At 45.8% G+C, this 207,614-nt stretch overlaps 4 protein-coding genes and 3 non-coding genes across 20 annotated transcripts; 2 read left to right on the forward strand and 5 right to left on the reverse strand.

The window, feature by feature from the left end:
- Nucleotides 1-7,576: 7,576 nt before the first annotated feature.
- Nucleotides 7,577-29,588, reverse strand: PARP16 (poly(ADP-ribose) polymerase family member 16). 3 transcript variants are annotated; one of them, XM_019725573.3, is made up of 7 exons: nt 29,477-29,588; nt 28,681-28,867; nt 17,091-17,228; nt 14,607-14,813; nt 11,765-11,936; nt 10,195-10,336; nt 7,577-8,841 (listed from the first exon to the last, which is right to left on the reverse strand). In XM_019725573.3, the coding sequence occupies exons 2-7, from the start codon at nt 28,852-28,854 to the stop codon at nt 8,703-8,705; spliced, it is 972 nt and encodes a 323-aa protein (XP_019581132.2). In that variant the 5' UTR covers nt 28,855-28,867; nt 29,477-29,588; the 3' UTR covers nt 7,577-8,702. The 3 variants fall into 3 exon arrangements, with proteins under 3 accessions (XP_019581132.2, XP_019581133.2, XP_019581134.2); XM_019725574.3 differs by lacking the exon at nt 29,477-29,588 and having other exon boundaries at nt 7,577-8,838; nt 28,681-29,427; XM_019725575.3 differs by lacking the exons at nt 17,091-17,228; nt 29,477-29,588 and having other exon boundaries at nt 28,681-29,428.
- Nucleotides 29,589-32,828: 3,240 nt separating this feature from the next.
- Nucleotides 32,829-32,942, forward strand: LOC141570968 (U5 spliceosomal RNA). Its single transcript, XR_012495393.1, has one exon. It is a non-coding gene; the product is annotated as a U5 spliceosomal RNA (small nuclear RNA).
- Nucleotides 32,943-38,098: 5,156 nt separating this feature from the next.
- On the forward strand, nt 38,099-38,214 carry LOC141570967 (U5 spliceosomal RNA). The gene has a single exon (XR_012495392.1). It is a non-coding gene; the product is annotated as a U5 spliceosomal RNA (small nuclear RNA).
- Nucleotides 38,215-55,087: 16,873 nt separating this feature from the next.
- IGDCC3 (immunoglobulin superfamily DCC subclass member 3) lies at nt 55,088-95,173 on the reverse strand. Of its 3 annotated transcripts, none has more exons than XM_074327556.2 (14): nt 94,835-95,173; nt 92,272-92,577; nt 64,385-64,529; nt 63,929-64,059; nt 63,348-63,485; nt 61,866-62,024; nt 60,521-60,686; nt 60,014-60,261; nt 59,644-59,808; nt 59,178-59,369; nt 58,919-59,023; nt 58,313-58,451; nt 57,935-58,154; nt 55,088-57,650 (listed from the first exon to the last, which is right to left on the reverse strand). In XM_074327556.2, exons 1-14 carry the CDS (start codon nt 94,938-94,940, stop codon nt 57,492-57,494), a joined length of 2,379 nt encoding a protein of 792 aa, XP_074183657.2. In that variant the 5' UTR covers nt 94,941-95,173; the 3' UTR covers nt 55,088-57,491. The 3 variants fall into 3 exon arrangements, with proteins under 3 accessions (XP_074183657.2, XP_074183658.2, XP_019581391.3); XM_019725832.3 differs by having other exon boundaries at nt 55,090-57,647; nt 94,835-95,172; XM_074327557.2 differs by lacking the exons at nt 92,272-92,577; nt 94,835-95,173 and adding an exon at nt 77,616-77,804 and having other exon boundaries at nt 55,089-57,650.
- A 2,291-nt stretch (nt 95,174-97,464) lies between these two features.
- On the reverse strand, nt 97,465-134,942 carry IGDCC4 (immunoglobulin superfamily DCC subclass member 4). 6 transcript variants are annotated; one of them, XM_088797306.1, is made up of 20 exons: nt 134,671-134,942; nt 125,056-125,406; nt 124,077-124,209; nt 117,893-118,029; nt 116,455-116,595; nt 113,738-113,893; nt 112,535-112,948; nt 111,816-111,980; nt 111,142-111,279; nt 110,060-110,233; nt 108,805-109,041; nt 108,547-108,648; nt 106,454-106,637; nt 105,661-105,788; nt 103,853-104,101; nt 103,545-103,682; nt 102,570-102,675; nt 101,891-102,119; nt 100,972-101,133; nt 97,465-100,379 (listed from the first exon to the last, which is right to left on the reverse strand). In XM_088797306.1, the coding sequence occupies exons 1-20, from the start codon at nt 134,738-134,740 to the stop codon at nt 99,975-99,977; spliced, it is 3,819 nt and encodes a 1,272-aa protein (XP_088653432.1). In that variant the 5' UTR covers nt 134,741-134,942; the 3' UTR covers nt 97,465-99,974. The 6 variants fall into 6 exon arrangements, with proteins under 6 accessions (XP_088653432.1, XP_088653430.1, XP_088653431.1 ...); XM_088797304.1 differs by having other exon boundaries at nt 124,077-124,218; nt 134,671-134,941; XM_088797305.1 differs by having other exon boundaries at nt 110,060-110,230; nt 124,077-124,218; nt 134,671-134,940.
- A 13,549-nt stretch (nt 134,943-148,491) lies between these two features.
- DPP8 (dipeptidyl peptidase 8) lies at nt 148,492-200,467 on the reverse strand. Of its 5 annotated transcripts, none has more exons than XM_074327555.2 (21): nt 200,237-200,467; nt 198,371-198,507; nt 195,645-195,914; nt 191,854-191,966; nt 183,748-183,921; nt 182,775-182,943; nt 178,232-178,342; nt 176,953-177,081; nt 176,256-176,317; nt 173,634-173,734; nt 172,512-172,689; nt 171,514-171,673; nt 168,128-168,207; nt 165,390-165,542; nt 164,964-165,033; nt 163,638-163,783; nt 158,754-158,900; nt 157,394-157,546; nt 155,998-156,140; nt 155,332-155,443; nt 148,492-152,691 (listed from the first exon to the last, which is right to left on the reverse strand). In XM_074327555.2, the coding sequence occupies exons 2-21, from the start codon at nt 198,405-198,407 to the stop codon at nt 152,569-152,571; spliced, it is 2,631 nt and encodes an 876-aa protein (XP_074183656.2). In that variant the 5' UTR covers nt 198,408-198,507; nt 200,237-200,467; the 3' UTR covers nt 148,492-152,568. The 5 variants fall into 5 exon arrangements, 4 of the variants coding, with proteins under 4 accessions (XP_074183656.2, XP_019581135.2, XP_019581136.2 ...); XM_019725576.3 differs by having other exon boundaries at nt 164,964-165,099; XM_019725577.3 differs by lacking the exon at nt 200,237-200,467 and adding an exon at nt 199,926-200,200 and having other exon boundaries at nt 164,964-165,099.
- LOC141570923 (small nucleolar RNA SNORA38) lies at nt 159,256-159,386 on the reverse strand. The gene has a single exon (XR_012495365.2). It is a non-coding gene; the product is annotated as a small nucleolar RNA SNORA38 (small nucleolar RNA).
- Nucleotides 200,468-207,614: the final 7,147 nt, after the last annotated feature.

A 207,614-nucleotide genomic window follows, 5' to 3' on the forward strand; every position in this document is an offset into this window, starting at 1 on the left:
CTGGGCCCACCCTTTAGATGGCTACACTCCACCCTACAGTGAGAATTCCCTGGGACCAAGGGAATGGGCCCACCAGAAGCCCACACCCTCCTCTTGGGTTCCCAATCAGGTACGTGGGACTCCATGATTCCCTCTTGGAGCCATTTGGGCAGACTTTGTCAATAGTGTGGCACTCCTAAGTCCAGAGTGGCCAAGGGGCAGCTGTTTGTGGATGCATGTATGTAGTTTGGACACGTGTGAGGAGTAACACACGTGTGCAAGGACAGAGCCAGGAAGGGGAACAAAGCGGCCGTGCTGCTAAGTTCCAGCATAGAACTCAGAGGAGCTGGGAATTCAAAATCAAACCCAGCTCTCTGGGTTATTAGGATTGAGTATTTTCCTTAACAGTTTGTTGTTTTGACATATACTATTTAAATATTTGGACACAAGAATATAAGCCTTCATTTGTACTCTTGCCCTGGGTCTTAAAAATGTTAGGAGCTGCCCTGGACATCTCTCTAAATTCCCAATGTGGGGCCAGTCACAGAGTGAGCACTGAAAAGATTCCTGTTGGCAAATGAGCAAATCACTTTTTGAATGAATCAATGAATGTGTGAATGAATGCTGCTGCACAAATGTAAATAGACAGGCATACATGCTTTCAGGGACACACTGACAAGTTATTAATCAGTATATGCCCATGCTCCCAGAGACACACACACTGAAACTTACAGCTAGAAAGACAGGTACTGTTTACACCAAAATAACCTAAATGCTCACATGCGTACTACCTTGACACGTGTAAGCAGGCATAGACCCACTCATCTATGCAAAGACACAGAGGCCCACAGACGTGAGTTTACACAGAAGTGGACACAAACATATGCAGGCAAACATGTACATACACACTTTCCCACCAAGAAACCCAGCTCCAACCAGAAATGCAGCTGCCTACACTTACAAACTCAGAACAGTCGCATGAATCCACACTGATACACACAGCTAGATAGAGACCAGGCTGGAGGCCTGAGAAAGATGGGGAGTGACACACCTGTCCACAGAGACCCCTGGGCCGCCCCGGGCTCCCACACTGTCTGCCTCACCCCCGCGCCTGGGCTATTGCCAGCCAGAAGGGTTCCTGGAGGAATTTCTTTTGCACACTGGCTGAGAAAGGCTGCTCTCTCTCCTCCCCCGCAGTTTCCGACCAGAGTGCTAGGGCAGAAAAGCGCACGGTGTGTGCTGGGGGGCCCCGCCTTCCCAAACACTCTGCCCTCCTTCCCAGGCTGCCTCCCATGGCCTGGCCAAGCGCAGACTGGGCGCTGGACTCTGGACAATGTAGAACACCACTCAGGTCCTGCTGCCCCAGCTCTGCTCCCAACAAGATGATTTAGGAGGAGCTGGTGAACAGCGCTTTTCCAGAAGGCTGGCTTCCGCAGGAAACCGCGTGGCCTCAAGCCTGATCTCCAAAACAGGCATAGGATGAAAACACCTCTGCTCCTCTGCAAAAACATGGGCCGCCCTCTCACTCAGAGCCCCTAACGTCATTCTAGCCACAGCACCCACAGTATCCCGAGGCAGTGGACAGCAATGAAAGGCCTGGGGTCTAGTCCCGCTTCTCCTGCTGACTCAGGGTGTCCGCCTCTCTAAAATGAGCCATTTGGGTGTGATCACTTCAGAGCTAGCTAGAAGGGTGCAGGAGTCTCAAATTTTCCAGGTAGCCCCTGGGCAAAGGTGAAGGGGCTTGACCTCAGGTACAGCGGCCTGGTGTGGGCCTCCTCTTAAGTCACACAGTCATAATTACAGAGCTGTGTAGGGAGTGGCTTGAGGCTGAGATGCCTGGCACTGGGGCGAAATGGGAACTCAGGGGAGGGAATGTCCTATGTGGTCTGGAGACAGACGGCGACCTCTCCTCTCCCTTCCACCCACTCACCATGTCCCCTAGGCCTCTGCTGGAGGTGGACACAGGGCTGCAGCCCCACCCAGCCGGGCAGGGAGACAGGAATGCTGCTCGGCACAGCTGGCTGGACAGGGGAGACTGTTTATTCTCTGATGTTGGGAACATCTCAGACAATCAGGGGGATTTGGCTGCTGGCAGCTCCTGGATGTGAGGGCTTGAAAAAGTCAACTTAATCAGAGCAGGCTGATGGCCCGAGCTCTAAACAGATGGGGAGGGGGGATGCCAAGGAGGAGCTGCCCCTCCCTGCCCCACATTCAGTGTCACGTGCACCTCTGAGCTTACCTCCTGGGTCTGCCGTGAAGGGGCTGGAAAGGTGAATGGAGCGGAGTCCAGAGCTCTTGTTAATAGTGTAGGCGTGAGGGAAGATTTCCCATGGTCCCACTCACAGAATCCCAGGTGCCCCTTGCTTATGAGACACGGCAGAGCTAACTGCCTTAATGGCCTTAGCCTGGGAAAGGAGCTCATTTTGCATGATGTTTGCATCCCCTGGCCCACTCCAGCCTCCCTACACCACTGGCCCAGATCCTTTTTGCTCAGGCAGCCCCTCTAGCCGTGGCCTTGCACTTGCCGGCCTTCCTTGTTATTCCATATCTAGAGTCAGCTTAGTTGCTGCCTTTTACAGGCCTTTTCGCCTTGGGCAAGTCACTTCTCCAAGCCTATTTCTTCTCTAGTAAAATAACTATTATAGTATCTGCCTCACGAGGATATTGTGAGGATGAAAGGAGATAATTCTTTCAATATGCCCATCATGCAGGAGGCACGTGATAAATGGTAGCCCCTTTCTCTCTCAATCTTTCTATTGGTGTAGACCCAACCTCTGGTCTTCCTGAGGGCCAGGACCTTCCAGTGTAGCTTATAACCCCTATGCTGCTCACATCTACCCACGGCTGCTCGCAGATCTCAGAATGCCCTGGGGGCCCCTTTCTGCAGACAAGTCCAAGCTGACCCAAGGAGGCACCTTGATGCTGAGGCCACAGAAGTCCCCAGAACATGGTGGGGGTTTTGTGTGTTTTGCCCATCTCTCATTTTGCCCAGGTTTGAGGGCCTTGTGGGGATAGTCCAGGGGCCAGGACAAACTTCATCAATCCCAACTCATTCATTTGGAATTCACATCCCTCTACATTTAACAAAGGGTTTACACCAAAAATAATGAAATGCCAGGATGACAAAGGGTATCAGTTAAGGACCCCTCCCTGTTTTATTCCCCACAAGGTCCAATTTAAACTGTTAAACAAAAAGGAATTTATTGGTCACATAAGTGAGAAGTCTGGCTTTAGGCATGACTGGAGTCAGTACTCAAACATCATCAGGGCTCAGCTTCTCTTCCTCTCTTGGCTCTGCTTTCCACCGTGTTGGTGTCAGTCTGAGGCTTCACATGGCAGCAATAAGCAGCAGCACAGCCAGCTTCTCACATTGAGGACCAGGGGGAATGCATGTGCCTCTTTCCCAGCAGCCCCAGCAAAAATCTCCTTGTAGACTCTGGGTCACGTGCCCGTGTTTGAACCAATCATTGAGTCTGAGCCACTACTCCACCCTCTAGAGCGTGTGGATAGAAGGGGCAGTCAGCTTTACCAAGATCTAAATGAGAGTGGAAAAGAGGTTGGTTTCGCAGAGGGAAGCTGGGGTACGTATGGTACCAGGAAGGTGAATGGACTGTGGGCAACACGAACAAGAGATCATCCAAAGGAAATCAATGGTCAAAGAACTAAGATGACAAATACTTTTCAAGCATTCTCAAGCCCGCTAAAAATATAGTTGATGTGCTGGTTTTAAATCCCTACAGCCTTCTGATAGGCAATGTGTTATGGGCCCATTTGGTACAGACTGTACTGGCTTAAGAACAGTAAAACATCTTCAAACCAGTCTGCAATCCATACTTCCTGGAATTCAGGCTGGCCTTGTCTCCTTCCTGCCCCACCAGGGGGCGGTTTGATTGAACTGACCAATGGTGTCAGTGGTAGAAGGCTCTGTCAGCACCCCATGTTTTTTTCCAGAGGTCTTCCATGGGCCAAATGGGTATTGAGAGTTTGACTCTGGTGGCCCCAGCCTTCTTTTTCTCCTCCCACCCCCTCACCTGGTGAAAGCGCCTCTCATCCTTGAATCTCCAGTGGTTTCTTTCCTACCACCACCCCCCGCAACTACTAAACCCTGTCCTTAGGAAGGGCTCTGTCATCAGTCATTTGCATGTGTGCATGAATAAGCATCAAATCAATAATTTAATCTCTCTCAGGACCATATGCATTTTCAGTGAACAAAAGGCTCTGTGCCACCCACCCCCCTCACTACTCCCAAAGGTACTTCTGGTGACAGAAAGCAGATGGGACTTGCTGAAATCGAGCAACAGATGTCTACAACCTTCTCTGACACTCTCATCTACCCACACTGTCTTGCCAAGGCATTTTTTTCTCAACTTCAATCCCCTTTGCTGATGTTCAATCATTACCTTCTACTATGGCAGAGATGTTTCTTGCATCCTTTCATACATTTATCCACTCAAAAAAATGTTCTTGAGTATCCACTATATTTTAGATACTTGGGTATATGAACCTGGGCCCTGCCCTTAAATAGTTTGCAGTTGAATTTTAATTCAGGAAACATTGTCTTCACCACCAGATTTTTAACACCAAGTAGCTGGTATACAGTAGGTATTCAATAAATGTTGCTTCTCCTTCTCAGGGCTGCACTATTGAGACACTACAGGGGAACACTGGAAATTTGCTAGAAGCCCTTTCCAGGTGGACAAGAATGCCAGCAGGAGGAGGTGGAGATGGTGGTTTCTATCTTGCTTCAGAATGTCGTGATTTGTTTTGGACGTTTCTATTGTCAAGTTGGAGATGCATGCAAAGGAGAGGGGCTTATTCTAACCAGATCAGAGCTAGGGGCAGCCAGGGACACTGTCTCCATGGTGCACAGCCCCAGACAGTTCGGAAATAAATAGAAACCCATCCAGAGGAAAGAGACTGACAAAAGCAGAAACAAACAAAGGCCAAGAGATGGAAAACTCACGAGGTGGGGCAGGGTGGAGATGAGAGGAGTGGGGAGACGGGTGGGGGCTGTGGAGGGGACTTAGGGAGGGCCATGGTTCTGGGTTTGTTTTGTGTGTGAGAGGAACTGAATCCAGTCCCACTCCCCACCCGAGAATCACCCTGGCAACAGGGAGGGTGAGTGCTGCTGGTTCCAAGCCAACACAAACCTCCTGGGCTTAGTGGCCGGAATGGGTTCAGATGCATGGGGCCATGTTCTAAAGAAAAATATCTGAATTGGGCTCTTTAAATCACCAACTCCCCATCCACTCCTGGTTTGGTAGACAACCAGTGTTTAACGAAATGAATTAATCAGAAACAACAGTGCACCACATCCCTACTCCACGTCTCTCTCCCACACATGTACACTTACCCGAAAGCCCACAGGATAAAACCCTTTCCCTTTGTGGTGGGAACTGACAACTTATGGCATTCTTAGCACTTCTCAGAAGCAGGTACCGCACCTGTGGGAGGTACACTTGCCACCCCTCCCAAAGCTGTCCCCCCAACAATGACATTAGTGACAGAGGGCTGACGGTGTCGCTTTCACAAGAACAAGGCAGCTGGCGCTCCGATGTGCGGTGGTTCCAACTGAACCAACATCTCGTTCTTTCCATCAGCTGCCTGGTGAAGCTCTTGGCCCAGTGGGGGTTTTGTCAGCAAGGACACTGCTTCTTCCTCCTCCATGAAAAGGTGTCTGCTGCGTGAGCCTACCGAACTCCCAACATCCAAATGTGTCCTTTCCTGGAGCTGGCTGGCCTGTGGGATGTGCCTTACATGTGGGGTCAGTGTACAACAGAACTGCGTCTTTAGGGTTTGTCTCCTTCTTGCCTCTCCATTCCCAGGTACCCAGAGCTCTCACCCTATCCCCCATTACCCTATTCCTGGGCTGACCCATCCACTAGGCATTGTAGGCACAGTGCCTAAGAGCCCCATTATGAAAATGTTTTAATTTATTTTACAATGAACTTCTAAGTGGAAGAAAATGTTGTAGTATATAATAGTAATATGTGCATCTTTATTCCAGTGCAGTCATACAATATAACTAAGTATTTTTTATGGAGGAAGGGGCTACGAAAGCCCAAGTGCCCAGGGCCGCGAAACTCATAATGTGGCCGTGCCTTAGTCTTCCCTCCTGCCCACTCCTACCCTCTAAACCCCAGGCATTTTCTCCCCCATCAAAATGGACCTGTCCAATGGCTCCCCGCTAGCCTGGAAGCTCCTAGAGGGCAGAACCATTCTTCTCTCATCCTCATGTCCCCATAAGCTCACTGTCTGCTTCACAATCACATCAGGTATTGCACTGCCTCTTTTATTTTGGTGGGCGGAGGTGGAGCAGAAACCTCAGGAAAAAAAGGCTAGGTTTTAAATAAATACTGCCTGAGAACCCCTGGAAACCATGCACCACATTTCACGTTTGTGCAGCTGGACTTTGTCCACACCTCCTACACTGGAAAATGTTTCCGCCAAGTTCACCAGTGATCCCCCTCTTAGTAAACCCAATAGCTATTTCTCAGATATAATCTTGACTGCTCAGCAACATTTGACACTGCTCATCAAGCTCTCCTTTTTGGTTCCAATGATACATTTCCCTGGATATTCCTGCTGTCTCCTTCGCATGCTCATATCTTCTGTTAGGCCATTAAAAACAAGTAACGGTGGTGATGATGATGATAATAGCAGCTGAAACATATCAGCTATTCGCTCTGTGCTGGGCACTACTGTATCAATTCTTTTAATCCCCAAAATAATCCTAATTCCATTCTCCAACCACGAGCCTGAGTGACTTTTCTGAACACCAAATGTGATCATAATTGTATCCATTCCTTGCTTAAAACCTTCTAATGGCTTCCCTGCCCACAGCATGTAAGGTCTTCCCTGATCTGGCCCCTGCCTACCTCTTCAGCCCCGTTTCTTACCACAGCCTCTTCCTATGACCCTCCTGTTTTTAGCTTCTCCCCTGGGAACTCTAGGTCTTTGCCTGTGCTATTCCCACTGCCTGCCATACTCTTCCTCCACCTCTTAGCCTCACACTGATGGCTCTCTGAGGTTTCAGTTGAACATCGCCTTTTCTGGGAGCCTGGAGGACTGTAGAGCATGATGGTTTTGAGACCGACACTGAAACCAGTTTGCTAGGTTCAATTCCCAGCTCTGTCACTTCCTAGCCAAGTAACCCTGGGCAAGCTATTTAAATTCTCTGGGACGTCGACTTCTTACCTGTCATGGGGACTAAAGAAATCAGTAGCTGTAAGGCACCTGGCCATGCTATATGTGTCACTTCCATACTTCCAGGTCATGTTAAAGACTCTTTACCAAGTATTTTCCAAAACTCTTTTATAATAATGCCATATAATGCCAACTTCACTCCTGAGAATGCTTGTCCATCTGCCCACCTTGCCAGACTGTCAGCTCAGTGAGGACAAGGGCATTTTGACCTTGGTCTCCCCCTATTTCTAGTGTGTAGCACATAGTAGGTGCTCATCTATGGTATATCATGACTAGAAATCCAACACCTACTAGATATCCTGGTGATATATGCTTTCCAGCAAATGGGTCAAACCTCAAACAAGGAAAAGAGGATAAGATTTTTAGCAAAAGGGCATACAAAGCGACCTGGTAATTAGGAAAATATTTTTATTATTTTTGAAATGTTCCAATATTCAACGTAAAACCCATAATAATGGCTTTTTCACAACTTCACAAATTATAGAAAAATGACTTTCCCCCTTCTTTACAGAAATCTCCCCCCAAATCAGACGGCTCAATTATGGCTGAAATGGGGCAGGAAGGAGGGGCAGAGAATACAGGAAGTAGAACCATGGCTCTCTAGGCAGCCAGGGGTTTTTCCTGCACACATAAAGCCCAGGCTGAGTCCCAAAGACCTGCGACCCCCCGCTGAGGGAGGCTCAGCCCACGCACATCTGTGGCACACTGAGGCAGGCCTCTGTGTTAAGGCCGGCAGCGACAGAGGGCCGACAGCATGGCACTTGGGGCTGGCAGGCCGTAATCAAGGCAGCGTCGTGAGAAGATCAGGAGGCGGGCCTGCAGCTATAATCAGCAACTGGGAGTTTTTAGAAAAAGACGACTTAAGTTGCTCATTAAGTTTGTATTTTTTAATCAGGTCTCTGACTCCTTTCTTTCTCATCCATGGTCGGGCACGGGGGTTACAGCTGTAGCAGGCGGCTGTTTGTTGATTTGAGAAAACTGAAAATGTTTTGTACTCACAGACAAAGGCTGATGGAATTCAAAAACGGTCCCACCGATTTTTATGAGAAACATGACTATTCCTCTTGAGTGTCTCAAGTCAAAACAAGGCAACCGCCTAGTGATTTATCGTCCCCACTACACATTTTCCGCCTTCCAGAAGGCATTAGAGAAAGGCCAACGTCCGCCAGCAGCGATTGTAAACACACCACTGACAGCTTGGACACTTTGTTTTTAAATGCAGTAAGACTTTTTCCTTTGGCCCTAACGGAAAAGCCAACTCCCTAGAACTGTTTAGGAAGGAGCAGACAGGAGGACTCCCCAAAACCTACGAGTGAGGAACCCGTGGTCCCCCTGGGCCGGAGTGTGGCTGTGAGTATCATCAAAGGCAATTGATACATTTATGGCCTATGAAAATTGTCCTGTGGTCCCCAGCTGGCCACCAGGCTCAACCTGGCTGGATGTGGGGTACAGGAGGTACAGAACAAATTGTCATAAGGCACATGGCTGAGGTGGCCCCCATACCAGGCCCGGAAAGATTATCTCTTCACACGATTCCAAAAGTGTTGGAAAGCTGAGGAGTTGATGACACTCACTATGAGCAGCAGCAGCAGATACAGGGATATCATGACTGTAAACCAATGGCTGGAAAACCAGGACAGCTGGCTGGAAGTCCTGCTTCAGGGGGGAAAAAGAGTGATGTTGGCAAAAGGAGAAAAACATTTTTTTTTTTAAGTGTATGCAACAACTTCTGGCTCGAACAAGATGCAATGATGAATTTCATCCTCTGAATTGAGCCATGAAATGAAGCTGCGTGCGTTCTCCTCCACTAAAGAAATCCGAGGCTGTTTGCCCTGGCACCAACACGCCTTTCACCAGAACATGTTCTAAATGTACAAAGACAGCTATGCAATGAGCTCATCCTGTTCTTCTCTTTTATAGCTGCTCCTTTTGAACCTTCCTCTACCCTGTATTTTCTTAAGCAGGACTTTGGTATCTAGAAGAATGACCTTGTTCAGGGTGTTTGCCCAGATGGCAGCAGGTGGTAGGTTATTTAGCAAAAGTCCTTTCATGTTTAGACACATACAGATATCAATCCATGCTGGGGAAATCCTCTTTGGTTTGCTGGGAGATGATCTAAACTGTCCAAGTGTGCACAGAGACACTCCAGGGAGAAGTGGGAGGAATGGAATTTTCAAGTACAAAGAGCCAGATGATTTTTCAACCAAAGGATAATGTCCCCCAGAACGCTATACAAATATCCCAAATTGGGGGCGGGGGGGGTGGATTTTACTGGTTTATGAAATTCGGAAGCATGGAAACCACTGGTGTATACAAGCAGGAATGAAAAGTATTAAAAGTAATCCCTTTTCCTATCTTACTGGCTCACCTGCTGCTCATCCCCATGAGAAGTTCTATCAGAGACCCCCAAAAAATGACGAGATCTGAAAGTGACCCCTGACCCTGGAAAAGCCTGCACACACACCCCCTACCACACTGCTGCGATAGGATGAGGCAGCCACCATGGCTCTTAGGAGCCAGAGGCCTCGTCTGCTGTTGGGTTCAACTTTGGAGATGAAGACGAAGCATCTCAGGTCCAGAGAAGACCACATGGTAGTTCAACAGCCACCATGGAAAGTGACCGAGCTGAGCAGCACACAATCCCAGCCAGAGCCCAGTCACCACCCTGCCTCTCAGCTTAACCTAATCAGTGGGTTTCAGACCGAAATCAGGAGCTGAGGTGGCTGCGGGGCTTCGCGGCTGGGGCAGCCAATTTGGCTTCCGTCAAGTTCCTTGTGTTATTTGTGTTTACGAATAGAGAGTCTATCTTCTTCCCTAGAACACACAGTCCTCTGAGGGCCACATCTTATTCAACCTTATCCTCACTCCTCACCGTGTCTAACGTGGTGCTTTATCAACTTTACACACAGGTGAGGCCTAAGGCTGGAGGAAAGGCGGTGATGATAACTCAGAACCCAACGCTTTGAAAGCAGCCTTTAGGTGTCCTCACGCAGGGACCATCCTCCTTACCTCTTGGCCTGCTTCTGTGAGTATACCAGCAAGTACTTCACTCGCAGGAGCTGGTTATTGGTGACCACAAAATACTTTGGAGGGATGTCGCCCCCTTCACTGTGTTTGATTCTTGCTCTCCTGCGATCTAGCTCCTTGGAATCTGAATAGGAGAGTAAAGCACAACGTGGTGGGAGGGTGGAAGGGAATACAATAAGAAAGAGGCAAATTATGAAGATAAACGGGTCAAGCCTCCTGGTCCTGGGGGGAGGAGAGGCCCCTGCAGGCTGAGGAACGGGCCTATATGTGTACGTGAAGCACATTAAAGGACAGGAGTATCGACAGACAGACAGGAGGAGGAAAAAAGGAGTTGGAAAATAAAACTGATACAAGGGGAAAAAAGAAAAAAAACTTAACTGAATGGGGAAAGCAGAGGGAAGAAGCAGATTGACGTCCACAACGAAAAAAATAGTCCAGGACGAGGAACAGCACTTGATCTGAGACAAGTCTCTTAGCAGGCACTTTAAATACCTATTTTGGATTGGAGCTTCTTAGAACATATCTTCTACCCTCTGTACCAAGCCTTGTTTAAAAAAACAAACAAACAAAAACAAAACTTTTCTTTTAATAACATGAAAAGCTTTAGCAATTAAAAAAAAAAGGCCAAAGCTGTGTGATAGCCGACGTTGCAATGTTTTGTTTGGATGTTTAATGTCATGATTTGCAAAATTCCTAAGAATTATCAATGCAAATACTCGTGCTGTCTGGTTTGGGAGGCTGGCGTCAGACCTGGGCCCGTTCCTCAGGATTCCAGTTGTTTTACATTAGAGGCCAGGAACAGACAGTTTTCTCAATTTTCCTTTTCTCAGTGGAACCAACAGGCTACTTCTGGAGACCAGAATGACAGTTCTATGACTCTTCTGACTTTTTGGACAAAACAGCAGGGGGACAGGACAAATAATCTAAGGGACCCATCAGGGGTGTGGACTGAGGGGGCCAGCTTCATTGTGCTCCCTGAGAGCGGGGGGATTTACTGCCGCCGGCCTGTTGCCTCTCACATCCTCCAGGGGGCGCTAGCACACACCAGAGTAGTCTGGAGGGAAAGGTCTGGACACATGTCTTTAGCTTCAGTTTGGCAAATATTTACTAAACGTCAAGTACAGACCAGGAGCCTTGCTGCTACCAAGTGTCCAGGCGTGAATGAGACCCAGTTCCTGCCTTCAAGGATTCCACACTCTGGCCTCACACATTTGCTTTCATCTATCAAATCTCACCTCCTCCCCAAAGCTTTTCCTGAGCACTTGGACCCACCACGACTGCTCCTTTCTTTGAGCTGCCCCATGGACCCCATTAGAGAGTGCCCTCAACTGGCACTCTCTACCCACCGCTTTGTAGTAAATATCTTTTCCATTGTGTGTTCAATGGGTAAGGAGACTGCTCACTCCTTGAAAGCAGGCCCCTGTCCTACATTGCTCTGGACTCAGTGCATCCCGCAGTGTGCAATGGGTACCCCATCCAACAACTGGGCCAGCAACAAGAGCCTAAACCCCCAGAGACATACAGCCCAGGTCTGGCCCAAGCGCTCACTCACCCTTCTTCTTGGTTTGGCACTTCACATCTGGATGGTCAATGACCTCACACACAGCCACGCAGCTAAGGATGGGGCCGAGGAGGCTGCGCTGCCACCCATGGCCGTGGGGGCTATAAATGAGGGCCAGGCTCAAGTCACTGGTGAGGTAGGTCCCTTCCCCAAATAAGGATGTCTGGAATGGCAGAAGCCAACAGAAAAGAAACAGGGCCGGGTGAATGGAGAATGGCACAGCAAGATGACACAGGTCTTAATTCAACAGAGTTGTAAACACAAAATTTTCAAGCCTTTTTTTCCTCAGCAAAAGGCATAAGATCAAAAAATCCTATGACATTATCATAGGGTTATTATTAAATATATTTCTATCTGATGACAGTTTAACTGATTGTGGATGTAGCTGACTAGCCGGGCAAACTACTAGTTCCTGTGATTAAGGACTATTCGGTCTTGTGGCTGAGAGAGAAACATAGGTTTTCAGGATCCAAACAGACCTGAGTTTAAATCCTGCCTACCTCAAACAAGTTGGCAAGTTATATAAACTCTCTGGGTCTTAGTTTCTAAATTTACAAAATGGTGATAACACTATCTCCTTCATAAGACGGTAGATGAGAATTCAATGAAGTCATGTACATAAAGCATCACACAGGACACCAGGCACATGAGAGCGGTAAGCATCCATCACGGGCTCTTATAACATAGCATATATATGTATGTAGTAATGAGTGTATTGTCACACTGACGGGCTTGCAGAAGCAAAGTCACACCCTTATGTACCGGGAGGGGGATCCCACCTGAAGGGGGAGATCATCTTAGTCATTATTTAGAAAAGAAACGAATCTCTCAGACCAGAAACTGTAACTGAATAAGGCAGGCCTACATGCGGGGCAGGGTAAGTGTTACCCTTGTATTGGTGCTGACCAACAAAAATGTCCAAAAATCTAGGCGGCAGCTCCCTGGTGGTAGGTGCTAACTTGGTGCCCTCGAAAAAGCATGCCAGGTGAGAGAGCAGGATCTCAGGCGACATAGCTCAAGTGGCGGTTACAGCAGGCACAGCAAACACATCCTTTGCCCATGGTAGACATCACTAATCAACTATGATGGCCAATAAAAACATCAGTCACGGCACTCATTCACACTGACTCGGAATCCTTCTCAATACGACATTCCAGGTAGCTGCTACCAATGGATGGAATTTGACATTGGAGTTGAAATTCAATTGCTGTTCTTGGGCTATAGAAGCAGTATCTCAAGACGATGAGTGGACTCAACAGCTCGCTGAATATCCTATGCTTAGGACCTAAGAAACTATTCGATGGCACTAGACTTCCATAATTCTAAGCCAGTTAAGTGAAGCATAGGCGAAATGAAACAAGTCTTTGCTTGGCCTTTGGGAAGCGCCTTGCTGGGTTAGACAGTTCCCATGTCTCAAAAGCTGACACTGGATGCCCTCTGATCAGACGCACATCCATTCTCCGCTGATGCCTGCTATGTATACGCCCTTCCCTAGACCTGAGAACCTTGAGCAAGGCAGTAATGAGCAGAGGTGCATAAGAGCGGGAAACTTAGGACTCTGAGGAGATGCCGCTAAACAGCAAACTCTCAGGGGCACTGAAGCAAAGGTTTGGTGTATGAGACGAAACGGCAGGCAAATTTTCCAGGCCGGCTCTGGTGTGAAACGGAGGCCCCAGATTCCAGTAGCCTGGAATAATCAGCTGAGAGCCAGTGTAAACAAGCCCGTCATCCCCAATGAAACTCAACTGCAATAATCAGCTGCAGCAGTGTTGAGAAGTCTCTCCAGCCACATTTCAGCCAGTGGCTCAGGGAGCCAGCCCCTCAGAGAAGGGAGATGCTGCCACAACTTGGGGAAAGGCTGCCGGACTCCAACTACCCCTGATTCCCTCTCCATCAGCCTAAAATAGCAGTGTCCTTGGTGCTTAGTACAGGAAGAGCCCTTTGTATACATGAGCTGTTTCAATCATCTCAGCACACCAGAAGGTGGATCGTGGCGTCCTATTTTACAGATCAGGGCATTGAAGCCCAGAGAGTTTAAGTCCATTTTCCCAGGGCCAGAGAGCTGCTGAGGTAGTATTTTTTGGCTCCTGTCTACACTCTTCCTCCTCCATTTCACTGAGAGGCAAAAAAGTGCCAGCAGAGAAGGGGTAGTTGACACTGTTTGACTCCTAAAAAAGGGAGGAGAGCAGCTCAAGGAGTGAGGGAGAGGATCTTTCCTTGACGCATCCCTCGATTTCTCCAAGGGCCGACTCAGTTGGAGTGACCCCTAGAGACGTGCTTCTCAAACTTCAACACGCATGGGAAGCACGTTGGAGACCCTGTTAGAATGCGATTTCTCATCAAGTGGCCCGGGGTGGGCTTTGAGATTCCATTTGTCCAACAAGCTCCCAGGTGACACAGATGCCACTGTCCAGGGACCATGCTGAGCAATGAGGGTTGGCCACACCCTGGGGTCACCTGGTGAGCTTTTAAAGCATGCTGCTGTCGGGGCCGCACTCCCAGAGATTCGGATCTAATTGGTCTGGGATACAGTCATGCACTGGGATTTTTAAAAGCGCCCCAAATAATTCTAAATGTGCAGCCAAGGTTGGGAACCATCTTTATGTCTATGCTTCTCAAACTGTAATTGGTAAAGGAATCACCTGGAGACCTTGTTAAAATGCAGATTCTGATTCAGAAAGTCCAGGGTAGGCCCAGGATTCTGCATTTTCACAGCCTCCCAGGTCTGCAGACCACACTTTGAGTGGCAAGGCCTTAGTGAACCTACCCCTCCCCACCTCCCACCAGCTCTGACCTCCCCCACCCCCCCAAATGTCAGCAGGCTTAGCCCTACCTTGTTCAGGTGGCAATGCAGGCCATTGTGGATGATGGAATGGAAGTTTTCTAGGCGGCTCCCGTGGAAGGCGTAGATTAGGTCTCGCTCTCCTTTGGTCTCATAAAATTTGGCATTCGCGGGGTCGGAGTACTCGATTTCAAACAGGAAGTCCGGCACGGGGACAGGAGTGTGAGGGGCACCAGTCAGCTTTTGGATCTTTGCAAACTTGAAAACATGAAAGGAGTCACAGTTTTAGTTGGGAAACTGGTAAATGTGCTGCCAAAATGGCCTCTTAAAGCCTTGGGCTTAAGTCCTATGGACTCTGCTCATAAGAACAACTGGTTTCATGAGAATAAAGACATTGATTTATAAATAAGCTCAGAGCTTATAGCTCAAGACTGCTTTCCTCTAATCTTTTTTTCCCCTACAACAGGCTGAAAAGTATGCATTGCTCCTTCTAAGTAAAAATCACTTCTAATTTTCATAACACTGTCACACCTATTTCCTGTATCCCTGCTTTACAATAATCTCAGGAGGTAGAAAGGTGTGATAAATGGCAAAAAATGGCGACACATTGCTCCTCCCACTCTCTGCAATGTGACTTTGCAGGTGGAATTCCACCAAAATCTATTGCTCCATCCCTTGAAACTAGGATGGGCCATGTGACTTTGCCTTGGCCAACAGAACCTTGGAAAACATGGCAAACAGACTTGAAAAGGGTTTCCCCTTCCTTGTCTGCTGCTGGGAAGCCTTCAACCTTCTCTGCCATGTCAACAAGCCTTGCTAGGCTTCAGCAGGATGAGAGTCTTATAGAGGAAGGCCCCAACCACAGCAGCCATCCTAGCTGAAGCCCCAGACATGGAAGTGAGGCTACGCTAGATTATCCAGCCTCAGGCACGCCAGCCTCACCCAGGAGAACCACCCAACCAACCCACAGAATCATGAGAAGCAATCAGTGTTGTTTTAAGCCACTAGGTTTTGGGGATGGCTTGTTACACAGCAAAAGCTAGTTGATACAGAAGGGTAAGTGCCTTCCTAAGGGTAATAATCCTCTTCAGGGCAGAGATCACATCATTTCAGTTATTTCCAAATAGTAAGTCATAGTCCACAGCCAGTCTGCGGCATAGTTATCTCTGGGTTGTGATTAAACGAGAAAAATAAGGGCAATGTAACAGGTATATTTATATTGCTATAAGGTTGTCATGATCCTGTCTTTGAAAGAACTGTCCTTTATTTTGAGGTCAGGCTCATCCTTCTTTGTGTTAAATCATGCTTTTATAAAATGATGATACATGGTAGGCTTAATGTCCTTGCTTGGGCACAATAAACAGCTGACAATCCTGGGTGCCAGCGCTCCATATTTTAACGGAAGTTAACTTGTCCGTCATCTAAAGTCAAGGAGCCATACATGGCCTTATCTACTTTACCTACAGCACCTAATATCTAGTAGGTGCTCGATGCCCATATGAGGAATTATTAAATCTCAATTTAACAAAAGACAAAAGTGAAACCCAGAGACCATCTACGAGTGAACATCCCATCCTGGATCCAAATAAGGATCTCCTGACCCCCACTCCAGGGCTCTTTATGTTACCTTCCCATCCAACACCGATGGATGTCCCTAGACACCAGAATCCATGATACCAAATATTATGCCAAATATTAAGGAGGATTTTTGTCTTTAGGAGGAGCTTATAAAATTGAGTGATCTTAAATTAAAAACGATTAAGTGAAGAACAGTACAGATAAAGCCCTGCTGCCACTCAGAGGAAAGAGCATTAGGCTGGAGATCTGCCGTCCCACATTTTGGTCCTTGTCACCCCAGCCTGTCCCTGGGAGACCAAATTATGGGCAAGGGACTCCAAATTATGGAATGTCTGGTCTATCCCCAAAACTGTACTGGGAGTGACACACTTTCTATCATAGCTCTAAGGTAACTATTAATATTCTCAATTTACAAATGGGGAAAAGGAGACTCAATTATGGATGGAAGTGGGATTTGAACCCAAAGCCTGAGGTTTTTCCATTACTTTGGGTCTGCCTCTCTGTTTTGTAACAACTGGGTTAGGCCAATGTTTCTAAAGGTGTGGGCAGGGGTCTACCCTTATCAGAATTACCTGGGGTGCTTGTGATACCCAACATTTACTTAGTCCTTAGCATGTGCTCATAGGCATTGTTCTAAGAGCGAAAATTCATTCAAGTCTCACAGCCATTTCCCTGATGGAAGTATCAGGAAGTATACCTGATATTCATAGCCCCATTTTATAGATAAAGAAACTGAGGTACTGCAACGCACCAAAAAACCTACTCAAGGTCACACAGCTAGGAGGAAAGAAAACACAGCTTTGCACTGCTAGTATGCACGTTCCTGGGCCCCACTCCAGACACAGAATCAGAGTCTCTGGGGGGAATGTTCAGGAATCTGCCTTTGCAACAAGCTGCCCAGGTCATTCTGGTGCATGAAGTCCTCAGAACCTGCGATCCTACAGAGCAAAGTCTCACCTCTGACTTCCCTGCACTGTGGATTGTCAGGACTTTTGAGGATAAAATCCAGCTCACTAGGTCCCAGGCCCATTTGTCTTTGTCTCTGGAGGACTGGAGAAGTTCTTTCAGGTTGGGTAACTTGTTGGTATCTGCAAGCTGAAGTGAGGGAAACCTCCATTAGCAAGGATTCTGAACAAAATGAGAACCAGGGGCCCTCTAGTGGTAAGGCAGGCGACATGCACTTCTTTCATGTCAATTTTCTAAGAGGAGGGAAATGCAGAGGTCTACCATCCCCTTTCCAAATAATAACCCAAATCCAAACACTCCAAACACTGAAAGGTTGTTTTGTAACTCATTTAGTACAGAACCTGACCTGAGCTGATGTGAGGTTCGTTTAATCTTTATTTATTTCATTTCGTGTTACTATTGATGCATTTTGCTGCAGGAATATTAATGTCTGATTATAGAATGGCACCTGGCTGGAGGCGTTACCAAATACGTGGTATCTACATGGGTGGGCAAAAGGGTTAATAAAGCATAAGAAAATGACCTTCAGTTAACTTCCTGTCAGCCTGTTCTCCTGGAGACCAGATGAAGGGAGTATGGTGACTATATATTAGGTTGGTGCAAAAGTAATTGCGGTTTAAAAAGTTAAAAATAATTGCAAAAAATGCAATTACTTTTGCACCACCCTAATACATAACCAGGTAACACTGCTTATGGTAAAAATGACCCAGAATGGTAAGCTGCATCTGGACTAGGAGGAACTGAAAATGGAGAATCAATAATTTGGGGTCTCCCCGAGAATGAACTTTTTGTGAGGACCCTGGCAGTTGTGTCTATGGCATTCTTAGAAGAAAGACTAGTTTCTGTAATACATGGGGTTTCACTAGGCCAGAGCAGTGCCTGTGCCCCGCCGACACGAATCTCCTCTCCTTATACACGAGCTGTCCCTCTCGGGGGCAAAGACTAGCTCCTGGACCTCGGTGGACTGCTGCAAGGACTTCTGATTTAGGCTCATGCCCGCGTGGCTTGCGATAGTCATCTGAGTTGGTCGGTTGAGTTGCCATTGCACCACATATTACCTTTGCAAAATCAGACAGAATCTGAATTCCAACACCCATTTGGCGCCAGGATATCTGATAAGGGACTAACAGCAGCTCCAAGGTATCTATAGCTTTTGCTCAGAAGTTGTGACTAGAAGCCCAATCTCTCCAGCATGGCATTTAAAACACCACCATAGACTGCTGCCATCTGTGAACATGCCTGGGGTTGTAACCACCTCCCAGCTTTGTTCTCTCAGGCTCCTAGAATACCCCTTCCCCCACTTCTACCAACCCAGGCGCCCTTCTCTCCTCTAAGCCCCTAAGGCACTCAGTCCCAATACACTCTTTCCAGAATGGCCAGGACTCCCAGCAGCCAAGGACAGTCTCCTCTTTTCTGGATGCAGTGGAAAGAACAGACAGATCTGGGTTTGAATTCTTGCTCCTTAAGCAAAGCTCCTGACCTGGCTGAGCCTTGGTCTCCTCTCTAACATAGGAACCCCACTAGCTCCACATTGGGGTTGTTGGGAAGATTAAAGAAGGTAACAGCATCTCAAGGCCTGGTCTACACATTGCCATGGCTTCTTATATTTGCCTCTGACAACACTCCCACACACGCCTTTACTAGGGATATAGTGGGCACTTCATGAATATCAGTGCTTCTTTTCCATTTTTCTAGAACCACTGACGCTGACCTTGGTGGTTTTATTTCTTAACTCTGTAGCTAAACATCAGAAACATTTCAGGGCTGCTTTACTCCAGTCTCAGTTTCCAAGATCCAATCAATAGCCTCAGACTTCTAGTAAAACTATCTCTACATGCCTCATGGAGCGTCAGTGAGGATCCAATTAAAAAAAAAAAAAATGGACATGTGGGTGTGTAAATGCTCCACAAGGATTGGTACTACACAGTGGGGAGGCAGAAAGGAAAATAATTATGACTTCAACCTATTTACTGTCATAACAAAGATGGACACAAATTACTAAGGGGACCAGGCGGGCCTTTTGTTAGGTAGTGGCTGGGGTTAAAGAGGGTGGCCAGGAAAGACTTCGCAAAGGAGGTTCTGTGTGACCTGGGTGTGAGATGCAAAGGCACAGACGCACAAGTGTAGCCCATGGTCAAGGACGTGGCTAATAGCGCAGGCTATCCTCCCGGGCAGGCTGCCCCAAACCTGGGCTGTCATACCCACTACTAGCTGTGTGACCTGGGTGAGTTGTGGGACCTCTTGTGTCTCAGTTTCCTCAAATATATAATTGGGATAATATTAGTAGCCATTTCACAAGATTCCCGTGCAGGTTAATCAAGTTCAGCAAGTTCAGCGATTAAAGTAATAGGAAGGCATTAACGTAAGGCGTCATCATTAACTGCAGGTGGTTTGGTGTGGCTGAGCCTAGGGCGTGGGAAAAGAGTCCAGGAGGAACAGGAGTGAGGCGACGAGAACAGCCTGTGAAGGGCCTTGAACACCCACCTTGGGGTCTCTGGGCTTTGTTCTGTAGGCAACATGGAGCCACTGAGGTTACCTGAAGCTATGTTCTGAATGGTGTACCCTCAGGTGGCCACCCACACGGCCTGCTGCCTGCACAATCCAAACGACACCCCCCAGCAGCCTGTGGCCTCCCCAGTCCTCCTTTTCTACTCCTGGCCCACACGTGTTTTCCCAGAGCCAGAGCTGAGTCTTCTCTCCCACGACTACTGTCCCCATCACTCTTGTTCTCAAATCCCACCTGTGAGCCATGGCGCTGGGCACAGGGATCCCCACAAAAGGACAGTCAGCTAAGCCAGGTCCCTTTCAGGGCTTGGGAAGTAGGAGAGACCCCTCCCAGCTCCAAGCTGGACCAAGGCCTCCCCTGAGTCCCCTTGGGGACAGCCCTCTTTCTTCCAGAGCTCAGGCGCTCCCACGGCTGCCTGCCTGCTGCCGGCCCTGCCGTGTGTGTCCTGCTGGGCTGCCTGCCCTCTTTGGCCCCATTTTTAACCCCTCAACTGGCCTCCTTTATGTCCCGTTTCACTTTTCAGGCTACTCTGAAAAATCAACTGATCCAACAAGTTAACAGGATTCTTCCCCTTGTGACCAAAACCTGTCTGCATTTTAGCAGGGCCTTTTGGAGACCAGGCACACAGGTAGGGTTGCCACAGAAAAGAGAGTCTTGCCCAGTTAAATTTGAATTTCAGGTAAACAATACATTTTTTAGTGTAAGTATTGCCCATGCAATAATTGGAGCATACTTACACTTTAAAAATTATTTATTGCTAGTCTGAAATTCAAATTTAACTAGGTGGCCCATACTTTTATTTGCTAAATATTGCTTAACAAGGCTCTTGGGAAACTGGTCAGTCTGTCGGGCTTCTGTCTCACAGTACCTCCAGCCACACACTCTCACCCGCTTCCCCCAGGCTACTCCTCAACTACCCTAGTCTTTCCTTCTCTGCTTCTGCAGCTGCCCAGGGTGACATTCTACTCAGTCCTAAGACCAGCCTAAAGTCATTTGCCCTGTCCCCAACCACCCACGACCTCTGTGCTCCCCTGTGCTCTATGCAGAATCCTATGTTGGCACTTGACTCTCTGGAGCCACCATAAATCTGGCTGGGACACACTTCCTGAGGGCCAATCCCATCTTACGTATCCTGGAGCCCCAGCACGAATTTCAGAACAAGAGTAACAGCTATTTTTTAAAAAAACCTTTCATTTTAAGTGTGTTTTTCCAGGACCCATCAGCTCCAAGTCAAGTACTTGTTTCAATCTAGTTGTGGAGGGCACTCACAGTGACCCACACGGGGATCGAACCGGCAACCTTGTTGTTTAGAGCACCGCGCTCTAACCAACTGACCTAATCGGCCGCCCCAACAGCTAAAATTTATCGAGGACTTTTCACTGGGCTAATCATGGTACAGATGGCATCTCACTTTATCCTCAAAACAGCTTATTTTAAAGGGAACGAAACTGAGGCTTGGAGAGTTTAAGCACCTTGTCTAGAGTCATGCACCTCTTCAGTGGCAAGGCAGGGACATGAAGCCAGGCAGCCTGACTCCGGTCCATTCTCTGTGATTCTCTCTTACCAAATCAAGGAACTAAATATTTCAGCCCAAAGGAGCAATTCCAGCAGAACTTTTAAGAGGCTGCTTGGGAAGCTGATCAAGTATATTTCCAGAGTCTCCCATACCCCAAATAAAACAACCAAGGCAGCTATTGGCTGTGCTTAAACCCTGTCAAGGGAAGGGAGAAAGATGTAAGCCATGTGTAGCATTGAGTGGGGTCAGGAGACAGAAAACCCTCCGTCTAGACAACAGTTATGAACCACTGTTAACGGCAGTGGAAGGCATTTACTAAGAACTGGATTGAGGACAGTAAGTATTCAGGAGGAAGGCTTGCATTTCTGGGGTTTGGGGAAGAAGGCAGAGGGAAGGGTAGGATGGGGGTGGGACCTGGCGTGATGGACAGAGCACTCCCAGTGGGAAGATTAGCAGAGAGGCAGTGAACACCAAAAGGTTGTCCCAGGCTCAAACGCCGCCAGGGCCAGAGAGGTGATGAAAATGAGGAAGGGGGGAGTCTAGGAACGAGTGGTGGACTGTGTGGAACTAGAGACCCCTGGCCTAGCAAAGGGTCCAGATATCAATCCCCAATTCCAGCTGGTTTCTACCCAAGAATGACCTCCACCCAGGCTGTGGAGCCTCAATTTTTTTTCATTTTAAAAAGAAATCAGGTCCAGCCCGGTAGCTCAGGTGGTTGGAGCGCAGAGCTTCTAACGCTGAGGTCACCGGTTCAATTCCCGCGTGGGCCAGTGAGCTGCGCCCTCTACAGCTAAGGTTGTGAACAACAGCTCTCCCTGGAGCTGGGCTGCTGTGAGCAGCCAGAAGTTGCGGAGGGCTGCTGTGTGCTGCCATGAGTGGCTGGTGGCCAGCGTGAGTGGCCGGCAGCCGGAGCTGCAGAGAGTGGCCGACCGACGACTGGCAACTGACTGTCTCAGTCCAGGGGAGCACAAGGCTCATAATACCAGCATGGGCCAAGGAGTCCTACACAACTAGACTAAGAAACAATGGCTTGAACAAGAGTGGGGCGGGGGGAGAGGGCAGGTGGAAGAAAAGGGCAGGGGGAAGAAAGAAATCAGCAAGCCGCATTTTTTTTTTAATTTACTAATTTCTAAAAGGTTAAGGTTAGGGTGGCCAGTTGGTTCAGTGGTTAGAGTGCAGCGCGCATAACACCAAGGTCACCAGTTCGATTCCCACATGGGCCAGTGAGCTGCATCCTCCACAATTAGATTGAAAACAACGACTGGACCTGGAGCTGAGCTGCGTCCTCCACAACTAGATTGAAAACAACGACTTGACCTGGAGCTGATGGGTCCTGGAAAAACACTGTTCCCCAATAAAATAAAATAAAAAATAAAATAAATTAAAGGTTATGGTTAGAGGAAAAACAAAACCTGTCATCCCACAGACCGCACTTTTGCACTCTCTGCTCTAGGGAACAAGGAAGGATTCAGTTGGAGAAGTGGCTTGGGGAGCCTGGGCAAAGCTTGAATGGTGGGCAGTGCCGGGCAGTCACAGGGGTGTAAGAAAGGAAGTCTCTCAAGAAAGAGGTGGTTTGGGTGACTGAGAGGCTATGGGCAGGGAACTGGCAGGGGAAGAGCAGAAGAGGAAGGGGGCTGATGACCCTGGAAGGAGATAACCTCCTTGCTTGAGTCAGGAGGTGACAGGACAGCCCCGTGGATATTTGGCAACCACCCAGATCACAATCTCCTGGGGATGAGGCCCGGGATTCTATTTACAGAAGTTGCCACAGGTGATACTTATCACCAAGAAAGGTGGGGACATTCAGGTTTAGATCTTAAGCAATGTTGTCCTGGCAGGGCTGGCAGCAGGAAAGAAAGAATATCTGAAAAAAATCCTCATTGAGGAAGACGCCATAGGCCATAATTACTAGATGTGGGTGGATGTGCTGGAAGGACATGAGGGGGTAGGTGGAACTGATAGGGTGCCAAGATGAAGGCTGGAAAGGTAGACACCGCAGTTACATACAGGTACACCTGGCTTTGCACAAAGTATGAAAATCCAGTCACCAAAACAGATCAGGGGTGAGAGTCTACTGTATAGGAGAACTCTTCACAAAAGATGTCATCATGGGGACCCTTTAAAGGAGTGCTTCTCCATCCTGCCTACACTCCAGCAACACCTGGGAGCTGGAGGATGGTCTGCCACAAGCATATATACTGAGTAGCTGATGAAGGCAGAGATAATAATGGAACCTACATCACTGAGTTTTAGAAAGATTAAATGAGTTCCACATAGGAACAGCTCAGAACAGTACCCAGAGGTTAGTAAAGGCTAGTCGTATTGTATAAGTGTTAGGTACTGTATTATTATTATTAATCAAATGTCCCTCTCTACTACTCACCAATCTGCTGAGGAAACGCCTGCGTCTCTGGGATGGTTGGGAAGGCAGGAGGTGCTCTGTCCTAGAAGGATGGATTCCCACCCCCGGGGACCTACACATCACTGTCCCATAGGCTGAGGAATCTTTCTAGCCACACATCCACTGACAGTCACACCACATTATATCTATGTCTGTATCCATATCTTTTTATGTCTGTATATTTCCCCCCACTCTTCAGCAACCATCTTTGAGAGCAAGAAAATAAAAAGGTAGTCTGAGAGACTGAGCATTTTAACTTGCGATATCAAGTATGTACCTAAATGGACACTTATTGACTGGACCGAGTCTAATTGTTACCATTTCCTCACTACCAGCAGGTGGGTACTCATGAAAATGATCAAATCAATAGGAAAAATTTTAAACTACATCTTTTCTGCAAATAAACTAAAAAATTAAAATGCCCAGGCTCCACCTCAGACCAATTAAATCTCTAGGGGTGGGGCCCAGACAGCAGTATTTTTTTTTTAATTTTTTTATATTAGTTTCAAATGTACAAAACAGCATAATGATTAGACATTTACACCCCTCACAAAGTGATAATCCCCCTCCCAAGTCTACTATCCCTCTGACATCATATATAGCTGTTACAATACCGTTGACTATATTCCCTATGCTATACATGTATATATAATATATGTATATATACATAAAATTATAGTTGACATTCAATATTAGTCTACATCAGCTTCAGGTATACAGCACAGTGGTCCAGACAGCAGTATTTTTTAAAGCTTCACAGGTGATTCCAATGTGAACCCAGGTTGAAAGCCTTGTAAAGAATGATCTTCCCCAGTAAAGTCAATATTTAATTTCCAATCTGGAAATAAGCATCAAAAGCCTTCCTCAGAAAGGTTTGCTAGCTTTTGGGCCAGCAATTTCACCTTTTGGAATTTATCTCAAGAAAATGACTAGAGATATAAACAATGATTAATGTAGAAGGATGCTTATCATAGTATTATTTATAAGAACAAATTTAAAATATTGTGAAGGAACTAGAGAAAGGACTCCTAACTGCTGGGCGGTGAAGGTACAGGGTAAGATGAGATTCCAGCCGTGTCTTAAAAGATGCGGGAGCGGTCACCTGGAAAACAAAGCAGACGGTATGGGAAGGGCAGGCCTGCCCCAGGGTAAGGACATAGAGGAGCTCAGTCCTGTTTTTAACCCAGACAGTTAAGCTTGTCTAGAGAGTACAAGCCAGAGACCAGAACCAGGAGAGCTAATTAGAGCAGCTTAGGCCCTGAAATGGTAGATGGGAATAGGGCAGGCTAGACGCAGGGCTTCTCAGACTTGTTAAAATGCAGATCCTGATTGGGTGGGCTTGGGGAGGGGCCTGATAGTCTGCATTTCTAACAAGCTCCCAGGTGATGCTGCCGCTGGTCCTCAACACCACTTTGAAGGACAAGGGCTGGAATTAATACAAAGGAGCCATTCACACTTGCTTTCCACACACACGCGCGCACACACACACACACACACACCCAAAGGGTCTGCAGGCTAATGGAGAACCAAGGCTTGGGGTTCCCTAGGGAAACAACAAAACAAACCTGAAGTTTGAGGGCCACTGATCAGGTATACAGGACATCCCAAGAATGCTACAGATTCTCTGACCTAATGCGGGCTTAGCTAACCCTCGTTCCAAGGAACAGGGTCAGAAACCCTCAGCCTGGAAAATCGGCACATTCCCAGTAAGATTCCTCAAACATCTGATAAGCACCCGCAGGCCAGGCACCAGGAATACAAAGAACTCCCAGGGTAAAATCGAAGCGCTGACTCAGAATAGAAATATTCTCAAAACAAGGCACCGAGAGATGATTGGGGCTTTGGGGGCTGTGACAGAATAAGGCCAGAGCTGTGCCTAAAGCCAAGAGCTTGGTTTAGCAGGGGACATTCTCAGGAAAGCAATAATCAATAAAGTAATTCAAGCCAGAGCTCTACTTTTTGGAAACTGCAACGTATGTATTATAGGTGTGTAACGACACCGTATAGTATGGAGAAAATTTTAAATCGCTGAAAATGATAAAATATTTCACACTACTTGCAAGTGCTTTTAGCTAAACAAATAAAAATGAGAGACTTTTTAACAGCTCCACACCTTCTTTCTTCAGGTAATCACAAAATGATCCAGAAGGACAAGTCCAGACCTCATTCCCTTTCCTTTCAGAGTTAACCATTGAATCAGATCCAGGTCCAGATGCCAAGTTCTCCACTTTTCTGTAACTCATGTAACATGTGGCAAAACGAAATATAGGTTGTGTTTATCTAAGAACACGTGAATGCCCCCACACAGGTCGTGCCAGGCCGTCTGGTGAGTGGCCTTTTCCTGGGAAACTGCTCATTAAAGCCATGCTTATAGACAGACAAGAATCTGGGCTGGTTTCCTTAACAATGGTACCCAAGTAGGAATATGGCAGCAGAATGGGACGGGAAGAATCTGTGTTTTTCCATTGGCCCTTGAAAGAAAGGGTGCACTATAGAACCAGTACAATGAGCCCCATGTGAGGGACAGTCTGTCCCTATAGAGGCAGTGGCTATTTGGGGCTGCCTGATGCTCTCCTAAGGGATTATGGGTATGGGAGGAAGGGTGTGCCCCAAACAGAAAGCACTGAGACCTATGGGGAGGGATGTGGGATAGCGTGAACTCTATCAAGGGCACGTTCACTTGATTGGTACCATTTGAATTTTTTATGACAAGAATATATTCAAACATTACATGCATAATTAAACATAAATTTTTAAAAAGCGTGAACAAATCAAAACAATTCCAAAGCTCCCTTTGATTTATCCCATAGTCATCAAACAAACCTGATTCTGTTTGCCAAGACAACCTTCCAGCAGGAAGAGAACGCATTGAGCATTCTAGTCCACTTGGATGTTTCTTGGTGAAAATTAATGAAGTGCATTGTGGGACATCATCTTGGTGAGTTTGGTCCCTGTTTCTCCTGAACAAATCCCTGTCTTACCCTGGCACCACAGGGGTCTTTCAGAAATGCGTCCTGGGTCTCATTAATGCTCTCCCCTGCCGAGGACACAATCTACACATCTTGGCAGGACAGGCCCAGGCTTGCACGTTCTGATGGGCCTCATCTTTTCCTGCTCTCCACAACAGGCTTGGAGACATACAGACTTGGCCTCGGTGAGCTCCTGGCTTTCTACCTCCTGCTACTCCTCCTGGAATGCCAGTTTCCTTCTCTATGCTCCTTGAAATCTTCCATGTCCCTAGGGTCTCAGCATGGCATCAGCCACTGCCCCCGGTTCATGTTCCCTATCTCGAGCCTACTGCCAAGGGCTGGGGTCCCTGCTCTGGGCTTCCCTGTTGTATGTACAGATATACCTCATTTTATTGTGCCTCAAAGACATTGCGGGATTTTTTTTTTTTTTTACAAATTAAAGGCAAGGCCCTCCACCACCAAAAAGATGACAACTTGCTTTACTACAGTGGTCTGGAATCAAAACCTCAATATCTCCCAGGTATCCCTGCATAGGGCTTACCCCACAGTACAGCTGAGCACTGTGACGCTCTCCTTGGGTCTTTCATTCTGTATCCACTGAAGAAAGTTTCATCCTCAAGGCTCTGATATCACAAACTCAAAATTGAACATCTGAATTTGCAGAACATATTGTGGAGAAAGTCAGTTGGCTTATCTTTCTCTAACCTCCCACTTCATTCCCACTTCCTGTACCCTGAAACAACTGTGCACCCTGGTCTAGGCCTGAGGTGACCTCAACACATCCCTAGCCTGGTTGAAATAGACCAGGTGGGGGCGGCCAGATGGCCCAGTTGGTTAGAGTCGGAGCTCTTAACAATAAGCCTGCCAGTTTAATTCCCGCATGGGATGGTGGGTTGCGCCCCCCACAACTGAAAATGGTGACTGGACTTGGAGCTGAGCTGTGCCCTCCACAACTAGATTAAAGGAAAGGACAACGACTTGGAGCTGATGGGTCCTGGAGAAACACACTGTTCCCCAATATTCCCTGATTTAAAAAAAATAATAAAAATAAATAAGAAATATACTTTAAAAAAAAAAAGAACTAGACCAGGTGGGGCCAGGAGGCTGGGCCTTGGTCCTTCAACCTTCTGGGAGTGATAGCAAAGAGAGAACCCAACGCTGACCACCTCATTTAATTCTAAACATCTCCTTTAATCTGTTAATGTGGTTTATAACACTAATTGATTTTTTAATGTTCAACTCCTTTTGCATTCCTGAGATAAACCCAACCTGTTAATAAGGAATTATTCTTTGTATACATTGCTAGATTCAGGATCTTAATATTTTATACAGGATTTCTACACTTATACTCATGAGTGACATTGGCCTATAATTTTCTTTTCTTGTACCATCCTTATCAGATTTAGGACCAAGGTTATACTAGGCTCTTTTTCAATATTCTGGAAGAATTTGTGTAAAACTGGAGTTACTCCCTTCGTGATTTAGAACACACCAAGGAAACCAGCTAGGCCAGGAGTTTTCCTTGAGTGAAAATCTTTACTAATTAAATGTCTTTAATGATTATAGACTATTGCGATTTTCTATTTCTTATAGAATCAATTTTGGTAATTGACCCTAGGTAATTTCAAACATTTGGATTATAAAAATAACTGATATGGCATCTGGAACGCTGCCCCTGAGGTGAACTCTGCAAAAAACTAAGTGTCTTGTGAGTCATCAGAAATAACAGTTCACATGTGTAGTGTATGTTACGATTTGTAAGAGCACTGCCCATATACTACCTCATCTGAAGATCAGGTCTTGGTAGGTGGCTTTGGTTACTTTTGGTGTCTGATTATTTGCAAAAGGATGGTAACTTCCTATTTGGCAAAGTCGGATGATTTAGATCAACAACCTATTGCTGGCCACGCTAAAAAATCTTGGGGAGGCCTATACAACTACTAAATTCACTTCATTCCTGGGAGTCACTTGTCATTAACAAGAAGAAGCAGCCACAAAGTGTCTTGGGGGTGTCTACATATTAGGGTTTGGGGGGAGGGGTGTTCTTAGCCCATGGAAACCTACCCCAAGGCCAGGCTGGGAATAGAAAGTCTGGGGGCTGGCATGTTGACTAACATGGGTTCCACAGGCCACGTGGCTTGGGACGCAGTGGACAGCACGGGGGTTGCGGGGATGGGGAGTGCACTCACCAGGGCTTCAAAGTCCTTGCAATCGCCGCGGGCGTAGGACGCGGGAAAGGGCCGTAGCACCGAGTCGCGCTTGTAGCTCTGCAGGGCCGAAGCGAAGAGGCTGCACCGGAGGTCCGCGGCCAGCGCGTCGCGGCCCACCGCCTCCCTGACTGCCGCCCAGCCTGCAGGCTGCATTCTGGACGGCGGCCTGTTGCCGGGGGAGACGCGGCGGTTCAGGGGCTGGGGCTGAGTCTGAGGTCAGCTTGGGGCTGGGCCGGGGGACAAAGGGCCAGAGGGGACCGGGGTTCCCAGGTCTGAGGTCGAACTAGACAGAGGGCTGAGATGACAGGGGTGAGAAAGTGCCGACGAGTGTCTTCTGCGGGCGTCCAGGCCGGGGCGCTCGCTTCCCCGGGAGACGGGACAGTACACAGGGCCAGGGCCGGGACCGCTGGTCAGTGTGGGGGATGGGCCTGGTGATAATGGGGCCGCCGGGGTGGGGGGAGTCCCAGGCCTAAGGGAGGGGCTATGACATGGGATGAGACGACAACGGCGGGAACGTGCTGACACGTGTCCTCTACAGGGGCCTGGAGCGGGAGGCACCCCTAGGGGGGACCGCGGACAGAATCCACTTCCCGCGCCGCGCTAGGGCTGCGGCGCCGCCCGTGCCTTCCTGCCCCGCCTCCGGCCCGGCGCCGCCGAAGCCCCAGGGCTCTCCCGACTGCCCTCCGCGCCGCCTGCGTTCCACCAGCGGTGCACGTCTGCTTGCCGTGCCCTGCCCGCCGGAGAAACTCCCGCGCCCCGCGCGCGCCAGGCCTACCTCCCCTCCCGGCGCCGCGCTCCCGACGCTGCTCCGCGCTCCTCCCAGCCAAGCCGAGGGCCCGCCCCTTCCCGCGCCCTCCTTGTCCTGGGTGCAGGGTGTGCCCGCCTATCTGGACTCGAAAGGTCCCCAACAGCTGGGCGGCGGGGTCAGAGTCGCCCACGCCCCTGCGTGCCATTCTCGCAGAAGCCTCGAATAGAAACTGACCTGGGAGCCCTGCTGACTCGCCCTTGGACTTGCCTTTGTCCCAGCTCGGCGGGCTAAGACTATCTCGCCTCGCCTGAGGGGAATTGGTACTACCTACCGCCTCCCTCTTGAATCGTTTCCCTCCAAAACTGGCTGCGCAAGGAGCCATTTAACACCCTGGGAAACTGAGTCTCAGAGTGCTGCAATGCTGGCCCACGGTCCCACAGCTGGATCTGGTGAATCTGGGATTCATGCTCAGATCTGAAAACCGAAAGACCTTGCCTCTGCCATTCTGCCTCCAGAATTCTCTGCATTGCTTAAGTCTCTAGCCTCTCAGAGGAGGCATGCCAAGATCCTCCGTTGGGGCCCTCTGTGAAAGGGAGCCTGGGGAGGCAAATAATGGGAATGGGCAGAAGGGAGATTGACCTAACAGCTGGAGGGATGGAGGGGACTCCTATCCCCTCTCCCAACTCACAACCCCAGTAGAGAAAACCCCACAGCTGGGTCTCATGGTATGGAAGTCTAGTCACAGGCCGTTGCTAATTCCTATACCTAGAATCCCCTCAGTACCCTTCCCACACCTCCACACCCCAGCATCCTCTAAGGGAGGAACTTCCCCTACTTCCAAATCTAGGTTGAGCTGGGCCCCGGGCTCAAAGGAGAGGTGGTCCATGATTGTACGTATAACTTTGGGAAGAAGGGTAAGACTGGGCCCCCAGACACCACAAGGCTTCCCAAGCCAGGCAGTGAATGCTGGCTGCTCCCAGGAGTCGGTGTGAGACCTCAGGTTGCTTTGAGACCTGGGCTAGTCCAGAAGAACTAAAAAGTGTCTGAGAGCTTTATGGTCTCAGACAAGGTGCTTAGGGTCCCCAAAGTCCTGGGGGCCTCATGGGACCCAGGAGCTCTGACATGGCTGCTGAAACTGAGGCCCAGAAAGGCAGAGCCTGTAGCAGTGGGGCAGACCTGGGAACCATCCCTTATTCCACCTGGTCTTCACTGCGGGCCCTTAGGCAAAGCCTCATTCTTGGCCTCAAGGATTGTTTGTTGAATGAATACACGCAAGTTGCTTCTCTGAAGAATACTACTAATAACATGTTAATAATAAGGACAGCCTGGTGTGGGGTATACGGGAACTCTGCTCTATCTTCACAGTTTTTCTGTAAATTTAAAACTTTTCTGAAAAATAAAATCTATCTTAAATACATTATTTCCAAATTGAGTTTAGGCCATGAATGTAGGGATGATTTATCTTGGAAAATCTATGAATGTAATTTTCCACATTGTTAAAGAGAAAAAACTACAGCCCCTAAATGGAGTCACTTGTGCTAAAAGCTCGTGATATCAAACTTGGATTTACATAATACCTAACCTAATTGTAGTTTCAGCCTTTCCTAGGAGTGGAATTTTAAATGAATCAGTTAGAATTTCTTGATCCACATTAGTGAGGCAATCTACCTGGTAAGACCCTCCACCTTCCCTTGCCTGAAATAATCCGTTTTTAACTTCTTAGTCCCACCCTCTTTCTGTTGGTAAAACCCTTCCGTTTTGTACAACTTTGTAGATGAGATGCTCTCCAATTCATGAATTGATAAAGCTGGTTAGATCTTCAGATTTACTCTGTTGAATTTTGTGTGTTAACAGCACTAATAGAGTAAAAGGGAAAATTTATGGTTACCTCAATATCCACTTATACTATTCAAAAAAAAAAAAAAATCAAAGCAAATTAGGAATAGAATGGAACTAGCTTAATCAAAACAGTTTTCTACCAGAAATCTTTTGAGGCCCAGTGCAAAATGAAGATGCAGGACCTTTGTTCAAAAATTATTAAGAATTTCATGAAAGCAATAGCAGAAGCTTATGAGCAAAGTACCCAATGCAACTGCACAGACGGCTTGCCCATGAAGCCCACCCTAACTGCAACACATTTCACACTTAACAGTGGGCCAATGAAAGCTATGACCAAAACAAGAAAAACATACCCATTGTCATCGCTTCAGTTCAGTGTCTCTATCAGAGTGCCCAACCAATTAAATAAAACAAGAAAAAAGAAATAATAAAAAGTTTACGTCTTATAAGGAAAAAACTAAGTTGTCACTTTCAGATGATAAGCTGTCTACATATAACATCCAATAGACTCTATAGATCATCTATTAGAACTAGAGTTTAAGATTGCTGAATGCGAGAGCAATAAATAAAACTCGACTGCATTACTATATACCAGCAATAAGCAACTATAAATTGTAATTTTAAAAATCTATACTAGCCACAAAAACTACAAGATATTAAGAGTAAAATAAATCTAACAAAAAAATCCTTGTCAAATTATAAAACTATATTGAAAGACATAAAAGTAGACACAATGAAGGGGAAGATTTGCAATATTCATGAATATGATGCATGATATTATGGGTATAATGAAAAAGTCATAAAATAAAACCTTGATGCCTCCTTCCCAGTTTAAGAAAAACCATATTGCCAACACCTTTGAACCCTTCTGTGGGCCTTTCTCCAATTACACCCCTCACTCTCCACCGTGGGTAACCACTACTCTGAATTTTTTTAAAGATTTTTTTTTTTTTTGGGGGGGGAAGGGGAACAGGACTTTATTGGGGAACAGTGTGTACTTCCAGGACTTTTTTCCAAGTCAAGTTGTCCTTTCAGTCTTAGTTGTGGAGGGCGCAGCTCAGCTCCAGGTCCAGTTTACTCTGAATTTTGTACTAACCATTACTTTGCCTGCCCTCGCCATAATTATCAGAAAATTCCTTTATTTAAAAGAAATCATATTCAAATTCCCAATGCATGAATAGATAAAAGCAGAATATCTTTAGTTGAGTAGGATGGAGTTTAGATCCCAGGCAGCCAAGCCTCCACTCTGCCCCTTAAAGGTGGCACCAGAGACAGGTTTAAATACTAAAACATTTCCGGAGTCTAAAGGGTGATTATTCAGAACTCATTTGCATACCCATAACACACTGCAAACAGTACAGTACAGTTGTTTTCAAGGTAAAAAAAATGTTTTTTTATTCAACTTCTCTAAGTATGAAAATGTTATTTTCACAATTCCTTGGATAAACTTCTACAGGCAGTAACTCTTGGGATAATTAGCCACCATCAGTGCACTAGGAGTTACAGATTCCTGAAAAATGAGTTCCATGACTTGTTCTTCATACTCTGGTTTCTCTTCAGATCGTATAAATCTTTCGCCTTTTACTAAAGATTTCCGTGGGGAGAAACAATTGAGTCTTAACCCAATTTTTTGAGGCCTTGTTTTAACAAGGCTACTTATGTTGTTTAAAAAAAGAAAAATTTGTAATACTTTCAGTCTCTTCAGTGTATTCTATGCTATTTACGCAACTGGAGTTGTATTTTGGGGGTGTTACGTTATACTAACCGCACAACAGTGCAAGTTTCGAGTTTCTTTTTTTTCGTACAAACGGTACTCCTTTTCCTGCTTTTGAGCTTATACATGATATACTCCTTTTTGGTTATGCTTTTTTGCTTCATGCTGGTTCATGTCTACATCCACACATTTTTCTTTCCTTAGTACTTAATTCATTATCCTAGTGGCACTGTCCAATAAAATCATAATTTGAGATACAAATGGCATGTAAAAATTTTACAGAAGCCTCATTAAATAAGAGAAACAGATAAAACTTACTTTAATATAGCTTAACCTAATGTATCCAAAAATGTTATAATCTCTAGGTGTAATTAATATAAATAATTATTGAGATGTTTTACATAATTCCCCCCATACTTTAGGCTTTGCTTTGGCAGAGCTAGTCTTAAATAAAAGACTTAATGCACATTTTTTCATCAGCTCTTTCCTTTCTATGAGCCATTATTTGTTGGAGTCAGTGCTCTCTTTTAGTTTATTTTCTTTGCTTAGTATGATTCTTTAACATTTGATGCTACTTATTTTGGAAAAGGTGTGTAACTTTTCTGCATATAAAAGGTCCTGAACATACAGTGCACTTACCAAACTCCTTCTGGGTAACCGGACTCCAAGACCTTGTCAGCACACTCACCCATGCCCCTTCCTCACTGCAATCCCTTCTCTAACCCATAGAGCAGACCTGACTTCCCATGGTAATCATTTTCTTGCTTTTCTTTCTTTTGTCCCCCTTCCTTCTTCAGAGAATTTAACAGGAGAACCACTGTATTAGTCAGGGTTCTCCAGAGAAACAGAACCAATAGATTATATATAAATATATAGAAAGAGTTATTATGAAGGATTGGTCCATGCAATTATTGAGGTTGAAAGGTCCCATGATCTGCTGTCTTCAAGCTGGAGGTTCACAAAAGCCAGTGGTGTAGTTCCAAGTCCAAACTGGAAAACCTGAGAACCGGGGGAGCCAATGGTGTAAGTCTGGGTCCAAGACCCAAGAACCAGGAATGCTGAAGTCCTAGAATAGGAAATGAATGTCCCAGCTCACACAGAGTAAATTTGCTCTTTCTCTGCCTTTTTGTTCTACCGTGTTTCCCCGAAAATAAGACCTGGTCTTATATTAATTTTTGTTCCAAAAGATGGATTAGGGCGTATTTTCAGGGGATGTCTTATTTTTTTCATGTCCAACAATCTACATTTATTCAAATCCAGTCATGTCATCTTCTTCTGGAACATCGTCATAATGTACTAAATGCGTCCAACTGGCTGATCTTAACTGCGGCTTATTTTCCAGGTAGATCTTATTTTTGGAGGAAACACTGTATTTGCCCCCCCCCCCCAAGGATTGATGATGCCCACCACATTCGTTAGGGTGATCTTCACTCACTCTACTGACTCAAATGCTAATGTCTTCCAGAAATACCCTCACAGACACAACCCAGAAAGAATGTTTTACTGGCTTTCTGACATATAAAGTTAATCGTCCCTGAGTTTCATCTTCCCAAGGTGGGAAGCCACGCCACGTGCTCTCTTGACCCTTCATGGACCCAGAGCACCCTGGACTGCTTTTGTTCCAACCTGCAGGCTCAGCTTGCCTGTCTCTCTTTGGACAATAACTCTTGCCCTCTGTTTCCTTCTGGGGTTGTTTCCTTTCAAGGCTGATGGCCAGGATAAAAGAATTTACTTAAACCCAGGGGAAATGGATGCTCAGAGAGGTGCAGGTCACAAGGTCAGGAGGAAGGATCTGGGATCACCATCCATGTCGCCCTTCAGCCCCAGAATCTTCACATTGCTCTTTTGCTCTCAGATAATCTCACGATTTTCCTCTGTGGTCCTCTGAAATGGGATGCGGGTGGGGGCTAGGGATGAGGAATGCTTTGACCTAACTTCAGAAGAGAAAGGGCTAGAATCCCATCTCCTCTCCCTGTTGAGAGAAAACCCAACAGTCCAGTCTCTTGGTCAAGTGGGAAACCAAGCCCAGGACATTGCTGGTTCCCTAGCTCTGTGCTATCCCTTATGGTAGCCATGTTGGTTATTTACATTTAATTAATTAAAATTAAATAACATTTTAAAGTTCAGTTCTTCAGATGCACATTTCAAGTGCTCAGTAGTCACATGTGAGTAGTGGCTGCCATTTTGGACAGCACAGAACACAATCATTTCCATCATTGCTACCCTATGCCCAAAAGCTCCCAACATCCATATCCAAGGCAGGAATCACTGAGCCATCTCACTTCCACAGGGAGGCTGAGTTTGGTTCCAACACAAAGGAGAGGTGGCTGGGTGAGCACTTGACTTTGGGAAATCTACGGAGGACTCCTTTACTGCCTCTCTTTCACTGATTGCCCTTCTCCCACTTCATAAAATAAAGGGTTTCCTGTTGTCTACCCTAAACCTTACCCTGAAGGATATAAAAACCTTCAAGCCTCCAAACAAGTGTCATTTTAAAATAATCGCAATCTATTTTGAAGAAGTGAATGTGTCTGGACAACAAATTCTTGTGTAAATTTAAAAATTTTCAAATCTTTCTTTCAACAGAATTTAAGATGGATTTAATCCAGTTGTCACCTGATCATTCATTATATGGTAGTGAGTGACATTGTTGAAACTCCTTCCATCTACTGATTTATGGGAACAATGTTTCTTAGGTTACAGTTAGAAAAATGAAAAAGAAAAAAAGAGCATTGGAACTAAACTCTGTCTCCTCTAGCAAGAATACGCATCCATCTAATTAAGAGATGAAGTTCCAATAAAATGACACTTTTATGTTTAATAATTATCAAAACTTGCAATATATTTGTAGTGGATTGATAGAGCATGTACTACTAATAATTGTAATGATAAGTCAGTCCAGAAGCAAAACATTAATGCATAAAATTTTAAGTTCAAAGAATGTGAGAAAAGTTTTAAAATTGAATGTACTTATTTTGTCATTGAAAATATGATTGGGTAATCAATAAAACATTCAGATATAGAATATATTTATATTCATTTCTTGGGTAAATGGAAGTGGGAAAACAAGTTCAAGAACAAGGAATTATATAAGAAATTAAAATTTAAAAATTATGATGATAAGTATCAACTCTTGGGTATTTACCTTCCATTGTTTACCTTTAAAAGTGATATAACAGCTTAGAGTATGAATGTTTACAATGCACAGAATATTCATCCTTTGCATCTATTTAAACATATGATATCAGTGCCTTAGCCCCCAGGTGTAGCTATTATCATAGGGCAGGAACTTTGCATCTCCCTGGGTCTCTAACTTTCCATTACATTTCGAATGTAGCAACCATGCAAAAGAGTATCAAAACAAATGTTTGCTTGGATGAACCTCGCAAACATTAGGTTAAGTGAAAGAGGTCAGTCACAATAGTCTATGGTTGTCTACTTCCATTTAAGTTGGCCAACCAATTGCTGATGGAAAATATTTGGAAAAAATGTTACATTGTTGTTTTTGTAGACCAGGTAGTCAGGCCTACAATGGTGTCATCTATACTGCACATGGACTGTACAGACTTTTTTCTTGTCTGTATTCTCTAAATAATCAGTATAACAATTATTTACATAGCACTTACACTCTATTAGGTATTATAAGTAGTCTAGATATAATTTAAAATATAAGGGAGAATGTTCATAGGTTACATGCAAATATTACACCATTTTATATAAGGGACTTGAGTATCCAGGGTTTTTGGTATCCAGGGTGTGGGGGTGTGGGGGGGGGTCCTGGAACCAATCTTCTGCAGATACTGATACTAAGTGACTGTATATGAAATGTCCAGAAAAGGCACTTTAGAGACAAAAAGGAAATTAGTGGTTGGCAGAGTTGGTGGAGGGGTAAGATAATGGGGAGTAACTGCTAATGAGTTCAGAGTTTCTTTTTGATGTGACAAAAATGTTGTAAAATAAAATTGTGGTGATGATTGTACAACTTTGTGAATATACTAAAAACCATTGAATTATATACTTTAAGTGGGTGAATTGTACTGCAAGTGAATTATATCCAATAAAGATGTTTTTAAAATAGACAGTATTTGAAAAATGCAAATCAAATATATGAATATATGTCAAATATGATTGACTTGTTAGCCAAAGAACCAGCAAAATGAAAAACAATTGTGCCAGTTCAGAGTAGGTGTCCAAGTTGGGAAGCAGAATGTTTACACAAGCAGCTAGGAAAAAAAAAAAAAAAAGAGCAGCAGTTTTCTTTCCCAAGGTTGTTCAGTTACCACAATTGGAAGAGTCCCTGTAGCCTGGTCGAATCTGGCAGCAGAGAGCCATAGAGGAGAGAACAGCACATTTAATAAAGCACAGGATAAAGAGCCAGGTCTGAAAATGGAATACAAGATTTCATGCCCAACAGTAGCATGAGGTAGGGCAGGAAACCTGAAACCGAGCATGCAAGCTCCAATTTTAAACAGGACACTGACAGACAAAAATGCAGACTATTCAAGAGTGTATACCCTGGAGGTGCACGGTTAAAAAAACAAACAAACAAAAAACCTGTGCGCCCACCATGCAGCTTAAGAAAAAGGGAAATTGTTGAACTTTTAAAACCCGTGTGCCCTTCCATAGTTACCACCGAAGGGAGGAGCCAACGTCCTGAATTTTGTGTCACTTATATGCTCTTTTTTCTTTTTCAATTTAACAGCTAAGTCTTTAATGAACAGACATCAAACTCAGATAATATATACCTAAAACATATAAAACTCAAGTCTCCGATCAGGACGGCGTTTAGATCCCGGCCAGCCAATTCCCCGCCTCGCCGCCTAATGGTGACGCAAGGCACCGTGTGAATATTTAATTTCCCGAATAGAAAAGCGATGACTCTTATTTGCATACCCACAGTGCAGTGCATCCAGTACAAGTTTAAAACAGCAAAACTTAAAATTTCCTTCCACTTATATGTTTCTGAACGTTAGATTTTTATCTACAGAGTAACCTGGGAATTTTTATTCAGGCATTCGATCTTGACGTTAATTAGCCACCATCACTGCACTAGTAGTTTCTTTTACTTCAGAGGTGAGTTACAAAGTTACATACGTGTACTCTGGTTTCTCTTCAGATCGTATAAATCTTTCGCCTTTTACTAAAGATTTCCGTGGAGAGGAACAATTCTGAGTCTTAACCCAATTTTTTGAGGCCTTGTTTCGGCAAGGCTACTTACTCTGTTTAAGAGAAGACTGCTTGTTTAAACACTCAGTAACAGCATTTTTCTATGGGGAGTCATCTTAAACTTTGTGGTTTCCGTTTATGTTACGACGCGGATTGCGACTTAGTATTCTTACAACTGTTACTGTGGCGGTCCCGAGTATGTGGTCAAAAACATTCTGAATGAATGTGACCTCATGATAGCATAGGGTAGGCACTTCTCTGAGTTTTGCATTTTAACTGACAGCTGCTGTTAAAATTCATGTGTTTTGCTATCTATACTTGTTTGTTCTTTTTCATTGCAGCACCGTCAAGTAGAAACATTTAATTTTAAACTTTACGAAAGTCAAATAAGTTAAAAGGAAAGCAAGTGAAGTTGATTTTTAGTGTATTTTAATCCAAAGTATTTCAACATGTAATCAATATAAAAGATTATGAAAGTTTTATTTTTTTTCATGCTAAATCTTCCATCCAGTCTGTATTTTACATTTAGCACATTTCAATTAGGATTAGCTGCATTTCAAGGGCTCAATGGGCATTAGACTAACGACAGTATTGGACAGTACAGCTCTGTAGTATTAATTACAATGTATGAACAAACCAGTTTATAGATCCATTCTCCCATCATGGAGGCTCCTTCCCACCTCACCCCCACTCCATCCCCGCCCCAGATTATGGTTATTAGAATGAGGTTACTCATGGTGAGCATGTGCAAGATTTTCTTTCCTGGAATGGAATCACTGTGTCTAGGGCAGGTAGGTATAATTTTTTGCCAAAGTGAGTGTACCCATTTACACTTCCACCAATGGCCTCTGTTGTATTCTCATTGCTTTTCATCTTTACTGGCCCTTGGTATGCTGACTTTAATTTTTGTTCATCTGGTAGGCATGAAAGGGTATCTTACAGTGGTTTTAATGTACACTTTTTTCTAATTACTAATGAGGTGACACATCTTTTCAAAGATATTTTGGCCATTCCTGTTTTCTTTTCTGTGAAATACCTTGTATGTGTCTTTTGCTCACTTTTTCTTAGATTGTGAATGTTTTTCTTAGTGATTATAGGAGTTTTTTACGCAGCCTCTATACTCCAGATTTTAAGTAGTAATTCTTTGTTGGTTATATGGTGCAATTATCTTCTCCCAGTTTGGAGGGACATGAATATTCACTCCATTGCAAAACCCAACTTGATCATGTTATAGTTTTAAACACTGTAGCATTCAATTTGCTAATATTGTGATTAGACTTTTATGTTTAAATTCTCTAGCCTGTAAAAATACTACTTTACTATATTGTCCTTGTCTTGTTTTATTATCAAGAATATGAAATTAATAACATGAGCTGGGAAGTATTTCCTCTTTTATTTCAAATCATATATATATATATATATATATATATATATATATATATATATATATATATAATGTTTTAAAGTTTATTGGCACACAGTTCATAATATTTGCTATTATTTAGGTATCTGTAATTATGACCCTTTTTTCATTCCCAATATTTATTTATGCCTTCTTTTTTTGACCTTGTTAATCTTGTCACAAGTTGTCAGTTGTATTAGTTTTCTTTTTCAAGGAACCAGGTTTGGAGTTTGACGATCCTCTCTAGCATATCTTTTTTCATTGCTAATTTCTTCTTATATCTTCAATATACTCTGTTGACTTTCTTTGTAGTTTTTCTGTTGTTTCAAGAGGAATTTCTGTGGTACTCAACAAGCTGATTTTTAAATTGATTTGGAAAGGGCTCTAGACTAGCCCTGTGTAAACCCCTATCACAGCAATATTTTAAGTCACCACACCTGGTCTCTCATATTCTGCTGGATGTTATCCTTATCTCTGTGTCGTGTCTTTCCTGCCAGACTAGGAGCTCCACCCCCCACCCCACCCCCACCCCCGCCACACACACACAGCCTCAGTCTTATCCTTCCTGTAGCCCCTGGTCAGGGCCATGGAAATACTAGTAGGTTCCAGGATATATGGAAGATCACACCAGGAGAAAGACAACCAACCTGTCATTACGTGGTCTCAAGAGGAACCAATCCTCTCTGTGAGAAACTGGAGGTAAGTCTCTCCCTGCCTGCGGTGACAAGCTGTCGCGTCCAGCGCAACACCAGCTGTGAGAGAACGAGAAGGGGCAGCGAAGGGTTAAGAAAGAAACAGAAATTGGGCTGGCCCGGTGGCTCAGGTGGTTAGAGCTCCATGCTCCATGCTCCTAACTCCAAAGGCTGCCGGTTCGATTCCCACATGGGCCAGTGGGCTCTCAACCACAAGGTTGCCAGTTCAATCCCTTGACTCCCACAAGGGATGGTGGGCAGCGCCCCCTGCAACTAAGATTGAACATGGCACCTTGAGCTGAGCTGCCGCTGAGCTCCCAGATGGCTCAGTTGGTTGGAGCTCATCATCCTCTCAACCACAAGGTTGCCAGTTCGATTCCTGGAGTCCCGCAAGGGATGGTGGGCTGTGCCCCCTGCAAATAACAATAGCAACTGGACCTGGAGCTGAGCTGCGCCCTCCGCAACTAAGACTGAAAGGACAACAACTTGAAGCTGAACGGCACCCTCCACAACTAAGATTGAAAGGACAACAACTTGACTTGGAAAAAAGGCCTGGAAGTTCACACTGTTCCCCAATAAAGTCCTGTTCCCCTTCCCCAACAAAATCTTTAAAAACAACAACAACAACAACAACAAAAAACAGAAAGAAAGAAACAGAAATCAAGAAAGTTTTGAAACAGGGGCCAAGGGTCTCACAGCCTCAAAGGACTGAGAGCCCTGAATCAGGCCACCTTGTGGCTTTTATTGATGGGCACACAAGGAAGTAGCATTGTTTTTACTACGGCCTGTGAGTCTCATACACGATACCAGAAAACTGGTTCAAACCAATCACCTTGCCTGTCGAAAGTCCCATGATGTATAAATAATTATTGTTTGTACCTCCCCAGGGGACAAAACCTTTATGTTGAAAACTTACTGAGATGGAGAACTGGTGTTATCATATCAAGAATCACTTCCCAAGCAGGTTGTGGGAAGGAATACAGCGACAGAGGCAGAAGCTATCCTTAGACGGGGGAAGATGGGGGCTATGCCCACCTCTATCAACCCCATGAGTTCTCCTGGTGGTCCCTACACGACTGTGCCTGTCTTATGTCGTTCCTTTCTTGAGGACTCTTACCTGTCCTAGGCCAGCCAGCCATCCTTTGGGCCAAACAAAGAGACGGCATAAACGTGAAGCAACGTCCCTGAAAGGAACAGTCCCACAGACTCTTCTTTCTTTTTAGGGATACGTACGAGGGTAGAGACGGGCAGGCTGCTGCATGACAACAACAAGCAAATGAGAGGATGGATATAAAAGGGAAATATTTAGAAGTGATATGCAAAATACAACATTGCTCTGATCTTCCAAAACTAGACAGTAACATGGAGGCTTTCTGCAGAGCCCCTCCCTAAGTCTTCAGTAACAGGTGTGACCTGCTCCAGAAAGGTGGAGGAAAACAAGACAGGAACCCAGCACACACACACACACACACACACACACACACACACACACACACTTGCTCTAAACGCTGGAAGCTTGAGGTACCTTGTGCCCTCCACACAGAACCCCCACTGCCCAGCCAGTTCCTGCAGCCAAACTGTGGATGTTGCTCTGGCTATACCATGTGACATGCAAAAGCCACTCAAGGATGCTAAGGACAGGGATCTCCACTCAGTGATGGCGTCTCACTTTGGGTGTCCTCAGGGGGTGAAGGGGTCCCTCCCACATGCTCAGCCTGCCACAGAGCCGAGAAGACAGACTCAGGCATTCAGATTCCTCAGGGCCCAAATCAGCACTGTTTGGGGGCACCTCACAGCCTAGAACCACTGCCCCAGCCTCCCTGGGATCCCACATCAGCACGTGCCAGCTGCCTCTCCTTTCAGAGCACCCCCCACCACAAGATTCCCTTTCCCATCCAGCCTTTCCAAAGGCAGCCCCAGGATGGTCTCCAGAACACATAGGAATTCTAATTACACCCCTTTCCAGAACAACTGAGTTATTGTTTAGGGGAACCCCTTTCCTGTCATTGAGAAGCCTCTTTATTTCCTCAAAGGTAATTTACCTCCTGAGGTGATGCAGAGAACTTTCTGACCCCCCCCCCTTTTTTTTGATGAAGAGACCAAAAATCACTCAAGTTCAATCTTCCCCAGGCTCCTGCTGTTATACTGTCAGCCTTCATTCATTCATTCCACAGACATTCCCAAGAATTTCATTAAATACACAATGTATTATTTTTTCTCATGAACCCCACATATTGAACGAGTTTTGTCCACTGCATGTATCAAGTAAGAGTTTATTCATTTTCCATTTCTAACTAATCAAAAGCATTTCTGATCACCAACTAGAGTTCCGCTCAGCATGAGGAGACCGGTGTTCTCCCAGAGTGCATCTCATGCTGGCCCAAGGAGAGTGGTGAGGAAAGGACACAGTAAAGCAGCTCCCACCTCCCAGACACCTTCTCCAGTGCTGAGAGTCCTCAGCCCCAGCCTGGAATCATTGCAAGAGTATGAAACTGGGGGGGGGGGGGGGGTTCCTCATCCCAGCTGTGCCCTAGCTGTCTGGGTGACCTCTTCCAGCCATGAGTACCTTCCCTGGGGCTTGATCTCTCCACATGTCAGGGGAGGGCCTGAGTTAGGTAATCTCCAAATTTCCCTCCAGGCTCTGACATTTTATGATGCTAAACCCTGGGCTCAGGGGAGTGGAGATAAGAGTGTAACGGAAACAAACAGCACTACCTGTGATCAGAACCCTCCTGCCTTCAGCTACACAGCTGATCTCACCAGGCCTGACTGAGACACTGCTCCCTGTGGGGATGAAAGACGCAGCAGTGCCAAAGCAGGGCTGCACAGTCACGCCAAGATGGCCAGGTTGGACACGCTGGCACATACCCACACATACTCACACACAGGCACAAGCACACATGCACACTCACACGTGATGCACATAGGTGCATACACACACACAATCGTGTATGTGCACACGCTCACACATCCACACATGTGCACACACATGCACAAACACGCTCACCCCAAATGCTGCATGCTACACAGCACCACCGAGTCTGGGGACCTGCCCACTTCTCTGCCCTAGGTCACCAGCTACCATTTCCTGGGGTTAGTCTGTGAGGCTGGGTATGGGGCATCCTGCTGGCCCAGATGTGTCAGCCTCTCCCATGGGACTGCAGCCTGGTTTTCCAGAGCAGTTAGCAGGCATGGGATGCGGGCTTTCCTCTGAAAATGTGCTGTTCTGGGTCACCACCGCTGGTTTCTATTTGCTCATATTTCATGAGTCTTAATCCTTCTCCAGTATGTGCCATAGGGTGATAGAGGCGGACAGAAAGGGAGCTCTGGTCTCTGACCTGGGCCGGGGAGGGGAAAGCAGGAGTGAGAAGGGTGGCTGAACAAGCAGCACGCAGACGATAGGAGCTGACTCGGTACTGGCCCTCCCGGGGAGAACCCCAATAGTCACATCTGAATCCTCAGCACTGGCCACAGAACCTGGCACCTCCTGGGTTCAAGAAATGTTTCTTGAAAGGATGAGTGGATGCTTGACTAGATGGGGGAGATAAGGAAATAAAGACACAAAACGAGGAGGAAAGCAGGTAGGGAAGGGGAGATGACTAAACAGAGTGGGGACAGGCCTGGGGAGCTTTTCTTTTTTTTTCTTTTCCTTTCTTTTTTCCAAGTCAAGTTGTTGTCCTTTCAGTCTTAGTTGTGGAGGGCGCAGCTCAGCTCCAGGTCCAGTTGCCGTTTTCTAGTTGCAGGGGGCACAGCCACCATCCCTTGCGGGAGTCAAACTGGCAAACCTGTGGTTGAGAGGACACATTCCAGCCAACTGAGCCATCCGGGAGCTCAGCGGCAGCTCACCTCAAGGTGCCGTGTTCAATTTTAGTTGCAGGGGGCGCTGCCCATCATCCCTTGCGGGAGTCGAGGGATTGAACTGGCAACCTTGTGGTTGAGAGCCCACTGGCCCATGTGGGAATCGAACCGGCAGCCTTCGGAGTTAGGAGCATGGAGCTCTAACCGCCTGAGCCACCGGGCCGGCCCCCAGGGGAGCTTTTCTTTTGACATGAAATCTGTTCCTGTTATGCTGCCGCCCTGGGTGAGGGCTCTCTCTGAGCCTCAGTTTTCCCATCTCTAAGTTGGATCTTCCTTTTCCTCAAAGAGTCATCAAGAGATTCAAGTGGAATAACAGAATAAGAATAGTGCATTGGAAAACAAATATATGTGCCTAATGGCAGGGGTGGTATGCCCACATAAAAACTTGAAAGGCAGTGTTATACAGTGGTTACCACTCCGGCCATGGAGCCACACTGCCTGTGTTCTCATTCCAGCTTTCCCACTTCCTAGCTGTGTGACCTCGAACAAGTTACTTAACTTCTCTGTGCTTCAATTACTTCTGTGAAGCAGGCATGATGATAAAAGTATCAACCTCATAGGTTTAGTGTTAAATGTATTAACACAGTGCTTGGCCCTTAGTCTGTGCTATATAAGGGAAACTATTAAATCATTTCTAAATCAGCTAAGATTGTTGGGATTGAACTAGGTGTTTATCAATGGGCAAAACTCCTGGCATCTTCTCTTTTGTCCTCAGAGCAGCCTCTGGAGAGATGGAAGTGACCCCACATGCCCGAAGTGGTCCTGGTCCTCTCAGAGACTGTGGGCAGAGAGTAATGATGCTCAGTCACCTAGGGTCATCATTCGGCAGCCAGCAGCGTGAGATTCACGATGCACACGCCCCAGGGCCCAGCGAATCCTCTCATTTCTACTCTATAGAAACGCACACTGATGAATACAGTGAGACAGTGTAAGGCTGTCTATTGCAGCACTGGAAACATGTTGGAAATAGAGATGGCATTATTTAATATACCATATATTTGACTTAGGTGCATATGGAAATCTATAATTAGAGACAAAAGCCCAGATGGATACCCTAAGCTGATAACAATGATTACCCAGAGAAGGGACTGGGTTTGGAGTGGTTTTATGCATAAAAGAGGATTAATGCAGCATTTTACTTTTTTTTTTAACAAAGAGAATGTTTTCATATATTGTTCGTTTGACTTAAATTAATAAACAATTTTTTTAAGGCATAGAGCTACATTGATCCAGAGGGAGGAGGGATTGGGGCAAGAATGAGAGAAAATCCAGTATCTGTAGGAGTTGGGGAGAGAAAGAAGAGAGATTTGGAGGTGAAGGAGGAGGCATGAGCTGATGGGGAGACAGATGGGCAAAGAGAACATTCAGGACTCTTTGGTGCATGGCATGCAATAGCATTTATCCTCCAGCACCTCTTCCAGGCTATTCGTCAAAGACTACTTAAACAGCTTTCCAATTCATTTTTGGATGTTGGAAATGTAAAACTGAGATTTACCACAAGGCAGACTGGTTTTTTTCCGGGGGGTTGGGGGTGGGGCAGTGGTTACAACTTATTTGGCAAATATTTATGGTGGGCACTGGGCTGGGCCCTGAATGTATGGGGGCAGTAACAGCTCCATAATGGCCGCTATTGCTCTGAGACAAACCGTGCAATGAGGCAGACACAAGGGTTGTGGAAGCAGAGAGGAGGGAAATAAAGGAAATTGGTTCTACCTGAGAGTCACGAAGGCCCCATGGAGGCAGAGGTGGGTACTTGACGCAAACATAGTAAGAAGAAATGGGAACATGCATCCCAGGCTATGTGGGGTGGATTTCCTTCCAAGGTTCTAGGTTCCAACCTTTGGGGTTGGAAGCGTCCCAGTGGCTAATGCTAACAGCACCCGCATGCAGAACCACTCACACGCCTTCCCTCCACACTGAGGAGTCTCCAGGAGGCCAAGAACAAGCATCTGGCCTTTGAGCTGAAAATCTTGGGCCCCTCCCCCAAAACAGCTGGCATCATGGGCCTCCAGATGTGATGCCTTAAAAAGGACACAGCACCACATGTGAACTGTTTATGGCAAAAATATTATCTGACTCTCTAGTCAGAAGGAAACATGAGACAAATCTACAGTGTGGGTCACCCTGCAGGACAACTGACCTCGTCCATTCATACATGTCACAGTCAGGAAAAACAGAAAAGGCTGGGGCTGTTCTGGAACAGGAGAATCAAGAGCCCTGCCAACCAAGAGAGTGGGCGAGTCTTGGTTGGATCCTGGATCTGGGAGACCCAGTGAGTAGACACTATTGGAACAATTGGGGACATTGGGTAAGGGACTATATAGTACATAATAGCTTTGAATCTTTTTTTTTCTTCTGTCTTTTAATGATGGAAATAAAAACATTGGGAGGAGGCAGGGAAGAGAATCCATTGTTTAGCAAGGAGAACAGAAGCTTGGGTACCAATCCTGGCCTGCCACTTCCTATTGGTGATAACTGGAACCAGTTTTGTGAACACTGGGAGCCTGTTTCATCAACCAAGAAAGCGGGAATTCAGGAGTTCCCACCTCATGCGTGTGGCTGTTGGGGACACACTGAGAGCAAACAGGAGAGGCTGTGGCCAGTGGCTTGGTTAACTAACTTCAGCCAGCAAGGAAGGGGGAACCAGCACAGGCTGTGCGGAAAGCACCAGCAGTCCATCCCTCTGGGGGCTTCCTCCCCATTGTGGGAGAGGCAGACTGGGGTCTGCACCCCTTTGCTTCCCTCCACCACCCCTGCACCCAGCCCGTTTCCCAGTCAGCCCCAGAGTAGGTGCTCCCAGCCAGATTCTGCAACTGCGGGGGACAGCCTGGAAACATGGCTTAGATCCCCTTTGTTGGTTTCCAGCAAATTAAAATTTATCTCTCAGGAAGGAAATGAGGGGGTCAGACTTTTTTGTTGTTTTGTTTTTTTCTTCTTCTTAATGGGCCCTGATGAAGGAAATGAATGCGGGGAAGGGATCAGAAATCCGATCTACCGCTAGCCGGCTCGGAAAGGTCTGGGGGCTCCCTGCGCCCTCAGAGGAGGCAGCTGGGCACAGTGTGTTTTATTATATAATTAACCTTGACCCTTCTGGGTTCAAAGAGAGAGGTTAGTTGGAAATAAATCAATAGTCTGGTCTGGTCACTTCAAAGGCTTCATAAACCGCTGGAAAATTCCATGTTGGTTCAGTGTGTAAATTGGAATAGGGTGTGCAATTCTGTGGGAAACGTGGGTGGAGGTGTGTCTAAAATTGAAATTAATCGTGTGTCTGCTTTCTTTAATCAAGCCATCGGGCGTCTTTATTGTGCATCTTGTTGGGGAGATGGGTGGGAAGGCCCAAGAGAAAACACAGTGCGACGTCTATGTGACCACTGGCCAGGCCACTAGGACAACAGGCATCTCTCCAAGGTTAGTGTGCAGCCCTTTATTCGGTCATGTCTGGAATTCTCAGAATCATTGCACCATCACCATCATAACAGCATTTATTGAGTTCTTACTATGGACCAGGTACCAAGGATTTTCCAGTTATTTTCTCATTTGATCCTCATAACAACCCAATTAGATAAGTACCGTTATTATCTCTATTACAGACGAGGAAATTGAGCTGCAGAGGGGCTACAAAGCAAGTCCAGAGCCACTTGGAGGTTTTCAAAGTCTGTTTCAATGCCATGGCTCAAGGAATAAAAATAAGACCAGCGGGAGAGTTGCAAATCACCCAAAGTCTCCAGTCTCCACGGTCTTTTCCCCAAAGGTGTTAGAAGGCCACTGGAGCCTGGGGTTGGTTTCTCTTAAAGTCTCTCTTTGCATCATCTCTAATTTACCTTTCATCTTTTTCTCCTTTCTCTTCATCTTTCTTCCTCGCTCCTTCCTTCCCTCCCTCTTTGCTTTCCTGCTTTTTTTGTTTTCTTTCCACAAGCCTTTTCTGAGTGTTTTGGGCTGAACCCTGACAGTGCTGGTGGGTCATAAAGAATAAGACACTGCGTCTGATCTCAGGAAACTCACATGCAAAGTTCTCAGAGCAGAGACGACAGACGTACATGTTGTGTATGTTATGCTGCAGATGGAGACTGTCCTGTATGGGAGGGTTAAGCAAGGTGCCGAGGGAGGGCCAAGGGAGGAGAAGTGATTCTAGCTGGAAAGGATCAGGAAGGGTTGGGAAGAGTCAGTGTTCCGAAGGATTGAGAAAGGAGGAGGAGGGTGGGATAGTATTCCAGCCTGAAGGAACGTGCAGAAAGGCCCGGAGGCACACGGTGTGCAGCGCGTTCCTGACAAGCCAGGAGCCCAACTTGGAGGGCTGGCGCTGATGATAGGAGCGAAAAACGAGGCTCTGTTCTGATTATACATAATGGGCAATAGTAATAGCAAGCGTGGTCCTGAGTGCTTCACATAACTGGCTTGTTTACTGCTCACAACAACCTAGCAGGTAGGTGCTATCTTCATCCGTACTTTATAGAGGAGGAAATGGTACCAGAGGTTAAGGGACATGTACTGGGTCACGAAGCCAGACCGTGGCTATGTGGAGATTACAAACCCAAGCTGGTACTCTTAACCGCCGGCCTGGGCTACGCTGCCACTTGTGCAGAGGCCGTGAATGCCAGGCCAAAAGCATTGCACTGCTCTGGGAGCGATGGGGAGCTATGGCAGGTTCCTGATCCAACTTGCATTTTAGAACATGCCCAACCCGCCTGTCATGCAGGATCTCAGCTCCCGCTCCCCGCACAGGAACGCAGGACATGGTGAGGCCAAAAAGGAACAACAACGGAGCCACAGATAGAGGAGTCATACCATTATATTCTCGATGGCGGCTGTTCGAGACACAAAAGCAAACATCCGCCAGTACCCCAACGAGGGGTCTTCCTGCACCCCAGTCTCTGGTGGCAGGGCGAGACACAGGAAGTAGGATCCACACGATCCTCAACCCGCCATCCGCACTTGCTAACTGCACTTGCTAGCCACAATCCGCCATCTGCTTCTCCACCAAACAACAAACCCCAGCGTAGCCATGGCAGTTATATTAGTGGCTAATGGCTAGCCGGTAACAGCTGATGGCCACCCGGCCACAGCGGATGACCATCTAATAACTGAGCCAGCACCTTTCCACGTGAGGCTGAGAGCCTAGAAACTGTTCTCTGGGACTCTGTCCCCACACCACCTACTCCAGGGTCTGACATTCCGGGTCTCTCCTCAGTATTCAAAAAGAAAATCTCTTTCAGTCAATTTAAACCATTCCCCCCCTACCTGCCCCCAAGTTCCCTGCCCCTTTCTCAATACACAGGTAACAAGTCAGCAGACAACATGGGCTTAGAACAAGGAGGCCTGGGCTCAAGCCTCAGCTCCACAACCTCACTTCTCTGGACCTCAGTTTCCTCATCTATTAAATGGGAGAACGACAGTAAGTCGAGCCCTGCCCAGTACAAGGCTGTGAGAAAACTCAGATGAGGTAATGCGGAGGTATTCTATCAAACACCACAACAAGTAATAACAGAGGTGTCGTCATTATCATTGGGGCACTAAAGACTCCATAGAGGCTCTTTCCCTTCCCTGAGGAAGCTCCAGGTTTTCTGACCCTCTTGCCGGATTCCCTTTCCACCTGGCAAGCCACATAAGGCCTTCCTTAGACACATCGACTGTGCAAAAGGCATATGCTCTGCAAGTCTAGTAATCATTCACTCATACATTTATTGAGCATTGCAATGCAGGCTCTCTGGTCCCGCTCCTGCTCTCGACGGGTGGACACAGAGTATGGCGAGGCCAAAAAAGGAGCACCCACGGAGCCATAGATAGGGGAGTCATACCACTATATTCTCGGTGGCGGCTGGGTTAGAGACACAGGAAGCAGGAGCCACACGATCCGCAATCCGCTGTCCGCTTCTCTGCCAACCAACCAACAACCACCTAGTGTAGCCATGGAAGTTATATCAGTGGCTATTGGCTAACTGGTTACAGCCAATTGCCAACTAGTCACAGCTGATGGCCATCTACTACCTGAGCCAGCACCTTTCCACGTGAGGTTGAGAGCCTGGAAACTGCTCTCCTGGCTCTGTCCCCACAAGCATCTACTAAATGTCAGCCTGCGTGCAGCAAGTGGTAGCCTCCTGGCTGCTCAGAACTCTCACCATGCATTTCACACCTCCAAGCCTTTGCTCACACTCTGTCTTCAGCCTTGTATGCCCTTTCCCCCTTCTCCAGTCCTCTTCTGAGCCTTCCTTAATCCCAGACTTCAGGCTTTCTTCTGTTCCCACAGCTTGTTGCTTGTACCCGTACGGATAGATTGCAGTTATTTTGTTCTTAAACCTATACTGTTGGCTGGCTCAGTGTGTTTCTCTTGTGTGGGGCAGAGCACATCTTAACTGCTAGCTTCAATCAGATGTGGGTAGAGATTCGACCTTAGTCTCCAAAGCTGTAATCTTCACCAATTCCACAGGGCGGCAGCAAAACCCTCAAGTCGCAGCCTTTCTCCCAGGAGCACAGAGCTTCCAGACTGGGATGCTTGGTCCAGAGGCTCCGCTCCAGAGAGGCCAGGCCGGGTGCAGAGGGCCCTTCAAGCTTACTGACTACTTTCTACGGCCCCCCCACCCTCCACTTTGAGTAACTTTGCTGTGCCCACCCCAGTTTCTCCCCAGTTTCTCTGTCTGTAACAATGGGATCTTTTGAACACTTAAACTACACACTTCGCTTATTATGAACTGAGTTCTCTCAGCAAGTATTTTTTTTTTTAAGACTTTTTTTTTTGCGGGGGGAACAGGACTTTATTGGGGAACAGTGTGTACTTCCAGGACTTTTCTCCAAGTCAAGTTGTTGTCCTTTCAGTCTTAGTTGTGGAGGGCGCAGCTCAGCTCCAGGTCCAGTTGCCATTGCTGTTGCTAGTTGCAGGGGCACAGCCCACCATCCCTTGCGGGACTCGAGGAGTTGAACTGGCAACCTTGTGGATGAGAGCCCACTGGCCCATGTGGGAATTGAACCGGCAGCCTTTGGAGTTAGGAGCATCGAGCTCCAACTGCCTGAGCCACTGGGCCGGCCCCAGCAAGTTTTTTTAAATGATAGCTTTATCAAGATGTAATTCACAGACCATATAATTCATCCATTAAAGTGTGCAATTCAATGGTTTTTACTCTATTCCCAGAGTTACGTAACCATCACCACCATTTTAGAACATTTTCATCACCCCCAAAAGAGACCCTGTACCTATTAGCAATCACTCCTCATTTTCCCCCAACCCCAAGCCCCCAGTCCTAGGCAGCCACTAATCTCCTTCACTTTTGCCTATTCTGGACATTTCATAGAAATGGATTTATACAACATATGGTCCTTTGGGACTGGTCTCTTTCACTTAGCATGTTTTCAAAGTTCATCCATTTTACTATTAAATAATATCCTATTGAAAGGATGTACCACATTTTGTTTCTTCCTTCATCAGCTGATGGACATTTAAATTGTTTCCACTTTTTAACCATTATGGATAATGCAACTATGAATATTGGTGTACAAGTTTTTGTGTAAACATGTGTTTTCATTTTTCTTGAATATGCATCAGGAGTGGAACTGCTGGGTCACATAGTGACTATATGTTCAGACTTTTGAGGAACTGACAGAAGGTTTTTCACAATAGCTACACCATTTTTCATTTCCACCAGCAGTGGATGAGGATTCCAATTTCTCCATATCCTCAAGCACACTCGATATTATCTGACTTTTTTATTCTAGCCATCCTAGTGGGAGTGAAGTGATATCGCACTGTGGTTTTTTTCTTTTTTTGTGTACTTATTAGCCATTTGTGTATCTTCTTTGAAGAAATGTCTATTCATATCCTTTGCCCATTTTTAAATTGGATTACTTGTTATTCTATCATTGAGTTGTTATTATTATTGGGTTATAAGAGTTCTTTATATATTCTAGATACAAGTCCCTTATCAGAGACGTGATTGGCAATTATTTTCTCCCATTTTGTGGTTGTCTTTGCATTTTCTTGATGGTGTCATTTAAAGCACAAAAGTTTTTAATTTTCACGGTGTTTAATTTATCTATTTTTTTCTTTTGTTGATTGTGCTTTTGACATCAGATCAAAGAACTTAATTTAATCCACAGTCAGGCCAGGCTGTGGGTATTTGGTTGGCCAGGGCCAGACCCTGCAGCATGGTCGTGGTGGGCACGTGGCAGTGGGTGGCCAACAGGCCATCTGTGTGCTCGGGAGCTCCAAGTCCAGCATACAACCCTCGCAAGCTCAAGGAGCAAGGCCCTTCCCTTCCAGGTCAGCCTGACTCCACCCTCAGTCCTCCTCTCAGCCTCTCCTCTCCCTCCTCCCTCCGTGCCTCAGGTGGCTCCTAGGGCCCACGGAAGTAACAGAACTCCTGAGTCAGTCCTTATAATACCTCTTTGTGAGTGGGGCCTGGGTTTAGATGTCCCCCTCCCTGATTCTGGCCTGATCTAGAGTTTAGGACAGTCCCTCCCATCCTTGGCTGCTCCCACTCCTCCATGTCCTGTTTCTAACCCTGATTTCCCCCACCCCACCCCCCACTCCCACCCCCCAACCCCCATCCTGAGCTGGTGACTCCCCTCACTGCCCTACTCCCCCCTCTCCAAGTAATAGCCCACCTGCTCTCCATGTTCAGCCCCCCACCTCGCTCCTCTCCCTCTCCCCTCCCACTGGTCTCTGACTGTGGCCTGGCTGGGTTGAGTGGAAAGGGTCCAGGCAGGGTGTGGCTGCCCTGGGTTCCAGCCCTGGCTTTGCCTCTAACTTCCCTGTGACCTTGAGCAACCCCTACCCCAGTTGCCTCATCTGTTTCATAAGGGGTGAGTGGTCCCTTTCATTCTGATGTCTACCACCCTGGGAAGGTGAGGATCTCAGGCTTGCACCAGCTCCCCTTGGCTCCCTCACCCCTCACTGCTTGCTTCTAATGAATAGGCATTCCCTGAGGTGGATGCGACATTGTGATGTCCAGGGCTAGGTTCGAAATAATGATGCAGTTTCCACCGGGCTCTCCTTCAGGATGCTTGTCCTTGGATCCCAGCCACTGGGGTGTGCAGAATCCCAGGCCACATGGAGGTGCTGGGGCTGCAGCCAGCATCAGCCACCAGATATGGGAGCCAGGGGCTTTCAGATGATTCCAGCCCCAGGCTCCAAGCTGCCCTGCTGAGGCTGCATGCAGCAGACCTCTGTCCTGCTGAGCCTTGCCCAAACTGCAGAGTGGTTAGCAAAATAAATGTTAGGATAAACTACTGAGTCGTGGGGTGATTTGTTACAGAGCTGTAGCTAATTGGAGCAGGTTGCAAGCCCTGGCTGCGGCTTTCTGCCCAAAGATTATGTGTACGTGTATGTGTGTGTGTGTGTATTTCAGTCTGAGGCCTCTACACTATTTGAGATCTCAGGACCCAAACTCCAGCTGGGCCACTCAGCTTTGACACTTATTTCTGTAAACTCCCAATTGGAATCCTGCTTCTCCTTCTACCTTAGCTTGGTTCAGGGCCTTGTTATAAGAGGCCCTGCCTGTATTTGCATGTAATTTGTGTGCAATTTGCATATACCTACATGGGTCACATTAGGTGATTTCTAAATGTTTACCTGACGCCTCCCTGGGGGAGATATTTGCATCTTGGACTCTGGGAGGGGACAGGGGCACTGGAGGTGACCTCGTCTACTCCCACCCCTGCAGCATCTGTTTGAACAGATGACAAATCTACCACCTCCCCAGACAACCCTTGGATGGCTAGAGCTGTTGAACAGTTCCTGTGTTTGCCAAGTTCTCCTTAGAGAAAGGTGAGGTAGTCTGCCTACATTTGAGCCTAGTTCTTTCCTCTGGGAAAATCAGAGCAAGTCAACCACTTCCCCCTGAGATGCAGGACGTGGTGGCCTCAGACTCTCTCAGTCCAGCATCCACAGAACTATCACCATTTCTGGACCGACCTCGGCCACAACCACCCTGGTAGGCCTCTTCCAGAAGTGCCAGACCAGTGGCTTTCAAACGTTCTTTCAGGAGCAGAACTCTGTTTCAAAATGAAATCTAATGAAGTGCCCAACATACAAGACAGATAAAAGTGGAGCTGCTCTTCGTGAGGGTGGACAGGGGGTGTAGATGCCCCTGGAGACGTTCCCCCATGCGCCTCGCCACAGCCAGCGAACCCAGCTTGCAAACCACTATCCTAGTTTGTTCCTCTCAAGAAGTTTTCTGGGTACAGAACCCAGCCCTTCAGACCTGCAGAGCCTTCTTCAAGAAGTGAGCCCTGGCTTTCCATTTCAGCAGTAGAGGGGACACTGACATTCTAAGCCGTTGTATTACACTGTTGCCTCTCGCTGAGCTTCAGGCCCTCTGAGACCTCCAGATTTTTGTCAGCACAAGCACCTTTAAGCCAAATCTCTCTTGGCCAATCCTAAGCCTTGGCAGCCCGACATCTGGCTTCAGGAGCCTGGACTGAAGATAGGACAGGGAGGAATGGAGAGGCCGGACCAGGGGTTCTGATTTCATGCCTTAGAAAGTCCCTCAGGGCCGGCCCGGTGGCTCAGGCGGTTAGAGCTCCATGCTCCTAACTCCAAAGGCTGCCAGTTCGATTCCCACATGGGCCAGTGGGCTCTCAACCACAAGGTTGCCAGTTCAATTCCTTGAGTCCCGCAAGGGATGGTGGGCTCTGCCCCCTGCAAGTAAGATTGAACACGGCACCTTGAGCTGAGCTGCCGCTGAGCTCCCAGATGGCTCAGTTGGTTGGAGTGCATCCTCTCAACCACAAGGTTGCTGGTTCGACTCCCGCAAGGGATGGTGGGCTGTGCCCCCTGCAACTAGCAACGGCAACTGGACCTGGAGCTGAGCTGCGCCCTCCACAACTAAGACTGAAAGAACAACAACTTGAAGCTGAACGGCACCCTCCACAACTAAGATTGAAAGGACAACTGACAACAACTTGACTTGGAAAAAAGTCCTGGAAGTACACACTGTTCCCCAATAAAGTCCTGTTCCCCTCCCCCGATAAAATCTTTAAAAAAAGAAAAAAGAAAAAAAAAGAAAGTCCCTCAGTCAGAGCCCCATGAGGATGGGGAGGAAAATAGTCCTTCCTTGTAGACAGTGCATAAAAAAGGCACATGCCCAGTGCCTGGCTCAGGGCTGGCGGCCTGTCCCTGTGGAGCCCAGGGACTGGCCTAGGTTTCCTTACTGCCAGCTAAGGAAGTGTGGAGCAGTGGTCAGAATGCAGACCCTGGAACCAGGGGGCCTGGCCTGGATGCGAGCTCCCATCTTGCCATGTGGCTTATCCGTTCTGTAAGATGGAGAGGATGACAACTAGAATGATCTACCTCCCGGGGAGGTTGTGAGGACCTAGGAAGCCTCCACCATGGAGAAGGCTTAGCATGCGTGGTGCCTGTAAGTGGTGCTAGCATCTGCTGCTATCATTCTGGGCTCTGCCCTGAGGGAACAACCCAGCCACCACGGGCTGCCTTTATCCCAGCGCTCTCACCCCTGCCCCCAGGACCTGACACAGCCACCAAAAAACTCAAGGTTCGCTTTGGCAACAAGGACTTTTATTCAGTCAAAATGAGTAGAGTGTGACATAAGGGAGGCCAAGTCAGGGCGGTGGCCCCCCATCCCCTTCTCTCCCAGACCCACGCTTCCCACAGGCGAAGGGGTTCCAGGATGAAAGGGGGGTGCAGAGAAGCCACTGCATGGACAGAGGGGGCACTGACTGGGAGCTTTAAGAAGCCCTCAGCACAGGCCCAGCATTTGGGAGAAGGGGCAGATTGCCCTTCCAAGTCCACACGGACATGACTCCAGTCTCCTAGGAAAACATCACAGTCTACTTTTTTCAGCTAATTAACTAAAGTTCAGGGTTGGGGGGGTGTCCCTAGAGGGTTGGGGTCAGGGACTTTATGGTCTAATCTCACACTTAAGGAATATACTTATCTTTTTGCCTTTAAAAAAAAAGTTTTCTTTCTGCTATTTAAAAAAATGTTTCTGAGTGTAACCAAAAATATGTTTCCTTGGTTTTCTTTTTTTCTTCTTTAACTATTTTAAAGAACAACAACAACAGAAAAGAGAAACAAGAAGTCACAAGAACATAAAAATCCTTAAACATACCTTGTATAAAAATAGCTTCCGGCCACATCTGCTGACAGTGCTTTCTACTGTCCAAGGGTGGGTTAAGCTGTCTGCGTCCCATGGGACAGAGGGCTGGGGTGCCTCTGCTGGGGGGACCCCCTCCCCCCACGCACACACCCGTCTCACACACACAGTACATTCCAGGGACCAGCCTGCTCCAGGGCTCTGTGTCTGGGCGGGACAGGGGGCAGGCTGCAGGGTGATATCCACCCTCCCAAGGCCCTGGCAGAGAGAGAGGGTCATCCAGATCCCAGTGAAGCATAAGTTGGCTGAGAGGGTCAACATGGGAGCGGACAGACGAGATAAGACAGAGCACTGGCAGCGGGCTGGGAGGTGGCCAGCTTGAAGTAACAATTTATATGTCAAGGAACAAAATTTCCTCTCATTTTTGGCTTTTTTTTCACATTTTCTTTGACCAATTCCATCGTGACTTCTGTAGGTCCTGAGAGGCCTACCCTTGGTGACTTAGCCTCTGGCCTCCTCTCTGGGGGAAAGAAGGGCTGCAGGCAGGAGGAGGAGCCAGCAGGGGAGGGTCCAGTGATAACAACACAGGCCCAAAGAGCCAGTGAGCCTTGAGGTAGACGTTTCTTTCACACCTGGAAATGGGGAAGAACTTTTTTTTTTTTTTTTTTTTAATTCTGGATAACAATGTGGGGAGGGAGAAGGGGTGCCCATAAAGGGGCTTGAGGTAGGAGTGCATTTGGGGCTCTGTGGGGGAGGAGGGGCTGAGGCCAGGACCCATTCCCCCAAGGACATTCATTCCGGCTGAGGTAGGTGCTGAGAACCAAAACAGCAAAAATCCATCCTGAGAAAACAAGGTCAGCGGAGGGCGACAGTGTCAGGGGCCCAGCCATAGCAGGGGCATATTTTTGGACTCTAATTTACCTTCCTCTCTCTTCTCTCTCTCTCTCTTTTTTTTTTTCATTTTAAGTTTTGTGTTTTTTTTAAAAAAAGGGAAACATTAGTTCAGTTCCAAGTCATGTGGGTACCAAGTAGAGGCATTAGGTACCAAGTAAGGGGGCATTAGCCCAAGGGAGGGACTCCTGCAGGGACCCCCCCAGGTCCTTGGGAGTTTCCCTGCCGAAGCTATTTTAGGTCTTGACACCCTGAGGGGCAGTCAGGACAGAAATGCTGGGGAGCCCCCATATGTATCCCACATGACAGGAGAAATCTTGCCTTTGACCTGAGAATGGGGGGCTGCCCGTCTCCAGAATCTGCCAGACGCTGGCTACTGTCCCGAGAGAGCTGGCTGGGCAGCTGTTGCTGTGGAAGGCCAGGTAGCCTGCGCTTCCCCTCAATGGCCAGGGCTGGCATCCTGCGGCGGCAGGACAGCCACGGGGCTTGCACAGGGGGCCTTGGCCTCCGATGTCCTCTCCTCCAGAAGGCTGAACCCCTGAAGAGGCAGCACGGAGAGCTGGGTCTCCTCACACAGGGCGGGGGCCACAGGATCCTGCTGGGGAATGGGCTGGTCACACAGGTGTCAGCATGAGGGCCAAAGGCCCATGAGTTCCCCAGCCGGAGGGTCACGCTCTAATCCCACGCAGGGCTTAGGGTCTCTAGGCCTCCATGCCTAACTCAGGGGCACAGAGAGATGCACCAGCCATGTTTTGCATCTGGAGAAGACCTAGAACTTGGCAAAGGCTGATAACCAGGGCTTACGGCCAAGGGGAAGAAAGGGCAGGATCAGGAGCTGGCCAGAGCCTGAAGGGAGAGGTTTGCTCAGATGGGGGCACTCACCATGGGCCTGGGGTTAGGCCTGGGGTCTGGCTGGCCCGCTGCCCCGGCCGGAGGGAACAGCTGCTCCAGTTCCTTCATGTCTATACATTTCTCGTCTCGGCCCAGTTGGCCCCGCTCTCCCTGTCCAGCCCCATTCAGAGCCAGGACGCCAGGGTCTCTTTGGCTCTGGGGGCCCTGAGGAGGGGACAGCTGGTTTTCTACATCCTTACAGAAGAGGACCCTAAGGGGTGAGCCAAGAGTCAGGGGGAGGGACGTGGGAGGGAGTGAGAACAAAAGAATAGAGACAGTGAGCTCAAACTCTGCTGTCCCCTGCAGCGCCTCCTTCTCCAGGCCTTCCCACCATGTTCAGTCCACCCCTCTCCCTGGCCCAGCGCCCACCTGCCCTTTTGGCCGAACAGGAGGAAGAGGACACAGAAGACGATGCAGGTGACCCCGATGTGGATGCCGATGACGATGCCTGTGGTGGATGTCTGGTTGGCGGCTTCCTCCTTCCGGCAGTCACACGGTGGGCTCAGGGCTGGGGGGGCAGGGTCGGGGCTGTAGCTCTTCTGGTCTGAAGCACCCCAACCTCTGGGGCCTCCTTATTCCTCAGCTAGTCCCACCCCCAAGTCCATAGACCCTTTGTCCTTGCCTATGGGACCCCACCCAAACTTTTTTGTTCTTTTTACCTGTTATTGAGGCACTATGTGCCAGATGCTGGAAATAACACTATATATCCTCAACACCACTCTGTAAAGTAGGTGTGGTCTCTCTTTTGGAGAGGAGGAAACTGGGGCTTAGCGAGGTTAAGGAATTTGCCCAAGGTCACACAGCTAGAACGTTGCACAGCCAAACTTCAAACTCAAATCTAAGCCTATGTTCTCCAGGGCTGTGTGCACCCTTCCTCCCGCTGCCTTTCTTGGTCACTGTTCCCCTCCTTCCTCAGGCCCTGGCCTCCTTTCCTGAGTGCTTGTCTTTAGCCCCACACCCATCCCCAACCCTCACCTGTCCTCTCAGATGCTCCCCTCAACGACACAAAGCGGGCTGTGGCGTTGCCATCCCCATGCTGGTTGTAGGCGAGCAGCTTCACCTCATACACTGTAGTGGGGTCTGGGGAAAAGGCAGGGCTGCTAAGGTACCACCCAGCCCCCACCAGGTGGCTCTGTCCCAGCTGGGAAACAGAGGTGACTCCTGCGCACCACCTCCTGGCCTCAGGCACTGGACCCCTGCCCAGCTCCCCCAGCCTGGGCTGTGTCCCCCTCACCGAGCTGGCTGAGGTTGTAGGAGGAGACAGTTCCAGGCAGCAGGATCGGGCCGGTGAAGGAGGCCTTGCTTGCTGGGCGGTAAAACAGCTTGAAGCCGCCCTCGTGCTGGGCTAGCCGTGGCCAGGGCTCCCACAGCAGCTGCAGGGTGGAGCTGCCGAGCACCCGCACGGACAACAGGGGTGGGGCGGGGGCTGCAGGCAGAGGAGGCCAAGGTGTGAGGGCTTTTCCCACCTTCCACCTGACCCAGACCCCACGTGGGTAACAGCTCTCTGGCCTCTGACCCTAGGTTGCTCAAATAGCACCTTTATATGAGTTAGCAAAGGACACCCCTTGCTCCAGGTAGACCCAGCCCCACCCAGCTTCGGAGCCAGGCACCCTGTGCAGTGCACAACCTGAACAGGTGTGCATGGTGGTTCTGCTCTACTACCCTGGGTATCTGCGGTTTGGTCCATACCCGGGCCTCACCTTCGCCTAGGGTGCTGGCCAGCGTGGGGGCCGAGGCGGAGCTGGCTCCCCGGGGTGTGTAGGCCTTGATGTAGAAGCTGTAGGCAGTGGAGGGCTCGAGGTCGCTCACCAGGTGCTGAAAGGTGCTCTTGCTGACTGCTTCCTGGTACTCCAGCTCCGGGGGGTCTGGGGAGGCAAAGGGTAGGGCAGGGAGTGTAAGGGGCATGAGGGAACCCTGCCAGCATTGGGGAAATGAGGGCAGCCAGGGTGCCGGGGAGGGGGGAGGGGATGAAAGGTGTTAGATCAGGACATGCCCTACTGAAAGGGATGAGAAACAGTGAACAAGAAAAAGGGGTGCAGAGCCAGCCTTGCCCACTCGGCCCCCACATACCGGCGGCCTTCCTGATATGCAGGACGTAGCCTATTATCTCCTTGGTGTTGACCAGGGGCTCGCTCCAGGACACGCGGACCTCAGTGGATGATACGGAGACTGCCCGCACATTGAGGGGGGGCCCAGGCAGCCCCTCAGCCCACAGCACAGTCAGCCTGGCACTGGCCTGTGAGGAGCCAGCACTGTTCTCGGCCACACATTGGTAGATGGCCTCATCTTCAGGGCCGATTCCAGAAATGGTCAGGGTGCTACAAGGGGAGGGAGAGCCTCAGGTCCCCTCCATCTCCCAGAGTACCCCTGCAGGTTGGCCAAATCTCCCCATTTGAGAGATGGAGACATTGAGCTCCTCCAGAAAACAAATGATGCTCTGAGGTCTCCCAGCAGGTTAGTGGCAGACCTGAGACTCAAACCCAAGACTCTAGACTCCCGACTTAGCGGTCTTCCCCGGCAAAGCCTGCCATGGCCACTCATTGCAGGCCCAGCCCCCGGCACACACCACACACATGCCTGTTGTTATTCTTGAGCCTGACGTGGCCTCCTGGCCCCAGCACCTGTCCATTCTTCAGCCACGTGACGTGAGGGGGCGGCTCACCCTGGGCTTGACAGGTGAACATGGCCGTGGTCCCAGCTGGCCTGGAAATGGACTGGGGATGCTGGACAAACTCTGCTGGGGCTGGGTGGGGACAGAGAAGCATGAGGAGCAGTGAGGGTCAGGTGGAGAGAGTCAATACAGCTGTGAGTGAAGGGAAGAGGCAGAGGGAGAGGGGACAGGGCCTGAGGTCTGCTGGGGACAAGGTGGGCTCCCAACACACACGCCTTGGAAAATCCGCCAGGTGTGGCCCAGGCTCCAGGAGATGGTGGCAGGCCCTACTTCCATGCGCCCCGGAGGCAGACCCAAGAGAGGACTCCATTTTAATGACTGTTTAAAAGACTGACATTTGTATCCGAAAGCAATCAAGCGGAGCTCCCTGTTCAGGAAATTGTTAAATAAATAAATGTGCTAATAGGTTTGGCTGCACCTCGAAGGCGGTAATGACGGAGAGATGGATGAGCCCTCCGTGCCAACCCCCCTTGCCCCGACATTTAATTCTGCTCTCCTCCAATCCCGGGCCTCAAGCCTCCATTAACACCCAAGAAATGAAATGCTCCATCACTTTCATTTGGACAGATGAACGGCACATGGAATGCTAAACAAACGGGCATTTAAGTTCCTAATACCCCTCTCTCCCACCCCTTCCCCAGCTCTCTGGGAGGGCACGGCCACAAACAGCCCCTGAGAAGGGGAATCCAAGCCCATTCCATGGGAACAGTTGAGCCCAAGGGCCAGAGCATGGACAGAATGACCTGGTCGGCTGCAGAGGCCCTGCACTGAGGAACTGGAGGCCAGCTCTGTGTGTGTGGGGGGGCTGGGATGTGAGTGTGCAAATGAGAAACACACTGAGAGCATGCAGGTAGGTGTGAGTGTGGAAGTGCCCCACGTGTGAATGGAAATAGTATGTGGCACAAGGGACACATGTGAGCGACATAGGGTGGGAAAGCAGCTGAGAATTTCAGTGGAAATGACTAGAGGACGTGTGCTGGCACCTGGAAGGGCCATTGTGGGACTCATGACCAAGAATGTCCTCCCATTCCCAACACACACATTCTTGGGGGAGAGAAGAGAGTTGCCCATTTGGCCTGGCCTGGGGACCTGGCGAGGGGCAGCGACAGGGTTAGGGCAAGTATAGGAAACTGGGTGAATCTGGGGTCCTGGGCTTCGACGAGGGACGTTGATGAGACAAGGAACCGGGCAGAAGGAGGGGCTGTGTGGAAGCCCCTTCACCTCCTCTCCTGGGGGTGGGGAGATACATACCTTGTACCACCAGCCGGCCCTGTGCTGTTCTTCTCACCCGGGTGCCAGGCCTGTTGGCCGCACAGACGTAGATACCCGAGTGTTGGACAGTCACGTCTGAGATAATGAGGTTCCCTGTGCCCAGCACCTGGATGCCCTCCACCCCAATGGGGCGACCATCTGGGTAAGAAGGAGAGAGCGAGGAGGGAGGGTCCGGAAGGTGAGTATGGAAGAGGAGGAAGTGCAGGAACATTCTAGACTATTTGCAGATCCAGCAGTCCTCCAGGGGCCCCAATCTTCGACTCAACACCTTTCCTCCCAAGCACCGCCTAAGGCACGGTGGAGGTGGCAGGAGCAGGACAGACACCTCTCCTCTAGCAGTGCAGCCTGGGTCTGAATTCTAGCATGGGTGACTCACTGGTGACCTCCACGTCTCTTTCTCTCAGGTTCTCAATCAGGAAAGTAAGGAGTTTGTATTAAATGGACCTTTCCAAGCCTCATTTGTCTTGGAAAAAAACGTTATGGTCAAATATCCATTCCACTCCTGGACTGTCACAATGCCCATTAATATAAAGCCTCTGAGAAGTCCTGCAGCAAAAGGACCTGGTTAACTCTGTTTCCCAAACACATTAGCCCAACAAGCCATTCTTTCCCTCCTGCAGATCATGCTTTGGGAAATGTTGGACCAGATGGTCTTTGCTGGGCCTATGGGCTCCTCCTAATGGTGAGGCCACTCTTTTCAGCTTCTCCCAGGGATCAGCCCTCCCTGCCACCCCGGGATCAGATTAGCACAGTCAGAATGCAAGGAGACAGCTCCCCATTCAGTCCCTGAAGTGGTGAAATCTACTCCATTATCCGGCCTGCTGCCCCTCCTTCCCGATCACTCAGCTGCTACAATGTGGTGCAGTCTCCTTGTGAATGCCCACCCCACCCCATCCCTCCAGACTCTCCTTCCCCCAGTGACCTTTCTGCTCAGACAATGTGGGCCCATCTGCACCCTTTCACTTCTCTCCTTCAGCTGCCTAGGGATTTAGGCCAGGGATTTAGGGGGCCAGGCTAGAGACTGCGGGGCCCAGAGTGAGGGTGTGACAACTGGTTGAGATTTTGAGGTGTCTGATATTGCATAGCTGGGGTCTATGGCCAGGATGCAGAAGGTAGAGATGAGCAGGAGAGGCAAGAGACCGGGGTGCTGATTGCTGCAGAAGGGTTCTGAAGGGGCCCAGTGCTCAGGGTGAGGGGAGCAGGGAGGAGGGGCTTGCTCAGGACTGGACGAGGTAACCCAGGGAGCTAAGCCATCAGCACAGAGGGAGGGAGAATGCAGGGGGACCTCCCTGGTACTGCCAAAGAGAGGGGCCTTACCCTCTCCCCAGGCCTCGAAGAAGAGACCAGGCCCCCACGGAGAACAAACAGGATTCAAAGTCTCCCCAGAGCTGGGTGATGAGACAGGCCCTCCCGGGAGGTGGGACGGGGTGGGAGAGGCAGGCGCTTTGGGACGCAGCTCACCCAGGCGGCTCCAAGACACAATGGGGCGCGGGTTGCCCGTGGCGACACACTCCAGCACCGCGGTCTGGTGCACCGTCAGGGTGAGGTTCTCAGGCCCCACGAGGATCATGGGCTCCTTGTAGGCCCCGGAGCCTGAGCCTGGGAGGAAGATGCCATGTTTCCTCACTTCATCTGGGATGCTTCCTCCCTCCTCACTCCACCCACCACCCAGTACACGGAGGGCGGAAAACAAGCACCAGCCCAGAAAACAGGTCCTGTGGCCACACAGGAGATGTCAGGAACCCCAGGACTTAGCTCACACCCATTGCTCTGCCCCTGGCCCTGCAGAGCCTCTAGCGACAGGAGAGCCCCCAGCATAAGCAGAGGCTGGGCTTCCCCAGGTAGAACTGAGCCAGGGAGAGGGCCTGGGATTCCTTCTGAACCCTCACCTCAAGGAGCACAGAGCTTTGGGCTCAGGAGGTGCTCTCTATGCCCTTGACTGACAAGTGTCCAGGGGCGAGCTGAAGGGGGGCTGATTTGAGGATGGGGAGAAGTCATGCGGCCTGCTGGGGAAAGAACTAGGCAGGGAAAAGGACCCTCACCTGACACAGTGAGCCTGGCCCCGTGGCTGACACGGACGCTGGCAATGTTTGAGGCCACGCAATGGAAGACACCACTGTCCTCAGCCCGAAGTCCTGTGATCTGCAGGACCCCCTTGGGCAGCAATGTATACCTGTTGGGGAAGAGTAGACACAGCTGAACAGCAGCACAGCCACGGGCACCATCAGTCCCAGGGCCACTGGGCACCACAGACACATACGGAGACTCTTGAAGGCAGACACACCTGCAATTCCCGCCTTGCCAACAATCACGCATAGTCCCTCTCACAGATACATCCACAAGCAGCAACTCTAGGCCCAGCCGGCCGCAGGGATCCGCGGTGTCAACACAGTTGCAGAAACCCCACCCTGGAGACTGCAGAGAGTCTTTCTTCAAGGCCCAGACCCTGCCTGGCCCACTTCTCCGTCCTCCCTCCAGTTTTCCCACACGTGGCTCACCTCTCATCATCTGTGTCAATGGGGACTCTGTTCTTCTCCCATGTGATTAGGGGTTTGGGAAGACCATGGATTTGGCACTGGAAGCGGGCCACGCCCCCCTCCTCACCCACAGTGGCCTGGGGATGCACGTGGAAGTCCGACATGGCTGGTGGAAGAAAGGGAGATGTGTGTGGGGGAGGAACACCGCTGAGGTGCAGAGGGGAGGTGGAGGGGGTGTCACAGACCAGTGTCCGAGAACCCCGGCACTTACCCCACCAAGGGGCAGGGGTTTTCCTGGATCTGGAAGACACAGGGCATCACAGATTGGGGACACATCTGCACTTACCCTGCCTCCTGCCATGGGAAACATCTCCCCAGAAGGGCGTGTATAGGCTGGGCTGGGACCCTTAGAGAAAGGTCTGGAAAAATTCTTGGGTGACAAACCTCTAACCAGGAAATCTTGAGCTGCTGACCCACAAAGGCCAGAAAGCCCTGCTCCTGAGCCTCACTGTCTACTTTTTCAACTGCTTTCCGATTTATTTTCATAAGTTCCCCCTTAGCCAGGCCTACGTATTATGCTGAATGTTTTACAGAATCAGAAACTGAGGTCCAGAGAGGGGGAGAAGTTAGTCCAGTGCTGCCCAGCAGGGACACCTATGTTTAGACCCTGGTTACCAGCGCCCAGCAGTATTCTTTGCCCTTCTTCATTACCCCCAACCCCCAGCACTTCTGCAGCTTCTAGATGCACCCCAAGGGGGTGGTATATCCATCCAAGGTGACAAGCCTCTCAGAAGACGGTCAGGCCTACCAATCTACATTTCAATGCGTCATAAATATTCAGGGGACCGCTCTCTACCTTTTGGGATCAGAACTAACCGCTTCAACTCTGACTGCAGAGGTCTGTGTAGAGGAGATGTGGTGTAGCCATTCCCCCCCACCGCCCCCCTCCCCGCCATTTTAGGCTGGTTAAGTGTTCCTGCCCACCCTCATTCCCGCCCATCCCCAAACCCTGCCCTGTGAAGCCCAGGGAAGGGGCCCCTCCCACTCAGGTTCTCAGCTTCAGCACCAGGGCTGTGATTTCATTAAAATCCACTTTGCTTCAAGTGCGGGAAGGCAGCTCACCATCTGTCCAGGCAGGCAGCCCCTCCCCTCCGGCACTCCATCAACTGGGACAGTCATCCCCTTACAGAAGGATCCCTCCCCCCACAGCAGCAGAGGCGCTGGAGTTGGTCCTGTCTCCTACTCCCAGCTCCCTGGTGTGGGTGGGCACACCCCGTTTCAGGCCCCCTCAATCCACTTACTTGTTCTGGACTCTCAGCCCAGAAAGGCCAGTCTTTGTGCCCTTCTTCCCATAGCCTCTGGGGACTGACTCTTCTGTAGCTCGTTCTCCATCTAATTTGCATGTGGTTCATTAAATATAAACATGCATAAAAATCCCCCGCCCTGCCTCCTCCTCTTTCAGGGCCTCCTGGGAGCACGGCTGATGGGTGTGATCTGATGGGTGTGATCGTCTCCTCACATGTGTGTAGGTCTGTGTTTGCCCAGAAGATGTGGCTGTCCTCGTGTATGTGGTCTGAGTGAGAACGGCTGGATGAGAAGGGGGTTTGTATTCCTTGGCTCCTGTGGCTGGTGTGTGATTCTGGTACCGTGTAGGTAATCAATCACACACGTCCCCATGTAGGTAAAGCCTTTACAAATAGTATCTCCAGGCCTTTAGAGAAGGTGGGGGCAAGTGCCCCAGCTGGTGTCCCCATCAGGCTTGTGAGAGGATTCCCCAGGGAACACTGTGAGGTCACCCTGTGTAGTCTCAGGCCAAAGGCTGTGTTTGGCCAAGGGTCTGCAGGTCAGCCCAGGGGCTTGGGGGAGGGGGCAGAGGCACTGCCTCCTCTGCATTTCAACCTTCAGGAGGGCAGGGCTGAAAGTGGGCCTGGGGCGTGGAGAGGGCAGCCTGGCTCCTGGGTTGGCTGTCTGTGCCCCTCTGAGGTCTCCCTATTCAGGAGCTGGGGAGCGGCCTGCCCCCTCCTCACTCCAGCTGGAGAGGAGCTCGCAGCCCCCTAGGGACCTGGGGCGGGGACTAATGGCTCTGCTGACTACAGATGCCTCCTCATTAGGGAACCGACTCCTTTTGTGTGTTTCTAGCCCCCATTCTGGGCTCCCTGGAGGAGCCTAGAGCTAGGAAATGGCCTGAGCAGAGATACAAGGGAAAGGGCTGCTTGTTTATCAGGGCACTGGGCATGGAGAAAGTCTGGCCTCTACCATCTAATCCCTGCTCCCCTCAAACCAAACAACGCAGTAGTGTGGGCTGACGTGATGCTGGAGAGGAATGCTCACGCAGGACTAGGTCGTATGTATGGAGCCAGTCTGATGTTGTTGACAGGTATAGCCGGACTCCTAAGGGTTCTCTGGAGCCCCTGGGGTACAGCTGAGCCCCCTCCACACTCGGCTCCACATTTCCGTCAGAGCAGCAGCACTTTGCTGTACTTCTCTGTCAGCTTTACTTAATTGCAGTTCTGCCGGACATTTCATTTGAAGGGTAGCTTTGCCTTTAAAAGTGCTTGAAAACCACTCATTTAAAGCCAACCCCTTCATTTTATGAAGGGGAAACTGAGGCCCAGGCCCAGTGGGTGGTTCCCTCCACCCCAAATCAGAAGTTCCATGCCCCAGGCCCTCTGCAGGGTGTCCCTTAATTCTCCAGCAAGTTTGTGTCTTTCCAAGGGCAGGTAGCTCTAGAGTGGACAGCAGGTTGGACTGGTGTCTTCTCACTGGATGGGAGTTGCTGCCTATTAATCCTCCCTTCTCAGTGCAGGGAGGATTGAGCACCCAGAGATGGTTCCTCAATCCCACTCCTCAGAGACCAGCTGGCCACACAGGTGTGATCCAGGGGAGGTGGGCACAATGGGAGGGTGTGGTTCCCTTTATGAGAAGCTCCTTCTTCCCTCCCCTTGCTCACACCCCGCCCCACCCCCTTGATCAGCCCTGCATATCCCTTCGATGCCCAGGGGGTTGCCACGAGAGCCTGGGCAGGCTGTGAGTGCCAGTCCTCTCACGGTAAATGAAGATGTGAACAGGTATTGTTCAGGACCCTTCCAGCTCTGATTCCCGCTGCCTTCATAAACAGGCCCTTATCCATGCTCAGTTTAGCTGGGGTCACTTAGAAACTTCTACGACTCCTAGTTCACAGGTAACAGCATTTTTACTTAAGAAGTCATGAGAGAAAGCTTCTCGGAGCCACTTAGGCCTCCTCCAATCTCTCAGGGTGGGGCATTTTTCTACAAATCTGTGTTTGCCCTGGCTTGTGCTAGCAGGGCGCAGAGCTAGAGGGAAGCTGTGCCTCAGTGTCTGTGTGTGGACAGGGTCCTGGGACAATCAGAGACTGTGAGGCTGAGGGCCAGGCCTCTCAGCACCCTGAGCCCTGAACACGTCATCCTGGAGGTCACACTGTGGGGCTGATAACAGCGCGCACAGGTTACAGACACTGCTTGTGGTGTTGTGTCTGTGGCCGGTGGACACGAAAGGGGTGCCGTGGCTGTGGCTATTGATGCTTTATACTCCCAGTGACACCTTGGTCGGGTAGGGACAGTTTAGGGTCCCTCACTTCAAGCTGGGTGATGGGAGGGGGTAAAGGGCAGTTGGGAGGCACTTCCAGGATGAGGGCCAGAGAGTGACAGTGTGGACAAAGGGCTGCTTGGGGGCAGTTGTGGAGAAAGAAGAAAGCACCTTTGTCTCCAAGCAATCTGGGAAGGAATCTCCCAGCCCCTCCCTGCCCCCACCATGGATATAGCCCAGGCCATGGGGAAAGACAAGGGCAGAGAGTGAGCCTAGCAAGCCACGGGGCTGGAAGGGAGCAGAAACAGGAAGGAAATGACTCCTGGACACCCCTATAAATCACCCCGAGGGAAGGGGTCTCCTGAGAGCCAGATCTAGAGCAGCTCAGGGAGGGGAGGGGAGGCTTTCTTCCTGGTCCAGGACCTCTGGCAAGGTCAGGCCTGGATCTGATTAGACAGGCTCCAGGGGGAGGCCAGGGGCAGTGAAGGGTCGAGGCAGAGTGCTGGGAAGGAAGCTGGCAGCCTCCCCCAAGCCCAGAACTCCCACCCTTTGGGTACAGTCAGACTCCTACCTGATTTGTGACAACAAAATGATGAGTGGGCATGTTGGGGTAGAGAGTTCAAAACAGCCTTTGCAAAAGCCATTGGCATTGAGGGTCAGAGGCACCCACTGCCTCCACTCAAGAGGAACAACCACGAACTACAGACTCTTTGGACGGCCATTACAGCCAGTCCCCTCCTTGTATCCATCTGCCAAGGACCAGGAACACACAGCCTCCTGGATGCCCAGCCCCTTCTCAGGCAGTTGGAGTGATTGTAAAGTTTTTTCCTATACTAGAGACATGCCTGAATCCCCTATGCTTCTACCCAGCGCCCCCAACTTTCCCCTCTAGGATCACATTTTCCAATATAGTAGCCAGCTATTAAGCACTTGATATGTGGCCAGTCCAAATTGAGATGGGCTGTAAGTGTAAAATACACACTAGAGGGCCGGCCCAGTGGCTCAGGCGTTTAGAGCTCTGTGCTCCTGACTCCGAGGGCTGCCAGTTCGATTCCCACATGGGCCAGTGGGCTCTCAACCACAAGGTTGCCAGTTCGACTTCTGCAAGGGATGGTGGGCTGCGCCCCCTGCAACTAGCAATGGCAACTGGACCTGGAACTGAGCTGCACCCTCCACAACTAAGACTGAAAAGACAACAACTTGAAGCTGAATGGCACTCTCCACAACAAGGAGTGAAAGGACAATAACTTGACTGGGAAAAAAGTCCTGGAAGTACACACTGTTCCCCAATAAAGAACTGTTCCCCTTCCCCAATAAAAAAAAGAAAATACACACTGGATCTCAAAGACTTAGTATAAAATAAAAAGACACTAAACATTAAGGCAAATCAAATCAAAACCATAATGAGATGCTACCTCACACCCATTGGGATAGCTACTATCAAAAAAAACAAAAGGAAAACAAAAAAAATAACAGAAGATAGCAAGCGTTGGCAAGCATGTAGAGAAATTGGAACCCTTGTATACTGTTGGTGGGAATGTAAACTGCTATAACCACTATGGAAAACAGTATGGAGTTCCTCAAAAATAACAAATAAAATAAAATAATAATAATAACAACAACAACAACAACAACAATAATAATAGAATTACCACATAACCCAGCAATTCTACTTCTGGGTATATACCCAAAAGAATTAAAAGCAGGATCTTGAAGAGATGTGTACACCCTTATTCATAGCAAAGTTATCCACATTAGCTAAAGCAAGGAAGCAACCCAAGTGTCCATCAATGAATGGATAAACAAAATGAAGTATATACATACAATGGAATATTATTCATCCTTAAGAAGGAAGGAAATTCTGACACATGCTACAAGATGAATGAACTTTGAGGACATTATGCTAAGTGAAATAAGCCAGTCACAAAAAGACAAATACTGTGTAATTTCACTTAAACGAGCTACCTAGAGTCATCAAATTCATAGGGACACAAAGTCTAATATGATTGCTAGGGGCTAGGAGAGAGGAAAATAGGGAGTTATTATTTAACTGTTCTAGAGATGGATGGTGGTGATGGTTTGCACAACATGAATGTACTTAATGCCACTGAACGGTATACTTAAAAAATTACGACTGTAAATTTTATCATATGTGTATTTTACCAGAGCACAAACTGGAAAAATTAACAATTGTAATTGATAATAATTAATAATTTAAATATACTGATTATAAGTTAAAATAATATTTAAAAATTTAAAGATAGTCCAAAGTATAAAAATATTAATAATTTTAAAATAATGATTATATGTTGGAATAATATTTGATATATTAAGTAAAATAAAATTTATTATTAAAATTAACTTCACCTGTTTTTTTCTTAAATTTTTTTTTGTCAATGTGACTAGAAAATTTAAAATTACCTATGGTGGCTCATATTATATTTCCACTGAATAGTACTGTTCCAGAAGACACAAATAATTTTGTTCTTTACACAAGCGCCCTTCAAATACTTGAGGTCTGGGTTGTTCCCTCAGAAACATCTCCTGAGGCAAAACACCCTTAAATCCTTCAGCCACTTGTGATGTGAAATGATGTTTAGACACCTTGAGCCTGGAGACCCTCCTCTAGCCAAGTTCTGTGGGGGTAAGGCCCCCTTACAATGTGGCATCTAGAAGTGGACAGAGCCTCTTGGGGATGAGCCCACAGGGCCTTATATCACCAAAGGACTTTGAGCAGATTTCAGCCATCAGCCGTGGTGAGCGTCCGTCCCTGTGTTATACAATATGGTAGGTACTAGCCACATGTAGCCATTTAAATTTAAATTAAATAAAATGTTAAAATTCAGTTCCCCTGACTCACTAGTCACATTTCAAGTGCTCAAGAGCCACAAGCGGCTACTGGCTACATTATGGGGCAGCACCAATAGCACATTTCCAAGATCATAGAAAATTCTATTGGACTGGGCTGGTCCAGACCCATAACAAGGCCTCAGACCCCCCCAGCTGCCTTCTCTCTTGCTGCCCCACCAGCGAGCCCAGCTTTCCTCTCCATCTTCATCACTAGCCTAGCCTTACCCCTGCTGGCTCCCTTCCCTCTTGGCCACATGGACTCAGAGACTTCTGACAAGGCCCACATTTGATCATATCCTACGACTATTACACTGCATGGCAGAGAAGGCCTCACAGGGCAAGATTTATGCTCTTAGTAGAGAAACACTTGCTAAGAGCTTTCTGAGGCAGTGGTACAGTGAAGAGGTTAACAGTATAGGCTCTGGAATCATAGAGAACTGGGTTCAAAACTCAACATCACCACTATTAGCTGTGTGACCTTAGACAAATTAATCTCTCAGAATCTCTATTTTCTCACTTATAAAATAGGGATGATAATAGCTCATGTTGCCAGAGCGGCAGCATTAGGAGGATTCAATGAGATATATTTGTAAAGCAATTAGCATAGTCCTTCACAAACAGTAAATACGTGCTAGCTATTGTTGAGGGAAAAATAGCAGGAGTTTGAGATAAAAGGGAGAAGAGAGGTTATGGAAGGGCATGGCAGGGAGTTGGGGGAAGAGAGAGTGGCAGCTATCTCTTCAAGGGGGGCAGCCATCTTCCCTCAGAAGAGCTGAGGCTCACAGTTAGCAGAGAGCCTCACCCCCCTGGAGATGTGTGAATAAAGTCAGAATTTGCAAGACCTGAATGGTGAGGGGGTCAGTAGGGGCAGTGGAGGTGGGGGGGGGGGGGCGGCTGGGTATACACCAGAGCTTGGCTTCTATCTCACTTCTGCCTAGGGGCTTCATAGAGGCCCCAATAGACGAGCTGTCAGTTGGAAGAGGCCATTGGGTAATTGAGGCCTTGATTTCTCTAGTAAAATGTTTATGAAGCCCATAAACTCATGCCTTTATTGGCCAGGCTCATTCCGGGGGATAGATGTGGCTCTCCAAGGTGTAGTTAAAGCACCTGCTGAACTCAGGCACCCGATGGCTAGTCTTGCCTCCACCCAGACCCACCAGGCAGAGCCACTGGTGGGGTGCAGCTGGGGCAGAGTGGCCCTGAGAGGGCAAGGAGGCCAGCCAAGGCCCACCTCACATGTTCTTTAAACTCCTTAAAGCATTGTAAATGTCCTACCTAAACGTCTATGGGAAGGAGGGAGGTGAGGGCAGAGAACCCTGAGTTCTGGGAGGCTGATGACTTTCCCACAGTCCCCAGTGGGGTACTGGTCTTGTTATCAGTGTTCTCTGGCTCACCCTCCCCAACACTCTGTCTCCCCATTGTCTGTGTCCTCACCTTGCCTTGATTTGGGCTCTATAAGGGAAACCCCCACACACACTGATTGGCTGTGGTCATTTGGGGGAGGAAAATTGTGAACTGAGAAGACCTGTATTTATTTCCCTGGGCTTCTAAAGGGGAGTCTGAGAGCTGAAGTAAGGTTCTGACTCCAGAGTATGTTTCAAGGAGGTGGGGAGGGGTGCATGTGGGATTTGGGAGTTGGATGGATGAGGGTGGATGGTCTCTAGCACTTACAAACAGCCGCAGAGGACTGTGGTAGTAGCTTAGAGGCCCTGCTCAGCTTCGATGGGGGTGATTGATTCATCTGGGCCTTTGCTTGGTGACCCTGCTCTGAGAAGCCTCTGGATTTCTTTGTTTGCCTCCTCAGCCTCCTCTATCCCCTCACCCCCTGCCTTGGGCCCCTGAACCCCAGCCCCTTTCTGCCACCCTCCCAGTCTACCACCAGCTCACCACTCCCCCGGCCCCAAATCTAACACAAAAGGCAACTTTGTCTTTCAAGTCAGCAGCCATAAATCCATGTCTCTCCCCTCCCTCCCAGCAGCCATCTCTGACAAATGGAGGCCTGAATGGGGGAGAGGTGGGAGGCCATGGGGGGCTGGCCTCAGCTTGGGAAAGTCCCTATATCCAGCTGTTGGTCCACTACGGGACTGGTGAGCAAGGAGACTGGTGAGCCTCGAATCTTTATGGCCTGATTCCAATGGTCTATAAGGCTCAATGCATGGCTGCAGGGGAGGCAATCTGGGGCTCTCTGCAGCCCATAGGCTGGGCTTTTACAACCCAAGGCGAATAAAACCTCTCAAAGCCCTACTTTTAATTACTCAGCCCATAATTCGGAGGCTCCGGTTCTTCCTCCAGATCAAACCATGCGCTCCTCCCCCCGCACCCTCCAGCTGAGGTGGAGGGTGTGAAGTGTGCCTGGGGGAGTGTGTGCTGTGGGACTTGCCCATGAGTGCCTGCCTTAGTGACAAATTGGATGTGCCATGGGGTGGGCGTGCCACACTGCTTTCAGTGGTGGACTCTTACACATTCCCACAAGGGGAAAGGGAGACAAGTACACCAACCTACCTCGCGGCTAGGTTGGCAAGAGCAGTCTCAGTTTCCAATATTTTGTCCTGTTTTCATCCCACACATCAGGCAATGAGTCAGAGCATGTGTCCTGGTTTTTGGTTTGGGAAATACAGTCATCTGTTCTATTTACACAGCAGACTCACTCAGTCGACTCTAAGCATTCGTTCGACAGATACTTTTTGACTGCTAATGTGTCATAGAGGATGTGCTGGCACCCAGGAACAAACTCCCTCCATCCCACAAGCTCTGTGCTTAGATGTTCCCACCCAAGCTCCTAAGAAAATCAGAAGGATGAAAGCACCCGGGCCAGGATCTTAGATCCTACCACAGTAATATGGAAAACAGAGACCCGCAGAAGCCATAGATGGTCAAAAGCTAGATATTGTTTAGGGGGTATAATTCTGAGAAGTAGGGATTACTAGCTCTTTTGAGTCTCAGAGAGGTTAAGTAACGTTCCCAAGGTCACACAGCCAGTTAATGGTGTTAAGGCAGGCATGTATACTTAGAGTGCTCTAACTCCAAATCCAGTGTTTTTTCCCTGCACGATAGCTGCTCTGGGGAGTGGGGAAGACACATATTCAAATGCTGCTCAAACATCACAGATACCTGAGGACATTCAAACTGAAAACCACAGAGGCACACAACATCCTAGACCCTTACAAGCACCATGCCTACTCACATTCAGACACACATGACACAGCAGGTTTCACTTTAATTGAACTCCCCCAGGGTTTGGAGTAGGTTTCATAGAGTGTAACTAATGCAGATAAGCACCACGATAAGGTGGTGTTATCACCCCACTAATAGCCACTGAGCCACACGTTTCCTAAGTTCTATTAACACAGGTAAATAAACAACCAAGGCTCTTCTCCCAGGGTAGCGCTTCCCTGAGCATTTCCAACTCAGCAATCCAGGAAGTCCGAGCTGCAGGACTACTCCTGTCCCCTGTTGGGGCCTTATAAAATAGAAGACCAATTTACTTTCCTGCTTTTGGGAGGAAGGATAAAGCATTGTGAAATGCCAGTGGCCTCCATGAGGTGAATTGGGAGGGGGGAGGAGGTGGAAGTGCTAAAAGGAGGTATGAGATTGATTCAGTCCTTTTACTAACTGGATATGTGATCTTTTTTAAAAATTTATTTTTATTTTTTTAATTGAGGTGTAATTGGCATTCATTGTATTAGTTTCAGGTGTACAACCTAATGATTCGATCCTTGTATATATTGAGAAATGATCACCACAAATGTCTAGTTAATAACCATCACCACATACAGTTACTGAATTGTTTTTTCTTGTGATGAGAATTTTTAAGATCGACTCTTTTAGCAATACGCCATACAGTATTATTAACTACAATCGTCATGCTGTATATTACATCCCCAGGACTTATTTATTTTATAACTGGAAATTTGTACCATTTGACCCACTTCACTCAATCACCCCAGCTCCCACCCCGCCATCATGTCTTTGGCAATCACCAATCTGTTCTCTGTATCTATGAGCTCGTTTATGGTTTTTTTCATTTTGTTTTGTTTTTCAGATTCCACATATAAGTGAGCAGTGTTTGTCTTTCTCTGTCTGACTTATTTCACTTAGCATAATACTCTTGAAGTCATTCATGTTGTTGCAGATCTGGATGTGTGATTTTGATAAAGCCAAGGCCCCTGTCTGGGCCTTTGTTTCCTCCTCTGTAAAATGGGGGAGTTGATGGGAAAAGTTATAAAGTCTCATCCAGCTGCAGCCTTTGAGGCACATCTGCTTCCAAGCACCAGCCAAGGATGCAGGGTCAGGGGCTGGGAGTCGACTTGGGAATCACTCTCTGCCTTACACTTGAAAATGTCCAGGCCCAGCAGAGCCCCTCTCTACAGACTGTATGTCTCCGCCTGTGTCAGAGTCACCAATCTTCCTTATGTAAACCTGCCCAGGTCCACAACATCCTTAACTTCCGTCCTTCTGGTCAGGACACCGGATCTCCCTCACCTCCCGGAAGGGCGTCTGGTTAGGGGGCCCAGGCTGGAGCTATTAAGTAAATTGCTTTCACATGACCATGAGGTCTACTCCACAAAAACAGATACTTCCCCAAAATTTCCAGAGCCATATATTAGGTTTTGTAGGGACTAATATAGTAGGGGTTAGGCAGTGGAGAGGTGACCTGGGATCACGCCTAGCTCTACCACAGACTCCCTAAATGAGCTTTCAATTCCAACCTTGGTTTTCTCATCTGTAAAATGGGAGTGGGGTAGGATAGACAAGATAATCTCTAAGGTCCACATCAATTAAGATTTACGATAACACTGGGTAGTCTCTCTCTATCCATGAAAGGACCCTCTGCTATCTTCGAACCTTGATCGGATGCTGCATTTACGTCTCATGGCTCTACAGAATCTCTGATGGCTCAACAAAGAACCACAGTAGATTAAGACTTGCAGGTCCTCCACCCCAATAACACTCCAGAAGCTTACCTGTTTGGGGGAAGTAGGAAGCCTATATTCCATGGGCGGATCATGGAGTTTCTAGGGGTCACTGCCCCATCCTCTTCCTCTCTCCCACAGCTAACTTGTCACCGAATTCCCACTTCCAGTCCTCTCTCCCTCCTTCTTCCTCCATCTTGAATCCATAATTATCCCCTGAATACCATATGATTGTTCAACACCTTTTGTGGTTCTCCATTGCCTTGAATCAAGGTACCCTCCTTAAGATGGTACGTAAGATCTTCGTTATTAGATCCTATTTCATCTTTCTAGCCTCAAATGCCAGCTGATTCTGTCTTCACGTGATTTATACTCTGACTGTGTAAGACAAGTTTGCCTTCCCTGGACATATCATAGATGTTCACATTTACATTTCTTCTGCTGTCCCCTCTGCCTAGAACTCTGTTGCTTCTTTCTCCACGAGCACCCCATCCTCCACGTCCCCCAAAGGAGGCAGAATTCCTGCCTCAAATGTGTTGCCTTTTGCCTCTCTCCTAGCCCTTATCAGACTGTATTAGTCGATTCTCTCCTACTAGCCTATGAGTCCCTTACAGGCAGAGACCAGTCTAATTTACCTTTCTACCCTCCAGCACCTAGAACAAATAAATAATAAGGTAAATAATAAGTCCTCATAAACTGTTTCCTGAATGCTGATTTTAAGGGTCATTCGTCTTAGGAAGAGGGGGTCATTCCCCATAACCTTCCATCCAAGTCCCCACCCTGCCACAATTCAATGTGTATCCTCAGTTAAGTTACTTGCTCTACGTGAGTCTCAAATCCTTCAGTGAAAATGAAGGAGTTTGGGGCGGCGGGTTAGCTCAGTTGGTTAGAGCACGGTGCTCTTAACAACAAGGTTGCTGGTCCGATCCCCACATGGGCCACTGTGAGCTGCGCCCGCCACAACTAGATTGAAACAACTACTTGACTTGGAGCTGATGGATCCTGGAAAAACACACTTAAATAAATAAAAGTTTTTTTTTTTTTTTTTAAATGAAGGAGTTGGACTAGACCCCTACTCACAAACGTGGCTGTGTATCATAACCTAGGATGCTGGACAGCCATGCAGATTTCTGGACTTCACTGCCAGAGCTTCAGATCCCTTGGTCTACCTGGTCTGTCTGGCATGCTGCTCAGGAATCTGTGTTTCCATTAAAGCTCGGGATGGTGTCTCACAGGCATAGCCAGGGTTCCTGAGAATCCTGATCTCTATGCTCCAGCGTCCTACAAGTGCAGATTCTCGGCCCAGTCCCCCAAGCCTTGCTGGAGGCCGGCTGGCCCAGGCAGTCTGACTCCAATGCTAGGAGGGGCAGAGTGGGCAGTGGGGCGGGCAGAGGAGCATGTGGGAGCCCAGCCCCCACGGGACCCCAGTTCAGGCATTCGAATGGCAGGCGGGGTCAGGGCCCTGAGCCTGAGGCCCTGAGAGCCGCTCACTCGGCGGCAGGAGTAAGTGGGACCATCTGCTCCACTTCTCCGAGGTCAGCGCTTTGTGTCAAGCTCCCATCCCCCTCGCCCCTCCCCCTCCTTCCCCTCGTTGCCCTTTGACTCCCCGGACTCAAAAGAAAAAAGCACTTGAGGTCCTGATGAAATGGGAGTGTGATGGGGGCGACAACGACCGCCGGAACTCGGGGCCGAGCAGCCCCCAGGAGAGCGGAGAGCGCGGCGGCGGCGGCCTGGCCGGGGAGGACCGGCGGGTCCCATCCGCAGCGGCCCAGGGCCGCTCCCAGGGGAGGCAGCTCCGGTTCCCACAGCCGAGCGGGCCCGCCGGGCCCCTTTGAAGTGGCCGCAGCTGCACACCCCGGCCCGCGGCTAATCCCCGCCGACGCGGGCGTCCTCGCCCCCCCGCATAGCAATAGTGTCCGCGCTGAATGGCGCTGGCTAATTACCTCGCTCGCACCGCCGCGGGTGAATGAGAGAATCCGGCATTGTGAGCGGCGAATGGAGAAAATAAGACAGCCATTGTCCTCACACGCCAAACGAGGGTTTGATGTCGCTGGGGCTAGCGAGGCACCATTTCCCGCCACCCCCTCCCCCAGCGGTGCAAATTCCCCAGCCCCTGGGCGGGACCTGGCGGACTCGGCTGCTGCCCAGGGAAACTGAGGAAGCAGTTCCTATCTTCGTTCCGAGGAAGACCCTCAGGGGACACATCACCACAGGGGGCTTCCCTCCCACCCCCACCACTGGGCTCCTCACTGAGCCTACTCCACCAGCAGATTCTTAGGGACACGTACTGTACTACTGTGGGCGCCCAGTTTTGTCCTTGACTCAGAAAAACAGGCACGGCCCTGCATTCAACAGCCTAATTAGATTTCGTTGGGAACGCATGAAACAATGGGTGGAGTCGAGAATTTATATACCTCAGTACCCAACTGTGTGCCACCAACTGAAAGGCCTGGAGAAGTTCAAAGAATGACTGGGAGAGATATGAGTAGAGAACGCAGGAGTGAGACTCGGTAAAGAAGGGGAAGGAAGACAGGGAATTGTGAGAAGTCTGAACTGAGGAAGGGACTGAAGTACTCAGGGAAGAAGAGGGCAATGGCTGCAAAAGGGAGGTCCAAGATATAGAGGGTCTCCAAAGCCAAGTCTTGGAATTTGGATGTAGTGCCCAAAGCACTGAGGCCACTGTTTGGATCCAAGGAAGGGCCCTAACAGAGTGGTGGACTAATAGGTAAGATTGGAGTTCCAAACACATGTCTGTGGAAACTGACTCATTATCAGAAATGGGACTAGCTTGAGGCATTTCACTTTTTTTCATGTATAAGGATATGAAGTGGCTCAGCTTAGAAATAAATCAGAACTAAAGGAAACCCCAATGCAGATGCACAAGCTGATGACCCACACTACGAGTTCAACAGATTCTTTGTGCTACATCAGGCTGCCTTCTCTTCACCATCACCAGCAAATAAGGTTGGTTTCTTGTGGGGGCGGGGAGGTAGGGGGAAGAGATTACATCCTGCAAGATCAGGAAGTGTCTTATCTTTCTATCACTCAGAACACTTAGCTCAGAGACAGGTAGGTACAGGATAGATGCCCGCTGAGATTTGTGGATTTGAGAAAGGAACTACTTTCATATCCCTCAATACCACATATCCTTTTCCTGGAAGCATGTACTCTCTAATCCCTTCTGATGGGCTCTTAGATTATATCTGCCTAAAGGAAGAATACTATACATAAGTTCCAATGTTCTATGGGGTTTATCAAATGATAAAAAAGGTCTGGTCTGTTGCTCAGATCACGAGTAGGGAGTAGGCCATTGGGCCGAACCAATAGCGCTGAGACCACACATTTGATACATATCTCAGAGTTCTTTCTGAGACTGCAATCTTTTCTAATGCCCATGTGACAACTAAATTATAAACCCTTTGTGAGGGACCCATAGGCAAACTCATAAACAGGACCATCCATCTACTGAGCCATTTATCCATTTATTTGAGAATAAAATTAAAGAACGGGCAACAATGTTGAGAGACTGAATGAACAGCAGCCAACACTGTTCCTTGCTCTGACTGACCAATCAGATTTAACATTACCAAGTACTAGTTGTAACAGCAATATGTGAAAAGCATGCTTTTAAAGGAGAGAAAAATGTTAAGTATAGCTCATTGTTTATTTGACCCAATTCTGAATCAACTCTGGTCATAACCTCAGATGTGATCCATAATGTTTTTCTTTATAATTATCCTAAATCTTCTTCTTAGAGTTATGTTTCTTCTGCCTACGGCTCTAGAACCTTCAGCCAGCTTGGTATCACAGCACCTGCTGCTGCTAAATTACTCCCCTGCTTAGGCCAATCTGCCTAGTTAATTGATCTGCTTAGTTGGCTGGTTTAGAGAACGCCAAAACAAAACAAAAAGATAAAGCAGCGCTGTTGTGGATGGGGTAGATGTGAGAGGCCTGGAGCCCCACCAGTCTGGCCCCCCTCTTTCCCCTCATCTCCAGCTCCTGAGCCACCTCCACAGACCCAAGCATTCTAAGGAATGATGCTTAAAGTTCTCTGTTCTAAAGAAAAAAAAGGGATTTATCCAAGGAAACAACAGCTAGTTAGCAGATCAAAGGTCATTCTAATGCTATACAGGCCACTAGCTTCATTTCACAAGGCCAAAATGACCATTCAAATGAGAACTACAAATATAATTGTTACTACACATTATTATATGTGTGTCTTTATGGTTTGCCCAGATTTCAGCAAGAGTGCCCGAATGTCTAATCCCTAGATAAATTATACTTTGGAAAATGACCCATTATTCAAAAAGTAAGGGGAGCCTCCAGGCCCAAATTAGAGACTCACTACTTTTAACTGAAAAAGTGCTTTCAAAGGAAGCCTATTTGCCCTCACATCTCTTCTTTCTCCAAACCCAACACCATAAGGAACTTTAAAAATAATGCTCTGTGGGTATTATGATAGGAAGGTAATGAGCATAATGAGAGTGTGTTTTTTCTCCCCTTAGCCATTCCCACAGCAACCTGCATTCACAGACGGCTTCATTATCATGGGTATAACTTTCAAGATAACAGGAGGGTAGGCATGCACATGCAGGGCTAGTCCTTCCAAAGGGCATGCGCGAGAAGCTGGAGGGCAGGGGGATGCTTTTTAGCTGGAACCTGGCCTGTTAGCTCTTTGGGGGATGAGGCCAGCGGTCTGGCATCCTAGGACTTTCTCCAGCATGTCTGGGAAAGTGTCCCACCCTGAGGTGATGAGTACCACTAGCCAGGTCCCTAGGGTGGCAAGAATGAGATCTGAACTCACCAGGCAAGCCCTTCCCACTGAGCACAAAATCCTGGCACCTTCGGCTCAGTCTAATCCCTCTCCTCCTCCGGTGGCCAGTGGTGGGGACTTAGAAGAAGAGTGTTTTAAGGGAGCAGAATAGGGAGATAGGGGTGCTTTTTAAAGCCAGAAGAGGCTGGGATAGGAGACTTAGGACACAGTTAGATGTAGACAGGGCTGCTCTTAGCTCCTGACATAGGGACTCAGAAGCCTGGGAGAATAGCTTAAATGAAAGCACCCCTGTAGGCCCTGGGGGAGTAATATCTGACTCAGCTTTATCAGCTTTCCCAACCCCAGGCTATTGAGCTCCAGAGGTTGAGTGACCCATAGCAGACAGGAGGTGTTCCTACCCTCCCATTTCATACACCCAGGGCTCCCCACTTTCTCACTCTTAGCAGGTACAACTCCAGGCCAAGTCCCAGGTTCAGCACTGAGGATGCAGAACCAGGCCCTCCCCTCGAGGAGTGTGCAGATGAGTGAGAGGGACATGCTATACACTCATTGTCCCAGAATAGACTGGGTCTTCTGATTCCCCCACCCCCAGAAAAGAAAACTGGGCACACAGCCCAACACATCTTCCTTGAATTGATATCATAAAAGCTATATTGCTTTATTTCAGGAAAGCCTTGATCCTACCAATGTCACACTTGGCGGCTTGCTTCTGGTGATCTTGATTTTGTTAGTTTGATGGAAAAATGACTGATTTGAGAAGTAAAATCAGAAACACAGGAGGGCAGGACTATCAAACAGGCTCAATCCTGAGACTCATTCTATGTAATATCACTACTGGTAATCTGACATAATGGAAGGAAGAATATTCTAATCCAATCTGCAAGCGGGACTAAATTAAACAGGGCTTCTCTAAGGTACTAGAGGTTTAGAATACAATTTTAAGAGACCTCAAAAAAATTAGGATGAAGGGAATTATTGCAGAAAGAGGGTGACATCCCATATAAGCCAGGATGTAAGAGGCAAAACGAAAATAACCCAAAAGGGGGTGAAGATAGCGGGAAAAGGTCCAAGAATTGTTTATCATGAGCCAAATACTGGGTTTCAATTCTCTAAGTAACAGCCCAAATCCCATTTGGCCAATCAGCATGTTGGGAAGAACAGCTGGCCTTTCTGTCCCAGCTCTGTACACCCACGACTTGGGGGCAGGGCCCTTTCTCTGGGTGTCAGCTTCCACAGCAGTGATAAGAGAAACACCGGCAGGAGGCTGGGGGAGAGGGGAGAGTACGCTCAGCCAAACCTGAAAAGCTTTACCGGCCCCCCCATTCCTGTCTGTTGGGGGGTGAAAGCACTCCCAAGCACTGTTAGGGCCACAGGCACCCATCCCTGGGTTCCAGGCTACCATTCCATAAAGGTTCTGGGACTCTCCTCCTCCTTTTCCTCCTAGAGCTGGCTTGTTGAAAGGTCTGCCCACAAACTTTTATCTAGCTCTAACCCCTTGTCAGAAATACCTGGCCCACACCCCAAACAAATTGGGAGAAAGGGGGCTGGGAACACTTCAGCTCCATTTTGCCCCCCCAAGACCGGCTCCAGGCTCCAGGTTGGTGAGGGGCAAGTTCCTGAGTTACCAGGTGCCAAAGTCCCTTCCCACCTTGGCCAGGGCAAGCCAGGGAAGTAGTGGCCCTGAGGCACGGAACCGGGCGGGGGGTAGGGGGGGCGCGGGGGGGTCTCCAGGAAGCGAGGATACCGTCACAGACAACGTATTCACACACACTTGCACACGCATGCATGTCCTCACCCCCACAGACACACCCGGGTGCGGTGGCTCGACAGCCCCGCGACTGTGAGGCGCAGGGTTAATTGAATGCACATTGATTCCGCCACGTTCACCCGCCCAGCCCTAGGCGAGAAGCGGCTGCTTTGTGCTGGGGGTTGGGGACAGCCCTACCGCCCCGCCGCGAGGGACAGGGGTCGTTTTCGGAGCCGGTTCCCCCGGGGGCCACCCTCTTCCTGCAGCACTCGGCCCGGAGAGTCCCTGCACCAGATCGGGCTTCGCAGGCCACACGGCTCCTGGAGCGCACGCGGGACTGGCAAGGCCCAAGGCCAGGTCCATGGCTTAGGACTCGTGCGCTGGCGGGAGGGAGCGAGGAGGGCCGGCACCAAATGGGAACAGTGAAAGAGGGTGCGAACGACATGAGAGCTTTTATGCAAAACTTTGATCTTGACTTTTAAAAAAGGAGGAAGCCCAGCCAGCGTGCCAGGAGAGCTCCAGGAGAGCTCGTGCCAGGAGAGCTTGAGGGGGCCGGTCTGTGTGTGGGGGGGGGGAGCGGGTAGTTGGAGGAGAGACCTGGAGTGAGCCTGGAGAGAGACAGGGAGGGGAAGAGACAGGGAAGAAGAACCATGCCTAAAACAAACAAACAAACAAATAAAAAACACTGAGTCAGGGTCTCAGAATTTTAGAAATGGGAAGGAACTTTAGGAATCTTTTAATCTGTTCCTCTCCACATCACCTGCCACTAAAGAGGAAACTGAGGCTCAGGAAGGTGAACTGATGGATCTGTAGTCACATAAGGATGAGTTGAATATTCACATTTTAAAAGCAGCTTCTTGCTGAAGTTGGAGCCAGGGAGAGCCCAGCAGCATGATCGTGTCTGAGTCAAGTCCAAGCTCCTACCACGACCCTCCATCAATAACGGTGGGACTGGAGGAGGTGTCCCCTCCAAGCCTGACACCTCCTGTGGGGTCCTGGCTCTAGGACTCAGCCCTCCCGCCAGCTTCTCTGCCCTGCTGAAACCTAAACTAAGGGTGCCTCCATCATGGATGAGGGGCCGGATCCTACTCATCTTCTCCCCTTTGTAAGACAGACAGGGCAGTACGTGCTCCCATTTCTCACAAAGACAAACTGAGGCCGAGCTTTTCAAGGGAGGGAGGAAGCTTGAACCCAGAACCAGTCCTCAGTGTGTGTCTATGTGCATTTCATACTGGCTGCAGCTCCTTCAGGGTGTCCGTAGTTCTTCACTATCCTCAGCAAGGGCACTGGGCTTTCTTCCCATAAAGTGCCAAGTCTCTGCAGGTGAGAAGGGGCTGATTTGGGAGGGGGACACAGAGGGTGCCCATGGCAGGCAGGACCACTAGCTGTGGCTCAGGCCCCCTAAACAAAGGGCCTTCAGGCCGGGGATGAGGGACGAACCAGGACCCTCACAGAAGCCAGGCTGACTGGGAGTGAGTATGAAAGCACCAAGCACCCAGGGCTGGTGCAGGCTCCCAGGAGGGTCTGGTTTGGTGCTCCCCAAAGTAAGAGTCCCTTTCCTGTCTCTCACCCCAGAAACCAAATGCCCGCCCTGTTCTGGGGACCCCAGCCACAACTACCCCACTCCCCTTGCTAGTAAGGACGTTGTGTTTGGGGCTAACCCCTCCCTGCTGTGCTGCTCAGGTTACTGGGCAGCCTGTATCCAACCCACTGTTCAGTGGGGCCAAGAGGGCAGAGGACCCAGCACAGGCCCCGCCCGCCAGGTTGTGGCAGGGGTAGAATCTCCCAGCACCACAGCAGGTAGGGACTGTGGCCTGGGGTCAGGGCCATGTTCCTCTATGAGGCCTTAGGCCACCTTGCCCAGGCAAGAGGACAGCACAAGGACAATCAGCAGCCTGGCTGCTCCAGGCTGATTATGGCTGTTCCCTGCCACCCCTCCCCCCAACAGGACCCCTGGGGAGAAGGATCCTACTTAAGCCACACCAGTTCCTCTCCTGTGATTTGTTCTGAATTTTCAAACAAAGAGTAATTATGACAGATGTGGAGCAATCAGTGGCATTATGCAGGGAAACAAGAAAGGGAAGGGGAGCAGAGGGGGCCCCAGGGGGGAGGGGAACTTGTCTTCGCTCCTCAGGAAGAAGCAACTCCCACCTCTACTTCCCGCAGCCCAGCACCCTCCCAACTTCCTTTCCTGCCAGTCCTGCCCCAGCCAGCTCTGCCCCACCTCACAGGTAGGGCAAGACTCTCACGCAGAGCAGGGCATCCCAGCTTCACTGGCCTTCCAGACTTTCCAAAGGCCTCCAGCAGCAGCTGGGGGTGGGGGGCGTGTAGCCTTGCCTAGCCCACCCAGAAGTGGCTGCCACTTTGGCCAGGGTTCTAAGCTGTTCTCTGCTCACAACAGTCTCCCACCCCCACCCTGCGTGGGCCCAGGTACCTGGCTCTGTTTCTGAGGCCTTTAAACTGATTACGTTCTCAAGGGACTCTAGCCCCGTCTAAGGACACTCAGGCCATTGCTGTTCGGGTCACTCAGACACAGGTTTCAATCCCAGCCACCCAGCATACCCTTGGGTAAGTTAATTAACCGTTCTGGACTTCTGTTTACTGATCTGTAAAGCAGGACTAGTAATAGTATTAGAATTGTTGTGGTGAGTGAGTAAATTAATACATAAAGGGCTTACGACGGTGCAACCCCTCCTTACTCGGATCGCTTCTGCTTCTACTACTACTGCTACTACCACCACCACCATTATTACTGGCTAGTTCGCCTCCAGTGCCAGCACATAGGTAGCTTTCAAACCACTGAGTTCAGCATCCAGTGTGCTTGGGACACGCAGAGGCCCTCTGCAAGACGCCATGGGCGTCAGGGGCTCCCACCCAAGGTTTGCTGGTTAACAATCAGATCCAGAACTACAACCACAGACAAAGCCTGGGGTAGGGCAGGATCCAGGAAAAACAGAAATATGCCTGCCAGTCTGCCCTGGGGAGATATTAAAAAGATCCTCCCTTTCCCAACTAGAGAGCAGTGAGGCACTGGGGAGGGCAGAGGTGTGAGGGACCCCAGAAGCTCTCTTACCTGCCTAGGCCGGAGAACCAGCCACGTCCTTAGGCAGGTTACCTCCTAAGGGCCTCAGTTTTCAAGTCTGTACAATGAGAAGGTTGGACCAGATGAACTCCAAAGTTTCTCGCGCTGCTCTGGGTGCCTGGCATCTGACCTGGAGGCTAGGACGACCTCCAAGGTCCTAGGGAGGCTGGGAATTCTAGGATGCTTTTGCTGGAGCCTGCAGCTCAGTGACAGGGCAAGCACTTGGTTCTCTTTCCCGGTGGTCTGCCCCCTCCTCTTCATTTAGGTGGTCTGGTCTCCATCTGCCCACCCCAAATCCCTGGGGCCTCTTGCTTGTCCCCTCTCACATTCCAGTGGCCTTGGGGGCAGCAGCCAGACCAGAAAGTCCAGTTCCTACCCATTATCACTGCTCACATCTGCACTGCAACCCAACACCAGCATTCCAGAGAGCTGCCCCCACCACCCACCGTGGTCAGTGTCCAGGCGCAGAGACAGGCCCCAAGCAGGGGCCAGTGTTCTCAGATTCCTCCCAGTGAAGGTCTGCCCCCAGGAAGGTTTTGACTTGCTGCAGAGGCCAGGGCCCCTTTCCTTTGGGGTCCTCTTTGAATCTGACCCTTTCAGTCTGTCCTCTTCCTATCTCTTTGCTCTGTGCTGAGGACTGAGCTCACCTACTTTGCTCCTGAAACAGAGGGATCTACCTTCAAGCATAGCAGAGGGTGGTGGACACAGGAATCACCACAAATAGAGATAAGAGGCAGGAGGAAGGACAAAACAATAAAAAGAGACGAGCTGGAGAAAGGAAGATGGTAGGTCAGACAGGGCAGGAGAAACGAGGCCTGAGGAATGATCAAGACAAAGACCTTAAACATGGCCTCACAGGAAGGCAGAGGTGGGGGACAGTGTATGTCGGGGTGTCAAAGAGCACCGAGACCGAGATTCAAAGGCGACAGAGAAGGATGGGTGGAAAGGAGAAGCTGGGATGTGAGCCCTCTGCATCAAAATGTCCTCCCCCTGCCTGAATCAAGTGGCTATCCGGCCTGTATGAAGCCCTCACTCCCCACCACTCCATCTCCCTGTGGTCTGGCCTGGAGCCCCTCCTGCCTGCCCCTCTTCAGGCCTTTGCTCAACCCCTGCCCTTTCACCTTTACTGGGTCCCAGTCACCCCTTCAGGAAGGCACTGAGGCTGCTCCAGTCCATAGAGATGACACTGGCTTCTGTCCTTCCCTTACATTGGAGGGCAGTCACAAAGGGTTAGCTTTTCTTTGGAACAAGGTGAATAAAGTTGGGAGTAGGGGGAGCAAGTGCAGAAATCAAAGAAGGGTCCTTTGGGGGAGGATGGGGCAGCACAGCCCAACAAGTTCCGACTGCAGTCCGATCGTTGGTACCTGCTTAATGAATAAGAAAACTATGGCCTAGACTCCCAGAGGTACTGTGGCCATGCCCACATGCCCATCATGTAAGCCCCCACCCTCCACCCTCCACCAGTGACCTGGGACTCGCTTCCCTCCTCTCTCACTTCAGGTGGCTAAGTTAGTAGCAGTCCCCTGCAAGAGCTAATAAAATTGTCTACCACTGCGTCTTGCCTGGCACCAGTTCTGTGCATTCTAGCTCTCTAGCCTGGCCACACAGCTCAAGGGAAGAGGGATTCCCCCAAGAAGGCCCTTCAAGGAGAGCTGGACCCCAAGCCCAGGCCTCACATACATCCTTCAGGCACACACCTATATACTCAGGTTTCCACATAGGAACACATGGCAACACACACACACACACACACACACACACACACGCACGCACGCACGCACTACTGGTCTCTACATTCCTTGCTGCATCAAGGCTATGGACAGAGACTCTTAGGGGGGCATAGGTTAGTTACACAAAGCAGACATTTTTGGAATCACTCAGTCCAGTTTAAACAAAGACAGCAGTGAGCTGTTTGGTTTTTCATCCTGGTGCCCTTCTGTTCCATCCTCCTCTTATTGAAGGCTGTGCAGAACAGCCATCAAGCCGCTGTGAAAAGTCTCTCTTATACACACACGCACATGCCTGCAGGAACTCTGCAGAGGAGAAAGGCAATACAAGAAGGCCAGGAGTGAAAAAGTCCTTTTTCCCTGGGGGTGGGGAGGGGACTGAGGGTTAAGGGGGGTTGGGGGCCTGTTTCATTTGCAGGCTGCAAATGCCTCTCCTATTCACCGGCCCACATTCCCAGCCAAGGCGCCAGGCCAGGGACAATGCCGAGAGCAGGAACAGAGAAGATTTGCACATTGTGTTCAAGGGACCAGCTGGCTGCCTGCGACAGTGGAGCCAAGGTGTGGGAACCAGAAGCGTTCGACTTCCACACTCAAGTCCTGAGGGTGGGAGTGAGGGGGGCCTTTCCCCAGCAGTTGGGGCCAATGGGCCTGGGGATACACACTTAATCCAGCCAGGGAAAAAGTTCAAGGCTGGAGACCCCAAGACCCAGGCATGAGGAATACCAAGCAAAGCAGTTTCGTCTCTGATTCACACTCCATCTGGCGAGGAAGAGAGTCTCAGTTCCTCTCGAGATAAACATGCAGAAGCAGCCACCCCACGTTCGTGCCCTGAGTGTGTTAGATTCCCCTGCTGATCCTCCCTGCTCGCAAGCTTCTGTTCCTTTGCGCTATGCTATCAATTATGAGGCGGGGGGGGGGGGGGGGGGGAGCGCAAAAGAGAAGCAGAGAGAGAAACAAGAGAGACAGAGCTTTGTACCCAGAAGGCTACATGTTCATTTAGTTTTTACCAAGCTCCACAGGCAGGGGACGTGAGAAATACAAAAGAAAGAGAAGTCCTTTAGGAGCTTAAAATCCAGTTGAGGAGACAGATGGAATACCCAGCCACAAAACAGTTACTTAACAATGCAAGCAGCCATCACCGAGAGGAAGGTTGAGGCTGAATGCCACAGACCACAAATACTGCTTGCCTTAGCAGGGGGAAGCTAAAGTGGTCTTTGGGGAAAGGTTGAGTAAGGATGAGCAGGGGCCAGAATAGACCGGGAAAAGGCCCAGGGAAGGCAGGCATATCCTGAAGACTGGCTGGATGACAAGGAAGCCTTAATACCTTCGGGCGGAAGTGAACCTCCGTCCAGCCACCCACTATTACAATGAGAAAAACAAACCCCAGAGAGGGTGAGTGACTTGCCCAGAGCCACACAGGACTCCTGGTGTCCAGGCATGGGCCTTTCCATCACACCTCACAGCTTTTCAGAAGTATCAGAAGGGGTTATTCTGTGGAGTACTGCCTGGCAGGTAAAAGGGCCTGAACCTCACCCATTGGCACCTACCGCGGTGCCATGGCATACATATGGGTGAACTGCCGGGCAGGAGAACGGATCTAGGCCCAGCCACTCACTCATCACACCAGTGACAACTTCAGCTGCCACACCTGCTTCCTGCCCTAGTGGGTAAGCAGACGTGTGTTTGAGAGCCAGTGACAGACTCCCTCAGGGCTACCTGAGCTGAGCTGCTCCTTCAGGAGGACAGAAGAGCATGAGTTCCACACACCGGGGCTGAGTATACAACCTCCAGGTGACAAAGGCCTCCAGATTACCAGCCACTGAGCCAGGACCACTTCCCTCCACAAACCAGTGCCCTGGACAGAGGCCCCCCAGGATCCCCTACATACACTGAGCCCTCCACACAAGCTGCACTCCCCCAGCAGCTCCAGCGTGTAGTTCTCCCGACCCCCACCCACATCTGGCTCCACAGACCTATGCCGAGACTCGGCCCACAGATCCACACAATCATGGGTCTTGCTGCTAAAAGAGGATTTCAGAGAGGTTGGTTAAACTGCCCTCCCCCAGACAGGTTGAGAACAATTAGGACTGTACAAGTGGGTAGCTGAGGGAGGGCGTGAGAAGCAGTGACTTACTGAGGTGCAGACAGCAAGGGAGGAGAAGTGGACTTGCTCCCCTCTCACCACACCCCACTGCCTCTTTCTAGGAGTCTGGGCTCACCACCAGGGGCCTTGCTGGAACCACCACAACTAAAGGCGCTTAGAACTTCACATTTCTCACCTCTAATACCTTCCCAGAATAACAATAGTTAATGATTAAGGAACATTTTCTACTTGCCCTGTACCTGCTAAGTTCTTTACACATATTATCCTAGGTGATCCTCACAAGATTTCTCCTTGGTAAGTATTGTTTCCCCATTCTAAAGATGAGGAAACTGAGACTCAGAGAGGTTAAGTGACTTGCCAAGTCCATCTAGCCGGAGTCTCGTGGCCTCCACAGCCCACCCTCATAACCATCGCTGGGTCTGCTCAGTCAGGATGGTCCCAGGCTGGGAGGGAGGCCATCTGGCTGAGACCCTAGCAGTCACTGAGACAGGCTGGTCTTCATCCTAAACTAGTGGTCAGTACCTGACACGAACCATGATACTTAATGAGCATTCCCTGGATGTTAAGCCCTGTGCCAGGGGCTTTACATGCATCACCTCATTGGATCCTCCAATACCCTGATCAACTATGGGATTGTGCCCATTGTTTTCAAATGAGGGCATGGAGGTCAAGTGGGTTCAGTAACTTGTGCTAAGGACACATAATCAAGGAGTGGCAGCACTGGGGTCGAATCCCGGGCCCGGAAGCCCACGTTCTATGGACTTAAGTATACTCCCCACAGACCCCACTCCAGTGACTGTGACGTGGGCATGGGCTCTCCTCCATCATCTGTGGGCACCGTATCAGCAGCACCGGGGTTCCTGTCAGACGTGCAGAACCCCAGGCCTAGGCCTAGGCCTCCTGATTCCAAGTCTGAATTTTATCAAGCTCCCCAGGTAACTCACAGGCACAATAAAGCTCGAGAAGTCCCACTCTAGAACACATAGTTCTTTACTCCAGTTCCCCCAGGGGGTCTGAAACCAAGAACTAAGGCCAGGAAGTGAGGGGCGGGAACTGAGGGCTTCTGCCTGAGGGAACCCCAACTGTCCCCACTCCTGTAGCTAGCCCATCCCTCTTTGGAGTCACCCAGGCCCACAGACCCCAACAGGTATGAGTCAATGCACATGTTTCCCTGGTCAGGTGACCCATGTGCCCTCCCTGGAGTCCCACCCATTTCACAGGCCAGCCCAGCTTCAGGCAATACCCAGAAGCTTGGGAGAATCCCCAGGCCATCCCAGGAAGGGGTTAAAACAGAACAAGTCGTACTCTGGCTCCAATAATTCCACTCCCTGACAGATTTCCCTGGAGTGCTCCCTAACTGAATCCCAGTGAGGGAGAAAGCTGGGGGCTGGGAGCAGATTCAGGCAATTTGCTGCTGTTGGCCGTGTCAGTGAAACCACCTTTAAATGAGATTAATGCATTTGTTCTCACTACTGAGCGCCTCCTATGTGCCAGGCAAAGTGTGGGGTGTGCTAGTCCTCACAACCAGCCCACCAAGTAGGATGTAAATGTCACAGGTGGGGACACTGGGTCACGGAGAGGTTAATCTGCCAGGGTCTCCTCCTTCACAAGTGTCTCAGTTTTCAGCCCTCAAATGATAAGCACATGGAACAGCAAGGCAGAGAAACCAGACGTGCTGGAAGCCTGAGTACTCTTAGGAGCCTGACCCACTCCATCCTAAAAGGGAGATACTTAGAACTGAAGCCCCCAAGGAATCAGCCCGTAGTTTAGCCCACCCTGGTCAGGCCGTCTTTCAAGGGCAGCATCTAAGTCCACTGGGATGGAAAGGAGGGGCATTCCCAGCTGTCATCCTCTGGCCCAGAGCTCAGATGCCCCAGCAGACCTGCTCACATGGGTCTGGACCCCATCTGCCTCACCGGGTTAGTCCTCTGGGTGAATCTGTCTGTAAGGGATGGTTAGCATGCGCCCTCCCCATCAGCCCCTGAGGAGCAGGTAGGAGAAGCAGAGGGCGCTGGGGGACTCCTCACACCTTTTCAGCAAAGCACCCTCCCATGTCACACAACATCTGCAGTGCCCGCAGGCACACTGGTAGGGAGTTATTACCAAAGGAGGAAACCTAGGCAGCTAAGCAGCTTTGGAGATTTCTAGGGACATCAGCCTGTGAAGTGAGAAAAGGGGACCCAGCCACCTGGTTGCTTGGTATCCAAGCATTCCCCCATGGTGCCACCAGCCTTGTGGGGAGAGAGAGGCCATATCAGACTGCCTGTGTTTGGGGGCAACCCCCACAGCTGTCCCCAGGACTCCAAAGGCTTAACCAGGCTGACCTCACCCACTGTGGCTTTCTCTAGCCAGAGACCACAGCGCAATTTTTAATCCTGTTAGGCGTTTAAGGAAACCAAACATCTTGAAGGTATTACCATTTATAGAAAAGCACATTTACAATTAACTATATAGAAACACCTGGGGATTTATCTCCCAGAATTCTAGGCTCGTGATGTAGGGGCCATCTATTCCTCGGCATTGGCATAGGACAGGGAAAGTGTGGGGTCATCTCCCTGAGAAGTCTCATTTCTCCCATCAGCAAGCTTCCTCGGGTCCCTACCCTCCATCCATGCTTCTCTTCTTCACACCCAGCCATCTGCTCAGAGGCTGTACGAGCCTTCCCCTACACAGCCGGGAGGGCCGGGAGATGAGGGGTTGCTGAGCCAGAAGTGATTCGGTCTCAAGGTCCAGGGCTGCCTCCCAGACAGCTCCATATGGGGGCCTGGATCAGCCTCCCTTAGAACAAAGGGGCATCTTAAACTCAACGAGAGGGCTCCTGCCTCAGAACGATTCATCATTCACCAGCCGTTCAGAGCAACTGTGTAAATGCCCTCAGAGCCAGGAAGAAACTTGTCAGCCATCAGACAGGAAAGAGGCAGCATGCCACAGGAGTTAAGTGGGAGGGTATAGGGTTCAGACTGCCTAGACTGGACATGTTCCAATCAGTTAAACGAGTATATGATATAATTCCACCACCACAAATAACTGCTATGCACCTCTCAACTGACCCATGCTGAAAAAGGAGTCCTCTAGAAGTCTGCGTAAGATGGAACTGCTCCTCCTGCTCCCCATTACCTAGACCCTCAGTCTGGGGGACGAAAAAAGTAAAGGGTGCCCACTTACTTGCAGCCTGGATGCGAGCCTTCCGGCTGACCACCAGCCCCAAACGGTTCTGAGCCACACACTCATAGTCCCCCTCATCTGAAGGGTGGCTTCCTCCATCCAGCCGGAAGTGGAGGATCCTCAAGGACCCATTGGCCAGCACAGTGGAGTGGGTACTCTCTGACAGCTCCACTCCATTCTTTCTCCAGGTGATTCGCACAGGAGGGGTCCCTTCCACCCTGCAGCCCAGCACTACAGGCTGACCAGGGACTGCAACATCATCGCTTGGCTCCACAGCAAATGCCAGTTCAGCGGAGTGGCCAAGACCTGCATCAGGCAGAGGAGATGAGAGGAAAAGGAGAGGTTAGTGTGGAATGAGCAGACAGGAAGAACTCCACACACAGGAGTTCCAACTTTTCTGGATCTGTGCATCCCACCCCCATCTTTCTGTAATGTTCATAGGAATCTCTATTAAATATGGAGAACTTTAAGCATTACAAAGCATCATCCTAGGCAGTATTGTACTTAATCAACAGGCCATCTCAGAGAGCTAGACATTGGTACCATTCCCTCTTTTACGAGGAAACTGAAGCCCAGCGATAGCAAGCAACTTGTACAGGTTCTCACAGTTAATCGTTACAAATCTGGGATCCAGAAGCAAGAATGATTCCCGCACAGCTGGCTGCTAGTTCTGCGGCCACCCTCGTTAAGCACTGAGGCCTCACACACTTTCAGGTGTGATCTCAGGGAAAGTACTCACCCTGTCTTGTCTTCCTCACCTATTTAAAGCAGGAACAATTAAGACTTTGTGTCACAGGGTTGTTGAATATGATTAACAGACTCAAAGGCACTATAAAAAGTGAAAAGTTCTAGACAAATATAAAGTGAGATAGAAACAAATCATTGCTTCTTTTCGCTGGCAAAACCATCTGAGGCCTGGTGGGTGACTGACAGGGAGCAGGGTGTGTGGGCACAGCACCAGGTACAGTCTGGGCTATGGACCAGCTCTACTGCCCCTCCTCTAGGATGCTCTGGGTTTAGGTCGTTTTGCCTTTGTCATGAGGAGAGATGAGGGTACCCAATGTCAACTCAGATTTTCCGAAATTCAGGAAGAGGGAGGTTCCTAGAACCTTGACTCCCAACAACCTTTCCACTCCTGCCATAGAGGGATGAGCTGGAAGAGAATGGCGAAGAGGGTGCTCCAGGAATCAGGAGAATCCTGAAGGGGACAAGTGCTCCAATCCAATCCCAGGCATGATGCCAAGTTGCCAACTTCTCCAACGAGCAATGTACCAGACCAATTACAGCTTCACTCCAGGAGGAACAACCCACCTGGGCTGAAAGAGCAGTCACAGACCCCTCCTCACTTTTCCACGAAACTAGCGATCCTAGAGCTGGCCCCTCCCCAACAGACCAGAGCCCTCCGGGGCCTGGGGAGATGGGGAAGTGGGTGGGGAGAAAGGAGGAGGCGGGTTGGGGTTAAGGGCGGTCGCCCCACCCTCAGGGATACTTTGAAACATTTGAGGATCACACCCCATCAAACCCCTACCCATCCTCCCCATGAGCTGCGTTTCGGCTACCGCAGCCCCCAACCCAACCCCGGTATAGCAACTGTGGGATAAAGTTTCTTCTAGATGCGGACGCGGTAGCCTGCTTCTCTGAGCTGAGAGGAGAGAGAAAACAGCCCGGCTGAGTGTCTGCAGAGAACTTGGGGTGGGCGGAGACGGGAGTAGATGCGCACTCCTCTCCCCTGAGACGGGCCCATTACCGCCACTGAGGGAACCGGGTGGTGTGACGGAGCGCTGGGCAGCGAAGCCAGCAGACCCCGGAGCCCGGGGAGAGGGCAGCTGTGCGTATGCACACTCCCGCAAAGGGCGGGCACGCGGGCATCCTCGCCGCTCGCTCGCTCGCTCTCCGTCGTCGTCCCTTCCCCTTCCTCAGCTCGCAGTGTCTCTTAGGTCTTCTCCTCCCCACGCGCGGCCGCCGGGAATCTTCCTCCCTCTCCTCCACAGTCGCTCCCTTGCACTCCGCGTCCCTCTCCGACCTCCAAATCCAGGACGTGCTCGCTCCGCACGGCGCAGCCCGCGCGGTCCTGCCCTCCGCGCCTTGCTCTGCAGTCTCCTGCCTCGGCCGCCTCGGGCTACTCTGTGGTCGCCGTGAGGCTCCGCGCATCCCAGCTCACCCCCTCGGACAGGACTCAGTCTTGGGGTGCCCCCGGCTCGTTTCCCCTTCTCCCCAACTCCAGCTCTCCCGCCTAGCTCCCGCTTTGCCGCGCTCCTTGCCTCTCAGTCCAGGCTCGGGTCCTGCCCCGAGTCCGGGAGCCGCTTCGTATTGAGCCCGTTTTCTCTCCGGGAGCTCCGTCCTCGGCATCCCCCCGCCGCCCCCAGCAGCCCGGCCTCGGTGCCCTCTCCCCGGGCTCCGACCCGTCCCGCTCGGCTCCCCCTCTTGGGCAAGTCGCTCCCGCCCGGGGTCCGCCCGCAGGTCCGCGCCGCTCTCAGGTCCGCCCCTCGCGCCCGCTTACTCCCTTCTCGCCCTTCCCGGGGCTCTGTCCGCAGCTGCCCGGGTGGCGGGCGCCCTTGCTCACCATCGCTCGGCACGGGCAGCAGCAGCGGCAGCAGCAGCGGCAGCAGGAGCCGGGGCCCGCGCGGCGCGGGCGGGCGACGCGGGGGCGCGGCGCGCGGAGCAGCCATGGGGCTCTCTCGGTCCGCTGGGTTCGGCGACGCGCGGCTCCAGGGCCTCTCGCAGCTCACAGCGTCCCGCGGGGCCGGCGCCGGGGCCGGGGCCGGGGCTCCGGCCGGGGCCGAGCCCGGGCAGCGGGGGGCTGGGGCCACATGCCTGCCTAGGAGCGCTGGGGGCGCCGGGGGAGCGCCGCTTGCGCCATCTTGCACCTACCGGGGCGATCTGTCAGCCTCGCCCGGGGTGCGCGCTCCGCACTCGCACCGCCCGCCCCTCCCTTCTCTCTCCGCCCGCCGCCTGCTACCCCTCTTCCCTCCCCTCCGGTCCCCTCCCCCAATCCCCTCTCCCCGGAGGCCCGGTCTGGGGAACAAAAGAGCCGGCAAGCGCTTTAAGCGGCCGGACATTCCCGGCTGCGCGGCGGACGCGCCCCCTGCGCTTTGAACTGTGGCTGGAGCGGCCGGCGCCTTCCCTGGCGGCAGCCCCGTACCCCCTCCCCGCGGGCCAGCCCCGGACTTGGGGGGCTGGGGAAGTGGGGACCAAGCGGACTGTGGAGTGGGTCCGGGCTGCGGAGAAACACGCAAAGCTGCGGGATTTGCTTTTACCCACTCTTCTGCACCTTCCTCCACCGTGTGCAAGTCTGTATTTTCGAGCTAATTCCCTAAAAGCTACACAAAGTTATCAAAGACTCGGTTTATCCCTGAGGTTTTTGGTCGTTCCACCCAAAGGCTAGGACGTTTAGCTGCAAGACTGGCTTCTCTAGACTGAAGCGTCCTGGAGCTTGGGTGGACGGGAGGTAGGAGAGGTGAAAAGGCAGCTCCTCCAGGGCCGGGAGAGCAGACCCCGCAGGACAGTTAAAACGCTGAAGTAGCCTAGGTTCCGACCCTGGTGTCTGCCCAGCCAATCCGAGCAGTCACTCTCTGGGTTCACCTGAAAAATAACCATCTCTCTCCTACTCACCCCTAGAGACCTTTAAACCACACAGGTCCTGACAAATGACCTGGGAACTGGAAAAGCACATTGGGAGTTAAAATTCCCAGTAACATTTCTCCACCCAAAGAAGACTCAGTGTTTCATGTCAGAGAACACATAAGGAGACAACACAGGTCCCATGTGAGAATGTTACAGGAGGTAGATCTGCCTCCTAGGAGATAATAGCCATGCTAGCCCTCAGAGATCTCAAATCTTCCTCACTCACTTTTAAATGATCTTCTGTTGAGTCCAGCATGATGGGCTAGTCCAACAAAATTATTGAACATCTACTAAGTTCTAGGAGCAGGAGATTGAAAGCAGGTAGTCTCTGCCTCAGTCAACTGTGTGCCCCTCTAGTGTTAGACTGGGATGGCGGAGGAATAACCAAGTCTCTTGATAATAACTCTGGAATCTTGGGATTAGGAATGTTACCCATATAGAAAACTAACCTTGGTGCAGATGAGTAAAGAAATGCAGGCCTCCAGAAAGCAGACGAGTTTATTAATGATGGGGTTTGTGCAGCCCAGGGACTCCTTCCTCTGTAGTAGCAATTGGAAGATAAGCCTGGGAGGCAGCACTTGAGGCATGTGAGCAGTGGGAGGTGATGGTGAAATTCAGGCTCAGGGGACACCAGCACACTCCAAAATCCCAAACTGATTTCATGTAAGGAAGGGCAGGAATGATGGAGGGGAAGGGGGGCCCTCCCTAGGCCCAGTCCTGGAACTCCCTCCTGCAGGGCTTGAATTCTCAACAACTCCTTCTTGGCTTGTCCTGGACTTGGAGAGGTCAAATTGGTGTCCTGAGTTGCTGTCATTTTAAATTCATTTTGACAAGTGTTTAATTCTTCTTTATCACAACGCTTGGTCTGAGAGTGATATGCAAATAATGGCTATTCTGCTGCATGCAAAATGTGCAGTATCTCTCCATATGATCTGTCAATTAACTCGTGTCTGGCCCACCAATGACTTTGGGGGTGGTCCTGGGCAGGGCAGCCTCTGGCTCTTGGTTCTCTCCAGCAGAAAAAACATGCATGTTTCAGGCTCTGTAAAGATCTTAGCAGAGCAGCAGCCAACCACGATCCTGAGACAAGTGTGGGGTATGATTGTGGAGTTCGGTGTGTGTTTGCCCACGTTTGAGTTAATGGACGTGAGGGTGTTTGTGAAGGTGTGCACATGTGGGTCTTTGAGCTTGCCCATGTGTGTGTGTGCAGCCATGAGCAATTTTGGAGACCAGAGTTATACAGAATAATAATTGTGGAGCCCAAACCTCTGGAGTTGTTTGTTCACTCCTCCCTTGCACCCAAGAAAGTTAAAAAAATGTGCTCCAGATGGAAAGAGATCCCCATCTCTTGGGGATGGCCTAAAAGAGTGCCATCAAAGAATGCGTCTTTCCTAAGTTTAAGTCTTTTTCCTAAGTGCCTGTTGAGGGAGGAAGATGGTTCAGTTCTTTCCCATGACTACCTGCTCTCTACCCTCAAAACCCAACATTTCTCATCTGGTAGGATATACAGTCTCTATGCAGAAAGGTTGAGGAAATTCTAGACATTGGTTCCAAAAGATAATTCCACATTTTTGGAAAATAGTTTATTAATTCATTATAAGGACAGATACATGATCAATGCCTTGGGTTAACACTAAAAAATGTCATATTTGTAAGGAGAAAAAAATGCTGGAAAAAATTAAATAATATAGCATAAACTAAATACAGACAAATAAATGAGCAGGTACTGATTATACTTGTCATGCATCAAAAAAAGGTTTTTAAAATGAGACTCAAAAAACGTAAGACATTGATGGTAGGTGACAAAGGGATTAATACCCTGTAAAAGGCCAATAGACTCTTTTCTAATAAAAATACTGCTACAAAGACACAAACCTAACACTTCCAAATTACCCAGAGCCCAAATCATATATAATACTAGTGAGTAATGGCCACTTTCTTATCAACTGTGAGTTATAGGCAGATACCAGATTTATTACTTATTTGCTTTTGAGAAACAATTTTCCACCCAACCTAATGGGTTATAAATTGTCTCATTTGCAGCTATTTAATTTAAACCAGAACCTCAGTGCCTGTTAAACAAGAACATGAAAAATGACTATGTGGTGTAATGCTAAGAGCCTACTGTTAAAACAGCCATTTAATTCAGGGCAGTTTTTTTTTTTCCTTTAGAAAAAAAATCAAACCAGCAAAATAAAACGAGGCTTTTGACCTTCAGAGCAATGATAAAACATATACAGTGGTGTTAGCCACAGTAACGCTGAATGCTACAGAAATAGTACAAGTAACAATTCTGTCCTTAATGCGATACAAAAACCAACATTAATAATCTTTAGTGTTATCATAGGCTGGTTGAAGGAGGGGGAGGGGGAGGAAATGTAGGTGCGGATGTCAAACGTGAGTGACACCCGAGTGTAATAAACACAGATGCTGAAAGGGTCTGAGGAAGCTGCAACTCCGCTGAGAGACATTTCACCATTAAAAAAAAAAAAAGGAAAAAGGAAAGATAGACTGGTTATTTCTAATTTGGCCCAGAAGCCAGAGTTAACCCTTGATGTGCCAATCAGCTAAAAAGATGCATTTAAGGAGAAAAGACCCCAGATTCCATGCTCCTGTGAGAATAAATGCCATTGTTTTCTCTACACAGGAAAGAGTGGTGGGTCATCAGAAAATGATTTCAGGATTGAATTTAAAGGGAAAAAAAAAAACAAATGAAATGAACCAATCGCCCTTGTCCTGTGCAAAGATGTCCTTTCTAGACCCTGGAGGATGAGATTCCTCTTACCCCCACCCCATCAGCTCCTGTTCAAGGCCCACAGAGCGGGAATCTGCTGGGCTGCAGTGCCCCTAATTCCCACTCTCCTTCCTCCCTTTAGCTTCAGCTAGGAAGGAAGTTTCCAAACCCCTCCATCCAGCCAACCTACCTTCCTGCATAAAAGGGAGGGAGGAATTTTATCCTGAGCCTCTGGGTCATATTCCCCTTTCCCCATCTCAAAAGTCCCCTTGTGTGACTTGGATCCATCACCTCCAAGGAGAGTCCTCCCATCTCAATCCCAGGGAGAAAGATACAAGGGAAGCTGGAAGGTCTTCTCTAAACCTGCACTGGGGGTGGGCCGTCTGCCTGGGGAGGGGGCAGATGGAGGCGCAGAGAGAAGAAGGGGCAGGAAGGTAATGGGTGAAGTGACTGGCAGACACAGGAATCACACTATGGCCTCAAAGCAGACATGAGGTAGTCATGTTGTTATGGAAGGAAGGTGGGAGAACCACATGACAGCATGGGGAGAGGAGCGAGAGACAGGAAAGGCAGACATTCAGAGGAGACACAGAACAGTGGAGACAAAAGGAAAGATTATCGGGGAAGAAGTGAAGGGCATTGGAATTGGGAGAGCAAGTTGACTGGGAGAGGGGCCACTAGCGCAGTGAAGGGGAAGGAAGGAGGGGAGCGAAAGAGAAAGCAAATGTTCAAAGCCAGGCACTTTCCAAATTATAGAAGTAAATGCAGAGTTGCTCTGAGGGGAGCCAGAGTCACCCTCTCAATTTGGGCAATGGGACGTGGGTGATGGGAGGTGATTCAACTAAAATGTTAGGTATTCAGGGCCTACTTGCACTCAGCCTCGCCAGACGGAACATGGGCTGAGGCCGTCTTTGTCAGACAGGGCACTGCAGACACTCGCAGAGTGTGTAATAAAAGGCTGGGTGACAGAGGTGGGGGGCCCACAGGCCTGGGGACTGACCCGTCTGGGGCCCTGAGCTGAGCTGGAGGATCAGTGAGGCTATAGTGACCACTGCCTGGACCGCGGTTTCGCAGCTCACAACCAGCACACACACGTGCTTCCCATACGTGTACATCACATATAGCCGTGCTTCACGCATCTCTCACGTATCACATGTGTTACAGAGTATGGGGGAGTGAATAATCCATTTCTTCCTCTCCCCCCCCCCTTGCCAAAGCACCCTAGGAGGCTCCAAAAGGCTTGGTGATGTTCAATATCTTCAAGTACCCACGTGTACGTGCACGGCCACGTGTGTCACATGCCATAATCCAGATCAGCCTGCCCCAAACTGCCCCTCCAGGAGAACTAAGCAGAGGAAGAGACGGGGGCTCTGGGCAAGCCCGGGCTGGCTCCTAGAGGGCAGGGGGCCTTCGGCTGGCAGCTGTTCCCGGGGGCCTCCTCCAGCGCCTCACTGGACTGCAGGTCTGGGTAGGGGCAAGAAGATGCCTGTGGTAGGCAGGTAAGTCTGTCTGGCCCAGTGGCTGCCTGCTCACACCCTCCCAGCTCCCTGTCCAGCCAGTCTCCCCCTTGCCCTAGATCCACAACACCCGAAGTGAGGTCAGGAGCTTCCGAAGGCAGGGGATCCTCAGGTTCCAGGTCCTGGAGGTGGAGGTCAGGCGTCCCTGTGGAGGCACTAAAGTCAGAGTGGACAATGACTTCAGCCTCCACCTGGGTCCTGCAGGCGGGGGGCGGCTTCTTCCTCCCATTGCCCTGGTCAGAGCAGAGAACACAAAGACAGGGTGAGAGTCACTGAGTGGAGAGAGACTAACACCCACCCCCTCCCACGTACCCCAGAGCATACATCACATGAGACCTGGTTAAGGAAGCAGGCTGACTGCTCTACAAGAGACGGTGACTGGACACATGGGAAGGGAGGGGAAAATGTGCCCTTGCCCAGGAGTTCCAGAAGTACCAGATTTAGTGAGGGCCTCAGTGAATATGAAGGGCTGGAGGTACTCAGGCCAGGCCTACCCTCAGACCCCATGGGAACTCTGCTCTGGCCCTCTTAGGTCTAGGTAGAGGAGGGACTGTCCCCAAAAAGGAGAAATACAGATTCCTGCCAAGTAGCCAGCCCTCTACCCACTCCCCTTTGGAGGCTCCAGGGGTCTCCTGGCTAGACCTCTATCCCCAGGAAAGCTACCACCAGGGGTCTCCAGAGAACTAGTGAGTTCTTGCACTCCAGTGCCCTGTCTGACAGAGACAGCCCCAGCCCATTTTCCTGTCTGGCTGGGCTGAGTGCAAGTTCTCCACAAGCATGGGGACCCTTCTCTCCTTTCTTCCCCTTTCCTCCCAGCACACTGACCTTTATGGCGTCATACACCAGAGCCTGCAGCAACAGCGTCTGCCCAGTTCCAGCGGGGGGCAGCAGGGCCCGGGTCAGAGCTGGCATGGGGCCCGCCTGGGGCAGCTCACAGCCCGCCCAGGAACCTGCCCAGCTTGGTCCACCTGGCTGAGCCCATGAGATCTGCCCGGGAAAGACAAGCAGGAGCATTGAGGGACTGGCTGGGTGAGGGAAGTGGATGGAGGCCCCTCCACAGACTCTGGCCTCCCTGCCTCCTTCCTCGCAGTGCTGTGGTGAGGAGCGCAGAATGGGCTACGGGTCTGGGGGTGAAGTGAGCATGGAGAAGTCCTCCTGCAGGAAAGCCTAATACCAGCGTTTTGGCAAAGCCCAGAGGTTTCCAAGCCACACAAGGTCTCCTTCAGAGAGGCAGGGAAAGGGTGAGGAAGGACTCCAGTTGAGCAGGCTGGTCAGAGAAGGGCGGGATGAGCCACCACTGCCAGCGCGGAGAGGACCTGCCCTGCGTGGCCCACTTCATCTGGGTCCCAGTCTCACTTGGCTACAGCGAAGCTGACCAGCCTTTTCCCCATAGCTGGGTCTTATGCGTCTCCCCAGCTCCCAGGATGAGGAGGGATCTGGTGTTTTGGCCACCATGAGTCACTTGCAGAAAGCCCATCAGGAGCCCTCCTCTCCTTCCATGAGAACCAGGCTAACCTATTCTGCCAGGGACGGAGCCCATCTGCTTCCCAGGCCTGCCAACCCTTTCATGGAGGAGGGAGAGACAGTGCCTTTTCTTCTGCAGCTGGTCCTGTGAAAGGGAGATTGGGGTGGGGTGGGGGGTGTTCTCTTACAGGGTCGCCTGTTGTGCTCTCGCGCCCCCTGGTGTCCTCTTCAGGAGTGGGCCACAATGTGGGGCTCTAACCTACCAAGGTTTCAGGCTCACCTTTCTCTTGGAATGACTCCGGCAGTCTGAGACACCACCACCCATAAGGCTGTGTACTTCAGCCCTGTCCTCGATGTCTGAGGGTGGTGGGGACCAGTCCTGGGGGTGGGGGTGCACAAGGGACTCCAGTTCATGGGTAGCTGGAGGGCTGGGGGATCCAAGGCGGGCTCGGGAGTACAGCGCAGGGTTTCCGGCAGTGGCAGTGGAGGTCAGGCCTGGGAGTGCTTCCCTGGAAGAGAAGATGGGCAGAGAGTGAGGTGTGGGGGAGGGGCTGGGACTTAGTCCAGCCTATGTCCTTGCCTATCTCTGGGACTTGGTTTCCAGTCTGTGTAATGAATAAGGAACTCTGTTGAAAACAGTGAATGGGACCCTTCCTCCACTGGCTCCAGGCATCTGGAGATTTGGGGTCCCTCGTTCCAAGATCCTGGCAGCTACAAAGGAAGTGGGAGACAGGCAGCTCTGCTTATGCATGCCCTTGCTGAAGGGGTAGACGAGGGGCTCCCCTAAATCCACTCCCCACTCTCATGAGGACATCACCCCCAATCCTTTCATCTCAGAGTCCTAACTTTAATGGGGCTTCTGGGGGTGCCGAGGACAAGTCACGGCCACCTTCCCAGCTCTCTCCTCTCTGTGACCCTTCTGGAAATCTCTCTGCAGTTAGACTGGCTCCTTCGCCCACCTGTGGGGGCCGCGGCGCAGGCCAGCACACATGCAGGCCAGGAGGCAGAGGAGGCCCAGGCAGACACCCACGACGATGCCTGTGACTGAATGCACATCCAAGGAGTCTGGTGGGGGAGAGAGAACAGGTCAAGGACAGGAGAAGGCCCAGGGTTCACACATCAGGACTTCTTGTGCTTTCCTGGGGGGACCACTGGCTGGCGTCTCACTTTGTGGACACTCAAAATCTTCTGATGCAAGGCCAGGAGGGCACTGAGTCTCACAGAGACCACAGCTACCCCTCTCCAGCTGTCCTCCCCACTTGACATCCAGAAGTTGTGGTCCTTCCCCTTCAGCTTGCCTGCTGACCAGGGATGGTTTCAGGGCCATGCAACAAGTATCGTCGTGCGGGGCCCACGCTTACAAGGGCTCTGTGCTTGGTTTAATGCTCCGCTGTCACCATCTTGAAACTCTTCCTAATTTTTTAATAAGGAGCCCCTCAGTTTCATTTCACACTGGGTCCTGCAAATTACATAGCCAGTCCTGCTGTCCACCTCTACCCCATAAAGCTCATCACGTCTCCAACCCAATCCTCCAGTCAATGCAATCTTCCAAAGAAACCAAGCCACTCTCCCAAAAATCTGACCTCTCAACTGAATCACCACTCAGCTACTTCCAATTTGTCCTGTCTGCACCAAACTACCGTGTTTCCCCAAAAATAAGACCGGGTCTTATATTAAGTTTTGCTCCAAAAGATGCATTAGTGCTTATGTTCAGGGGATGTCATCCTGAAAAATCATGCTAGGGCTTATTTTACAGTTAGGTCTACGGTAGAAGGGCAGTTGTCGAAAACAATGAAAGTGTAATCATGTCCTGCATCAGGGCCTTGGAAGAAATTACTTCAGGGTTAGAAGTAAACTCCAGGGGCCTCTGGGGGCTTCTGGGGATCTCGGGCTGCCCCCAGATAGACCGCACTCCTCCCTTCCTGCCCTCTTACCTGAGAGCTTCTCCTGGAGAGTGATCACATCCTGCAGGCCAGAGAAGGGCCCAGGCCCCACCTCTGTGCGTGCCCCCATCTTGAAGAAGTACCTAGTATCACTCTCGAGGCCACGTACCTCTGCACTGAAGATGTTTCCTAGGGGGTAGGGAAAGCAGGGCTACTGGATTGAGTAGGGGTGGGATGCAGGGATGGGCAGGAAAGCAGGACTAAGGCCGTCTGTCTGCTCCTCCCACCCAGGCAGTAGCTTCTGCCTGTTCCTTCTGGAAACCCCTAGAACAAACCTCAGGCGCACTCTCACTACTAACCCAGCCACTGGAGAGGTTGGCAATGGGGGAGAAGCTGGGGACTCTCTTGCTTCAATGCCCTGGGGTGGGAGCCCTCACCGTCCGTGGTGAGCAGGGTCCACTGCTGCTCAGGCTGGGTATGGTTGCTGCTGTACAGGATCAGATACTCCACAATCTCCCCATTGGGCTCCGTGGGGGGGCACCAGTGCAGCAGGACAGTGGATGGTGTCAGAGAGCTCAGGCGCAGGTCAGATGGGGGCGTTGAAGGGCCTGTGTGCAGGGGAGGAGATGGAGAGAGGCAGGGTCACTGAGAGCCCCAGCTGGGGGGGGGGGGCAGCTGGAAGACAGGGTATGAGGCATGGCCTCTCTTCTTCCTCCTTAACTGGGACAAACCACAGAGCAAAATGAGGACTGGTCTCTAATTTGGGAATTTCTGGAAAACCGTTGGGGAGGGGGGCTTCACCACGGTGCTCTCCTCCCTGAAATTCTTCTCCACTCCTTGGAGCAGAGATCCCTAAACTTCCACAACCAGATACTTCCAAGGGTGGAGGAGATTGTCTGGTATTCTAGTGACCCGGGGACAGAGCTCACCATTTTTGGGAAGGCTTACATTTTATTTTAAACTCTCAAACTAAGTTTGCCATCTATTCCGTGGTCAAGTTTAATATAAACATAGTATTTAAATTATATATCATTTAAAGGTCGTAACTCCCCTTGCCACCCCAAATCTTTCAGTAAAATTGGTTGATGCCTTGTATAGCCTTTGTCTGTGCCCCTACAGGGTCATGGGCACCCCACTGTGAGAAGTACCCCCTTGGCGGACTCCGTGTTTTGTTTTTAGAGAAGAAGCTGATCTTGGGAGGCAGGGGGTGAATGAGGAAGGGTGAGGAGGAGGAGCACAAGGGGACTGGTGAGCTGAGAAGCGACAGATATTTGGGGGTTCAGGTTTCCAAAGCCTGACAGAGGGTGGAATGGGAATCCAGGGCTCTCAGGTGTAACAAAGCCACAGCATCACAGGCTGCCAGAAGCCTCTTTGACCTGATTCTCTGCTTCTCAGGCTCCAGTTTCCCCATCTAAAGAAGAACCGTTCCCCTCTGTAGCATGGTCAATTGCGCTGGGGACCCAATAATATAAAGTCTCCTTTGGGAAGACATCAGGTCTCCCTAAACTCCATACACAGTTTAAGACCATAATAACTGAGGTATAGGCGGGTGAGAAACGATTTGAAAGCAGTTTTTAAAAAAGCAAATTCATGAGAACGAAGTGCCTTCACACCCCACCCCACACACATTTTCCTATGTCAGGTCCTGGGACAAAGGTCTTCTGTCAATGGGAAGGTGAATAGTCTTAGGGCTGGCAGAAGTGAAGAGCCTCTGCTGTGAGAACAAAAGTCCATTTGTTTTGAAATGCCATTTCCAGAGGGTTCCAGAGTCACAGACTTGCAGAGCAAATGGTCCCATCCTCTTTCTATAGATGATGACAGGCCCTGGGTAAGGAAGGGACCTGCCCAAGTCTCCCTGTGTGTCAGGGGCAGGATGGGGACCCAAATGCAGAATACAGGTCACCAGCCTCGCCCGCCTGGCCCCTCTTCACCAGCTCAGTGGGGTCTTGGTACAGCCTCTTAAAAGAAGCCGCTCCCCTAAACCCTATGTTATTATTTTTATGGGTAAATGGACAAGACCAGCACAGGACTGGCTACTTCAATGCAAAGCGAATGACAGACACTGGTGAGATTCTGAGCCCCCTTCAGAAAAGAGGTTCTGAGGCCAGAAAGAGTTGGGGGAAAGATAGACTGGTGTCCAGAGGGTCGGGGGCAGGGGACCACTCACGGTCAGGCAGGGTGGAGCGCTCCACTACGGAGCCGAAAGGCCCATCCATGTCCACACCGTGGGACTGGACTGCAAACTCATATTTGGTGAATGGCTTCAGCCCGCCAATGAGGATGTCTTCTCCCGAGCTGTCAAGGCAAGAAACATGACGAGTGCTCACGTTTAGAAGAAGCTCTGCCAAAGCTACTCCCACGGCCCCAGCCCTAGCCCCAGGCCCTGCCCAGAGGGGAATCTGCTCCCTGCATAGGGCCAGTAACCTCAGCCAGAGAACCCACAGAGAGGTCTGGATGTAGACTGCTCCCAGGGCATCATGCTCCATGTCCAATACCCAAGCCAGGCCCCCTCCTTCAGGAAGCCTTCCTGGATTAATGCAAGTCATCCTTCACCCAAGGAAGCATCTCTGACACATATTTTTCTTGATTTAATTTTACTTTAGCTGCAATTATATATATCTATTGCTTTTTATGTGATGTTTCCTCTGCCAAACCAGCAGCTCCTGAGAACTGGGGGTCCTCTTAGGAGAGCAGCTGGGTGGTCTCTTCCCCGTCATACTGGGAGCCAAGCCCTCTGAGGTTGAAGAAACAGGTCTGTCTGCATCATGCTCCCAAGGGTTCAGCTCAAGGCTCTGTTGTAAGGAATAGGATAGACTCTCCTTTTTCACCATCAGACCCTCGGTGTACCTGCAGTATAATACGTGAGCCCTGAAAGGTTCCTGAATCCCCCCAGGGTCCCTTTCCTCATCACCACCTGCTGTCTTCCTCCTCCCTCCACAGGATTAGCCCCTCTTCCTCACCTGGTATAATAGGTGACCAGGGAGGCATTCCTGAGCCCCCAGGGGCTGAAACGCACAGTGTAGTTGACAATCTTGACTGTGGTGAAGTCAGGTTTTTTCCACCGAAGCCAGATGGATGTGGAGCTGTTTGATTCCGCATGGACATGGGCAGGGGGCAAGGGTGGTCCCCTCTGAATGGGCAGGTCTGGAAGGTGAAAATTAGAGTGTGGGGAAGGGAGGAAGGACACTCACCCTAAAAACGTATGCTTTACAGTTCCCAGCTTACAGTTATTTTCTTCTACCCTCTCTCTTTTGCTCCTGTGAGTTGGGTAGCATCATTACCACTTCACAGATGAGGAAACTGAGGCTCCCAAGAATTTAAGTGATTTTTGCCAGGGCCATACATATAGCAGACAGTAATAGAGAGGCAGCGAATCATGGCAATTTAGAGCACAGATTCTGGAGTCAGGCTGCCCTGGTTCAAATTCCAGCTCTGCCACTTACTAGCTGTATAACCTTGGAGACGTTACTTAACTTCTAGGCATACTCCCTATGCCTCCATTCCCTGCTCTGTAAGTGGGGCTGATAATAGTATCTAATTCATAACGTTGTTATGAGGATTAAGTTAGTTCATATTGGTCAAGTATATAAAAATATCTGGCACATTGCTATGGACTGAATGTTTGTGTCCCCCCCAAAAAAAAATTTACATTGTTGAAATTTGAATAGATGGTGAAATACTCATGAATGGAATTAGTGCCTAGCTTCGTCCATTCAGGCTGCTATAATGAAGTACCACTGACTGGGTGGCTTATAAATAACAGAAATGTTCTTCTCACAGTTCTGGGGGCTGGAGTCCGAGATCAGAGCGCCAGCATGGCTGGGTTCTGCTGAGAGCCCTCTTCCAGGTTGCTGACTGCTGACTTCTCATTGTGTGGCCACATGGCAGAGAGCAGAGAAAGGAAGCAAGTTCTCTGGTGACTCTTAGAAGGGCACTAATCCCACTCACGAGGGCTCTACCCTCATGACCACATCTAATCCTAATTACCTCCTAATACATCACAATGGAGGGTATGGCTTCAACATATGAATTTTGGGGGGGACACACACTTTCAGTCCCTAACAGTGACCTTATTGAAGAGATCCCCAGAGAGCTCTCTATTCCTCTTTCTGCCACGTGAGGACATAGCAAGAAGAGGGGTTATGGTCTATGCACCAGGAAGTGGGCTCTCACCAGACACTGATTCTGCCAGTGCCTTAATCTTGGACTTCCCAGCCTCCAGAACCACCATATGAGAACCAAATGGTGCTTGTATAAGACTATGGTATTTTTGTTATAGTATTATAGGATGACGTGTTTATTACATAAACATAAAATAACATAAACTCCATGAGAGCAGGTACCTTACTTGTGTTGTTCATCACTAAATTCCCAGAACAGAGCTGGCACATAGTAGATGCTCAGTAAAACACTTGCTGAATGAGCAAACTGGAATTAGAACCCAGGTTTCTTGACCTTGGTTAAGTTCTCCTTTCACTGAACCACACGATTGAAAATCAGCCTGGGAAGTTCGGGGTGAGGGAGTGTCATGATGGGCAACAGAGGTGTCCAGCACAGGGTCACGGTAGTCACTGCAGTGGAAAGACTTTTGCCTGAAAGCCAGGAGTCCTGGTTCCAGTCTAAGCTCTGTGACACCTTGGACAAGTCCCTTTACCTCTCTGAGCCTCAGTTTCCTGGTAGGCCACATAGAGCTACTCTCCCTTCTTACAGTGGTGGGGTCATCTGACAGACTGTAGGTGGACATGTTTTAAAAATTGTCTTAAAGTCAAACTTGGGGTCAGGAGTCACTGATCAACCATGGGATTTCTCTGTCCTACCTTCCAAATTGGCACTGCTCATGGGCAATGAAAATACTGTAGCAGACCTAGAAGACAGTGCACAAACTGGAGCTTCTTTCTATGACAGAGGCTGTCTGGAGCCAGAAGAGGATCTCTGAGCCTAGGAGAATGCATTTGGGGGTGGCTGAGGCCACCAGATGGCCTGACCACCAGGGCTGGCCCAGAGGAAAGGGAAAGGAAGCCGCACACAGATGCCTTGCCTGAGCCCCCCTCACCTGGCGTGGGAGCCTTTTCCGTCTTGCCCTTCCACACTGCTGCATAGCCGTCCTCATGTTTGTTGAATGCTACAAGCTTCACTTCGTACAGCCGGCCAGGGACTGGGGAAGATTACAGGGGTCACTGACTAGCTAGAGGAACCCGTGGGGTCACGCTCTTGTCCCCAGAGAGAATTCCGTCTCCAACTCCTGCACCCAGCTCTCCAGGCTCCCGCTGAAGCTACATCCATCTCGTTCCCTCCCCCCAGCCCTCCTCACCTAACTGAGTCAGCTCATACTGCTTCACTTTCTTCTTGAGGCGGACAGGCCCCACATCCCAAGCCTGGTCTCCACGGCCCCCCGGGGGGCTGTCACCATTGGCCTCCTCCTCGGCCCCCACCTCCCGCCAGTACAGTTTGTAGCCAGAGATCTGGGCAGGGTGAGGGGGAGGCTGCCACGACACGACCAGGGACTCCATCCTTGCCCGTACCTTCAACTCTGCAGGGGCAAAAGGGACTGGGGGCAGGGTGAGCAGGATGGGAGAAGTGGAAAGAGAATGGGGAATGAGGAGAAAGAGGCCAGGGGTGGGAGAGGGGGAAGAGGCAAGAGGAGGAAGAAGCAGAAAGACTGGCATTGAGTGAGAGCCTTGCCAGCTTTCTCCCAACGCATCACCACTCAGCCACCACCCAAAGTGCCAGGCCAGGGCTGGTCTAGAGGTGAACTTACTATTTCACAAACCCAGAGTGCTGAAAATGGAGGGATGTCTTCCTGAGCGTTTGCACAGAGGTTAGCAAGGAATACCTCTGGGGCAGGGCTGACAGTACCTAGCACAGAGTCGGCTCTATAATTCTTCTAAGGGAATGAATGCATGGATACTGGCAGATAAGGGAGTCACAAGGGTTGCTAAGGCCAGGAAGGAGGGATGGAGCCATTAGAGTGGGGACTCTACTTGGAGCCTAAAAGTTGTGAGCTTATTATGTATTAGACACTGTTCTAAGCACTCTGTACATACATTTTAACTTTATTCTCACAACCCTAAAAAATAAATGAAAATAACATTATCCCCATTTTACAGGTAAGAAAACTGAGGCTCAGAGCAGTTAAATAACTTGCCCAAGGTCACACAGATAGTATGCATACAGGTTTGGTCTGCATTTAACTATTCGACCATTGGGCCTCTCAACAAATCCAATAACCATAATCATGGAAGCAGCTGCTATTTAACAAGCTCTTATTGTGTACTAAATACTTTGTTTACAATATATTATCAATCCTCACGCCTCGATTGGCAGCAAATGAAGCCTTAGAGTTGTGAACGGTTTGTTGGAGGTCACATAACAGAAGGGACACTTGAACACAGATATGCCTGCGATGGCCAGCCCTTTGCCTCTACACCCATCCTCCCTGACCCATCAAGCAAGGGGAGCCATGGAAGGTCTCTGATGGAGGGGGTGGTTGGGTCTGGGTTCCAAGGGCATACATACACCCACACAATCATGCATGCCACCTGGTCCTGTCCCGTCCGAGCCCGTACCATGGCTCTGGTTGTGCATACTGGGTGTCCTGTGCTGCATCCACTGCGAAGGTGCCCCGTAGCCAGCCCCCGTGCCGGCCGAAATCCGTACTCGATACACCTTGTTGGGCAGAAGTGAGTTCAGCGTAAGCTGTGTCTCATTCCCTGGCACCTCGGTGGAGAAAATCTGATCTGCTGGGACAGAAAAGACTGGCTGCTGGGAGGCCACCTGGGGACCACAAGCCCTAAATTCCCCTACACCGACTCTTCCACCTCAGATCCTGGTTCTTCAATGCCCACTGGAGCCTGAGGCCCTCTCACCTGCGTGGACTCCATGGCTCCAGGGCTGACTCCTGGGCTTCCCACTCCAGCTGATGTGGCCATCAGCCTTGGTTCAGAGTGGGGAGAATCATGGCTTGCTGCCCCCACTTCCCCATAAACTGGCAATGAGCCCCCCCCCCCCCCCCCACACACACACACGGGCACAGGCACAGGGGTTGCCTGTGAGGGCTTTCGGCACCACCTGCCTTCCAAAGCCCTGACAACCACCAAACCCCCTCCCTCACCCTTCCCTCCCTCTTCACCGTCACCTTGGCCCCCCAGCCACCTGCCTTCCCCTAAGGCTTTATCCCTTTCATACTCCTCCCCTAGATTACCAACATCTGCCCTAACAACCCCCTTCAATGCTCCATTCCCCCTTCCCACAAGCGCCCCCACCACCTCCCTATCCCTCATCTGCTCTTTGAGCTGGCAGGGACCCTAGGGGTCACCTAAGCCCCCTGCCTCATTTCTCAGAGAAGGAAGTTGAGGCAGGGACTCAGTAGGACGGCACACTGCAGCCGTAGAGGAGGTGGGGCCAGACCCCAGGCCGCCCTCTGCCTTGAGCGAGCTAGCCCTCTTTTCACTTCAGCCGCCCCTACCCCTGGCCCACACTCCTTTTTTCCAGGTTCACCTCTCCTTACCCTCCCACCCCCACTCCACCTCCCTGTACTAATTTCCTCAGACTCCCCCACACACACAGCTCAGGGTCTCATTGGCTCTGACCAACGCTTCACACCCACAATTCCCAGCCAGGTGGAGCCCACACCTTGCCCCCCACTCACCTTCCTTTCCCAAACCGTACTCTATCTTGTACTTCACCACCTGCCCATTGCTCAGGCTGGGAGGCAGGGGCAGCCACGCCACCCTGATGTCCGAGGGGTTGGGGCTGGACAGGGAGAGCTGGGGTGCTGCACTGGGGACTGAGACAGAAGAACATCAGCGTGAGCTCTGCTCCACCGACGTGGAAGGTGAGGCCCAGGAGCGGTCAGAGACTTGCCCAGGTCACACAGCAAGTCAGAAGGAGGCCCAGGACCAGGATCTGAGGGAGCAAAGGGAGCCTCTCAGGGGAGCCCCAAGCTGGAGAGGAGCGGACATCCTTCCCACCCTGAGAAAGGTTTGGGGCACAATCTTCCACTGCCAGTGGGCTGTCACAGGCCCATGCCTGACTGACTGGTATGTGGGGATCAGGGAGAGGGGCCACGTGATATAGGGAATCGTGAACTGAGAACTCAAGCCCCAGCTGTCCTACTGACCCTGGGCAAGTCACTCTCATTTTCTGGGCCTCAGTTTCCCCAACTGTAAATTGGGGAGAAGAACCCTTGCCCAGCCCCTTTCGGGTGGCACACCCTAGGCAAGTAAAAGTGCCTTGGCGTACACTAGTAAAGAGAAGCCAAGCTAGCATCCCCAGGGAATTCTCTGGGCCCCAAGGTGCCCATGGCAGGTTCAGAGGCCCTACCATCATCCAGAGTGTGGACCAGCGCTGGGGTGGATGTACGACTGGCCCCCAGCTGGGAATAGGCCACTACGTAGAACTCATAATCGGTGTTAGGTTCCAGGTCCCGAACCTGTAGTTCTGTGGTGTCATTGTTCACTGCAAACTGGTATTCCACATTGTCCATGCCTGCAGTGGTGATACAGAGCACAGTGGGACTGTCACAGGGCTACCCCCAGAGGCCCAAGAGCTGGAGGCTGTCTAAGGGTCCTTCAATTGTCCTAGGATCTGGAATCGTCAATTTATAGCTAAATCATCCCAGATAATCCCACATAATCTGACTAGATTACCTGGGGAGGGGAGACTATAAACTCCCCGGACTTCTCGACCCACTGTATGAATTCCTCCACTGGTTAGAAAGTTCCTTCCGGCATCTCACTGAGCTGACTCCTGCTGCTGTCAATAAGCTGGCCCCAGGAAGGCCGAGGCACTGTGCCTGGGCAAAGCCTCCTCCCTCCTCTTTCACACAGTGACCGAGGGGGATAATGTGCCGCACCGTTAACCCTTCTAGTACCAGACCTAACCCATAGCTTTGCGAGTCTCTCCTGTGGGCTCCCACCCTAACCCTCCCCAACCCCAAAGGTACCAGACAAGCAACCCTTCAGTCACCCAACGGGTTCCCGCCCTCACGGCGCTCCCACCTTCGCGTGTCAGACCCACCCCGCCCCGCCCCGCAGACGTACCCTGAGCCTTCTGGTAGTGAAGGGAGAAGCCGATGATCTGCTCGCTGTGCAGCTCCGGCCGCTCCCAGGCCACTAGCACGGTGGAGCTGCTCAGTGGCGTGGCCGTGACCCGCGTGGGAGCGCTGGGCAGCCCCTCGCGCACCACTACTGCCAGCGGCGCGGCGGCGCACGCGGTGCCCGCGCCGTTCTCGGCCACGCACTGGTAGTAGCCGGCGTCCTGCAGGCCGATCTGCGTGATCACCAGGCTGCTGCCGCCGCCCTGCACCTTAACGCGCCCGTTGGGCCGCAGCGGCGCCCCGTCGTGCAGCCAGCGCAGCGTGGGCCGCGGCTCCCCGGACGCGCGGCACACGAAGCGAGCGGTGCTGGCCCGCGTCCGCGACAGCGCCTCGGGCGCCTGCGAGATGGCAGGGGCCGCTGGGGGCGGGGAGGGGTACACTGACCGCGCGCTTCGGCCCCTAGGGGCTCTGCCCCTTTCTCCAAATTTCCTAACTGACGCCCACCTCCCCTCCAATCACCCTAATCTCTCCCTGACTCACCCCTTCCCCCAAATACTCTAGTGCAGCGCAGCTCTACCTCGTCTTCTGCGTTTACCCCAGCACCACGCTGACCATTCTCTTCCTCTCCCCGAATTGTCCCAAGCCTCCTCAGCTTCCCTTAAGTACCCCAGCTCCTCCTGGTTCTAACCCCACTCCCTCATTTATCACCTCCTTCTCCCCTACCTCCCAGTGTCTCCCACACCTATCAGATTTACCCCTCTCCAGAGTTACCCTGTCCCGAGCGCCTCCGTCCTCCAGTTTTCTGCCGCTCAGTCCACTCCACTGTCTCCCTCAGGACTAAGTCCCGGCCCTCCCCCATTACCTGAGTCCCACCCAGACCACCTCTCCCCACCCTCCAATCTCCCTGATCACCCCATTTCTCTCCCCAACTCAGTTCTCCCCACTCCCTCCTCCAATCTCTTTCCACCGCATCCCCTCCTCCAATGGTCTGTGCCCTCCAAGCCCCGCCCCTTACAAAGCACTCCTCTCCTGAACTCGAACCCCACTAAGCCCTACCCCTTTCTCATCCTCCGAGATCATCCCTCAGTTCCTTTAACACGCCCACTTGCCCACTTCCCCTCTCCCATTCTTCCTTGGGCCGCAGCTAACCCGCTCCGATGCCGTCTCCCACACTGCTCCTCCCCCAGCCTGCATTCACGCCGCTCACCCAACACGCGGAGCTCAGCGGCAGCAGAGGCGAAGTCGCGTGTCCGGGGCTTATTAGCACGGCAGACGTAGACACCAGAGTGCCGGGGCTGCGCGCTGGTGATCAGTAGGTTGGTTCGGCCCAGGACGATGACATCGGTGGAGATGGGCTTCCCGTCTAGGGGACGAGGGGGAGAACACTGGAGGGGAAAGCTGAGGACTGCCCCTCCATCCACTCTCCAGACCTCGGGGCCCCTTACACCCAGATTAAGAGAACACAACTGTTCCCAGTTCGAATCTCAGTTCCTCCACTTGCCAGCCTGGTGACCCTCTCTGAATCTTAGCGGCTCAATCTGTAAAATGGGGAGATAGTCCCTAGCTGGAAGGACGGCTGTGGGGGTGGAATGAATAAGGTTTGTGAGAACCCCTGACACAATGCAGGCACATAAATAGGTGCTCAGTACACTATCGCCATTATCATTCAATTCATTTCTCTCAAGAAGGGCACATCCTTCTCTATGGTCTTAGCCCAGTACCTATGATGAAGATATGGCTGAAAAGGTCTGATGAAAACGAAAGATTTGAATATGTGCAGAGACTTTCATCTTGATATGAAATGAAAATCATTTGAAAAGCCCTTGCCTTATGGAGAGAAACAGAAAATCCAGGGAAGAAATGGAAATGGCCAAGAAACACAAAAAAAGTGTTTAACTTCACATAATCAAAGAACTGCACATCAAAACACAGATGTTAATTTTCACCTATCAGATTGGGAACGTTTTTAAAAAGAGTAAATTGCAATGAGGGAGATAGGGATAGTCAGGGGCTCTACCTTGACCTAGAAGCCGGGGATTCCACTTATAGGCGCCTGTCCTGGAAAGACGTGAGCAGGGCGGATCACTGTAACGTTAATTGTGATAGTGGACGACTGGAAAGGACTTAAAAATTTAACAGTAGGAACTGGCAAATTACACAACAGGGATATTCAAAGGATGGAATATTATATAGTCATTATAATTATTTTTTGAAAAAGTTTTAAGTATGGGGAAATGCTTTTGATATACTGTTGAATGGAAATAGGACTTGGAACTGTAAATTCAGCATGCTTTCAATTTTTTTGCATAAAAAAAATCTGGAAGAAAATGCACACATATGTTAACAATTTTTTATCTTTGAACAGTGGGATGTTTTCTGTTTCTGCTTTTCCCTAGTTTTCTACAATAAATACATACAACTTTTGCAATGAGAAGAAAATAAAACAAGAGTCCCTTTCCTGACTTTTGGAAAGTTTCTGGAAAAGGAGCAGCGCCTGGGGTCAGGAATGAAAGCCTGTGGCAAAATGAGTTCCCAAACCCACAGTCGTCAGAATCCTCTGCCACAATTCTCAAATCCTTGTTGTGCACGTGAACCACAGAATTGCAGGGGGTCCTAAAATGCAGAGGCTACGGCAGGCCCCAGATTCTGCATTTCTAACTAGGTCCAAAGACCACACTTGCAGTAGCAAGGACCTAGGGCACCTAACTCCGGGATCACAACTCTCCAGGTGTGAAGGGAGGGAGTCTGTAGTTTTAACAAGCTCCCTGGGTCATCCTGATATTAGAATTTCTGGGTGACACCAGGCTTACCCCAATAATAGTATGAGGGTCCTGCTGGCCCCCAGAATCCCCCTAACTAGGCTCAAATCCAATAAGGCTCTGCTGGTTGGAGAGCTGCAAAGATACCAGCACTATTCTGTCTCATCAGATCAGTGGGGGGTACATCGCTGTTTGGTTTCTTATTCTTCTTTAAACTCTATGTATTCATTATGTACTCTTGAATGTGAGGTACAAAGTTACAAAAAAGAGGCAGTGTGGGGTAACAGACTGAGCCAGGGAAGAAGGGTGCCATCAACTTGGGACAAGTCACTTCTTATCGACAAATAGAAACAAAAATAATGCTCACTTTTCTTGCATCCAGGATTGTAGGGAATCGTGTAGTGGAAAGAGAACCAGCTCTATAGTTTGGGTCCTGGCTTTCCACCTGCCTCTCTGAACCTCAGCTTCCCATCTGCCCACTGGGAATAATAATCCTCCAAGAGCTCTTGGAGGCTCAGGCAAGGGAACGGGTGTGAGTGCTCAGTAGACTGCAAGGTGTAGTTGGCCCAGTGCCCTCATTACCCTGATAACGTCTCCTGTACAGCAGTCCCACTTGGCACTTATCACTTGCTGCCTGATACCATCAAGCCTCTCTTCCTATTTATGTGTTTTATCTCCCTCACCCAGACTATGAGTTCAGAGGCAGCCCCCCCCCCCCCCCCCCTGTCTCTCATCTGGGTATGTTATTCATTGTGCCCAGCATGAAGCCAGGCACACAAAGAGAGAGGCACAACAATTAAACAGAGCAGCAGTGGGGGGCCTGATTCCACCTGACTCACTGGCTGTGTGGCACCTTTCCAGCTCTCACACTCACTGGCAACACTATTGTGAGGCATGAAATAAGTAAGGTGAAGGAGCTAGCCCAGTCTTGATCATTGTTTTGTGAGTGGCAGACTCAAAGCGCCTCCTAAAGGAAACATGCTACGCAGATTGACGATTTAGTTTGTCCAGGTCCCCCACCCACACTCAGCCCTGGGAGAGGAGTTCTTGCCACATCAAAGATTGATGACCATGGAGTGGTCACCCTTATAGCTCCCTGATTTTGGGACACGTGAAATCCCACAGTCCTCCTTTCCCATGCCCTTCAGGCCCTCCCTCCACTTACCCTGTCTGACCCAGGACACGAAAGGGGTGGGGTCAGCCGAGGCTACACATTCCATCACGACACTCTGGCCAGACACCACAGTGGTGTTCTCTGGGGCTGCCACAATGGCCACATCCTGCCCCCTGGTGGACACCAGGGACCCTGGAGAGAGGGCAGACCAGCAGGCAGCCTTACTATTAGGCTTCTACGCGAGCAGTACCTCCCCTGATGTTTTCATCACCTGGGGAGGCAGGTAGGGCAGGGAGCAGCCAGGGTTCCACCTGACAGATGGCAAAAGCAGCTACCTAGTCCCACAGAGCTGGGACTGGCACTCAGAGCCCCTTCTCTTGAAGCCAGGAGAATAACCTGGCCTCCAACACCCCACCTCTATTCTTCCCTGCCAAACTGAACCCACCCACCAGGCAGAGGATGGTCAGGGTTATGAGTAGACTTGGAGTCTGGGCTTCGAGTCAACAGTTACAGTTTCTAGTTCCAGCACGTACTGTCATTATCATAATCGCACTGTGTGATCTTAGACAAGTCCCTTCTCCAAAGGTTCTCCGGTTCCTTGTGTGAAAGGTAGGGAGTGGGCTCGAGTTTCTGCCAGCTTGGTAACTCCCTGAGCACGGACTCCTGCCCAATTCTCAGTGTGACCTGCCTCCCTGGGTCAGCTTGGTGAATCCCTGGTTTGTCCAGCAGATGGAGGCAGAGACCCCGTGCACAGGAGAGGCAGGGACCCCCACTCAGAGCATCTCACCAGCTTAAGCCCCGAGGAAGGGGAGGTGGGAAGAGATGAGCAGCGGGGCTGGGCTGGGGGAGATGCCGTGGCAAAGGGAGGCAAGTGAGAGGCCCTGGGGGGAGGCCCGAGGTAAGACCCGTGGGTCACCTGCCATGTGCCAGGCACTTGCCACTCTTACCTCAGCTATTCTCACAACTTCCTGGAGTTGGATCACCAGCCCAGGGTCACACAGATGCTAAGCAGAGAAGCCAGGATTCAAACCAGGCCTTTCTGACCCCAAAGCCTGTGACCTTCCTCCTGCATTACCCTGGGACAGGAGCACCAGACTGCAGGCAGCCAGATTCACAGGGCACAGCCAGCAGTGAGGGGTGAACCCCCAGTGCCCAGAGCCCCCAGGGCACACAGAGGGGCAGGGACCAGGGCTTCAGGGCACTGACACCCCTTCTCAGATGCCTCTCTCCCCGCCGTGCCCAGCTCCATCCAACCCAAGGAAACACAGGGCCTCCAGAGGAAGGGAGCCCTGCACTGGGAGTCCAGCCCCAGCTCTGACTTGCTGGGCAGCATTGCCGTCTCTGGGCTTCATCACCTCACCTGTCTGATGGGAGTGATACCCTGTCACCTATTTGAAGGCAGGGCTTGGACGTCGTGAGGCCCCTCTCAGCTCGGATGCAGCTGACTCCAGAAACGCCCCCGTTTGCCTGCCCGGCCAGCCCCCCTTACCTCTGCAGGCCACACTGAGTAGGGCCTCCTGGCTGAAGCGCTGCTGGGCTGAGTTGGTGGCCACACAGCGGTAGGATCCTGCATCACTCTCCTGAACGTCTAGGATCTGGAGAACCCCGTTGGGAAGAGTGATGAGCCTTGGGAAGGGGGAAAGGGCACCTGTGAGGTGGGCAGGAGCTCTGCGAGGAGAGGGGCATCCCCAAACTACCCTGGGTCCTACCCCACTCTAACCTGAATTACCTAGAGTGCCTCCCTTTCAAGCCTCACTCACAATTGAAAAAATGCAAATTATAACTGTAAAATACCATTTCCAGATTGTAGAATACCTATCAGATTGGCAAAAGTCAAAAGGTTTAATCACAGTGGGAGAAGGCACTCTGTGTTGTTGGTGGCCATGCCAATCAATACTCCCTCATTCAAGGGCAAACTGGTGATATCTTAAACTCAAACCTGCACGTGCCTTTTGACCCAGCAATGCCACTACAAGGTCTCTAACCCACAGATATTCTCATACACGTACACAAAAATGTGTATTTAACAATATTCACTCCAGCACTGTCTGTAATAGCAAAAGACTGGAAATTATCCAAGCATCCATCTGCAGGGAGAACTAGCTAAATCGATTTGGGTGCATTTATACAATGGAGGGCTAGGCAGCTGTTAAAAAGGAGACAGCTCCATGTGTGCTGATATAGGAAGACCTCCAAGATGTGTATGCGGCAGAACAGTGTGTGGGAGATACGTACACTTAGATGCCGGCACTGACTGTCCCTGGTAATGGTGGTTGTGACTGGGGGGGGCCCTGGGATCCTGGGAGCTGACAGTGGGAGAAGGCTTATTATACAGCCTTCTGTACAGTTTGAATTTGTTTACCCCCTGCCTGCATTACCTCCTTCCTCCCAATAAAATCCCTTTCATTCACACTATGCCATCTGACCCTCAAAACAAGCCCAAGAAATAGAGGGGATCATAACCTTCATTTTATTGGTGACAAAACTAAGGCTCAGAGGGAGCAGGGTATTTTCCCACGGTCTCACAGCCGGAGCAGAGTGAAAACTTAAGCCCAGATCTTCTGGTGCCAAATCCCATGCTCTTCCCACCTGCCTGTCTCAGCAAACCCTTCGATGGCTGAGAAGGCCAGTGGAAGGGACGTGGTCCCCAGAAAGCTCCAGTCAGCACCTACATTGCTGAGGAGGGACGAGATGGCTGAGGGTGGTGTTCTCTGACCTCTTGGTCAAAGGGTTGAAATGCATCTTGGGTTAGAAAGCCCAGAGGCCTTGCTTGAAAGACAATGAAGCCAGCACAGAGCAGCAGACCAGGGAAGTGTCCATGGGGCTGGGGTGAGGGGACCAGAGAGGGCTCTGGACCCCGTCGGGCATGAGCAGCTCCTCCGGAATCCTCCACCTGTGACCCCTGCAGGTCCGCTGAGGTTGAGAGTTCTCGTTTCTCAAGAGGGTGAATGGTGCTGCTCCCTGGATGTAGGCTGCACCAAGGTCAGAGAGGAAATGGGGCAGCTGTGCACTTGGTGAAGATCCCTCGGCTTGTGGGAAAACAGGGTATGAGAAAATCTAAACAGGAGAGGAGAACCAGCTCAAGGGTGTTGGGAGAGAATTCTGGCCATGGGTCTAGAAAGCTGCTGCGGCCCCAAGACAGAGGAAAAACAGAAAGCTGCAGCACTCCCTCCATCACCCCAAAGGCTCACCCACTTCTGCCGCAGTGTCTTACCCTCAGCTCCAATAGCTGCCCACATCAGTGCTGGGCCAGAGGGGAGAAGGCACAAGGACGCAAAGGGTGTTTGGAGGAAAAATCCTGAGCCAACACCCTGCCTGTGGCCACAAAAAATTGATGAGAAAGGCCAAGTGGGGAAGGACAAACAGGACCCATCTGGAAAATAAATCCCTCATTCCAGGTGTCCTCTACCTAATATACTCTACTCTCAAGACCCTGTGTCCTCCCCCAGTCTAGCTAGCTGACTGCCTGCAGGGTCACTTCCTAACCCCAAAGTTCCGTGGTGTTTCCTGGGGAATTGTGCTCTGGGTACCGAAGAGGTAATACCTGCTTTGACAAGTACCATTTCCTTAATTACGTGTGTTGAATGAAGGGACAAATGAATGAACGAATGAATGAATGGATACATGTCCTCACATGTGCTGTTGCTGAAGCAGATGGAACCATTGTTAGTGTTTATCGAAAATCTTTTCTGTTTTGTTAAAATGTAGTTTTAGAAGCTCTGTCCTTGGAAAGAAGTCAAAGATATATTGGTTAGTGGGGGCGGGGGGGAAGTCACAAAACAGTGTTTATGAAGCAATTCTATTTTTGGAACATAAATAAATATGTTAGGCTATGCACAAAAATGTCAAAGGTGGTAAAGCTCCCGTCACTCATGGAGGTTTTCTCTGGGAGTAAGATTACTGGGGACTCTTATTTGTTGTGTTTTTAAAAAATGTTTTTTACGGTGAATGTTTATTAGTTTGGAAATAAAAAACTTTGAAAAATTTAAGTTGAAAAAAGCATGTGCCCTTGTACACTGTTTTGTAATTCCGGGCTCTAACCTACAAGCAGCTGTGGCATAGTGGAAAGAATTGGCTCCAACATATGTGATTTTAGCAAGTGACATTACATGTCTGGGCCTCAGGTTCTCAACTGAAAAATGGGTTAAATAATTCCTGTTCTGCCTACTTCACAACCCTGGCCCTTTTAATGTTTTATGAGCTCATATTAGATAATGGACATAAACACTATCTGTGAATTGAAAACTCTAAACACATGTTTACAATGGTATAAACTGCACACATATTTAAAAAGTCAGGGATGAGAACACTCAATATGGTAATAGCTGTCTGTGTTCAGTTGGTAGGTATCTTTTCTTTCCCTTTAAGTTAGTATATTTTATCATTTAAAATTTAATTCAAATTTCAAATAAAACAAAATAGCTATGTATGAATGAAAAGCAACCTCTATCCAAAAGGAAGGCATCATTTTCTTTCCAAGCCGGAGCTCGAGCGTGCTGCCCCCACCCCACAAAAAGTCACTGGACCCAGAGATTCAAGCATGCAGAAGAAATGATACAGCTGCTCTGAATTTCTTGAGAGCCAAGGAGCCCATACCTAAGTCCTTCAGAGATCCCCCTGGAGAAAAGGGACACTAGCTGAGGGTCACACCAGGTTGACAGATGCTATGGACACTGGGAGATGGGTAGGTAGCAACCTGCACTAGGGAGCCCACGGTATTTCAGCCCATGAGGGCCGTGTTTTTAATGTGTGAGTGAATGGTGATAACAAAATGATTTCAAGTGGATCCAGGCACATGTTTCTGATTCCAGTGGTTATGAATTTATTTTTATGGCCACATTCTATTTATGGTACGTGTTGCTGGTTTTCCATTTTACTGTAGTGAGATAACGTTCCTTTTTAGTATATGTTAAGTTACAAAAGAGAGAGTTGATGTAAATAAATGTATTAACTGATTGTATAACTGTAGTTGGGATGGCCGAAATTATAACGGGGGTTTGTGAAGGCCTGGGATTTGGGCAACTTTGCTCTCATTGATGACTGTTTCCCATGGAAGAAAAAATTATCCCCTACCATTAGAAATGAGTATAAGTACCAGGGAATTGCCTTAGGGGCTAGTCTTCACCATCAGTTTCAAAAACATGCACAGATACCCTGACAGAGTGTGTTTATTAACTGCACATGTGCACACCCTACAGCAAGGCATATGGTCTCCTTCAAACCACTGGGCTGAGTTTATGAATAGCATATTTGTACGTATACTATATCTGGGCATGTGTAAAAATACATACCTTGGGCATAATCAAGTTGCTGTTTTAGACATTTCTTTATTCCCCCCACACAATGTGCTGGGACATGTGAGCCCAGCTTATTTATAGACGAGGATCACTTTTCAGAGAACTTGGGGGCAAACACTCCCAGGGCTCAGGAACTGGCAGCTCCAGACTCCTGGGAGAGGCCTGTGGCTTCATGGAATGATGCCTGCACTAGATGTTGGGAGGCGAGGCTGGGACCCCACTGTTTGCTGAGAAACTGTGGGGAAGTAACTCCTCTGCCCTGAGCCACGGTCGGACCACCCGATGTCTAAGCCCACCTGCAGGAGGAACTTCTCCAGACGCTGTGGATGCCCCACCCCACCCACCACATCCCGAGAGGCTTGTGTGTCATCCATGCCAGAGTTCTGGTACCCAATATTCCCGGTACCAGCTGTGTGACCTGGGCCCAGGTACTTCTGTCTCTGATCTTCAGCTCCCTCATTTCACAACCCAGGTAACACTCTCTGCCCATAGCCATATGCATAGACCCGGAAGGATGCTCATTGTGTGTTACACGAGGAAAAGTAAAAGTTGCAATGCAATCTCATTTTTGTTTTGAAAAAAAGGTGATTGAGCAAAAAACCCAGCATGTACAATAGAATCCAAGTTTTTTAAAGAGAATATTTATAAATATATAGGGGAAACGACCAGAGGACAGACATCAAAACTAACAGTGGCTTTCCATGGGTGACAAGATGAGTAATTTTTGTTCATTCTTATTTATACGAATTTGAAAAATGCACCTTCTAGAAATATAAAAAGAGGCAAATATGAAAAATAAGAAACACCTACCTGGAAGGATGATATGGGAATGATAAAAACATAGTTCTCATGAAGTGGTGCCTGTTGTGATTTTTAACACGGGGAGATTTTTCTGCTCTCTGCCAGGAGTAGGCTCTTTGCCCAGAAACTCCCAGGAAGCACCCACTGAACAGCAGGGGGAAGCCCCACATGTGGACGGTGTAGAACTTCAAATGTCAGTGCTGGGAAAGCAGGGTCAGCATTCCCATGGTCCACTCCCTGGAATGTACATTCACAGGATGCTGCGAGAGGGGCTCTGGGCAAATGAGTCTAGGAAGTGTTTGGTTAAACAAGTTAGACAGGTTTTCCATACAGGACTTCTCAGGGCCTTGTCCCCCCCAAGAGGGAGATTTATAGGCCGTAACCTATAAACCAGACCTTATTTGACTACAGAATACTTTTTTTTTTTCCAAAAAGCATCTTTAGGGACTAACGTTCAAAAAAGAACACACTTTGGGAAGCCATAATCTAATCCAATCCTTTCATCTTCTTCCCCTTTAATGATATAGATGGGGAGATGAGGCTGTGAGAAGGCACTTGCTGAGGACAGATCACCAAAGTCAATAGGGTCGCTTACATCTTGACCTCTCGTCCTTCTTCCTCCCTCACAACTGTTACAGGGATGTGTCCTATAGCTTCTCTGCCTGTAAGTTCCTCCTACACTTTCACCTCTACCTAAACACAGGCTCGAGACAGGATACTCCCAGGACAGGGAGATGTGGAGACCAGTGTTTCTGAGCCCAAGGAAGCCCACCTCCACCAGGAGAGAACGAGCTGGTAATTACAGCTAGAGAGATACAGGGCGGGCACTGTAGGGCGGCTGGGAAAGGCAGGCAGAGCCACATTTCCAAAGATGTAAGACTCCCTGGCGGGACAACCAAGTCATGAGACCAACTCAGAGACCACAGAGGCAGATGAGCCTTGCGCTTCCTGGCCCTGCTGTAAGTACCCCCGGGCCTACCCAGGAGGCCACGTGAGGGATCAGGCCCTTGCTCTAGCCTCTGCTTCTCTTCTGCCTTAGAAACTCGTCCCTGGCGTTGCTCCATCTGCCCATTGCCTTCACGGGGAGAGAGGAGAGAGACACAGGAAGGACCTCCACAACCCATTTATCAGAAGCCACACTCCACTGGATGGAACTGAGCGGAAGAGAAGTTATGCATCCAGAGTAGAAACTCCAGAAGAACCTTGCAAAAGAGAGTACCTTTCCAGCAGCCTCAGAGCCCTGAACGAACAACAAACATTTTGCCAATGACTCACAGCGTGGCCTTGGATAAAACACAGGTCCTCTCAATAAAGCAAGTGGTTGAACTAGCAATGCTCTGAAGGACCCGAACACCACTCCCTACCTAGCTCCACAGCTTGGGGGGTGGCTTTCCTTCCCCGGTGCAAAAACTTCTGGCCCAGTTTCTCTTGGGGACACGAAATGAGCTGAGAATCAGGCGATGGTTGGCTCCTAAGTCAGTTTCAGCAAATGGAGTCATCTTGAGTCTAAGAATCCCCAAACCCTCCCGGGCCTGCCCATGGCAACCCACTCTCCACTCCCCACAGGGCACTCACCGAGGCTCCTCAGGCACTGTCACCTGGTCCTTCTCCCAAGTAATGACGGGCGCTGGCAGCCCTTCAATGTGGCACTCAAATCGAGCTGTCCCATTCTCCTCCACTGTCTGAGACTCCGGGTGCAGAGAGAAGCCTGAGAGAGCTGGGGATGAGCACAGTGACACACAGGCAGGGACAGGAGAGGGGCAGGGGAAAGACCGCAACAAGCAGGGAGGAAGGGGGGAGGGGAGGGGAGGGGGAGGGGGGGAGAGAGAGAGAGAGAGAGAAAGAGAGAGAGAGGGAGAAGGAGGAGGAGGAGGAGGAGGAGGAGGAGGAGAGGAAGGGGGGAGGAGGAGGGCAGGGGGAAGAGGGGGAGAGGAGGAGAGGAGAGGAGAGGAACATAAGCAAAGCAAATTCAGACCAATGGAGACACAGTTGGAGAGAGGCCACCAGAGGATAAGAAGTAGTGATTACTGGTCAGATGTCAGATGCCACGGGCAGAATGAATCCCAAAGTCACCCAACCCGACATCAGCATCACGGTCAGACTACAATAGGATGCACATTTTTTTCTGGCCTTAACATTATTGCATGGTGATCTGTGCCTCCTGAGAGCCTCTCAAGGGATGAGCTGGACAATGGGGCTTGACTCTACACACTCCACCTGCTGTGGGGCGGGGAGCTCCCCGGGGAAGCACCCACCTTTGTGCCCCTGACACTCTTAGAAGCATTGCTGGCCGGCTTCCCGGAGGAGAGTACAACTTTAGACTCTCAAACTCAAAGGGAAAGAAAAGGAAGAAGAACAGAGGAATGGAGAAGTGGGACTAATGAACAGTGAGGCAGACAATACCAGGGAGAGACCCACTGAGTAGGACGGGCGGCAAGGAAAAAGGGAGTGGGCTCAAGAGATAGGCCTTTGTGCAGGTAACTAACCAGGACCACACTTCCCACACCCCAGGCCCCCTGGGTCTCAGCTCAGCCCCCCAGATGCCAGCACTTACTGGCGAGCTTGACCACTGCAGCCTGGCTGGCTAGCACTCCAAGGGGGCCATGAGCCAGGCAGGAATAGCTGCCCTCGATGACAGCTGAGGCCTCGGGGGCCGCCTCCTCACTGCCATCAGATGCTCGTGGCTGGGACAGCCACAGGGAGCCATTGGGCAGCAGGCGCAGGTGGTCGTGCTCCAGCAGGGCACCTCCGTCTTTGCTCCACGTGATGCTGGTAGGGGGTCCAACAGCAGCAGCCCCGAGACTACAGCCCAGCACAGCGGCCCGCGCAGGGCCCAGGATCACTTCCAGTGGCCCCCTTCCACAGCTCAGCTCCACGGTTGTCGCCTGGGGCAACGGCAGCTCCCCTGCATAGACAAAGGGGCACCAGGGCCATTGGTGTGTGCCCTCCCATCTCCCACAGTCCCCAGCTCCTGACACCCACCTAGGGGCTGGGGCAAATGGTGGAGAAAGCGGTCTCGTGGAAACACCTGGCTCTGTCCCTTTACTAACTGTGACCTTGCAAATTACTGTACTTCTCTGTGCCCATCTTCCCAGCTGCTCTGTGTCCTCACCTACTAAAATACACAGTGCTCAGCAATCTAATTCATAATAGACAAAAAAGTGGAAACCACTCAGATGCCCATGACCTGATGAATGGATAAATGCGTTACTCAGCCGTCAAAAGGAATGAAGAACTGACACAAGCTACAACGTGGCTGAACCTTGAAAACATTATGCTACATGAAAGAAGCCAGTCACAAAATGCCACATATTGCATGACCTCATTTCTATGAAATGTCCGGAATAGGCAAATCCATAGAGACAGGAAGTAGATTAATGGTTGCCAGGAACTGGGGAGAGGGAAGAATGAGGAGTGATGGGTAAGGGATATGAGGTTTCTTTCTGAAATGATGAAAATGTTCTAGGATTAGATAGTGGTGGTGATTGCACAACCTTGTGACTATACTAAAAACCACTGATTTGTACACTTTAAATGATGAATTTTATGGTATGTGTATTATATCTCAATAAAAACAGACATAGTCATTCCTTCCTCGTCGGGCCACTGGGAGCACTGAGTGAGATGATGTGTGGAAAAGGGGTGAGCGCAGCACAGCTCCTGACCTGGCACAGAGCTGGGGCTCAGGAACGCCATTCCGTCCCCTGGAGCCTTACACATCACGTTGACCACTACTACCCTCCCCAGTTCTGCCCCACTGGCTGGAGGAGCTAAGCACGCTGTCCTGCAGCTCATTTCCCCAAGGCCATGCAGCCAGCCAGAGCCAGATCCGTCCCCTGACCAAGCTAGCCATCTTTTCTGTCCAGACACCCCGGCAGATCCTGCAGCTCCAGCACTGTCCTTGCCCCAAAGGGAAGAGTAGGGGAAAATAGAGGAAGGAAATGCTATCCCAGGGTCAAAACAAAAGCACACGAAGGCCAATGTTTATTATTTTAACCAACATTTCAGCATCGCCCAGGAACCATTACTCAGAGAGAAATGGTTGGTTCTCCCAGTTGTTTCACCTGGAAGGTTGACCTGTGGCCTCCCTGTCCCATAACAAACCTCAGTGACCCCAGGTCTCTTCTTATCTTTTGGCTCCACTTCTTCCTTCAAAGCAGAATGACGTGTCTGAGAAGGAACCAGGGACAACGGCCCACGCTTATTACAGGCAGGTCTGGGCTGATAGAGCCGCATGGGGCGTGGAGAAAGAACAATGCCTAGGGGTCAGGGGTCCTCGGTTCCAGACCTGGCTCTGTCACAGTCTTGCTGTGTGGCCTTGGGCCAGTTACTTCTCCTTCTCACCCTTAGTTTACTCAAGGGTAGCAGGTGATGTCTGAGAGTCTATGATGTTAGGATTATTCAATGAACTGGACAGACCTATTGATGAAGGAACACAGAACATCACCTAGACACACAAATCGTAGACACAACGTCCCACACCTGAACAAATGCACCCCAGTCTCTGCCGCACTCGTTGAAACCTGGACACATATATGCCCACACTTAGAACCTGTCCCAGGCTTCCCTCCCACCCCCCTCGAAGAAGAACAAGACTGAGGAGAGAAGAGAAATCTGGACTAGCTGAGATAAGGAGGCCAGGAGAGAAGCCAGGCCTCTGATGCTGCAGTGTGATGGATGGACAGACAGACGGGGCCTGAACCAGGCATCTGCCTTTCTTAATGCATCACAAAGCCTCCACTGGCACCTCCAGTGACACAACTGGGATCAGCATTACCAGTGAGTGCAGGGAGGAGAAGGCAGCCCTTGCTTTCATCCAGTTTCCATTCTAATTGGTGAAACCAAATTGGCATTCATATCATTGAAGGCTATTTGCTGTGGTGGAAAGAGCATTTGACCTTGGCACAGAAGATCAAGGTTCTAATCTTGCTCTTCTACCTATCAGCTGCGTGACAAGCCACTTAACCTCTCTGGGCCTACAGACCTCTGTAAAATGAAGATAATACCACCAGGCCTGTGAAGATTAAAAATGATGATGTATGAGTTCTGACAATTAAGTTCGCGAACTCATCTAGAAAAAGTGCCACACACCTCATTGCTGAATATCACTACGGTCACCTTTGAAGTCCTCCCCTTGGGAAGCTATGCACCAATGCCAGCTCCTACTCAAGCCTTCAAAGTAATTTTGGAACTCTTTTTGTGGAATGACCATCAGAGCTGTCGTCGTACAACACTTGACGTCCTGAATGTCATCAAAATATCTTTCAATATTTCCTTTACCTTCAGGTAAAGAAAGAAGTCATTGGGGGCCAGATCAGGGAGTAGGGAGGGTGTTCCAATACAGTTATTTGTTTACTGGCTAAAAACTCCCTCACAGACAGTGCCGTGTGAGCTGGTGCATTGTCGTGATGCAAGAGCCATGAATTGTTGGCGAAAAGTTCAGGTCGTCTAACTTTTTCATGTAGCCTTTCCTGCACTTCCAAACAGTAAACTTGGTAAGCTGTTTGTCCAGTTGGTACAAATTCATAATAAACAATCCCTCTGATATCAAAAAAAGATTAGCAACAGCATCGCAACACGTTTGCGAACTTAATTGTCGGACCTCGTAGGTCAGGGCTCCAGCCCAGAGCCCGGTGGGCATCGATCACGGAACAGGAGCTCACTCTTTAAAGCCACTGTAAGGGGCTGTACAAATGCTAATTTCTGTTCTTAACATCCAGTCCTTTCTATCTCTGAGGCCCTAGATTCTAGGATTCAAACTCAGGCAAGCCTGGGCTCTCAGCCCAGTGGCTTCCAATTGCCCCATTCCAGCCGCTGAGCAGTCGGTTTGAGTTTCAGGGGAGAAAAGCCCCACATGACACAAATCCCTGAGCCCTCCGGCAGCCTCCCCACCCCCAAAGCATGTCTGAGGCTTGGAAAATCCCCTGCCGCGCTGAACAAACAATGTGAACAGTTGGGGCCCGAGCAGCTGCTGGGTATGTCAGCAGCCTGGGCTCTGGAGGGCAGGACGGCAGCCAGAGGGGCCGGGTGGCTGGCTGGGGAGGCCAGCGGAGGCTCCGATTCCCTGCTGAATATTCATGGATCAGCAGATGTCTGGCTTCCTCCACCTCTGAGGAGCCCAGCACCCAACGAGGCAGAACTGGGAAACCAAGGGATATACATGCAGAGTGAACCGGGGACCTTTCAGAGAGTACAAGGCTGTGCCTAGAGCCCAAGCTGGTCCATGTGGATGGAAATGTCTGTGAAGGCTGAGATTCCTCACTTTATAAGTGGGGAAACTGAGGCCCAGGAAGAGGGCCTCAGCTCTCTGGGAAACAGTTGCTCCTGAAAAAGACATTTTTCTCTGCCTCAGTGCCCAACCCAACTTCTACTGCCCAGGAAGCTCAGCTCAGGCACCAGTCCCTGCCTTCCTCAGGTGAAGCTTTTCCCGAGTCTCACATCACAGAGCCAGTTGGAATTCCGTCCTTCTTTATGCCTAGACGGACAGTGGGACGCGGTGGGACAAGCCTTGACCTGGTGTCAGAGTGCTGGGTTCATCATTTGTTGTATGACCTTGGGTCCACGACATTCCTCCTTTCAGCCTCAGTTTCCACAGTCTTAAAGTGAAGTCTCCACATTTCTTATTTTCACCAACATTCTCCCATCGGCAGAGGGGAGCATACTTAGGAGGCTCGCTGACTGCCTGAAATGGTTTTATTTGAAAACTTTGGCACATTTTGCATTCTGCTCCATTAAACAGCAATGTTTGTTTTAATACAAATGTGGTTCCTACTCCACCAAATCTTTTCGTAAAAGCGATGCTCTGGTGAGTGGGCGTTGTTTGTCCAGTGGCTTTGCGGCCACCGCTTTCCTGCTAACCCCCGAGTCCACTGCCATGGCTGACCCCCGAAGCCCCTCCCTTGAGCATTTCACAGCCGTCCCTCCCAGGCCTGGGGTAGACACACAGTGGACACTTGCTGCCCCACAGCTTTCTGCCTCGAGGGAGCCTCCCTCTTCCACAGCCCTTCTGAGTCTCCTCGGTCAGACCCTGCCAGAGACACAGAGCTTCTATGCCATCTCACAATCTCTTTTTTTTTCTGACAGATTATTTTACCCACCAACAGGATAAATTAGATTTTAGGAGGCCAATTAGAACCCAGACAGAAAGGAGATTCACTGCTGAGCCCCAGGGCCAGCTCAATGCGGTTTCATGAGATTAATGGGGCCTGGCCAGAGCCAGGGTTCCATTTTTCAGGGAACTCTCAGGAAAGAGGCAGGTGGGGGGAGGGGAACAAAGCTGAGATGCCTCCTTCACTAAACGAAGAACTTGCCACGAACATCAATGCCTTGTCACTTCTGAATTTCAGGGCCCAACAGATTTACAACTTGTTTTCAGTGCAGGGGTAATTCTCCATGACCCCATCACCACTTTCTTTTCCCGGGAGACACAAGTCAGTTTTTTCCAGAAACCTCCCTCCTCACTCCCCTGCCTTGGCCACCTCCCTTGCCACACACTAAGCTCCTCCCACTAACAGCTGGAAGGAGAGCTTGGGATGGTTGCCTGAATGAGACACAGGGAAAGTCGGAGCACCCACTTCAGCGACTTGACAGCAAAGTCACACTCAGCTGCCTCCCTCCTGTTCCCTGTGATCCTCTGTCCCCACCAGATCAAACCACTTCCAGTTTTCTGAAAGCACATTGTTGTTCCATGCTTTGCTCATGCTGCTCCCTCTCCCTACAATAGCTGTGCCATCCAGGGTCTGATTTAGATGCTTCTCTTTTTTCTACCCTTTAGGACCCTGGGCACCTAGGTCATTGCAGTTATTACTCTAGATGTTTTATTTGCTTTTCTCCCCAATTAGGCACCAAGTTTGGGATGATGTCCTAACCAGCTTTCTAAATCCCCAGTACCTAAAAGAGTGCCTGGCACATAGTAGGTGCTCAATAAATTGAACGGATGAGTGAACACGTGGAAACACTCAGAAAGATACAATACAGAGCCCCTCATGCTTTTCCAAGCCTCAATTTCCTTATCTGTAAAAAATTATAGGAACTCCTTTCCGTGTTGAAGATGATGTGAATAATATTTGTGGAACCTGCCTAACATCCCATGTAGCACCTAGTAGACACCCTAATGCTTAAAGGGCACAGAGACAGAATCGCAATCTCACACTGAAACTCTCTATGGGTATTTAAACGTTACCAGGACTGGGGAGCTCACTACCTCACCTGTTCTTTGTATGATTAAAAATATCATCCTCCTGCACCTACCTTTTTCTCCCTGTATGATCCACTCACTTGCCAGAGCTCTGTCCTACGAACTATATGACAAGGTAATGGGCCCCTTATCGAACCACCCAGAAATCTTGGCTCTGTACTAGCTTGCACCTGAGAGAGGGCTTATTGAGCCCCTGTCTCCCTGACCCCAGTGACCCCACAGCCCCTCCAAACCAAAGGATGCCTCAGCCTCAGCCTCAGCCTCAGCATTGAGGCAGTAGTAGCTGGCAGCCCAGCAAACCCAGAAGACAAAGATTCCATTTCTCTCCGTGTCAGGCCCAGAACATCCTGTCTCTGGTTTTCCTCCCCCGGCAGCTCTCATCACCCACCTCTGACCAGGCTGGGGCTGGGGTCCTCACCTATCAGAGCTGCTCTTACTCCTCTCTCCCCCACCCCAGGGAGCTGGGAGCCCCCAGGCAGGCCTGGCAATGACATCTGTTCTACATCTGGAATTCTGTGTCAAGTCTGGTTGCTGTACCTCAGAAACACTGGAGGCTGAACAGGAGGTAGTGGGTAGGGATGAGTAGAGGAGGGTGGATTCCAGAGACCAGACGCACAAACTGAGGCGGTGGGGGGAGGGAGGGCGGGGGGGGGGGGGGCAAGCCTAAAGTTGATAACTTCTCATATGAGGGGGAGGGGGTGCAGAGAGACTGAACTTGGGTACCAACTCCTGGGAAAGTGTCTGCTCCAAGAGCTGGGAGACTGGTTTCAGCCCCAACTCAGTCCCGATCCATGTAACTTTGAAGTTACTCAGTTTTCTCACCTGCAAAATGGGTTCGTGCTAAAATTATTTCTAAATTCCCTTTAGTTTTTACATTCGATGATGCTTTAATTGTGAGATTGCTTAACTTGAAAGAGGTCTGTACCTTCAGGAGAAAAGGAAATGCTGATTTACACATGTGTGATTAACTGGGCCTCAAAAGTACATCCAGGATCAATGAAGGTTTGGATAACTTCTGGATAAGATTCACTATTAAGAGAAACTATGTTTGACCTGGTTCCTAACCTCTTGATGGGGTCTGAGAGGAACCACCCCAATACCCCAACTGCCTGAGATTGGCCTCTGAGATGTCAGGCTGAGAAAGGGCGGGGAGGGGGCAGTTTCTGGATGAGGAGAAAGCAGCTTTCATGTTCTTAAAGGGCTCCTATTTCTGACCACTAGCTTCCCCACCCCCAAATTCTGATTGGAAAGGAGAGCCCCACTTCTTGCATGCTGTGAAAACAGATCACTCAGCATTCCAGCATCCCAGAAAAGATTCCCATTCCTCTAAAACATCTCCCCAGTTCCCAATCCCTGATTCAAGAGAAGTGTCGGAGGATGAGAGGCGGTCACTGTCCTCATCCCAGCATCCCCTCTCGTTCTGCCATATTGAGGTTGCGGAAGTGTTTATTATTATGTTTGACTTCCCTCTCCCTCACCCCTTACAAACTCAATCTATCCTCAAGTCCTACTCATTCTACTTCCCAAATATCTCTAGAATCCAGCTTCTCTGGCCACCCCAACTGCCACTGTTCTAGCTGCCACCATCCCCTCTTGTGGATGACAACAACAGCCTCCCAAGAAGCTGGGGCTTCCTGCTTCAGCCCTGCCCAATCGATTCTCCACACTGGCTGGAGTGAGCTGATGCAAAGCTGATCTGAAAACCCGCCAAGGGCTCAGAAACCTTCATGAGCTGGGTCCAGGCCCAACTCGCCTTCTTCCTTGACATTTCACGGCCTCTGTCCCATCTCTCTCCAGTCTGCCCCACGCTCACCCCTTGGGCTCTAAACTCCAGTCGGATTTAGCTTCATTCAATGGTCTAAACTAAGTTACCTCTGAGTGTTTGCACATGCTGTTCTCTCTGGTAAGCTTTCCCTATCATCACTATCTTTCTACAGGGTGAACTCAAGCTCTGCATTGAACTCCATTATTCATTGCTTCCGGAAGGAAGACTTTCCTTTACCTTTCCAGAGTAGCTGTCAGTCTTCCCCCACCAGACTGGAAGCTTTGCACTAGGGACCAGGTCTGCCTTCTTATTTACTATATTCCAGGCACCAGGCATGTGCTAGCCAAAAAAGGGGTGGGGGGGGCACTCAGTAAATATTTGTTGAATGAATGAATGAATGAATGAAAGACTCAGTTCGGATCAAGGTGGCTAGTCAGAACTCTATAGGAGCGTTCCCAGGCCTGCTGAGCTTTCCACAGCAAAGGGTCTGGGACTGAGGGCCGGTAGAGTAGTTGCTTTAGCCAAGCACACTGCTGCCAAGGGAGCCCCAGCTGCCTCTGTGCGCCTGCTTTGTGCACTCCAGAGCAGACAGAGGCCAGGTCTCCCAGGCAAAATGAGCCCCTTGCGGGAGGCCCCACCAGTATGCATAATACTCCAAAGCACTTCCCAGCCCTGGTCCCCCTTTGTTGGGTGACCCTGAGCTTGTTCCTGGAGTTTTTGGAAAAGCAGAAGATGGTGAGCACAGCTATTCCCAAATGCCCTGCAGGAGACAGATGCCTATCAAGCACATCCCTGCCCTCTTCACCTGACAAACGACCCCCCACACCCCGCTGGGCCAACCGCCTAGACCCTGCCCTCAGGTGGCCTCCAGCCAGGTCCGCAGTCAGACTAGAAAGGGGCGTGTCTTTGTAGCAAGAGAAGGGGTCCCAACAGTTCCCCGCATTTTCCCACCCGCTGTTTGGGTTTCCTGAAGATGGGCTTGGGCTTGGGGCGGGCAGGGCAAAGGCTCCTCCTCCCGCCCCCCCTCCGCCATCCCTGCTCCCTCCCACGTGGCCTGGCTGAGTCTTTCTGGAAAGCCGCAGCAGCTGGAGAGAAATCCCCCTCCCCACCCCCACCTTCACGTCCCTCCCTGACTCGCCCAGGACACATCGTCAGCTCTCCTCTCCGCAGAGAAGGCACTGGGCGAACAAAGCGGGTAGCCCACCCCCTCCCCAGCCCACCTACCTTTCCCATGGGCCACCCCAAACGCACCCAAGACAGAAAGCGGGAGGGCTAGGGGCACAAGAAGGAGCCCTAATCTTAGAGGCTCGGGACTCCGTCTCCCGAGGACAACTCTGACTCTTCCCCTCACCAAGCACTGAGGTGTATGGGGGTTTGGAAGAGGCTTTGCGGACCTCGTCCACGCTTCCCTGATCTGCCCCTGGGGGGTGGGGCAGGAGTGACACGCGTCCCATGCCGAGAGCGAGTGTTGGATGCGTCCACGAAAGCAACTGGTTTCCTGCGCCCTCCCCCAGCCCAGTCGGGGCCAGGGGTTTGGGGAGCAACGCTCCTTCACACACACAACGGCCCGGGGACCACACCTACTGGGCAAAGTTGAGTGTTTTACCACCACTAACCCTGCTCAATCCGAAATTTCCTGCTCTGTCCCCCCACCACGGGCAAGGACACTTCCCAAAAGCCAAGGCCAAATATTAGCTCAGCCCCATAAACACAGTTACACACGGCCTCGACACAAATGGAGGTGCAGACACACACCCCCACAGCCCTCCTCTTTCACACACACGATCAACCCAGAGACACGCGCGGGCAAGGCAGAGCCCGTCCCGTGCAAGCCACCAACACCGCAGCCACGGTTCAGCGATGCTACGCCGCGACCGTGCCACGCACTGCGGACACGTACGCCCGCAGCAGCCCCCTCCCCAACCTCTGCACGCGCGCACGCACACACACACACTCACTCCCGACTCCGCAAATCAAGGACACACACCCCTTGCGGACAAATAAGAGCCGCAAACGCCCCCGACTGCAGCTCGCGGACCCCCAAGCGCGGGCATCACACGGACCAGGACATCAGCCCGCGCCCCACGGCCCCCGCACTCGCTCGGGACCCGGGATACACGCCAGTCCCACAGCCCCGCGCAGTCCCGGGCGCGGGCGCAGCCACACACCGCAGCCGCTCCCGCCACGGCCGCGGCGCCCGCCCTTACCGCGCGCGGCCAGCAGGCAGAAGGTCAGCGCGATGAGCCCGCCGCGGCGGCCAGCGTCTACGCGCGCCATGGGGCCGGGGCCGGGCCGCCGCTGCCGCCGCCGCCGCCCAGCTCCTCGGCCGCCGCCGCCGCCGGGGGAGGGCGCGCCGGGCGTCAGTGGCCCGGGGAGGCGCGGCGCCGCGGGCGGGGGCGCGGCCTCGGGGGCCCGGGCCCGAGCGGGGGCCGGCGCGGGGGCCGGGGCTGCTGCCGCCTCGCCCGCCCCTCCATCGCCATCTTGGGCGAGCAGCCGAGGCGGGGGTGTTAGCGCGTGCGGCAGTCCAGGCCCCACCGGGGACCCCGGGCCAGGGCACCGTGATCCTGCATCGCGCTGGGCTCTACTTTGCTTGGGTCTGCGCCCCGGTGCCTCACCCTCTCCGGGTCGCTCTGGGCCCCGGTTGGGCCGCTTGTTTCTAGGTGTATTTGTCTCAGTCTCCCTGTTTCTGAATCCACGGGTCTCTCTTTTCCCTGCCCATGCCTCAGGGTCTCCTCCATTTCGGTTCCAGGCTGAGTGGAGGCAGAGTCAAGCCTCGATCTCTGTCCTGATGGCCCCGTCTTGTCTTCGAAGCCCAGTCCATTCCAGTGGAGGTCCTGTACTTAGCTTCTCCACAGGCTGCACCAACAGACCCACCGAGGACATGACAGTTTTCCACTCGCATATCCTTTGCCATTCCACTCAGAGGGCTTCTCCTGGCTTCCCTTCCCTGATCATGCAATAACCAATCCAGGCAGGGCGTTTAGTCTACCCCACGCACTTCCACACTGCAACCCTGGGAGAGACAAGGAAGGTTCGATTGCTTCCATTTTACACACAGGGAAACTGAGGCTGGAGGAGGTGAAGACTTGCTTAAGGACATGAGGCCAGGGAGCGGCAGACGCAGGACCAGAACCCCGGTTTTCTGACTCTAGGAGGTCATTTCCCACTCATTCGTCAACTGTGCCTTCTCTGTCCTAGCCAGACTAGTTGCTTCAGTATTCCACAAATATTTCTTGTTTTAAAGACAGGGATTCAATCTTCAGACTACAGCTGGGAGAGGAGTACAGATTAAATGACCTATTTAAGGTCCATCCCAAAACCAAGACGCCATGGATCTTTATTCCCTGCGTCTCCAGCATTCCCATGACTTTTGTCTCTACCTGGTAGGTGCCTTACCCATCTGTTGCTAGTTAACCCTTAATAATGACCTGTACTTTGCAGCTCTAACGGGATCTGGCACTTATGCATTAGTTGCCAGGCCCATTAGCAGTATTTGACTTAGCTGATCACTTCCGCTTGCTTCTCTTAGTGATGCCATCTGATCATCAAGGCTTTAAGTGACATCTTTAGACTGAAGATGCCCAAATTTATACTTCCAGGCTGGACCATCTCCCGTGAACCCCTGACTTATCTAGCTACCTGCTCAACATTTTCATTGGCTAATAGGTGTCTCAAATTTAATATGTCCAAAATTGAGCTCTGATGGTCCCTGTTAAAACTGCTCCTCCCATAGTGTTCTCCATTTCAGTTCCTAGCAGTTCCATCCTTCCTGTTACTCAGGTCAAAACCGTTGGAGTCATCCTTGACCCTTCACTTTCACATCCTTCACGCTCCACCTTCCTTCCCCCTACCACCTTGATGCAAACACCATCACTTCTCACCTGTGTTGTTGCAGCAGCCTCCTCAGGCCTCTCCGTGTTTCTGCCTGTGTCCCCCTTTAGTCTTCTCTCAATACAGCATCAGGAGTGATTCTGTTAAAATGTGAATGAGATCATTTCAATTTGCTGCTCAAACCCAGCACAGCCTCCTAGCTCAGAACAAAAGCAGAAGTCCTTACAATGATGAGAAGTCCGGTCTGATCTGGAGGCCTGTTTTACCTCTCTGACCTCATCTCCCACACCATCCCCTTTGCTCACCACCTCTCCAGCCACACTAGCCTTCTGGCTGTAACTTGATCATGACCAGCCCCCTCCCTCTTGCCTCCAGACCTTTGTCCGGCTAGTGCAAGTCTGGAACTCTGTCCTCCCACTCCTGCCGTCCTCACAACGTCTCCCAGTCTCCCTATCGCCCTTCTTTCTAACATGCTCTACATTTTACTCATTTTATTTATAGTCTGCCCCTCCCCCCACTAGAATGTGGGCTTCATGAGGACAGGGACTTTTGTCTGTTAGGTTCCCTGCTGAATTCTAAGCAGCTAGACCGGTATCTGGCACTTTGTAGGTGCCAAGGGCCAGGGTAAAAGATACAAATCACTGCCCACAGGGACAATAGTGTCCTAAGTGGCATGGGGGGTGGCAGGGAGGATGGGAGCAAGAGGACGGACTAACTGTGGGTGTGGTGGGGGGTGTCAAGGAAGAAGGCTTCACAGAACTTTTGATTGTTGTAGATGTTTGATCTGGGTCTTGACAATTTAAGGAGCATAGAATGGACAGGGGTGGAGGGAAGAAACGCCCTCTGCTGAGGTCCTGTGGTGTGAAAGACAGGACGTGTTCTGGCCATGGCAGAGCCAATAATTAACTGTACAGATATTCATGGGCCACTTGTGATGGGCACTGGGAACACAGTGGTGAACGTGACGGTTCTTGCCTGTGTGGCACTTGGCCTAATGAGGGAGACAGAGACATAAACAGGCAACTGTAATACTGTGTGATACAGGCTTTGGTGGGAAACAGGGAGGAGGGGCACCCTGGCCAGACTTAGGGGGAAGCAGGGAAGGCTTCTGGAGAAAACAAATACCTGAACCCAGTGTAAGCAGAATGGAAGAGGTGTGAACTGGGCAGGAGGACAGGGGTGGGAGAGGAAACCAAACAGAGAAGCTGGGGCCAAATAGGGAAGGCCTTGTATGTTGCCCAGAAGGCAGTTGATGATTTGGCTGTCAATTGAATGAATAAATGTACAAACAAGGTGTTTGTAATGCAGGTTCTCAGCTCCCGCTCCCCACATAAGAACGCAGGATATGGTGAGGCCAAAAAGGAGCACCCACGGAGCCATAGGTAGGGGAGTCATACCACTATATTCTCGCTGGCTGCTGGGTTGGAGACACAGGAAGCAGGAGCCACACGATCCATAGTCTGCCATCTGCTTCTCTACTAACAAACCCCCATGCCATCGTAGCCATGGCAGATATATTAGTGGCTAATGGCTGACTAGTTAGAGCTGATGGCCATCTACTGCCTGAGCCAGCACCTTTCCACGTGTGAGGCCGAAAGCCTGGAAACTGCTGTTTGGGACTCTGTCCCCACAGTGTTGCCATATAAAGAGGGTTGCTAATTCCCCAAGCCACACACAAAAATCCAATTCATTTCTCTGTATTCCTATCTCAGCATACAGGTGGGGAATAGGTGTGAGGTGTGACAGGCTCAGGCCAACCCAATCCAGTGTAATGAATAAGAGCCATGGTTCTCATCCTGCCTCTGTTACTGATTTGTTGTGTGTCTTTGGGCAACTTTTTTCTCTTCCTGGGCCTCAGCTTCATCAGTGAGAAAAATAAGAGGGCTGGAATATGACGCCTATTTCTAACTAGGAGTTCCAAAGAGTTCATACTCTTAAAAGTGGATGTGGCACTTGTCTTAATTTCTTTCTTTTAAAATCAATTAGTTATAACATTCTATTATTTTCCCCTTTCAGATGGTACCATGGAATGCCTCCACGTGCGTATGGAGGATTCTTGCGTGGAGGGCGTGGAGGGCTGATGAACACGCTCAGGTGAGTATCATTTGCCACTGTCATGGCTTTTACCATTAAACAGCTTAAATTGTTTTCCATCTTAGTTATTTATGTTTAAATTATAGCCATGTTGGACCGTGAGAAATATATGACAGGAAGTATGAGGAGCACTGATGGCTAAACTACAAAAACCTGATGCTGAAGAGAAAGTGATAATTTTACAAATTTGCCTCAAGTTGATCATCATTGGGAAAGAATGTTATAGTCTTCTAATCAAAAGTCATTAGTCTCTATTGTCAATATTTAAAAAAAAATAAAAGCTAGTGATAATTCAGTCTTATTTGTTTTTTTGTTTACTAGAAAGGCAGACCAATTATATCTACAATGTTATTTGTGGAGAAGTACTTCCCAATAGATAAAAAAAACTTTTATTTCACATTTCAGAAATAAAATGAACACATTTTAAAGGTTGTTTTTTAAAATTTTATTTTATTGTAGCACAAAATGCAATCCTATCATGAAAACAGTTTTTGTCTATTTTTTTTTTTCTTAAGATTTTATTGGGGAAGGGGAACAGGACTTTATTGGGGAACAGTGTGTACTTCCAGGACTTTTTTCCAAGTCAAGTTGTTGTCCTTTCAGTCTTAGTTGTGGAGGGCGCAGCTCAGCTCCAGGTCCAGTTGCTGTTGCTAGTTGCAGGGGACGCAGCCCACCATCCCTTGCGGGACTCGAGGAATTGAACTGGCAACCTTGTGGTTGAGAGCCCACTGGCCCATGTGGGAATCGAACCGGCAGCCTTCGGAGTTAGGAGCATGGAGCTCTAACTGCTTGAGCCATTGGGCTGGCCCTATCTATTTTTTATCCTGTGGTTAAATTTCGATGTATCTTTGGTCCCCAGATATAGTTTTTTTGTGGTTTTGGACAAATCATGTTTGTCTGCTTTTTTGTAATTAATTTAAAATCAGTACACATCACTTCTTCCATGGGAAAGAGGTTTTTTTTAAATTGTCAATTTAATTAAATATGTTAAAATTGCCTTCAATTAGTAATATATTGTTACAAGTTTTTTTTTCTTAAAATAACTTCTTTGACACAGTTCTAAGACAGAAATAACACCTTGGGGACAGGTCAAAGCAGGGGTCGAGAGACCGGGAAAGGGCTGGAGGACTGTAGTTTCCAGTGGTTTGACCAGATGAATGGGATGTTGTTGAACAAAGGTAGTGGGAGTGGGGGCGGGGGGGGGGGTGCAGTGAGACAGGAGATGGAAGATAAATCACTTTTTTAAAATGTTGAGTGTGAGGTGCCTGCATGGTATCCAAGTGAAAATGTTAATGTACCAGAAACGGCTTTAATCTGAGCAGAGAGATCAGAACCGGAAAAATTATTTTGTGAGGTGGTACGTCCCCTATCAGAACATCTAATACACTTTATTATACTATTTTTAATGAAATGGTTTGGCTCTACTGCTAGACAGTAAGTTCGTTGCGGCAGGGGGAGGTGTGTCTTGCTCACTCTGGCTTTCCTTGCATCTAGCACTGTGCACAGCAGGGGTGTCCAAACTGCGGCCCACGGGCCAACTGCGGTCTGCAATCCATTTTTAATTGGCCCGCAGCAAATTCCAAAAATATATTTAGTTTACTTAAATAAACCAGGTGAAGCAATACGTACTTCACCTCGAGTGAGTGGCCCGGCTGTTGGTGTCTTTTACCGCATATGGCCCTTTGTGAAAAACATTGAAAAAAGTTTGGACACCCCTGGTGCACAGCAGATGGTAAGATACCAATGCATGTTTTTTAGATGAACGGTTAAAAAAAGTTACTCTTTTATCATATGTCATGCAAAAATGATGAAAGATTTAAATCACTAAGGGAGTTCTCAAGGTAAAGAACTTACTATGAAAGGGGTTTGAGCATCAAAAAATGTTGGGAAGCACTTGCCTGAGTAATCTCTAAAAATCTCGGTAGGCTCTGTGACTCTAAATCAAGAATTTATGGCCCACTTGCTCTGTATGACCAGCAATGGGGGGCTGTGGCATTCACACCATTCTAGAATAGATAGTGGAATCCACCACGGTGTGGTTTAAAAATATGTGTACAAGTTCTTTGACACTCCTTACTTCAACAAATAAAGTCTACTTCCTCTGCTTTTGAATACAGGCTGGACTTCGTGACTCATTTCTAAAGGATAGAATGTGGTGGTGGTGAGACTTCTGCGGTTTGTCATACAAGAAGATACAGCTCTCACCTGACTTTCTCTGGGGGACATGCATCTTTGGAGCCCCGAACCACCCTGGAAGGAATCCGGCCACTGTGAAGCTGCAGTACTGGGGAGACCATGTGGGGGGATCACATGGAGATAGAGACGTGGCTGGAGCCCCAGCTGTCCCAACTCAGGAGCCAAATGTGTCAGAGCCCCTTCGCAGTGTCCAGCCCAGCCACTGTCTGACTGCAGCCTCATAGGAGACCCTGAGCCCCGCTAACCCCGGCACTGTGACAGATGGTGGCAGTAACAAATGGTGGTGGTTGTTTTACACCACTATGTGTGGGGTGGTTTGTTATATAGTACTAGGTAACTAGAACAACTGCTGGAGTCTTTACTGGGGGTTGGGTTCACTATTAGAACCACTTACTACCTCCGCCATTCATCCCCCTTTAAGAAGATACAAAAGGTAGATATGTTTATCCTCACCCTTCGGATTCAAAACTATCTCCCACACTGGGCCTTGGCTCAAACCCTCTGAGCCAGGGGGATGGATCTCCTCATACTCTGGGATGCCTTTCCACGCCTTTCTGATCATCAAATTGCTAAACGATTTGTGGAATTATGGAATATTTATATTTTTTTCTTTATGCTTTTCTATGCTTTTTTCAAATTATCTATAGTGAATACGTATTACTTTTGTAATTAGAAATAGTAAATATAACGTAGAGAGGAAAAAATACATACAGTCTTCCGTTTGGGATGATGAAACATTTCTGGAAATCATGGTGATGGTTGCACAAGAGTGTGACTGTACTTAATGCCACTGAACCATACACTTAAAATGGCTAAAATGGTACATTTTATGTTATGTATATTTTACCACAAGAAAAACAACATATACAATCCCTTAAACCTCAAGTCCCAGCTCCCTTCAAGGTATCATCCAGTCCTCACTCATCTGTCGGGACCGCTCAGTAGCCACTGGATTATTTGTGCCTCGTACTGCCGTTTCTTCACTTCTGTAATTCATATGTCTCAGTCTTGTAGCTCAGATAACACTAGAAGCTCCTTGAGGGCAGAAACTGGCATTCTACAGGTGGTCACGCCTGTAGTGCCCTCACAAGGCAATTGCCTAGAAAGCAGAACACATCTCCTGAAGAATCAACATTACAAACGATGGCTATGTTCTCATCCTAGGCAATCAAAACCGACTGAACTCATTAAATATCTGAAATGTTGTAAATCAGCAATAAAAATATATCGCAGTAAAACATTAGAAATTAAACAAAACAGAAAAATCAGTGGAAAGGTTGACAAGTTTGAGATTGAATTAATAAATACATTTACACTAAAAAAAGATAATTATTAACTAGGTAAAACAGAAAGTTCTGAAGAATGAAAATGATTCAAAGTTTATTACATGACATCATCTCTGAATACATTTACATAATCATACTGATGTAAACACGGAATATTGGTCTAAGTAAAATTATAATAGAACTATATTAAAAAGATGGTGGAGGTGGGAAGTGTGTGTGTTGGTTAGAAATGAAAGGGAAAACAGCTAAATTTTAGGGGCAGCTGGATGGCTCAGTTGGTTAAAGCACGAACTCTGAACAACAGGGTTGCCAGTTCAATTCCCTCATGGGATGGTGGGCTGTGCCCCCTGCAACTAAGATTGAGAGGATGGCGACTGGACTTGGAGCTGAGCCGCGCCCTCCACAACTAGATTGAAGGTCAACGACTTGGAGCTGATGGGCACTATAGAAACACACTGTTCCCCAACTAAAAACAAAAAAAGCTAAATGTTAATCTTTCATAATGGGTTGCCACTAGATAATGCATAAAAAAATCACAGGAAAACATTATATAAACATGTTATTTAGAGATTTGTTTTAGAACTTGACTCCTTAAGCTATGTGCCTGTGTAACCATAATAAATTAAAACTAAAAGAAACCAACCCAACCAACCGTGATACAGGTTTGTATTGCTCACGTGGATGCCCCCCGGGCCTGCACTGTCCTTCCTCCTGAGCTCTCTGGGCACACACTGTTCCATGTGCCCAGCTCCCATCAGCGTTTTGCTGTGTCCAACAGCCAGCTCCTGGCAGGAACCAATGCTCTGCAACACGCACCTCTTCTCCAGGCCAGCCTGCCCAGCAAGCCTGGGATGCAAATGGCTCCTTCCGGGTCCCCCTGGGTGAGGGCCCCTGTACGTACACCCAGCATTGTGAGTTGTGAGCTCTCTCTCGGTCTCTGGATGCTCTGCTCACAGCTGGGCACAGTGGTCATGGCAGGATGGGCACACCACCTTCAGTAGAACTGAAAGGTGATGCAGGTCACACTGCCCACCTCTCTTTGGAAGCTGCAAGCCCTCCTGCTGACTGTGTCCTCCCAGGGCCCTTGCGGGCCAGGGTCCTCCCCTAGGCCTGCCCTACCCAACAGCCTTCTTCCGACTCACTTTCCCCATCAAAGTATGTCGAAACCCATGGCCTGACCCCCCCTCTGGCCTCACAGACAAACGAAGCCAGTGCAGGTGAAGCAAGTAGAAGGGGTGGGTAGGCAGACACACAACCCCTTGGCTCCTGTTATTCAAGGCCCTTCCTACCCCATCCCTAGCAATCCCACCTTTTCCTATGATTTTCCCCAGCCCTACAACAGGTTCCCACCTTCCAGTGTGCTAGCGACGCCCCCCACACCTATCACTTAATGTCTGTGTGCAAAGTATTCTCTTTGCCTGGAGTGACTTCCTCCCACCTGGAGAAACTCACTCCTTAACACCTAATTCAAATGCCACCTCCTTAGTGCAGCCTTCCTTGACCATCCTCCTCCAGTGCTCAGAAAAAATAACAGCTCATGTTTGTTGAATGCTGTGTCAGATACTAGGAGCTTTGCAAGTGTTTTCTCACATCGAAGCTCACAGCAACTCCATGAAGTATTACCATCATTAACTCTAGGGTGTAGAAGACGAAGCTGAAGCACAGAGAGGTTAAGTAACCTGCCCAAGATCGCACTGCAGGCAGTGGTTCAGGAAATAGAACAGCAGGCTCTCCGGTCAAAGCCCACTCTTCTGCTGTTCTGCTTTGTCTCCTGGGTACTCACGCAGCGCTCAACATGACTCTCTTTGCAATGACCATCTTTTATTTACATGGCCACCTCCACTTCTGGATTGAGAACCCGTTTAGAGTACAGAATGTGTCTGACTCCTCTGAGCATTCCCAGATCCCTCAATCCCTCAGCAGGAACCAGGCCCATGGCAGCTGCTCAATTCATGTTGCTTGCTAATGGATGAGTGAAGCCAGGATTAGCATTCCACTTCTGCACTGTGACCTTGGGCATACACCCTCTCTGAGCTCTAATTTCATTCTCTGGGCGGTGGGGGGAACATGGGAGGAACAAGCATACTCTGATGTCTCCTAGCTTATAGCGAAGATCAGATTGAACATGATTCTGTCATGAGGAAATATTCTGTAAGTAATGGGACACTCACCACACAAATGTGGGCAGTGGGTATTCAGAGGGACATGTGTCACCTGCTCCCAGGTACAGCATGTTATCCCTAACAAGGGCCTTATAGTTAATGACCCCTTTATCCCAATGTGCAACCCTGGAAGGTGAGTCCTTGGTCAGGCAGGTGCAAAGTATCCGAGGCTAAGGCAGAGTCCAGTCACCCCATTGGAGGTTTCTGTCCCCTCCTCCTTGCTCACGGTCCAGAATGTGCTGCGCTCCCAAGACCCCTGGGGCTGAGTTATGTTCCTCTGCCCACCCAGCATCTATCTTCCCCAGGACTTGGGCCTGACAGCTCAGATCCTGGAGAACAGATCGCTCCCGCTGGCAGCCTTGCACTTCTTGGAGGGGGTGGGGTCACATCAACGGCAGGAATGCCAACTTGAACTTCACAAATCATTTCCAAGCCCCTATCCAATGCCAGGCCTGTGCTCGGCATTTTGGCCTCACCACAACTCTGGGAAGGAAGTGTTAGTATGGCACTATAGAGTCCAAGGTTAGAGAAGTAAAGGGCTTGAACAAAATTACAACTACTGGACTAGAACCCACGTCTATCCGATTCCAAATTCTCTCATCTTTCCCATGCTCCCCCTTCTTTCTCTGGGCAAGTTCAGGGAGAGTCATATCCAAGACCCACCCAGTACATGCTTTCTCAGCATGAACTCAGTCCCTGAAGGAACTCAGATTTCAGGCAAATACCATATTTCCTTGATTCTAAGAGACATTCTTATTCACATTTTTACATTTCTGACATCAGGATCTTATAAATGGTAACATCTTAGATTTTAGAAAATTTAGTAGGTAGTCTAGAGAGTGCATTCAAGTGTCTCTGTTCAGCTACCAACTAGTTTCGTGCCTTTGGGGAAGTCAGTTTATCTGCCTGTAGCTCAGGGAGAGTATTCAGCTTGCCTTTTGGTATCAGCTCTGCCACTTGACAGCTCAATGGCTTTGCAGTCTTCTCTGGGCCTGTTTCCCCATCTGTAAAATGATGGGGTGGGGGGTCACTGATTTGTGACCTCTTCTTTGAAGCTGCAGGACATGTGTCCCCCGTGATATAGAAGTAAAAAGCTGAGCTGCTCTGGGTGAAGTAAGAATTCTGTGGTTTCCTGGCAGCAGCCTCAGCTCCCTCACTTTGAGCAGATTCCTTTGCTGAACTCTGGTTTGGGAGAACATTGCTCTGGGAGGTGAAGACAGAGATAGAAGACCTGGGCTAAAGTGTGGACTCTCTTTAAGCAGCTGGCATGGCTGCGGTATAATTGCTTCCGGGCTCTGGGCCTCAGCTTCTCATCCGTAAAGCAGCAGATGAGATGATATCTGTTTTGGCTCTAACACTCCATAAATACAGTCTTCCATTGCTGCACCTCTCAATCTCTTTACTCTGGCTGCATCGCACATTAAGATCACCTAGGGAGCTTATATAAAAAGAAAAAAAAATTAAAAGATGGCAGACCTACTTCCCAACCCCCATGCTGATTAATTGATCCCAGGAGGGATTTGGACATCAGTGTATTTAAAAGCTCCCCAGGCAGTTGTGATAGAAACCAGGGCTGAGAAGCACCACTCCTCCAGCCCTAAAGCCTTGGTGGGGGAGAAAGAATAAAAATTCCAAGGACATTTCAAAGGAGTCATCCTAAAAGCTTAACTTATGGTAAATTTGGTTTCTTTTGCAGCCTTACAAATGAATTGGTAGACAGGTACCTAGGCACCTATAATCTATCCATCAGACAACCCTAAATAAGGGAAGAAAAAAATTTTTTCCTTTGAAAATTTTTTGGTATTCAAGTACCTAATAAGTGATTCCTACCTATCTAACTCTAGTAGGTATGATGGGGAGAATTAACCAAGCGTAACACAATGCCTACTCAGTCTGGAATCTAACTGGAGAAACAAAACCAGAGGCAAACAGTATGGCATAAAATTAAGTGCTAAACCTGAGATAAGCTTTATTGAGTACTTTTATTGCATACCAGGCACGAAAGCCTTTATAGTAATATATGAATTTAACCCTCACAATCTTTTATTTTTTTTACAACAATCCATTGAGGACGGTTGTTATTATTCCTGCTTCACACCTAAGGAAACTGAGGGTCAGAATGTTATGTAAACATGCCAAGGCCCATAAAGCTAGCAAGTAACAGAGGCAAGTGCGGAAGCCAGGCTCCAAAGCTAGTGCGGGTACCATTTGCCATGCCTCCTCTCTCAGGTGGGATTAGCATGTGTTCTACTAATTGAAAGAGGAAACCGTCAGGATGCTTGTGGGTGAGTGAAGAGCCCAGGCGAGGGGAAGTGAGGTCGGGCGATACAGGGGCTTGAATGTCTGACACCATTTAGGGACCAGAGCAGGAAAGTGAGAATTTAGCGTGCCTTTTAAGACAGCTGTGTCCTCCTGGTGTGCTAGTAAGGCGGGAGGTGAGTTGGTCCTGAGGACCTATTGAGAGCAAGGGAGGCGTCCTCTTCACCTTTGTTTTCTCACAGCCTAACACAGGCCTGGCACATGGTTGTTACTAAATATTTGGTGGATGAAAAGTTGAGAACTGTTTCTTTGAAGTCATTTGGAATTCTTAGTCTTCACCTCCAACTCAGGCTCGCTGGAGAGGTGCTGCTGCTACCCAGCATGCCATTACAGGCCCTCGACTGAGGCAGGAGCAGCAATAGGAATGAGTAGGAATGGAGAGTTGATAGGATGCAAAGCATTTACCTGGCAAGGCAACACATCAAGTGCCCAACTGAACAGCAGCAGTCACGTGACGCTTAGGCATGCAACTATGACCACATATATGGCCAGAAACCAAGCCAACATGGAGAGTTCACTTTATAGAATGGCAGTGTGGTTTCCAGAATCTATCTGGTCGGAGGACTTTTCTGCAAAGAATTGTATCACCTGTGAAGTAGCATGTTAAAAATAAACTATGCCACTTCTGTAGGGTGTCTATTTCCAGTACAGGTGGGAAGGGGTGGGGAGAATTCCTGCAACCAGCTAAGGACATCCTGGCTAATTGCTTCCCCAAACTTCTATTTCAAGAACTCAAATCTGGGAGCCAATTTAGAGAGCATCTTTCAATAAGGAGCACACAGCAAACTCAATTTCATCGCCTGTGTCAGAGCTGAATCCCATCTAATACGTTTTAATGGGAATGCAACCTCCTCCAGGGTGGCAGGGCCAGAGCACCAGATCTGTGGACAGAACTAGGCTGATGAACATTTAAATCCTGGTAATTCCCCAAATCACTCCAAGCGCCAAATAAAATTGTTATGAGATTCTCATACTGCAGCTGTTTCAATTCTGCTCCCCCCGCAAAGCACCAAGGGATCAGTTTCCTCAAAACCACCAAGTGGGTGAGGTTAGGCGAAAGGGAAGTCCAAGGTCTTCAAACCATAGCACTTGCTCTGATCTGACTCTGGAGCTCCGGAGCCCTAGAGCCACTGGCAAGTCTGCACCTCAGCAGCCTCTGCAGGATGTTATGGCCAAGTTGAAAGCTGATGTTTGATTAGCAATAAATCTAGGCTGAAATAAAGGGACCAAGGTAGTCTATATGAGAGTCCCAATCAGAGTGCCATAAATGGATTATAGGTGTGCTGAAATAGTCTTTAGAGCTTGGGTGGCCTGGCTGGTCACTTCTGGTGGTCACTTCTGGCTGCAAGCAGGTTATCCCTCTGTCATACAAATGTCTTTTTCTGTCATTAGTTGAAAGGTTAGGAAGCACTGCTCTAAAGGATTACCGTCTTTAAAGATCATTTTTCTTCCAAATAATTTTTGTATACAAAGTTTAGGACCCTAATACATAATATAGCAGTTGTTCTTTTTTAGATCATTATCCCTTTGAGAATCTGATAAAGCCAAAGCCCTTCTCCCCAGAATGCACCACCATGCATTCACGCACTATTTTGCATACAACTTCAGAGAGTTATAGGATCCAGATTAAGTGTCTGTTCTGGAAAGATTATCATACGAACTCAAATATACTAATGTTAGAGTTCATCTGCTTCTATTCCCCCATCCTTTCTCTAGTACAGCTTCAACACCAGAGAATTGTCAAAGAAACCTCTAAAAAAAGGTACTGCAATGAACTCCCCTGAAATTTCCTGGGTAACATGCAGAAGCCACTATTCACTCCAACTGGCATTTCCAAGAAACTCCCAGTTGCTCAGGGAAGCTATGCTAATCATTAGCTCCAAGCACTACCTACCCTTGCAGTACCAACTGATGGCTGTTGGGAACCCCTTGCAGGTACAAAGCAGTTCTCTGGACACCTCCCTTTGGGTTTGGATGCATTTTTGGTTAGTGTTTATAGTACTAGAAACCCCGCCTTGCAGTCTACCTTCTCCATTGCAAGCACGACCTGGTTCATGTCTATTAATCATTGCACACTTGCCACTAATTAGGGGAAGACTGTATAAATGGGGAATAGGGGAAAAAGGAACATTTACATCAATTAATTTTAGCAGCATCTTTATTGCAACAAAGAACCTGTAATAAAATGCAACAAAACTAATGTTCCGCTTTACATGATTAACAGCTATGCAGCTGAAAATGAGAAAACCCATGGTGTGAGACATGCGATTCTCCTTATACAAGTCAATGCTTAGAACAGCAGGCACTTCATGTTCTAAATTAAAGACCTGAACTCCAATTGTGCTGAATACAACAGAAATTTGTATTTGGGTTATGTAAAAACAAACATACAAACACTACTTTTTCTGTCTGTCAAATGATTACTTAGAGCTGTCTCTTGACAAAGTTAAGAAAAGCAGGAATCAGCACCTTGCACGAACATGTCTCCATGTTTTAGGCTGCAAGATGGATAGGTGAGGCTGGGAGGGGTTGGGAAGGTGGAAGTCAGGGAAATTCCCTTATTCCTTTGTCTGCTGCGAATGGACACTCACCTTATATATCTTAGTTTGGATAGGGCCATGTCTCTTTTCTTACTTTAAATAGCTAAAAATTGGGCTCCCAGGCTTAAGCAAGCACTACTCTATATCCCAATCCCCAAATCTCCCCACTACACCAAGGAAGACATATTTAGTATAACAATTTTAATTAACTTCAGAATGTCATATACTAATTAGAAGTACTGCTTCATTAATAAGCATGCTTAGCATTTACTTTAGAATGGAAAAATTAACCATTTTATGTTATCTTCAAAATGTTTCATAGGAATATATTAATAAATACTTTTTAAAAATTTGCCTTTTCTAAGTATCATTTAACTACCATGAGTCAGGACATCTGGATGGAGTCCAGTACCAAATGAACACTAACCGGCTGTGTGGCCATGGGTATACTTTCTTCTCTCTCTAATATGTAGGTTCCTCTAACAAATGAGAACATTCAATCATATCCAAGATATAATAGCTTAAAAATGTAGGATTCTATAATAATGAGAGATCTTATAGGAATCATTCCACCTAAAGAGAGAACGAACGATGTTACAGAGGGGCGTGATATCAACCTTCTGTAAAGAATAAAACAAGTGGTAAAAAAAGTGAAGCATCAATATCTGTATCTCCTTCTTTGAAAAAGTAACACATGCACTGTGACCTCATCCTCTTGTATGAGGCTTTGGAAATGAGCCAGGAACGGCATAGAGGGAAAAAACCTTCATTCCCAAAAGAATCTCCAGACGAAGGGCATATACAGTTAAGGACAGCTTCTGCTTCTTCAGAGTGAGAAGGGACCTATAGTTATAGATGAGCAGCTGTCTTGACTACTGTTTTGGGTTCATGTAAATCAGTCCAGTGTAAAAATCATCTATTATTTTCTTACTCCAACTCAATTCTCTACAGAAGTTTCTTCAAGTGGCACACAAAAGACTTGCTTTAGAATCACCTGGAAAGCCTGTTAGAAATGCAGATTCCTGGTCTCCACCCAAATCAACTGAATCCAAATTTCTAAGAGTGAGGTTCAAGACTATATTTCTTTTAGTAAACATCCCAGATGAATCTTAGATTTTGAGTCTCACTGCTCAACAATGCACAAGCAACTCTGTTGATGGCTGATCAAGTGTACCCAGTTATCAAGCCTACAAAAACCCCATTTGATGTTTAACCTAGAGCTTTTTGGCTCTCACCGAAACAGCCACTACTTTTATATACTCTTATCTTTTAAGTTGTTGCCCATAGACAGGGTACCAATAGATTTAGCAAGATTTCTACTGATTGCTCGAATTGATTATGATGTTTTCCACATTGGTTTAAAAAATCAAATTCAGTCAAGCTGTCTTTCTGCAAGTGAATTCAATCAGGAGGAGAACGGCATTTAAGTGACTGGGAATGATAAAGGGAATGCTTATGATGGGCGGGAAGAAGGCAAGATGCAAAAGGAAAACCTCTGAATTTAAGAGTATATAAGGTTCTTTAAGGTTTGTTTTGATAGAATAAAAGATGCCATTTTGAAGAAACAGCCTTAATGGGTAAGAGGTTTCAAATGAGCAGCTGTCTAAAAGCCACTGTTCATACCATTTTTACTTTGCATATTATATAAGTATAGATAGATCCTTGGAGGCCAACTAGTCCACAAAAACCACTTTCTTAAGTCATGGGGGAAAATACTTTCTTGGGGAAGAAAAGTTACCCAAATCAATTTAATTTAACATTGCAAAATATAAACAAATCATGGCATGGGAAAATATCATAAACAATATCAATACATATACAGACAAAAGGGAAAAGTGTGGCACCTATTGTACAGTATAAATACACAAACCCAAAGCCAATCCCCTTGCCAAGGACAGAACCACCAGGTCACCCTGCCATTTCTGGACTTCCCCCACATCCGACCTGGCCCTCAGCGATAAAGCCCACCTCTGACTCAGTCACCATCCTTACTAACGGAGGTCGTGCTCTCTATGGGAGAAATCCACTCTGTGTAGTAGTGAGAAAGAAAAAATCAATTTTTCTTGGAGCGTTGTTTAAAAGTACTAGTAAAAACTTTTCAAACACTGAGGATTGTGATAAAAAGGGTCAAACTCATAGATGCCTTCTCTGCCACTGGCTCCAATGTGACCCATCTAGCACCACAAGACTCTAAGGGGACAGATCCCAATGAGCACCTGAAAGCCGAGGGGCTCCCTTAACAGGCAAGAGCTAGGGCTACACCCAGGAAAATGTCATGGCCAGTCAAGAAATTGCTTCTAGGCTTTGAACACTGAAAAAGAGAGACATGGCCTGTCAGGAATCAGTTTATGGTAAAGAGGTTGTCTGAAAAACCTCTTTATTTTAAGCTCACAGTATCTAAATTATGCTCAAATAATTTAAAAAGGAAAAAGAAAGTTTAAATTTGTAAGGTTTCCAAAATTAAGAAAGTAACAAAAAAATTAGAATTTAGAATTATAAAAGTAAATCTTAAGGAACTTTTCCTCCCCTGAATAATGTTAGTCTATAACTGTGTTGGCAACAGAGTAATTTCTTAATTCTGATTTTCTTAATAGTCTACAAATTTGAATTTCACTTTCCAAACTTTTTCATGGGCATTTTTGGTCAAATTATGCTTCTGCTTAGTTCTTAAGCATACCCTCGCCTTCTCCTCTCCCTGTCATTCTCCGCATCCTGGTCTCCCCCAACCCGCCAAAATTGCCTTCCATCTCCATAAAACCCTGGAACATTTTAATAAGGAAATACCCAATGGAAACTGGCACCGCTAAATTTTCTGAAGAATACAAATGAATGTGTACTTTTTCCTTTTCTTAACAGAAAATAAATTGCCTGCAAATATTTAAGCTCTAATCATTTGATTAAATTTTTTCTGCCTGTAATTATCAATATTATAAGACTAATTAAATCCATGCTACATATACAGTTACTCCGCCTTTATGCGAAAGGAAAAACCCACTCTGCCATATCATCAAAGAGAACTATTTATACTAGATACAATTTAAATTGACTAAAAACCGGTCAGAGCCTGAATGAAACAAAATAAGTGTCTTTAGGAGGCCACTAAGTTTTCCTTGAAAAATCATTAATGACTGGTTAAGTCATAGATTTAATACAGATTAGTTTATAACATGCTGGATACATCCCAAGCAATGAAGCATAAGCTATTCAATTACATTTAAGTGCTATCAAATCTGTCACTAGTCAGAGATTCTGGAACTGAACCAAACCAATTACTAATATCATCATAATTTAACAAACTCAGAAGTATACTGTAAAAATATACTAATTAAGTCCATGAGGTTTATAATGCTGTTAAAAGTGAAAATAAGGTAGTATGGATACATGGTGCTAATGTCTTATATGCTAATCACATATTTCTAAGGACCCAGCAGAGAATTACTCAAGGTTCTCCTAGGTCCCTTAGAAATATGTCATTCAAAATTCTGTGTGGGTATGGTTAAGGTATTAGATTACTATCCACAAGCTGTAGATGCCTGCATGGCACCAAATATACTTTCAGAAGTAGATGTTATGTGGCAGGTACCAAAATGTGATGATCAACTGTATCTTCTCTACTGATTAAACCTCCTCATTTGGTTAAACAGCCAGTGTATACCAGAGTTCTACACAGGTCAAAATTATATCACTTTCAGAGCAGCAATACGTGATCCAAGGTTTTCTTGAAGGTAGTGCAAAAGATGCAGTTCATAATGCTCTCCAGATTCAGGAACTCTTATGCTGTGTCTCTCCTGAGGATAGATCTTAACAAAAAAATCAAAGTACGAAAAATAAGAATTTAATAATATATCTCCTTCCAAAGCTTTCCAGAGATTTTCAACAGGATTAATAACACGGAGCACACCCTCTCCACCAGATATTACATACATACATCCTATCTAAAGGTCCCTCTCTTCTTTTTATAATTCCCTATATACCACTAGGCTTACAGAAGAATTTATCTGTAGAGCAGTGGTTCTCCAAGTGTGCTCTGCAGACTTCTGGGGTCCTCAGAAACACTTTCAAGGGATACACAAGGTCAAACTACTTTCAGAACAACACCAAGACATCATTTGCCTTTATTCACTGTGTTGGCATTTGCACTGATAATGCAAAAGTGATGGTGGGTAATAGTGCTGGTACTTTATCATGAATCAAGGCAATGATTCAAGGCTATTAATTGTACTAGAAGTCACACTATTCTAAACCACCACATACTTGCAGTAAAAAAAGAAAATACCAATTTCACTTAAGTAGCACTAAAAATTAGAATTGATTTTATTAAATTGCAACACTGGAGTAGATGTCTTTTTAATATTCTGTGGTGAAGAAATGGAAAGAATGCACAGTGTACTCCTACAGGATATCTCAAGAAAAAGCACTTGTACAACTGAGTTGCAAGTTGAACTACCACATTTTACACTTGATCTTAGCCAAATTTTAAATGGAATTTCATTTTTAACTTGAAAGAAATGACTGACAACTATGGTGATTCAGATGTGGGTATCTGTCCAACATTTTCTCAAAAATGAATGAAATGAGCTGGTCACTTCAAGAATGACATTGGGGGGCAGCCGGATGGCTCAGTTGGTTAGAGCCTGAGCTCTGAACAACAGGGTTGCCAGTTCGATTCCCACATGGGCCAGTGAGCTGTGCCCTCCACAACTAGGTTGAAGGACAATGACTTGGAACTGATGGGTCCTGGAGAAACACACTATTCTCCAGGATTCCCAGTTAAAAAAAAAAAAAAAAATATGGCAGTATTTGTTGCCAATGATAAATTTTGAGCTTTTAAGTGAAAATTGTAATTCTGGAAAACTTGCATTTACCACTACTACCCTGTTTCCCCAAAAATAAGACCTAGCCAGACAATCAGCTCTAATGTGTCTTTTGGAGCAAAAATTAATATAAGACCCGGTCTTATATTATATGCCATTATATAAGACCAGGTATTATATTATATTTTATATTACATTACATTATATTATATTACATTATACCCGGTCTTATATTACAGTAATTGTATTAATTTTTGCTCCAAAAGACACAATAGATACAGCTGATTGTCTGGCTAGATCTTATTTTTGGGGAAACACAGTAGCTCATGAGCTTCCCCATATAAACTTTTCTGATAAGATCAGTGGTAATATTCATGTGGTTTAAAAAATACTGTATGAAATGACTGAACATTTAGAAGACTGGTATAACACAGTGAACCAGTATTTTCCAGATGACCAATGTATGGGCAAAAGATCCATTTGAAATACAAGATCCAACAGACTTTAATGCAACAGAGTATGGAAAGTTTATAGATATGGCTTCAGGTTCCACACAAAAAATAACCTTCAGGAAACTACTATTTGTCAAAGAAGAATACCTACAATTATCTCAAAAGGCTAAAATATCCCTCCCATTTCTTAGCTACACATTCTATGAGGCCAAATTTTCTTCATATACTTTAGACAAAACAACATTTCACAACAGATTGCATGTGGCAGTAGCTATGAGAATCCAGATGTCTTCCTTATTAAGCTAGCCATTAAGGAGATGTACAAAAATGTAAAAGCAATACTGCTTTTTTCAGTAAATATTTTTGGTTTTGTTTTGGAAAATATCTTCTCCCCCCCACCAAAAAATGTGATTTCTGTTAACATGTAATAGCTTATTATTGTTATTTTAAAATAAACAAATATTTAAAATGTTTCTTAGTTTTAGTATCTCATACAAGAAATACTGATAGACATAAATAATCCACATAAACAAACGCTCACTGGTATGTAAAAGCTCTTTGGTACGTAAAGGGATCCTGAGACCAAAATGCTGGGTAACTGCTGCTATAGACTAGTATCTCATAGCTTACCTACATAAATGTCAACTGAAACATAAAAAAGGAAATAGTAGTATTTTTTCATTTCTTATGAGCATATAATCTATGTAAGAAGTAGAAAGGAGGAAGACTTTTCTTAAAACCTTTTAATTTGAGTAATGGAGCAATGGAGGTAGGTAACTTGCTGGTTTCTGCTCCGATGTCAATATAAAAGAAAATTAAAAGACCATGTCATCAGGTCCAAAAAATCCTTTTGCAATAATGAAATCAAATAACATTTCCTCACCCTTCCAAGGGGAAGAAGAAAAGCAAAGGAGGATAGTAAATGGACTCCTATCATCTTTTCCATGATTACAAACTGAAAGCAGATACAGAAGTCATGTAATCCAATAGGTCAGTTTTCAGTCTGACTTCAACAGAATTTTAATTTTTATCCAACTAGTTTTATCCAACTATGCCTATTACTTTAGTTCTTTTATGGCCACAGCTGAAAATTCAGCCTTACTCCACAGTTTATTCTATTTCAAAGTAATGAATCACTAATCACTATTTATTTAGAAAATGTAGAAAAACTCACCTGTAAATCATATGGCTTTCCAGCCCTCACTAAAAAACTCAGTAATATACTTGTGTGGGCAAAATGGACATTCTCATCCAAGAATCCATGTAAGAGCAGTAAACGATTTGGTCTAGAGAAATGGAAGTATCAGAGGGTTAGGCAAAACAAAGGATTTGGAAAAATCACTTAACTCCTTCCTTTAAACTAATCACAATTAACTATATTAACTTCCTTATATTGTAATGTTAGAATAAGGATTCCATATTTTCAGTACTGAATTTGTAATATGTTAACCAGATGATACCTGTATGAAAAATTAAAAAAAAAAAAAAAAGATCATGTGTTCAATTTCCCATTACGATATTAGCACACATCAATAACTATGGTATGTCCCTAGAAAAAGTAAAACAAACTATTTGTAAAATAATGCAGAATTTTTTCTACCGTAAATAGTCGTGTACTTAAACTTCTTTCAACACAAGCAATTGCTTGAAACGTAACTTGTAAAAAAAAAAAAAACAGTATGAACTGGCCTTATAATTCAGCTTTGAGAAACAGCCATGCCATTCTAGTATTCTATAAAATATTAGTCATGGTTATAGTATTAGTTCTCATGCTTATTAAAGACAATTTTTTGAAATATAATTTTAAATTTATAATCTTATTTTTAAAGCTTGAACTTACTCAGAGGGGAACTTTTCTGCCTGCATGGCCACAGACCCTAAGTAATAGCCCTGTTCATTCTGGTCAGGGTGACCCATATAACGTTCCGTGTAGCCTGTATCATAGAAGATCCACAGCGTGACGGGGGCCCCAGCAATAGCAACCTACATAAGACAACAGTGATAGTCAGGTGTGGTCCAGAAAAGAACAGCTAGCAACGAGAACTGGCTAAACTATCCTTAGGCTTTAGCCCCACGACTGGGACTACGTGGTCTCAGGCCACTCAACAAAAATCAAAGTAGAGTGCCAAGTTCAAGAACTTGATACTTTGTGAGTCAGTTAGCTTCTTGTTCCACAGGCATGCACATACCAAACCCTTAAACTGGGCTAGCTGAAATATAAACATGGGCTCTTTTGTTAAAAGGGGAAACTGAACTAGAACATGTGAATGCCTCAGTGTGAATGCATTCCTACTTTTAAGAAAAAAATGTGTGAGAAGTGTCAGCTTTACACAGGAAAAGCAGTCAATCTCTCTCTCTCTCTCTTTAGCTTCTGTTGGCAGTACAGAATTTCAAACAATGACTGAAACATATTTAAGCACAAAACACTTGCCTCATTTTAAGGCTCCCACAAACAGTTTTGTATTTAAATATTGTAATTACTTTCTTGATAGCTATAAGCCTGAGAAAATTATGGCAATTTTCAGAGTTCATTTTATGCTTATTATAAATAATTATCTGAATATACATGAAAGAACAAAAACCCTATCATTTTTGTTCTTAAAAATAAAATTTATTTTTCACTGTAAAATAAAATGTTATTGAAATATAAAGAAAAAACTACACTCCCTTAGCAACTGTTAGCATCTTTATGTATTTAGTTCTAGCACATTTTTTCTAAGAAGTTGTTTACAGAATTATAACCATCGTTTATATATTTAATAATTTATTAATTTAATACAGATTTACTTTGGACCTATTATGTGCCAAGCACTGTGCTTGGCTGTTGAGGATACAGTGACATATAGGGCAGACAGGTCCCTGCACTCAGAGCTTGCAGTCCAACAATTAAACAAGTAACCACAAGCCAGTATGCATGTTTGTGTGTTTTACTAATCACGAGTAACTCCCATAATCTTTAGCATATGTCTACAAATAGCCAATAACTGGTCATCAAGCTGACAAATTTTTTAAATATATAGATATATATTGAAATACATATGCAAATATATACCTCACATGGCTATCACAAGTTGATAGATATATCGATTATCTCACATGGCTATTAAACACACAAACACTAACATTCCATAATACTACCAACTCTGTAAACCTTCAGAAAAGCATTTTCTTATATCCTCAATTTACAGAAAATTCTACACTTACTACAGAAAGAAGTATCACAGGAAGTCACATACCCTGAAGATATCTGACCTCTGCATTAATGCCATCAGGGAGAGGTATCCTCCATAGGACCAGCCATGGATACCCACACGATCTAAGTCAATGAAATCATATCGAGAAGCCAGATACTGGAGTCCTTCCACCTGATCGTCAATTTCTATTTGACCCTGTGAAAAAAGGGAGAAAATTTCACAGATTTCAATGAATGAAAGTCTCATTATAAGAGTGCTTTTAAAGCTGATAAATGTTTTTACTAAAAATATCTGTAGTTTTTTAGATTGGAATTCATTATCAATTGAGATTCTGTTGCCCGAAAAACATTTTTTTAACTCTATTTTAGAGATAGGGGCCTATAGCTTCTGTTGCTAGCCTGTCCTAGAGTTTAGTTATCCCTTAATCATAAAGTTCTTTCCTACTGCAACCCAAACTGTCCCTTGTCATATGGGTATTGCCCATTTCCATTTATTTGTTCTGTTGTCTGCTAAGAGGTCAGCATCTTCCTTGTAACAAGCCTTCCCATACCCAAAGACAAAAAAAATTAGTCCCCTTAAGTGGTTGACTAATTTTACTTCTTCTTTTTAAAATGTAATGCAGTAACGTAGAAGGAATCACTCTTGAGGCCTTATCCTCCTATTTCCCCATCATCTACCTCTGGAACTAAACATACTCTTTCTTTAAGGTCCTATTGAGTCCTAATTCCTACCACCACCACCCTGCCTATGTTACTAGGCCTGCCAGTGCACACAATCTCACTTCACTGAGCCAAAAACAAAAATGAAAACAAAAAAACTTACATGAGAATACAACATAAGGTCAAAGAACTGGCTGTGGGAGAAAATCCCCATGTCTTACTCAGCATGTCCAATATACTGGCAAATGCAGTAACTGCCTTACTGTGCAAAAGGAACATCGGATTCTCATCTTTTCCCAAAGCAGCAGAAAGGACCTGGGGCATCTCTAAAAGGTAGCATTTAAAGCTTCCTGTAGAGAGAAAGAGGCTTGTCACAAGGAAGGCACTAATCAGTTGGTTTCTCTCTTCACAGAGGACAGAACAAATCTCAATTATTCCTCTCAATAGTGCACAGGATGCTGAAAGCTAAAGGGTGCTGCCTTCTGGCTAACCTGGACACACAAATAGAAAGAGAGGGTATTTCTGTGTAAAAGTGGTTCTATCTCAGCTTCCCACAGTTACATACAGGTAGGTAGACATTGAGTTAGACTAATGAATATCAAGTTGTATCTTCCCTCCCACCCCCAAACACTCTCTCTCTCTCTCTCTCTCAGCTCTTTCCCCCAACTCTCTCTCTGGGATTTCACACCAAACAATGCACCAAAAAATGTCTTTAAAAGAAAAATGTTTGTATGTTCACACACCATTTTATATTTAAAGGCGCCTTCAAATTTAAGCCCTCGGTGACAGGATCCCCTGTTGTCTATCACTACAACCACATAACCCAGAGAGGCTAGCGTATTCAAACGGAAATACTTGACTCCTTTAAACCGATTATTCACCAACTGCACCTGAGGAAGAAATACAACTTCAGTGAAATTTATTATACGGTAGCATACAAAAGCAGCAGAGAGGCAGGACACTGCGAAAAGTACAAAGCTTTTTAAAATATTACGTTGCCTTTAAAATGACATTTTATTTTCTTGTGGCGAGAACATTTAACATGTTTAACGTCTCTTAATAAAGTTTTAAGTGTATAAGACAGTATCATAAATTATAAGACAATGCTGTACAGAAGATCTCTAGAGCTTATTCATCTTGCAAAATTGAGACTTTATGTCCATTGATCAGCAACTCTCCACCATCCCCATTTGTTTTTAAATTAAACGAAATCTTTTCATGTTTATGTTGCTTTTTTTCTTTTTCCTATGTGGGAGGGTTGATCTTGAGTCTGCAGGGAGCAAGCTGGCTCCAGACTTCTCCAAGTCCGTATTTCTCTGCCTCCAATTCTTATGTGTCTAAAGACAGGGAACCACAGACACGCCTTTGTAGGAGGGTACTTCTTTTCTTTCTTCACACTCAAGTCAGGGCAATTACTAAGCAACTATTGACTTTACCACTATAACCCAGATATTAACTACATACAAGACAAGAGATTTAACCTACTCCATAGAAAAAGTTACTAAAAAGTTACCTCTACCCTGAAGAATTGTGTCACTCTAATGACAGAGACAAAGATAAACAGATCATTTTTCTTCCTTACACATCTACCTGGGATTGTCTCTGACCAGTAACAGGAAAACTTAGTATTTAATGAAACACTATGATTTGTCCACTTCATTTTTTCTGTTAAACAAATCAATGCAAAAGGTAGAATAATTCTTATTTCACTTAAATGCTCTAGAAACTATACCTCAAAATGACCAGGAAGTTAAATGTTATTTAGCGCTTCACCAGAAATAAACTATCTAGTGAAAAGGGGACTTTAGTTAGTGGGCAGAAAGTTACAGAAGTTCAAGGTTTGGTGGACACTAAGATAGATATTAAACAACAAAAAAAGTTCTGGCAAAAATGACAAGTTTTCTCTGGTTGAGACCAATGGGAAAAACCAAGTCAGCCAAGAGTTAAATAAGAATTGACACTAACTTCACTCAAATAGCTCCTGAGTAGCCATTGGGCTAGATTGGGGGCGTGGCAGTGGTGGTGGTAGTGATGTAGAGACTCTTCTCTTTCTGAACTTCTGGATGTTAGTACCACTATAACTAGTCTTCCGGTCTCTATTCTTGTCCTCTTAGTCTGTTCACGTGGTAGCAGTGATGTTTTAAAAATGTAAATCAGATATGATTTTGTAGCTTAGTTCCCACGAATGGTAAGGAGTTCAGATCAGAATACGACCTAAACTCCTTGACATTCTCTCATGCTTGGCAATTTCTCTGACCTCTTCTCATACCTCTTCCTCCTTTTTACGCACTATATCCTAACCTTATTATCAACTATACCAAGTTGATTCTAACCCTAGGACTTTGACCTTGACTGTTCTGCTGTCTGGAATGCTTTTCCTTCCAATCTTTAACATGGCTTATTCCTTCTTATCCTTTATACCCTCAGAGACCTTCCCTGACCTTCCTATCAGAACTTCCATTTTAGCCACTCACTTTGCCATCCACTTTCCCACCAATTATTCATAGTACTTCCATTATATGAAGTTACATATTTTTTTTGTCTACTTATTTTCCTCATTAAGCTCCACGAGGGTGGGACATTAGTTTGACTTGTTCACTGTGGTATCCTCACCAGAAAAAGTCCCTGCTGCATAACAGGAACTCAATAACTATTTGCTAAATGAATGAATGAATGAAAAACAGAATGATGTTTCCCCTTCCAACCCTGGGAGGAGGGGTTTGGTAGGCAATGGTATTTTTTTGTTTGTTTGTTTTGTTTTTAAATAAAGGGAGGGATTTCAAAAAAGAAGTACTAGGCAAAGAAGAACACAAATATGGGCATATAAAGAAGACTACCTCACTTCTTTACCTGTTGTCAGGCACAGAAGATGTCCTCAAATGCTTGATATGAACATTTCCCCCACAGAGCCAGTGTTTCTGCCTTTGCAGCCTGGAGGCCTGCTAGCTCTGGAAGAAGGTACTTAAACATCATGCCCTCTGGCACTGAGAATTCAAAAGTCTCTTTCACAATCAATTCTTCAAAACCTGTGTCCTGCTATCACCTAGCCTGCTCTTTTGTGTCTGGCACATAGGAAGCACTGTAAATACTTGTTAAATAAACATTTTTAAACATAGAGGTGTTACCAATGAAGAGTTCAAAGAACTAAGCCTTAATGATTTTAATGAGAAATCTTCGTTGATTTTCTTGGATTTCACTTTTGTTCGAGTAGGGCAGGCATTGTTGTCAAAGTAATGGACCTCATTATGAATTATGACAACACATGTCATGACTTGTGACACTTTCACCTGAATACACACCAAGAAAGAACATGGTATGGACCACTTATAAAATTTAATTAAATTTCACAAGGCTATTGTGTGCCACTAGAAAGACCTGGTCTTACATTAAGGAGCCTCTTCATAATTAACCCAAATGGAGTCATCTAACAAGAGGAGGAACTGATCTCCCAGTGCGCTGAGGTGCTGGCGGCATTCTATCATGCAGTCTCCTCGAGAAATCTTGCAAACTGAACACCAGATTCTCCTATGACATAACCAAATTTGAATGTTTCTAAAGACTACTTTGAGAAAGAAATTGTTTCTATAAGTGCAAAAAAGTAGAATTGTGTTCATAACGTACTCCAAACAAACAATTTTGTTTTAATTGCACTGGCTAATACGTTTTTTTAAATTATGGTAAAATTTACATAAAATTTACCATTTCAAACATTTTAAGAGTGCAGTTCAGTGGCACTAAGTACATTCACACTGTTGTGCAATCATTACACTATCCATTTCCAGGACTTTTTCATCATCCCAAACAGAAACTTGTTATTAAACAGTAACTTCCTATTCCTTCCTCAGTTCCAGGCAATTTCTATTCTACTTTCTGTTCCTATGAATTTGCTTATTCTAGGTACTTCATACAAGTGGAATAATACAGTATTTGTCCTTTTGTGCCTGGCTTATTTCACTTAGCGCAATTTCCTCAAGGTTCATCCATGTTGTAGCATGTGTCAGAATTTCTTCCTTTTTGAAAGCTACATAATATTCTATTATATACCATATTTTGTTTACCAATTCATCTGTCAATGGACACTTGGGTTGCTCCTACCTTTTGGCTACTATGAGTAATGCTACAATAAACAGTGGTGTGCAAGCGTCTGTTCAAGTCTCTGCTTTCAATTCTTTTGGGTATACACCCAGAAATGGAATTTGCTAGATTAGATTGTAATTCTGTTTAACTTTTTGAAGAACTGCCATATTGTTTTCCATAGCAACTGACCCATTTCACATCCCCATGAGAAATGCATCAGAGTTCTAATTTCTCCACATCCTTGCCAACATTTTATTTTTCCTTTTCTTTTTTTTTTGAAAAATAGCTATCCTAATGGGTATGAAGTGGTATCTCTGTGGTTTTGATTTGCGTTTCCCTAATGACTGATGATAATGATCTTCACATTTGGCACAGACTTTTTAAACTTAATTACTAATACAAGGAGTCCTTTAAACTTAAAATCTAGATAACCAGCTACTTTTTATAGTGTGTTTTACACATATTTCATATCATTCCTTCACTGGAAAGGAGAAACACCCTTCTTACTTAGCCTTAATATCAAAATAATACAACACAACAGTATATAAAGCTTCTGTGTTCTCTAACTTCTCTTTTGAATTTCTTTGTATTAAGCCTTTTTTAAAAATTTACAAAGATTTGCCTTCAAGTTTTTAACAGAAGTTTAACTTTTCCACAATTTATATATAGATGACTATAATATGAATGTGAATATTTTATTTGTAAAACACACTTAACAATGGTAAAGGGATTTAACTTGACATAGACCATAATCACTGAGATTTTATGGCTTATGTAGTAATTTTATGTTTATTTTATTTTTTGGATGACTTGGCATCCAGATACATTTTCAGATACTGAGTAATTGGGTATAATTATAAAGGATATTTACTGAGTCCAAGAGTTACATTATAAAAACAGTGTAATTATAATTTCTTCAAGGGCTCAATGTAAGATATATAATCAAGAATAAACATTAAAAATATTACCAATTAACCAATTCACCGACCCAAAATACTTTACTCTGATAGTCAATGGAATTTATTTAATACTCACGAGCTAATATTTAATACAGAAAAAGAAAACTTGAGGTTAAACTTCTTACAGTGCTGAATTGTAGTACAGCAGCCACCTAACTAGTTGATAAAAGTATTCTATTTTGTTTGGGAGATAATAACCTTAGAAGAGGGGGAATTCATCAGACAACCATGGCTTTCTGAAAATATCTGTGAAGATTCTTTTTATTTACTGAGACATTTAATTATTTAATTTCATTTCCCAAACAAATTTCTCTACATAGAAAACAACGTATTCACCTACTGACATGAATATTTCATTTCCCATGACAGTTACAGTCCTCACTGTAAATTAAGAAATTGATGCTGATTTACAAATTAGCCATCTAACAAGACCCAGCTTTCTAAACTTCTAAAATGGACAATTAGAACATAGGCCTGAGTCAATAACAGCAGAAGCCCCACAGTGCTCAAATCTTAAACAACTGACATTTAAAAAACAAGTCACCTAAAACACACACACACACACACACACACACACACACACACACCCACCTGAGGACCACCATATATGAACAGGACAGTGGGGTATTTCTTTCCAGGTTGTAGATCATGAGGTTTGTACAGCATCCCATACAATGTAAATCCAGTAGTACTTTCAAAAGAGAATATTTCTGGAGGAGTATAGTCAGGAAGAGGACCTGCGAGGAAATAACATACCGAGTCTGTAAAAGAAGTTCTTATGGGAGCTCTACAATCTGAGAGCAAGGAAAAGATACCATAAACCCACACATACAAATAACTGACCATCCCCCTTCCAAGTCATAAGCAAGAAATTAAGCAAGAACATTTATCTTTACAAAAGAAAATCTAATGGACGTATTAAATTATTTATTTCAGAAACAGACACATAGTATTTTGAATAATCCTTGGAGTCCATGAGGTGTTTACATGCAGAACTATACAAATGCTTTGTGCTCTGTTTGGTGTAACTTATTTACAGTTAATACATATACCTGATTAGGAACTGGAAGCACAAGTTTAACTTGCTCATGGCAGGTGCTCAATAAACATTTGTTTTTGATTAGTAGAGAATAAGCACAACCAGAATCCCCATCCCCCGAAAAGAAAATCATGATCAGTCTTTGTTTACCAAAACTATACAGACCTATATCCTAAGTCTGTGAATATTGGAGGATGTTACAGTGTAAGCGGAGATCATCACCATATTACAAATTCTGCTTGTGGACATTAGACTGTACCTACACCCTGTTGTTTTATGTGCATTCTTAATCTCTTAGCAGATATTTAATGCTTGACAATACTTAAGAGGAAAAAAACTGAGGGATAACATAGATTAAAAGATTCATAAGATCAGTCTACTCTTTAAGAAATCAAGCATTTTAAAAATAGAAAATTCACAGTGCTCTTCACTTCCATACAGAACGCATGTTCTACCTTTTATTAAGATGACCACTGCAAGTGCTTTAAAAGTTTAAGAAAGCTACCAGCTGGTTATTCCCTAAAGCTTCACTGCTCAAAACGTATTACTAAGTTCAGGATACATTATTTTACAAGTTCATTTATCTGAGATATCGTCCAAATGTGTGAATAAATGGTTTCTTGGCTAATATAGTATTTTAATCTTATTTTCAAAAAGGTCTTCCAGACTTGCTTCTGCCTGGAGTAGGAGGTAACCTATATTATTTGGTTTTTGATAGAATAGGAGGGTTGGGATCAATAAGAAACAGGAACAGGCAGCTTAGGAACAGGCAGTGGTGCGAGATGGGAAGACCCTGTCCAGAAATTGTGGAAATATCATACAGGTTTAATGCATAATGTTCTAATCCTACTTAAGATCAGGTTCAGGGAAACGAGTACCTGCTGAATCCAAAATGGTGGCCCAAAATTCCTTTGTTTTGCAAGTTGGGTCATCTTCAGGACTTGATAGCTTGTAAAGGGACACACAGTGTGGATTCTTCTGGTTACTATACTTACTTATAAAGAAGTCACAATGCTAGGGAAAGGAGAAACAATTACTTTTTCCCCAGGGAAAACTAACAAAGGTTATCTGCTACTACGTCTGCACTGATGTTATACCAGGAGTATAAGAGTCTGACCATTTACGTACATATACAATGCTGAAATTAAGGCTAAGCTTTTTAAAGTTTTTCGTAAGAGAATCAGACTTCTGCAGGCCAATTTCACTAACTTTTATATTACTCAAAAGGAGTATTACATGAGCAGAGGTTTTCTTTTTTTTTTTTTCCTATGGCAGGAAACCCTTTTCAAACAGGAACTTAATACCCGGCTGATGCAGCAAGAATGGGAATAGCCACGGTCGGTCAGCCTCATCACTTCTCCAGGATTTACATAACTGACAACATATAGGTGATGTTCTAAAGGAGAGTCTTTGGTGCCTTCAAAATACACCAGCTTTCTGACTTCATCAACCTGGATCTGCCAAAATAACAACATAAAAATCAGTGCTAGTGTGACCATGGTAGGTCAGTAATTCAACCAACAATCCCCAATTTTATTCAGAATCATTTGAGTCAGGCTTTGACTGTGCCTCTTTCTAAAAAAAATTTCTACTAATGTTAATAAACCTGTCGGTTTTGTTTATAACTTAATATAGCTAAGAATAGATCCTGTCTAGAAGGAAAAAGGACACTAGAGTTGCACACTATTGGTAGAGTTTCCTATATGGTCAGAACGTGTGCTCTTCTTAAAACACAAAAATTATTTCATTAAAATACAAGAATTATTTCATTAAAATGGCACTTCTCTACAGGAAAAAAAAAAACAGGTATATTGCAACTTAGGTCAACCATTCATGCATACTTAACAGAGTCTAATTTTTGTATCCTGTGTATTTGTCAGTTAGTGTAGCATTACCTTAGGCAGTGCTTTTTGGTCTTTTGTACAAAACTGCAAAAGTATTTTATCTATTGGGTTGGGGAATAATTGAACTCAATTGCAAGTAAGCTCACAGATAAATTCACTTAATATTCTTCCCAAATCACACAAATGGCTTCTAAACAAATGGCTTTTATTCTTCCTTTAAAAAATCTTTTACCAGCCTACTCAAACAATGTTCATAAAATTCAAAATTTTTTACACACTAAAGAAAACAGATACATTTCTAAGAGCAAGTATTTTCAAATGGCCACATTTTCTCCAGGAAGCTTTCCTTTCATCATTAAACATTTTTAGTATACATGGACACAAAAATAAACACAGTTGAGATGAAATAAACTCATATGACATATAATGAAAAGACACAAGTGATAGGAAACAGTAGAACAAACATTCATGAAGCTTCACAGGCATGTGTTAATATGTGCAAAATGTTGGGACTGGTTCTGCTCTGGACCTAGCAGGTGGGAGTCAGACCTTCCCAAATTGAAAAATAACTAGTTAATTCCTCACTCCCAACTATAATAGTTATTTTGTTTGTTTGTTTCAGGTAACTACTTTATTAATCAGAAACATCAGAATCACCGGAGGGACTTTTAAACAGATCGACTTTTAAACAGATCACTGGGTCCTACCACTATAGCCTCTGGTTCAGGAGGTCTTGGGTGGGCCCAAGAATTTGCATTTCTAAAAAGTTACCAGATGGTGGTGGATTGCTGTTGGTCCAGGGACCACACTTCAAGAACCATCCCTCAAAAGCAAGGGGCACACAGCCTTAAAAGTCTCAAATCTTAAAAAAAAAAAAAAAGTCTCAAATCTTTACCCAATTACTGCCATTAGAAATCTTTGTGTGGGAACAAGGTCACTGGTAAAAGGAGAGGGGGAAAAAAGGTACTTAAAAAAGTAAAGCAAGGATAGAGGGGAAAATAGAAGAATAAGAGAGACACAGACACACTACATAAATAAGCATGACATAAAGAAGAAAACTGATGCACAAAATGGCAAGTAGTAGAAAGACATTTAGGTTGCCCAAATAAGGTTCAGATCTGCATAAATACAATTTTGGGGGTTCCCTCAGTATTATCTAACCATTATACAGCATGAAGTTTACATCAGTGTAATTTTCTGTTATCAGAACTTAGAATTTCACAATAAGAATTTTCTTAGGTGACAATAACATCCAAGGTCCCTAAAACAGAAAAAATTATATTTGGATATGTAACCAGAAGGCCATATGAGACTCTCAGTGAAAATTAGACTTTAACGGTAGCCTATGATATTCTAAAGTTTTTACCAGCAAAACAAACCTGGGACCTGGATCTTTGGTCTTTCTCCTTAATCAACTTGGGGACTACAACTGACTTCTATTCAAGCCAGTATACATAATCCTTCAATAAATCTTTGAATCAGTTTGAGGAAATCACAGGCCTTCACTAAATCCTGGTAGCGTACATCAACTTAACTGTATGTATCACATATAAAGGATGGAGTTCTTAGAGCTCTCATGACACTGACCACCTAACTGGAATTTGAAACAAATATAAGGTACTATGGTACTATGAAAGGAAAAAAAAATTTAGAATTCACTGAATTACTACAGAAAGCCACAAGCTGAGAATGAAACAGGGTGGATTTCCCTCCTTTTCCCTATCAATCTGTGCTCTGTATAAATGTCCACCACTCTTTGCAGATGGTGGATGAAACTTTACATTTGTGAGAAAAGATAAACAGGTGAATGAAAGAGAAGCACTACCTAAGAAGTGGTAAATGCAATTTCTAATGTAGAAATGACACAAATAGTTTGTAAGAGATTTAAAAGTAATTTAAAACTATATCTTAATTCACAATTTTTGCTAGACTTGAGAAGTATGGACTAGCCCTTCCCTTACTACATTTGAAAATGGTGAACTTTAGTAACCAGTATACATCTAATACCAGAGCTCTAAAATGGGTGAGATTTATAATTTAGACTAAGAGTCTTCCTTTCTAACAACTTGAATTCTTTTAGGCCCGAACTTAGTATTTCCAAAACACTGGGGTCATTATGAAGTTGTACTACTGATTTTCAGCACTGCATACACACAGCAGATGTTGACCAAACATATCAGCAGAATAAAAGGACATACATTAGATCCATGCCGGCCAAGCACTTCCCATTCACCACTGGTAATTGCTATTTCCTCTTTGACAGGACACTTGAAATCACCTAAAGATAAATATAGTTATAATTCAGCACTTTACACCAGAGTATAAGCAAATGAAACAATAAAAATAATATTCTAAACTTTTTCCCCCAAAAGATACATTTAAAATTTCAAGCTATGTCTGGGGTAATGAAAATGTTTTGGAGCTAGTTAGAGGTGATGGTTGCATTACACTGTGAATATACTGAATACCACTGTTGATTTTTAAATGATTTAATTTAATGTTATGTGAATTTTACCTTAAAAAAAGTCCACAGTTAAAAAAATTGTAAGTTATAAGTCTTCATAATACTCTGGAATAATGATGGAATGATTCATATAAATAAATTAAAAACAGCAAAATAGATTCTAATGGCAAAGATAGAAGAAAAGAACTCAAAAATACTTGCATTTCTTGGTCTTTGGTTAGACAAATCAAGAAGTCTAATAGGTCAACAAGGCATTTGTTCTAGAAATGAACAAACTACTTAAAAAGCCACAGAAGGGAAATTTTATTTGTTCATTTGCCAAAAATAAATTGGGTATTACCACAGTAAATGCTAACATGCCCATTTGTCTTTATGCGATTCTGTCTTGGTAGATGAGGCTCTCTCAGTGGTCTAAGGAGGAGGCTAAAAAATGGAAACTATTTCTTTTTGCCTCTAGCTATGGCTGTGGGAAGTGACAGCTCGGGACTGACTGAGGTAATATGTACAGGGACTTAACTAGGGTCCCACTCAAGTTAAAACATTGACTTCTTTTTCTTACACACAAATCTTCAACTTAGTACTTTAAATTTTATGGCCAAAAAAAAATATAAAGTGGACATCAAGGAAAAGAAGGAAGATTTAGGCAAGAAAGACTAAGAAAAAAGGAGGGAAAGGGAAAGAAGAGGTAGATAAGTTGAGGGGCCCAGAAATAGACATGACAGGGAACAGAGGCTAGGCATTGTGAGATGAATGTTAACTGAGGTAATAGCTCTATTTACACTCTTCAATTGCAGTAAAAAAATTTAAGGTATCTTTTTATTATTGTCATCAAAATATTGTTTTAAATAATTAACTACTATTCACAGCTCTCTGACCAGTCTTCATCACTAAACTTTCTGGAATTCCATAAGAGGATTTAATTTCTGAACGACAGAGGAATTGGGAGAGAAATTTCACACTAAGAGCCAAGTTAGACTAAGGCTCTCAGGGAAGAAATTCTCCATCTTAGATATACAGAGGGTGGCAAAAAATGTAAACACATTTTAAGAAAGGAAAAAACTGTATTAATACATACCCATAACAAGAGATGAATACAAGTCACATTTGACTCCTGAAATTACAAGAGCTGCTCAAAGTGGTTACCATCAGCTGGTGCTAACCATCGTCCACACACTTCTGATTACGGTGAACTATTGCTTGAGCAATGGTGACGAAAGTATTAACATCTCTTAAAATGTGTATACATTTTTCTTTGGCACCCCCAGCATTAGATCTTGTCTGTTTTAAAAAAAATTAGGCTAAGGGAAGGAGCAGAGTCACAGGCAGCATTTATTTTGTTAGTCCTAAGATGGAGTGCACTGTTTCCCAAATAAGAATGATATTAAAAAGGCCATGTTGAAAAAACAAACAACCCAATTAAAATCTCGGGCAAGGATTCAAACATACATTTCTCCAAGGAAGATATTCAAATGGTCAATAAACACATGAAAAGATGCACAACATCACTAGTCATTAGGGAAATGCAAATCAAAACCATAATGACATACCACTTCACACTCACCTAGGCTATTACCAAAAAAAATAAACAAACAATAAACCCGGAAAATAACAAGTGTTGGGAAGGATGTGGAGAAACTGGAACCCCTGTGTACTGCTAATGGGAATGGAAATGGTGCAGCCACTATGAAAAACGAGTATGGTGATTCCTCAAAAAATTAAAACTAGAATTACCATAAGATCCAGCAATTTCACTTCTGGGTATATACCCCAAAGAATTGAAAGCAGGATCTGAAACAGATATTTGTACACCCATATTCATGGCAGCATTATTCACAATAGCCAAAAAGTGGAAGCAACCCAAGTGTCCATGGACAGATGAATGGATAAACAAAATGTGGTCTATACATACAATGGAATATTACTCAGCCTTAAAAAGGAAGGACATCTGGCACGTGCTACAACATGGATGAACCTTGAGGACATTATGCTAAATGAAATAAGCCAGTCCTAAGAGGATAAATATACTCTATGATTCCACTTAAACAAGGTACCTACAGTAGTCAAGTCATAGAGAGAAAAAGTGGTTGCCAGGGACTAAGGGGGAGAAAGGAATGAGGAGTTATTTACTTCCACTAAATTGGGTACTATTTATTTATTAGGTAGTTTCAGTTTTGGAAGATGAAAAAAAGTTCTGGAGATGAATGGTGGCGATGTTGCATAACAATATTAATAGACTCAATACCACTAAACTACACACTTAAAAATGCTTTAAATGGTAAATTCTGTCATGTATATTTTTTAAAAATGGTTGAGTCTGTTCAATTACAAACGGCAGTTAAGCATATAACATAACATCATAAAGTGCCTACTATTCCAAAACAAACTCCATTATTAAAGTAGAAAACCATGACTCAATTTTTGAATAACCCAGCATAAGTATTCAACATACCATTTCACTTTTTCTAGGCTTACACATATATTCTGTATTACATTTCCTGGAAGGAAAACCATCACTCTTTAAAGAGAAATTAACTTCAGCTGACATAATATTTAATTTCACTTTGGGCAACATAATTATATGACTCTGAAGAGTTATAACTATACATTAACTTCAGTGTAGACGGCGACAGTATAAAAAAAACATTTGATATAGAAAAATATCTAATAACTATGTAATATTTTAAAAATAGCTGTTTAAATCTAAAAATGATATGGGCTCACTTTAAACAAATTAAAAACAACAGGTAAGGCAAAAGTAGAAAGTAAAAAGTATCTCACTACCCAGAGATTACCCACTATTAATACTTTATTATATATCTATCAAGAACTTGTCCTATGGGGCAGAGTCAAGATGGTAGAGTAGATGGCAACTCACAACTCCCGGAATGTAGATTTCCAATTAGGGTATTGGAGGTATTAAAATGAACATACTTGTAAAAACAAAAAACACCTTTGTCCTGTGTTTACACATGCATTTATATTTTAGTTGAACTTACGTATTGAGTTTAATGAAGCAAGTATTGATGATAAAGTATACAAAAGAGACATTACATTACCCTTACCCCTCCCACCTTCTGCCCCCAACATTTTCTCTTTTTTACATAAAAAAGGATTTCTTACTTGGGGCAGGCAGCCCACCACTGGATCGTTTATATTTGCTCTCCTTTAAAATGGATGTAATTTTATATAAATGACGGAAACCTGTTTTGCATTCAGAGGCAAAAATAAATTCAACTTCATCTTCATGACTTTGGGGAAAAACATGAAAGATGTCATGGATCTGTAAAATGAATAGCTTAATTTACTATACACATTAATGACATTACTACATAAACAATTCAATTAAGCTAGAGAAAGAATTACTTGATAAACATACTCTGAAGTATAAATAACTGTCAGTGCTAGGGGCTATAGTATATTTAAAATTACAGATTTTGCCTGGGCCTTTCATATCTATCTTACTTTAGTGAAAGACTTCATCCATTGAGAAATAAATGTTTCCAAATGAAGAAAAACATGACCAACAGCTTTTTTTTACTCACCATTTCTGTAATCCTTTGAAATGGCATGAGGTTTAATGGTATCTTATTAAATAAATGAGAAAAAAATTTTTTTCTTAATATTTCTTTTCCAAAGAGAAATATTCTAACAGTTGAAGGGAAAACAGATGTTCAGCCTTTTTAGCCTATACTCAGCAGAGGAGTGAGATGGCTTTATTTATTTTATATCTTAAGTTTTCCCCACACAATTGGAAACTGCAAAAGTCAATCCCAAACTGGTATATTTTGGTATAGTTTGCCAACTCAGAAGAGAAAGTCTTTTCTAGACAAGACTTGTGGTCCCCTCAGAGGCATTGATGAGGCTATGTTTTCAATATCTGATGTGTCCAAAAACAAGGGCAAATCTTCAGGTAGAGATGCCATTTCAATGGCATCTACTTTCTATCTACAAACCATTTCATTCTGGAACCATCATTCCAATTTGAAATGTTAAAACTAAGTAAATAGTATTCATGGTTACTTTGAACTTAAAATTTCATTTTAATAGTCTGCTATAAAACTTCATTTGCTTTAGCATGCTGAGAAAATATGTAACCCAGTACAGGAGAAGAGGCATACATTTATCCAGATGTCTGTTGTTTCTTCATAGATAATCAGTGGTGTCACAGAGTCAGGCACTGACTCAATGAGTCTCTGTCTTTCCATGGCATCATCTTCTACTGGGATAAATAATTCAGGAGAGATCAACACTATCTGTAGGCGAGTTTGGGAGCGATCTAGTAGGATGGACCAAGCACTAAACAAATAAAAGAACCAAAAATAAAGCAAGTGAAGATAGAAAGTAAATATTCCCCTATTCTCTCTCCTAGTACCTGTCAGTTATTTCTGTAATCACAGTGAAAAAACTTGATTTAATATCTGTTAAATTATCACTCACAAACAGCCAATTAAAAGTATTAGCTTATTCTACACTTATTTTTAAAAGTTAAGCTTGAATAGAGTTTTTAAAAGCACTTTTCTTTAAATTGTCAAAATCAGACGGCATTTGACATTGTTTTCTCCCTTTAGTGTCAACAAATGACAGCCTCATAAAGCTCCTGGGGTCTGTATTAGACACAGACCTGTATGGAATCATCCTCACATAAAGCTCTACAAATACTTCCCCTGTAATTAATTTTAAAAATACACAGTTAATGTGAGCCTTAAAGTCATACTATTGTTTTTTAAATGACTGATGTCTTTTTTTTTTTTTTTTGGATTTCATTGGGGGATACTGGGAACACTGTGTTTCTCCAGGGCCCATTAGCTCCAAGTCGTCATCCTTCAATCTAGTTGTGGAGGGCGCAGCTCAGCTCCAAGTCCAGTTGCTGTTTTTCAATCTTAGTTGCAGGGGGTGCAGCCCACCATCACATGAGGGAATTGAACTGGCAACCCTGTTGTTCAGAGTTTGCGCTCTAACCAACTGAGCCATCTAGCCACCCTAAGTCATACTATTTTAACCTCACATCACACTGTGAAACCATGACTGGCTAAGTAAGAGAATGAAAATGTAATGTACCTATGCTAACAGGATTACAAATCCACAAGTCCACTTAGTTTAGGAAAAACTTTTTGTGCATAAGTACCTACACTGCAAATTTACATGTCAAGGTAGTTCTAAGGCAAACCCAATAGCACAGACATTTCTAAAGTTCTGGATCCTAAATTATTTGTAAAGAAGTGACAATTTAACATACGCACTATTTTCCCTCTGGAGTCCATCCAGCTCTGGCAATATATTCAACTCCTTCAAACAGAATCTCGAAAGGCTGAATTAGTTCCTTATCTATGACATCTATAATCTATTGAAACAGAAAAAAGGAATCTAGTTATAAAGGACTTAAAGAATCAATTTACTAGTCTACTTAAATCCTTACCTTTAACAGCATGATACTTTTTCAGACTTAGGTATGTAAAGAGGCAGGAAGAACAGAGCAAAACCAGCAGTAAGCTGTGGGTTACCTATATTTGTGCTCTTTATGCCTAAAAAAGTTCTAACCACAAAAATTAGCACAACCTAAAAGTTTTCCTCATGAATTTATACTAACAGAACCCTTGATGATAACTGGTAAAATCAAGTTTTAAACACTTTAGACTCTAGTGTCTAAGAAAAATATAGTCCCTAGTTCCCTATATTTTAGCCTAAAATATTATTTGTGTAATGTATTAGTGAAAAGGCCCTGGGTAAGCAAATTTTTTTTCCTTTAAAAGTCTTGTCAACACAATTAAAAAAAGAGCAAAAGATAAAAAGAGACAAAGAAGGACCCAGTCCTCCCACTTCTGGGTATTTATCCAAAGAAACCCAAAACACTACTTCGAGGGGACGTGTGTATACGTATGTTCGTTGCAGCATTGTTTACAATGGCCAAGATATGGAGGCAGCCTGGGTTTCTGCTGATGGATGAATGGATAAAGAGTAGGCGGTACATATATACAATTGAATATTGCCCGGCCATGGAAGGGAATGGGTTCTTGCCATCTGTGGCGGCATGGATAGACCTAGAGGGTATTGTGCTGATTGGAGTATTAGACAGAAAAAGACAGATGCAATGTGGTTTTGCTTATGTCTGGACTCTAAAGATCAAAATAAACAAAAAAAACAGAAACAAACTCACAGATACAAAAAACATTTTGATGGTTGCCAAATGGAAGGTGGGTGGGGGGAGGGAGGAAAAGGGAAGGAATGAAGAAGTACAAATTGGTAGTTACAAAATTGGTAGTCAAGGGGATGTAAAGCATAGGGCACATGGTCAATGATATGGTAGTAACCATGCATAGTACCAGGTGGGTAACTAGTCAGGGAGATCACTTGAATTATATAAATGTCTAACCCTTATGCTCTACACCTGAAATTAATATACAATGATATTGGATGTCAACTCCAATTTCAAGTTAAAAAGGTGGGAGAAGGAGAAGGGGAATAAGAGGTTCAGATTTCCAGGTATAAAACAAATAAGTCATGGGGATGTAATGTACAACACAGGGAATAGAGTCAACAATATTATGACAGTGTAGTACAGTATCAGATGGTTGCTGGACTTATGGTTATCACTTCCTTAGGTATGTAAATGTTGAATAAGTATGGTGAACTTGAAACTAATATTGTATGATAGCAATATTTTAAATAAAAATCCTAAAAAAATGACCAAAGAAAGGATCTGAATAGACAGTTCTCCAAAAATGATACACTAATGGCCAGTAAGTGCATGAAAAGATGCTCAGTATCATTAGCCTTCAGGAAAATGTAAATCAAACCACAATGAGATACAACTTCAAACCTACTAGGATGGTATAACAAATAAGACGAAAAGTAACAAGTGCTGATGAGGATGTGGAGAAATTGAAAACCTTATACACTGCTGGTGGGGATACGAAATAGTGCAGCCATCTGGGGAAAAGTTTGGCTCAAAAGTTTAAACATAAAAGTTGTACAACCCAACAATTCCACTCCTAGGTTATCTAGCCAAGAGAAATGAAAACGTACGTCCACACATTCATGGTAACATTCATAATAGCCAAAAGGTGGAAACAACCCAAATGTCCATAACTGATGAATGGATTAAAAAAATGTGGTCTACCTATACAATGGAGTATTAGATAAAAAGTAATGAATGCTGATATGTGGTGTCACATGGGTGGAGCTTGAAAACATGATGCTAAGTGAAATAAACCAGACTAGAGACTATATGATTCCATTTACATGAAATGTCCAGAACTGGCAAATCTATAGACAGAATGTAGATTAGTGGTTGCCCAGAGCTGGGGAGCATAGGGAGATTGGGGTATAATTAAAGAATGTGGGGTTTCTTTTTTGGGGTGATGAAAATGTTCTAAAATGGACTGCTGTGATGGCTGCACAACTCTGTGATACTAAAAACCATTTTAAACTTTAAATGAGTAAAACTGCATTATATATGAATTATATCTCAATAAAGCTGTTTTAAAAAGTCTTAATTAAATCTGTAATTTATCTTGTGTGCATTCAGCTTATAAGCATTTGACTGTCCAAATGGATAGCCTTATTAAGAGAAATGTAGGATATTTAATAAACCGTAGACATGTATCTAACACAGAAGGTAACTCACCTGTCTATAACCAATATTTTTAAAATATTGATCTAGAGAATTAACAAAGACAAAGAGGAGAAACAATTGGAAAGGAGTGGTAAATATGCATATCCCCATATTCCTATTTTGGGAACCAGCAGAAAGTTTTCAAAGTGGAAAATAAGGACAACCTGAAATCATGATCTATGTATGTCTCAGCAAATTCAGTGAGTCAAAAACAAACAAACAAACAAAAACCCTAACATTTTATACTTACCCTTCCTTCAGTATCAATCATTATTTCCGACATCTTAAAAGTGACTTTTGGATTTGCTGTGCCTTTAGAAAGAAACATTAATGAGTAGTAATGCATATTCAGAATTATTCAGACTAATTTTGCCAGATCAATCCTCTTAAACTTAAATCAGAAATACTGTAGAGTCAGAGCTTTATTGAGAGTCAGAATCTCAGAATTCTACTGCAAATTCATAGTTTTTAATATGGGTATAAAAAAAGGCTGAAAAACATCAAGAGTCAGGATGAAATTAAAAAAGGGGAAATTCTGTATGATTTTGTTAGGTTGGTGCAAAAGTAACTGTGGTTTAAAAGGTTAAAAATAACTGCAAAAACTGCAATTACTTTTGCACCAACCTAATATAACTGAAATGCTGTAAACGGCAAAAAGAGGAAAATTACCAATTTAGTAGAGACATAAGCGTTTTAAAATCTCTATTTCCTAAAGAGACACCTTTTTATTCATTCCTTGAAATAACCAGTTCTGTGCACTTCTCACCTTTGAAAATAATTAAAAAGGATCAGCTTGTAGTTAGAAAATCTGCTTCAGGGACAATAAACATTCCATCCCTACTAAGGGCTGTAAATGACCAATGCTGACCATAATTTTGGATTACAGAGAGAATCTTGTTTGGAAAGTAGAAATTAGTGAATATAAATACACCAAGGGAATACAGTACCTGTTTTAGGATAACGAAACGAATCTGCCCTCCTTGTTTCCAACATAGGGGATGTAACATGAATAATTTCCACCTCGGATTCATCATTTTCTTCATACAAAATTCTAAGAATTTTGCTGCCACTGGGAGCTTAAAAGGAATTTAAATATTGAAATTTTAGAAGAATTATTCCAGAAAGTAATCAGAACTGTATTTCCCATAGTGGAAAATAATTTACATATAAAACATGCTGCCTTTTATGTATGAAAATATCACTACACTAGTCTTTGCAGTAGCAATGTGAGTTACTGCTAAGCCATTTTTACTTGTTAAAGGTTACTCCTTTAACCATGGTGACCCGGGAAAACACACGTGAAGAACTCCAGTCCTTACATACCTTAAAATGCATTCCTTATTGAAAAATGAATTATTTAATAACATTCACAGTATTTCCTATAACAAAATAAATGCTATTTAAATAGTATCCAGTTTTTTTGAATGGTTTCTCTAATCATGGCAAAATTTTGCTCTGACAAACACAGTTATGGCAAAACACTTTACATCTTAAAACAAAAATCCAAATATAAGACATGGCTTAAAAATAAATATTTTTCGTGGTCCCTTAGAAAAGTGTTCAGAATACTAGCCACAATCCATTACTGGGTCATAGAACCTATTAATGGGTCATAACCAGTATTAAAAAAAATATATAACGAACAAAAAATATACATCAGAATAATTACACACAAGGATAAGTTTGCTTCATGAAATTTATTTTCAGTTTTATATTTACGGTGTAAGTACAATGTATTAGGCTAGAATGTAAAGCAAATTTCTAACTGGGTCATGGTCAGGAAGTTTGAAACCCACTGCTTTAGCAAGCTATTTCTCAGGCAGTAAATACTTGTAAATTCACTAAGAAAAAGGAGGAATTTGTGCTCTTTTTTCTGATCCATTCATACACTAATTTGGCCATCTGTTCATGCAGACTCTCTAGTCAACCCTGCAATTCATTAAGGCGTGGTATTTATTTTGCCACCAACATTACCAAGACCAACTTCTAGATGAGAAATTGCCAAGGGTAGTTGAAGGACCTGAGCCACTGAACCACAATACAATTGTTTTTATTAGACTTCATTATGGTGGGATGTAGCCTGTATATTCTAAATTAACTACTAGTAGAATCCAATCTTCATCACTTCAGACTCTACTATTCAGGATCTAGAATCTGGGCATTTAACTAATTGATAGTTGAATCTCATAGTATTTTAATGATCTGCATTATTTTGAACACCCTTACTTGTTTCAGCTTCTGGACACCACCAATAGCCAGAATATCTATCAAATTCTTCTTGAAGAACAAAGGTAGCAACTCCAGCTGATCTGGGATCCTCTTCCATGTTGGCTAGCTCTAGAAAAACAGAAAAGGCAAAATTATCACAGGACGTTATCTATCTTTTAATAGGTACAAAACAGAATGATTCAGCTTATTTTGAAAGGCAGCTGTAATAGTGGGGAACTCTGGAGCCAAATGGACTGAAGTCAAATCTTGGCTCCATCAGTCACAAACTGACTGACCTTTGGGCAAATCACCCAATCTCATTCCACTGAAGCATTCCATTAGTAAACGGGAATAAGAATCTACCTTTTAAAGTTACAAGAATTAAATGAGTTAATTCACACAAAGCACTTAGACCAAAGCCTGAACCATAGTATGTGCTCCATAAATATTAGTTGTTATTTTTCCATTTAGCTAGAACATGGAAAAAAATATATGTAAAGGATCATGTTGACTTGTAACTCTCCTACATAAGGAAAGTACATCTTTAGATCTAGAATGGGTCTTAAAGATCTTGTAATTCACCACTCCTCCTCTCTCTCCTTCCTCCCATTCAACCAGAGCAGCTCAGCTTTGATCTATTTTACACTTAAGTTTCCAGCAAATAGCTTGAAGGGAACTCTTGCTTTTAAAACAAGAACAGTAACACCACAAAGCCATAATTATATAAGATTTCATGACATGGGGAAATGTTTACAACATACCTGAGTTAAAGAAAAGCATATTACTAAATAGCATGTACACTGTAATTCCATTTATAAAAATGTTATACAAATATGTTATTTTAAAAAGTATTGGGATATAATCCAAAATGTGGTTCTCTCCAAATAGTGAGACTATGGAGAAGCTTTTTTAAAAAATTGCTTTATAATTCACAAAATCTTAAGTGTACTTTTTATTTTTGAAAAATGTCTGTATTTGTATAACCACAGCCTATCAAGACAGAATACTCTAACACTCCAAGGATGTTTTCTCACGCCCCTTCCCAGTCACTGTCCATTCCTGCCCAGAAGCAACCACTGATTTCTACCATCGCAGGCTAGTTTTGCATATTCTAGAATTTCATACAAATGAAATCATACAGTATATACTTTATATCTGTCTGCTTTTTGAGATTCATCAGTGTTGTATCCATGCCATGTTGCTCTACCAATGTATCAGCAATTCATTCCTGTTTATTGCTGAGTAGTAGTTCCTTGTATACCATAGTTTTGTTTTTTTTATCCATTTATCTGTTAATGGACATCTGGGCTGCTTCCAGTTTTTGGCTATTATGAAGAAAGATGCTATGATCATTCTTATATAAGAATCTTTGTGGACGTGTTTTTATTTCTCTTGAATAAAGATCCAGGAGTGGAATGGCTGGGAAGTGTATGTTTAACTTTGTAAGAAACTCATACAGAGTTTTCCAAAGTATTTGTATTGTATTATATTCTTACTGGTAATATATGAAAGTTCCTCTCCAACATCTGGTGTTATCTTTTTCACTTTAGCTAGTCTAATGGTTTTACAGTAATATCACATAGTGATTTTAATTTTATAGGCAAGTTTCAATGTATTCTTATTATCTATGTATTGTCTAAAATTAATGTGCAGTCTAACCAGTAATTCTTTATCCAAAAATCTTGAGTCCAGAAGTGTTCGGAACTCAGAATTTTGGGGATTTTTCATATATTGTACATCTACCATGTAATTATGTAACATCTCCAGCAGGGTAATCAAATACCCTGTAATCAAATACACCAATATTCCTGTAACAAACATATGAATAGGCACACTAAGTAGGATTAAGATTATAAATATCCTCAGGTCAGTTCAGGTCAGGTTTTGCCACCAAATGAGTTTTAGCCCCAAGCTAATGAAAATTAAGCTCAGTTTTCAGAGTTTTTTGAATTTTGGAATTAATGATACAGCCAAAACCAATGCTTAGTTTTCTTAGATCTTTCAACTATCCCAAAGTTATGTCCCCCAAGCTGTTTCATATTTCATTCTCCTTTAGATGTTAGAATAGGTACCACTCATTTGTATCTCCTTATCACTTATACGGATTTCAATTATTAAGAGTTATTTAATAAATGAATAAATGGTATCATCTTGTTCTTCCAATAAGAAATGTCATTTGAGAGTAGAGGCTGGTATAATATTATTTTTAAATTCCTCTACCATACCAGGCAGAGAATAAACAAGTACATGCTGACTGACTAAACCCATCAAAAGCAGACTTTCACTTGAAAACCTATTGTGAACAAGGGGAATATGAGTGATGACGTTCATTCTCTACGTACCTTTTTATCTAAACAAACACACAGCACTTACTATGTTTCAGACACTGTCCTAAACACTCCACAAATATCACCTCATTAAAACATCCTAACAACTCTATGATGGCATGCTATTAAACTTTTTACAGATATGGAAACACAGAGGTAAGTTATATAACTTAAAAGTCACAGAGCTAAAAAATGGTAGTCTGGTTCTAGATTGTATTTTTAACTACTATACTAATCCTGAAAATAATATACCACATACCTACATAGAAAAGAAAAGAAAAACACTATACAGACAGCATTTTGCAGTGCTTCAGTACTTCCTACTTTAAATTCTGCCAATCTTCAATATAATCCTGTGTGGGAAACAATTCTACAGAAGAAAAGAAATAGGCTAAAAAAGAAAAGCCTTAATTCTATAGTTTCCTTGAGGGCCAGAACTATGTCCTAGTCAATCAATTCTGTACCCTTAGTTCCTGCCACGTTGCCTGGCACACAAGAACTTAATGTATTTTTGATTGATTGATTAGTTAGAACAGAATTCTTGACTCCTAATTTGTTAGAGCTTTGCAGTCCTAGCCTTAAGTACAATAACTAGTACACAGTCAGTGTTCAAAGTTTGTTGAAAGCATGAAAAAATTGCAAAGATTTCCAGCCCAGATTTATTAACTACCAACTTGATCTTTCTAATGCCATTGGCAGCTGTTCTGATTTCGTGACTCTACATGGAGACCCATTAAATACCAAACCACGTACTTTTTACTTAACATTTTTTCTACTCCACTTCCTCTTCTCTAGCCTGTGCTCTACTTTTAGATCACAAAACATGGATAATTGCAACAGTCAAGCTTTGGTGTCCCTGTCTCTAGTCTTGTGCTTCTTAAACACAACTTGCACAAAATACCCGAACAATTTATCTACAATATGATTCTGACCACACCACTCAATTGCTAGAACTTTTCAATGGATCCCCACATCATGATAGAGACCACGTTCCTTTACATGAGATAGTCTACCTCTGCCTTGGCTCTTCTGATCTGCTAGCTTTATCTTTCCCTACTTCTTGACTCACACCTTATGCTTCAGGACCAGCAGACCGCTTCTAACTACATGCACACACCATAGTGCCTTCTGCATCACAACCTTCCTCATGCAATCCCCTCACCTGGAGTGTACTGGCTAACATGTGGCCACTATGTAAGATCAGTTTAGGTGTCATATATTATGGGAAGCCTTTCCTGATCAATAACACTCATTGGTGTTCTCGTAACATCCTATGTTTGCTTCTTATCATCCTGTTTTCTTATTTGTTTATATAATTTCTTTGAGGGTTAGAACTATTCAATCCTGTATCCTTAGTTCCTGCCACACTGCCTGGCACACAGGAACTTAATGCATTTTTGTTGATTGACTGAATAGGTAGAACAGATTTCTTGATTTCTAATTCAGAGGTCTTTCTATCAATGTAAATTACTCAGGAAAGGTTTCTTCTACAATATTGATTATCCTAATGATGAAAAACTGTTTGCTGTCAATACACTTACATTCTAAAATAATTTATTAAGATGTGCAATAAATCAGCTTTGTGAACATCAGATTAAGCAAAAGTTGAACAAATGAATTTTTAGAGTGAGTAACCTTCAATATGGAGTTTATTCTTAAGCTCTGTTTTACATGTTCAAAGAAAAAGCAATACACTATTTCATTTCCCATCTTTCATTTGTATTGAAAGCTTTAGAGGAAAACATTCACATCTTTCCTACACTTTGAGTAGTGTTTAGAATTATGGTCACTTGAATAAAAATTAAATTATTTCCACAATACACACAGTTCTACAGTTTTTTTTTTTCTGACAAAGTACGCAGGCTCTCCAAAAAGGGGAGATACATTTTCAGGTAGTTCTTATAGTATTAGGTTTTTCTGTTTGTTTCCCAAAAACAAGATTAAATTTTTAAATTAAAATTTTATTTTAATGACAACAGTTTTGGGGAAACTCTGGCAGTCTTATTTGGAGAAAAGAACCATCATGTCATAGGTGCTACTGTTGAGCTATGAGAATGAACATTAAAACAAGTGGTACATACCACTTATGCTGCTTTTTTTCTTTTTTAATTTTAAAGATTTGAATGTAAATTATAAGGATCACCCAGCTTGCTTCAATTTCAAAACATAAGCAAAAGCAAATTCCATTTTAAAAATACTTTTTAGGAAACTGGATTTGAAGAACTATGCATTACCATTGTGCACATAGGTGAGTCTCCTTTCTTCTCTGGTTACAATGTTGGATATCCAAATATCATTGCTATGTATAAAAGCAATCCAGTCTGGATCAGCTGGGCATAATTTTGGATCCATCCGAATGTTAGGACAACTAGTTTCCACTAAATTCGGCCGTAAGGGTTGTTGCTAGAAAAGTAAACAACATTTTAAGGCAGGTACAAGTTGATACATACATACTCATTTGCAGGCACCCTTCCTATAAAATGAACAGTAATTCCAAGTAAAATGTCAGCTATGATAATTGCTCCCCAGAAAAATATACTTTCATATGCCTTAACTTATATACAAAAGGACTTATTTTTTATTTTTTTTTTTACTATGAATTAGGAAGCTAAGGGGGTAAGATGAGAGAAAATAAAGACAATATAATAACACTTCATAAATTTTGTTGCCCTAACATGTTTAATAGTTATTGTTTATTAAATACTTTTATTAAACACTTATTTATTGAATATTTTATTTATTAAACATTTCCAATTAATTTTACCAATATGAAATAGTTTGCTCATAAAAATGTAACGAAAGCCAGGACCACCGCAATTCCATCAAAAAAATAGTTCTAACAGCACATAAAGAATTTGCCTGGACTAAATCAAAACATTTAAAACCATTTAAGATGAATTAAGCTTTTAAGAGAACCAAAAATGAAATGTTTTGTCATAACATTATCTTCCCAAATCCTCCTCAGCGCTTACTCAGAAAGTGGGCATTGATGCCCTTTACTATATATTCCCACATAGCAAGTGTTTTAGCATTTTAAAATTGTATATTATTGTAATTGGAAATTAATACCCAAATTTCTTGTTTTCTTTATAACTAAATTTCTTAATTGATGGGTAAACAGAATTTTTTTTAATTACCTTTCTGATTTGGATGTAAATAAACTTTAGGACCCAAAAACAGATTTAACAAGTAGTAATACCAACTTACAGTAAATCCTTGTGGCCCTCCATCTTTTACATGATAAATTCCACTACCAGCTTGAAACAGAAATGTTCCACTTCCTTGGTGATAATCATAAGAAGCAATTCCAACTGTTCCAATGCGTTTTCTTTCTCTTAATAGTTCTTCTTCTCGAGAATACATTCCATAGTCCAGTGTTGCCTAATGCAAAAGAAAGAGAAAAGAGAGATCATCTATTTCAGTCTTCTGAAATTTAGCACTGAAATTCTAGCATCTCCCAATATTCCTGAGTCTACATTTTGAGCGACCTCAAAATGTGCTAGCAACTTTAAGCAGATTAATTGAAATCTGCTGAAAGATTTCTTGGTAAAGGGCCTCTAGATGATTGTTTTTTTTTAAACTTTTATTTATTTTAAGTGTGTTTTTCAGGACCCATCGCTCCAAGTCAAGTATTTGTTTAGTTGTGGAAGGTGCAGCTCACAGTGCCCCATGTGGGGATTGAACCAGGAACTTTGTTGTTGAAAGCACCGTGCTCTAACCAACTGAGCTAACCAGCTGCCCCTTACATGATTGTTATACACATTAAAGAAGAATAATTACGTGTCATCACATTGGCTTGGCATCCAAGATCTTCTACATTACGTAAATATAACTCAGCAGTTTTACATGCAGTAGTTAAAAGCACAGACTTTGAAGTCAAGTGGTTTGAATCTAGGCTTTGACTCTCGCTAGAAGTCTGACTTTAAGCAAGTATCTTAATTTCTTTAAAAGTAATTTTTCTCACTTTCAAAATAGTAATAAATCATCTACTGCAGCTTTGTGAAGATTAACTGATAAAAAAGGTGAAGTGTTTTGCACAATGATTGGCACAAAGTCATCAATATCAACTGTCATTAGTACCTTTCTACTACATCTACTAATACTCCTCTAATAAAACCGTAGGCAGGCTGGTCACCCACTGACATAAAACCTAGTATGTCACGTTCTGCCTCCCAGCCTTTATCTCTTCCATTTTCTCCCTTTCTTCCATTTTTCTTTCTATCCATCCAAGTTTTACGGATACCTAAAAACCTTAGCTCTAATTCAACCTTGGCCATGAAAGTTCCCTGATCCATTATAGCATACTTTTGAAATTTATGTTAAGTTACTGTCTCTCTGATTCATTTGGCTATAGTATTGTTAGTCACTTTTTTTCAGTATTTCTGAGTAGAAATAGGTAAAAAAACAAACAAACAAAAACTTGAGAGCAAAATCGGTGTCCTTTTGTTTTCCTACCTACGTCATTCGTTAAAATCTCTAATATTTGTAATTACTGATGATGAAGAATTTTCCAAGCTAGAAATATTACTTGATGATACATGCCTAAAATCTAAAAAGGAATATAAATAAAGCAAATCTAAAAAGTGCTAATTTAAATTACATCCACAACTCCCCTAAGAGATCTTTACACTTTGAGTTTGACAAATAAAGGAAATAGACATGGTTTCTGCTATCAAGGAGTACACTATAAAAAGAAGTCTAGATGAGTTTCATGGTAGGAATGAATCAATCTAAAATTAAGCCAGCATACTGAATGTAAATATTGTTCAAGGACGGTAAACACAAGTGTATACTTGGAAACCTAAAATAATGTTAGGTGTTTAAAAATGAACCTTGGAATCTTGGTAAAAACCTAGTTTTTGGTATTCATTGTATTATTTTTTTATTAATGTTTAACTACATACATATATATTTGTACATATGTGTGCTAGGCTCCAAAATACTTGCAAATTCAATGAACATAATAGTTTTATTAATTTTGATCTTTTGTTTTAAATACCTCTTAAGACTGTTAAAGCCAAGAGCAATTAATTCTGAGTATATAATTATATTTTAATTTCTCCCCTTATTCTTCCTGAATGTCACCAGACTTAGTCCCTACTTAATATGTCTTAATGCGTAGTAATCAGAACACAAGAAGTTTCAGAGCTAAGAAATTAACTTTCAAAAGAGAACTCTGTATTTATAACTGTGATTTTAAAATTTGTTATTTGAAAGAATAACAAGCAAGATGATACAAAGAACCCTGAAAAAGATCAATTATGGTAAACAAAGTTAGTCTTACCCCAAATATTTAAAAAAAATTAAAACATGAATAAACAAAATAAATAGTGGTAAAGAATAGAAAATCTAAAAAAGAAAGCTGATATAGAAATTAGTAAGAAAAAAAGGTGGCAAAGAGATGAGACTTTTAAAGTCAGTGATTACTGATTTAAATTTTATATAAGTTGGAATTACTGGATAGCCATATGCAAAAAGATAATATTAGATCCACTTCTCACCTATTTCAAATCAGTTAGAGATTTAAATGTTAAAAATGAAACCAACTTGTACTTCTATCAGAGATGGAGTTACAAAGACCAGACTTCTCCTTTCATCTGAAACAACTGAGAAAACGGACAAAACGTATGAAATAACGTTTCAAGACACTGGATATTAGAAAACAAAGGACAGTGATCCCTGAGAAATGGGAAACAAATGAAGTGAGCCTCACACTTGTACTAGCTAACTGCCTTGACAGTTTCCAGATGTTGGCATAAGAAGAAAGAAGCCAATGAGTCAAAGGAAGAAAAAAAAAATCACAAAGGAAATCAAAAAATACTTTGAGACAGAAGAAAACACAATACACCAAAACTTTAAGGAATGTAGCAAAAGCAGCGTTCAGAGGGAAATTTATAACTTTAAATGCCTACACTAAGAGAGTGAACATTTTGATGGTTGCCAGACCAGAGTGGGGTGGGGAAGCTGGGTAGAAGAAGGAAGCGAGTAAGATGTGCCAATTGCCAGTTATAAAAACAGTCACAGGGATATAAAGTACAGCATAGGGAATATAGTCAATATTGTAATAACTATGTATGATGCCAGGTGCGTACTAAACTTATCAGGGGATCACTTTGTCAGTTATTTAAAAGTCTAACCACTATGTTATACACCTAAAACTAATATTGTATGTCAACTATAATTGAAAAATTTAAAAACTATTTTAAAAAACTCAAATCAATAACCTAACCTTTTACTTTAAGACACTAGAAAAACAAGAGAAAACTAAATCCAAAGCAAGCAGAAATAAGGAAATAATACAAATTAGATTGGAAATAAAATGGAGAATAAAAAAACAATAAACTTAAACAAAACCAAAAGATGTTGAAAAGATCGACAAACTTGACAAATTTAGCTAGAATCATCAATAAACAAAAAGAGAGAAGACTCAATTTCCTGAAGAATGAAAGAGGGCTGTTATTAACAGTTTTATAGGGATAAAAGGATTGTAAGGAAATAGTATGAACAATTGTTATGTAAACAAATTAGATGGTGTAGATAAAACGGTTAAATTCTTAGAAACACACAAATCACCAAAACTGACTCAAGAAGAAATAGAAAATCTGAGGCCTATAACGAGTGAAGAGATTTAGTAATCAAAAAACTTCCCACAAAGAAAAGCCCAGGACTAGATGGCTTTACTGATGATGAGTTCTACCAAATGTTTAAAGAATTAAGATGCAGCCTTCTCAAATTCTTTCTCCCTGCACCCCCCAAAAAAAGAGAGATAAAAAGAAAACATCTTCTAAGTCATCTGATGAGGTCAGTATTACCCTGATACCAAGACAAGACAAAGACTTCACAAGGAAATAAAATTGTAGGCCAATATCCCTACATTAGGTACAAAATAACCCTCAATAAAACATCAGCAAACTGAACAGAGTAGCATATTAAAAGGATTGCAAATGACCAAATAGGATTGAATCCAAGAATGTAAGCTTGGTTCAACATATAAAAGGTACAAAAATAGGTATAAAAATCCTCAATAAAACATCAGCAAACTGAATACAGTAGCATATTAAAGGGATTGCAAATGACCAAGTAGGACTGAATCCAAGAATGTAAGCTTGGTTCAACATATAAAAACTAACCAATGTAACACACCATATTAATAACGGAAAATAAGTGATCTTCTCAATACAGGAAAATCATCTGACAAAGACCAACACCCTTTCATGATAAAAACACCCAACAAACTAGTAATAGAAGGGAAATTTCTCAATCTGATAAGGGGTATCAATGAAAACCCATAGCTAATATATTTTCTAACAGTAAAAACTGAAAGTTTTCCTCTCAAAATCAGGAAAAAGAAAGGATGTCTGCTCTTATCACTACTATTCAACATTGTTCTAGAGATTCTAGCCAGAGCAATTAGGCAAAAAATAAAAAAGCTTCCAGGCTGGAAAGGAAGAAGGAAAACTACCTATTCACAGGCAAAATGATATCATATATATAGAAAACCCTAAAAGATCTTAAAAAAAAATATAGAGCTAATAAATGTGTTCAGCAAAGTTGCAGGATACAAGATCAATATACAAATATCAGCTGCATTTCTGTATATTAGTAATGGAACAGTCTGAAAATGAAATTTAAAAACTCCATTTAAAATACCATCAAAAAGAATAAAATACGGAGGAACAAATTTAATCAAGTGCTCGACTTGTATATAGAACACTATAAAACAGTGTTGAAAACATTTAAAAAGATATGAATAAATGGAAAGACAGCCCGTGTCTATGGATTGGAAGACTTAAGATGATAAAGATGGCAATGCACTCCAGATTGAGCTAGAGATCCAATAGAATGCCTATCAAAGTTACAACCGCCTTTTTTGCAGATATGGATAAGCTGATCTTAATATTCCTATGAAATTTCAAAACAACCTTGGAAAAGAACTATGTTGGAGGACTCTCCTTTTCTAATTTCAAAAGTTAGTACAAAGCTACATTAATCAAGATAGCACGGTACTGGCATATGGATAGACATGTAGGCCACTGAATAGAATTGAGAGTCCAGAAATAAATCGATATATTTATGGTCAATTGACTTTCAACAAGCGTGCTAAGGCCACTCTATGGGGAAAAAATAGCCTTTCAAAATGGTGCTAGGATAACTGGATTCCATAAGTAAAAGAATTAATTTGGACCCCTATCTCACACTATATACAAAGTTAACTCAAAATGGATCAAAGACTTAACTGTAAGAGCTAAAAGTATAAAACTCTTATATAAGAAAACAGATGAAAATCTGCATGACCTTGGCTTAAGCAACAGTTTCTTAGCTATGAAACCAAAAGCATAAGCAATCAAAGAAGAAAGTAGATCGACTGGACTTCATCAAAATTTAAAACTTTGTGCATCAAAGGACATGTATTAGTTTCTTAGTTCTGCTGTAATAAATGACCACAAACTTGGTGGCTGAAAACAACAGAAATTTATTCTCTCAGTTCTGGAGGACAGAAGCCCAAAATTAAGGTGTCAGGAAGGCCAGGCTTCCTCCAAAGTCTCCAGGGAAAAATACTTCCCTGCCTCTTCCAGCTTCTGGTGGCTCCGGGGGTTCCTTGGCTCGTGGCAACTAAACTCTAACCTGGCCCCCACCCTCTGTTGTTTGTCTTAAAGCTCCCTCTCCTTTCTCTGATAAAAATACCAATTATTGGGGCCGGCCCGGTGGCTCAGGCAGTTAGAGCTCCATGCTCCTAACTCCGAAGGCTGCCGGTTCGATCCCCACATGGGCCAGTGGGCTCTCAACCACAAGGCTGCCAGTTCAATTTCCCGCTACGGATGGTGAGCAGCGCCCCCTGCAACTAAGATTGAACACGGCACCTTGAGCTGAGCTGCCGCTGAGCTCCAGGATGGCTCAGTTGGTTGGAGTGCATCCTCTCAACCACAAGGTTGCCGGTTCGACTCCTGCAAGGGGTGGTGGGCAACTAGCAATGGCAACTGGACCTGGAGCTGAGCTGCGCCCTCCACAACTAAGATTGAAAGGACAACAACTTGACTTGGAAAAAAAGTCCTGGAAATACACACTGTTCCCCAATAAAGTACTGTTCCCCTTCCCCAATAAAATCTAAAAAAAAAAAAAAATTGTGATATACATAACACAAAATGTACTATTAAAAAAAAAGATTACATAAAAAAATACCAATTATTGAATTTAGGGCCTACCCTAAATCCAGGATTATCTTATCCTGAGATCCTTAATCACATCTGCAAAGACCCTATTTCTAAATAAGGTCACATTCAGACACCTTTGGGACTTGGACATATCCTTTTGGCGGTGCGTATTGAAACAGGACACTATTAAAAAAGTAAACTACAAAAAAACCCCAGACATCCCAATTAAGAAATGGGCAAAAGACTTGAACAGATATTTCTCCAAAGAAGATTTACAAATGGATAATAAACACAAGAAAAGATGCTTAATACCACTATTAGGGAAATGGAAATCAAAACTGCAATGAGCTACCATCTCACACTCGTGCACTGCTAATGGGAATGTAAAATGGTGCAGTTGCTATGGAAAAACAGTACGGTGTTTTCTCAAATATGATCCAGCAATTCCACTTCTGGGGTATATATACCTAAAAGAATTGAAAGCAAGGGGATCAAAATACATGGTGATGGAAAGAGAACTGATTTTGGGTGGTGAACACACAATGGGATTTATAGATGATGTAATACAGAATTGTACACCTGAAATCTATGTAACTTTACTAATAATTGTCACCCCAATAAACTTTAATTAAAAAAAAAAATTGAAAGCAGTGACATGAAAAGATATTTGTATACCTATGTTCATAGCAGCATTATTTACAACAGCCAAAAGGGGGAAGCCACCCAGAAGTCTATTAATGGATAAGTGAATAAACAAAATGTGGTATATATGTACAACCAAATATCATTCAGCCTTTAAAAGAATATTCTGACACATGCTACAACACGGATGGACCTTAAGGACATTATGGTAAGTGAAGTAAGACAGTCACAAAGGATAAACACTATATGATTCCATTTATATGCGATACCTGGAGTAGTAGTATTCATAAGAACAGAAAGCATAATGGTGGTTGCCAGCGGCTCAGTGGAGGGGTAATGAGAAGTTAGTGTTTAATTGGTACAGTTAGTTTTCAAGACGAAAAGAGTTCTGTGGATGTAAGGTGGTGATGGTTGCACAACACTGTTAATGTACTTAATGCCACTGATGTACACTAACGTATACTTAAAAAATGGTTAAGTTGGTAAATTTTATATTGTGTGTATTTCAGTACAATGTTTTGTGTTTTTTTAAAACTTTTATTTAAGTATATGACACAATGTCACATTTGGGATCTGCTTTAACATAATCTGAGAAGTCAAGGGTAGGGATTGTGAGGGGGTCTGGCAGAACTGCAATGAAATACTGATGGCCAAGATTTGATAATTGTTGAAACTAGTTCACATGTAATTCTACTTTTGTATGATTTGAATATTCCATAATGAAAGTTAAAAAAAAACCTTGACTCACTAATTTGCCAACTGTTCCATGAGAAAACTATTTTAGTTCAACTCACTGTTCTTAGAATAAGGAATTGGTTTTCTGTTTTAAAGAAAAGTCACAAACCTATATAAAAACAACACCCATTGTAATAGTTGCAGTCAAAATGATTAGTTGTCATGGAAGTTACCTTTTTTTAATTCCTAAGAGAAATATCACATTTTAGTTAAGGAAATATTCAATGCAAAAATAATAAATGAGAACCAGAAGAGCAATCAATCACACCCAAACTATCCTCTTGTTCTTGGGATGTTCTCAACTACTTTACATTTTATCTAAACATAAAATATTGAAGTAAAGAAAAAAACCTAAGCTTTGATTTTCTATAAATTGAATTATACTATTTGGAAACAAAAACTGAACTTAGTACCTTTATTTAACCCTTACATTAATGTTATTACTAAGTATCAGAACAACAAATTCAATTAAGATTGAAATAGAAAGCTTTCTGGCAATATGTTCTTTCATGTAAACAATTCCTCCTCACAAATGTGGGAATTACGTAACTAGCAAGTTTATAAAAGGGAAAGGCAGTTAAAAATATGTGAATTGTAATATCCCTTAGTTTCAGATATTAAGAATTAAATGGAATTTAAGGATCACAAATGCAAAAACATGTTTTAATTCCTTTTGATTCATATCTACTTCAAATATAAAACCCCAGTTGAATTTCAACCTCTAAATAAATGCCGTATCTGAAAACATACACCAAACCACAGGAATAACAATGTCTAATCCTACCTGAAAAAGATCCAAAAGAGGCTTCCAAGAGAGCATTAAGACTGCTGCTTTGTTGATGGTTTTGGGAATTTCAGAATAAAACAGTGTGTTTTCTCTGTTCTCACCAGACATAGCTGTAAGAGAAACAATCATTTTTCACCATTTAAAAAAATAGTGATCTACTACAATTGTAGTAGTATATAGTGCCCTCTAGATACTGTGAAATTCTGTACTCTATGGGATCCATAATGAATGTCAACAAGTAGGAAATGCACATGCCATATGCCATAGGATTTTCTTCAATAAAACCTGGGCTTCACAGAAAAATGTTCAGGGTTTCATTTTGATAGTCAGATCTTAGTCACTCTCAAAACAAACATAAAATTGTTAGTATCTTACAAATTGGCAACACACTCATGAGATTCCAAATGAGTGTGCTTTGTGACTTCAGATTAAATTTTTTCTTTTTCTGAATCATTACTTATTTAGAAATATACATAGGTCTAGTGAAATTTTAGTTTTTCTTCATTATAAAAATCTTATAACTGTAATCACTAAGTTTCAAAGGAAAGTGTACTCCTATTAAAACAACGCAGAATCTGACTGGCCAAAAATCTTTGTCCTTTATTGGGGAAGGGTGAAGGAAAGAGGTCTATACTCAGTAGAAGCCAGGTCTATTCTGTGAAATGATGCAATAACTGAATGGGAAGATCACAGCAGTGTAGAATGAGCTATATATAAAAGAGAACTAATAGAAAGACAGTATGGTTTTGAAGATGAGAACCAAAGAAAACTCAAAGAAAAACAAAGCCCTTCTACTCTAAAAGGTGCTAGAACGATATCACTTCCAAAAAAGCTAGGAGAGAGTTAAGAAACGAAAAAATAAATCACACAGTTAGAACAAGAAACTCTCTGGTGGAACAGATACTCAGCCTAGTATTTCTTGTAATGGCAGAGAAGGTAGTTTATGGAAGGGCATCATGGTAACTTCCATGCTAACCCTCTCAAAGGTTGGAGATGAGCCCTCAAATAGCCACATTTTCCTTTAGCCCTTTCTTTTCCTAAACTTTTCTTAAACTTTTCTTAGTGTGATGACATACTAGTATTAATTGATGTTCAAAGTATAATTAAATTTTTTAAAGTAATGGATTTATATAGAAAAAAACTAAAATTCAGATGAATATAAGAGACTGGTACAAATGAAAAGGCATACAACTTTCTAGAAATCAGCCCAACATTTTAAAGATCGTCAATTTTCCTAACTTTATAAATATAATATAAATCTTAAACAGTATAAACAGGATTGGGAAGAAGGCACTATACAAACAAATTTTAAGTTCTCACAGAAAAACAAGCAAACAAAAATAGTCAAGAAAATTATGAAAAAGAGTGATGAAGCATGACTATTGCTGTCAAACAGTAAAACATCTAGAGTTATGATAATAATAGTGACAGAAGCAGCAGCATAGTATTGGCACTTGATTTGACAGATCAATGAAACAAAACAGAACATCTAAAATATATAAAGCTTTTTAAAACTATAATCTTGGAGTTGGGAAAGCCTTTCTAGATATGATGTAAAATTACAGAAAACTAAAAATTGAACTAATCTGCCTCCCCCAAAAAACACACAAATATCTATATGGCAAAAGTCACTAAAGGCAAAAGACAAATAAAGCCTCAGGGGAAAATACCGCGATGGGTTAAACCCCTCATTATACAAAAAAAGCCTTAAGTCAATAAGCAAAACACCGACAACCCAATAAAAAAGACAAGTATGAATGGGTCACAGAAAAGGAAATACAAATGTCTTTTAAATATGTGAAGAGATGCTCAACCTCATTCATAAGAGGAATACAAATTAATACTACAATCAGATATGGGGATATAATGTACAGCATGGTGTACTTAATAATACTATATTGCATATTGGAAAGTTGCTAACAGAGTAGATCTTAAAAATTCTCATCACAAGAAAAAAATTTTTGTTACCTACATAAGGAGACAAAGGTTAACTAGACTTATGTGGTGATCATTTTGCAATGTATACAAATATTGAATCATTACGTGGTACACCTGAAACTAATGTCATATGTCAATTATACTTCAAGTAAAAAAATAGTAATTAAAAAAAACTACAATGAGAGACTGCTGTTCACTAGTCAGACTGGGAGAGAGAAAAAAATTTTGATTACTCAACTATTGGGACAAGTGTGGAGAAATACAGCGGGTGCCAAAAAAATGTATACATATTTTAAGAAATAAAAACTGTATTAAAATTGTAATATGCAACATATACCAACAACAAAAGATGAATACAAGTCACAATTACAAGAGGTGCTCAAAATGGTTACCATCAGCCTCCAGACACTTCTGATTACGGTGAACTGCTACTTGAGCAATGTTGACCAAGGTGTCCATTTGTATCACTGTGCATGTCACTTCAATTTCTTCACACAGTACCATGCGTCTCAAACTCATCACGAATGCTGCCAATTGTTAGGCGTTTTGGAGGTTCTGTTGCATACTCACACTTTCACTGTCGTTGTACTTCCACAATGTTCTCGAATTTCAAATACCACTTAAAAATGGTCTTGCACTCCTTGAATGACAACTGTGCTTCCGCCCTTTTCTTTGACTGTCCTGCCTGTCTGATGGTGACGCTAACATTCATTTGATTAACGCCATCTTTTGAGCAAACATCATACAACATACACACATTGCTACCATAATTCAATTAAACTTCGAAAAGTAATACGTAGGTAACATCTCTTAAAACGTGTATACATTTTTTTGGCACCCCCAGTAGATATTCAGATACAATGCTGATAGGAATATAAACTCTATAACCTCACTGGAGGAGCAATTTGGCAATATCGATCAAAATTCAGAATACATGCACCTTTTGTCCCAGCAATTCCACTCTTTGGAATTAGTCCTACAAATAAATTCAGACATGTACAAAATGATCTAATACAGTGGTATCTGTTACCTCATCTTTTCTAACAGCAAAATAGTAAACCTAAATGTCCATTATTAGAGGTCCGATTAAGTAAAATATGGCACAATTATATAATGAAGTACTCTGGAATTGTTAAAAAAGAATGACTCTATAATTACTGACTCCTGCAGGAAATATCTCCTTAAAAAATAAAAAATAATTATATAAGTATAATGTAAATATATATATATGTTTATATATATATTTAAACTATGCTTATATAATTGGGAGTATCATATAAGTATAATTATATGTCTTATTGTATATATGTTAATAAGTATTATATAATTATACTTAATTATATAATTGGGAGGAAGCCAATGTTTAAAATTTTAATAAACAAAAAAGTAAACCAGCGGTTTAATATATTTAATTTGGAAAGACCTTAAATCTGGAGTGAATGGACTCAGGAAAAAGACCAAAAGCGGCCTTGGTTTAAAAAAATGAAAGCAGTAGCTGTTGAGATGGGAACAAACCAATGGTTGGTTTATGTTCCTCATGTGACCATTCCTCAGGAAAGGCATTTTGAACTAGCTTTAGGAAGAAGTAATTTCTGGCATCTTTAACTTTGACTCTGAAGCTAAGCTCATGATCAATTCATGAGTTGTTATCTATTAGTAAAATCAAGTTAATGCGACAAACCAAAATTAAAAGACCACCAAAACTGAAGTTTTTCAAAGTAGTTTTTTCCCCCTTTAATGGAACCATCAGACTCATTTATTTATTCACCAAAATATGAGTGCAAATTGTATCTAGCCTCAGTCTGAATCAAGAAAGCATTTCCTCTCCGAAACTGTGACTTCATACTCACCAAGGTAATAGATTCTGTCCGAATGAGGCCCATCTGGATCATTCCTCTTTACAAACATAAAATCATGTGGTGCCTTAGCCATCATGTAGCCATGATATTTTCTGGTATCAGCAAGCAGCTTTTTAAGCTGACTCCAGGAGTATCGCTCAACATAAAACGGCTCCAATTTAGGCCGATCCTGTGATTCAATATTCTCCTCACACTCTGCAGTTTCAAAGATCTCAACACCCAGCTGTTCTGTTTCCATTGCTGCTGCCATGTTGCATTTTCCTAGAAAAACAAAGCACATGAAGTTGTTCACAGGCCTGCCTTTTTTTATATTAATCAGAATGACAGTCTGATAGCAACCTTCACTCCCCAAGAAGGCAAGAAAAAATTTTTCAGCACAGCTGCAACGAAATCTAGTAAGAAAAGTATAGCTCCCCCTTCTCTGTGTTCAGTTTGAAAATGAGATTTTTTTAAAAAAATTGAGGTCACGTCTATTTCACAGTGACTATAAGTCCCTTTGGGAACTTTCATAAAAGGTTCTCCTTAGGTATCTCTTGCCAAAATTCCTTTTTTCTTTCCCACACTGGAAGGAAACAGGCCATATGCCAGTTGGCTGCTATGCTCCATCCAAGAACATGTCAATTGTGAAGCTAAATGTGCCAAGGGAGTTAAGTGTTTTTGCACTTAAAAAAGGTGACACATTTAATAAATGCGGATTTCTTCACCTAACAGAAATAATCATGAGCAATTAGAACAGTAATAAAATTGTTGCAAATAATGTACTTGTAATAATCTTCCTAGAACATTTATCCAAGATAATACTGTTTCCTTTTCATTGGAACAGCGAGCAACAAGACTTAACTGGCTGGTAAATTTTTCTGTCTTCTGCTCTTGCCTAGACACCACTATTTTATGATCACTTGTGGTAACTCTACACTATAAGGAATTTATGTGACTATTATTACAGATTATACAAGTTTTACTCTCATGATTAAGCGAGGAGAAAAATATTATCTTCAAGTGGCTTTAGTCGAAATATTTGATGCAGAAAACATTTGACATTTGTACTATCAATATTTTGATAAAAGTCTGAGACCAATTTACCAGTTCAACCCCAAACAGTGTTAATATTTCATCTATTAATGTTTCATTTTACAAAACCAGAAGAGGATGTATTTTTTTTTTTTTTAGCTATTGCAATATTTAAATGTAACAGGAGCAAAGTCTCAGAGAAGTGTTACTATAAGCCATTGTGTGATATTCTGACATGCATTATTTATGACATTGCAAGAAAGAAGCAACATAAACAGAAATTCTGGGGCAGTCTGCTCTTTTTGAACTAGTAAATGTCAAAAACTTGTGGACCTGCAAGATTGCATTTATGCAACCAATTTCACATAACTATTAACTACTTCTAGAACAACAATCAATACATGGCTGTATATTTAATATAATGTCTTTTTTAAAGCTCAATATGACAGGTTAACAGAAGTCCATGGTAAGAACTAACAACCACAGAGAAAAAGTAATCAGCAGGTGTGGGTTGTGAATTAGTCCATCAGGCATGCATTATGACACGTAAACTGAACCGAACTGTGTGGTCAGGATAGTGTCTTTTTTCATGCTACAGTGAACTATACTAACATTTTTAATGTAATAGCAAAAGCGGCCAGAAAAGCCATTCGAGTTTTATCAAGTATATAACTTGTAATGTTATTACATCTTTATATTGTGTACAACTTGTAATATTATTACAACTGGGCGTTTATCACTAATGATTAAAATCCAAACAGCTCAACAGGGAAAAAAGTCATTTAGGGCGCACCCGGATGTCTCAGTTGGTTAGAGTGTGAGCTCTCAACAAGGTTGCCGGTTCAATTCCCACATGGGATGGTGGGCTGAGCCCCTTGCAACTAAGATTGAAAACGGCGACTAGACTTGGAGCTGAGCTGCACCCTCCACAACTAGACTGAAGGACAATGACTTGGAGCTGATGGGCCCTGGAGAAACATAGTCCCCCAATATTCCCCAATAAAACTTATTTAAAAAAAAGTCATTTAGCTCAACTGGTATTCAGTGCACTACTACGTGTCAGTACATGACAGTGGTGGTTGTTTGGCCACCTAAAATCTAGTGGAGGCCTACTTTATATCAAATAGTCAGTGGATCTAGTTTTATTTCTAATGGAGAGACGCAGCTACACAAATGGACTCCTTTTTCTCAACTTCTGTATTCAATTTGGATCTCCGAGAACAGGGCTAGGGAATAGGACAGGGAGCTAAGCAGACTTCTGTATTCTTATTGCCCAGCTTCTTGAGTTATCTTAATTTGCTTGACATCTCTTATGTAAGTTGCATTAGCTTGCACTTAAGCAAACTTATCTGGTATTCCTAAATTTTACTAGGTCCCTGGACTATTTCTGTCTTTCTACACACACACACAAATTTTACAGTTCAGAAGATACTACCATTTCTCTGTTTATAGTAAATGTATATCCTGCATTTCCTAGGATAACCTAATATCTAATTTTAGTAATTTACACAGATATGTAACTAAGTGATTTAATGTCCAGACTTCCAAAACCTTACATACAAATACATTCTCAAAACATGTGACCCAAGTTTTCTAATTTCAAAAATTAGAAAATAGGGTTAACGTATTTTCTAATTTTCTCAGCACGGCGCATATATTTCACTGCCCCACTTAACTCTCACTTAAGGCTCTTTCCTGATGCCTACCTGATTGTATTTTCATCTGCTCAGATCTCCTCCACATTCAAAGAGATCTTTTTCAAGTGACTCAACTTCAAGCATAGATCCTTCTGCTCATCCTGCTCTCTTCTCACAGGAGTCTTTCCTTTTCTCACCATCCAATCCTGCTCACCAGGAATAATAAAATAAGATATAAGGTTGTTGATCATTATTAAAATGAATCACATGTAGCCAAAAAGATTAAATTTAGAAAGTCACAGGTAGTACTTAAAACTGGTACAGAAATAGTCTTTTTGGTTAACATGTAATGCTTATTTTGTATCTGCATTTTAGATTAAAATTATAAAATTATATTATTTCAGAAATGTATAGCCCAATTTATTCAAAAAAATATCCTAACAATAGTGTAAATCCTGACATCCAGATGTACATTAAAAGGAAAATCAGGGAAAAACTTTAAAAAGTATAAAAGGCATATAGATGTGGGGTTATTCACTGGTTATTGCAAATCCTCAAAAATGACAGATGATTAACAAAATTTATTTCTATGTGCATGGTACTGTTCCTCTTTTACATAACAAACACATTTGCGTTATTTTTACATAGGCACATTGAGCTGGTTGGAAACAAAAGACTCAGTAGAATAACCTATAATAATAGATCACGCCATTTTTGTGTAAAGCGGACCAACTTACATTTAACACCTTAAAATTTTCACCAGAATGTACTATGCATTTTAAATGCATTCCACTTATGCTTCTTTCCACATACATTCCGAAAATAACTAAGGTAACTTTTCTGGAAAAGGAAGCGTTAAGGTTGTTGAAATTCTGGCTTTACTACATTAAAAAAAATTCTTTTTTTAAAAGGAGAATCTGTGATTACACCTGTTACTTGTTATCAGTTTTAATTTTGGGCTCTCCTAGCCCAAGCAGGTGATGAGATGGGGCGAGAAAAGCTGAACAGCAAAGAGAGGAAAAATGGTGAAGTTATGCTAGTACCGCAACAAATGTACAAAGGTATCAAGACACCTTTCCATGCACTAAGCCCTTCACTCAGAGAAGAGCATGGTGGATTAGAAAATAGCTTCAGTCAGGACTCTTAAATTTGAACCCACTGAAATGTCGTATCTTAACTTTTAATCTAAGGGCCAAATAAAGTCATCCACTTATACTCCCCAAGCCTCATTGAAGCCTAACTATTTCACTCTTCAGGGTCTACAGCTAGCTGATAAGTTCATTATCAGAGAGCGGGCCAAGATCTTGAAAGCTATTAAGTGCAGAGGAAAGATGTAACAAGCAGAGAATGTCGAGAAGGGGGTGGGGGGTGGGGAACAAGTCACAGAAGTCTTAGGAGAAAAGTGTGTGAGCAAAGATTTTAAAAAGGAAAATATCTACCATGTCCCGGGTGGGTGAAACAGAATGAGAGGGGGCCAGCGAGCAAGGAGGGAATCGACTTGAAGCGAATCGGGAAAAGGAAAAGAACACCAGTTGGGAAACCAGAAAATCTCAGTCCAAATCTGATCTGCCACAGTCGGGCTTTAGGCAAATCCCTTCGCCTCCGTGGGCTTCCATTTCCTCACCGGTAAGCCCGGACAATACCCGGCTCCCAACCCCAGCGCGGCTCAATTAAGATAACGGACGTGGAAGTCCGGAGGCCAGCGCTCAGGGGGCTCCTAGTGAACGTTGGTTGACTCGGAATTTCAAGCCTCAGCTTCCTCTTCCGGCAAGTGGGGCCCGACCACCGGCTCTGGTTCGCGAGGGGCGGCGCACCAGGTACACCCCTAACCGTGAGAACGCAAGGGGCGGCCCCTCCGTGTGGCGGACGAGGCCTGGGTGGACTGGGGTTCAGGCCTCGCGGGCGAAGAGGAAGGAGAGGGGGCGGATACTGCACCTTCCCCGCCCCGGCCCCGCCCGGACCGTCCCGGCGCGTGCTACGGTGCGGGCCTGCGCCGCTTCATGCCGCGCCGCCTCCACTCCCGACCCGGCTGCAGCGACTTCCTCGGTGACGGCGCCGGTGGCAACCCAGGTGGCGAACACGGCACTTAAAAAGCTGCAGCGGCAGCGGCAGCGGCGGCGGCGGCGGCGGCGGCGGCTCCGGAACTTCCGGTTGCTGGCGGCCTATCCTCCGACCGGAGAAGACGCAGCGGGGCCAAGAAGGACGCCGCGCCCTGCTGGGTGGGGTCCGTTACGACAGTGCCATCTAGTGGTCGGAGGAGCGAACCAGGCGCGGGAAGGAGATTGGGCGGGAGTGTGGGACACAGATAAAATTCAGAAAGGGGCAAGCGACTTGCTGGAAGTTAGAGGACGAATTGTATGTAGCATGTCTCTACTCATCCATTTCTTTCATTCAACAAATATATATTGAGTCCCTGCTCTGTGCCTGGCTGGGTTGTAGGCGCTGAGATTGAAGCAAGGAGCAAGCCAGGCAAAAAATCCCTGCTCCTTCAAGGAGACGATGTAGCGAGGGAAGGGACTAGGGCGCTGGGGATCCTCTGAGTGTCTCATTGTTATAGTGAAAAGAAACCTGAACTTGGAGTCAGAAAGCTTGGCTCTCGTAACTAATTAGCGATCTTCAGCAGATCTCTCAGTCTCTTTGAGCCACGGTTTCTTTATCTGTAAGAGATATCACACGTCACTTAGTTGCAATTAAGGAAAACCATGTGTGTCACTCTAACACATGAAGATGGAGAAACTGGGGCCCAGGGCAGAGAAGTGAGTGCCTTGCTATAATCAGAACCAGAGGCAGGACTCTTGACTCTCCATTTCTTTCCTGGTATACACCATTACATTGGCTGAGAGGAAAAGGGAGCCTGGGGAGATGACTGGGGAAGTGGTGGGTGTAAAACAAAACCGTGGAGAAGCTGGGCCTCCCCTATTTCTATTATTACAAGGAACCATGTGTCAGAGGTGTATGTCATTAGGATTTATCATAATAGCACTAATAAAAGATTCGTTTGGGTGCTCTGTTCCACTCCTCAGTATGTAATTATTCACTCTGAGATTAAAAAAGTCTTCCCTCAGGCTTTTTAAAGTTAAGCTCCCCTAAAAGAAAGGTACAGTCATTTTCACTGGGACTCCTCTATGAATTTTCTGCACATGACTTGAAAGCAGATTTTCAGGCTTTGAATATAACTGTATTTACTAACAAAATATAATGGAATATCTTGCACTTCATTTCATTCATCCAACAAGTGTTTATTGAATCTCTGCTGTGTACCTGTCACTGTTCTAGGCACTGGGGCTACAATAGTGACCAAAGCAGGCAAAACCCCTGTGTTTATGCAGTTTACATTATAATAAGGGGGGACAGACCGCCCCCAAAACAAAAAAATATATAATTTTATGGATTTTACAAAACAAACCTCAAGGACGTAAAGGAGTTGCTTTAAAAGTCATATGGCTCACTTTGGATTGAACTAGATTTGAATTCAGATTTCTTGGTTTTCGGTCTCATTTTCTTTCTTTAGGGCAGGCTTAAAAAGCCTCAAACCCTGGGTGGGCCTGTTGGTTCGGTTGGTTAGAGCACAGCACCGCAGTGCTCATAACACCCAGGTTGCCAGTTCGATTCCCACATGGGCCAGTGAGCTGCGCCCTCCACAACTAGATTGAAAAAAAAATGACGACTTGACTTGGAGCTGATGGCTCCTGAAAAAATGATGGTTCCTGGAAAAACAGTGAAAAACACATTGTTCCCCAATATTTCCTAATAAAAAAAATAAAGCCTCAAACCCTGAGAAAGCTGTAGGGGAACATCTCCACTAGGGACCCTGGCAGCCTTTCATGTATCCACATAGGCCTCATAGGCAAAGGCTTGAACCAAAGCATATCTGAGTCTTAGCAGAATGCCTTGTGATCTTTCCAGAACAGGAAAGGATGGGAGGCTTCTGAGGACCTCAATCAATCAGCAACATGCACTAATATCTTCCTGGATTTAGAGCATGACCCAGAACATGACCCAGATCACCCAGATCAAAGGAAGAGAAAACTCGGGGAACCCTGGCTTCCCAGAGGGCATGGCCAAAGCCTTGTTGGACAGCACTACCTGCACCACCTCCACCCAACAACAAACTTTTAATTGGAATGTAGTGTAAACACAACTTTCTGACATCATTAAAGAAAAATCCACCAATAATTCCATATCCTACCATAACTTTTTTGTTTTGTAGACATATTTTATATATGTAACAGGAGCAACATTTTCAAGCCATATACATATGTGTACATACATTTAATTTCTTTAGTTTTTCTATCATTCAACTCACCTGTGTTTATTTGACCCATTTCACTTCATAGTAAAAAGTATAATCTTGATTAATTCCAGGCAAACGCAGTCATTCAATTCAGGATCCTCCCTGGTGGAGGGGATGATGGCCAGTGCCTGGTCTATACCAGGATCTGCTAAGATGTCCTTTATCCCAGCTGTACTGGTTAGAATAGAGTCATCCCAAAATGAGTGTCCACCCAGCACCTCTAACGAGAATTTGTGTGGAAATAAAGTCTTTGCAGATATAATTAGTTAAGATGAGATCCTATTAGAGTGCGCCCCAAATCCAACAACTGGTGTCCTTTTAAGAAGGCCATGTGAAGACATAGGCACACAGACACACTCACAGAGCAGGCCATATGACAACAGAAGCAGAGATTGGAGTGATGCTGGTACAAGTCAAAGGACACCAAGGATTGCCAGCAACCACCAGATCTAGGAAGAGGCAAGGAAGGATTCTTCCTTAGAGTCTTTTTTTTTTAATTTTATTGGGGAAGGGGAACAGGACTTTATTGGGAAACAGTGTGTACTTCCAGGACTTTTTCCAAGTCAAGTTGTTGTCCTTTCAGTCTTAGTTGCAGGGGGCACAGCCCACCATCCCTTGCGGGAGTCAAGGAATCGAACCGGCAACCCAGTGGTTGAGAGCCCACTGGCCCATGTGGGAATCGAACCGGCAGCCTTCGGAGTTAGGAGCATGGAGCACCAACCGCCTGAGCCACCAGCCGGCCCTTCCTTAGAGTCTTTAGAGCATAATCCTACCAACACTTTGATTTGGGACTTCTAGCCTCCAGAACTGTGAGAGAATAAATGTCTATTGTTTTAAGTACCACCTGGTTTGTGGTACTTGGTTATAGCAGCCCTAGAAAAAGAATATGCCAGCTAATCAGGTGTGACCTTTCTCCCCAGGATGTACCCAATTAAATATGTTATCCATCAGTCTCCAGTTGTCAGTCTACACTCTGTTCCTCTTTGCCCCAACTGCTAGCCCTTCTCAGATGCTCTCCTGAACCTACACTCACACCCAGGAAGTCTCAGGCCCTCTCTTGCCAGCCTCAACTTCCATCTCCACTCACTGCTGTTACACTAAGATACTGCTTCTCTAGGGCCTTGCACTAATGCCTGGGCATGAGCATGGGTCTTTTCCTAGCTCCCCAAACTGTCATGGGGGTGAGGGATCTACTAGGCCCCTCAGCTTTGGGGAAGCCCGTAAGGGGAGGTGAGGGCAAGATTCAGGCTCCTTTTCAGGCTCCCTTTTGACTTTCCCCTCCGTCCCCTCCTTGGATAATTTTTATTTAGTTTGCATATTATTCCAAATATTTCCTGCCTTGCATGCGCAGCTGGGCTTAAAAGAGAGGAATGTGATGTCTGTGTTTGCTGGTCCCACCATTACAACTCCCAGAAAGCAATGGTTGTCTCATGCTAGCTCCCTAAATTGGGAAGGATCAAGGGTTATAAAGGAGGAAAACAAAAACGCAAGTTACTTCCCAGTATCTTACCACTATAAAAGTTGTAATCAGAATTTTTGTATTTTTTTTTATCATAAACATTTTTAATATTGCTGGTTTCTAATTCACCATGTTACACAACTGTATAGTTTCTCCATTGAGTAGTTATACTACAATTCATTTGGTCATTCTCCTTGTGTAATTTCCAACGTCTCATCATGGAACACCATAAATATCTTCATATGTATATCTTCCTTCCTTGAAATTATTTTAGAATAAAATCCCAAATAGGAAATTACTAGGCCAATCGGCATACACATCGCTGTTTTCCTTGCTATGTATTGCAAAATTGCTTTCCAAAATGATTCCACGAACTCATCTTGTCCTTAGCTATATTCAGCATAAGTGTGCCAATTTCACTAACTTTTTTTAGCACTGGGCATTAGCATCAATAAATATATTTTAAGCATCTACTTTCTGAAATACATTGTGTTGTTAGATGCTACAGGAGGCAGTTTGTGTTCTAGGGAGATTTATAATCTAGCTGAGAAAAAGGATCACAAGCATATATCGGACACCCTAAGTTGACTACAGGATATGGTGGGCTAGTTTGTTTTTCCACTTCCCCAATTTTTTCCCTTTTTGGGGGCATAGTACAAATCAAGCTGAAATAATAAAAAAGGGCCTTTTCCCTTGATTTTTTTTTCATATTTAAGTTTTTGAGTAGGTAATACTATCAAATGACTCAACAATTTTAAAGTATAAAAGTGTATAGAGAAAATTTTCTTCCATCCTGGTTCTCCTGTCACCCAGTTTCCTTCTCCACAAGACACTGGTGTTGGGGGGTGGGGGGGTGGGAGACGAGGGTAAGGGGGATCAAATATATGGTGATGGAAGGAGAACTGACTCTGGGTGATGAACACACAATGGGATTTATAGATGATGTAATACAGAATTGTACACCTGAAATCTATGTAGTTTTACTAACAATTGTCACCCCAATAAATTAAAAAAAAAAGTAAAAAAAAAAAGACACTGGTGTTGGTTTCTGGCATATATACTTTCCAGTAATATTTTATGACATATAAACATACATACATACAGAGAGATATATTATTATTCCTCCCACTGTGCCAGCATACTTACAAGTGTCTGTACCTGGCAACTACGTGGGCGGCCCAGAGAGCCAGGAATTACCAGGTAGGTCAAACTGAATGGGGTGAAAGGCCACCCTCCATCCCCAAGGAAGTTTGAGCCTGAAGGGAGGACATCTCTGTACATGCTTCTGAACTGCAGCCTGACGGGCTGTGGATGACCCACTGCAATGCCCACCCCCCTGGCGTAGTTAGGGGGTGACAGGGCCCTGACCTGGGAGCACACAATTCTGTAGTCGATGCTTAGGCTGAGCCAGTCAGTCTCCCTTTGTGCTGTCTAAATAGCGAAACCTGATTTTGGTTAAGGGTATCTGGCTGCGTGATCCTGGGTGAGGGCAAAAGGAGCCAAATTATCGAGCTCATTTTCTAAAACTTTTCGCAGGAATAGAAGATTCTGTAAAAAGGGGAACACACGATGTGTGTGATCACTTCCCAGAGACAGGGAAGCAAACCGAAGCTCGGAGCATGTGCTTCCTTCATAGCAAGCGCACAGCAAATGCTTCCGGTGGGCGAGAAGGGAGCGATGGCCCTGGGACCCAGGGGCTGGGAGGGCAGCATTTAGGAGGCAGGACACAAAGACAGTGCTTAATTTACATTTATATTTGTCTAGTATTGTCATAAAATGCTCATCCTACTTACTTCAGCTAGGCAGTTCCTCTGGGCTCTGCTTTTTTTTTTTTTTAATATCCTCTGCCACCTTTTAGTTTTATAGTTTACCTGGATGCTACTCTTTCCTATCTCCATTTCAATTTTTTCCTGACTGGATTTCCCCTGGAGAGAGGTGTGCACAATAGCTGGCCTCTTCGCAGGAAAGTTTAGAAGTAGCTGGTAAGAACATTGGAGGGACTGAATCTAGCTCTCTTGTTTGATAGCTATGGGAACTCAGGCCCAGATAAGTTATCCAGTAGGTTAATGATAGTTGAACCAGGCTGGATAGGCTCCCTTCCACTGGAACTTTCTTACGGAGCATCTGAGGCAAAATATTAAGATTCAATCTCCTTGCTTATTAATAGCTTTCACCTTGGATAGAGGTCAGTTGCTAAGCCTCAGGTTCCATATGCTGGATTAAAATTATTTTATTTTTCATAACATACCCGCCAGAATGGGTAAAATTAAAAAGAATGAAAATGCCAAGGCTATAGAGCAAACAGAACTTTCAAACGTTGCTTCTGAGAACGTGAAGTGATCAAAAACACTTTGTAAAACTGCTTTGAAATATCTACTAAATCTCAACATACACCTATCCTATGACATAGCAAATCTGCTCCTAGATATTTACCCAAGAGAATTAAGCACATATATCCATCAAAAGACAGGTACATAAATGCCCACTGCAGCTTTATGTATAATAGCTAAAAACTGGAAACAATGCAAATGTCCATCATCAGGAGAATGGATAATTTGTGGTATATTCATACAATGAAATACTACACCGCAAAAACAAAAACCAAAAAAGAATGAACTACTGACTCACACAAACATAGGTAAATCTCAAATACATTATGTTGAATGAAAGAAACCAGACACAAAAGTGTACATACTGTAGATTTCATTTATATGAAATCCAAGGACAAAAACTACTCTATGGCGATAGGAGTCAGGATAGTAATTATTCAGGGGAAGGATGGAAGGCAAAGGTATACTGACATGAGAGAACCTCTGGGAAGCTGGAAATGTTCCAGATCTTGATCTGGGTGGTAATTCATTACACAGGTAAACGTATATAAAAATTCAGCTTCAGCTGAACACTTAAAATCTGTCCATTTCCTATGTGTAAATTATGCTTCAATTTGTAAGAAGTACCCTACATTTCACCTGTAATGTTGTAAAGGCAATGGAATAAAAATACTTTTATCATTTCAAAAAATATTAATATTTTATTTTTAAAATTTAAGATTACCAAGGTTATAGTTTTCATTATTTCATGCCTGGCAGATGGTGTCACCACCAACTGGTATCCCTACTACCAACTCCTCCTCACTGATAGGACATCCCGCAGAGCACATATTTGACGGGCTAATTTCCAGTTTAACAAACTTCCTTGGCTCCCATGTGTCTGTGGGATACAGTGCAAACACTTCACTGAAGCAAACAAAGACTTTCCTAATCTACTCCCTATTTGCCTTTCCAGATTCAGGGCAACCTGTCTCCTACCAGCCCTTAACCCCCTGCAGGCAGAACCTTCCACATTTCTTCACCTTTGGACTCCTGTCCTGTGCTTCCACTGCCCTACCTCTGCTGTTTCCTCTATCAAATTCCTCCTCACATTTCACTGTCCAGCTCTCAAGGATTTGCTCTCAAATGTCCACCCATGGTTCCTACAACCCTGTTTGTACCTTCCTGCCTCTTTGTGAACTCAGCACATTCCCCATATTAAAACCCTCTGTATTTTATACGACCCATTCC

This window comes from Rhinolophus sinicus, chromosome 3 (assembly GCF_057876585.1).
Source record: "Rhinolophus sinicus isolate RSI-liver-muscle chromosome 3, RSI-T2T, whole genome shotgun sequence".
Lineage (NCBI taxonomy): Eukaryota > Metazoa > Chordata > Mammalia > Chiroptera > Rhinolophidae > Rhinolophus > Rhinolophus sinicus.

Coding starts and splice junctions, on each gene's coding strand:
- PARP16 (XM_019725573.3), bottom strand. CDS start 28,854: ATGCAGCCTGCAGGCTGGGCGGCAGTCAGGGAGGCGGTGGGCCGCGAC. Junction 14,814..17,090: donor ACAGTGCAGGGAAGTCAGAG/GTGAGACTTTGC, acceptor CATGTTTTCAAG/TTTGCAAAGATCCAAAAGCT. Junction 11,937..14,606: donor TGCATTGCCACCTGAACAAG/GTAGGGCTAAGC, acceptor CTGCCATTCCAG/ACATCCTTATTTGGGGAAGG.
- IGDCC3 (XM_074327556.2), bottom strand. CDS start 94,940: ATGGCTGCTCCGCGCGCCGCGCCCCCGCGTCGCCCGCCCGCGCCGCGC. Junction 60,262..60,520: donor AGGCTCAAGAATAACAACAG/GCATGTGTGTGG, acceptor CTCCCCTTGTAG/CACCCTGACCATTTCTGGAA. Junction 59,809..60,013: donor GCATATCAGGAAGGCCGCCG/GTATGTGGGGGC, acceptor TTGCCTCCCCAG/ACCCCCCGGAGCTGGAGTAC.
- IGDCC4 (XM_088797304.1), bottom strand. CDS start 134,740: ATGGCGCGCGTAGACGCTGGCCGCCGCGGCGGGCTCATCGCGCTGACC. Junction 118,030..124,076: donor ACAGTGCCTGAGGAGCCTCG/GTGAGTGCCCTG, acceptor CCCCTTCCCAAG/GCTCATCACTCTTCCCAACG. Junction 109,042..110,059: donor TATGCACAACCAGAGCCATG/GTACGGGCTCGG, acceptor CCCTGCCCCCAG/TCCCTTTTGCCCCTGCAGAG.
- DPP8 (XM_019725576.3), bottom strand. CDS start 198,407: ATGTGGAGGAGATCTGAGCAGATGAAAATACAATCAG. Junction 177,082..178,231: donor GTGTCCAGAAGCTGAAACAA/GTAAGGGTGTTC, acceptor ATTCCTTTTAAG/CTCCCAGTGGCAGCAAAATT. Junction 157,547..158,753: donor GCGCCTTTAAATATAAAATG/GTGTGTGAACAT, acceptor CTTTTTTCACAG/GGTCAAATAGAAATTGACGA.